Source organism: Bos taurus, chromosome 20, assembly GCF_002263795.3.
Source record: "Bos taurus isolate L1 Dominette 01449 registration number 42190680 breed Hereford chromosome 20, ARS-UCD2.0, whole genome shotgun sequence".
Taxonomy (NCBI): Eukaryota; Metazoa; Chordata; class Mammalia; order Artiodactyla; family Bovidae; genus Bos; species Bos taurus.
The window spans coordinates 3,845,472-4,098,523 of NC_037347.1; the positions used below are offsets into that span (position 1 = coordinate 3,845,472).

At 45.4% G+C, this 253,052-nt stretch overlaps 4 protein-coding genes and 2 pseudogenes across 9 annotated transcripts; 3 read left to right on the forward strand and 3 right to left on the reverse strand.

Annotated features, from left to right (window-relative positions):
- Positions 1–6,744: 6,744 nt before the first annotated feature.
- STK10 (serine/threonine kinase 10) lies at positions 6,745–129,371 on the reverse strand. The gene is made up of 19 exons (NM_001192627.1): positions 129,179–129,371; positions 103,767–103,931; positions 79,200–79,248; positions 72,342–72,491; positions 56,588–56,660; positions 55,463–55,657; positions 54,801–54,882; positions 45,296–45,430; positions 42,995–43,537; positions 40,616–40,746; positions 35,155–35,278; positions 34,556–34,735; positions 23,725–23,817; positions 20,577–20,706; positions 18,316–18,440; positions 16,081–16,269; positions 15,456–15,581; positions 12,770–12,883; positions 6,745–7,820 (listed from the first exon to the last, which is right to left on the reverse strand). The coding sequence occupies exons 1-19, from the start codon at positions 129,332–129,334 to the stop codon at positions 7,677–7,679; spliced, it is 2,904 nt and encodes a 967-aa protein (NP_001179556.1). The 5' UTR covers positions 129,335–129,371; the 3' UTR covers positions 6,745–7,676.
- On the forward strand, positions 45,361–50,710 carry LOC112442977 (integumentary mucin C.1-like). 3 transcript variants are annotated; one of them, XR_009491906.1, is made up of 3 exons: positions 45,374–45,452; positions 47,676–48,020; positions 50,328–50,710. XR_009491906.1 is itself a non-coding variant. In XM_059878844.1 (2 exons), exon 2 carries the CDS (start codon positions 48,613–48,615, stop codon positions 49,123–49,125), a length of 513 nt encoding a protein of 170 aa, XP_059734827.1. In that variant the 5' UTR covers positions 45,361–45,452; positions 47,913–48,612; the 3' UTR covers positions 49,126–50,176. The 3 variants fall into 3 exon arrangements, 2 of the variants coding, with proteins under 2 accessions (XP_059734827.1, XP_059734826.1); XM_059878844.1 differs by lacking the exon at positions 50,328–50,710 and having other exon boundaries at positions 45,361–45,452; positions 47,913–50,176; XM_059878843.1 differs by lacking the exon at positions 50,328–50,710 and having other exon boundaries at positions 47,676–50,176.
- Positions 114,842–117,299, forward strand: LOC100138705 (small ribosomal subunit protein eS1-like; annotated as a pseudogene).
- An 11,816-nt stretch (positions 129,372–141,187) lies between the features above and the next one.
- Positions 141,188–146,845, forward strand: EFCAB9 (EF-hand calcium binding domain 9). 3 transcript variants are annotated; one of them, XM_059878846.1, is made up of 4 exons: positions 141,188–141,394; positions 144,522–144,670; positions 145,470–145,646; positions 146,620–146,845. In XM_059878846.1, the coding sequence occupies exons 1-4, from the start codon at positions 141,247–141,249 to the stop codon at positions 146,812–146,814; spliced, it is 669 nt and encodes a 222-aa protein (XP_059734829.1). In that variant the 5' UTR covers positions 141,188–141,246; the 3' UTR covers positions 146,815–146,845. The 3 variants fall into 3 exon arrangements, with proteins under 3 accessions (XP_059734829.1, XP_010814999.3, XP_059734830.1); XM_010816697.4 differs by having other exon boundaries at positions 141,189–141,382; XM_059878847.1 differs by lacking the exon at positions 141,188–141,394 and adding an exon at positions 142,752–142,922.
- A 3,567-nt stretch (positions 146,846–150,412) lies between these two features.
- Positions 150,413–218,159, reverse strand: UBTD2 (ubiquitin domain containing 2). Of its 2 annotated transcripts, none has more exons than XM_059878781.1 (3): positions 217,445–217,654; positions 175,238–175,474; positions 150,413–152,910 (listed from the first exon to the last, which is right to left on the reverse strand). In XM_059878781.1, exons 2-3 carry the CDS (start codon positions 175,410–175,412, stop codon positions 152,513–152,515), a joined length of 573 nt encoding a protein of 190 aa, XP_059734764.1. In that variant the 5' UTR covers positions 175,413–175,474; positions 217,445–217,654; the 3' UTR covers positions 150,413–152,512. The 2 variants fall into 2 exon arrangements, with proteins under 2 accessions (XP_059734764.1, NP_001015679.1); NM_001015679.1 differs by lacking the exon at positions 217,445–217,654 and adding an exon at positions 218,045–218,159 and having other exon boundaries at positions 152,320–152,910.
- Positions 218,160–225,873: 7,714 nt separating this feature from the next.
- LOC112443076 (uncharacterized) lies at positions 225,874–225,946 on the reverse strand (annotated as a pseudogene).
- Between the last annotated feature and the right edge of the window lie 27,106 nt (positions 225,947–253,052).

A 253,052-nucleotide genomic window follows, 5' to 3' on the forward strand; every position in this document is an offset into this window, starting at 1 on the left:
TGCTATATTCTCCATGTTGTATGAGCTTCCCAGGTGTGCTAGTGGTAAAGAACCCACCTGCCAACGCAGGAGACCTAAGAGATGCATGTTCAGTCCAAGGGTAAGATCCCCTGGAAGAGGGCACGGCAACCCACCCCAGTATTCTTGCCTGGAGAATCCCATGGACAGAGGAGCATGCTGGGCTACAGTCCGTGAGGTCACAGAGTTGGACACGACTGAAGCGACTGAGCACACACACACCGTGTTGTACAGTACATCCTCAGAGCTTATTTTATTCCTGAGAGTTTGTACCTCTTAATCCCCTGACCCAATATTGCCCCTCCCCCGTTCCTTCTCCCCACTGGTAACTCCTGGTCTGTTTTCTGTGCCTGTGAGTCTGCCTCTTTTGCTATATTCTCTAGTTTGCTGTATTTTTAATCCCATATGCTGAGTCTGTTTCCCTCTGTCTGATCACTTCACTTTAGCATCGTGCCCTCCAAGTCCCTCCATGTTACTGCAAATGACAGATTTAATTCTTTTCCATGGTGTGTGTGTGTGTGTAATTATACATATTTATGTAATTATATTTCTTACTATATATAGTTATACACACACACATTTTCCTTATCCATTTTCTTTAGCCACTCTGACAGGTGTGAGGTGATATTTCATTGTGGTTTTGATTTGCATTTCCATGATCATCAGTAGTGTTACGCGTCTTTTCATGTGCCTGTTGGTCATCTACATTTCCTCTTTGGAAAAATGTCTATTCAGTTCTTCTGCCCATTTTTCAATCAGGTTGGGGTTTCTTGACATTTTATTAGCTGTTTATATATGTTGGCTAATAACCCCTATTGGTCATATCACTTGAAAATATTTGAAATACAGAGAATCAAATGATGCAGTTGGTGAGTATCATCCCAGTCATGCCTGTCTTTTTCACTACACGCGTCTTAGTCTAGTTCAAGGTTGATTTGGCTGAAAAAAGTTTCAATTAAATGTGAAAGTAAAACTTAGTAACTAGATTTGCCCCCAAAATTTTAGGACTTCCCTCATAGCTCAGTCAGTAAAGAATCTGCCTACAATGCAGGAGACTCGGGTTTGATTCCTGGGTTGGGAAGATCCCCTGGAAAAGGAAATGGCAACCCACTCGAGTATTGTTGCCTGGAGAATCCCATGGACAGAGGAACCTGGCAGGCTACAGTCCATGAGGTCGCAAGAGTCATATGTGACTTAATGACTACACCACCGCCAAATAATTTTAGAAAATCATTGATATTTCCCAGAGATTTTTATCATCAAGGCAGGGGGAAGTGGTTTTACATAGTACAGAAGATAAACATTTATGTGAAAGAATTAAGGTTCCTAACATAAAACTGAAAAAAAGCCAAAATGCCAAACTGTACAATAGTGGTTAAGTAGATTATGTATTGATACATTCACAGGTGGGTAGGTTATCTAGCCATCTAAAGCTGTATTTACAGAGACCTTTCAGTTGTTAAAATGCTCATGATATAAGGGGGAAAGTCAGGATATACAACTGTACATGAGAAGTTGCCTCCCTACCTGGGTTACCATAAAGACCCTACCCATCATCCTCTGCTCCAGTACTTTTTGTTGCAGCAGTCACCTGTCTCCAGCACGAAGCTGCTGTCACACATGACCTTCAGGGTGAAACCTCTGTTTCTTTTTTATAGTTTACATATATCTTTTGGGGCTTCCCAGGTGGCTCAGCGGTAAAGAATCTGCTTGCCAATGCAGGAGACTGCAAGAGATGGGAGTTCGATGCCTGGGTCAGGAAGAACCCCTGGAGAAAGAAATGGCAACCCACCCCAGTATTCTTGCCTGGAAAATTCCATGGATCACGGAGCCTGATGAGCTACAGCTCATGGGGTTGCAAACAGTCAGACATTACTGAATGAGCCCTTTGGTCATACCTGTCTCTCCTACTTAATTTTTGTCAGCTACCCACTTCATACTCAAATTTATATCCCCAGCCCAGACATTTCCTCTGAACTCCAGACCCCAAGGACTGCAGCCTGCCAGGCTCCTCTGTCCATGGAATTTCACAGGTAAGAATACTAGAGTAGCTTGCCATTTCCTCCTCCAGGGGACCTTCCTAACCCAAGAATTGAACCTATATCTCCTGCATTGGCAGGTGGATTCTTTACATCTGAGCTACCTGAGAAGCCCCCTCAGAATATACTAGCTCCTAATTTATTTAGCAAGTCTCTTCTGAGGAGCAGCACAGGGCATTCTGGCATATACAAAAAGGAGTGTGTAATAATAATGGACCTGATTCCACAGGCAGGAGGAGATGTAAATCGCCTTGCCTTTGGCTGTCCATCAACTATTGTCATAGTACAGTCATGGTTGGAGAGGCCAGCTGGCCAAGTCAGAGTAGAACAGGCGGCACCAGTGTCTACAAGAAATTCAGTTCTCCTACCTGCCACATTCAGGGTGACCTGAGGCTCTATTTGAGAAAGGAGGATGAATCCAGTAGCATCCGGAGCCAGGGAGGCTCTTGGGCCTCACGAGTCAGTATGCAGATGTTCACGAGGAACTGGAGCTGGTCGAGATTGCCCCTCTAGCGTCCCATAGGAGGGCAGTCAGGCCATTCCCCTTGCAGTGCCCCTCCTTCTGATAAAAGGCACACTCGTTCAGGCCCAGTCAACTTCTTGTCATTCTGTCTAGCCTCCTCAGCCCTCCAGGGTCCCCTTGAGGTGGTGGGTGAGTCAGGCAGCCGAAAGCTGTGTTTTATTAGCCTCTTATCTCTGGTGGCTCAGTTGGTAAAGGGTCCGCCTGCAATGCAGGAAACCTGGATTCAATCCCTGGGTTGGGAAGATCCCCTAGAGGAGGGCATGGCAACCCACTTCAGTATTCTTGCCTGGAGAATCCCATGGACAGAGGAGCCTGGTGGGCTACAGTCCGTGGGGTTGCAGAGTTGGACACAACTGAGCAGCTAAGCACATATCCTTATTGGCCTCTTCCATTTAAGTCTTGGTGGTTATAGACCTTGAAGGCCCCCTCTGCCAAGGTTGACAATGGGGTTTGAGCCCAGCCTCCAGCTTTTGTAATTTTCTCCTGACATCCTGAATAACCTGGGTTCTAAAATGCATGGCCAGTAGTGTCTTTCCTTCTGCGGGCTCAGGGTCTGAATTGGTATACTTCCTGACTGCCTCTGTCACCTGGCTCAGGAAGCCTGCCTGAAACAAGAGGTGGCCACTTGTCACCCATGGGGAAGCTGCATTTGGTGGTCCTGGAGGCACTCAGGTCCCCTCCCAGGAAGGGGACTACCGCCCCACACTGGGCACCGTGCATCTGTCACCAACCCTGGTTCTTGGCCTTCCTTAATCAACAGAAACTAAGAGGCCAAACAAACGCAGGCAAGCCTTTATTGGTGGAGGAACGAGAACAAGTAACAGGTTCCTGTGCTCACTCCCTGGGGCGGAGGGGCGGGTTTGTGATCTGTGGTGAGGGTAGGAGTGTGTCCAGAGATCAGGTCAGAGGGATAGTTTGCATGCTCCTTAGCTGCTGGTGTGCGCAGGGGGCATGCTCATTGCCCTGCTTTTGCTCCCATCTCTTCAGAAGTGAGAATTGGGGGTTTGGTTTTGTTTTTTACCTTTTTGAATCTTGTCCACGATTTGCCCCAACTGCTCCTGCATAGTTATTTTTAGTTCCTTACAGTTTCTCTGTATTCTGTTGCTGGAGGAAAGGTTTGTCCAGGAACAAGCACTGCAGCAGAGGCTTCCAGGCCCCAGCCTGCCTCATGTTTAGTTCTATCAGTGTCATTTTTAACTGAAGACATACATGTTAATCAGACCTAGTGAAAACCCATGGTAGCAGAGTGAATGTACATCCGGTCTATAGCCTACAACCCTGCTGCACACTTTTTAAACCCTTTATCACATCTAAGTCTCTGGGTATCTAGGGGTCAGCTAAAGTCTTCCTCCCTGCCCTTATGAAGCCTACAGTATGCCCTTTCCTTCGTAAAGCCTCCAAGCTTCATGGGGCGATATTCCCATTTGATATTGTCTGTTCTTGGCTGATCTCTTGAGTTACCACACTCATGATGTCAAGTGTCTTTCCTCTGAGAAAACTCTTCCTTATCCTTCCTGCTCTCAGGAAGCAAAGGTCCCTGAGCCTGGCTTGCAAGTCTGGCCCTGTTCTTCAGTCGGCCTCATGGCCCCACAAATCATTCACCCTCAACTACAGCCCAATCTCTGAATGTGTGTGTTTTGACTACATACAAGCTTGTTTTCCTAGATACAGCATCACCTCCACAGGAAAGTCTTCCCTGATTCTCCCAGGCTACATCAGCCTGAACGAACATTCTGCCTCACCAGGACTGTTTCTCTGCAGGACAAACATTTTGAAGCCAGTGTCAGCTGCAGACAGGAAGGGCCAAGGCATTCCACAGAGTAGAAACCCCTTCTCAGGGTAACATTCGCAAGTGCACAGTGTAGAGCACACAGATGACAAGTGAAACTAACCATCAGGAAGCAGAGGTGTCAAAATACTAGAAAATGTGTGTATTATGTAGATATATATATAATATGTATATTTGTATCTCATTAAATAACAAAATCTAGTGATAGGTCCAGTAACTACTATAATTTCAAAATGATGAACAAAAATGATAATTGAAGATGTCTGCAACATCTCTAATGTGAGATGAAATATCGGTGATTTCTACTGCTGACATAGTCACAAGTACTGCTGATAATATTAGTTTGTTGCCTATACCCATAAAGAAAAGAAATGCTGAAATTCAGTTAGAGCTTGAAACTACCTATCTTTCTCATTCAGGTACAATGATACCCTGAATTTTACCCATGGATCCCTTGTGTGCGTATAACAGGGGTCCATGAACTCCAGGTTAAGAACCCCTGAATGAGAGTTTAGAAGCATGGCCATCACTTTCTATATGGCAGAGAAGCCAGTGGTTAATTGTGTGTGTCTCTTGCTTGAGTGTAATGCGTGCAGCTGGTGGGAGAGGAGCTGTGGAGAAGACCATGGAGTTCAAACTTCTGAATTCCATGGGCATCACCAGGGCTGTGAGCTTTCACCTGACCTGCCCCTTACCCAGCGTGTTTCCTCATCTATAAAATGACAGTGCCTTCCTCACAGGTTGTTGAAAGGATTCAGTAAGTTAATGTGTGAAAAACTCTTAGGGGCCAAATGTTTGCTGTTAAATGAGAATGATATAAATGTCTGTAGAGAAAATACATCAAATGTAACTTCTTCAAGAACAGAAACCCCGAAGTCTGACCTGCTATACACCCTGGGACGCACTCAGTGTACTCAGACAATAGTAAACCGTTTCCTGGGTAAGTCTGCCCTGCTTTCCCCACCCCAATCCAAGAGAAAAAACCCAAATGCAAAGAGTTTCTCACCTTGTTATTTTATTAGAAGCATATTTACATTCTTGCAGTTAACTTTGCAGAGAACACTTCACAAAAGTTTTTTATATAAAGTTTGGAAACTACATAAAAATAACTTCTCCATAAAAGGGAAAATATAAGTTAGTTCTATTTACTCTGCTAAAAACTGACTGAAGAGAAACAGTTCCGTATGTCCCTTCCAGAGAAAACATTAGCACAGAACACGAAGAATACTGCATGGGCTTCCTCAGTGAGGGGCGTCATACTGGCTTAACGGTGAGCCTGGGAGACCCAAGCGGACCCCATCCAGAAAGGACGGGGGAGCTAGTAGGGCTCAGGCGGTGCTGAACAGAAAGCGGCAACTCCTTGAATGAGATTCCAACGTGAAGGACTTCCTCCTCAACCATGAGACGGGCCTCTCTCCTAACACTCTCTCTCATACCCCAGGCTACAGAAGGCAGTGTTGTAAACAAAGCCCCCCCCCCAAAAAAAACAAAACAAAGCCCAAATCAGCCCTGCCATCGGCCAACGCGAGACCCTTTGCCACTGCTGGCCTCGCCCGGTGGGACTGCGTCCGTGTCCTGTCATTACACTGCTGCTAGTTCATGTTTCTCCAGCGCCCGTGCACCAGAGAGAGGCAAAGGGGATCATCATTTCCCTTATCTCACCTGTGGGAGACCTGAAAACTGTCCTTCTGGGTCAAATACTGAAGCAGGCAAGCCGAGCGCTCACTAACCTAAGAGAACCAGTGCCTTCCCACGGGCCTCGGGCATCTTCACCACGTGTGTAAGTCTGTGGAACCGCAAGTCCCTTTTTCTATTGAATGGTTACCCTCCTTTCCCAAAATCCAGTTACAAGAGTACCCAGAAAACTCCAGGGACTTGCTGTAAAAAGACAGAACATCTAACCTTAACCTATAGGAGAGGAAGAAAGAGGAACTCTTCCCAGAGTGTTAACCACCCATCACCAGCAAACTCATGCCCAGAATCAGTACGCCCATTTGACTCGTCTCAGTCACCTTCATATTTTTCTGTTGTTGTTGTTTTTTATTTATTTTTTTTTAAAAAGCAGATGTTTTCCTAAGGAAGACATTCATTTATATCAAGTTAGACATAAAGATGGGAAAAAAAAAGGTTTTCTTTGTAGATGAGTCGAATGCTGGGTTGAGCATTCGCTTTACCGGGTTATATACGCTCTAGCCTGTGGGGAGTGGAACCTCTGGGGGGCCGGCTGAGGCATCAAGGCCCAGGACTCCATCTGAGAGACAGAAGCTTTGCTTCTGTCTGGTTCCTGGGGGCAAGAAGCACTCCATATTTCTCCCTTATGTTTTTTCTCCCTGAACAGAAGGTGCAGTGCCTGTGAGCCTCTGTCTGAAGTGTGAGGCTGGACCCTGAAGTAGGAGGGAAGTGGCCTTCCTGGATCACCTGCAGACAGGATGGGCAACGAGAGACAGAGTGACTGGGCGGGGGAAGTCTATTCCTGAACATAGGATCCCTCTGTGGGGCCAAAAAGGCATCACAGACTGGCAACTCAGCCGGTACCGTCTGTGCCTCTGGGGCCAACACCCAGCACCCCCACCCCATACCAATGGCTCGCCCTAACATGCTCTGTGGCATGGGCTCAGCCGGCAAGTACCTTCCAACACACCCAGCACAAGAGGCCCAGGGCAGAGGCAAGCCTGCGTAGCACCAGCGGGCCCTGTTCTGTGTGCACGGGAAGGGGGCGGGGACGTGCGTGCAGAAAGGGGGACCACAAGATGGCATGAAACCCCTGAGATCAAAATAAAGCGTTCAGGTTCTTCCCGTTCCACCACTGTGGAGGTGGTCTCAAGAGGAAAGCGAGCTGGGGGAACGGGGGTACCCCAAGCATCCGGCTGCAGACCAGGCTCTGCTGGAGCCAAAATGGCCATTATGAGCCCTGGTTCTTGTCTTCCACCGCAGGGAACGGCTGAAAAGCCCCCGAGAATTACAGGATGAATGAACCCACGGGGACCTCGGCGGCAGTGCTTCGAGCTCACAGACAGCACAAGTGCTGCTTTGGCAACAGGAGGGGCCTCGCGGCCACAGAACACCTGTTCCTCCTGGTCTGCCGCCCCACCGACAGCCCAGCTCACTGGGGCCCAAGTGGAGCACGCACAAGAGTCAGGCAGCCCGTCACGAAACCTCGCCCTCCACAGCAAGCGAGCACTCAGGGATGCCAGGGCCGTCAGGCACAGCTGAGGTGGCCTCAGCAAGGGGCTGGATTCGAGTGGCATGGAAGCAAGAAGGAAGGGGGTCCTGAGTTACTTGTTCACAGAGCAGCCCTGAGGGGCTGTTAAGAAGCAGCATCCGCAGAGCTGTAGGGGAAGAACTTGGTGACCTTGTTTGGGGAGGTGGGATTCGCACACTCTGACTCCTCGTTCATCTTGAAGAACATCTCCTGCTCTCGCTTTTTCTGGTTCAGATCTTCTTCCAGAGCCTAGGACAGAGGGCAGATGGAGCTCAGTCACATCACTTACTTAGGACACAAGTTCCCCCAACCACTGGACCACCAAAATGGTCTTCTCTGGAAATTTCTGCCCCCCCACCCCCCAGGCCTCAGTGCTCAGGTAACTCGATCTTCCCTCTTTCCTTTCCCAGAGCCCACCACCCAGAAGGTAAGTACCACCTCCTCCTTCCTACTGCCCCAACCATGCAGGAGTTGCCGGTGGGCCAAGAGTTCTGCTTTGGGAAAATGCCAGTCTAGACAGGGCATGAGGGAACAGCAGAAGTGAGTCTGCTGGCAGGGAGCAGACAGATGACTGGAGAAAAACCTGAGGCACTAATAGAAGATGGAGGAAGAGCTTTAACAAGAGCTGTCTGAACTACACAGTGTTCCTAACCAGACTGCTGTCCTGCCAAGGCAGGGGCCTTTTCAAAATCTAAGCGCAGTCGTGCCACCCCGAGATTCTGATTCTGAAAATCTACTGTAGGACAGGGCTTCTTGACACTGTAAAAGCATATCATGTAGCTCCGAGGGGAGCATCAGGCAGCTGGACACACGCAAGTTTGACAAGATAAATAGTGTCCTACCAGAAAAATGTATTACGTTCTCCAAAAATACACATCCAGTTAAGAAAGGAAGCATGGAAACATATACACTAACATATGTAAAATAGGGGAGAAGGCGGTGGCACCCCACTCCAGTACTCTTGCCTGGAAAATCCCATGGATGGAGGAGCCTGGAAGGCTGCAGTCCATGGGGTCGCTAAGAGTCGGACACAACTGAGTGACTTCATTTTCACTTTTCACTTTCATGTATTGGAGAAGGAAATGGCAACCCACTCCAGTGTTCTTGCCTGGAGAATCCCAGGGACGGGGGAGCCTGGTGGGCTGCCGTCTCTGGGGTTGCACAGAGTCGGACACGACTGAAGCGACTTAGCAGCAGCAGCATGTAAAACAGATAAAATAGACAGCCAGTGGGAATTTGCTGTATGACTCAGGGAACTCAAACTAGGGCTCTGTGACAAGCTAGAGGGGTGGGATGAGGTGGGATGTGGAAGGGAGGCTCCAGAGAGAGGGGACATATGTATACCTATGGCTGATTCATGTTGATGTATGGCAGAAACCAACACAACATTGTAATTATCCTTCCATTAAAAATTTTAAAAAGTTCCTCTAAAACTATCCAAGTATAACATTGAAATAATATTGCTGTGAGAAATACCAATGACCTCAGACATGCAGATGACACCACCCTTACGGCAGAAAGCAAAGAAGAACTAAAGAGCCTCTTGATGAAAGTAAAAGAGGAGAGTGAAAAAGTTGGCTTAAAGCTCAACATTCAGAAAACTAAGATCATGGCATCTGGACCCATCACTTCATGGCAAATAGATGGGGAAACAATGGCTGACTTTATTTTTTGGGGCTCCAAAATCACTGCAGATGATGATTGCAGCCATGAAATTAAAAGACACTTACTCCTTGGAAGGAAAGTTATGGCCAACCTAGACAGCATATTAAAAAGCAGAGACATTACTTTGCCAACAAAGGTCTTATCTAGTCAAGGCTGTGGTTTATCCAGTAGTCACGTATGGATGTGAGGGTTCGACTATAAAGAAAGCTGAGCGCCGAAGAACTGATGCTTTTGAACTGTGGTATTGGAGAAGACTCAGTCCACCCTAAAGGAGATCAGTCCTGGGTGTTTATTGGAAGGACTGATGTTGAAGCTGAAACTCCAATACTTTGGCCACCTGATGCGAAGAGCTGACTCATTTGAAAAGACCCTGATGCTGGGAAAGATTGAGGGCAGGAGGAGAAGGGGACGACAGAGGATGAGATGGTTGGATGGCATCACTGACTCAGTGGACATGGGTTTGGGTATACTCCGGGAGTTGGTGATGGACAGGGAGGCCTGGCGTGCTGCGGTTCATGGGGTCACAAAGAGTCGGACACGACTGAATGACTGAACTGAACTGATTTACAAATAAAGGAAATCATACCAGAAGACCAAAAAAAGAAAAAAAAGGAAGCAGAGTGCAGAGGAAAAAAGCAGGGGTTTTACAGTCAAATGGGATTCAGCTCCATTAGCAGCTGGGTGGGCCTCTGCGTGTTCCGTTTTCTCCCCAGGTCTGTTTCCTCTAGTGTAAAATGGCAATCTCACTGTCTTCCTGGCAGGGCACTTGCAAAGACTAAATTAAAAACCAATGGGCTGGGATTTCCCCCTCATTGTCCAGTGGATAGGACTTCGCCTTCCAATGCGGTGGGTGCGGGTCCAATCCCTGGTTGGACTTGCACGAGATCTTATGTGCCTTGAGGCCAAAAAACCAAAGCATAAAACAGAAGCAATACTGTAACAGATTCAGTAAAGACTTTAAAAATGGTACACATAAAAAATATATATATATATTTTTTTTTTTTAAATGAATGGGCTGTAACTACTGAGTACTTCTTGCGTGTCACACACTATGCTAAGTGTATTACAGCTTATTTAATCTTCACTCTATGAGATAGATACTATTATCCCCATCTTATAGATGGAGAAACTGAGGCTCAGAAAGTTTAGGTCACTTGCCCAAGGTCATTCAGCTACGTGGGGGCAGAAGCAAGACGGGTCTAACTTTAGAGTTCAGGCTCTGAAACGCTCCGCAAAGTCAGGCACACATGTGTTACTCAGTAAATGTGGGTTCGTTATTGCTTGCATTACAGAAGTAACCATTCACAGGAATGGACCAGCATTCTGTCTCTTAAAACTATTCTCTGATGCCCTGAAATAGTCTCAGCAAACTTACCCCCTTAAGCTCACATTCCTTCAACAGTACTAAATTCTAGTGAGTTCTACCTTAAAGGAAAGATGGGGAAAGGACACTGTCTTCCCAGCTCCAGCTGATGGCTGTCATGTGGTAGGATGGGCCCAGTGTTGCTAGAGCTCCTAAGTTTTCAAAATAAACTGGAAATCCAGGTTTTTATGTAAAATTCCTTATACTTAAAAAATTGGTAACTCAAAAAAGTCTTTAAATTGCTGTCTGTTGGCCAAACCTCTCTGTAAGCCAGTTCCAGCCTGTAAGCCGTCAGCTTCCACTTTTATTTTAGCACAGAAAGGTTTAGTAACTGCCTAGGGTCTCACAGCTAGTAATGGGGGAGCAAAGACTTTCTCCCGTGTTTGTCTTACTTCAGAACCTATCCTCTTAAGCACTCCTCTCTTTTACCCCTATAGAAACTCTATGTCCTCTGTATAACCCAGGGCAGTCAGCAGTCCTTCTGTAAAGGGCCAGACTGTAAATATTCCAGCTTTGCAAACATTAAGGTCTCTGGTAAAACTGCTCAACCGCTGTTGTAGTAGAAAATCACCCACAGAGGATATGTAAATGAACGCGCATGGCTGTGCTCCAGTAAAACTTTATTTACAAATACAGGTGGTGGGCCACATTTGGCCCGTGGGAACAGGCCTTAAAACACCTGTTTTAAGGGAAGAAATGTTATCTTCATCTTATAGCCGTAAAAAGCAAGGTTCAGGAGGAAAGGCTTGTCTGAGGCCACATTCTATGTTAACTATGACCCAAGCAACACCTTATTGAATTCACCAGACATTCTATACTTACTGAAAGAAAAAAATCTGAATTTTTCTAAAAATACTCCACAAGGTACCGTCATCTCCCCTGGCTCCCCCAACATGGGCCACAGCTCAAAGCTGCTGATGGAAATCCAAGAGTGTAAAAACATTTATTCTAGAATGAAAATCATCACCTCTGGGTCAGTGTTCCACCAACAACCCAGGTAAATGAAAACAAATAAAAGTGAAAAAAAAGGAGAGAATGCATCTACAAAGAATTCAGGAAAAGAGGCAGCCACCACCAGCAAAGTCCAATACCAGCTCACCAAACACACACTTGGAATACCTCCCTAAGTCCAGGCACCCCCCTGAAGCAGTCTGGGAACTGATGCAGTTGCTGGAGGCAATGTCACCGTTCACTTTCAGATTCTCTCAGGATGTGCAAAGCATACAGAACCACTGGGTAAGAGAACCAGGCAAACATTTACTTCTGATACCAGAGGGAACCTATGTCAGCAGTATTATTGATGTGAGTGTCAAGTATCACAAGTCCCAGCAGACCACATGTGGTTACAAGTAAGTGTGGACCTTTTAATCGGAAGGTCTGGGGCCTTGGCCAGCTTCCAGCCAGAAATCTCCATTAGCACAGGGAGGGAGGCCTCAACTCAAGGACTTCCAAGGCCACTCTGAGGCAGAGGTGGGCAGCCGCCTCCTGGCCAGACCTCAGTTAGAGCGTGTAGAGCTGAAGATGCCCGCAGAACAGACCTCAGGGCTTAAGGACAGAGAATCAAGGACAGTTAGGGCAGCTTCATCCTCAGAGTTTAGAATGGAAGGAGATGAGTCTGTCCCTGGCCTATACTGTGGCCTAGGGACTTTCCACATAACACTATATGATATTCCTATCTTCACTTTATAGATAACCACACTGAGGCCCTGTAGAGATTAATTTATCTGTCAACTTGCCAAAGCCATGGTAACCAGCTGTTTGGTCAAACACCAGTCCAGATGGCACTGTGAAGGAATTTTTTAGATGTGATTAACATGTAACTCAGTAGACTCTGAACAGAGCAGCTTACCTGCCATAATGAAGGTGGGCCTCGGTCAGTCAGCTGCAGGCCTTAAGAGGCAAGCCTGAAGCCCCACTGAGGAGAGGACTGTGCTCTGGACTGCCCTGGTGCTCAGGACCACAGCATCAACTCTCTCTGGCTCTCCAGCCTGCAGTCTGCCCTGCAGGTTTCAGACTGACCAGCCCCAACCATCGGGTGAGCCAGTTCCTTAAAATGAACCCCCAAGTCTGTATCTCATCCATATCTGTATCTCCACCCGCACCCTAGGCAGACACCAGTGGTCCAATGAAGCAGAGCCCTCCACAGGCCCAGCAGCCCAGACATGGTTACCTTTTTGCGCGGCCGGAGCTTGTCCCGCCATTCCTTCAGGTTCTGGTTATGGCTTTCGTCCAGGGCCTTCAGCTTCTGGGTTTCGTGCTCTATCAGGAGGTGACACTTTTCATTCTGGAACACATTCCAGGCAGGACAGGTAAGAGGCGCAGAGGGCTGAGTCATACCATGAGGCACCAGCACCATGCACTTATGTCTTCTTGATTATAAACCCCATTTATACAAAACTATACACATGAATACAAATGCACCAAAAGGTGCCTGGAAGAATAGTCCAGAATATTAACATTAATAGATTTTATTGTGTAATAGGATCTGTAGCAGTTTTGCAGCTTTCTTTGTGCTTCCTGCATTGTTTGACTTTTTCAACGTGAACATTATGTCATTTTAACAAAACAATAAAACCATTAACAATAAATATGTGCCCTAATTGTACCACACAGAGGCAACCACTACAGAATTTTAGATATATTTCCTGTCAGGCTCTGTGCTGTGTGGTATTCGGCTCACCCTGTATATAAAATTCTGAAACGTGCCTCCCTCTTAACATTAGAATGTAAACAGTTCTACAAAGAATTAACGTTTTTTATAATCATGATATTTGATTCCTACAGAGTATCTTACAGTATGGCTTTATCTAATTTAAACATTCCTGTATTTTTGGCCAGCTTGGGTTGCTCTTAATCTTCACTGTTATAAATAGCATTGTCTTAAACATCTGTGCCGTATACTGAATTGTTTCTCCCTAAAATTCATTATGTTGAAAGTGTAATGTCCAATGTGATGGTATTTGGAGATATGGGGCCTCTGGGAGAGAAGGAGGTTTAGTGAGGCCAGGAGGACAGGGCCCTCGTGGTGGGGTGAGTCAGGAAGAGACCAGAGAGCTCACATGCTAAGTGCTCCATCCTATCTCCATCCCTCTTTCCCCTCCCCTCTCTCCCTCCTTTCCTCTCCTGTCTCTCTGCCACGTGAGGACACAGCAAGAAGGCATCCATTTCCCCGGAACCCAACCATGCTGCCCAAGCTGATCTCTGGATCCCAGGCTCCAAAACTGTAAGAAAATAAGCTCCTGTTGTTTAAGCCAGCCGGTCTCTGGTATTTTGTTACGGCAGCGTGAGATAAGATAATCTGTATGTATAAACATTTTGTATCTATGTAAGTTATATACTTTCTGTGTCACATACCATCCCTCCAGGAGAGATCTGTGACAAGGGATAAGGGCCGTGGACCTGCCTGAGGCTTGCCAACATCACTGCTCTCTCTCTGAGGCAAGTTATCTGCCTCACAAAACTGAACCTGGAACCTCCCACAGGGACAATTCCCTGTTGGCTCCTCACAGAGAATCAACCCTGCGGTTTATCACGCGTTTATAAAGCAGGGGGAAGGTGCCTTTATCCAGATACCTCCACCCTCCTGGACTGGAGTAGAACTGCTGGGGGATTTTTACCTGGGGTTTCAAGCTCTAGGGTTCTAGGAATTTAGAAACCGCCTTGTGGGAACAATACTCATAGCTGCCCTGAGTACTTGTGGCCTGCCCAGAGCTGGCTGCTAACTCTCTACAGCTTCTCTCAGTTGATCCTCACAGTAACCCCATGAGGCAGGGGTGGGAACATAAATACAGAAGGTGAGCAGGCTGGCTAAAATTCACACGGCAACACGCAGCAGAGCCCCTGCCTGCCAGGATTCAACACCTGCAGTATTTCCTCCACACCCCTCTGCCCTTCCAGAAATTGCTGGGTGGGTCTCACAGCCTCAAGAGTTTCCTGAGGTCACAGATGCTTGTGTCAGTGCATCTGTCAGGCAGAGCAATGCCTCGCTCCACCACAAGGGGGCTCCAAGTACCAACTCCTGGGCAAGGGCCCTTAGGGTGAGGCGAACTTGACTGGGATTCGAGAAACTTGAAGAGGTCAAGGATCTCCCCAAGGAAGGGGGTCACACAGGGGCTTGGCAATATCGGGATTCCTTTTCCTGACTTTATGGGAAAATTTTGAGCTTCTTACCATCAAGGATAATGGTAGCTGTAGGTTTCTGTAGATACTCTTTATCAAGTTAAGGAAGTTCCCTTCTGCTAATTAACATAAGCAGGTGTCAGCCTCTGTCAAATGCGTTTTCTGTATCTACTGATGATATGATCATGTGATTTTTCTTCTTTAGCCTTCTGATGTCATGGATTACATTAACTCATTTTTGTATACTGCACCAACCCTGGGGGGTAAATCCCACCTGGTCATGGTATATACTTCTTTTTATGTATTTTTAAATTCTGTTTGCTAACATTTCATCGGGGATTTGTGCATCTGTGCTCATGAGAGATACTGATCCTTGTAATGTGTCTGTTTGGTATTAGGGTTATTGGGACACCTTTTCCAAAGACACAGTGATGACCAAGAAAGCCAGCAACATGCCCAATGCCATGTCCTGGGCGTAGCACTTTTGGCCCAGCTCTGCCATCTCATTCACAAAGCCTCACTCCAGTTCTACAAAATAGGAGTGATTACCTTGCCCCACACCTGTTTTATAAATGTGGAACCTATGGCATGGGAGGGGGACATGATGTGACCAACATCACAGAGAACAGCAGGATGGAAACAGCTCCACCCAGAGCTCCCCTGTCTGTAGGGTCCCCCCAGAGAGCTGCACGCCCCCGGGGAGACGGGGGCGAGCACGGCGGGGCAGGGGGCGGTACCTGCAGCTGCTGCAGCTCACTCATGTTGCTCTCACACTGGGCCAACATGTCCCGCATCTGGTTCTCATGTTTCTGCTGCTGCTGCAGCCGCTCTGCCTTCTGCCTCTTTTCTTCCTGCTGGGAGAACTGCAACCGAGAACAAGTGAAGTCGCTCCCTCAGGAGATGCCCCGAGGGGCCAGGATGTACACAGGCACAGTGTCCTGCGCCACTCAGGCAGGGCCCCCTGTGCGAAGTCCTCCCAGCCCCCGCCTTCAAGGAGCCCACAGACGGGCGGGACACTGAGACGTGCTAGGACAGTGTGTGGAGGAGGCAGGAAGCACAGGACTCCAGGGTCACCGACTCCATGCGCCCGAGCCACCTGGGTGACTCGTGAGTGGGGGTCTCAGGAGATGAAAAGGGTAGAAGCAGCTGCAGAATAGAAGCCCAGGAGTGACGGGGAGCGTGCATCAGAAAGCAACGCCAAGCCTCCTTCCTACCCACCAGCGGGGGTCAACGTGAGGCTTCCAGTCCACTCCTCTCTCCAAGACTGCTGCATCTTATATTTTATATTCCCCTAAATGTGTAAGATTCAGGCCCCACCACAACTGGGTCTGGCCCCACTCCAGGACACCCCAGGCCCCCGACCTGCTTGATCTTCTCACGCTGCTCAGCGGCGCTGCCCCCTCCGTTGATGTGGAGGCTCTTCTTGTACATGGCCATGCGCGTCTTGCCCTCGCTTCTCTGAATCTTGGGCAGCCGCGCCTTCTCCTGCTGCTGCCGCACCTTCAGCTGCTCGATCATGCGCTGGTTGTAGCGCTGCATCTGCTCGCGCTCCTGAGAGGGACACCCAGAGGGGACAAGGTCAGCTGCTGCTCCACACACACAGGTGTAGTCAGAGGTCAGGGCTGCCACACGCCCCTCAGGAGCCCAAGACCTGCGTGGTTCAGAATGCTCAGAACAAGGCTCGGCGTCATTTGACTTCTCTCTTAAGTAACATTTTCTATTTTCAATTTTAAAATTACCATTAACAATGTTTTAGAGTCTTACCTTCTGAATGCCTTCTCATTTAACCAATTGGTAGCATGCTATCCTGAGCTATTATCTCAGAGCAAAATGTACATTAATGGGATGGTTCCTCATTATTGATAGGTGTCAATTCATATTTTTTAAAGTCTTGATAAATTTGAATATTTTCCTTCACCTAACACTTGTATTTCAAAACTTGGCACAGGCATCACTTCTCCCAAGAAGCCTCCCCTAACTTTTTAGCCAGGTAGGGCATGCCACAGCCTTGGGCTGACTTCCAACACTGTACTTAGGTTAGGAGCTGTAATAACCCACACCAGATCTCAGTTTAACCTGTCTCTGTCCCCACTAAAAGGACTGAACCAAGACAATTGCACAGAAGTAGAGTGCTCCAGCCACACAGAAGGGGCCCTTCTCTGGGCTGGGGAGGTTAGGGAAAGCTTTCTGGCAGAAGCGGTATTTAAGTTGAGACTTAAACGTATTTTGAAAGACTTCAGACAACAGTAGAAAGCTACAGTAATCAAAACTGCATGGTGCTGGGAAATCTATGGCAGTCCAGTGGTTAGGACTCCTGAGATTTCACTGCCAAGGGCCCGGTTTGATCCTTGGTCAGGAAACTAAGATCCCACAGGCTGTGAGATAAATAATAAAATAAATAAAAAAAAACAAGTCTATCCAAAAAATAAAAAGGACAGTGTGGTATTGGTACAAAAACAGATATATGGATCAATGGAACAGAATAGAGCCCAGAAATAAACCTACACACCTACAATCAATCTTCAGCAATGCAAATCAAAACTACCATGAGGTACTACCTCACATTTGTCAGAACGGCCGTCATTAAAATGTCCACAAATAACAAATGCTAGACAGGGTGTGGAGGAAAGGGAGCGGTCCTGCACTGCTGGTGGGAATGAAAGTCAGTACAGCCACTATGGAGATCAGTACGGAAGCGCCTCAGAAAACTAAGCGCTACCGTATGATCCGTCAATCCCACTCTTGGGGAGACAACACTATAATTCGAAAAGATACATGCACCCCTATGTTCATAGCACCATTCCAGTAGTGAAGACGTGGAAGCAGCCTACGTGTCCACTGACAGAGAACGGATAAAGAGATGTGCACACGTGTCCAGTGGAATACTACTCAGCCATAAAACACAAAGGGATGCCTGCAGCATGGATACACCTAGAGACTGCCACAGTGAGCGGAGTGACAGACAGACACCAGATGATGTCACTGACCTGTGGAATCCAAAATAACGGCACAAGTGAACCTGTCTACAAAACAGAAACGAACTCACGGAGAACAGGCCAGCTGCCAAGAGCAGGGTGGGGGTGGGGGATGGAGAGGGACCGACTGGGGTTGGGGGTGGCAGATGCTAACTCTCACATTTGGAGCGTATAAACAACAAGGTCCTGCTGTACAGCACACGGACCTATATCCAATCTCCTGGGAGAAGCCATAATGGGAAAGCCTATTGAAAAAAGACTGTATATGTGTGCATATGTGTGTGAGTCACTTTGCTGTACAGCAGAAATTAACACAACATTGTAAATCAATTGTAACAAAAAAAAAGTAAAAAGTATTCTGAGAGAATGCATGGGAAAGACAAAGTGAAAATGGAAAGGAGGGCAGGACAAAAGAAAGGAAAAAGGGGGTAAAAGTGAGACATATACGTCAGGCGTCAGGGTCAGGGAGGGAGCTTCCATGATTCCTGGCCCCTGGATCTGAGGCAGGACTTTGCCGAGAACCTCTCGAGCCTCCCTGTGGCCAATCGGCTCCTCTCAGACGTGCGGGGAGGCCTCCCGGCCCCCCAGTGGCAGCCTGGGAACCGCGGGCTCGGAGCCTCACCTTCTCATGCTTGCGCAGCAGCTCATGCCGCTGGAGGAAGTACTGGTCTTTGAGCTGCTGCTTCACCAGCTGGTGCCTCTCCTGCAGGTGATGCTCCTCCATCTCCCACAGCGCCGCCTCCCGGTCTGCAGCGGACACAGCACCCAGTGAGGTGCAGATGGCCAGAGCCCCCAGGCCCTCCCCTCCACTCCCGAGCCCGGTCTCCACACCGCAGCTGGCGATGGCGCCGCCTCCTCAGACTATGCTGGCTGAGCCACCAGCTAGGAATTTCCTCAGCACCTCAGGAAGAGAGCCCCCCGCAGCATGGTACAGCGGGAGGTGTTTGGAGTGTCAGGACGTCAGGAGCCAGAGAAACCAGAGACCTAGGCTAGAACCCAGCCAAAAAGTCTGCTCCAGGCCCCATCTTCCACCCCTGCCAAATGGCACACCATGGAGGGAGGAATACCCTTGGAAGACACTATTACATTCTATCCGCACTGCGCCTGCGCTTCCCTAAGGGGCAGATGGGAAGCGCTCATGTGGAAACCTATGGAGAAGGTATGACACTTGTCACTATATCCTACTTTGAAAAATGGGTGGGACCCTCCGCATCCCATCTGTGCGTTTTGGAACGATACCTGGCATTTTATCACTGGAAGTCCATTAGTGCTACAGGGCAGGGAGGTGGGGTCATGGAGAACCTCACGCCCTGCGAGACGTAGCTGGTCCTGCTCCGCCCACTGTGAAAGTTCCGTGTATTTTGCTTCCCTCCCATCCCATGAAAGCCAGCATCTACCCACAGGACACCGAAACAGTGATTTGGCTTCCAAACCAATCAGAACCACAGTCCCACAAGTAGAATGCTTCTTACAGACCATCACGTGATAAGCAAAGGTGACAAGGGAAACGAACTTTTCCCAAACACCCGTGGCTCTGTTCAGGATGTCGGAATACCAAGGACTCCGTTTTGCTTGGTCCACATTAAGTACTGGGCTCACACCGTTTAACTGCCCTGGCCATCGGAGTCCCGGCTGCAGTCCCCGGTATAATAATGAGCCAAAAACAGTACTTGGGTGTCAGTCCCGTTTACATCTTTACGACAGACAGGGACCATTAGGTCCACAGCCCACAGGCACCAAAGTCCAGTTTTCACTCAGCCAGCTGCTGTAAATGGAGTTCAGACCACAGAGTTCTAGCCATTTGCAGCCTGCTTGCTTTCCATACCCCATAAAATTATACCCAACATCTGCTGCTGCTGCTGCTGCTGCTAAGTCGCTTCAGTCGTGTCCGACTCTATGCAACTCCATAGACGGCAGCGCACCAGGCTCCCCGTCCCTGGGATTCTCCAGGCAAGAACACTGGAGTGCGTTGCCATTTCCTTCTCCAATGCGTGAAAGTGAAAAGTGAAAGTGAAGTCGCTCAGTAGTGTCTGACTTTTAGCGACCCCATGGACTGCAGCCCACCAGGCGCCTCCGTCCATGGGACTTTCCAGGCAAGAGCACTGGAGTGGGGTGCCATTGCCTTCTCTGGCCATAAATAAGACAGCCTGGGGGCCATATAAAGACCCCAAGCCCTGCGTCTTCCAGAGCGCCCTACCCAGAGCCTCCCCAGCGGAGCTCCCCACGCTGAAGGCCTTCGCTCAGACACGCGAGCTCGCCCCGCCGAGGCCCGTCTTCCAGGCACCCCTCTGCCCGCCGCCCCCGCACTGTTGTCTCGGGACAGTCCCGAGCTGGGAGGGGCCTGCCAGCACCAAACCTGCCCCAAACCCCACCCCGCCGGGGACTGAAGGGCGTGGCTTCCAGAGAAGATCTGCATCCAAGGCCCACTCGGCCGCTCGCGAGCGGTGCAACTCTGGCCAAAGCACAGCCGCCCTCCAAGCCTCGGCTTCCTCATATCTAAAAACGGGCGTGATGAAGGTACAAGATGAAGGCACACGGCTTGGCAGAGGAGGCGTTCAACATGTGATATGGCTGCTCTGATGGGCTCTGGATTCTGTCCGCACCTCACCACCCCACTGACCGGCTCACTGATTCTTTAATACAGTTTCCACCCATTCTACGTCGCTTCTTTTTCTCCTTCCTTCCTTGACGTGTGCCAGCATGTTAAATCGTGTTATTGATAATGGTATCTCTGCCTCAGTCTTGACTTCAGTGGGGGTTTTCCTCCTGTTTCGCCACGAGGCTGATGTCTGGTCTTAGGGTGGAGAAGTCTCAGCGTCCGTCCCGCCCAGGGCTGGGCCGTCCACTCAGGCCCGACGTGCACCCCTGCTCTCAGGCACCCACCTCGAAGGAGCTCCTGCTTCCTCGTGAGGCACTCGCGCTCCTTGTCGCAGATCTCCCGCCTGTTGTCGGCCGTGATCCTCTTCATGGCCAGCTCCAGGTCTTCCTTCTGCTTGGCCAGGAAGTCCCGGTCCTGTTAAGGTTGAGTATTTACAATTTTAGGGGTGAAAATTCCCTGGCGGTCCAGTGGCTAGGACTCCACTCTTCTCTCTGCCCAGGGCCAGGGTTCAATCCTGCTCAGGGAACTGAAATCCCACAAGACACATGGCACAGCCAAAAAAAAATGTTTCAATAAAAAAATTTATAAAATTTTAAGTGTGTTTTTGGTTTTGTTGTTCTTTTCTTAGAGATACATATTGAGGTACTTACAGATGAAATGATATGAGGTCTGGGATTCAATTCAAAATAATACAGTAGAGTGGGGAAGTGAGCAGATAGGGGTTGATAATTGCTGAGGTCAGGTGATCTGTATATGGGGTGGTTGTTCAGCCACACAGTCATATCCAACTCTTTACGGTTATTATATTATTATACCTATTTGTGCCAATGTTTTTAATTTTCCTTAATAGTAAAAGCTAAAATTTAAATTTAAAATTTTAGCTACTATATATGACGTAGATAACCAACAAGGACCCACTGTCTAGCACAGAGAACAATACTCAATATTTTGTAATAACCTGCAAGGGAAAAGAATCTGAAAAAGAATATATATATACACACACACATATATATCTGAATCACTATGCTGTATACCTAAAACCAATACAACATTGTATACTTCAATAAAAAATACTAAATTAAAAAATTTAAAACTTTAGGAAACATGTTAAGAAACTAAAATTTGCACTAATCTTACCACTCATTGCTAGCAGCTGGTTTTGGTACATTTATACAAATGTATCTACACCTGTTGTTTCAAAAATTACTTTTAAAGACTTGAAGAGATATTTATACACCCATATTCATGGCCGTATTGTTCACAACAGCCAAGGGATTGGAAACAACTCAAGTGTCCATAAACAAATACAGATAAACACAGTGTGGTGTACACATACAGGGGATCTTATTCAGGCTTTAAACGGCAGGAAATCCTTATACACGCTACAATGCGGATGAACCTTGAGGACGCGGTAAGTGAAGTAAACCAGACACAAAAGGATAAGTAATGTATAATTCCATTTGTATGAGGTCAAATTTGTAGAGACAGAAAGTAGAATGGTGGTCGTCAGGGACTGGAGGGAGGGTGTCGTGGGGAGTTCTTGTTTAATGGGTACAGAGCTTCTGTTGTGAAAGATAAAGAGTTCCGGAGATGGATCGTGGTGATGGTAATGCACAATGATGTTAATGTACTTAGAATCATTTAAACGTGGGTAAGATATCAAATTTTATGTCAATTTTACCACAATTTGTAAAAATTATTAAAAAGACCTTTCCATGTCATAATGTAACCTTCTATCAAAAATATATTTTAATGGCTGAATATATTTCATGGTATAACTACACCCTAACTTATCAAACCAATACATAACAGGTTGCTTATAGATTTTCTTTTAGATACTGCTGCTCTTCACATTCTGGTAGCTAAATGTCCTTGAGCCTCTGTGATAACTCATCTGTAAGATGAGCCCTCGTAGCAGAAAATCTAGGCCAAAGGATGGATTTGGGGGGCTCTTAATACATTTTTGAGGCTCTTGATGCAATTGCCAGGTTTCCAAGGGCCAATCTGCTCTTGCTCTCAGGGGAGGAGGGCTTGTCTCCCCGCCACTCCCCAGCACTGCATTCTTCCTCTAGTCACAGCATCGAGGACAGGTTGGAGGAAAGCAGGAGAGTCTGGAGTTAGATTCAGTTTGAGGCCTGGGACCCCACTGTTAACTGTGCACCGTCAACCCTCCAAGCCCTAGTTTCTTCCTCTGTGAAGGGAAAAACAAGCAGCACCTATCCTGGTAAGCTGTGAACACTGAACTAGATAATATATTAACACAAATACATTTGTAATGGCAGACTCTAATGTTCTTTGCATCTGGGGACAGAAGAAGTGGGAGAAGATGGGAGCACGAAGTGGGAAGAAGGCTGGTGAGGCTGCAGCAGAGGGGACTGCGTTCGGCTGGGAGAGGCGGACAGGAACCAGACCTCCAGGGCCTTGAAAGCACACGAGAAGGCTGAACTGGTCAGATGAGTAAAGTGAAGGTTTATCTGTACGAGGGCTTAAAGGCCGGGATTTGGGGGGAGGGTGTCATGATCAGATCTGATCAGATTTGGAATTCGTGTTGATCACACCAACTGGTGTGTGAGAAAGAGCTGCAAGAGCTTCAGGGAAACCAGCTGGGAGGTTACTGAAGTAGTCCAGGCAAAAGACAACAAGCTCAGGGGTCACAGAGATGCTGACAACTTGATGGATCCAGAGAGAGTTTGGAGATTAAAAAAAAAAAATCCAAACTCTGAGAAGCAGTGACGAACTAAGGGGAAAGAGGCACCAGGAATGACAAGGCCTGTGGTCTCACAGCACAGTGGAGGACAGTGACCCCTCGGAACTAAGGGAACAGGCCAAGGTCTGGGGGACCTGGGCCTGATGTCTTTGAGACTCCAAGCAGGCAGATGGATATACTGGGTTGGTCAAGGAGATGTGATGTACAAACAACCATAAAACAAGGCAGGAGGTGCTAAAGGCTTCGGGAGAGATGGAAATAAATGTCTGTGGTGTCTCGCAGAGATGGGAGAGCTCACTTCCAGCTGGAGTGAGGGCTATCAAGGAAGGCTGCGTGGGAGAGGTGATGAAGGATAACCAGGATGATCTGGTTTAGATGTTCAGAATAAGGGATAGGGGGGTCTCCCTAGTGGCTCAGTGGTTAAGAATCTGCCTGCCAAAGCTGGAGACTCAGGTTCAATCCCTGGATCGGAAAGATCCCCTGAGAAGGAAATGGCAACCCACTCCAGCATTCTGGGAAATCCCATGAACCGAGGAGCCTGGCGGGCTACAGTCTATGGGGTTGCAAAAGAGTTGGACATGACTGAACACAAGCAAGAATAAGAGATAGGTGAATATTCAAGGGGCAGGGCACGGACACAGAGAAGTACTTGGGGCACCATTCAGGGTCTCAAACCTGGGACTCCCCAACCCCTCCAACCTCCCAACTCAGGGACAAGGACTCACGAGAAGCTGCTTTTTCTGAGTGTGCTCCTCCATCTTCTGCTTCATGCTCTCCTTCCGCTGCTGCCGGGGGAGCTTCTCCACCTCATTCTTCACCTGCACCAGCAACAGCAGAGAACTGCGGGGTCAGGGTACCCTCTCACACTTCATATCAAACAACCCTTCAATCCCAGAACTCCTGGGCCAGGGAGACTGAAGACAAGGCTCAGCTTTCTAGGCACTAGCCCCCACCCTACTCTCCACCCCAGTGACAGAGGGCACCCCCGGCCACCATTCTGCTGCTGGCTCCAGTTTCCAAGGCTCCGCCAGAGCAGGTAAGTGCTGTTTTTGCTGTTTGGTATCCATGCCCCTTCTTTTGACGACAGTACCTCAGTTTCATTTAGGGCAGTGTTTCTCAATCTCCTTTTAAACTGTTGTCCCCTCAGAAGCCCTTCTCAACATTTTTTCATAGTTACCAACCTCCATGAAATGTTAATCCCACAAATAACACTGTCAATCTGTTAAACTATATATTATCTAAGATGTTTTTAATTCCTTGGGGGTGATATCACCCTGGCTGAGAACGCATGTCTTAAGTAGCTCCCATTCCGTGTCTGAGATTCAGGTATAACTGATGTCTCAACCCCAACTGACCCCAGGCTGAGCATAAGATCGAGGCTGTCTGTCAGCATGTTCCATGCCTTGGCATCAGAGACTGGTTCAGAGATGAGCAAGCGGTCCTTGCCAGGCTAGTGAGAGCTTCAAGATGTTTGCTAAACTACTGGGGAAAGCCACTCTCTGCCCTTCAGGGTTGCTGATCTGGGAGGATGTAGGTCATGGTGGGCCACGCTGGAGGGATCCGCCCGAGACAGAATCAACTCAGGGAAGCAATCTTAAGAGATGAGGAAGGTGACATTTCTGGCTTCCTGGTCAGAGGCTAACAGTATTTTCAAGCCAACCAGAAGTGGGTTTCTGTCTTTGATAACACAAGAAAGAGAAGCGATTCATGACACTTCTCTGTAAGGAACCTAGATTTCCTCAGACAGTTTTCTGTGAATAACTTATATCTTTACAGGCACCTGATATCTCAAAACATACACTCACTGACAGGTTCCTTAGGAGCAGCAAGTGAGGGTAAAAATACTGTGATTAAAAAAAGAGCATTCCGGGAGAGTTCTGCTTCTGACATAATGAGGTAAGTCAATACAACCTCTCTCTCCTGCTGAATACAGTGAAAAACTCTGGATAAAATACAAAAAGCAACTACCTGAGGACTCTGAAAAGTAAACAAAAGAAGGCGACTATGAAAGGGAGTCAAGACTTAGAGAAGGGCTGGTACTGGGGGTGAGTTTCCCTTTTTCCTTTTGCTCTCCTAGCTTTGCCCCAATCCTGGACAGTGATGCTGTGAAAAAGTAGGTAAAACCCTAACAAACCTCATGTTTCTGGCCAGAGAACCAGGCAACAGTCAGTAAAATTAACAAACCTTTAGCCAGATTGACAAAGGAGGAGGAGGACGAGGAGAGGGAAAAGGAGGCAGGAGAGAAAGAGGCTACGACAACACAAACCACCACATGAGGAGCGAAAGAGCAACCACCACAGACCCCACGGCCACGGAAAGGGCGCCAAGGGAGCACCAGCAGCAGCCCAGCCCATTCGGCGAAACAGACAAATCCCTGGAAGGAAAGCACCCAAGCACATTCAAGAAGAAATGAAGAAAACCAGAGCAACATTAAAATAAAACCACAGACCGATATATTTTCAATGAATACAGACTCAAAAATCCTCACCAAAATAACAGCAAATTCAATCTAGTAATATATCGAAAGGAAAATACATAATGACCAAATGGGCTTTATCCCAGGAATGTAAAGCTCATTCAATATGTGAGAATCAGTCAATATAATTCACAATATCAGTACACTAAAGAAAAAAAACTATATGATCATATCAATATAGGAAAACTGTTTGCTAAAATTCAACATCCACTCATGACAAAATCTATTAGTGAACTAGAAATAGAAGGGAACGTCCTTAATCTGAAAGACAGCGTCTACAAAAACCCTAATGCTAACATCATACTTTACTAATGTTTCCCCCTGAAGACTGGGAACAAGGCAAAGTCGTCCACTGCACTGCTCCTGTTTAACATCTCACTACAGGTCCCTGCCAGCACGATAAAGCAAGAAAAATAAACAAAAAATGTATAGATTAGAAAGAAAGAAAGAAATATGATAAACAATAAGGTCCCACTGCACAGCACAGGGAACTACATTCAATGTCTTGTGATAAACCGTGATAGAAAAGAATATGGGCTTCCCCGGTGGCTCGGCTGGTGAAGAATCCGCCTGCAATGCGGGAGACCTGGGTTTGACCCCTGGGTTGGGAAGATCCCCTGGAGAAGGGAAAGGCTACCCACTCCAGTATTCTGGCCTGGAGAATCCATGGACTGTATAGTCCATGGGGTTGCAAAGAATATGAAAGAGAATATATATTTATGTATAACTGAGTCACTTTTCTGTACAGCAGAAATTAACACAACATGCTAAGTCAACTATACTGCAATAAAAATTTTAAAATAAAAAGGAAGAAATAAAACTGTTTGCAAAATTGTTGTCTATGTAGAAAAATCCCAAGTCTATTTTTTTTCAAAAGTCCTAGAACTGATGAGTTTAAGCATGATCAATATATGGGGCTCAATATACCAATGTTTTCCTATACTCTAGCTTTGACATTAGAAATTGACATTAAAAAATAGTATCTTGTACAACAGCACAAATGAACTAAATATAATTCTTACAAAATATATGCTGAAAACTATAAAACACTAAGGAAGGATGTTAAAGAAGACCTAAATGAATGGATATATTATGTTCATAGAAAGGAAGGTTCAATATTGTTCTGATTCCATTCTCCCTAAATTGATCCATGAATTCAACTCAATCTCAGTCAAGAATTCCAGCAGATATTTTTACAGAAATCAATAAGCTTATTCTAAGATATATATAGATGGGCAAAGGAACTAGAATAACCAAACTAATTTTGGAAACAAGGAATAAAGTTGGAGGACTCACACCACCTGATTTACTGTAAAAATATATTTATCAAGACATTGTAGAATTGGTGAAAGGTAGACAAACAGATCAATGGAACTGCATATAGTCCAGGTATAGACACACACAAATATATGGTCAATTGATTTTGCATAAAGATGCAAAGGCAGATCAATGGAGAAAGGACAGTCCTTTCAGCAAATGGTGCTAGAAAAGTGGACATCCATAGGCAGAAACCACACTAATAATGGTGAACCTCACCCACACGTTACACATCTAACGTAGAACTTAAAACTGTAAAACATCTGAAAGAAAGCGTGACCTTGAGCTGTGCAAAGATATCTCAGATATGCCACTAAACACACAATCCGTAAAAGAAACAGTGGTAAAGTAGACTTCATCAGAGTAAGTGCTTCTGCTTCACGTAAGACACTGTTAGAAGAACCAAAAGACAAGCCACAGATGGGCAGCAAACATTTGCAAAATATATAACTGACAAAGGACTGTATCCAGGATGTAAAAAGAACTGTCAGAATTCAGTAATAAAAAAATAAAGAAAGAAATCACCCAGCTAATAAATGAGCAAAAGATTTAAACAGCTACCTTGTCAAAAAAGATATACAGACAGCAAATAAACACATGAAAAGATATTCAACATTAGTCATTAATGAAATGCAAATAAAAGTCACAATGCAATTTCACTTCCTATCAGAATGGCAAAAATAGAAAACATCAAACTGATGATACCAAGCGCTGGTGATGATGTGGAGCAACTTGAACTCACGCATTGTTGTGGAGATGTAGAATAATACAGACTGTTTTGGAAAAGGTTGGCAGCCTCTCTTAAAGCTAAACATACACTTAACATATGACCCCAAAACCTACCAGCTATCCTTTATCGTCTCTTCTTTCAGTTCTCGGGTGTTTTCTTTCATGGCTTTAGGTTTGTAATCCAAATCCTGCCCCTGTATTCTTTAGCCTTCTTTAGTCTTAGATTAGGGTTTCTCAACCTTGGCACTATTGACTTTTGGAGCCAAATAATTCTTTGTTGTGGGGGTTTCCTATGCACTATAGAATGTTAATAGCATCTCTGACCCCTACCTACTAGATGCTATAACCAGTCCTTCTCCCCAGTCATGACAACCAAAAATGTTTCTAGATATTGCCAAATATCTACATGGGGATGGACAAAAAGAGTCCCTGCTTGAGAACTACTGTCTTAGACATCCTCATAAGATATCTCAAAAATTGCATTTGTGCCACTTCACCCTCCATATCCAAGGGCTCCCCTAGATATATGGTACATAATGATAATTTAGCACCTGTCTAGAGTTTGTCAAAATGCCACTGCCAGCCCCACTCAAGGCATCATACAGTTGAAAAGACCCACTAGCTTAGAAGGGTGCTTTTCAAGCTTGATGAAGTAGTTTTCCAGGACAGATGAGAAGCAGCAGTTTAGAAAGGGTCTGGAGGTTTCTGCTAAAGGCACTGAACACTGTGAGAAGTGTTATGCCACTCAATGGAGGGAGAGAGGAAAAGGCCATCCAGAGTCGAGCCGCATGGGGCTTGGCAAAGGGGCATTTGGACCTCCTTGTAAGAAGCCGCTGAGGGCAGGGATGTACCAGCACCACTCTGACTGAGGGCTATAAAGACAGGCTCCCTATTCAATGTCAGAAATCCTGCTTTCTCATCCAACTGCCCATCTTTGGAACAGTCCCTGGACTTGTTTCCCATTCTCTCATCAGAAAAACTTATCTGGCTTTTAACTAAAATTTCCAGGGTCCTTCCAGGAGTATAATTCTGTGGCATTATAGAGATCCAGACTATTTAAGAAGTAGTTAAATCATGTTTAATGAGTTTTGCCTAGGAAGGCAAGGAAACAGGGTTCTGGAAAGATTCCCTTTAAGACTGAATCTGTTTTCACATTTAGGGGATCTAAGAAGTAAGCTACAATCGTCAACTGAGTTTCTCACAGATATTAAATGTACCGTGTGTATGGGCAATGAGAAGCATACCATCAATTCCATCCTCACAAAATATATTTATTATATTTCTATGCGCAGACATACACAGTACTGGGTTTAATTATGTGAAACAAAAACGAAGAATAAATTTTTCCCCATTCAACTAGCTTACTAATAATGATTTTTCCTATATGCATACCTTCTAAGTGCAGGAAGGTCATTAGCATGATAAATATTTCATAATAATTGCTGTAACCTTGAGAGTCCCTTGGACTGCAAGGAGATCCAACCAGTCCATCCTAAAGGAGACCAGTCCTGGGTGTTCATTGGAAGGACTGATGCTGAAGCTGAAACTCCAATACTTTGGCCACCTCATGCAAAGAGTTGACTCATTGGAAAAGACTCTGTTGCTGGGAGGGATCGGGGGCAGGAGGAGAAGGGGACGACAGAGGATGAGATGGCTGGATGGAATCACTGACTCGATGGACGTGAGTCTGAGTGAACTCCGGGAGTTGGTGATGGACAGGGAGGCCTGGCATGCTGCGATTCATGGGGTCGCAAAGAGTCGGACATGACTGAGCAACTGAACTGAACTGAACCATGAAAGAGGCCCCAGGAGGCATCTCAAGTTTTACCCTCTGTTATTGTTGTATGTCTTCTATGCCTGAGATCAAATCATGACCAGCTTTCTCACAATCAATGTGTGGTAGGGAAATGGACAGGGCGAACCCTGCCTTGCTCTGAACTGGTTAAAGAAAACTCCACACTGGGACTTCTCTGGTGGTCCAGTGATAAAGAATCCACGTGCCAATGCAGATTTGATGCCCAGTCTGGGAAGATCCCACATGCCGCGGGGCAACGAAGCTCGTGTGCCACAACTATGGAGCTGGTCGTCTAGAGCCGTGAGCCACAGCCACTGAGCCCACACGGTGCAACCACGGAAGCCTGCGCACCTGGACCCTGTGCTCTGCAACCGAGAACCCGCCACGAAGAGAAGCCCGTGCACCCAACGAGAGAGGAGCCCCACTCGCTGCAACTACAGAAAGCCCACGCACAGCAGCAAAGACCCAGCCAAAAAGAAAAGAAAGATATAAACTTGTTTAAAAAGTCCACACAGATCTGAGTATGGTGCCCCTCGCCAGCACCCACGTGTGGATTTCTCTGGTGCAGCGCTGGGCTGGCTAATGCACCCGCCGATATTTAAGTCTGCTCACCTGGGCATCCTACCCATTCCCACTTTCGTCCCTCACCCCTGCTGGTGCATCCTAACACCAATCCAAGGGCCATGGGCAGGCGGTCTCTACCCAAGCCGGCCATTCCTACTGGGCTTCACCTGCACAGAGGTGACCTTAGTAGTCAAAGAAGGCCTCTGACTATGAAGTAGGCCGTGGCAGGATACGGAACCTTTGGACACTTTGGGGGGTGTTCCGTGAAGCAGAGCCCTTCACTGGTCCCACCAGCAGGAATCCTTAGATATAACAAGGATAATGGTAAGCATGACCCGAGGGGCCACCGTGCAGTAAGTGCTTACAAGGTGCCAGGTGCCTGGCGGGCACTCTGTCATTTAGTCTGCATCTAGAACAGCCTCCCGGGCGATCCTGTCATTACCTGCTTTCACATGTAATGACAGAGGCTTGGTGAGTTTAAGCAGCTTGCCTGAGTTCAGAGTCAGCATTCCAACTTGGGTCTCTGACCCCAGGCTCCACATAAGCACTCCTCATAACGCCATTCTAACAGGACTTGCTTTTCTCTTTACAAGCTGAAGAAACCATCACTCTCCTTTACGCCCTCAGATAGACATGTAGCACGTTCTCAAACTTCTTAGAACCATGTAACTCTTCCCATGTTGACAGCCTCTTACAACAAGGGCAAGTCCGAGGACAGGGGCTGTACATGATTTGCTCATCATTGCCAAAGAGTAGAAGCTTTAAAGATATATACGGATGAACAAAACCTCAGCAATTAGCTCTGGAAACCAGAAGCAAACGCCAGCCTATGCTTTGCCTGGCTCCACCATGAAGCCAATTGAAGCCAGCAGCTCTGTTCCTGCAGGCCAGGTCCTGTCCACAAGAGCGCTTCATGGAAGGACAGGGACAGGATCACAGTCTTACTAAACAGCAGAGGCCAAAGGCACAAAGACGTCAAGCTTTTTCTTTCTGTGAAAACTTTTTGAAGAAGAACACCCAGGAAATAAGAAAATTAAAAAAACTGAACCTGAGCAGAAGTGCAAGTATCAGACCCGACACATGGCCTCAGAATTTACTGACATAGTGCAGGGAGCTCAGCTCGGTGCGCCTAGAGGGGTGGGTGGGGCGATGGCGGTGGGAGGGAGGGGGTAAATGCACATGTACAGCTGAGCCACCTCGATGTACAGGAGAAACTAAAACAGCATTGGAAAGCAACTCTACCTTGATTTAGAAAAGAAAAAGGAATTCACTGACAGGCTGAGACCGCACCCCACCCCCTCCACCAAAATCCTGGCAGCAATAAGAATTTTCAACTTTGTTAAACATCAGTGCCAGCAAAGGGAAGGAACTGTGGCAACCTCCCACTCCTTCCCATCCCAGGCCCTGCCTCCGCAGCCAGCTCTTTTTCCCACTCTTAAATCCCCACGACTCCTTCCCCACCCACACACACAAAGGGTGTGCATACAGGGCAGAGTGAGGAGCCAGGAGGAAACTGGAATTTACCTACTTCTCACCGAATGCTCACAGCATCTGTGAGAAATGCACGGTTAATAGCAATGAATCAAATGCAAACTCCCGCTTAGGAGTCACGTCTGTGCATGATTTGGCCCCTACCTGATTTTATCCCACAGTCAGCTCCCCAGCACTTCCAAATCTCCTACCACCCTGACCATTTTTCAGCTCTTCGCACACCCCAAGCTCTTTGCCATACCTCAGGGCCTTTGCATATACTATCCTACCCTCCTGGAAGCATCCTCTTAACCAGAGGATGCTGGTTAACCAGCCTATTTGCTCTCACAGCAAGTATTACTATGTAACGGGCAACGGTTTTATTTATTTAATATTGTACTTTGTTTCTCTAGCTTCCCTGGAAATTAACAAACTCCTTGAGGAACCCTATCTATTTTGTTCATCACAGTGTCCCTGGTACCCCATTCAGTGCCACACAGGTAGGTACTCAACACAATCGTCCCTGAATAACTCTCACAGTGACAGAAGACAGCCAGAACTCAGGCCAGAACTTGGGAATATCATTGGTTTGGTTCCAGATACCCACAATAAGGTGAAGATTGCAATGAAGCAAGTCCCGTGAATTTACACTATACTGTAGTCTGTTAAGTGTGTGAAAGTGAAGTTGTTCAGTCGTGTCCGACTATTTGCAACCCCATGGACTGTAGCCTACAAGGGATTTCCAGGCAAGAGTACTGGAGTGGGTTGCCATTTCCTTCTCCAGGAGATCTTCCCAACCCAGGGATTGAACCCAGGTCTCCCGCATTGTAGGCAGATGCTTTACTGTCTGAGCCACCAGGGAAGTCTTTAAGTGTGTTATTATATGCATGTCTTAAAAAACTGTATATAAGGGAAACATGTTTTATTGCTAAAAAATGCTAGTCATCATCTCAGCCTTCAGCAAATTGTAGTCCTCCTGCAAAAATAACCATCACCAATCACCATGGCAAATATAAAGTCTGAAATAGTCAAGCATTACCAAAATGTGACAGAGACAGGAAGTGAGCAAATGCTGTTGGAAAAAATGGTACAGAAAGACTTGCTCATGGGAGGGTTGCTACAAACCTTCAACTTGTAAAAAAGAAAGCACAACATCTGCTAAAGTGCAATAAAACACGGTCTGCCTGTAGCTTGTCCAAAGCCTAGCAGTTAGCTTTGAGCCACAGTGCCAAAGACTTAGAAACAAGCCTGCCTCCCAAGCCTGTGCTCCCAGCACTGGAGCTGCGATGTGTTTAGTACCAGCCCCTCCCCTCCCAACCCCACATATCTCAGCCCACAAGCCCATCTCTCAGCAGGAGGTTCAGGACCAGGGTAAGTCAAGGCCTTTGGAAGGAAAGCTATGACAAACCCAGACGGTGTTAAAAAGCAGAGACATCACTTTGCCAACAAAGGCCCATATAGTTAAAGCTGTGGTTTTTCTAGTAGTCATGCATGGATGTGAGAATTAGACCATAAAGGAGGCTGAGCACTGAAGAACTGATGCTTTCATACTGCAGCGCTGGAGAAGACTCTTGAGAGTCCTTGGACAGCAAGGAAACCAAACCAGTCCATCCTAAAGGAAATCAGTCTCGAATGTTCACTGGAAGGACGGATGCTGAAGCTGAAGCTCCAATACATTGGCCAACTGATGTAAAGAACCGACTCACTGGAAAAGACCCTGATGCTGGGGAAAGATTGAAGGCAGGAGAAGGGGACAATAAAGGATGAGATGGTTGGATGGCATCACCTACTCAATGGACGTGAATCTGAACAAACTCCGCGAGATCATGGAGGACAGAGAAGACTGGTGTGCTACAGTCTGTGGAGTTGCAAAGAGTCAGACATGACTTAGTGACTAAACAACTCAAAAAGTGGAGGCACTCACCTCAGACACAAAGGAGCATATATACAATTTTAGAAACTCAAAATTCATGCCAAAGAAACCATGAACAAAATAGCAAAAACAGACAGGATCAAGTCCTATACTTGCAGGGCTCAGCCTCATTGCCTCACACTAATCCTGGCTCTATCAGATCCTGCCTTTATTTTAAATAGCTGATAATCTGTTCATCGTGAATTTTTTTTATTTTTGACCCACCATGTGGCTTGTGGGATCTTAGTTCTCCAACCAGGGATTGAACCTGGGCCCTCAGCAGTAAAAGTGCAGAATCTCACCGCTGGACTCCCAGGGAATAACCTGTGATCAATATTTTACACTAATTTCTATTTTAAAACATTGCATCAGAATATTATTTATCTTGATTTAGGAGTTTTACTGTACCTCCTTAAGTTTTGTGCCCTAGGCAAGTTGTCTCATCACAGCCAGTGGCCCCGATTCCCACAGGCAGCCACTGGATTCAGCACATGTCATGTCCGACACAGTAAAGTCTGGGCCCTGGGCTCTGCAGGCCCCGAAAAGCACCATGGGCCGCCCCTAGAAGCTGCTCCTCCCATTCCCACCTGGAGATCGAGAGCAGCCTGGATTGGTATGCCCTGCCCTAGGTTCTACCCTCCTCGCTCCCATCCTTTCTTCTGAGGGCTCAGGAAAGAAAGTCTGGCCCAGCCTCCAAGTGTCTGGCTCCATGGGGGAGGCGTGGGCTGCTCTCTAGGACTCAGATGCCCTGCCCTGGGGCAGGCCTCCCTTCCCTTGTCTCAGGACCGTTACCTCTTTGCCACTTCCCTTTCCAGCTGGGGAAAGAGGGAGAAGAGGCACGTGTGTCCAAGCAAGGGAGCTACTCTTCTAGGAGAAGGGGGAGTCAGGCATGGAGGATGTGTGTGCACCCACCCAGGACTCAGCTCTCCTCCTGGTGACAGCATCTCAGGTTTCCCTAAGCCGCCATCCCTTCCCTCCTCTCTGCTTTCTTCCAGATCAGGCTGCTAAGCTGGGGGGATATAGAGGAAGTTGCCTGAGGCCACAAGACAAGGGCCTGCCTGGAGCCAAGTCCACGCAGAGGAAGGCAGAGCCCAAAAGACGGAGAAGGGGCTCCTGATGGCACGGCTAGGGGATGCAGATCCAGACATCCCTGGACATGCACTTTTCAGGTACATAAGCTCCTCCAAATTCCCTCTATGGCTGAGGCAAGGCTGAGCTGGAGTTTTGGTCATTTGCAACTGAGAGGGCCCTCATCCTCCCAGGACGCCCTGCTTCCGCCCAGCACGTGTTCACCTCCTTCTTCATCAGCTTGAGCTGCTCCTGGAACTTGGCATAGTCCCGCTCCTGCTCCAGGCGAATCCGCTTGGCCTCCTCCCGGCGGCGCACCGCGTGGTCTTGCTCCATCTTCTCTACTTGTTGCTTTTGCTGACGCTCCAGGTTCTCCAGCTCTATGTCAAAGAACTTCTTCTTGGCCTAGAAAGAGCAGAAAGGGAAAGTTAGAAAAGTCACCTGGGAGGGAGGTGGGGAAAGCCCAGAGGCTGTGCTCACACCTGGGCTTGAATCCCAGCTCTACTACCTCGCTGTGTGACCTGAGACAAGTCACCTAACCTCTCTGTTTCCTCAGGTGCAAAAGAAAGACCAGCGTTGTTGCGTGGGGCTCAATAAAGGCTATGTCCACTCTAGAGGCCCTCCCGTGTGGCTGAGAGCAGCACTGTGACCCGCAGGTGACACTGCGCTTACAAGTCAATACCTAATGGCATCAGGAAACCAGAGGAACTGGGAAACTGCTGTGAATCATTCTCCATGCCCAATCATCCTCACTCAGCAACTTCTGCTTAAAGAAACTAAGGAGGCAAGAAGCCCTCTGGGGGCCCATCTTTCCTCACACTCACGTTGATTTCTTGTTCAAAACGCTTATGCATTTGCTCCAGCTGCAGCTCATGCTTGCTGCTCAGTTGGGTTTGATTCCGATGTTCTTCTTTCTGGAGCAGCCGAAGCTCTCGGAGTTCCTGGCGCCTGAAGGGTAGAAAGATGCGGACATTCCAGTCAGAAAGTGTCCTCAGTGGTCACATATGTCATAGCTAAGGACGCGGAAGGCAGGGGCATAGTGAGGCATCACATGGTCCAGGACAGAGGCGAGACAAGAACTTACAACTCACACTTTATTTGATATTGATTGACAGGCAAAACATTAATAATCTTGGTATATAAAGAGTGCTTACAAATCAATATGAAAAACAGGAATATCCTAATTTTAAAAAGCGGCACAGAGCATGAACAGACATGAAGCAAAAGACAAAAAGAACATTTTAAATCATCTATATGGGTATGAAATTCAAATGAAAAACAAATACATTTTCATGAAATAGGTAAGAATATAGGGGAAACTGATTTCTTCCTACATTGCTGATATGTATAAATTGACACATTTCTGGAGGGCAATTTGTCAGTAAGGTATGTCTTTTGACATAGGTCTACTTCTGGATACTGATTCTAAAGATAGATTCATAGATATGTCCATTTCTGGATACTGATTCTAAAGAGAGATTCATAGATACACAGCAAAACTGAATAAGGATATTCACCCACTCCAATATCCTTGCCAGGAAAACCCCATGGACAGAGGAGCCTGGCAGGCTACAGTCCATGGGGTCACAAGAGTCGGACACAACAGTGACTAAACCACCACCCCGACTCTTCATGACAACGCTATTTATAATAGTACAAAGTTGGAAGCAACTTATGTGTCTGTCAATATAGATGTAATTAAATAAAATGTCTATCTGATATAATTTTATTCAATCATTAAAAATGAATTTCTAGAAGGTATAAAATTACATGGGGGGAAAAATCCATGAAAAATGCAGTAGTTCTTTATAAACAGATAGGGACTGATCTCTAAGTGAAAAAGGCAAGCTATTAAAGAGTGGGTCTATTATGCTACTGACCACCTGCTTGAAAAACAAAAAGGACCATATATTTGTGTGCACATGGGCCTGTGCAAGTTTACTTTCCTGTTTAAACACTGTTTCTGGAAGGACTGCACTGTGAAATATTAACACAAGGAAGGGAGCCGGCGGCCAGCAGAGAGTGAGTGAGGGAGGCATTGTACTTTCACCCTCTTTTCCGTTTCAAGTCTTGAACCGTGGCATTATATTACCTACTCAAAAGGTAAATACAATAAAAATTTGACCCAAATCACACAGTGTACCTTAACTTTGTAACACATTTATTGTCAACGTGTGTATGAGTGTACACCCAAAAATATACTTGTGGCATGCATGCATGCTCAGTCGTGTCTGACTTTTTGCAATCCCACGGACTAGAGCCCACCAGGCTCCTCTCTCCGTGGGATTTTCCCAGCAAGAAAACTGGAGTGCGTTGCCATTTCCTCCTCCAGGGGATCTTCCTGACCCAGGGATCGAACCTGAGTCTCCTGCGTTTCCTTCACTGGCAGGCAGATTCTTTACTACTGAGTCATCTGGGAAGCCCCCTGGTAGGATAAAGCCCAACTACCGTGTTTCTTTCTGGGCAAGTCCATTAAAAATTGGTATGTATCCTTTATATAATCAGAAAAGAAATTAAAATGATGGCAGAAAGAGCATGGGCCTCCTGGCAGGGAATGGGGATCCCTTGGCAGCCTGTGCTCTGCTCTGGTCCAGCATCTGTGGGCGCATCATGGTCACCCCCACTGCGGGCCCGCCTCCCAGCTCTGAGCAGGCAGAGCTCCCCAGGAACTGCCCACAGCAGCTGCTGGAGGGGAGGCCTCCTGCTCTCAGAGGTCAGAGAGGCCTTGTCTGAATCTTAGCTCAGCTCGTTTTCCAGCCGGGTGCCCTCAGGCAGTCACTCAGTCTTTGCATGCTCTTTCCCTGCATCTGTAAAATGGGGAGATAATCTCTTCCTCACAGGTTCTTTAAGGTTAAATGAGGTGATACATGTAGCATCAGGTGATACTGTCTGACACATGGCAACCACTCCCCAAGTGGCAACTTCTCGAATGATAACGAGGAAGAAGAGGCAAAGGCCGCCCAATCTCTGGGAAAAGCCAGAGACGCTTTATACAGGTGTGTAAGGAAGCATCTCTGGGAGCCTCTGCATTTCGGGAAGAGAGGAGGCAGGAGGCGATTTCTGAGACATGGAAATCCCGACACAAGAGGAGCTAAGGCTCGGACAGCAACTGAAAAAACAGACAGAGTAAGGTAAGCAGCCAGCTTCTGACATCACCTTCTTGACCCACCAGAGTTCTCACAAGGGAGAGGCAGGCAGAGACAGGTCAAGAACCAGCTCCAGGAACTTTAGGGGAAACCAGAAAGAACTCTGACCCAGCAGCCCCCACTTGCATGAGTGACTATCCGGTGATACTGTTCAAAACCCTACGTGGGATCCAAGCCTCCGGAAACGCTAGGACCCAGGTTCAACCAGGGACGCGGCAGAGTCTGACAGCCCGCAGCCCGGCCGGACTCACAGGGCCTTCAGACACGGCAGGCAAACAAGGGAAGGCTCGTTCTTTGCGAGCACCTCTTCTCCACCTCGGCTAAATCTCACCTTTCAAACCTGGGCAGCACCCGCTCCTCTGCTGAGGAGGCAGGTGGGGGTCCCGCCTCGGGGCCACTTTCAGATGCAGTGTGGTGGAGCTGGAATTTCACGCCCAGGAACCCAAACTGCCCAGAGGAGAGAGGACAGAAAGGAAACCCAGCCCCTGAGTCTGAAGCTCGAGGAGTGACCGTGAGAACAGAAGGCCATGTCTTCAGCCGAGAGCAAACACGACCACCCCTCCCCTGACCCGAGCCTCCCCAGCACACACGGAGGACGTGTGTGTGTGTGTGTGTGTGTGTGTGTGTGTGTGTGCGCGCGCGCGCACACCCATACGCGTGTACACAGAAACTGCGGCCACCGGACGCAAACAGCTGACTCACTAGAAAAGACTCTGATGCTGGGAAAGACTGAAGGCAACAGGAGGGGGCGGAAGAGGATGAGATGATTAGATGGTATTACTGACTCAATAGACATGAATTTAAGCCAACTCTGAGAGCCAGTGAAAGACAGGGAAGGCTGGCGTGCTGTAGTCCATGGGGTCGCAAAGACTCGGACACGACTGAGCGACTGAACAACTGAACAAGTAACGTCACCAGTGCAAAGTCTGCCTGTCATCCCCCTGGCTTCGAGAGGGGAGACGTGCCCTGACATCCAAAACTCCTTCTATCGGGCTTTGGAATGTCTGTGCTTTTTAAAGATAAGAATGTGTTTGATGTTTCAGAAGTGTCCTCCAAGCCAGTCATGAGTTGTTCCAGCAAAGGCCTGGCCTCACGGCAGCTTCGTGGCTCTGAGGCCTCTCTCCCTAGCTGCTAAGCCCCCACCTCCACCCCTGGGGAGCCCCCCAGAAAGCTTCCGGGTCCAGTGGAAACTGGTAGAATTCTCACACAGATAGATCTTCTCACCTGGGTGACCTGAGGCAAGTAAGTTCCCACCAGGAAACACTGTTTCCTCATCAACAGAACGGCCGAAATAGGGTCTCCCGAGACCCTTGGACTGCAAGGAGATCCAACCAGTCCATCCTAAAGGAGACCAGTCCTGGGTGTTTATTAGAAGGACTGATGCTGAGGCTGAAACTCCAATACTTTGGCCACCTCATGCAAAGAGTTGACTCATTGGAAAAAACCCTGATGCTGGGAGGGATTGGGGGCAGGAGGAGAAGGGGATGTCAGAGGATGAGATGGCTGGATGGCATCACTCATCACATGAGTTTGGGTGAACTCCAGGAGTTGGTGATGGACAGGGAAGCCTGGCATGCTGCGATTCATGGGGTCACAAAGAGTCAGACACAACTGAGCCACTGAACTGACTGGGGAGGGCTGTCAGGGTGCCTGGACGCCTTAAGAATGCAAAGATGACTCCGTGCAAACAACTCTACCTCACACCCTCCTGCCCACACCAACCCCTCCCGTCTTCAGCTTTGCCTCCAGAATGCATGCTGAACCCAACCTGTCCGGCCACACCTTCCCTCTGTCTGGCCACCGTCCTGGCCAGGGTGTCCCTGCATCCCTGCTTCAGTCCTGCCCCCTCTATAGCCCAGACTTGGATGACAGCAGAGTCGGCTTTTAAAAGGGACATTACAGCTGGTCACTCTCCAGATGCTTCATTCCAGTTGTTTTTTTGTTGTAGAATCGCTAAGTCGTGTCTGACTCTTTGCGACCCCATGGACTGCAGCACACCAGGCTTCCCTGTCCTTAACCGTTTTCCAGAGTTTGCTCAAACTCGTCCATTGAGTCCGTGATGCCATCCAACCATCTCATCCCCTGTTGTCCCCTTCTCCTCCTGCCCTCAATCTTTCCCAGCATCAGGGTCTTTTCCAATGAGTCAGCTCTTCACATCAGGTAGCCAAAGTATTGGAGCTTCAGCATCAGTCCCTCCACTGGGGATGAAACCTACGTTTCTCCACCCCTGCCCGTGGACTGACATGACCTGGACCCTGTGGGCCCTGGGGATGACTCCGCATCCTCTCCCTCCAACTCCACACTCCAGCTCTGCCCTCTCAGGTCCCTGAACAAGCCTTGGCTTTGGAGTTCCTGCCATGGTCTCCCGGCTCTGCCACTGGCTGGCTCCTCTGAACCCTCTGCTCTGCTCAGGGGATTTCCTGCCAGGCAAGGCCCCCCACCCCTAGCCCAGTGGCCACTCCCCCATCAGCCATTATTCCCTCCACAGCATGAACTACAGTTGGGAATTATCTTGAGTGCTATTTGTGGGCCTATGAGGTGTAAGTTCTACAATAGCCACACCTCCATTATCTGGGTCATCAATGTGTCCCCCAACCTGGTGAGGGGGTGTGGATATATCAGTGAATGGATGGCTGGCTAGCTGGAGGGGAGGCTGGAGGAATGCGTGGATAGGGAGCTGAGTGGGTGCGTAGGTGATGGGTGGGTGGGTGACTAGAGGATGGGTTAGAGGATGGAGGGACGGGTGTGTGGATGGACGGATGAATGAATGAGTGGGTAGAGGGGTGGGCTGATGAGTGGACAAATAAATGGAAGGGGAGGGAAGTGGATGAAGAGGTGGGTGGGTATATGGAGGAGGGAGGTGAGTTAGGGAATACAGGGTCTCGGACAAAGCCAGCTTCTTTTAGTGTCCCTGATTCCACACTTAATGCTATAGACAGACAGACAGTTCTTTTTTGGCAGCGTAGCAGGTGAGATCTTAGGTCCCTGACCATGGATTGAATCTGTGCCCGTACAGTTGGAGCACAGAGCCCGAAACACTGGACTGCCAGGGAAGTCTCAGTTCTTGCACCAGAAAGACCCAAATCTCCCGTCTCATCCCTACCCTGTTACGGCCGTCAGCAGCCCCTCCCAGCCTCACCTGAGGAATCGCATCTCCTCGTCCTTCTTCTCATCCTCGCTGATGATCTTGGAGGTGGTAATGCTCACCTCCACGCCATCCACAACAAACTTGCGTGTCCTCTTCAGGGTCTTATTGTGCAGCCTTGAGTCCTGGCCAGGGAAGATCATTAGGCAAAGCTCAACATTACAGCCATGAATCCATGGGTGGCCCAGTCTCAGCCCAGTCCAGGAAGGAGGTGACTGTCCATGGTTCCCCGCGTGCCTCAAGCTTCTCAACCTGGAGGCCTGAGTCTCTGAGGTTAGGCCTCTTCCTCTCCCTGACCTCACCCTTCGGACACTGCCCAGCCTCTGCCTGCTGACCACCAGCATTCTCTCACACACAGGGCGCAGCAGCCAAGCGAACTGGGTTCCGACTCTCCTTCTACACCTCCTGGCCCTGTGACCCTGGGCAAGCCCCTTGTCCTGCCCAAGCCTCAGCTTCCTCAACCTGTCAGAGCAGACAAGCAGTGCTTGCCCCCCAGGTTGTTCTGAAGATGCAGTGAAGGAGGGGCGGGTGGAATGCAATAGCACCTGGGTCATGACAAGGGCTCAACACTTGATATTTATTTCTGACAGTTGCTATTGCAGACCACAATCGCTTATCTTCAATGCCAAAATCCAAGGAGCCTGGAAAACCAGAGTTCAGAACTATGTTGGCAGCCAAGCCTAACCTGACCTGAACTCCACAGGAGGCCACAGCCCTCTGGAGCCACCCTGAGATTACTCGTATCTTTGTCTTTACCTTTTCCTATGCATAATCATGCCCCTCACCTGTGATCGCTTACACAGTGCTGCCAGAACTCCTGGAGGCATTTAAACACCCTTTGAACATACTCTATCCTGACTTAGATGAGCCTGTGGGTCTGCACTGGAGTCCTCACGGCATCTCCTTCTCCAACTCCTCCCCTGGCTCCAGAGGCCCTTCCTGGTGGAGCCCAGCCTGGCCTTTCCAGCATCTCCCTACGGCAGTCCCTCCTGTGCCCCAGGACTCAATTCAGGATGAGTCAGACTAGCAACCAGGAAGAGGCTAGCCGGAGATGGCAAGGGAGAAAGGCCTGGGGTCCCGGTCACAGGGCCTCTGCAAGGGGGTAACAGACTCCCTGTGAAACCAAGGGCGCTGACGCAGCCAGGCGCTCTTATCAGAGCAGCTGTGTTCCCTGACTCACTGCCAGCCCTCCAGTAAAGGGATCCTCTCAACACCCTCGAGGAGAGGCGAGGTGGACCAGACTTAAAAAAAAAAATTCTTTTTTTTTCTAACCCTTAGTGTCTTTCCAAGAAGAGAAGGGACAGAAACCGTGTCCTAAGGCCCTGATGCTTCTTACACCTAAAAGCTGCTGCCCTTTCTGCTAGTCCTGTTCTATTTGTCTGATATTCTCACTTTAAAAAGTTAGCTTTTAGTTTTGTGCTTGCCTTTAATGTACTAGCTTTAAATGTAATATGATCTAATCTATTCAATTTTTTGGTGTGATTTCTCTCCCCCACTCCACCCCACCCCCCAAAAGAAAAAAGAAACGCGCTTTCTTTCTGTTCCCAAAGGCAACTGCAACAGCTGGCTGCTTCTCCTTTTTCCTTCTTTCATTTGGGCCAAAATTTTTGAGTCTCTGCTGTGTGGTTTTCAAACAAAAAGGCTGCAAAACGTTTCCTAAATTCAGCCTTGGTTGGGGGTGAGGTTCTTGGGGCGGCCAATCAGGTGACCAAAGGTGAGTTCGCGAACATCTCATGATCTGTGGGAGCGGGCCGGGGAAGGGTCAGGCCTCCCTGAGAGAAAGAGGCCACACAGCCAGCAGCCAGGACACTGTGACACGCGGGGTCCAGAGCGCAGAGGCTGGGGTCTGCCCAGCTCCCCACCTGCCACCTGAGGCTCTGTTTGCCGGGCTGTACTCAGCGATACGGCTCCTTTTAGGCATTTTGCAGCACAGGCCTTGCGTTGAGCTCTGAAGTGCAGTGGCTAGAGTCGCTCATAACGCCGCTCCCCCTCAGAACAGCCATGAGCCCACTCCCTTCCGCTGACTCTATCAGCAAATGGACCACACAGCCGGTCCACAAGTCAGAGAGCTTTCACTTCCAGAATTCTCTCTCCCTAGTTTGACCAAGGCCTTTAACCAAACCCAATTTAAATAGAACCCCAAACTGAAATTAAAACCCAAACCTACAGCCTGACATGACTTAACCCCAGACTGAACTCAAGATATCTGGGGGATTAAACAGCGATTCAAACAAAAGGCTCCTAAGAAAGAGAAATCTCATGAACCACTTAAAATGCAAGGCAGCCACCGGATGCTCTCACAACCCAACATTGAGCAGCAGCAACTTCTGCAGAATGCCTGCCCCGAGCCCGCAGCGCAAGAGGTGAGGTTACCTTGATGGACAGAGAGCCCGACTCCTTGTTCACGGACATGTCTGCTGACAGGGAGGTGCCGAAGTCCGTGCTCCCAGAGGTGGAGACGCTGCCACAATCTGAGTCCCTCTTGGAAAGGCTCTGTGCCCCCGGGGTGGGGAGCTCCAGACTGCCATTGGTCAGCTCGCTGCGCAAGGTCTCCAGGGCGCTGCTGTTGGGACGGCTCTGGCTTGCTTTCTGGGACCTGCTGGCCGCTGGACTGAGGTCTCCACCCTGGTCAGCGGCTTGCTTCTCCTCGGACACCTGAATTCTGGCACCCATGGACACTGGTCGGAACTTCCGGAGGGGCACAGGCACCGCCTGGCCATTCTCGTTTCCAGGGGCCACATCCAGGGGGCTGGTGGCCGGGAGGGCCCCGTGCCCAGGGGGCTCGCTGGGCCCATTCGCACCATCCTGAGGCTGGCTGGGAGGTGGTGGGGTGAAAGGTGATTCTTTGAGAAGTTTGTCCGCATCAATGCTCAGCTGACTCACCTCGGAGGAGTCTCGAGTGTGGTTCTCCAGAGGCTAGGAAAAAACAGACAGTCAAGGCCACGGGCCTGTGTGTCTGAGCAACAGTCAGAGACGCAGCGAGGCTGGACAGTCAGACACCCACAACGTTCGGAAGAGGGCCAGGGAGGTCTCATAGGCGCCTCTCTAGTGAGCCACAGTCCTCCCCACTCCCTGCTGCCCAGCCAACAATAAAATTACCACTTGCTTTCAAGAACAGGTATTCCTCCTAGGAGTGGAGGCAACCGCGGCCAGATAGATAGCTCGGGTCCTGTCTAAAGCGGGCAGCAGCTACCATGCTCCAGCCAATCATGAAAGCCTGGAAAAACTGGGTCCCCTGAGCCCAGACCTTCCAATTTTTCAAGACAAGCTGGAATCTGGAGTTTTACATGCCATCTCCCAATTTTTAGATGGCAACTAATTCAAATTTTTTAAAAGTCACAGAAAGGCCAAGCCAAACTAATCCAGAGGCTAGATTTCCGTCTATTAACCACTATGTTTTCTATGTTTTGTTTTTGTGTTTTAGAGCTTTTGGGGGGTAGAAGTACTGAAAATGTTGTTACTGTGAAATAGAACAAGGATTTCTGCAGAGGAAACATAAACGTCCCCCTTAATGAATAAAGTAAACACCCACGTAGCCACCTTCCAGGTCAAGAGTGGGACACATCCCAGACCTGAGACCCTCCCCTTGTCCAGCAGGGTCTCCCTGTGTCCAGACGCCCCTTGACATTGTCCTGACCTTGACCTCTAAGTGTTATAGGTTAGTTATAGGATTTACACACCAGCTCCGGCTCCTCCCAGGAATGAACTGCACTTGAGGAAGTGCTATATAATCCTTCCCAAACAGACAGGTCTGGACAAGCCTTGCTAGGTCCACAGCACCACCTGGACACTAAGTCTCCCCTCCTGGAGGAAGCTGTCCCCAAATGACTAGACCAGGGATCCGAAAGTGGCAGTTCAGGACAGAATCCAGCCCACAGATGAGTTTTGTTTGGCTCAAATGTTTTGTAAAAATTTAAATTAGCTTTACGGCTCCCTGGTGGCTCAGAGGGCAAAGTATCTGCCGGCAATGCAGGAGACTCGATTTCAGTCCCTAGGTTGGGAAGACTCCCTGGAGAAGCGAATGGGCAGTCCACTCCAGTATTCTTGCCTGGAGAATCCCAGGGTCAGAGGAGTCTCAAGGGCTACAAGTCCATGGGACTGCAAAGAGTCGGACATGACTGAGTGGCTAACACAAATGTTTTGTAAAAAGTTTAAGTTAGCTTTAATTTAAATTTACACTCAGCCAAGTGCCGAAGCTGCAGATGGGTTACAAGCGTGCCAAGACATGGGTCCCCTGGGCCCTCGCGATGGCCAGACAGGGTCTGGGGTGCTCGGAGCCCCTCGGCCTGTTGCCTCTGATCACAGGCAGCCTTTCCATGCACTGAGCCCACCGTGTGCTACACACATCCTCATTCCGTATGTGCGTCACGACAGGGAGCAGGCTGGGAAGCAAAAGGAGTCCACCACCAACTTTTAAAACCTGGAAAATCCCACAGAAAATTCCAATTCCGGGTCTTCCCTGAAAATTATAGGATTTGGCCAACACACCCTGCAGCCTCATCCCGGCCCTTGTGCTGTCTTACGTAACCGGTGGCGTGGGAGCCTGTGACCTCTGAGCTGGGAAAGAACAGAAAGGAACCTCTCCTGCGCCTCCCGGTGCCCTTCCGCCCCAGCTGAGGGATGCGGGGACCCCATCCCTCCCCAGTGCTCCCCGGCACTCCCTGATCTCCTTACAGAGGCAGCCTCCACCGCATCCTCCTCATCCCCCTCATCTCGGCCGTCTTCAATCTCCTCCATCACTTCAGCCTTGGCCTCGGCCACCAGCTCCCGCAGGGCCTTGTTGCTGGTGACGCTGCTGACGAAGGGATGCTGAGAAGGGCAAGACAGCTGGGTGAGAATCACAGCGGGCGAGGGCGGGGGTGGTGAGGAGGGGCACCCAAGGCCGGGGAAGGCGATCCCCCAGGCAGAGGGGGCTGGCAGCATCCCTCAGGGAGATGTGAACTTGAACTTGGTCAGGCAGACCCAGAGGCAGCTCAGAAAGTCCTGTGTGTGGTGAAAGAGGGCAAATGCCAGCTCCGCTGCTCACTAGCTGTGTGACCCTGAGCAGGTCCCTTTCCCTCTCTGAGTTTCGGGAGCCTCACCTCTGCATGGAGAAAATCATAGCAAACCCACAGGGATGGTATGAGGGTGGAAGGAGATCAAGCACAGAGAGGAGTTTAGCCCAAAGTGGGAGCAAAAAATAATGTTTCAGGAGGGTTATTTGTGTTTGTTAATTTATTTTTCTTTTTTATTTTTTTGGCCATGCCATGTGGCTTGTGGGATTTCAGTTCCCTGACTAGGGATTGAACCTGGGCCCTCAGCAGTGAATGCATGGAATCTTAACCACTGGACTGCAGGGAATTCCCTGTTAATTTACTTCTTAAAAAGATTTTAAAGGTGTAGTTTTAAAAATATTGGCTTCCCTGGTGGCTCAGTCAGTAAAGAACTGCCTGCAATGCAGGAGACTGCTTGTAATGCAAGAAACCCAGTATATGCACATACAGAGTATAATATATAATATCTAGTATGCACACACAGAATACAATATATAATATCTAGTGTGCACACACAGAGTACGATATATAATATCTAGCGTGCACAGAGTACGATATACAATATCCAGCATGCACACACAGAGTACCATATACAATATCCAGCGTGCACACACAGAGTACCATATACAATATCCAGCGTGCACACACAGAGTACCATATACAATATCCAGCGTGCACACACAGAGTACCATATATAATATCTAGTGTGCACACACAGAGTATAATATATAATATACAATATAATATATAGTATGTACATACATATACACACACACACTTTATTGAGGAATTACACACAGGAAAGTTCACAAATCATTAAGTTCAGTGACTTTTTCCATATATACAGACTTAGTATAACCACCACCCAGCTCAAGACACAGAACATTTCCATCACTTCAGGAAGGTCCCCATCCCCCTTGCAGTCAAACCCACTGCTCTCAGCCGTCAAGCTCCAGAGACTAGTTTTGCTTGTTATTTACCTCCATCTGAACAGAATCCCAAAATACGTAGTCTTTTGTAGTTGGCTTTCTTCACTCAACACAACTAAGCTGAGACTATGAGATTCCCCTACCTTGTTGCATGTTAGTAAACGGTTCCTTTTCTAATTTTTTTAAAACTTATTTTATTTTTTCAAATTTTGCGGCCATAGCACGTGGTATGCAGGATCTTAGTTCCCCAACCAGGGATCAAATTCATGCCCCCTACAAGGGAAGCAAGGATTCCTAACCACTGGGATGACTGCCAGGGAAGTCTGATTGTTCCTTTTTGATTCCTGGGCAGCATTCTATCGCATGACAATGGCACAGCCGTTTATTCTTTCTGCAGCTGATGGCCGCTTCTGTTTTAATAAAGCTGCTATGGAAATGCTTGTATAGGTCTTGGGTTTTGCAAAATCTTGAGGCCAAGTGGTATATGTTATATTCTGAGGCATTTTCAGAAATGTCACATCTCTAAAAAGTGAAAGTTATTTCATGGTCCGTGGGATACACCCAAGCTTTTAAGGCCTCAGTAGATGGTAAACGAGCCTGAAGATCTCCCTACTGCAAGTCTGCACTGCATCAGGGTGTGGAAAGGGACGCGGGAGTCCTCAATTTCCCACACTCACCCAGGGCCGCTGAGAAAGGCACAGTGGCTCCCTGTGGTCCATGGCTAAGTCTCTGAGCTCCCAAAGCAGGGGGCCCAGGTTCGACCCCTGGTCAGGGAACTAGGTCCCACATAACACAACTAAAGGCCTGGCGCGGCCCAATAAATAAAAATAATTTTTTTAAAAAAAGAAAGGCATGTTAGGAGTGGTCATTAAATTGGAATTCGCTCATTTGAAATTTGCAGGAAGGCTCCAATGAAACTCACCGTTCTTACTGTCAGAAAATTTATCACTGGAGCAACAGTGTCAACAGGATTGCAGGGTAATATCTAAATGACTAAAGAGAATAAATTGTCTAGCACCCTGAAAACACATTCACCACAGATAGGTCTACTACAGACCATTCTTATCTGCTTATTCGCTTTTATCTGTTTAGTTCATTTGTGAACAGCCAGAAGCAATACCTGTTCACCCGGGGACCTGACCCTGCACACCAGAAACCAACGCCACTCACTCCTGTTAGAGAGCTCTGGCGTTCAGATTGCTCTAAACCAGCTGGACTTCCTCCAGTTAGTACCAGCTTTGAAAGGCATGAAGAATTTAATTTCTCATCCTTCTCTCCCACACCCCTCTTCATTCGTCGATTCACGCCTCGGTCCCATGTTGAGGCCAGCGACGTGCCAGGTGCTGAAAAAGGCCAAACAAGCAGACAGGCAAGGTCCCTGGCCTCGGGAAAGACGATGGGCATGTCACCAGATGACAAGAACATTTTTCAGATCAGGTAAGAGGACAGTGTGAGGCTGGAGGAACATGGGCCTGGGCTGGGGTGCTGGGGGTGGGGTGGAGTCTGCTTAGGTCAGAGGGGCCCCCTTGGGAGGGGACACTCAAGGTGAGACCTGAGGGGATGTAAAGGGGCCGCCGACCAGGGAAATATCTGGGCACAGAGAATTCCAGGCAGGAGCATAAGCGAGTACAAAGGCTACAGCAAAACAGTGCTGTAAACAGGGACCCTTCAGAGGCGTCACTCCAGCAGCCGAGCGGCTCGGAAAGGTCTTGAGTGGGATGTTAATAAGAGCTGACTCATTTGAAAAGACCTGGATGCTGGGAAAGATTGAGGGCAGGAGGAGAAGGGGACGACAGAGGATGAGATGGTTGGATGGTATCACTGACTCAATGATGCCATGGTTGGATGGCATCACTGACTCAGTGGACATGGGTTTGGGTGGACTCTGGGAGTTGGTGATGGACAGGGAGGCCTGGCGTGCTGTGGTTCATGGTGTCGCAGAGTCGGACACAGCTGAGCAACTGAACTGAGCTGAGGGAAGCAGGAGAGTATAGCAGTGAACACTGTGGGCTCTACACTTGAGACCAGGATGCCTGGGGTAAAATCCCACTTCCAACAACTTGGACAAGTCAACCTCTCAGAGCCTCAGTTTGCTTATCTGTACCCTAGGAATAATAGTATGGATGTTCTAAGCATTGTAGTAAGAGCTCAAAATATGGCTCAAAAAATCATCTGCATAAGCATCACCACCATCATCCTCATCTCCAGCACCATCACCACCACCACCATCACCACTATCATCACCACCACCACCACCATCATCACCACCACCACCACCATCATCACCACCACCACCATCACCACCACCATCATCACCACCACCACCACCATCATCACCACCATCACCACCACCACCACCACCACCACCACCATCACCATCACCACCACCACCACCACCACCACCACCACCATCACCACCACCACCACAACCACCATCACCACCACCATCATCACCACCATCATCACCATCACCACCACCACCACCACCACCATCATCACCATCACCACCATCAGGAGAACCACAATCAGAGAAGCCTGTTAGCGCCAGTCTGCCCTCCCAGCCATTCCCGTTCCCTCCTGCATCCCCACAGAGCACAGTGCTTCAGAACTGAGGATGAGAATCAGATCCCAAATGTTCCCAAGCTTCACATTGCACAACCTCACACATGTGAACTTGAGCAAGAAGCCACGGGACACTTCCCTGCAGTGGCTGAAGCAGATGCAGCAGAAACAAATAACGCAGACACAGGCTTCTGGAAATACCAGGTTTTCATCAAGCCACATCACATATTGACCAAATTAGTGGTTCTTCAGCTTGGCCAGAAGCTGTGTTTTCTTGAAGCTGAACATCTGCTCCATGGCCTCCCTTGAGTACCCCGGAGTCTTTAGGAAGTGGAGGGGGAACTGTGGGGAAGAAAGCTTCTGATGAGGGGCAGGCGAGCAGGGCCACTCCCGTGGACCCCAAGCTCCTGGAATCCCCGGGCAAGCGAGGCTGGCAGATGGAGCAGGCCCTCCTGTCTGATGAGGCCCAGAAGACTGCTTTGTAAACTGCTCTGGGACACAAAGCACACACACACCCCCGCCACTGACCCAGCTCTGTCACCTCCGGGATGTGTTTAAAAGGAGAGACAGCATGCAGCACCGGAAGGCGTGGGACCTTCCCCGACGGCCAGCACGCTGTGCACCACCTGGGGACAGGCTCATCTGGGCACAGGGTCCCTGGAAAGGTGCTCAGGTGCCCCCGAGAAAGACCTGGACCAGAGGGGACGCAGCAGTCTGCTCCTTCAGGACGAGGACAGCTACTCTGTGCTGTCTCTGAGGCGAGCCCCATGATGCCGCAAAGCTTACCAACTGGCACCCAGCATCCAGCCAGGACCTCTCTTGCCATCTGCATAGTCAACCTTCCAAGACATTGAGCCCAGTTTTCCTCTGTGTACTTAAAAATCATCAGCCGGGAACTTCCCTGGTCCAAGGGTTAAGACTCTGCCTTCAATGTAGGCAGCATGGGTTAGATGCCTGGTCAGGGAACTAAGATCTCATATGCCAAACAGTGTGACCAAATGAAAAAAGAAAATTAAAACAAAAAAAGAAACCACCAACTGGGATATCCCACACTCCAAGACTAGCTTTAAAAAATGTCTAATAATACTTCCAAGTTTTCAGGTGTCGGTATTTTTCCTTCATTCTCCTTTCCCCACCTCCTAACTTTCCTCCTTCTCTTCTCTCTCTCCTTCATTCGTTCAGAGAGGCAGCTTACTAGAGTGGTCAAATGAACAGGTTTGGAACCAGATGACCAGAAATCAGCTCTGTCGCTTACATGCTGTGTGACCTTCTGCAGGCTACTTGACCTCTCTGTGCCTCAGTTTCTTATCATCTGTTTGATGGAGATCCAAACAATACCTACTTCACAGAGTTGTTACGAAGATTAAATGAGTTAACATTTGTAAACATTTAGAATCGAACCTGGCATGGGAAAAAGCTTACATAACAGTTTACTAAGTAAAAATAAATATATTTAGCAAATATTTAGGCGAAGGCCCTCTCATACCAGGCACTGTTCTGGATGACTGGGGCACACTGGTGAAAAAAACAAAACAAAACAAAAGCTGCTGTCCCCAGGGAGCTGACACGCTGGTCAGGGTGACCAACAATAAACCTGATACACAAGTTATATACTCTAAGTGCTATGTGCCACGGAGAACTAAAGTGGTGCAGGAAGACTGCCCTGCTGGTCCAGTGACGAGAATCCGCCTTCTAATGCAGCAGACACAGGTTCAGTTCCTGGTTGGGGAACCAAGACCCCACGTGCCTCAACTAAGACCCAATGCAGCGCCCCCTCCAAAAAAAAGGTAGGGCACAGGACGGAGAGTTAGGAACGTGAGGGGTGCGGGTGGTTTGCAGTTTTAAATAGAACACTGGGGGAGGCCTCACTGAGAAGCTGCCATGTGAGCAATGATTTGAAGAAAGGAAAGAGGTGGGGGTGTCTACGGGAAGAGCAGCCCAGGCATAGCAGACAGCCAGCGCAAAGGCCCTGAGGCGGGAGGGCGCCTGGAGTGTCAGCAAGGAGGCTGGTTGGCTGGGGAAGAGGGAGGGGGTAAGAGAGAGACAGATCCGAGGGATCAAGGTGAGATGGGCAGACCATGCAGGACCCTGCAGGTCACTGAGACTCGGGATTTTATCCTGAGTAAGATGGAGTCTCAAGCGGCGTGGACTCAGGAGGTATAGGAGTTCCCTTGTGCTTTTCCCTCAGCTACAATGGAGGTGGTGAGAAGTGGTTGGATTCTGGGCATGTTCAGAAGGCAGGGATGACGGGACTCCCTGGTAGAATGGATACAGAGTGTGTGAGAAAGACCGGGTAATCCCTCTGAGAAGATGACTGCAAGGTTTGGGGCCTGACTGCTGGCAAGGTGGGGCTGCCATCAACCGGGGTGGGAAAATCACTGCTAGAGCACATGTGGGGAAAGATCAGTGGCAGACCTGTTAAGTTTGAGATGCCTGTGGACACCTAAGGCGGGTAGAGAATACTAAGGGGGGTGGAGGGAAACAATCGGACACAAGGGTCTGGGGTTGAGCAGGGCAGTCCGGGCTGCAGGCAAACTAGGCGAGCCCATCGAGGTGATGGAGATGGAGGAAAAGGCCCTGGCAAACCTCATGTGAATCAGCTGGAGAAAGAGAACAGCCAAAACAGACAGGCTAGTGACCAGTGAGAAGGAAGGAAACCAAGAGGGCGTGGAGACCTGACATCAGGAACCGACAGCAGGAAGACACGGGTCGCCTGCGACCGCTGCTGGGGCCCGCAAAACCAGCGCTGCAGCCTGAGCTGACCCTGACATCCAGAGGTGCCGACAACCTTGAAAAGTACGCTGTGCTAGAGCGGAGTAGGTTTAAGAGCAAATTCAACAAGTGTATACTATGCACCAGTGATGCTCCAGACGTCAGGTGGCTACAGACCTGCATCCACTCACACGCTTCTGTGATGTGAGCACGACCCACCTCCTGCAGAGGAGGAAACTGAGGCTCAGGGTGGGGACCACTCATATTCCTGGCAGGTGTGCCTCATTTCAGAGCCTGGGGTACCACCAAGTGATGTTAGTCCCCAACTAACATCCAGGCAAGCGAATGAATGGACCACAAGCCAGCAGGGGCAGAAGTCAGTCAGCTGATGGCAGGATGCAGGGAACGATGCGGGCCAGGAGGAACCAGCAGTCAGGCAAGGGCTGAGGCGGGGGCGTGATCAGCTCTGGAGGAGGCGCTGGCTGGCAGCACGAGATCTGGGCTCGCATCTGGCCACTCAAAGCCAGATGACCTCAGGGGGCCTGTTCTGTTCCCTGAGCCTTGGGACCTCACCTACAGGGGTAACAATGCCTCACCCTCCCTAACTCAAGAGATAAATAGGCACATGGAAAAAGCTGACGGTAGCCTAAGCTCTGCAAGCAGTTTTATTTATGCGGAAGGATCTCTCTTTTTTTCTGCAACCCTTCTGTCTTAGCAAAGAGTCCTCTGGCAGGAAGGTTTTTTCCCCCAACTATGGAAAGGAAATTCCCGGCCCAGGCTGAGGCTCCCGGGCTGCCATGTGGGATGAGAGACAGCTGGTCTCTTCACGGCAGCGTCCCGGAGGCCGGATGTTCCAGGCCGGGAGGTGACTGTTCACAGGAAACAATCGGCCTGAGGAGCCTGGAGCTCTCGCATCTGACGATGACAGCAGGCCCACCCCACCCCCACCGCCGGCTGCCCAGACCGTCCCTGCCCAACGCCTCCCCACCTGACGCGTGAGGCCACCGTCACTCCAGCTGCGTGACTGCAAACACAGTGCAGAAACCCACAAGGAACAATCGTGACCCCAAGCAGATAACCCCAGTCTGCATCCCCGTTTCTTTCCACTTTTAAACAATTTAATTCAAGGCATCAAACAGTCACTGAGCATAGCACTGCACAGTTTAGCTAAGCACTTTCCAGGATCTTCCACTTAACCCTCACAATGACCCTGTAAGGGGAGGGGGGCTGACTATTATCCCCACTTCAGAGTGGGAACAGGGTCACGGCAGGATGAAGCCCCTCAAGCAGGGTGCCACAGCCAGGAAGCGGCAGAGCTGTGATCTGAACCCAGGCCTTCCCACCCCCAGGCCACACACTTCACCACTGTGCACAGAGCCCAGAGGGACGCCCTAAGCGCCAGCCCAGCCCCAGTGCCTGACTCACAGGAAGTCAGCGCTGGGAAAAAGCGGCTGCATGTGAAGAGAGCCTCCAGGGCGCGGTGGGGCGCGGCCCCCTCTCCTCCCACCGCAGTCACAGGCGGTCACACAGGGGGAAGCACCAGAGTGGTGGACGGGCTGGAGGGCCAGCCCCTGCCTGACCCCAGGCTCGCTTCCTCTCCCTCTCCCAGCAGTGTTGGTGCTCCCAGGAACAGTGGCCAGGCGACCTGGAGACGGCCGGGCGAGTGGTGTGTGCAGGTTTCCAAAAACAGCTGCCAAGGCTCCAACACTCACCCCATCAGTTGCGGACACCAGGGCCTGAGGCATCGGCTCTTGACAAGGGTAGCTCACAGCTACCTCCAGTATTTCAAACAGCTTCAAGGAAGCCACCATCCACTTCCCCACCCAAAGGTCATTCAGCCAGCTAAGGGGATGCTCCCCGAGTCACCTGTCACCCTGGCTGGTCTCCCAGATGCCACGTCCAACAGCCAGAGAGACCTTTGTAAGAGTAACTCAGTGTTTCCCTCCAAACCTCACAGGTGCCCTGTCCCAAACAGGGTGAAGTACACGTCCTCCCAAGGCCCTATGTTACCCCCCGTGACCTGGTCCAGCTCTCCTTTGGAAGGCTGCTCCCATCATTAGCCCTTTTCTGGGAGCCTGGACTTGGAGAGGGTTCCCACCGTGAACTGATAAGAGGGGCTGACTCGCCTGCACTGTGCAAACGATGGAGTCCATGCGGACCACCTGCCCAGCCTTCCGGAGCCTGGAACTCTGGTCCGTGCCAGCAGAGGCTGCCCATGTGGTCAGCTGCCAGTGAAACCCCAGGCCCCGAGTTCTCCAACATGCTTCCCAGGAAAACAACACTTCCCATGTGCCACCAGAGAATACAGCTGGGGAACTCGGTGTGTCATCTGTGACTCCACAGGGAGGGGACTCTAGGCACTTCTGCCTGCCTTTCCCATGCGCCTTTTTCTCTGCATCCTTTTGCTATAATAGTCACAGTGGAGAGACTGACTAGATGCTTCGTACCCAGAGTCCTCTTGGGGAAGCACTGAGCCTGGGACTGGGCACACTCCGTGCAGCTCTGACCTTGTCTCCAGCCCACCCACCTCCCACACCCCTGTGCTCACCCCAGCCCCCGCACCCAGGCCTCCTGCCTCTGCCAGCTGCACCCATCATGCCCCCATCCCAGGCCTCCACCTCCACTCTCGAGCACCACGTGTGGCCCCCTCGCCTCCTCTGGGTGTTGGCTCACAGAGCCCCTCACGTCCTCCTTTTATAGGAGAGCAGCCCCTCCCCTGTGCTGCTCATCGGCCGCCTGTCCCCCTCCCCCAGAAGGTTAGTCCCGTGCAGACAGGACTCTGGTCTCCCTTCGCCCTCCCTGCACAAGGGCTGGCAGGTATGGGTGCCCAGGGCATGCTGGCTGGTGACTGCACGGCTGTGCACGACGCCCCCAGGTCAGGGTGAGGACGAACCCAGCTTCTGGGTCAAGGCGGGCAGCCACCTGGGAGGGGGGATCACTCACCTCCAGGAGCTGCGCAGCGCTGGGCCGTGTCTCTGGGTTCTTATCCAGGGCTGTCTTCAGGAAATCTCGGAACTCTGCAGACCTGGGAGGACAGACAGGTGGGGGAAGTGAGCTGGGAGCGGGGAAGAGCCGAGAACACTCCCGCATCAGGGACTCCACTCTCCTGAGAGTCCCGTGCTTCCCAAACACGCCCCTCAAAGGACAAAGGGCGCCTTTATAAGCGAGGCAGCGGAGGCGACCTCAGGACTGCCCTCTGGTCACTGACAGAGGGGATGCAGAATCAGAGAGGGGGCTTGCCCAAGGCCACGTAGCGGAACACAGCCGTACTGGGGCTTTGAGTCCCAACTCCGAGCCTAGGGTTGCGCCGTGTGGCTGCAAGGGCTCATATGGGCTCTTATTCCTGCAGCGGGATCCGGCTTATTTGGGTTCCGCGGTCTGCGTGGACGGAGAGCTGATGCTCAGAGCACAGAGGGAGGAAGGAGCTCTGAGGGCCCAGGAGCTCAGAAAGCCTGCCGACCCCCAGGCCTGACTGCTCCCCCGCTGTGGGGCCAAGCAGGGACAGCAGAGCCCGGCACCCCGCCTCCCCTCACCCCACCTGCCCCGCCACCCAGGGCCGCTGGCCGCCCTGCAAACACCCCCGGGCAGGCCTCCAGGCTCCTTACCACTTAGAGGGCGAGAGCAGTGTGGGAGGATCGGACTTGGCGATCTTGAGCAGCACCCGCATGGGGTTGAGCTCGTGGTGCGGGGGCTCGATCTGGGCCATCTCAATCAGCGTGATGCCCAGCGACCAGATGTCTGCCTTGTAGTCGTACGGGGTGTCCTTCATGGTCTCACACATCACCACCTCGGGGGCCATCCTGAACCGACCAGGGGACAACAGAGCGCTAAGACCCTGGCCTCCACAGGCGCCTCCTGGAGGCTCAGGGTCAAGGACCAGCGCGAGCACTCCCAGGACCTGAAGTGCGTTCCTTCCCACCCACTGTATTCCTTGGGACGGTTTCCTCACAAAAGGACGCCTTCCAAGCAGCTTCACAGCCCAGTCCTGCTGCAGCTCCGATTCCTACCAGAAGAGGGCAGCAGCAATCCAGAACACAGGGTCCTGGGGAAGGGGCGGGTGGGAGCAGGGCGGAGGGACCCGGGGAGATCGGGGGCGGGAGGGTGGGGGGAAGAATACATCAGCACAGAGAGGGGCGGGAGAGAAAAGGAGGAAGAGGAATAAAGGGGGGGGAGAGAGAGAGAGTGAGTAATAAGCAGGCAAAAAAGGAACCCAACTTCATGATGGGACGGAGTAAAACAGAAAGCAGTTAGGTGTGAAACTGAGAGAGGCTTTTTCTTTTTGGAAAAGAAGGAACCAAAACGGACTGGAAGAGTCTAGGGAGATTTCATATAAGCATAGCAACAGAACTCATACCGCTCATCTTCCTGGCCCCAGCTCTAGCTCTGGGTCTGCCTGTCAATCTACACTTGTTGAATTCATCAAGAACCATTCTCCAGGGAATGTCAGTTCTTATCCGTGGAGCACTTTCTATATGCACCACCCCATTTAATCCTCACAATACCACATTATATAGGCACTATTATACCCCTCATTTCACAGATGAGTAAACTGAGGCACAAAAAGCTGGGTAATATGGCCAAGGTCTCGGCGGGCGCAGGCTCAGACCCAGCAGGCTGACTCAGGAGCCCCTGCCTGTCCTCTCCCCTCCAGCCCAGCCAGGGGTCACCAAGGGGACATGGAGGTGTGACGTTCAGTCCACCATCCCATTTCCAGAGGCTACACGACTCACCAGTAAGGCGTTCCTATGAAGGAATCTCGCTTCTGCAAAGTTTTCAGATTCTTGGCAGACACACCGAAGTCAGCTGCAAGGCAAGAATCTCAGATAGAGGACTGGATGGACATTCCTCCACCCACGGCCCTGGGGTGTGGACGCAGAGATTCGCGTTCCAAACGCGATGCCATTTTCTGTCTAGCAAATTAGTGATCATTAAAAAATAATAACACCCACTGCTGTAAGAGGTATGCACCTTCCTACTTGCCAATAAGAATATAAATTGAAGAGGCTTTCAGGAAAGCAGTTTGGCAATAAATAGCAAGAACTTCTAAAATACCCATACTTGGGACATCCCTAGTGGTCCTGTGGTTAAGACTTTGAGCTCCCAATGCAAGATGCATGGGTTTGATCCATGGTTGGAGAATTAAGATCCCACATGCCGCACGGTCAGACTAAAAAGATTAATTAAATAAGGCACCCATACTCTTCTGGCGCAGTAATCCAAATCTAGGGGTCTACCTTAATGAAATAATTTTCTTTCTTTTTTTTGGCACCACCTTTCAGCTTGGGGGATCTTAGTTCCCCAACCAGGCAGGGACTGAACCCAGGCCCTCAGCAACGAAAGCACAGAGTCCTAACCATTGCACCACCAGGGAATTCCCTGAAATAATCTTAAATATAAAAACATTATGGGTAATGATTGTTCACCAAAATGCCATTATCATAGATACAACTTAAAAACAATCATCATTGCTTAGCTTTCATGGAGGGATGTTTAAAATTCTTATGTGCAGTATATAATACATTCTGTCTTTTCTAAAAAGGATTTAAGATTATGTATCATATATACAAACGTACACACAAGAAAAATGAACTAGGATGTGAAGAGCTGAAACGTTAGAAAAGACCCTGATGCTGGGAAAGATTGAAGGCAGGAGGAGAAAGGGATGACAGAGGATGAGATGGTTGGGTGGCATCACTGACCCAATGGACATGAGTTTGAGCAGCTCCGGGAGATGGTGAAGGACAGGGAAGCCTGGCGTGCTGCAGTCCATGGGGTCACAAAGAGTTGGACATGACTGAGCGACTGACAACAACAATAAGAAAGAAGTATGTTAGTTGCTCAGTCGTGTCCGACTCGTTGCAACCCCATGGGCTGTATTTCCACCAGGTTCCTCTGTCCATGGAACTCTCCAGGCAAGAATACTGGAGTAGGTTGCCATTTCCTTCTCCAGGCAATCTTCCCAACCCAGGGATTAAACCCAGGTCTCCTGTACTGCAGGCAGATTCTTCAGCATCTGAGCCACCAGGAAAACCAAGAAAGAAGGTAAAGACTAAATAACTGAACAGATTAAGTGTGATACACACACATATGGTGGAATATTTTATAGTCATTAAAGTTTTAAAATATCTTATTCAATATTTCAATACTGAATTGTACATAATATTCAACTTTAATATACACTTAATAATGATAATAGATGAGGGAGACTAAGAGGTACAAATTTCCAGTTATAAAATAAATGACTCCTAGGAATGAAATGTACAGCGTAGGGAATACAGTCAGTAATAATGTAATATCTTTGTGCAGCAATAGATGGTCTTATAGCGGTGATCATTTTATAATGTGTAGAAAAATCAACTTACTACGTTTTACACCAGGAGTCAATATAGTGTTGTCAACAAACAAACAAACTCACAGAAAAAGAGATCGGATCTATGGGGGGTTGGGGGAAGGAGAATTAGATGAAATTAGTCAAAAGGTACAAACTTGCAGTTATAAGATAAATAAGTACTAGGAATGTACTTAAATATGCTTAAATATAATTAAGCACAATAAATATATATATAAATAAATATAACATTACTATATGTTATATATGAGAGTTGTTAAGAGAGTAAATCCTAAGAGTTCTCGTCATAAGGAAAAAATTTTTTTCTTTTACTTTGTAACCACACAAATGGATATTCACTAAATTTATCGTGATAATCATTTCATGGTGTATGTAAGTCCAATCGTTATGATGTAACCTTAAACTGACATAGTGCTGAATGTCAATTATATCTGAATAAAAATGTAGGGGAGAATAAATTAAAATTTTAAAACACCATGTGTGCTAAGCCACTTCAATAGTGTCCAACTCTGTGTGACTCTGTGGACTATAACCCACCAGGCTCCTCTGTCCATGGGGTTCTCCAGGCAAGAATACTGGAGTGGGTTGCCATGCCCTTCTCCAGGGGACCTTCCCGACCCAGGGATCACACCCACATTTCTTACGTCTCCTGCATAGGCAGGCAGGCTCCTTACCACCAGTGCCACCTGGGAAGTCCTAACAAATATTGAAATATTCAATGTTTAATAGAATATGAAAATATTTTATTGGTATATTTATATAGGCTCAACAGGAAAGGGAAAGGATGCATATTTGAATATATTGTATGGTTGGAATTATACCCTACCTCCCCCCAAAAGAGCAAAACTACAGTTTGAATTATTGGAGGAAATGTACTAGCTTGCTTAAATCGTTGTCCATGGGCAGAGAGACGAGATGAGGTTTCTTCCACTTTTCTGAAGTTTGCCATTACAAAAGCATTTGACTTTCAGGATTAACAAAATAATACAATTTCTCTTTACACACATCCATCACCACCACCCATTGCTAAGGGAAGAAGCCAGCACCACAAAGAGGAATTTTCTCCAGTGCTCCAGCCTTCCGACGCCAAGCTCCACCTGGATTAAAAGCTGAACTCAAGAGGAAGCAACACACTGAGGGAACCACTGGAGTGGCAACAGCCGGCCGCCCTGAGAGCCGCCACCTGGGTCTGGAAGCCACGCTCGGCAGTTTCACTCAGACTCACACTTTCAAACCAGGAGCGGGTACGGCGCTGAGCTCAGCTACATGCTGAGCGACAGGCCTGAGCACGAGAGAGCGGGGCTCCAGGTTCACCCCTTCTGTGTCACTGCCTTCTTTCATCTATTCATTTAAGTTCATCTGGAACCACCCATGAGCTGGAGCAGAGAACACAGTGGGGAAAAAGCAAACTAAGTCCGTGCCCTCTGGCAACTCGAAGTTTAGTGGTGGAGGCAGCTGGCAATCCCATGAACACCAACTGTGTCTGTTCACAATTGTGTGACATGATGGGGAGACGGGGGTGCAGGACTCAAGAGACAAGGAAGGCGGGACCTGGAAGAAGTCCAGCTAAGGAAAAACCCAGAAGATTATTCGGCGTGGCCATCTCACATGCTTATGCATCCTACAAAAAGCTAAATATTCTAGCAGTGCTGTAATGAGACGTTACATCCTACTGTTGATATATGTATGCTCTGGTATACAGATGTCATTTTGTTGTCACAGCACTACAGTGAAACACACAAATAAAAACTTAAATTCATAAAAAAAAATTTTTTTTTTTCATTTCCAGGCAATTCATTCATTCAACAAATATCTATTATGTGCCAGGCACTGTTGTAGGCACAGAGAGGAAACAAAACCTTCACCCTCATTGGCCTGTTTTTCTAGTGGTAGAAACAGGCCCTCCACACCATGGGACTCCTGGTAATGGGAAGGGCCATGCAGGGATAAGGCAGAGACAGGGCTGGTGCGTGCAGTTTAGACAGGTCAAGGGCTAGGGGAACGTATTTCCAGGCATAGGAAACAAGCTGGCTGGAGGGCCCAGGATGGGGAGGGCAGCATGGCTGGAAGGGGTGGTCTTAGATAAGGGGAGAGACAGGCAGGGGCCAGGACAGTTACCAAGCCTCCAAGCCTCAGTGTCCCCGCAGTGACACGGGGTGAGACTGTAGAACTCACTCTGCAGAGCTGCAGTGAGGATGAAACGACACACCAAGGCACTCAGCTCCAAGCCCAGCTCGTGGTAAGTGCTCCATCATGATAGTGAGTATTCCATGGGGTACTTGAGCTGTACTCCCGAGAGTCTGAGGCGGGGACGAGGACGAGGCTGTACTGAGACCTCCTCCTGGGAATGGTCAGGACTGCTGGCCTCTGAGCCTTAGTCAGTGCTAACTGGACAAGAGCTACTTGGTCAGCTGAGGGAAGTGCTCACAGGACAGGCTGGCTACTGGGGCTGGAGAGCTGCTGCCTTTCAGGGTGGGAGCAGCAACAGCTACAGGGTGAGATGCAAAGCCCAGGAAACCCAGGTGAGGGGCCAGCTCTGCCCTGTTGGCCTGGACACGTCACCACCCTTCTGGACCCAGGGGTGAGGACGGGCACCCACGTGGGCCTGGCTCCCCATATAAACACCAACAACGGCTGACATGCCATCCCAGAACACCTCTGAGGAAGAGGGACTGCCTCTCAGACCCAGGATGAGGCTTCCAGGAGAGACACTGGAGCTGGCTACTCCCATATCTCAGCACCCACTGGTCCCTTCCAAAGAAGGGAGTGGAAAAGCAGAAACCACCAACTTTCAAAATGACACACAGCTGGTCCCCAGGGTCCTCCCTAAAACAAGCGCCTGCCAGCTTCTTGGGTGGTTGCTACTTCCGCTTCTGGGGCCCAGGCTGGGTGGGGGGGGTCGGCCCCTCCCCGAAGCCCAGGAACCTTGGGCTGTCCCTGGGCAGGGGGCAGGGGGCCCCAGCTGTTTGCTCCCTGAATGGACTTTATAAGCCATGTCCCCCGACAGGTAGACGGCTGCTCTCAGACAGTTCAAAGGGGATTTTCACCAGGCAGTCTCTGTGGTTGAAAACATTCCTCTCTCCCCTTCTCCTATTTTAAAACAAGAATCAGAGACAAAGCAGCAGACATGTGGGGACTCTATACACTATCACTTCCATAAGGAAAGAGGCCATTTCTGCTTTGTCCACAGCTGTACCTAATGCTGCATCTGCCACGTGAAACACTCAACAGGGCTATCAAATGAACAAGATAAATGAAAAAACAGGAAAAAAAAGACAAAACTGGGCCTTAAGACATATGTTTGCGGGCCTTCCCCCCCCAGTCCACGGGTAAAGACTCCATGCTCCCTGCATGCTGCAGCCAAAAACAAACAATGGAAAAAGAAAACATGTTTGACAATAATTCTACCTCTGGAAATAAACCCCAAACCGGACTTCAAATACACATGGAAGCTTCTAAAGCATTATTCAAAAGAGGGAAAGACTGGAAGTGACCTGAGCTGCCGCTGAACCCTGACTGGCGGACAGTTCAGGAAACTGAGGCTCACTCAGACCGTGGGCGGAGGAGCCTCATAGGCTGCAGTCCATGGGGTCACTAGAGTCGGACACGACTAAGCGACTTCCCTTTCACTTTTCACTGTCATGCATTGGAGAAGGAAATGGCAACCCACTCCAGTGTTCTTGCCTGGAGAATCCCAGGGACGGGGGAGCCTGGTGGGCTGCCGTCTGTGGGGTCGCACAGAGTTGGACACGACTGAAGCGACTTAGCAGCAGCAGCAGCAGCAGACCATGAAATCACACGCAGTTCGTAAAAAGGACGAGCTTGCCTTTGTGCTAATTTGGAAGCTGGTCCATAACACGCTATTCCCTCCAGGGTGCTGACAGCCCAATGCACAGTGTGAAATGGACAGTGTGGACTCCAGTTATATCTTAAGAAGAACGGCACATGCATACTGTGAACACACAGACGTCCGTAAGCACAGAAAACGGTCTGGGAGGCCATCAGACTTAGTCGTGACCACCTCCCCGGGAGTGGGACTTTGGTGGGGGCAGTGTACGCCATCAGACTTAGTCGTGACCACCTCCCCGGGAGTGGGGCTTTGGCGGGGGCAGTGTACTGAGGTGGCCTTACGTTTTTTACTGTGTACACTTCATAGAGAGTGTGCATTGCTTTTATGGTTTGAAAAGCTGAAATACATGTGGTAAGTTGCGGGGGTTGTTTTTGTTTTTAAGTAAAACCCGGTGGCGGCCAGGATGTGGTGAAAGAACTTCACACTCTGCGGGGGGGGTGTGAACCGGCGCATCCAGCGTGAAGGGTACTCTGGCCTCAGGAATCAACGCCGCCTGACACACCACACCCACCCAACAGTCCTGCTTCTGAGCAGCCCTCTAAACGGTGAGATTACAGACGGAGACCCACAGACACAGACAGGCATGCCCGTCGCCACACCACCCAGAGGGTCGTGCGAGAAACCTCACGAGACGCCCAAATAGCCAACTTCGGGGGATTCATAAGTTAATCATGGTTTGCACAAGCGATGGAATGAAAGAAAAACATGAAGTAACCATGTTTCTAAGGAACGTTTAAGGATATGAGAGGTTATCTGATATTATTCAATTTTTTTAAAAAGCTGACTGGAAAAAAAATATATATATTAATATAGGTATATATACCATGATCTCACTTAAAAAAAAAAAAACAACTACATGTTGATCTAATAAAAACTACTATTTACTGACAACTTATTGGGTGTGCTGCTGCTGCTGCTGCTAAGTCGCTTCAGTTGTGTCCGACTCTGTGACCCCATAGATGGCAGCCCACCAGGCTCCCCCGTCCCTGGGATTCTCCAGGCAAGAACACTGGAGTGGGTTGCCATTTCCTTCCCCAATGCATGAAAGGGAAAAGTGAAAGTGAAGTCGCTCAGTCGTGTGCGACTATTAGCAACCCCATGGACTGCAGCCCACCAGGCGCCTCCGCCCATGGGACTTTCCAGGCAAGAGCACTGGAGTGGGGTGCCACTGCCTTCTCCAGCTGGGTGTGCAGCACTACCCAAAGAGGCTGACGTGTTATCATTTGCCTTCCTCTACATATCACCTTGCATCTCATCAGCATATATATTACTATATATTTATCATTTGTATCTATGACCCTTTGGGACAGGGAAAATTATTATCCTTATTTTACAGATGAGGACAATGACGTTTAGAGAGATTAAGTAACTTGTGGATGGTCGCCCAACATGAAGGACAGATGTGCCTCTAAGTCTGTGTGCTTTACCACTCTCTGGTCCCACTTTTCTGAGCAGAGAAAAAAGACTGGAAGGAAGCTGACAGTGGTACATTCCGGCAAGATCAGAAGGGACTTTAATTTCCTTCTTTGTGGGTCTTATTCCTAATTGTCTATAGGGCTATATCTACCTATATAGTCATTCTTAAATATATTTACTTACTACCAAGGCAATGCTGATTATCAACAATTCAGACATTTACACAATAAAAAGTGTCCATAATCCTGGCAGTGATAAACACTTATGAAATTGTTGCATCTAGCTCTAGACTTATTGATATAAATAAAAATCACATATGTAAATAAAATCGTAAAAAATTGTGTGTGTGTGTGTGTATATACACACACACACACATGCTGCTGTATAGTTGCTTCAGTCCTGTCTGACTCTTTGCAATCCTATGGACTGTAGCCCACCAGGCTCCTCTGTTCATGGAATTCTCCAGGCAAGAGTACTAGAGTGGGCTGCCATGCTCTCCTCCAGAGGATCTTCCCAACTCAGGGATCGGACCTGGGCCTCCTGAATCACAGGCAGACTCTTCACCACTGAGCGACCAGGGAAGCCCATACATATATGTATATGTATGTATGGGAAATGGCAACCCACTCCAGTATTCTTGCCTGGAGAATCCCATGGACAGAGAAGCCTGGTGGGCTGCAGTCTTGGGGTCGCGAAGAGTCGGACACAACTGAGCGAGTAAGCACATATATATACATATATATAAAATTTTCAGGTATTTGCTGCTTTTAAAAGAATGAAATCGGATTAAACATACTATTTTGCAACTTGTTTTTTTCCCCTTTCACAGTATGTACATACATCTTAACAAAGATTATCATTTTCTACAACTTCATTTTCAATAACTGAAAAAGATTCTACTGTATGACATACCATAACTTATTCAAATAATCCTCTACCGGAGTAAACTGGATCACTTCTGATTTCTTGCTGTTACTAATACTGCTGCAGTGAATACCACTGTACATATCTTTCCATACATGTGTAAATAGCACACACAACTTTTATAATCAGAAAACTACATAACAGTATACATGCATTACATATCACACTCTGTGCACACACAGGGAGGCAGTGAACAGCATGAAGTTATATAGGAGACTCTCTCATCTGTCCCCTTAACTGCAGGCGACCACAAGAATCCAATATAAGAGCAGCCTTTTCCCAGACAAAGCCAGGCCAGCTAGAGCCAGCCGCTGCCCAGCAGTCCTCCTCTCCTGGACCCTCCACCCCATGCCCAGGGGGTCCACAGTCCAGCTAGGTCAGGGCTTACCTGAGAGCCTTCCCGGTAGGCCTCAACCCAGGGTGGTGCCACCTGCCCCAGGAAGCATTTGGAAATAAATGGCAGTCAGGCTGCCACAGCAAAGAACTGCTGCCGTTTAGTGAGCAAGAGCCAGGGATGCTGCCCTTCCTTACGTGGCAAAAACTGTCCCATCGAAAACGCTGGCAGTGACCCTGCGGGCAAACACTAGCCACAGGCCTCACGGTGCAGACAGAACAGTGAAGCCTCACTGAGGGTTTAGGACCTGCTGAAACTGGGGTAGGGATGGGAGAATCAAAGGCTTCCACCACCCAGCCCTGGGAGCCCAGGGGCCTCCTTCCTCTGGATCAGGGCAGCCAGAGGCATGCCTGGGCTCAAAAGAAGGAGGCGTCTACCAATAACCCGTAATCTCTCTCATAATAACTACCAGGACATCTGTCTTCCTAGGAATATCACGGAAACAGTACCAAGCAGGGAAGTGAAAAGATTCTACAGTGATTTGAGACAAACTATTTCATGTTTCTGAGCCTCATTTTCTTCATCTAGTAAATGGGGTCATATCTTTTAAACTAATTAATTTTTGGCTGCATTGGATCTTCGCTGCTATGCACGAGTTGCAATTACCGGCTACTCTTGGTTGCAACGCCCAGGCTTCTCTTGTTACAGAGCACAGGCTCTAGGCACGAGGCTTCAGGAGTTGCAACACTCGGGCTCAGTCGTGACTCACAGGCTTACTTGTCCCTTGGCATGTGGAATCTTCCCAGACCAGGGATCGAAACTGTGTCCCGTGTCTCATCCACAGTACCACCAGGAAAAGTCCAATGGGGTCATATTATACAACCAAGTGTGAGACCGAAAGAACTGCTCTATTTTTCTATTTCCATTTTTGTTTTGTTTTTCAGGCAACCAGGTACAGGGGACCCCTAATAAGGGCTTTGTTTTCCCATTTAGTCCCCTCTGTCTTCGGCCTCCCACTCCCACTGCCTTCATCCTCTCTTCTCTCCCATAACTCTTCATTTTTCTAGTCGTTTCCCTTTCTCAAGTCAATTGCAAATTCAGTCCTTTGTTTTCCATCCACTTCCACCTCACTCACTCCCTTTTCTGGGTCGCTATTACTCCAACAGGCTGTGTCAGTCTAGAGTAGACAGCAGTTGTTTTTTTAGCAACTCCAAATCTTTTCTCCTTCTGGAAAACCATGTTCCCCACCCACAACCACACTGTTCTATGGTGGCAAGGGAGACTGTCATATTGATACATACGCCGGCCCAATTCTCACAGAGTGACTACAAGCCGGGCCAGTCAGAGAAGCCTGCTTGCTAGGCCTCCCCAGTTGGACCGGGAATCTGCATCTGAGCCACGCTGGGCCCATCAGAACTCTTCACTGGGATTATTGACTCTGAGATGTGAAATGCTGTGGCTCAGCTCACTCTGCAGGAGGTGGTACTGGGAAAAGTGAACACTTAGCCAGAAGCTGCGGAGAAGGCAATGGCACCTCACTCCAGTACTCTTGCCTGGAAAATCCCATGGACAGAGGAGCCTGGTGGGCTGCAGTCCATGGGGTCGCTAAGAGTCGGACACAACTGAGCGACTTCACTTTCACTTTTCACTTTCATGCATTGGAGAAGGAAATGGCAACCCACTCCAGTGTTCTTGCCTGGAGAATCCCAGGGATGGGGGAGCCTGATGGGCTGCCGTCTATGGGGTCGCACAGAGTCGGACACGACTGAAGCGACTTAGCAGCAGCAGCAGCAGCCAGAAGCTGTGGGTGAGGGCTTACACTGAGAGCCTAACCAACATGCACAGAAAGGCAGAAACCAGGGACATTCAGGGCAGCAATGTTTTCCCGGGTCCAACCACACATCTCCAGCTGCAAATATACAACTTGCATCTGTCCCAACAAGGTTCCGTATACCCTATACACACATTATCCTGTCTGCCTTAAGTCACATGAGACCAGCTTCTATCATCTGCCACCAGGAGAGTCTAAGGAGGGTAGTGGTTAAGCACTTGGGCTCTGAAGCCAGTTGTTCCTCAGACTAGCTTTGCGACCTTGGGTAAGTTAATTAACCTCTCTAGGTGCCAAATCCTTCCTCTGTAGAATGTTAGCAGTCATCTGTGAGGATTCAGTGAGTTACATATTAAACACTGGCTCAGTGCCTGGTCGCTATCATAAAAGAACCAGGACTCCAGCCTGCTGGCAGCAGCAAAAAGGGATTTGGGGTTAGGGTCCAGGTTGGGGTGAGAGGCAGGTGATTGGTCCCTGCCAGGCCCACCTGCTAGGGCTCCTGAATATCAGGGCGCTTTTGGGAACTAGGGATCCTGCAGTGTCATAGGCTGCTAAAGGAACGGCAGTGCTCGTTTCTACTACTTACTGAGCACCCAGTATGTGTCGGGCTCTGTGTCGGGCACTCTGGTTTTTAGGGCAGTTCAGACCTCATCTTGGAACTTGAAAGATCCAAAAAGTTGTGAAATTCCACTCCCATCTTCAGAGAAGCGCCTCTGGGGAGAGGAACACGATTCTCTGGAGAATGAGGACCATTCCTCCTCACGACAACACTGAGTCATTCCTCAGCCCAGGAAAAAACTCAACGTATGATAGGCCTCTCTGATGGGCTGGGCACCTATAGATGCTTTGCATGTGGTGTCTCATTAAATCACCATACCAACTCGTGAGGTAAGAACTATCAGCCCAGTCTGTCTGAGGACACTGTGGTTCAAAAGGGTTAGCTGACTCATCCAAGGCCAAGGACAGATCCAGGACAAAAACACAGATCTTTGGACCTCAGAGTCCTTACCCTACTTTATATCTGAACTGTCTCAGACAGCAGACACTCTTCCTTTCTCTCTCTGCACAAACGGATCCCCACCAGCCAGGGAAAACTTCTTCACACCCACCCAGAGCTGGAATGCCTGCTCTGCTTGGCGACTATCCAGTGAATCTCAGAGGAAGTTTGAAATCCTAGACAGAAGTAAACACTTAACACGAGGAAGAAACCAAATGCCTAGCAGCAAGAGGAACATTACCCTTAGCTTCCCTGTGATAGTTACTTTGTGCTTTAGCTCACAGGTCACAACTCTGCAGGGAGATTCTGTTGTTACACCCATTGCACAGATGAGAAGACTGAGGCCTGAATGGTTAAATGTGTTTATTCAGCTCAGAAGTGGCAGAACCAGGATCTGAACCAGGCTTGTCTGTGTCTAGGGCCCACACTTTGCTCAGTTCACTGTGCTCCTTTCCATTTATTCCCGTTCCACTGAGAAGCACAAACAGTGTCTCCAGTGAGGCCACATCCTTGCCTGGGAGGCAGAGCTGCTGAGCAATTCTCTAACACAGCCCTGGGTTGCATAAGGCCATGCAGGGGAGTGGGGGTGCCTCCAGGGGCCCAAGAAGAGGCAGACAGACTGCCACCCCACCTCCCAAGCTTCCTCCACTGCTTGCCAGGCTGCAGATTTCCGGCCCCAGGGGGAAGGATGATTTTCCAAAACAGAACATTAGGTCTCAGCAGGCGTCCACACCACAGCTCCCAGGGCCCAGTGGTAACTGTGTAAATACTTGCACACTCAACTCCCCCTGAACGGTTCTTCCTCCTTAGTTGGCTTCCTGGTTTTCTCAGCGGCCTCTGCCAAGTCACTGGGAAAGCTGACGCCCCCATCTGCTTATGTCCCATCTCTGCTGGGTTCCAGGTGGGATTCTGGAGTCTGCTCGGGAAGTCAGTGCCCCCACCCCCCGGACAGCGGGGCCGTGGTGGGGGAAACAGCATGGGAAATGAGGCCCCACCGGGCACATCCTTGCCTGCTGTCTCCACCCTGAGCTTCCCCGCTGACCCCTCAGGCTGCTGCAGACCCAGGCTCTGTGTGTCCTGCCTTCTCTGTTTGACACGTTCTTGAAGGCTGAGCCGAAGGTTTGCCTTGAGTTCCCCAGGGCACATGAGACTCTCCCGTCCCAAGACTCTGCCTGACCTGGCCCTTCCTGCCTTCCCTCCACCTTTGACAGAGCCGGTCCACTAGCAGCCGGAGCCAGAGGGACGCGAGTCCAAACTCCGCTGCTTCTCGCCTCCGTGGACCGACCCTGAGCATCTCACGCTAGCATGGGCTTCGGTGCCACACCATGATGGGTACAGTTCCCTCCCCTCTCCCAAGTGTCCCCTGGAGTGCTGAGTAAATGAGATCACATCTAGAAAGCACTCTGTCTAATGGCTGGTGTCTAGATGATGCTTCAGAGACCCAACACATATGTGTTATTATTTTTACCATCACTCCCCACAAAATATACTACCGGGCCTCCTTACTCGGCGCCTCTGCCCACAAGGCTGGACCTCTCTGCCCAAGCTGGTTTACCTGGCAAGTACCTACCTGCCTTTTCACAACCCAGCTCAAACTATCCTCTCACCAAGTCTCTAGAATCATAAACACCCAACCCTCAGGCCCAAGTAGGGGAACAGGCCACCCCTCCCTGCACACCCGCACCCCAGCACCGGCTCCTTCCCCAGTCCCGATGCTCCCGTGTCTCCCCACTGGCCTGGGAAGCCTGCAGGAGGAGGACGGGGGTCTCTGTCCTGCCGTCCCCAGAGCCCAGCACAGGACAGGGCTTGGCACACACCAGACACGACAAAACAGCAGGAATTACAGCTGGCTTTTCTGGAGAGCTTACTCTATCTTCTTATAACCAGTATCACAAAGCTCTGGATGAGCCTTCATTGTCACTTCAGTTATACAGATGAGGAAGTCCACAGGCAGCAGGTGAGGTGACATGCATATCCAAGGTCAAAGAGCTGGGCGCAGACTTGGATCTGAACCCAGGTCTCCCTGGCCTTCCCTGGTGGCTCAAACAGTGAGGAACACGCCTGCAATGCAGGAGAACTGGGATCGATCCCTGGGTCGGGAAGACCCCCTGGAGGAGGACATGGCCACCCACTCCAGTATTCTGGCCTGGAGAATCCCATGGACAGAGGAGCCTAGTGGGCTACAGTCCATGGTCGCAAAGAGTCAGACATGACAGCGACTAAGCACACACACACTCTCAGGCTCCAGGGTGCAAGCTCTTAGCCTCTCCAGCTAAGAGGATGAAACAGGAGGAAGGACAGCCATAGCACATGGGGGCTGGGCCTCAGGGTCCCAAGGAGCCGTGTCTCCAGGAACAGAACCGAGTGTGGCCTCGCTCATGCCTGGTTATGAGAAGCCCTCTCACACAGCTCACTTCAAGAGAGCACCAACCCTACCCTCTTGGGGACAGAGAACTTCTAACAAGCTCCCAGGTAACGTTGATGCTACCACTGACCAGGCCTTGGTTCCTGAGGGTTCAGAGCTGAGGTTCTCCAAGTGTGGTCCCTCGGATCGGCAGCATCAGCTGGGAGCTTATGAGAAACGCAGGTTCTTTGGCCCCCTCCACAGACAGAAACCCCAAGAGATGTACCCAGCAAGCTGAGACTCAGAAGCCCACCAGGTGACCAAGAAGCACTAAATCTGAGAACCCACTGGTCTCGCATTGCTCGTGTAAGACCTCCAGCTCTCGGCTCCCAGTGGCCTGGGCTCGGCCCGCCTCTGTCCTCAGCAGGTCTGCGGCAGGCCCTCCCGTCTCTGAGCTCCGGAGTCCTCAAAGCGGGGATGGAGGAGCCGTGCCGTGTCTGTGCCAGTCCTGATTATCGCTGCGGTTCTCTATCACAGGGGCTCGCTGGTGCTGCAGGTTCTTATGGACATAACTAAAATGTTCCTTCAAGAGACGAAGGTAGGGACTTCCCTGAGGGTACAGTGGTTAAGAATCTGCCTTCCAATGCAGGGAACATGAGTTCAACCCCTACTCAGGGAACTAAGATTTCACATAACCCGGGGCAACCAAGCCCAAGCACTCCAACTACCGAGCCTGCCCACCCTGTGGCCTGTGCAACTCAACCAGAGGAGCCCGCACACCGCAACGAACACCCTGTGAGCCACAGCCAAGCCCCAGCACAGCCAGAAACAAAGAAGGACACGGAGGGAGCTGCTAGAGAAACCGCACACAATGACGCTTCTGAGTGAAAAGCTCAGGGCTGAGGAAGAGGAGCGGCTGCAGGTGAATGAACTATTTACTCTCAGAGGAGGATGTCAGTAGAAAGTAGGGGCGAATGTAGTTAAACGATTAACAAGAGATTGCCATCTCTCTACTGTTAATATCACCCCCTAAATCCTCTCTATCCGCACATCCTTCTACGGACAAGGCAGGCAGAGGTAACTCAGAGCCAAGGTCTGGAGGGTGAGACTGCACGCACTTTCTGACTTTCCCTTTAAACCTTCCTGCACTGTGCGCATTTTCTATAACAAACACACAGAGCTTTTTCATCAAACAATGAACATCATTGCTTCAAAAAATAGCATTATAGGCATTTATACAACAATGAAGGAGTAGATGCGGGAAGAGTTAAAAGCTATTGTCTCGGCGGTGGGGACAGGGAAAGGAGGTAGTAAAAGCAGAGGACACAGACGTGTGTTATTTTGGTTTAAAAACGTATTAAAAATACAAAGAAGTTATGACACATGCTACCACATGGATGGACCTTGAGGACATTGTGCTAAGAGAAATAAGCCAGTTACGAGAACACAAATGATTGCACTTGTAGAGAGACCTGGAGGAGAACGGTGGCTGGCGGGAGCCGGGTCAGAGAACGGGGAGGGACGCTGCTTAATGCGCACAGTTCGGGCAGATGACGAAGTCCCAGAGACGGGTGACGGTGGCGGCTGCACAGCAGTGTGGATGCATTTTGTGCCCCTGAACTAGACACTGACAAATAGCTAAAATGATAAATTTTATGTTATGAGGATTTTGTGTGTGTGCTCAGTTGCCCAGTGGAGTCCAACTCTTTGTGACCCCATGGATTGCAGCCTGCCAGGCTCCTCTGTCCATGGGGTTTTCCAGGCAAGAATACGGGAGTGGGTTTGCCATTTCCTCCTCCAGGGGATTTTCCTGACCCAGGGGTTGAGCCCACATCTCCTGCATTGGCAGGTGGATTCTTTACCACTGTGTCATCTGGTAACCCTATGTATATTTCACCACAGTTGGAAAAAAAACGAAGAGAGGGGATCCATAATGAAAAAAAAAAAAATAAGGTTTCGATATATGCCCCTGATGTACTATTTTCCACCTGCAAATGGACCTCCATCTGTCACTTTCCCTCAAATTCTATCAAAAGCAGGAGCACAAGGGGCTGGACCAGCGCCTCCTTGAGGCACTGCCAGCCCGCGGACGAGATCATGGTTGGCAGCGAGGGGCTGACTGTGTGCTACAGGGTGCTGGGCCCCCATCACCTCCACAGACCAGGTTCCAGGGGTCTCTCCCCACCCCTAGTTGCAACAATCAGAGATGTCTCCAGACACCACCAGTGTCCCTGGGGGATAAACTCTCCCTCAGTTGAGAACCCTGGGTTAGATGCAGCCACAATGGGAACCGTGCCCCGCTGGACGCGGACAGACTAGAAGGACCTCAGCATCCCATGGGAGTGCGGACTCACACTCCCTCCTGTCCACAGAGGCTGGGCCCAAACCTCAGGTGGGTAGTGCGGGGCTCTGCCTTCCCACCTCGCCCGAGATGCCCCTTACCCAGCCTGATGTCCCCCTCGAGGGTCATGAGCACGTTGCCGGCTTTCAGGTCCCGGTGGATGATCTTCTTGCCATGCAGGAAGGTGAGGGCTTCCAGCATCTGGCGGCAAACCACCTGAATCTGGGGCTCAGTGAGGCCTCTGTCCAGCTCTGCAAACAGAGAGGAGAACATGTCAGTTCAGCAAGCGTTCAGTGCAGGCCACTGCAAGTCAGGCTCCCGCAGGCACAGAAGCACACCAGCCGCCAACGTGCTTGAGCCCTTACTGTACACCAGGTACCCTGCCAAGCACTTTTTACGCCACCTGCTTTGGGCTCACAGTAACCCTATGGGACAGGCACAGCTGTTACCCCATTTCACAGGTGAGACTGATGCTCAGAGAAGTCAAGTCACTTGCTCAGGGTCACACAGTAGGGTCACAGATCTGAGACTGAAAACAGCCAGCTGGGCTTCAGAACTCAGGTTCACAAACACAACGCTTCTGAAGGGCAGAGACCCATTCCGTGAGCAGGTCCTGAGTGTCAGGCTCCGTGCTGCGTGCAGGGTCTCAGAGAGGCATGGAAATGATGAGCAGTGCTGGGAACACAGTGGGCGTGGGGGCGAGGGAGGGCAGCAACCCCTTCTACCTGGGGAGGCAGGAGGCTCCCCAGAGGAAGAGGCTCTGAAAAACGGTAAACAGGCTGCTGGTGATGGTGGGGCACGAGATGTGGGAGGAGAGGGGCCATCGCCAAAAGCCTCTGGGGCACTAGCTGGAGCCGCAGATGCACTCACAGACACAACACACACAGACACACACACTCCACATACAACACAGTGTCCACTGAGAGACGGCAGGGCTGTCTTCTCTGAGCAGGTGGGGAGCACAAACAAGACTATTCCTGCAGGGGCAACAGCAAGTGCAAAGGACCCCCCCCCCCCCCGCATGGAGAAGTGGAGGATACGTTTTCTTTGAAATCCAATGGGCAGTGCAGGAGAGGTTCTGAGAGGGACAGAGATACAACCTGAGCTTTGCATTAAAAAATTCCTCCTGGCACAGCAAGTGAAGAGCTTGCAGGGGAACAAGAGTGGGCAGGGGCTTAGCTGGCAGCCACACGGTAGTCCAGGAGGGCTACGTGGTGGCCAAGGCTTCACAGAGGAAGGATTCCTGACAGGGAGGTGGGAATGACAGGGTGTGCGACTAGTGGGTGCAGTGGGAGGAAGGGCATGAGAAGAGCCAAGGATAACATCCCATGCTCATTGCTTTGTGAGCCATCATGATTATTTATTTCTTTTAAAAATATTTTGGGCATGCCAAGGGGCAAGTGGGTTCATAGAAACCCACACTCCTGCATTGGAAGCTTGGACTCTACTGCAGAACCACCAGAGCAATTCAGTTCAGTCGCTCAGTTGTGTCCAATTCTTTGCGACCCCATGGACTGCAGCATGCCAGGCCTCCCTGTTCATCACCAACTCCCAAAGCTTGCTCAAACTCAAGTCCATCAAGTCGGTGATGCCATCCAACCATCTCATCCTCTGTCGTCCCCTTCTCCTCCTGCCTTCAATCTTTCCCAGCATCAGGGTCTTTTCAAATGAGTCAGCTCTTCGCATAAGGTGGCCAAAGTATTGGAGTTTCAGCCTCAACATCAGTCCTTCCAGTGAACACCCAGGACTGATCTCCTTTAGGATGGACTGGTTGGATCTCCTTGCAGTCCAAGGGACTCTCAAGAGTCTTCTCCAACACCACAGTTCAAAAGCATCAATTCTTTGGCACTCAGCTTTCTTTATAGTCCAACTCTCACATCCATACATGACCACTGGAAAAACCATAGCCTTGACTAGATGGACCTTTGTTGGCAAAGTAATGTCTCTGCTTTTTAATAGTTAGTCATGGCTTTTCTTCCAAGGAGCATCTTTTAATTTCACGGCTGCAGTCACCATCTGCAGTGATTTTAGAGCCCCAAAAATAGTCTCTCAATGTTTCCATTGTTTCCCTACCCATTGGCCATGAACCGATGGGACCAGATGCCATGGTCTTAGTTTTCTGAATGTTGAATTTTAAGCCAACTTTTTCACTCTCCTCTTTCACTTTCATTAAGAGGCTCTTTAGTTCTTCTTCGCTTTCTGCCATAAGGGTGATGTCATCTGCATATCTGAGGTTATTGATATTTCTCCCGGCAATCTTGATTCCAGCTTGTGCTTCCTCCAGCCCAGCGTTTCTCATGATGTACTCTGCATAGAAGTTAAACAAGCAGGGTGGCAGTATACAGCCTTGATGTACTCCTTTCCCGATTTGGAACCAATCTGTTGTTCCATGTCCAGTTCTAACTGTTGCTTCCTGACCTGCATACAGATTTTTCAGGAGGCAGGTCAGGTGGTCTGGTATTCCTATCTCTTTAAGAAATTTCCAGTTTGTTGTGATCCACACAGTCAAAGGCTTTGGTGTAGTCAATAAAGCAGAAGTAGATGTTTTTTCTGGAACTCTCTTGCTTTATCGATGATCCAAAGCATGTTGGCAATTTGATCTCTGGTTCCTCTGCCTTTTCTAAATCCATCTTGAACATCTGGAAGTTCACGGTTCATATACTATTGAAGCCTGGCTTGGAGAATTTTGAACATTACTTTGCTAGTGTATGAGATGAGTGCAATTGTGCGGTAGTTGGAACATTCTTTGGCATTGTCTTTCTTTGGGATTGGAATGAACACTGACCTTTTCCAGTCCTGTGGCCACTGCTGACTTTTCCAAATTTGCTGGCGTATTGAGTGCAGCACTTCATAGCGTCATCTTTTAGGATTTGAAATAGCTCAACTGGGATTCTATCACCTCCACTAGCTTTGTTCGTAGTGATGCTTCCCTAAGGCCCACCTGACTTCACATTCCAGGATGTCTGACTCTAGGTGAGTGATCACACCATTGTGGTTTTCTGGGTCATGAGGATCTTTTTTGTATAGTTCTTCTGTGTATTCTTGCCACTTCTTCTCAATATCTTTTGCTTCTGTTAGGTCCATACCATTTCTGTCCTTTATTGTGCCCAACTTCGCATGAAATGTTCCCTTGGTATCTCTAATTTTCTTGAAGAGATCTCTAGTCTTTCCTATTCTGTTGTTTTCCTCTATTTCTTTGCACTGATCACTGAGGAAGGCCTTCCTATCTCTCCTTGCTATTCTTTGGAACTCCACATTCAAATGGGTATATCTTTCCTTTTCTCCTTTGCCTTTAGCTTCCCTTCTTTTCTCAGCTATTTGTAAAGCCTCCTCAGACAACCATTTTGCCTTTTTGCATTTCTTTTTCTTAGAGATGGTCTTGATCACTGCCTTCTGTACAATGTCACGAACCTCCATCCATAGTTCTTCAGGCACTCTATCAGATCTAATCCCTTGAATCTATTTGTCACTTCCACTGTATAATCATAAGGGATTTGATTTAGGTCATACCTGAATGGTCTAGTGGCTTTCCCTACTTTCTTCAATTTAAGTCTGAATTTGGCAATAAGGAGTTCATGATCTGAGCCACAGTCAGCTCCCAGTCTTGTTTTTGCTGATTCTATAGAGCTTCTCCATCTTTGGCTGCAAAGAATATTATCAATCTGATTTCGGTGTTGACCATATGGTGATGTCCATGTGTAGAGTCTTCTCTTGTGTTGTTGGAAGAGGGTGTTTGCTATGACCAGTGCATTCTCTTGGCAGAACTCTTATTAGCCTTTGCCCTGCTTCATTCTGTACTGCAAGGCCAAAGTCCTGTTATTCCAGGTATCTCTTGACTTCCTACTTTTGGATTCCAGTCCCCTATAGTGAAAAGGACATCTTTTGGGGTGTTAGTTCTAGAAGGTTTGTAGGTCTTCATAGAACTGTTCAACTTCAGCATCTTCAGCATTACTGGTCAGGCCATAAACTTGGACTGCTGTGATATTGAATGGTTTGCCTTGAAAATGAACAGAGATCATTCTGTCGTCTTTGAGATTGCATCCAAGTACTGCATTTCGGACTCTTCTGTTTACTACGATGGCTACTCCATTTCTTCTAAGGGATTCCTGCCCACAGTAGTAGATATAATGGTCATCTGAGTTAAATTCACCCATTCCAGTCCATCTTAGTTCACTGATTCCTAAAACATCGATGTTCACACTCCTGCCATCTCCTGTTTGACCACTTCCAGTTTGCCTTGATTCATGGACCTAACATTCCAGGTTCCTATGCAATATTGCTCTTTATAGCATCGGACTTTACTTCCATCACCAGTCACATCCACAACTGGGTGTTATTTTTGCTTTGGCTCTGTCTCTTCATTCTTTCTGGAGTTATTTCTCCACTGATCTTCAGTAGCATATTGGGCACCTACTGACCTGGGGAGTTCATCTTTCAGTATCCTACGTTTTTGCCTTTTCATGCTGTTCATGGGGTTCTCAAGGCAAGAATACTGAAGTGGTTTGCCATTCCCTTCTCCAGTGGACCACGTTTTGTCAGAAGTCTCCACCATGACTCACGGTGTAGGGCCACCCAAAACAGACCAGGGCAATCTGTGATTATTTAGTTCTTGCTCCTGCCCAAGCTCCCTGGGCTGAGGTCAGCCCCACAGTCCCGCCTGCTCAGCCCTCAGGCTGAAGGCTCCCATGCTGGTGGGCAAGGGCACTGCATTGAGGCCTCCCTCTGGTTGGGGCTTCCAGGTTCCCCTGCAGTGCCCACAGTCAGATCCCTCAGGCTCAGTAAAAACAAACATGCCAGCCAGGGTGGAGGCGCTGCCTGCAGTGTCCTGGGAAGCCCGGCTCCAGAGCAGGGCTCCTGAACCAGGGATCATTCTGGGTCTGTATCTCCTTCCCTGCAGCCTCGTCCTCAACCCCTGCATCTCCTCCAGCCACGGTCCAAGATCAGAGTCTGTGAGGACTTCAGGGCCACACAGACTGCGCCTGAACTTGGGCACTGCCTCTTACTGGCCATGTGATTTCTGGCAAGTCACTCTATCTCCCTGCATCTTCATTACTGGTCTGTAAAATGGAATGAGGAGGACATGAAGGCAGGGCTCAGAGATGAAGCATGTTAATGTCTCAGCATGGAACACAATCAAGAAAAGGTGATGACTATTATGCTGGTCCTGAGATTGTGCTGGACTGTCTGTAGCAAATTTTTAAATGTCAAAAGTGTACCTGGCTCGTGTCTGATTTACTTACATAGATGAAACAGGAAAAATCAAAGTGAGGAGGAGGATGACCTCAACGCCACCATTTTTTGAGCCTTTGCAATGCACCAGCACAAGGATAAAGTGTTGGGTGCATCATTTCATGAAAGCTTTATAATAATCCAAAGAGGTAGATAGACATAACACAATTAAAAAAATTTTTTTTGTTTTGATGTGGACCATTTTTTAAAGCCTTGTTATTAAATTTGTTACAATATTGCTTCTGTTTTATGTTTTGGTGTTTTTGGCCAGGAGCCATGTGAGATCTTGACTCCCCAACCAGAGATTGAACCGGAAGGTGAAGTCTTAAGCACTAGATGGCCAGGAAAGTCCCTATGACACATTTTTAAAGTCCAGTTTATTGAGATACAATTTACATACAGTAAAATTCGCCTTTCTGGGGGTACAGTTCTGTGAATTTTGGCAACTGTATGTGGTCACACCAACAGTCCCACAGTTTAGATACTGAATACATACTTCTATCACTCCCCAAAATTCCCCACTGTCCCCCTTCCACCCCCCAACTCTAGCCACGAAGCAATCACTAATTAGATCTGTTCCTATAGTTTCATCTTTTTCTAGAAAGCATATAATTGGAATCACACAGCATGGTGAATTTTTAAGGTAAATTTTTGATTATACAGCAATACATGAATACTTTCTTCTTAATAAAAAAAAGTTGCAACATTGCAGATGAGCCCAAGTCCCCTTTGAAACCACATCCCAACCTGCGCCTCATCCTTCTGCTCTGCAGGAAGGCTGAGAGCCAAAAATGTGTAACAGCTAGCAAGTCATGGCCAGCAGGATCAGAACGAGCACTGGCCTTAACAAACTAAAGCAGCCATATAGTGATGTGCTGGATGCATGCTCCCCCCATGCTATAAAGGGGCCAGCCCAGTGCCCACAGCCACCAAGCCGAGGAACCTGGGATGGCCCTCAGGAACCCCGAGCCCAGGCTCATCCCTCTACACAGCTCTGCAAGGTGATGGGTGACAACCTGGGGCAGAAAGGCCCTCTGAGCAGGGCAGGCATTTGTGGGAGAGTCAACCCCTGGCCACAGAGCTGCAGCTGCAACCTGGCTCTCACTGGGCCAGCTCTCCCCATGCCAGCTTCTCTTATCCCACCTGGATTTCTAAAATAGTAATGGCACTGTTTCTTCAAGCTGCCACCAACAGAGAGCAAACCGTCTGGGGCTGGACCAGTTAGTTCCATCAGGAGAACTGAGAGAAAATGGGTGGAGATCCCCGCTTTTCAAAGAACCTCCCTCAGGGGTCTCATTTTCACCTCCTACAAGCGCTGTGGGGTTCAGCAAGGGGGCAGCGCACCTGTCTTACATCCAGACAGCTTGAGGGAGCCAGTGATCCACTCGAGGACATGTGGCTCTTTGAACAAGAAGTTTTGGTCTTCTGAGTATCCTGCATCCTCTCCAGTAACCCAACCCCTGCTCCCAGATGCGGACAGAGTGGGAAGGTACTCAAACAGGCCATGGGCATTACTGGGGTAGGGACATGATGGATCCCCGTGCTCGACAGAGCCAACCCCGGCACCACTGCCCTGTATCAAGGAGGACTCACCAGGGGCTTCCCTGGCCGTCCAGTGGTTAGGACTCCATGCTTCCACTGCAGGGGACACAGGTTCAATCCCTAGTTAGGGAACCAAGATCCTGCAAGCCCCTCAGAGAGGCCAAAAAAAAAAAAAAGAAATGACTCACCCAGCATGATGGCATCCACAGCTCCCCCAGGACAGAACTCGATCATAATCTGCAGAAAATACAAGGCAAAGTAACATGAGCAGCAGTGCCCAGCCCACGAATCGGGAGCCCCTCCAGGGCCGGCCCTGATCAGACAGGTCTGCTAGCACCTGACGCATTTGCTCTTCGGCCCCTCTCCCTCCTGCCCAGGGGTTTGTCCAGTCTGCCCCCACACTCCTGAAACCTGACATCAGTTCTTACAGGAGGCTCTCACACCCAGGAATTACTTGGGCACTTCACTTTTCAGGGGAAAAAAAAAAAAACAAGTCACCATGGAAACCCGCAGCTTCAGTGAACAGCCTTTTCAGCCAAGTCCACATCCTTCCCTTCTCCTCTGATCGGCCCTGTCTGCTCACTCACCCCCACCCGCCAGCCACTCTGCTTCTTACAATCCAAAGCCAGGTCTCAGAGGACACCTCCCAGCCACACACAAGCTGGCCAAGTCCTCCTGGGACTCCAGCACCTGTCTGTTGACTCTTCTCCATCACCCAGAGCCTGGAGTATCAGAACATGAGGTCCTTGAAGCCCAGCTCAGGTAGAGAAATCAAAGCCCAGAAAGGAGCTGTAATTGACCAAAGCCACACAGGTTGCCTAGTGGCTCCTGAATGGAAAGCAGGTTTTCCTAACCTCCAGGTCATTCATTCATTCACTCAGCACACATCCAACAGGTAGCAGGCCCTGGGAGAACCACCTGATATGGGCCTTCAGGGGCCAGCCCAGTGCAGCAAATTGGAAAAGCCAATTAGAGCCACAAGTGCCGGGGTGCTGACACAGGCCCCTCCCTGGTCTACTCGCATCTTCACTCTGTCTGGCCCACTCTGGGCTCCTATCATATACAGGAAGACGCTTTCTCTTTTTTTTAAAGTGCAGGTAGAGATGGGTGGGGAAGGCAGAAGGTGACACAAACTTCAAGGCACTCCCAGCATCTCCTCCGGCTCAGGGTCAGACACAGTGCCTGAGGGGCGCTCAAGAAGGCCTGCCGCTCTAAATAGAAAAGGAAACCTCAGCCGTGACCTCACTGGGCCAGAGCCAGCTCTCCAGCCATAGGAGGGAGGAGCTGCTTCAGTGTTTCGACGAGGCCTCCTAACTTGTAGTTGACTTTCCAGAGGCTTCCTGGCGCTGTAAATATGAGGATGCGGTGATGCCTGGTTGGACCCAAGTCCCAAGCCCACCGCTCACTAGTTGTGGCCTGGGGCAAGTCATTTCAACCTTGTGAGCCTGTTTTCTCAACTGTAAGACGGAGCTGCTGATGCTGTTCCTCTTAGCTGGGCCCCACCTCTGAGCTATATTTAGGGTACAGGCCACCCCTGGAGGTCAAGCAGGGAGCTCTAAGCTGGGCCAGGGACACCAGAGAAAAGGGTAAAAGGGAGGGGAAGGCTGTGGTGCCCTCCCTCAGCCCAGGGCAGCAGACAGGCCTGCCACATGCTGGACAAGGCTACACGCCACAGGAGGGGGCCGGACAAGGGAGTGCCCACCCGCTCACATACCACCACCCACCAGGGAGGAAGCACAGGGCCTCTGATGCTCCCACAGTCACTCTGGTCCTGCTTGGCCATGAGAACGTCAGGCCTGCCCCAGCTCCCCTGGACTACTCTTTACCACCGTGCTGACTGTCGTCGTAAATAAAAGTCATCAGAGATGCGTTAACATGCTGCAATCCAGTACACGAGGAAGCGGTCCTTCTTTCTTCCACTCACTCACTCGCTTGTGTGTTCACTGAACCAACCACCAACCAACCAGGCTTGTTCCCAGGGTCAGAGTGACCTGGACATGGGCATCAACCTCTTGAAGCTCTGCCTTTTAATAATGCTTGGCACTACAAAAGAGAACCCCAAATCCTACTAATTGCTAGAAAAAGCCAAGCCACAAGAGGCAGCAGTGGAAGAGAAGCCCAGCTCAGTCACCACACAAGTCACTTACGAGTACGTGGCCTGTAAGATGGTGGAATGGCATGCCCAGAGCCCACAGGAGCGACAGAGTCATCCAGGCCTTGATGGGCAACACGTGAGACTCAGTCAGTATGGACTGTTTCTAGGACTTCTTTCTTGAGCTCAGGGGTTCAGGGTTTTTTCTCGTTTTGTCTTGTGTTTTGAGACCCCATGAAAGCCACCCTCTCACCCCTCATATAGAAAAATGCAAATACAAACAAATGTTCGTGTGCAATTTCACTGACTTCTTCCATGCCCTCAAGTCCCACCACCAAACCCAGGTCAATGTTTTCACCAGCTACTGACTATGCAGCCTTGGCAATGACCTACCTCTCTGTGAAATGGGACGACACTACAGACGCCCCCAGAACCACTCTAAGGATCCGATGAGGTGGCAGCAAGCCCGAGCCTCACGCACACAGAGGCTCAGGGCAGGCTCAGCTGTCTCTTCCTCTACTAGGGGCAGCTGAAAAGGGAAAAGTGGTGGGCTTGGCCTCGAGGCCTGGCATGCGTGTGCTCAGTCACTTAGTCCTATTCAACCCTTTGCGACCCTTTGGACTGCAGCCTGCCAGACTCCTCTGTCCATGGGATTCTCCAGGCAAGGATGCTGGAGTGGGCTGCCAAGGCCTCCTCCAGGGGATCTTCCCCACCCAGGGATCAAACCCACGTCTCTATGTCTCCTGTACTGACAGGCAGGTTCTTTACCACTAGCACCACCTGGGAAGCCCTTCAAGTCAGCTTCCTTATTAGCTATGTGAACCTAGGTAAGTCACTTAAGGTCCCCATGCCTCGATTTCTTCATCTGAAAATGGTACTAATATTTTCTGCCCCCAGTGTCATCAGACAGCCAATGACATGTCCAATACAAAAGCCACAACAACGAATATGCACTTGGTGAATCCAGCAAAGGAAATCTCTAGGAAGATCACGCTTCAGTTCAGTTCAGTTCAGGTCAGTTGCTCAGTTGTGTCCGACTCTTTGCGACCCCATGAATCGCAGCACACCAGGCCTCCCTGTCCCTATTTAGGCTTTCTACAAAAACATGCCTTCCCAGAATTACAGTTCATCAACACTCCCACTGCCAGTATCAAAAGTCAATATGAGAAGTGGTCAAACCTGGGCGGTTCCTGCATCTTTCAGTGAAACTGTTCCTTACACAAGGCCCTTACACAAGGCCCTTACACAAGGCCCCCATGACCCCTCCCCTCCCAGGTCAGCACTAGGAAAGTTGAAGCAGTCTCCTAATCTGGTTTGCTTCCTCTTCTGCAATTTGAGACCTCCATGATGCCTTGCACTTCCCATATTTTTTTACTTTTTATTTTCTTTGAGGCAAGGAATATGACCTTATTTGGAAAGCCAGCAGACAGAGAAGATGGCAGACTAATATCTCAAAATAGACATCTTCCATTATCATTATTATTCTGTGCCAGCTACTGGGAAGCTCTGAGTTTAGCTTTGGTTTTACTCCTATGAATAAATGTACCAACTTTTCATTCTAAACCAGGATTAAATCTACAGTTTTCTACAATTTGCATATGGACCCTAATGAAGTGTCTTTAGAAGATGACTGTCCTGGAATCCACACTTCAAAATGTGAAGCTCTTTTTGAAACAGCAGTCCTCATTTGGAGTTAATCATAGCCTATGTCAGAGTGATATTCTGTTGTATTAACTTTCTGTAATTTTGCCCAACTGTACTTTCATATGTGGCAAAATACAGTTTGGTTTTTCTTCTTCTCCTTTTTTTTTTTTTTTTTTGAAAGTGGCTTTTTTTGGCCCTTTTAGTTTAAAAAGTTTCATGTCTTGGTGCCTTTTATATGATATAAAACAGAAAAATAATGTCTCTCATGACATGGTTCACACTGGGTTCCATTACATGGGTCTTAACACTTCACATTTCAGCTCTCAATCACAGGGAGCTTATAACATGAATTTCGTAGTACTTTTATAGAAATGCATGAGGTTCAATTAATAAAATGATTATCTCAATAAATGTAATAATGACAATAAATAAAAAGAAAACAATCATCTGAATGCCTTAGGATATTACTAAATAGCCTGTTTAGAAAAGTGAATGGAAAAATTACATCAATACCCACAGAAGGTTTCAGTTCAGTTCAGTTGCTCAGTCGTGTCCAACTCTTTGCGACCCCATGAACCGCAGCACACCAGGCCTCCTTGTCCATCACCAACTCCTGAAGTTTACCCAAACTCATGTCCATTGAGTCGGTGATGCCATCCAACCATCACATCCTCTGTCATCCCCTTCTCCTCCTGCCCTCAATCTTTCCCAGCATCAGGGTCTTTTCAAATGAGTCAGCTCTTCACATCAGGTGGCCAAAGTATTGGACTTTCAGCTGCAACATCAGTCCTTCCAATGCACACCCAGGACTGATCTCCTTTAGAATAGACTGGTTGGATCTCCTTGCAGTCCAAGGGACTCTCAAGAGTCTTCTCCAACACCACAGTTCAAAAGCATCAATTCTTTGGTGCTCGACTTTCTTTATGGTCCAACTCTCACATCCATACATGACTACTGGAAAAACGAGAGCCTTGACTAGATGGATCTTTGTTGGCAAAGTAATGTCTCTGCTTTTGAATATGCTATCTAGGTTGGCCATAACTTTCCTTTCAAAGAGTAAGCATCTTTTAATTTCATGGCTGCAATCACCATCTGCAGTGATTTTGGAGCCCCAAAAAATAAAGTCAGCCACTGTTTCCCCATCTTGGTCTATTCTTGTATTTTCTACATTTTATTCAACTAATATGTTATAAAATTTCATATTAGAAGTACTGTTAACAAAAAGTACTGGCCTAAAATCACCCATGGCTACAGATGCATCTATTCATCTGGAAGGGGATAGGGCTGTGCCTATCCACAGTGAAAGTCCCAGCAGGACCATGCCCAGAACACCCTCTTTAGGGTTTTCTATGTATAAGAGCTTGTCATCTGCAAACAGAAATAATTGTACTTCTTCTTTGCAATTTGCATTTCTTTTATTTCTTTTTTCATAATTGTGCTAACTAGCACTTTCAATACTATGCTGAAGAGAAGTGATGAAGGTAGGCATCTTTGCCTTATCTCAAATCTTAGAGTTTTTAGACTCTCACCATTGAATATGTTCACTGTGAGTTGCTCATATATGACCTTTATCATGTTTAGATACTTTTCTTCTATTGGTTTGTTAAATGTTTTTCTCATGGGAGTGTTGAATTTTGTCAAATACTTTTTCTTCATTAGCTGAGATGATCATGTGTTCTCCCACTTTTATTCTGCTAATGCAGTTTGATATATTCATTGATTTTCATATATTAAACCATCCTTGCTTCCAAGAATAAATTCCACCGGTCATGGTGTATAATCCTTTTAATAGGCTGCAGTGTAGCCAAAAAACCAACAACAAAAACACGCTGGGCTTCTAGACACGAACAATGGACAATTCAGTAAAAGAAAATTAGGGAAACAATTCCATTTATAATAGCATCAAGAAGAAAATACTTAGGACTATCTAGGAAAAGGGAATAAGATTAAACCAAGAAGGTGGAAGATTTGTACACTGAAAAGTGCAAAACACTGCTGAAAGACATTAAAGATGACACAAATAAATCTAAAGACATCCTCTATGCATGACTGAAAGACTTTGTTAAGACATCAATACTACCCAACACAATCTACAAACTGAATGCAATCTCTATCAAATCCCCATGGCATCTTTTATAGAAACTGAAAAAGTTCATACTAAAATTCATATGGAATATCAAGGGAACCCAAGCACCAAAAGAACCTTGAAAAAGGACAGTTGGAAAAAATTGTTCAAAGAAAGTTGAAAGTCTCATACTTCTTGATTTCAAAACTTACTACAAAGCTACAATAATCAAAACAGCAAGGCACTAGCATAAAGACAGACATACAGACCAATGGAAGGAGATCCCAGAAATAAACCCTTGCATATATAGTCAGATGATTTTTAACAAAGGGGCCAAGACCATTCAGTGGAAAAAAAATAGTCTTTTCAACAAATTTTGTTGGGAAAACGGAATTACCAACATGCAAGAGAATGAAGATGGTCCCTTACATCATGTACCAAAATTTATTAAAAATGGATCAAAGACATAAATAGAAGAGCTAAAACTACAAAATTCTTAGAAGAAAAAAAAATGAGGGAAAAGTCATGACATTGAATTTAGCTATGATTTCTTGGTTTTGACACCAAAAGCACTGGCATCAACAACAAAAAAATTAAACTGGACTTTATCAAATATAATAACCTTTGGACATCAAAAAACACTATCAACATAGTGAAGAAGCAACCCACAGAATGTAAGTATATATGACACTTACAAATCATATATCTGATAAGTGACTACATCAAGAATATATTAAAGAAAATACTTTTACAACTCAATCTTGAATAGACACAGATATACAAATAGCCAATAAATGCATGAAAATATGCTCAGCATTACTAATTAGAGAAATGCAAACCAAAACCACAATTTAGACCTAGAGGGGCAGGATGGGGTGGGAAGTGAGAGGGAGGTTCAAGAGGGAGGGGACAAATGCATACTTATGGCTGATTCATGTTGATGTATGACAGAAACTGATACAATATTGTAAAGCAATTATCTTCCAATTAAAAATAAATAGGTTTTAAAAAACCACAACTAGATATCACTTTTCACCCATTGGGCTGGCTACTTTTAAGAAAACAGAAAACAAGCAAGGATGTACAGAAATGGGAACACGTGTATTGCTGGTGGGAATGCAAAATGCTGTGGCCACTGCAGAAGACATTATGGCAGTTCCTCAAAAATTTAAAACTAAAATCTTAAAAATTAAAAACAGAATTAAAAATGGAATTGCCTTATGAACTGGCTTTCCACTTCTGAGTATATACCCAAAGAAATGAAAAGCAGAGTATCAAACAGATGTTTGTATACCAAAGCAGCATTATTCACAATAGTTAAAACTTAGAAACAACCCAAGAATACATCAAGAGATGAAGAGAGAAACAAAACGTGGCACATCCACACAACGGAATATTATCCAGTCATTACAAAGGAATGAAGCATTGACACATATGAATGAATCTTGAAAATAATGTGCTAAGTGAAAAAAACATCAGCCACAAAAAGCCACACATCTCTGATTCCATTTCTATGAAATGTCCAGAACAGGCAAATCCATGGTAGACAGAAGGAGATCTAACCAGTTAATCCTAAAGGAAATCAACCCTCAATATTCACTGGAAGAAGTGATGCTGAAGCCGAAGCTCCAAAACTTTGGCCACCTGATGCGAAGAGCAAACTCACTGGGAAAGACCCTGATGCTGGGAAAGATTGAGGGCAGGAGGAGAAGGGGATGACAGAGTATGAGATGGTTGGATGGCATCACTGACTCAATGGACATGAGTCTGAGCAGCTCCAGGAGATGGTGAAGGACCTGGTATGCTGCAGTCCATCCAGACGCAAAAAGTCAGACACGACTGAGCAACTGAACGACAACAACAATAGAGACAGAAAGATCAGTGATTGCAGAGGCTGGGGGAAGGCTCCCAGGGTGATAGACTGTGGGTCTTAAAATATGACCTAAATGCTTTTCAGCTCAGAAAAGTGCTGACGCTATATGCGAAGCCCTGGCCAAGGTCACCTATTCAGTCTCTCATTTAATCCTTACACATTTCTTTAAGGTGAATACTGTTATTATCTCCGTTTTCTAGGTCAAGGATCTCCTAAGTTTATCTGTAAAGAGCATGCATGCTTACTCACTCAGTCATGTCTGACTCTTTGCAACCCCATGGACTGTAGCTTACCAGACTCCCCTTCCAAGGGGAGTAAGAATACTGGAGTAGATTGCCATTTCCTTCTCCACAGGATCTTCCTAACCCGGGAATCAAACCCTCATCTCTTATACTACAGGAGGACTCTTTACCCCTGAGCCATCAGGGAAACCTTTCCATAAAGAACCAGATAGTAAATAATTTTGGCTCTGCAGAGCTTTGACTCCGATGCTCCATTCCGAAAGCAGTGGTGGACGAGACCTGATCAAATGAGCGTGGCTGTGTCCCAGCAAATCCCATGGGCCACGGTGATGGGACTTCAGGGTGTGCAAGAAGGTGGCAGGCCAGATGTGGCCCATGGGTGGCTCCCTAACACCCCTATTCCAGATGAGAAAACGGAAGCAGAGAGCATTTCAGTAACTTGTCAAGGTCTCCAACTAATAAGAGATGAGGCCAGGATTTGAACCCAGGTGCTCTGATTCATGAGCTCATAGTCTGTCCTTGGGCTAGAGTTCTTCCCCAATCATTTGGAGGACACTTAACATGTCACACCCATCCCTCATGGCACCGGAATATCTTTTTCATGAGGATTTAACCCCACCGGCCAGGTCAGAATCGCCCTCCCACCCAGTCTTGAGACCCACAGCAGGTACAGGCCGAGCTGGGATCTGACACCAGGCTGCTCACACTAGCTGCCCTGCATGAGGAAGACAGGTCTGCCTGAAACTGAATACGGGGAGCACACTCTAGGGCAGGAGGCGTTTGCTCTTCCTGGGCCCTCTTGCCAGGTGAGTAACCTCGGCACAGCTGGTCTCCCTAGTCAGCACTCACGAGCTTTTTGTGTCCCTGGAGACCTCAGCCCATAAACATGCTCAGAGGACGCCCAATGGGAGACAGCCTGCAGTCACTGGCTTGGGACTGCCTGGCGCCCAAAAGAAACTGGAAACCTGTGTTCACCTGGACCCCCTATCAGTTTAGATTAAGCAGCTGTCATGGAGCGGCTTAAGGGTCACGGCCTTGCTACATGATCCTGGAGGGCCAGCTCACCTCCCCGATCACGCGTGCATTCATTCATCCGTGGACTGATTAGGCACCTACTCTATTCCTGCACTATCTCAGCCATGGGAATTTGGCCCTGCACCTGTGCAGGTACTCTCTCCCTACATGGGCAGTGTCCTCTCAGAGTTGCCCTGGAACTGGTGACTATTAAAATCTTCCTCGAAGCTGTTGCAAATAGAGAATCAGCTCAATAATCCTTTAGGACTGAGAGAGCAGAATTTAAAAGCTCTCTCCTCCATCTGATCAACTCTTCAGGACGAAACACTGACACCAGAGTCCTGAGCCAAGCTGATTTCTGCCCCAGCAAGTAACATATACACAAAACCCACCCCCCACCCGCCGCCGAGTTCACTGTTCCCCCTCGCACAGTTTCACTCCATGCCGTCAACTTCCTTAGGACGTAAGCGGTTGCCTGATCAATTAACACAGGTCGGCCTCAGTTTCCCCATCACAACAAGTAACAGGAACTGAGAGTCTTATTCTGTGCCCGGCCCTATGCCAAGTGCTTTGCATAAATTATCTTACCATTTGAAGTGGGTATTCTAAAGAATGCCTCTGCCTCACAGGATCTATCGTGAGGATTAAAGGTAACAGGGGTTAAGGTAACAGATGCCTGGCTCTCAAAACATTACCTGGCAAACAGTAAGTAACTGCTTGACAAACGCTACCCGTTATTATCAGTATCTGGTGATGCTTTATTCCCATTTTATGTATGAGAAAACTGAGGCTCAGAGAAATTAAAGTCACAGAAATAGTAAGCACCAGAGCCAGGACCTGAACTGGGACCTCTCTGGGTGTCAGGTCAGCTGCACTCACCACCATGAAGGAAGAGACCTAGTGACCCCATGCCCCCATCCTTGTGCTTCAGGAAGGAAGCCAAAAAAGCTTGGGACATAGCCTCCCGGCGGTGGGGGAAAAGGCGCCTCTGCCTCCCTGCTCCAGCACTCGCTGGGCCCCAGGGGTCAGCTCACACATACCAAGTGAGCTTGCTCACCCGGAGATAAAGGGGCCAAGATGTCACAGCCCAGATAAGAGCAGGCTTGAACCACCCACGGGGTTTCGGACATTACCAACATGTACAGCCCGCAGGCAGCAGGACCAAGCCTGACCATCCTCAAGAGACAACTGAGGCATGCTCAAGCCATGCCCTGGAGACCGCACGGCGCTCGAGGCCTGGCTCTCCTCCTTTCCCTGGCCCTCCCCAAGGCCAGCAGGAGCTCTGGGTACACAGAGATGCTCAATGATTAAATGTTGACAACACTCCTGCAACCAAAAGTAAATACAATTAAAGGGCAACTCTCTCCACTGTTCCTGCCTGGAGAGTTCTATGGACAGAGGATCCTGGAGGGCTACGGTCCACGGGGTCACAGAGTCAGACACGACTGAGCACACCTCTTGTGTAGGTCTGGACAGTCCCAGACCTCCCCTGTCCTGTGACTGTGCTATCCAAACCCCTTTCCTGCTTTGAGCCTTAGTTTCCCCACCTGGAAACTGAAGCCTCTAACAGCTGAAAGGTCATTTGCAACACTGACATTTGAGGGTCCAAGGTGACGGACATCACTTAATCATTAAATATTATTATATTTAATATTTATAAAAGTTCATTCACATCATACATTATAAGAGTCTGGACCTGATTTGTGGACAGTGTTTGCTGAATGAATTTATGAAGAACGAAGAAATATGAATGAAACATTTCAGTGGCCTTCAGATGCCCAGAAATCAGGGCAAAACTGCCAAAAAGATGACTCACACAGCTGATTCTGCAAAGAAAGCAAGCCAGTCCCTCCCTCTGCTGCTGCCCAAGAGAACAGAGATAATGACTGCCATTATTGAGTGCCTAAGGCATACCAGGCACTGTGCTGAGCATTATACAAGCATTCCTTTACTTACTTCTATAAGGAATTCTATTTCTCTCTGTTTTACAGATGCGGAAACTGAGGTTTGATGGGGAAAGAGCCTCCCCAAAGCCACTAACCTCCTAAGTCCACAGAACGAGGGTAGAAACCCAGGTCTGTCCGACTCCCAAGGTCCAAAGATAGCCGAAATGTACAGCCAAAGGCAAGCCTGTTCCCCTCTCGAGACTTGCTTCTTCTTGGGGAAGAGGGGTGGGTGCTGCCTCTTCACCCCTTCTTTCCCAGGTCTCCCTGCCCTGAGAGGCACAGGGACACCCCACCAGCACAGAAGACAGAGGCTCTGTTTACTCAACAGAGACCTGTAGAAAGAAGGTCCCCGAAACACAACAGTGAACCCAAAAATGTCTCCAGCTTCTCAGCAGCTGGTCCCTGGAGTTGGAGTCCGGAATCTCCACACCTCCGAGCTCCAGGCCATACAATGCAGCCATTGAGAGGGGTGGCCCACACCCACAAGGCCTCCCGGAGCACGGGGCCTTGCTCCTCTGCCCCCAGCCGCACCCACCACGTTCACAGAGACTCGAGGAAGGAATTCGGGTTCCCCTTGAGACTAGCAACTGAGTGATCCCTGGCAAGAAGGAAGAGCACAGGGGATGACCTTGGGGTTCCTAAGGAGTGTGTGTGGGGGTTCCTGTCAATGCAAGGGGGAACCCCTAAGCACACCCCCCGGGTCGGGGTGGGAATTACTAGATGAGATAACCGAGACAGCGCCAAGTGTACCGGCCCCAGCCCCGGGGCACCCCTGGGATAGAACTGAGGTGATGCAAATTGGGGGTGCCTAAGTCCTTCTGGCACTGTCTGGCCCAGAAGTCAGGAGCACCGACTTCAGAGTCACGTCCTCTGAGCTTGAGTGCAAACGCTGCCACTGTGTCTTCAGGCGACATGCTTCACCTCTCTGAGCCTCTAACAGTATGTGCTCCCCTGTAAATGGGGACACGTTCTCACCGTGATGGAGTCGTGGGAGAGTAAGTGAGCTGGCACATGCGAGAACAACAAGCACCAGGCCTGGCAGCTAGCAGAGCACAACAGACGACAGTCACCATCATCACGGGGACGACTACCACCATTGCCACGCATCACACCAGGAAATCAGGGCTGCGACCAGACTCCAGGCAGACATGAACTGGAGTTTCAGCCCCCAGGGGAGACACAAACAGATCTCTGTCTACACAGATATTTTTGATCTCTTGACCATCTGTCCAGCCATCATTCCCGAAAACCAGGGGTGGCAGGGCTCCTGCCGCCAAAAAGAGGAGTAGTCCAGGGCCGTGCCCCTCAGAAAATGGACTCACAACCCACACGACCAGGAAATCAGGGTCACCCGAAGCACAGATACACCTCTGGGAGGCCTGCCTGCCTGGTAGGACATACATTCTTCAACTAAAATCATTTGAGATTTGTGGCATGTGAGACAGTCCTCAAGGGGCAAGCAGAACTGAAACCAAGGGGAGCGGGGTGGTGAGGTGGGCACGGCAGGCAGAGACGGGGCTGAGCGGCTCACAGCCAGGGAGACAGCACAGGCTGGGCGTCCATGGTGAGGTGGGCACGGCAGGCAGAGACGGGGCTGAGATGCTCACAGGCAGGGAAACAGCACAGGCTGGGCGTCCATGGTGAGGTGGGCACGGCAGGCAGAGACAGGGCGGAGCTGATCACAGGCAGGGAGACAGCACAGGGTGGGCATCCATGTTCTATTACATCCCCAGGGCAACCCCCAGATCATCACCAAGGAACAAAAACCTGAGTAAATAAGGTGAGCCCAGGGTTTCGACCCTGGAGTCAGACACGCATGCATGCTCAGTCACTCAGTCATGCCCGACCCTGTGACCCCATGACTAGCCCGCCAGGCTCTTCCGTCCATGGTTCCCAGGCATACCTGGGTTCTAATTCTGGCCCTGATGCTAACTAACCCTGAACAAGGAATGACCTTGGAACAAGTAAGCGTAGAGCTCCGACCCTCAGTTGGAACTATAGCATCTGCCACCTGGGGAGTGAACAAATGGGAAGAGTTGGGGAAAGCCCAGGGCTCGGGACCTGGCTCTCGGTGAGCGTGCTCCAACCAGTAACAGCGGAGGCTAGACACACGTGGGAAACTGGCGTGACCAGCCCGCTCGCAGAGACAAGGCCCCAGCGCCAGCAGCTGCCCCAGGAAAAGGCGAAGGAACAGTCTGAGAGCAGCAGAGAGCAGAGCAACGACCCTGGGTGCCCTGGGCAAGTCCAGGCATCTATCCGGCTACACACTCTACAATTTTATTTTTTTGTCTGCCTCCCCACCCCCACCCCACTGCCCCACAGAATGTGAATCCCTGAAGGGCAGAGCTTTGTGTCTGTGCCCTTAAAGCTGCCTGGCACACAGCTGATACTCTGGAAACATTTGTTGGTGAACAAATAAACGCATGAGTGAGTCAGTGACTGAACAAGTGAATGAATGAACAGTGGCTGCCCCAGCTGCTGCTGTGGGGGGAGGGGGGCAGTCACATGGGAGCATGGATGCAGAATACCAGACACAGGTAGGAGTTACTGCGATGGGGACACAGAGGCTCTGCCACGGCAGCAAGCACTGAAGGTCCCATCAGTGAGGACCCAGGTCTAAGGGCTCCAGAGACAGAGACTGGTGCGGGCACAGCCAGGAAGGAAGAAGCAGCCCCCGGGATCCAAGGAAGACATAAGACTGCCTGCCAGCCTCCGGCTCGTCCCTCTGCTTCCCTACTTCCCACGCAGGCCTGCGGTTACCTACTCGCATCAGGGCCAGGCTGGGTTAAAGGCAGCGAGGCTGCCTGGGCAGAGGTGGCGGCGGCGGCAGCAGGTGGCTGCCTATGGGCGACCGCGCTCAGCCCAGCTCATAGATGCCATCGGGAGTATAAGCCCCTGTGGCTGGAGCTGCCGAACCTTCCAGTCAAGCCAGACACTTGGATTCTCACGCGAAAAACGCCATTTACAAAGGGTCACACTTCTGCAGAACTCTAGAGAAAGCCTGCCTTCGGTACAGCCTGTGGGCCAGGTCTGCACGTTTAACTGCCATCTAGACTTTGAACAACAGACATGACCTGTCTGCTGGGTGCCTGGCATGGGGCTCCTACTGTCTTGCCAGCTGGGACATACTGGGTTTCTAGCAAAGCCAACAGCATCGAGATCAGCGTCATCACCCTTAATGTCCAGATGGGGAAACTGAGGCTCAGAGACATAGCTGGGTCACACAACAGCACACAGGCAGCCAGGCTCCAGCCCACGTCTGGCTGACTCGGAGGCCGCTGCCTGATGGGCCGAGGGCAGGGAGGGTGTGTGTGAGGCTGGGGCAGGGCAGTGAGCAGTGAGCGGTGGGAGGGGCACAAAGGAGTGCCCCGGAGGGCATGACGCCTGGCTGATGGCTCAGGGGGTGAACTAAGTGCTTGGGAATGTGACAGGCAGATCCCCGGACCACAGAGTCACCTTTGTGCCTGTGAATGTGACCCAGAGACCCCAGCCCAGCCATTGCAACAGCAAGATTCCAGACAAAACCCCATGTTACTCCAGCCTGGCCGTCCACAGCTACTCGGTTCTACCTGCTCAGGGCTGAGGGTACACTGAGCCAAGGTAGAAGCTGGAGGGATTCCAAAGCCACAGGCCCCTCCCCACCAGACACTGCCAAGAAATGCTCTGCAGGAAAAGAGCTCCTCAAGCGGAGGGGGGCGCAGGCTGTGTCCTCTGAGCAGTTCCCATTGGTTCCCAGGGCTGGTACCTGGGGTGCGGGGGCACCGCAGCAGTGGGAGTCTGGCTGATCTGGGTTGGAACCTGGCTGGGAGCCCTGAGCCAATCTCTCTCTCTCTCTCTCTCTCTCGCTCTCTCTCGCTCTCACCCTCAGTCTTCACACCCGTAAAATGGGTTGACGACATCGCAATCCCATATAAATGTGAGGATTTGGCAAGTTAATCACGACAGGGCCCAGCGCACGGAGGAAGTGTCCAGCAAAGGCCCGCTCTCTGTGCTCTTTTGCTGATCCCTCCCTCTCACCTCCACCCCCTGCCTCCTGCCTCCCTGCCTAGGCCGCAGAAGTGGTAAGGAGCGACAGCAGGCTTGCCCGGTGGGCTCAAGTGCCCACAGGCTCTCAAGCGCTCTGTGCTTCGCCGCTCGGTGGTGTCCGACTCTTTGAGTCCCCATGGACAGTAGTACTTTATGGAGTGCCATTACGATCACGTGTGTCCCCAAAGTGGACGCCCCTACAGGCCTGATGCAGAAGGACACAGAGGTCGGCAACCGCCGGGGAATGCCAGGAGCACCAGGATCCCATGGGAAGAGGTGCTGCCCTCAATTCTGCCGAGAAGCGACACCACAGGGCACCAAGCTGACCACAAACATGGAACTCAGACTTCAGAGATAACTGGGCAAGGGCAAAATGAGCCGACTCAGGCCAAAGGGCCTCCTTGAGATCACCCCTTCCGAGCCCCGGGCGCTGCGGGCCAGGAAGGAGGGGCAGGGAAGGGACGGTGCCTCTGAGGGTCACAGAGAGCTGGGCCCAGACCCGGGATCTCAGGTCTGACTCAGCCCTGCGCCCTTTGACTGCACTGGGCAGCTCTCTACACGCATGCCGCGCTGCTAGTGACTTTCTCGTGCCACATTCTCTTTACAGCTCTTGGATTATTTTAAGGCCAGATATGCAATCTCTGTTGGTGACCAACGGCTAGCCTCAGAGCCCAAGGCAACAAGCCACAGAGACCCTGGCCGGGGACACAAGGTCACGTGAACATGTGTGGCCAGCGGGCCCCTCCCACCCACACCCTGCTCTGTGACCCGGGTCTGCACTTCCTCTCGGGAGGAGGCTCACTTTCAGACAAGCGGTCACATTCTGGAAAGCCTGCAGTCACTCCTTCAGACTCACCCGCACACACAACTTGGTGTACACGCACAGGAAGTTCACATATGCCTCACAAGCCTATTTTTGGATTCCTTACACCAGGAGCCCTGGTTTAAACACCACCAGATCTGGGAAGCTCAGTTATGGGCAAAGCAGCCCTGATTCTATGAAAAAACAGTCATCTTGCACAATTTTCTGGGAAAACACAGTCCTCTTAGTTATCTGTACTTTCCTCATTTGATAGAGACAGACGATGAGAAATAGACCCTCTCACTTCTACTTTAAGAAAAATAGTGACAGATACAGAGAACAGACTTACAGTTGCCAAGGTGGAGGGGGCCTGGGGAAGAAGGATTGGGGGTTTGGAATTAGCAGATGTGAACTATCACACACAGGATGGACACAAACAACAAGGTCCTACCGGACAGCACAGGGGACTGTTAGTCAGTCAACACCCTGCGCTGAACCACAATGGGAGAGAGCATGGGAAAGACTGCATATATATACTACCCTACGCTAAACCGCAATGGGAGAGAGCGTGAGAAAGACTGCATATATATACTACCCAGTCGTTCTGTACAGAAGAAATTAACACAACATTGTAAATCAGCTGCAGTTCGATCATTTTTTTAAAAAAAGAAAGAAAACCAGTGGTGTGTGCCAGTGACAAACACCCCCCGGGCTCAGCATTGGGGGACATTAGGGAGTAGTGAGGTCTGAGGCTAATTAGAGAGCAAATCTCCCCCTGACGGGCCATTGCTGCCCAGCCGCAGGCAACTGCGGCCACATCTGCTGGTTGTTCTAAAAAAAAAAAAAGTCCAAAGGCCAACAAAATGCTAGCCACAAATTTCTAAAACCATCTTGTGTGCCAAACAAAATCTGCGTGGATCTGTTCTAGCCCGACATCCTCAGTTTGTGACCAAGCTCACAGCCCGACTGGCTCCTCCCAGCAACACAAGAGGCTGTGAGCAGGAGAGAGACAGTCCTCGACCGAGGGCGATGTGGTCCCCAGGGGACATCTGGCAACACAGAGGCCGCACACGTGTGCCCAGTCGTGTCCGACTATTATGACCCCATGGACTGTAACCCGCCAGGCTCCTCTGTCCATGGGGTTCTCCAGGCAAGGATACTGGAGTGGGTAGCCATTCCCTTCTCCAGGGGATCTTCCCGATCCAGGGATCAAACCCAGGTCTCCAGCACTTCCGGCAGATACCATCTAAGCCACCAGGGATAGAGACAGAGACATAGCTAAGCACCCTACAACATACAGGGCAGCTCCCCCTACACAGAAAATGATCCAAACCCTGATGCAGACCAGACAGAGTCCAAAAGGCCTGGAAGTTCCTCTGGGGAACATGACTGGAGTGGTGGGAAGCTTGCCCCTCCAGCCTAGGGCAGCTGCTGCTTTCTCTGTGGTTCCATTAGATTTCAACAGAGGGCTCCACAGCCAAAGATGCTAGGAAAGCGCAGGTGGAGATGATGCAAGTTGAGACATGAGCTGGGGTAACAAAACCACTGGCCTCCAGGTGGTGGCCCCCAGGGAGAGGTGGGTCCAAACCCAGTCTCTGTCCCGCAAGTGTTTCTGGACAAGCTGGGCCACCTCAGTAGTAAGAGGAACACCCCAACCTCTGGCCTTTTGGGCTTGGCCAGGCCCAAATGCACCAGCCAGACAGCGCCCAGGCCTGGGGCGTGTCCTCAAGTGGAGGTCCTGAGACTGGGGCACCGCACGGCCCTGGGGGAGAGAAGTCCCTCCCCTGCTCACCCTCCCTTCTGAGCCCAGTCACTGCTGGACACCGAAGAGGCCCACGGAGACAGCATCCCTTCTAACGTGGAGTGCAGGGCCAGGGTGGCAGGCTTTGGCAGGCAAAGGGATTGGGCCAGAATGGAGCAAACTGGTTTATTTTCCTTTATTTCTATTTATGGCAAGTGGGCCCTAGTTTTCCATTCAGGGTAGTGAGATGAAAGTTTCTTTTTCAATAAATATATTTAACTTCTAAAAAGTGAGTCACCTTAAACAAATACTAACTATTCCAGAGGTAGCAGAATGAATGAGGTTTAGGAGAGGCAGCCCTACCAAGAGTGTTACTACAGCTCTTTAAGTCTGAGAATGACAAGGTCATCCCTGGGGGAAGTGGGGTGGGGAAATCCAGGAAGGCTCCCCGACTGTGGAGGCCTTCCATGCTAAGCAAGAGTCACTGCTTTCTCTGGTGGTCAGCAAGGAGCTTCCTGGGCTGATAAACGTGTGCAAAACTTTCTGCCCAGACAAAACTGGAGGGCAGAGGGGCTTCTGAACGTGACCTGTGCCAGTCTTCAGGAGTGGAGGCCAGCCCTGCCGTGTGCACACGAAAGGCCTTTCCTCCCCCTGTGCAGATTTCATCATCCACCCTGACATCGCTTTTCATCCTGTTGGCCAGCGGCACGATAAAGCCTCAGCAAGGTTCACTGAGTAAAAGACAGAAAAGCCAGAAGAGAAGAGGCTTCCAGAAACCCAGTATGAAGACGTAGTGGGAATGGAAAGAACCATGAGAGGAGGGCAGAGAGTCAAGGGCATTAATAAGCACCCACTCCGGGCCAGACACCGCTGCCTGTGCCCAACCTGCATACCTCACTCAATCCTTACAATGGGCTAGGCTTTGTTATCAGCATTCCCGTCTTAGCGGTAAAGAGCTAGAGACTCAGCAGTCAGCTAAGATCGCAACTGGCGCTTCAAGCCAGGACTGGTCCCCACTTCCTCCACCGCAGGGCAGCGAAGAGGACGATGCATGAGATACACGTGCAGAAGAATCAACCAATCGAAGACTCAGACTAATTAATCCCACTGATGGCTGAGGAAGAGGGCAGCCCTGGCCTGCCTGAAACCGCTGCCCCGTGGAGGCCTCCCGACACCCACAATAAGACCACAACCCTTACCTGCCTGTCCTCATCTCCTAGCACCCCACCCCAACCCAGGCACAGTGGCCCCTCGCCCCCTCTAAACGTGATAAGCACACTCACCTCAGGGGCCCTTGCTGACCCCTGGATCCTCCCTCAACTGGGTCCTTCTCGGACAGGCCTCCCGCTGACCATGCATGAAAGGCGGCTTGCCCTGTTCCAAGTCACACCTCTGATTTCATATCCATCATGGTCCTTATGGTTACCTGAATTATGTATTTATGTGCTTATTGGCTGACTTCCTCACCAGACTGTAAGCTCCTTGAGCACAAGAACTGTATCTCTTGTTCACCACTGAATCCCCAGCCTGCAGAACAGGGCCTGGCACACAGCAGGTGCTTAGCAATGTGCTCAAGGCCAGAGAGAATCTGGTCTCCTTTCATGTGGGTCTCTGGCTCTCTTCCTTTGCCATCGTCCAGCCACAACTTTTGTCTGGTCCTTTACAGGCTCCACTGGGTCCTGTCTCAGGGCGTCTGAGAATACTTCCTATTCTCTCTACCTGGAAATTTCTGCTCTCTAAATTTCTGCAGGTCTGCCCTGCAGCCTGTCTTTGGGGCCTCAGCTAAAAGGTCACCTCGTGAGAAAGGCCTTCCTTATCTATCCCATTTGAAGCATCTGTCCCTGACCTGCCTGCCCCCCTCCCACCAAGAACTTCCATCACATTTCCCAGTCTATTTTTCTTTCACACACTTATCACTTGCTGAAGTCCTCTCGTTTACTTCTTTATCTGCTTCCATATTGTCTGCTTCTACCACCAGACTCTGAGCCCAGTGAGGCCAGGGATATGGCTGGTCTTGATCATTTCCGTATCCTCCGGGGGGATCAGGACTGGGCACAAGGAAGGAATTCAACAGACACTTGTTTACACGAATAAATGGAGAACCCTGTGATCTGACAGGGCTGCAGGCTTAATTCCTCCAAGATGACCCAAGCTTCTAGAGACAAGAGCCAGAGTCCCATGGTGAACAGGTAAGATCTCGACAGCAGATTTGCTGTCCTGTAGAAAGGCTGAGAGAAACCCAGGCTCAGAAACCAATGAGGAGCTTTCAGAATCGTCACAGCTTGCCACGCAGGACTTTGCAGGCACCTTTACTTCCTGGCCAGATTCTGCACAAGAAAAGCTTCCATCCTGCAAGCGACTGAAAGCTACAGAATTGTTTTGGCCAAAAACAAGGGCAACATCGCCCCGAGGCTACGCTCTGGGGGCTGCAGGTACTCAACTGCCTTCACTCTCCCTAGGGCAGACCCCACAAGGGGAGGGGCGCCTGCCTGGACCTCCACTCCTGCCTCTGCTCTGGATCAGCACTGGGGGAGCCTGAAGGGTCCTGCCTACCAGAGGAGGGAGATACCAGGACCGACATCAGCACTAAAATGAGACGGTAGGATGAGCCACCACAAAGGAGCAGAGAGAAGAGGAAGAGGAGGTGCGCTCCACCGAGAGGTGCCTGGGAGAACAGTGTGGAAGGAAAGGTCCTGCTGACTCTGCAGATGACACTGTGGAGGGCTGCCTGGAGGAAGGCACGAGATGCAAAGACCTGGAGGTGCCACCGACAAGCAGCCCGAACGGCTGCAGGGGGAGGCCTGGGAAGATGCTGGCAGACTATAATTAGCCTACGTTCCAGGTAATGGGTTTGGAATATATTCTGGAGAACTGTGGAAGGGCTTTTCAAAGGGCAGTGTGACATGAGCAGGGTCTCTCATCCACAGTATCTGATGTCTGTATGTCTGGCCTTGTAACTAATTCACTGTGTGACTTTAGTTGAAATTCCAACACCTGATTTGAAGAACTGACTCATTGGAAAAGACACTGATGCTGGGAAAGATTGAAGGTGGGATGAGAAGGGGATGAGAGAGGATGAGATGGATGGATGGCATCACCAACTCAATGGACATGAGCTTGAGTAAACACCAAAAAGCTGAGTAAATACCAAAAAAGGAAACACCAAAAAGTTGGTGCACCTTTAACCTAGTATTTGAGAAGGAGACTCCTCTCTTCCATACTTCCATCCATGCTGCCCTTCAGACTGCCCTTCCTTCCCTTACCCCTTGGAGAACTCCTATGCATTCTTTAAGATCCGGTTCAAATGTTCCTTCCTCTAAACCCTTTTCTGACCAATGATGCTCCCCTCTCACATCCTTGGACTTCTGGCCTAGTCCATTCTAACCATTTCCTGGTCAGCCTGGGTGCTCTCACTCTTGCCCCCTCAAACCTGATTTCTTTCTAAATGTGTGTCTCTCCCCCATGAGACTGCCGCTGGGTCCCTATTACCTTCAGCAATGGTTCTCAAACGTCAACAAGCATCAGAGTCACCTGGAAGGCTCCTTAAACAGATAGCAGGGCCCCTTCCCAGAGTTTCTGATTCAGCAGCTCTGAGCTGGGACCTAATATTCAGCATTTCTAACAAGGTCCGTGGTGCTGCTGTTACTACTGGTCTGAAAGGCTGTACTTTGAGAACCGCTGATCTAAAAGACCAAGTGTAAACCTTCACCTTGGCATTCAAGGCCCTCCACGACCCTGCCTCCAACGACCGCCCTCATTTTTTACGACATGCTGGTAGACTCACCAATCCTAGTATACCCAGGATCCCAACATGTCCCAGCTCTCCCACCTCCACACCTTGGCCCAGGCTGACACTGCTTGAAATCCTCTGCCCTTCTCGATCCACCCGGTGCCAGGGCCACCTGCCTTGATTTCACAATGTCTAAAACCCAAATCAAAAATGAGAGATAACACCTTTAAAGGTCTCAGTTCAGTGCAGTCACTCAATCGTGTCCGACTCTTTGCGACCCCATGAATTGCAGCACTCCAGGCCTCCCTGTCCATCACCAACTCCTGGAGTTCACTCGGATTCATGTCCATCGAGTCAGTGATGCCATCCAGCCATCTCATCCTCTGTCGTCCCCTTCTCCTCCTGCCCCCAATCGCTCCCAGCATCAGTCTTTTCCAATGAGTCAACTCTTCGCATGAGGTGGCCAAAATACTGGAGTTTCAGCTTTGGCATCATTCCTTCCAAAGAAATCCCAGGGCTGATCTCCTTCAGAATGGACTGGTTGGATCTCCTTGCAGTCCAAGGGACTCTCAAGAGTCTTCTCCAACACCACAGTTCAAAAGCATCAATTTTTCGGCACTCAGCCTTCTTCACAGTCCAATTCTCACATCCATACATGACCACTGGAAAAACCATAGCCTTGACTAGATGGACCTTTGTTGGCAAAGTAATGTCTCTGCTTTTCAATGTGCTTAAAGGTCTACAAAGTAACAAATGTAGGCTGTGGGGGCAGCTACAGAAGAGGGGGGTGAGAAATGATTTTGGCCACAGCAGCAGCCCTGGATAAGAAAGTACCAGCCTAAAGTGACAACCTTGGGACAGAAAATTCTAGTGTATCTATTTAACCAACTTCACCTCAGTCACTGTCCAGTTACAAACTGTCCTTTTCCTCCTGCGGGTTTTCTAACTCTGCCACTCTCCAGCTGTGTGGTGTGGCAGGGGAGGCGGGAGCCTGACTTAGCATCTTCCTCTCTCACTTTCGTCTGTAAGATGAAGATAAAGCAACAGCCTCAAAGAATATGATTAAATGACATAATGTGAGTCAAATGCACACAAAAGGCCCAGCACACAGTGAGTCTCCAATAAATATTAGCTGCTGTTGGCATCATCTCTCGACTTGGAAAAGCGATGAACTTGGTAAACAGCCACAAACAATAATGGGAACAGATAGATAACAGATGTTCTCCTCAACGCGTACGTCATGAGCAGTCCAATGAAGGCTGGCGGGATGCAGAGCTGGATGCAGAGCTGGACGGGCGTGTGTGTTGTGGGTAGGTGGTGAGATGGAAAAACTCAATTGTATGGTATCAAAAGTAGCTCTGTGAGACCAGTATGGCGATAGATTTAAAAATCTTAAAAATTCTCCGAAAGAGATTCTCAAGCAAGAACATAAAAATTCAAAGCTGTCCATCACAGAGTTGTTTATAACAGCGATAAAAAACAAGAGCAACGGCCTAACTGCTTAATAGTCAGAAGATGGAATTCTACAGAAAAAGAAAAGAGGGAGACGCAGGTGTTTCCCTAAAACATGAAAAGTCGTTCTTAATATATCTTAAACGAAAAGAGTAAGAGTGAAGTAGCAAGTCTGGTATAAGTTCATCTTTAAAAAAAAAAAACCTGTGTGTAGATACAGAAAAAGTCTAGAAAATTTTATTATATTATTAAAAATGATTATCTTTGGTACAAAGATTCAGGTAACATTAATCTTTTGCTTTTCTGTATACTCCCATTTTTCTGATAACCATTGTATTTAAAATTTTAATTTCTTAAAAGAATAAAAACTTTCTAAAAAGCAGCTCCATGAATCAAGACAGAAGAAACACATCGGTGTCAGCTGTGTGACCATGAGCAAGCAGCCTGCTTCTCTGTGCCTCTGTTGCCTCCTTTTTGGAAAAGGGTGACCAGTCTCCCTGCCTGGGTCACCTTCCAAGGTGCCAGAGACAGTGAATGAGGAAGGGCTTTGAAATCTTCAGCTGATAGGCAGGTGATGGTGGTTTTATTGCCCCCAGTGATAACTAGAAGACTCCCCAAGGAGATGCTCAGAGAAGCAGAGCAGCCGGCCTCAGCTGGCGGGCAACCAGTTTAGTGGACAAAGGTGTGGGCCGGGTAGATGGCCAAGTTTCTCCTCCCCCTCGGACACTGGCTTTGCTCATTTCTCTGAAATGAGAGGGATGAACTTTGACAGTGGTTTCTAAACCACTCCTTTGGTTTTCTTAAATAACAGGATCCCTTTTGCAAATGAAACACAGATTTCCCCATTAAGCATCAGTAGCTCTGTTCCTAAAAAGCAGGCATTCTGACTCCAAGACTCAACTTGGTGTCTATTTCCCATTATTTCAAATGGGAAAAACTATAAAGTATGACACAGCAACTCAGACTGCCCAATAATTTCCTAAAATGTATCTAACACATAATGACACTCTCCCTATACATGATAAACTATCGTGACAGGAGGTCCAATGCTTAAAACAGCCCCTCCTGGGAATTCCCTGGTGGTCCAGTGGTCAAGACTCAGTATTGTCACTGCATTGGCCCAGGTTTCATGCTTGATTGGGGAAGTAAGATCCCACAAGATGTGCAACCAAAAAAAAAAAAAATCCCCTCCTGACCACCAAATCATTACGGACAACCAGTAACTGTGGTGCCGTGAATCTGGACTGCTCACGCAGGTCTGGTTCACTCCCAGAGGCCCAGCCCCTCTGACACTTGCTCCCTTTGCAAACCATCTACCAGTGAGTCTGACAGCTTTCCAATTGCATCTATTAATTCATGAGATTTCCTGCACACCATTTCGTTACAAATGTTCGGCTGAGTTTGGGAGACATGAATATGATGTTTGATGGGTACGATACTGGCTGAAAATGCAGTATGGAAACACGTAGCTTCTAGGAAGTTTGGGTTTTATAAAGTGAGAGGCTGGAAGAATGTCCATGGGGGAGCCATTCTGCAGGGCAGGCTCTGAAAACCAGGGCACCCCAGAATTCCTCCAAGGGGGATGCTGAGTTGGGAAGGCGGGGCTTTGATGCATCTGCACTGTGCATCTTAAAATACGAGGTTGCAGCCAGAGAGTGGAGGCTATTACAGGGCCCCCTTTAGTGCTGCCATTGAAAGGAAGCCCCCTGGAGCAGCTGCCACAGTGGCAGTAACGATGCCACCAGAACAGATAATAAAATAGCTCACACTCAGTGAGCTCTGACATGGGCCAGCTATTCTTCCAAGCATGAATTAGCTCATTTCATCTCCAAAACAACTCAGTGCGCTAGGTACTGGCATCATCCCCATCTTACAGCTGGGGAAACTGAGGCAAGAAGTTAATAACTTGCCTACGGTTATCCAAGCACAGCTGCGATTTGAGGCCAGGCAGTAGAGCTTCTGAATTCCTTTCTGCTCCATAGCACTACACTCAGCCCCGAAGTGGAGACGCTCTGCAGAAAGGGGAGCACACTTTACCATGCCCCCAAAGCAGAAGTGGAGAAAGAGCCGCAGCCCTCAGAACCGCGCAGGGCCCGGTGGCATCGCCATGGGGCCGAGGCAGCCTTACCCACAGCTTCCCGTCATAGTAGTAGGCGCCTAGGAGCTTCACGATGTAGGGGTGGTCGCAGGTGGCCAGGATCTCGATCTCCACGATGTAGTCTTCCAGCTCCTCCTCGCTGTTGGTCTCGATTACTTTGGCCGCGGCCAGGGCACCCGTCTCCTTGTTCTTGGCCTGAAAAGCGGAGACACAGAAGGTCAGCAGGCCTGGTCGGCAGGAAGCTGACCCCTGGGGCTAGCTCAGAGAGGCCGCGCTGGGGGGACACAGGCCGGATGTCCAGATGCAAATAAGGGGCCGAAGCAGAAGGTCCGCTGCTCTGAACAATGGGCCAGTGCTCACTCCTGAAGTCAGCACAGTGGGCATGTGAGACAAACAATGGTCTATGGTTAGTAACAAAAATTTTAAGTACAAGACACCTGTACTATGGGATAAATAAAAATACTAGAACAGCATAGATCTACAAACAGCTTGGAAAGATTCCTGGCTGTTCTATAAAAGACCCAAGTCACTGAAAAATAAAAAGTGGTATGATGCTTTTTATATTAAAAAAAATGGAAAACTACTTTTTCATAAATGCTCACACATGAAGTGTAAATGCATGGAAAACTCTGGAAAGATACTGCCTGACAGCAGGCTGGAGAGGAGCCTGAAATAGGGACAGAGACAAAGGACACTTTTACTCTCCCTGTATTGCTTTAAAGTGTTAAAAGAATGTTTTGAGTATTTATTTGCATTATGTCACATATATTAAAAGCAAAATTAAAAGAGTTTTTCGTGGATGCACTTCACCTGGTCCTAAAAAGGGTTTCTTATTTGATGAAAAAGAGAGTGAGAGAATTTCAGATCTACAAGGATAGATATAATTCTCTAAAAATGGAAAATAAGTGTTGAGGACTTGGAAGAATTGGTACCTCTGTGCACTGCTAGTGGACAGAAAAGCGGTACAGCTTTTCTGGAAAAGAGCTTGGCGGTTTCTCAAAAGGTTAAACATAGAACTACCGCACAGCCAGCAGTTCCACTCCTAGGCATATTTGCAAAAGACCGGCAAGCAGGAATTTGAGCGGTCTCTGCACACCAATGTTCATAGCAGCGTTATTCACAAGAGCCAGATGGTGGAGACAGCCCAAGTGTCTGCCAGCAGATGAATGAAGCGACAAAACGGGGCACAATCAGTCCTCCTGGACCCCAAGTTCCACATCCTCAGAGTCAACCAACTCAAGATCAAAAATATTCAGGCAAAAAAATCAGAAAGCTCCAAAAAGCAAAGCTTGAATTTGCCACGTGCCTGGCAACTATTTACATATCATCTATATCATATTTACAACTATTTACATAGCATTTACATAGACTTCGGTATCAAATGTAATCTACAGATGTTTAAAGTATACAGGAGGATGTGCACAGCTTATATGGAAATACTACGCCATTGATATAAGAGACTTGAACACCCATGGATTTTGGTATCTGCGGGATTGTCCCAGAACCAGTCTTCCTGGGAGGATGATTTACACGTTCAGAGGAGTACTATTTAGTCTTAAAAAGGAAGGAAGTTCTGGCACAAGCTACAACATGGATGAATCTGGAGGACGTTATGCTAAGTAAGAAATAATACAGTCACAAAGGACAAATATCGCATAATTCCACATAAATGAGGTACCTAGAATAGTCAGTAAACTACTTTCATAGGGAAAGAAAGTAGAATAGAGGCTGCCAGGGGCTGGTTACCAGCAGGAGTGAGGAGTTAAGTGTTTAGTGGGTACCGAGTTTCTCTTGGGATGAGGCAAAAGTTCTAGAAATGGATAGAGGGGAAGGCAGCATGAACACTGTGAACAGACCTAATGCCAGTGAATTGTACAGCTAGCATCTGCTACAACAGTCTATTTTATGCTCTGCATATTTAACCACAGTTAAAACTGAGAAAGAGAGAAATAACCGTGTAAAGTAGTGCAAGCGATTTCACCCACAGTGAGCTAGTGCCCAGGAGAAGGGGCAGAGCCCAACCGGCCCCAGAAGCCTTGGGGTGGGGGGCACTTCTGGGAGTGCCCACCCACTGTACCGCTGGTCAGGGAAAAGGGGGTCCCCAGTGAGAGAGAGCACACTGTCCTCCAACACAGGCCTAAAAGCCAGCGCTCATCTGCAGCCTTTGAACAGCAGTCTGCTGGAAAGCGCATGGAAAACGGGCCACCCTAGACTTCACACCTCGGTGCTGCTCCGAGGACAGTGCCACACGGCACGTGCCTAACAGGACAGCTCCGCCACGTGAGCCGATGGAAACGCTGACAGCTGCGCCACCCAGCACCCTGCGGATGACAACGGGCACTCACGTCACCTCACATGGTAACCCATTCTACAGACTAGAGAGAGGGACAAGGCTGGAACCAGAGGGGCAGTCCCAGAATCTGAACCCAGGTCCTCTAACTTTCAGCATTCTAGCACTGCACACTCCTCTCCAAGGTCCCCGTCGCCCGCAGAACACAGAAGCCTCTGAGACCAGATGCCCTGCCCACGGTACCAGTGATGCAGACACATCCACCCCCACCCGGCCCCAAGCAGCTCAGCGGCCAGCTGGGGACACCCATCTCTGCCGTCAGCAGTGAGACAGCGTGCCTACGGGGGGTGGGCATGGAAACTGGGAGGAAGGAAGTGATGCCAATAGGCAACTTTTACGCTCATTTGTAAATTTATTCTCAGTTTAGGTAAACGTTTCCATTAACTGAGCCGCCAAGTCCGCAGGTTCCACACAGTGACGATAACGCTTTCACGTTTCTCAAGGGCCCACTCCACACGGGACACTTGTCTACACTTCGACACGTGGTCACTCATTTATCTCCTCATCCATCCTGCCAGGTAGGTGCAACTGTTACCTCGGATGAGGAGACTGAGGCAGAGCCCCAGCAACCTGGGTGACGGGGCTGAACGGGAACACAGGCAGCCCCGCTCCCAGGTCTGCACTCCTGGTGGCCACGTGGTCTAGGGAACCTTCCACGTCTGGCCCAGGAGCTCAGTTCAGGGAACGGACTTTGGTGTGGGGCCGTTCCCTGAGGCCATCGTGCATCCTAGACATCACCCTGCTCACCCAGCCCCCCCGGGTCAGGTCCTCCCCTGAACTCAGTTTTGAAAACTTGCTTGGAACGCCTTAGAAATTCATCAGTTAAGCAATCAGGCGCTCTCTCTCTCTCTCTTTCACACACACACACACACTTAACTGATGATGTGCCTGCCCCCTCATTTCTTGTACAGCTGGTTTTTTCGGTCCCCCTAGAAGACCATCAACGCATCCTTTCACAGTGCAGCACCCACGCTCCTTCTCCTGTCCAGAAGCAAAGCTAAGGCCCACCCTGCTCATTTACAGAAAAGACAGTAGAGGGCTTCACAAGCAGCTACAGCGAGAGCCAGGTGACCGAGGCAACCCCCGTGGCCAGGCCCTCCTGGTCCCCCGCCACAGCAGCACAGGGAGAGCTAAGCTAGCAAAGGCTGCCTTCATTTATCCATCTCTCACTCCTGAGAGCTGGCAAAGGAGGCTACAGTCACCTTTTCCTGGGTTTCCTTTAAAGGACTCTTCTCTCCTGCAGGTAGAAGAGACCCAGGCAGGGGCTGTTTTCCGGGAGAGCATTAAACCTGTCCTGCCCTCCACCTTGAAGGGCAGCACTGACCACAGGGTCCAGCCTCAGGTGGGGCACCAACATGGACACGGAGGAATGCCCGCCCCAGCACCTCTCTCTGATTTCACAGAGACCCAGAGCCTGCCAGGACGGGGCTGGCAACAACCATGGCACGCGAAGTGACCTGGCCAAATTAAATGCTCTAATAGCCTGATTAAGGCAGTGTCATCTGAAAAAAATGCACAGCGTGGGGGTTGTGAGCTAAGTTTTATTTGAGGCAAAATGAGGACTATAGCCCGGGAGACAGCATTTCAGACAGCCCCAAGGAGGCTGGGGGAAGGCCAGTATGTATGTGATTTTGATGAAAGAGGAGTACGTGCAATCAAGCACATATTTTTGGCAGAAGATCTCTGCTAGTCATGAAAAACTGACATCACCATGAAAGATTTTAGTGCTTTTCTAGATATGAGAAGATGCAAGATTTTACTCATAAAATTGTCTCTTGGAAACATCTACCTGAAGACCTGTTCTGCCAGTTGTTCCCAGCGCACAGAGTGCCTGGTTTCTGATCTCCACTCTGCACTCCCCCAGGGGATGCTGAAGATCAGCAGCTCATAACTGAATCCTCATAGAGGCAGAGGGCAAGTGCCAGTGTGCAGAGGGCAGCAGGAGTTTATCACCTGAAGGCCACAGATGAGTAATGATCGCTGATCATAAAACAGTTAACACCGTCTGAGCACTCACTATGTGCTGGGACAGGCCTTAAGTAGGATTTCTCACTTCATCTTCAACACAGCCCTTAGAGACAAATACCGGCATTCCCAGTGTACAGATGAGGAAACAGATTCAGAGAGTCACAGTAAATGCCTCAGGTCACACAGCAGATGGGGGGTTGAAGGGTGAATCCAAATTCCAGCCTGACTATCTCAGAGAGCCTGAGCTCTACATCACTTCTCAGCATGCCCGTCCTGGCAAGGGCCCAGTGTTCCCTACGCCACCTCCCTTTGCTAAAGACAAGCGACAACCACAGCCAATAGCAACCACTCATGGTCAGAGTGCTTGGTAGCTGCAGAGGACTAGAGAGCCAGGATTTAATCTGCCCAGGAGTGAGGTATCAGCCATCACGCCCATTTCCCAGATGAGCACACTGAGGCTCAGAGAGATATCAGGACCCACCCAGGACTGGGAGCCGCAGTGGTCTTACTCCCAGTTCAGTGTTCTTTACTACACTAGGCTGGTGGGAATCAGTTTATTCCCCATTCATTCATTCAAGCATCATTTACGGAGTGCCTATTATTTGTGAGGCACTTTTCCACTGAAGAATTTCTTCCTAAAGGTTGGAATTATTGCCCTCCCATAACATAACTCACCCTCCCCTGATCTTTCTTCAGAGGAGCCAACCCATTCTCATTCCCCATCCCCAAGCTGTAATGGGGCTGATCCCATCACCATATCTAGAAGCAGGTAGATGATTTATGCCGTCCAGTCAGTACACTGCATTCCATCTTACCACAGTGATTGGTTCAAGGACAGACATGTGATCAAGTCAGCCAATGAAATGCAATCTCAGAAGACTGCCCTAAGCTCTCTTTCACTGCTAGCCTCTGGCACTGCCTACCACAGTCAAGCTGCCAGGTCATCATGCTCCCAGGGGAGCCTGAAAGCGAAACTAACTCCAAAGTAGCAGAGCTTAGAGAGGGTCCAAGAAGACACTGCTAGATCCCCTCAATTAATTTTTACAAGAGCACTGTATTATTAAGAGCCTCTTTTTTCTTCCAGCAAAAACTGTTACTTTTAATCAAATAGGGTGAACAAGCAAGCAGTAGGAAAAAAGATATTTTGTAAACTCTTTCACCTAGAAAGAATTAAAGTATTCAAATATGCTGAGATACTAGTATACTAGCTATGTATATATACGTAGACATATACCATAAATGTGTACATATTAAATAATGCATAACATAGAATAAATCCATATAATAAAATACCTAACATTAAAACGATCCTGAATGTGATTTATTCCTTGTTTGACATTTCAAAATGCATTTCTGAACTTTGTATCTCCTTTTGGTAGACATTAGGGCCATTATTTATCATTGCATTGTGATTAAGTCTGTTCAGGTTCACAAAACTTGTAGAGAACACAGTGATGGACATTCAGGTTTCCTATTCAGTGAAGAAGACACAGTGACTGCCCTTAAGTTCTAACATGAGGTTGTAGGATGGAGCAGATGAAAGCAGCTTGGCTTCTCTTGGTCTGGAACTTGAGAATACATACATCTATAAGAGCCTCATTTTATATATGCAAGAAAACTGATGCCCAGAGAGGTGAAGTCATTTGCTCAAGGTCACAGAGCAGGTAAAACAGCAGGGCTGGAAGTTAAATAGAAGCCCACGTGACTTCAAAATCCATGTTCCTGACCATTTTGCCAGAGGTTCCTGTAAATTCTGCAGTAGGAGAAAGGGGACACGATAGCCAAGCTCTCTCCAGAGTCTGATGTGAGGGCAGCGTGGGGAGTGGGTGGGTACTGGAAAGCTAAAGGTTGTCCACGTGGATGGGACACAGTGGGAGTTGACAGACAAGAAGTCATACAAAGAACAAACAGCCATCTGTGGCCTCTGACGTCCATCTCCCACCGACTGAAGCGAGACTGGGGTCCAGGGAAGGACGGACGGCAAGAGCCCCCACCCAGCCCTGCACTGCTGGCCAGCGGTGACTAGCGCCTCGCCCCACACCCTGAGAGCAGACACACAGTGGCCACTTGTGTTTCCCGCCCAGGCACCTCTCTGGGAACAATCCTCCCCCTTGTGCAGCACGGGCCCGGCCCCAAGGAGGCGGGAACCACCCTTCCAGCAGAAGCCCCGCCCAAGCCAAGGGGCCCAGCCAGGGGCTGAGGGCTTCCTGAAAGTCACCCACACAGCCGCCGCCAGCTGGGGACGGCCCCCAGGCCCTCCCTGCCCTCCTGGCTGCAGGCTGACCGCTGTGTCCCGCCCTCCCCCTCCTCCGGGGAAAGGACTGATATCACAGAACACAGCGACCAGAAAGAACATCAGTCGCCCCTCTCAAACCCCAGCTCCCAGTCCCCAGTCTGCAGCTGGGGAAACTGAGTTTATGAAGGTTATGCAGTGCCCAGAGTGCAGTCTGCGGTGACTGTGTTATCTGCAGAATCAAACAGAGTAAACGAGAGCACAAAAGCTGAAGGGCCTGACTGGCGGGAGGTGGGGGGGTTCCTGTTCCCGGGGCGCCACTCACTTCAGGCCTGGGAGCCCATGGAGCTGCCTGGAAATGAATCCTAAAGCGGGGCAGCAGGGGGACTGGCCTGCATCCGTTTTCCTCTGAGGACTCACAGCACCAGTTGCTTTTGGGAACTGCCTCTCTTTCACTCTTCGTGCAAGAGATTCATGAGGGGCTGAGCCCACCCAGTCCTGGCACACAGCCCAGCCCAGCCACTCAGTCTTGACCCTCTCAGTCACACCCAGTGGCAGACCAACAGGGTTGTACCCAAGTGGTCTTTTGTTTTTTGTTTTTTAATTTTTTGCTAAACTTATCGCCTTATACATCTTTTTTTCTTTCTCTTGGGTTGCTAAACTGTAAGATGGGAAGGCTAGAGGGTCTTGCAGCCCATCTTGCCACCCCTTTGGAGAGCCTGCCTGAGGATGAGGCCAAGACCAGAGAGGCCACAATGGAGGAAGACATACACTGAGGGTCTGTGGGACACCTGGAGCCAGCCGGTCCTGAAGCAGGCCCTGCCTTAGACTCCCTTTGGGATGACTGTCTTTTGCCACCAAAAAGGAAATGAGGCCCCAACTCTGGGGCTGTTCCAGCTGACAGTAGACACCTATGAAAATACTTCACCATGCAACACTTGTGTAATGAGAACCACCTTCACTCCCAACAGCACCATCATCTACAAAGTGACCTGTACTGAGGCTTCTCAGAGGGCCTGACGGATAAAATGGGATCAGCAACCCACGTGGGAAATGCAGTTGCTCACAGGCCCCAGGCAAACAGATTCTTCCGCCACAAGACTCTTCCTCCCCAAAAGCAGAGAAAGTCACATTACACTTTTAAATTAACAAAGAAGGAAAAATGACAACCTCCAATGCTGGTAAGCAAACAAATGGTAAAATAGGGAAATTCATTATTGATGAGAACATAGATTCAGTCTCATCAAGATCAAAACTGGCAACAGATTTTCAGAGCCTAGAAAATACCTTTTAAGCCAATTAGCACTCACTCCTGAGATGGTAAGGCCAGGAAATAATTCCGAAAAAGACAACAAAATAAGTGTACTAGGGTCCAATTCACATTAGCCCACAATAATCGCAAACAAAGAGGGAATAACCTAAATATTCAACCCAAGGATGATGGTTAAATTAACTTAGTGGGATATTAAGCAATCCTTTAAAATGATAAATAGGAAAATAATACAGTAATAAGAAAAAGATAATTAAGCCATAATAATAAGTAAATGAAGCTGGATGATAAAATTATAACTAAGCTATAACTGAATCTGCCTGTACTGCGGGAGACCCAGGTTCAATTCCCCGAAGAAGGGAACGGCAATCTACTCCAGTGTTCTTGCCTGGAGAACCCCATAGACAGAGGAGCCTGGCAGGCTACAGCCCATGGGGTCGCCAAGAGTTGGACACAACTGAGCGATTAACACTTTCACACTTCACTTTCTGGACCAGGAGGTTCTGAAACACAGATTAAGGAATCCAAGTGGTTTCTAAAGGTGATCTTCACTCAATGGACATCTAGCAATCAGCCACAGGGGTCTTGGTGAGGACTGACTGGGGTTGAGGCACAGAAAGTGGCCCTTTCATCCAGAACTTGCTTTAAATGCTTCCAGGGATGAGCACCTGTCCTCTCAGGAACCCCCCTGAACTGCACTATCAGGATGGTAGCTACTAGTCTCAGGTGCTGAAACTTAAAATGTAGTTTCCCGGTTACATTAACCCCAGTGAACAGTAGCTACTATACTGAACAGAGCAGATACAGAACAGCCTCATCACTGCAGAAAGTTCCAGTAAGTGGGCAGCTCTGCACTTGAGGCTGCGCCTGGCAGAAAAGGCATTCTCACAGAGGTGAGGGAGCATCCACCGCACTCGAGTGTACCAGCTCCAGTCTCAAAAACACGCATTTCTTTTTCTAGGAAGGAACAAAAAGCTTGAGTGCAGAGAGGGGGAAGAAGAACCTTGGGTGGGCATCAGTTGTGAGGTTGCCTAGCAACCTGGCTGGGCGGCAGGCGTGAGCAAAGGCTCGCAGCTGACCTGTCAGATGAGCAGCCACGGCCAGCAGGTCAGAGCCAAAGAAAGGAACAGTCAAGGCGAAAGGTCTCTGTTTCCCTCGTCCCCCTGACTGACTCTGGACACCGAGCCAGGCCTGTGTCCAGAGAGGTTGAGGCCACTGGAGCCAAGGAGGGGCTGGTCTGCGCCCCACAGTGTCCAGCTGGGCTGTCCCTGCCTGCACACAGTCAATCTTTGCGTGGTGACAACGGTCACCAATCGTGGGGAAACCTTCAACTCTCAATTAAGGAAGGAGGAAGTTGGGCCCTGGAGGAAACCAGGGTCACAGTGAAACCCGCCACGTGTAAGGGAAGGGCTCAACATCAACTCGAGCAGGGTGGTCCACGGGCCGTGGACAGGATGGGTGGCAGTCGTGGCCTCGGGCTCAGACGCTGCCACCGCCCTGGGCTGGCAGGCATGAGTGGGGGGCAGAGTGGAGCCACAGCACCGCAGCCCCACCTTCCCGAGGCTTGAGTCCTTGGGGGTCAAGATGCCAAAGGGCCTGCCGAGGCCTCCTATGGCCTCTTGAGGCAGGATAAGGAGTATCCCACCTTAGCCAGCATGGGTCCACAAGAGATGCAAAGCCCTGCCATCTCCTCCTGTTGAATAGGAAACAGGCCCAGGTAGGGAGGGTGACTTGGCCCAGGTCACACAGCTAGGAAGTGGCTGCCAGGACTCCGCTCAGGTCCAACCCTGTGCCTGGTGCGCTTTCCCCTCCAGAGGACACTCTCCAGGAGCTCCTGCCCAGTGGCTGTGTACACCAGTCCCTTTCTCCCGTCTCCCTCGCTGCCTTATACTGGAGACCCTCTTAGGATGAGCCCTCAATGGCTCCCTTCTGCCGACGTGATAAAGCCCAAATTCCGGGGCCTGGCGCCCCTGGCCCTGGTGATCTGCCCCTTCCACTCTTCCAGGACCCCACTGCTCCCCTGCAATCCCCTCCTGCGACAGCCAATGCCTGAGGCCCCCTACTTCCAGGCCTTGCTTGATGCTCCTTCCTCCATGGAGAGTGCCTTCGCCATACCTGTGTTTAACCACTCCACAAAGTCTAACTCAACCCCAGCCTGCTCCATGAGATGTTCCCAGAACCCCAGCTCCCATCCCCTGCTAGAACTTCTTCACACCTTACTAGGGCTCTCATCACAGTCCACCTGGTGCCACAGTCCTTTTATCTGGGGTCTTTGTTGCTGTGCATGGGCACCTGGTGCCACAGTCCTTTTATCTGGGGTCTTTGTTGCTGTGCATGGGCTTTCTCTACTCCTGGTGAGTGGGGCTACTGTCTGGCTGCAGGGCCTCTCACTGCGGTGGCCTCTCTTGTTGCAGAGCACAGGCCCTAGAGCACGGGCTCAGCAGGCGTGGTGCACAGGCTTATTGCTCTGGGGCCTGTGGGGTCTTCCTGGACCAGGCATCAAACTTGTGTCCCCTGCATTGGCAGGTGGATTCTTAACCACCATACCACCACGGAAGTCCTCCACAGTCCTTTGTGTTCACAGATTCTCTCTCTGACCTGACTGTGAGTCCTGCAAAGCTAAAGCCCATCTCTGATTCGTCTTGTCCTATCCCATACAACCTGTTCCAGAACAGCCAGTGGGTGGATGGGAACATGGGTGGTGGGTATATGAGCAGATGAGAGAACGGCTGGGCAGATGGGAAAGTGGATGGACAAACAGGAAGCGGGTGGGTGTTAGGGGCGTAGGTATAGATGTATAGAATACTATACTGTGGATGGATGGATGGGTGGGAAAATGGGTAGGAGGGAGAGTGTATGAAAGGATGGGTGTGTGGGAGGATGGATGGATAGGTGGATGGGAAGATGAGCAAATGGGCTGACGGAGAGATGGACAGACTGACAGATGAATGACACACTGAGTAAGAGGGAAAATCAGTGGATGGGAGAAGAGACGTACGAGAGAGAGGGGTAAAGGAGTGAAGGTGTGTCTAGGGAGTAGACGGCATCAGATCTTCCTCTCTTCCCAAAGGCACCAGAGACCACCTTGTTGCTGGCTCCTACAGACACCAGCCTGCTGGGTGTTACTGCCTTCACCTAGCACTGTGTATTTTTGGTTTTTAAAAGCCTAAAACCACGTTTATCTTGTTCACCAATGTATTATTAATAATGTTAATTATTAATAATATTATTAACGTTACTCTGTATGGCCAATATGTATTTTAAAATAATAGGCAGATGGATGGGTAGATGAATGGATGGGTAGATGAATTGGTGTGTGTATCTCCTTGTAAACAGACAGAAGTAAGGCCCTCCAGGTAAGAAAGGAAAGTGACAAGAAGTCCACTGTCTCCTTAACACACTGAGATTCCTGAATCTAATCTGGTCTCTGGTTTTGGAAGATAGGCCCTCTTTACCTTGGGGGAGCCAAAGCCTTTGGCTGGGCCTGGACATACACAATTAATGACAGGAAACCACTTCCTGATCAATAATCGCCAGGCCAAGTTTCAGTTCAGTGAGAAACGAAACGGCTGAGTTTCAGAACAAGTGACACTTAAGGAGGGCCAAGAGCATGAAGCACAAAAGCAGAGAGTGACACGGCTTTAAAGACAGGCATTCAATCTCTCACTCCCTTGGGGAAGAGAACCCTGGCAGGCCATGCTGGCACAGCAGGGAAATGCCAAGCCTCAGAACCCTTCTGGGCCAGCAAATAAAACAGTAAAACCCAAACAGGATTGGCCCTGAAGATACCACACCAAGGCCTTGGCCAAAAACCCACGCAACCTGGCCAACTTGGCTGAGGATGTGGGAGCTTTCGGCTCTCAGATCTTCCAAAGTGCTAGGGAATCCAACCCCGTGGACCAGATAGAGGAAGTGGGACAGGTGACAGGGGCTCTGCCTCCTGAGACTCCTGCTCCCACCTGTCTCAAGCTCCCTCTACTCAGAGGGCAGAGTGCTGAGTCATGGGCGGGGGCGGGCAGCCTGGGGTCACGAGCACAGGGGAAGGAAGCACCTTTATCCAGGCCCTGATGTGAAGAGCCGACTCACTGGAAAAGACCCTCATGTTGGGAAAGGCTGAGGGCAGGAGGAGAAGGGGATGACAGAGGATGAGACGATTGGATGGCACCGTCGACTCAATGGACATGAGTTTGAGCAAGCTCTGGCAAACAGGAAAGGACCAGGAAGTATGGCGGGCTGCAGGCCATGGGGTCGCAAAGAGCGGGACACGACTTAGCGACTGAGCAACAACATGCTCCCTGCACCAGGCCAGGCACTTCACTCAATCTTCACACGACCTGGGAGTCACGTACTCTTATCAACCCTGTTTTCCAGTCAGTCCCAAATCTCAGAGGAGTTGAGGCTGCCCTGTGGTTTCAATTAACAATACTGTGTGTGCTGGGTTTTTTTAATTATTATTATTCCAAAAGCATTATGTACCTTTTGGCTCTCTGAGCACCATGGCGGTCAACAAGAACAAGTGCCTTATGAAAGGAGGTAAAAAGGGAGCCAAGAGGAAAGTGGTTGACCTGTTTGCTAAGAAAGACTGCTATGACATGAAAGCACCAGCAATGCTGAATATGAGAAATGCTGGGGAGCATGAGTCACGAGAACTCAAGGAGACAAAATCGCCCTGACAGCCTCAGGGGTTGTGTTTTGGGTTTTTTTTTTTAACATTGATTTTTATTTATTTGGCTGTGCTGGGTCTTAGTTGTAGCGTGTGGGATCTAGTTCCCTGATCAGGACTCCTGGATTGAGAGCACGGAGTCTTAGCTACTGAACCACCAGAGAAGTTCCAAGACTTGTGTTTTTGAAGTGAGCTTGGCTGATCTGCAGAATCATGAAGCTGCATTTAGAAAATTCAAGCTACCTACTGAGGATGTTCAGAGCAAAAAAACTGCCTGCCTAAGAGCCACGGCATGGATCTTACCCACTACAAAACGTGTTCCGTGACCAAAACAGGGCAGACCGTGACTGGAGTTCACAGTGATGTCAAGACTACCGAGGTTATCTGCTTCACCTATCCTGTGTGGGTTTTACTAAAAGACGCAACAATCAGATTTGGAAGATCTCCTATGCCCAGCACCAGCAGGTCTGCCAGGTCCATAAGATGATGGAAATCATGACTCGAGAGGTGCAGACAAAACTTGAAAGATGTCATCAACAGACTGATTCCAGAAACACTGGAAAAGACACAGAAAAGGCCTGTAAATCTCTTTATCCACTCCATGATGTCTTTGTTAGAAAAGTAAAAATGCTGAAGAACAGCAGGTTTGAATTGGGAAAGCTCATGGAGAATCCACGGTGAATGCAAGAGTTCTGGAAAATGTCCCGGGGATGAAACAGGTGTTGAAGTTGAACAGGCTGATGGATATGACCCACCAGTCCAAGAATCTGTTTAAAAATCAAGACTTTTAATGGTGCCAAAACATCTTACCTGTTATTTTTTTAAAAAAGAATTATGTACTCGTTAAAGAACATCTTCAAAATATAATGGTACCAAGAAGGAAATCAAACAAGGCATCATCCCAGAGATAACCGCCTTCAGCAACTTGGAGCACCTCCTCCCAGGATTCCACAGTATGGATGTACCTAGATTTGTCTGGCAAGTCCACGCCAGCACTTCCCAGCTGTGTGGTCCCAGGGGACTTAGGTGACCACTCTGCCCCTCATTTCCTACTTAGAACAACAAAGATGTTAACAGTTGCGGCCTCATGGGCTGCTATGAGCATTCAGTGAGTTAATGCGTCAAAGACGCTAGGAGCAGAACTCAGTCATAGTGTGCATTCCACAGTAACTCACTCATGCTTTTTTTTTTTTTCCTCCCCACTAATGTATTTTTGCATACTTCACAAAAATGGGATTTAACTGTATACACTGATATGGCATTCTCCTTTTTACTTGGCAATATGCCATGACCAGCTGTTCAGATCACAAAACACTCTTCCACAGCATCCTCTCCAACTACTGCAGACTGAATGGTGGGTCCACCACAGATCTAACCAATCCCGTCACTGGACTGTCTATCCTGGTCACATGTGCTGTGTTCAAAAGCCTGAGACGCGATCTACAGACAGCCAGACAGGTCTCCAAACAGCAGGGCCACTGCACCCCTCACAGGTCACACAGGCAGGGACCCTGGATAGGTCTGAGATGTGAAGCCACGCCTGGGTCAGTTCTGCTGAGTCCTGGCTGGGTGCCCTTGGGAACTGGTCTCATAAGATCACAGGTGCAAAGACTCTTTGGTCCTGCTTGTGAGAGGGACTGTATTCTCCCCATTTTCCAGAAGGAAAAGAAGCTTAGGATGCTCAGAGGGATAGCTTCACTAGCCCAAGTCACACAGCGAAGACAGCAGCCTTCCTGCGATTCACAGGGTGAAGAGCGTCCCCAAGTCCGGAGCCTCTGAGGCAGGCTCTTGCAGGAGGTACGGAGCGGTTCCAGGGCCTTCCGAAGTACACCCTGCTGGCCCCAGGAGTTGGTCCTGCATACAGACTGGAGACTCAGGACAAGTGACAGAGGCTGGCACTGGCACCTGGGGTCCAGATTCTTCATGAACAGAAGCACACCAGTCACTGCCCCTCAGCCCCAGCTGTCACCTCAGAGTGGGGCTAGGGATGTTAAGGGCACCCGAGGGAAAAGAAGGCTCGAGAAAGATCTAGGCCTCACCAGTCTGGCAGCAGAGCCGACCAAGAGGCAAATCGAAGGTAGAAGGAAACTCAAAGCCCAACAGAGAGGCATGCCAGCTCCGTCAGGGCCATTCCTCAGGGCGACAAAGCCAGCTCTGTGGGAACCTCCTCAGAGGGCCAAGAGTTGGGTCTGGGACGCCAGACACGCCAGGCCAGAGCTTTCCAGGAAGGAGGGCGAAGGGGAGCGAGGCAGCGGCGCCGGCTGCTCCCCAGGGCGTGACTGCCGCTCTTCCAGACACCCGGGGTGGCCTCGTCTGCGCTGGGCCAGCGGGCCGGGGGGCGGGCACAGAACTTGCCGAGCAGCAAACTTCCCCAAGGGGGCCAGTGAAGAGCCTCTTTACTGAATCACGTTCATCCTCACAGCCCAGCGGCAGGGGCTCACTGGGAAAGAGTTCACCTGCCAATGCAGGAAACATGGGTTCCGGCCCTGGTCCGGGAAGATCCCACATGCCACAGAGCAGCCAAGCCCACGTGCCTTAACTACCCAGCCTGTGCTCCAGAGCCCATGAGCTGCAACCACTGAGCCCACACGTCACCGCTCCTGAAGCCCGCAGCCCCTAGAGCCTGGGTCCACAAGAGGAGACCCCTCAGTAAGCACCCGGAGCACCGCAGCTGGAGAGCAGCCCCCACTCTCTGCAACGAGAGGAAAGCCCACATAGCAACAAAGACCCAACACAGCCAACGATAAATAAATAAAATTGTTTTTAAATAATAATAACCCAGCAGTAGATTTTAGGCTGATTCCCAAGACCTGAACACCAGCATCTACCCAGGAGCAGCCTCCAGTGTGACAGACAAGCGGAGCTGGACCAGGGGCCTCAGGGGACTCTGCCTTTGTTAATCCTCAGAGAGCTGGGCCAGGCAACCTGGTCAACCAGCAGAGAACCACAGTGATGACATTCCCATCCACCTCTTCTTCCTCCACGCTGGGCGCCGTGTTAGGGCTGGCCACACATCTCCATCCTCACAATCTCTGAGGGAAGCACTACTTTGATCCTCGTTTTACAGCTCAAGATACTGAGACTCAAAGAGCAGAGGTGACTTTCCCAAGGTCATACAGCACACAGCAGGGGAAGCCAGGAGAAAGCCTAGAACTGATTTCAGGGCCGGCACCCATCACAAGTGCTGGCTGGGGCGGGCGGGGAGCTAGGACTGGCCTTCACTATTCATCATTCACTTATGCAGCAGTTATTAACTCAGTATCTACTGCTACTACTAAGTCGTTTCAGTCATGTCCATAGACGGCAGCCTACCAGGCTCCCCCATCCCTGGGATTCTCCAGGCAAGAACTCTGGAGTGGGTTGCCATTTCCTTCTCCAATGCATGAAAGTGAAAAGTGAAAGTGAAGTCGCTCAGTCGTGTCCGACTCTGAGCAACCCCATGGGCTGCAGCCTACCAGGCCCCTCCATCCATGGGATTTGCCAGGCAAGAGTACTGGAGTGGAGTGCCACTGCCTTCTCCGAACTCAGTATCTACCACGTATCTATTATCCACGAAAGATGGATTGATTACTCCCTGCTCTCCAGGACTTTACATCCTCTGAAGAAAGAAAATAAATAACGTGACAGACAAGAGAATCCGTTTGTGACAGGGGCTCTGAAGGAAATCAGCAGGGAGCCATCACTGGTCAGGAGGGAACAGGGGAGTGGAGACCCACAGGACAAGAAGGAGCCAGCTGTGCAGCCACACAAGAGTGGCTGGCAGCATAACCAGCAAGTGCAAAGGCCCTGAGGCAGAGAGGCTGAGCTTCCTTCAGTTCCTCTCAGTGGCCCCCATCTTCCCTTAGATGGTGAGGTTGGCTCATGCTAAGTCTTCAGTCCCTCCACGCCCTCCACCCTTAGGGCCTGGATTCTGGTTCTGGTACAGCCTGTTATTAAAGAGGAAAAAAAAAAAACCTATAGGAGAAGGAAGAAAAAAAATGTAGTAAAGGGGAAAGCAGAAAGAAAGGGGAAGAGAAAGAAGAGTGAGCACGAGGCGGAGGGGCAGGAGGAGGCAGCCCTGTGACACGCCCCCCGCCCGCCCACAGGAGTGCTCAGCGCTTTCGGATCCTGGGGCACCAGCAGCCCACCCCCGCCAGGGCCCCAGGGGCACCCAGCTTCCCCCCACGCCAGCCCCTTCCCCTGCCACTTCCTCTGCTCACCCTGCCCGTGACTGTCACCACTTCCTCTGCATGAGAGGCCACCACCGCCGTCCTGGGGCTCAGATCCAGTGGAGGCTGAGGCAGGCCGGAAGAATGGCCCATTCCTGGGCTCACAAATGTCAGCGCTGCCAGAGATACCACAGTGAAGGCACCCTGGACCCTCTCCTCCCGATAAGCCCCCTTGTCTCCCGCTCCAAGCTGCACAGCAGAAAAGGCACAGGCTTCTGGCCAGAGATACCTGGGTTTAAGTCCCAACTTTGCCATGGAAGAGCTCTGTGATGCTGAGCAGGTCATTGTCCCTCTCTGGGCCTCTGCTTCATCAGGTGAGGCTACTCACAGGTCTAGTGGACTGTGAGAATAGTCTCCTAGAGTCCAGTAGAATAAACGATAGACAAGAAGGGAGGGGCACTTCCCTGGCAGTCCATGGTTAAGATTCTGCTTCCATTACAGGGGGCACGCGTTTGATCCCTGGTCAGGGAACTAGGATCCTATAATGACACGTAGCAGGGTCAAAAAAAAATCAACTCCCCACTCATTTATCTTGTTTACATGCTAACGGCCAATACCCACATGAGGTTTTCCAGCATCCCAGACTAAGTGGTTTACACGGGTTATTTCAGACAAAAAGCCCTATAGTGTAGCTAATGAAACCACGGCATAGGTAAGTACTTTTCTCCAGGACCACACAGCCTGCAAGGGAGAGGGCTGGGCTTCAACTCCAGGACCACACCCAAGTGCCCAGACCACCTCTGGTGCCTGGCAAACATGAGCTGCACTTCCCATCTCACCCTCTCTGCTCTCTCCTGACCCAGCTCTCTAGAACCCTCCATGCCCACATACATCTGCTTCTCGGGTTGGTCACCTTCCATCAGTCACTTCCCTGCCTGGGCTCTGACCTGGGCTCCAACCACTGCTCTGGCCTTCCCTCCCACACGTCCACCTACTACCCCTGGTTCCAGTCACCAGGCCGTGGCCACTCTGGCCCAGCCGCCACTCATCAGTGGTCACCTTGGCCTTGGGCAGCCAGGACATCTGGATCTGGCATCCCCCAATCGTGCGGGCCAACCACTCCCTATCCAGTAACTATCCAAAGATCACTCTCCTCTAACACTACACGAGGCTGATCTCAGGACGGGGTCAGACCCTGGCAAGGTAGGGCAGGCAGGACAGTAACCATGACGTCCACATTCCTGAACGTGCCATCCAAGGCGCTCTTCACTTGGCTCCCACGCACTACTCTAGACCTGGCTCGCACTGGCCAGCTGCCCAAAGCCAAGCCCAGCTCCCAAATAATACACTGAACACAGGACTTGAGGAGGCAAATGAAATACGTACAGTGGGTCAGGGAGGGCACACAGTGGTAGAAGCCAGTAGAAGCCAGATATATGCTGCCCAGTACCGAGCCAAGGCCACTACTGAGCATCTGAACCACGGCTGGACCACAGCAAGACGCAGTGTAAAAGCCAAATGCACAGATTTTAAAGGCTTTGCATGCAATGAGAACTTTAAATATCTCTTTCTCTGTTGATTACACGCTGAAATGACAGCACTTTGGATATATACTGGGGTAACCAAAATAGACTATCAAAATTCACTTCTGGTGTTTTTCCTTGTTGGAGTGCGTCTACTAGGACACTTTAAGTTGTGTGCGTGGCTCCTGTTACATTCCGCTTGGACATTCTCCTCACTTCCAGCAGACATGACCCCGCATGAGTGCATGCCGGGCCATATCAGCATATCTGATCAGGGCTTTTATGTGAATGCTCATGATGTCAAAATGCTGGCAATCACTTCAAATTTGGTTCAGCCACCATGCGAGTCACGCAAACCAGTCCACAAGCCCTATCACGCTCAAGGGCTACCGGGGGACAACCTGAGGCCTCACTGCCTGGCTCTCTCCTGGCCTGGGCTTCCTTCCCTCTATCTGTCTGTCCTGTCCCCATCTCACCCGCCCTGCCCAGTGGACGCTGTCCCCTCTCACCGCCAGTCCCATCGTGGTCCTGTGCTCTTGCCAGGGCAGAACCTTCCTTTCCTCCCCCGTGTGGCCTTGAAAGCATCAGGTTAGGTGGGTAGCTGGCTCATCCTGTGTGCCTACGAGCTACTGATCTGATTCTCCCAGCTGCTCAGTGGGGTGAGCGTTGGTCTCAGCCCCACCAAACACATGGGGAAACTGAGGCAAGCCACTCACCTGACTTCATACAGCGGTTAAGTAGGGCAGCCAGGATTCAAAGTCAGGTCTGCCTGGCTGCCAGGCCCAAGTCTTGTATCACACACCTGTGACAAACACAGGAGAGCATGGCTGTTTGCGGAGCTGAATCCAGGCACATTTGTTTGTAGGAGGCAGCAGTGCTCCACAGGAGCGATCTTGCCCCCCAGGGGACATGTGGCCTTGTCCAGAGACATTTTTGGCTGTCTTAGCTAGGGGCAGGAGAGGGAGGTGCTGGCAGTGGTGTCATTTTGTAGGTAGAAACCAGAGATACTGTTACATCCTATAACACACAGGCAGCCCCCATGACAAAGAAGGAGCTGCCCCAAATGTCAGTAGTGCCAAGGTGGGGAGCCTGGCATAACAAACAAGCTCTTAACACTGAAGTCCTTCTGTTTGCCCCCAGCTTAGCTGCAGTAACTGGTCGGGACCTTCTTTGTTTCATAGCAAGAGCATCAGCAATAATGAACCATCTTCCTTTCCTGCCCACTTCCTGGGTGGGGATCAGGTGCTGAATGTATTACACCTTTCTAAGTATCTTATCTTTCAAATCATCGCCTTTGTTTTATAGATAAGAGTCTGGAGGCTCAGAAGGGGGAGTCACTTGTTTGGAGGTGCAATCCTGATCCTCCTGAGCCCCAACTGCGTCCTTTAACCTTCCTGCTCCATGCCCTTGGCAGCAGCTGGGCCTGGGAGTGACCCATCCCAGGCTCTTTTCTGGCGGCAGCCCCTGCAGGGAGCACAGGTTCAATCCCTGGTCAGGGAACTAGAATCCCTCATGCCGTGCACCAGGCTCAAAAAAAAAAAACGGGGCGGGTGGCGGGGGGCAGTCAACTCTCCACTCATTTATCTTATTTACATGTTAATGGATGACACCCATGCAAGCTTTTCCAGCATCCTGGACTAAGTGGTTTACACAAATTATTTCAGACCCAACAACAGAGATATTCCCCTAGTCCGAGTAACTTCAGGAAGCCAGGGGACACTGGGTGGAGGTGAGGGCTGGCTGAGCAATTGCTTAGCTGCTCTAGACCCAGACAGTGCGAGGTCAATGCAAAATCTGCCACTTTAGACCCCGTGGGCAGGCGACATCCCCAGGAAGCTCGGGTAACCTTGGTTTTCGGACCCAGCCAGGAACCCACTCACAATAGCAAGGACTTGTGTTTAAAAACACTAGGCTGAGCGGAAATAAGGTTACAGCCTGGGGGCAGAGCTCTTTCCGGAGGCGAAGGGGAGGTGCACAGGGATGAGGAGACCTGGGCAGCCCCCGGAGGAAGCGGAAACCCAGGCTTTAAATTCAGGCAGAGTCGAGGTGAAAGGAGCTGCCAGGCTGGGGAGGGCGGGAACCTCAGCTTTGTCTGAACTGGGCGGCGGGGCAGGATGTGGCCCCAGGGTTAACAATGGCTCTCTGAGCGGAGGGCACCTGAGGTTCCCACCCGGAGGGCAGCCGCTGCCAAGGCCCCGGGTTCCCAAAGGACTTGGGGGAATGGCCCTTAGTGAGGGCGAGGGGGCAAAGGGGCTGCTAGGAACTTATCTCATTTTCTTTTAAAAATCACGCTCAAAGAAGCATCACTCCTTCCACGGAATAATTCCCTTCCAGGAGTTAAGCCTAAAGGATGATTTAAAATACACAGTCAGTTTTGCTATAATGCTTACTTGTTAAAAATGTCAGTTTTGTTCCAATACCACTGATGTATCAGGGAACGATTTTATCAAAATGCTAAATTCACATCTGCTTATGTGTTGTCTGCCAGAAACACGAGGTAAACGCAGAAAACTTCACCCAAGTGAGCCAACGCAAACGAATACACACAGAGGGCACAGGCCCCTCAGACGCCTGTCAGCAACCTTTGAGACACACCCGTCCGTCCCATACGGGGGTCCAATTTGCCACCTAACTTCAGAGCGCAGAGTCTGGGCCACTGAACCACCATGGAAGTCCCCATAATTCTATATTTCTTATCCACAAAACTTGTATAAAACTCTGCTACTTGTTTTTTTAGGCAATCTTTATTTCTTCTAATTTGTTGGTGAAGTTTCTGAGTGTTGTACCCTTATCCCCATTTGCTCACAAGGCCTCTGATTTTTACTGCATGATTCTGCACAGTTTAGGGATTTTTAGGAAGGCATTTACATTATAGCAGAACTGACGGTATCATGTAAAGGGTTTAGCACAGCGCCTGGCACATGATAAGCACTTAAATCAATTTAACTTGTTAACAGTAAAAAAAAAATTTACGAGGGGATTACTTAAATATCCAAAAAGATTAAGATCATGGGGGCACCGAACCATCCCAGAAAGTATGTATGAAGCATTTAGAATAACACATGAAGAGGTTTTAGGAATGAAAGATGGCATAAAACACCGTAGCTTTGTAGATTACAACCTTGCATTTTAACCAAAAATTTTTTTTTCTCCATAAAAATCAATTATGGGCTTCCCTGGTAGCTCAGCTAATAAAGGAGACCCCAGTTCGAATCCTGGGTCGGGAAGATCCGCTGGAAAAGTGATAGGCTACTCACTCCAGTATTTTTAGGCTTTCCTGGTGGCTCAGCTGGTAAAGAATCCACCTGCAATGTGGGAGACCTGGGTTCAATCCCTGGGTTGGGAAGATCGCCTGAAGAAAGGAACAGCTGCCCACACCAGTATTCTGGCCTGGAGAATTCCATGGACTGTAATAGTATGTCCATATTTAAACAAATATTTTTTATCCATAAAAATCAATTAAGTCTGGAAGGAAACATATCAAAATGTTAACAGCAATTGATGGGACTTAGGGTAATGTTTTTCTTTTTAACTAAAAAAATTTTGTACTGTACTCCTAATTTTACAAATCATAAAACTTTTGAAAGCTTAAAGACAACATAAGATGACAACTAGAGCAATCTTCAGGAAGCAGAAGAAAAATCTCAGCCTGTTAACCCAACTCATCAGGTCCACGGGCTCCCTGCCTCTGTTCAGCATTTGAGGGCCTGCTTCACCCACAGCTATGAGAGTGGGCACACCCAGTAAAGGCAGATTGTTCCATTCAACATCACACCAAACGCTTCCCTTTCCATCCTGTCTTCAAAGATTATTTCCAAGGGCAAGAACTTTTAAACTATATAGCCTATGACTTTAACTTTGTATCTAGTAATAAACTAAAAACTGTTTCCCTCTGAAATCCATCTGAAATCGCTTAAGGAGTAGGTGAGAGTGAACTTGACTTTGCACAAAATCAATCTTACCTACCTCTTTTTCACCAGAGATAAACTGGTTGGTGGCTTACCAGGGAGAAAAGGGAAAAAGAGGCTCCATAGTAGCACTAGTGGTAAAGAACCCACCTGCTTATGCAGGAGAAATAAGAGCTGTGGGTTCAATCCCTGGGTTGGGAACATCCCCTGGAGGAGGGCATCGACAACCCACTCCAGCTTTCTTGCCTGGAGAATCCCATGGACAGAGGCGCCAAGAGGGCTACCACCTATGAGATCACAAAGAGTCGGACACAGCTGAGCAACTTAGCACGCATGCACACACACATCTTGACTGCTAATGCTTAGGCTTTGAGCCTCAACAAGACACTCAACAGGAAATCTATAATTGGCATCCTCTTCTGACAAGTCTTTGACAAATTGGGATTCTCATGACTTCTTTTTTTTTTAATATTTATTTTATTTATTTGACTGTATCCGGTCTTAGTTGCAGCACACAGGACCTTAGATCTTAGTTGTGGCACGTGAAATCTGTTCCCTGACCAGGGCATGAACCTGGACCCCCTGCATTGGGAGCATGGAGTCCTAGCCACTGGACCACCAGAAAAGTCCCTCTCGTGACTTCTTACACCAGAGAAATCCTCAGGAAGGCCATCATCACCTAGGCTGCCAGAAGAAAAATCTGCTAGTTCTAGGACAGGAAGAGGAGATGCTGCTAGCTGGCTGTCACTTGCCCAGCTCACAGCCAGCTGGTTACCAAGGCACCGTGTCAAAGTAGAAGTTCTGCTCCGAGATAAAAAACCTAGATGGAACCTCTGTCCTGTGCTGCTGAGACGGCCATGCCAGGGGACAATGAAGTAGGGAGGAGTTACGGTCCCTGAATAGAATCTTTATTAAAGCAATAACTGCTTCAACTTCATATCTAAAGGGCTGAGTAAACAGCACTTCTCCAGGGAAGGAGATAGGGGTCACAGAGATCTCTGATCTAAGACAGATCTTCCGAAGCTGTTAACTAAGCCCAGAGCCTTGGTTCTAGTCCATTCCTTTCCCTGGGACCCAGCGTTCCTGCACATAACATGGGGATGGGTTGGATTGAACAGTCACACACTAAGGCCAGGCGTGGACTCTAACAAATTGTCCAGGTGTATCAGCCATCACACAGCTCTCCTGGTCCAGCTTTGCCTTCTCTTAATGAGGAGAAAACCAAGGGTTCAGAGGTGGTGGGGAGGGAGCTGGGGTACGGTCAGCTCACAGCTTTGAGCACTACACTTGCTTTTAAAAGGGTCCATGTGTTCTGGAGAACCAGCAGACAAAATAACTTGTGAATCAGATGGGCTCCTCTGTTTGGAACTTTCAGAGCAGTAGGGGAGTTTTACCCAGCTAAAGCAGGAGGAAATGACAATCGAAACTGACAAGGGGAAATCTTACCAGCCTAAAAGCAAAGTTCTACATTTAGATTTGAAAGAAAATGAACCATATGAAGCCAGGATCCATTAGGGGACAGGGAAAAGACTAATTGAAAGCCAACCCCAAACAGAACATCTTCGAGAGCCAACAGCAAGCGTTGGAAACACCAGCTGAACCTTTTGGAGAAAGTGAGGGACATGGTGAGCTGCCCAAGGGTACAGCTGCCCTTGCAGGGGTCAGAGCACACCTGGAGAGCAGGCTGTGTCTGGGGGAGGCCAGAGCTTTGGTGGCGTGTCCAGGGGTGGGGTGTCCGGGGGTGGGGTGTCCGGGGGTGGGGTGTCCAGGGGAGGGCTGGGGAGGTGGGGGGCGCCAAGACTGAGGACAGTTTCCTGGTGCCCTAGAAGGAAATGGCACCCCACTCCAGTGTTCTTGCCTGGAGAATCCCAGGGACAGGGGAGCCTGGTGGGCTTCCGTCTATGGGGTCGCACAGAGTCGGACACAACTGAAGCGACTTAGCAGCAGCAGAGGGAATAGGGAGCTTTGAGAAGGGTAAAGAAAAGATGTGCCAGTGTAGAATGTGCTGGCTGCCCTTGCCTACACGCAGAGCCCTCAGGCAGAGAAGCGCAGCAAGTCAAACAGCTGAGAGCCACGGGTGTGAGTGTCACAGCCTCTCCAACCACAGAACCTTTGCTCCAGTGGGGGTTCCACCCTGTAACAGGAAGTGCCTGCTTAGAAGGGAGGTGGTAACAAAATAGACACGGGGATGGGCCTGGGTGGCCTCAGAATTGCCTCCAGCTGGGTTTCTCAAAACTTAAAGTGCTTAGCGATCACCTGGGGATTTCTTACAACGCAGACCGTACTTGATCAGGTCTAGAGTGGGGCCTCAGACCCTGCATTTCTAATAAGCTCCCAGGTGATACTAATGCCACTCCTTCAGGGACCACAATTTGGTAATTCAGCTCACCACCACTTTCAGGTCAAAAAGAGCAAGTCTTGACCAGGAGGACTGAGAGAAGCCCTATCTGTGGTCCAAGCTCCTAAAAGGGAAGTCCTGGGATCAGAGTGGTCCACAAGCTAAAGGAATCCCATGAAGGTGACGGTGGCTCATGAAGGGGGTGTCCTCCTCGAGAACATGCGGGTTTCTCTAGGAGATAGGGGAAGGGTGGCGTCAAGCCCTAAGTGTTTTTTGGGTCCCCAGCAACACAGAATTTCTTCTCAGGACTAAGAACCAGACAATGCCTACAGCAAACGTGTCTAGAATTAATCAGCTCTGCCCCACCCACCCCTCCACAAAAGCTCTCTGGCCTCCTATTCCTCTAGGGGAAAGGTAACTACAGACTGGGAGACTCCCCAGCAGTGACTCATCCACACGCTCAAATCTGACCCCCGAAGCGCAGGATTCCAGAGGCCTTAACCTCCCGCTCTGCCGGCCCCAGCCTCCATCTCCAAGCCTAACCTCTCACTCCGAAACCCCCTACCCCCACCCCCGGTCTCTCTGTCTCTGGCTCATCTTCAGGTGTGTCCCTAATATCATCGGACCCAACCCTTCCAGACGCAGCCCAGTTGCTCTGTGCCCATCGCCTCGGCACCCTAACAGCATCTGGGTGGACTCCCCTAAAAAGTACGCCTAGTCTCGGACGCAAAAGTTCTATAAGCGCCCCTTTGTCTCCCCCTGCGGCGCCGAGAGCCGTGCGGGGCGCACAGGAAGTGCTCGGAAAAAGCTTGGCGGCAGCCGCCGGGCCGTCAGGGGCGCAAGGACTGAGCCAGGCTGAGTGAGGGTACCCCCCACCCCCGGCAAAGAAGAAGGGTCAGCGGGACGGGAGCCCGGGACTCCGAGTTCAGGACGGGGCAGCCCCTCCGCGTTCTCCCGAGCCGCGGCTGAGACTGACCAGGGCCAGTGCCCCTCCCTTCCGGAGCGGCTCCACGCGCCCCGAGTCCCTCTCAGCGCCCTCACCTTGTAAACCTTGCCGAAGGCACCGTCGCCCAGCTCGCCCACGATCTCCCACACCTCGTTGGGATCCAGGTCCCGGCGGACATGCTCATATTCGCGGGACTTTCTCTTCTCGAAGGTAGACAGGCGCAGGATGCGGCGGAAATTGGCGAAAGCCATGGCTGGGGGCACGCGAGCCGGGGGGCGAGGTGGCGCGGCTCCCGCGGCCGCGAGGCGGAGAGGCTGGAGGGCGCCGCGGCGCTCGGGGGCTCTCCGCAGACCCGCCCTTCCCCGCAGCCCGACACGGGTGAAGTGCGCCCCGGGCAGCTCGCGGCTGGAGCACCCGGAACCGCGCAGGCAGCCGCGGTCTCCGCCCCCGCTCGGTCCCTTCCCGGGGCCGCCTCCCGGTGCCGGCCCCGCTCGCGCCGCGCCCCCCCGCCCAGCCGGCCAGCCTCGGGAGGCGTTCCGGGGACCCGGCTCCACCTGCCGCTCCCCGGCAACACCCGGAGACCCCCTAATTGGCTACGGGCGCTCCCCGGCTCCGCCCGTCGCCGCAGGGCACTCTGGAAACTGTAGTCCCCTGCGCGCCGCACGCCCGCAAGCAACAGACTAGGCTTTGGAGAGTTTAGGGGACCCTTCGGCGAGAGCGTCCCGGAGCTGGGAGACCCCCAGAGTCACGTGGCTCCCAATATTTCTGCCGGAGCGAAAGGGGAACCAAACTGGCTATTCGCGAGCGCCCACTGACTGTTGTCCAAAGACCAAGAGGGCGAACCGACATTAATCACTGAATCCGCCCTGTAACTTCCCGGCAAAGGGGCTCTGCCCCCGCTCACTTTTCAGGTGGGGGCGCCGGGCGGGCTAGGCACCAGCCCCCCGCTACACATCCTGTTGGCTGAGCCAGTGCGGTTTCCTCGGCGCGGTGCTGCCTCCTAGCGCGGGAGATGCCCGGTCCTTGCGGCAGTGGTCAGCCCTGGAGACCCAGGCTCCCCGGCTCGCTTCCCGCCTCCCAGGGGCTCTGCCCACCGAGATCCACCAACCGGCCAGGATTACAGGGCTAGGAGAAAGAGCTCCTTGCCGACCTACGTATCCCATGCATCAGGATGGGTCTTCAAATATATTTGCATATTAAGTAAAAACTTTCTTATTCTTAAATTCCCAATTAAAAAAAAAAAAATAAGCTCATTACACAGGGAGGCCTGGCGTGCTGCTGTCCTTGGGACTGCAGAGTTGGACACGACCGGGCGAACATACATAGAATTAAGTCTTCTTTGACTTAAGACCATCATTCTCGAACCTGGCCATTTTTTACTTGCCGCTGTTAACTGTCTCTAGGGCAGTTACACTTACATCTAAATCTAAGTGGGTTCCAAACGGTGGGCAGCATGTAAAGCTTATTATGGTAACTCTCCCTCATAAATAGAGCCTCAGCGAATGTCACACTCCAATAGTTCCCGTCCCTACGGAGAAAATTCCTGTTGAGGTGTTTTTACCACTCCGGAGCAGCAGGCAAACACCAATTTGGAAAGACAGCTGCAGAAGCCTGGGGTGCTGGTAGTGGTCTGCATAAGGGTACCCTGAGTAAAGACTGAAATGTCTCCACTACTTAGTGAGTGGTTGCAACTGTAGAAAGTCTTAATCACCAGAAGAAGCAGACACAGCACAAGACTGGGCGCTCACCCACAAATAAACCTCCCAGAACAAGCCGGAAGGCAGGTCTTTCTCTGTTTCAGTCCACCTGACCAACTCTGTGAAGCGGATGGGAGGACAGTGGGGAGGCTCTCCCATTGGGAGGAAGGGGCTCTGACTTAGGCCAGTCTAGGGGTCTGGGAGTTGGAGGCCCAGGTTATCCCCAGGTCCAGCCAAACCACAAGGACTGTGTGAAAGCTCCAGAAAAAAATGAAGTAAGAAACAAAAATGGAGAGCTTCACTCAAAAATGTTATAAGTGAAAGAAACCAGACACAAAAGACCACATGTTACATGATTCCATTTATAAGAAATGTCTAGAAAAGGCAAATCCATGGGGACAGAAAGCAGGTTAACGGACTGAACTGAAATGGACATGAGGGGTCTTTTTGGAGTGATGAAAACATTCTAAAACTGGATTATGGTGATGATGTAATAACTTGGCAGATTTAGTAAAAATCACTGAATTGTATACTTGAAATGGGTGTACTTTATGATATGTAAATGATATTTAAGTAAAGTTGTGAGAAATCAAACAGAGAGGTTTAACAAAACAAGCTATATCTCTGAAATAGCGAATAGACAAGACTGGTCAAAGACACAAAATGAGTTACAGAAAGAAAAATAGTCCCCAAGACAATGAAAATGAACAGGGACATAGTATTAGGTACCATAGAGATTTTGAAATCACAAAATGACATTTTAAACAATTTTATGTGAATATAATTTGTATGAAATGGGTAATATGAAATAGGTAATCATGTAGAAGAAAATACAAATGATATACAAAATTATAAGTGATATATAAAAGATACATAATTTCAATAAGAAATAAAAGCCTAAATAAGCTAATAATGAATAAAGAATCAAAAATCTAACTCTGCCCCCACTGAAAGACATCATGTTATGTGGCTTTACAAATAATTTCTCCCTTTATATAAATACTTTAGGAAGATAAAGGAAATATTTCACTTTTCTAAGATGAGTTTTACTACAACTAAGTAGAGATAGTAAAAGAAACTTGTAGACTACTTTCCCTTAGGTAATAGATGGATTAAAAAAGATACTAGCAGGAGGAGACACATATATGCCTATGGCTGATTCATGTTGATGTATGGCAAAACCCATCACAATATTGTAAAGTAATTATCCTCCAATTAAAATAAATAAATTAAAAAAAAATAACAAAATACTCGCAAGATGAAACCCAAGGGGAATAAAAACACTATTACCAAGAAAGTTTTATCCAGGAATAAAAGAATGGTTCTATGCAGAAACAGAAGCAATTAAAGTAAGACACTGCATTGACAAAGAAAATCACATAGTCTCAGTAGTCACAGAAAAAGCATTTGACTGTTTTCTTAGGTTGGATTTTCCCAGAGACAAGGATCTGAATACAAATAGTTTATTTGGGAGGTGATGTTGAAGCCCGTAAAGGGAGCTGAATACTGCTATGGCTAACGGGGCTTAACCCACTTGGGTGTTCTGGGGATCAGGATACAGCATGCTGCAGACTCAGCCGAAGAGTCAAGGAAACTGGGGAATTTTTCTCTAAGCCTCATCTGTCCTTGACCAAAGGCTGCTCCCTAGGGCAGCGCTGCTAGCCTGCCGTGCTTGAAAGCCCAGAGAGCATCTCTTAAGTTGAGAGATGTCATGGCACTTTGTACAGCTTCTGCTATAAAATCCTCACATTTCTTATTTCTTCTCCTTTTTCCTATGGCGTTTGCTAGAATCTTTAGCAAATGATTTTACTGTATGTTAAACAGTAACAGTGAAAGTAGGAATCCTTGTCTTGGTCCAGTATTTAATGGAAAAGGGTTTAAAGTTTCTCCTTTAAGTATGATATTTATGAAAGACTGTGGCAAAAGATCCTCACACGTGTGTGCTCAGTCACTTCAGTTCTGTCTGATTCTTTGCGACCCCATGGACTGTAGCCCACCAGGCTTCTCTGTCCGTAGGATTCTCCAGACAATACTGGAGTGGGTTGCCATGCCTCCTCCAAGGGATCTTCCTGACTCAGGGAGTGAACCCGAGTCTCCTGCATTATAGGCAGTCTCTTTACCCACTGAGACACTTTCCTGCTATTTCTAATTTGCTAATAACTTTTTCTCATAGCTGTAGAACTTTATCAAATATTGTTTCTGCATTTACCATATACGTTAATCTTAAGATTAATTACATGAGTTTTCTCACCCAGCCTATAGTCATGGTAGATTTCATTGACTAAATACTCTTGCATTCTTAGAGAATATTTTATCTTCCTCTAGAAAGGCTAAGTAACACAAGCCCAAGGTCACACAGCTTATCAGCGGCAGAGTTTGGATTTGAACCTAAGTAGTCTGATGCCACGGAGAAGGCAATGGCACCCCACTCCAGTACTTTTGCCTGGAAAATCCCATGGATGGAGGGGCCTGGTAGGCTGCAGTCCATGGGGTCGCTAAGAGTCGGACACGACTGAGCGACTTCACTTTCACTTTTCACTTTCATGCATTGGAGAAGGAAATGGCAACCCACTCCAGTGTTCTTGCCTGGAGAATCCCAGGGACGGGGGAGCCTGGTGGGCTGCCGTCTGTGGAGTTGCACAGAGTCGGACACGACTGAAGCGACTTAGCAGCAGCAGCAGCAGCAGTCTGATGCCAAAGTCTCTGCATCTGTTTGTGTAACTACTGTGTCCAGTTGCCTCTTGGTCATAATTATATTTATACACATACCATTGACTTTGACGGCAAATTTCACACTTTACATAGACTTTTATGTCTATGTGCACAAACCAAAGCACCCATACTTTTCTTGTGCTGTCTCTATCTGGTTTTAAAATGAGAACATTTATTATTTTTTTTTAATTTTATGTAACAATTTAAGATAGGAATTATCTGTTCATTGTAAGTTTGATACAAAACCTGGTTTTAAATTTGCAAATCTCTACTTCTTAATTAGAGTTGGAGCATGTCTTCATAAGTTTGTTAGATGTTTGCATTTCAGGTTCTTTTCTGGTTCATATTTCTGGTTCATATTCTTTGCCCATTTTCCTATTAGATTTCCTTTCTCACTTTTTGACTGTAAGATTTTAAAAAAATAGTCTCTTACTGAGTACAGATGTCTTTCCAATGTATCATATATCTGTTAACTTTCCAATGACTTTTGTTGAGCAAGAATGCTTAATACTGATGTCATTGAATTTTTTTGTCTTAAAAAATTTTTTAAGTCAACTTCATTGAGGTTTTTATATTTAATAAAACGAGTTCAAAGTTTTGACAAATATATACGCCCATGTAACCATCACCATGGGCTCCCCAGGTGGTGCTGGTGGTAAAGAACCCACTGCCAGTGCAGAAGATATGAGACTCGGGTTCAATCCCTGGACCAGGAAGACTTCCCTGGAAGAGGGCGTGGCAGCCCACTCCAGTATTCTTGCCTGGGGAATCCCATGGACAGAGGAGCCTGGCTACAGTCCATAGTGTCACAAACAGTCGGACGTAACTGAAGCGACTTAGCATGCAACCATCACCAGAGTCAAGGTACAGAACTTTCCCCTCATCTCAGGAAATTCTTTTCCTTGATCATAAATTAATCCCCACTCACCATCCTCACCCCAGGCAACCACTAATCTGTTTTCTGTCACCATATACTGGAAATGTCTTTCCTAGTTCATCAGATGAATGGAACCATATGGTAGTGCTCTTTTAAGTTTGGTTTCTTTTCACTCAGCATAATATTTTGAAATTCATCATGTTGTTATATGTATTTGTGGTTCATTCTTCCTAAATGTTGAGTAGTATTCCAGTGTATGGATATACCACAATTTGTTTATCCATTCAGCTGTTGATGGACATTTGCAGTCTTATGTTATCATGAATAAAGATGCTACAAATGCTTATGAGGTTTTGCATGGATATGTATTTTCATTTTCCTAGATGCGCTTAGGAGTGCAATTGCTGGATCATACCCTAAGTATATGGTTAACTTCATAAGAGAGTATTCAAGTATTTTACAAAGGATTGTATCACTTTCAGTTCAGTTCAGTTCAGTTCAGTCGCTCAGTCGTGTCCGACTCTTTGCGACCCCATGAATCACAGCACGCCAGGCCTCCCTGTCCATCACCAACTCCCAAAGTTTACTCAAACTCACATCCATCGAGTCGGTGATGCCATCCAGCCATCTCATCCTCTGTCATCCCCTTCTCCTCCTGCCCCCAATCCCTCCCAGCATCAGAGTCTTTTCCAATGAGTCAACTCTTCGCATGAGGTGGCCAAAGTACTGGAGTTTCAGCTTTAGCCTCATTCCTTCCAAAGAACACCCAAGACCGATCTCCTTCAGAATGGGCTGGTTGGATCTTCTTGCAGTCCAAGGGACTCTCAAGAGTCTTCTCCAACATCACAGTTCAAAAGCATCAGTTCTTCGGTGCTCAGCTTTCTTCACGGTCCAACTCTCACATCCATACATGACCACTGAAAAAACCATAGCCTTGACTAGACGGACCTTTGTTGGCAAAGTAATGTCTCTGCTTTTAAATATGCTATCTAGGTTGGTCATAACTTTCCTTCCAAGGAGTAAGTGTCTTTTAATTTCATGGCTGCAATCACCATCTACAGTGATTTTGGAGCCCAAAATATAAGTCTGCCACTGTTTCCACTGTTTCCCCATCTATTTCCCATGAAGTGATGGGACTAGATGATCTTAGTTTTCTGAATGTTGAGCTTTAAGCCAACTTTTTCACTCTCCTGTTTCACTTTCATCAAGTACGTTCCCACAAATGATACTGCTCCAATCATATTGATATCATCAGTTCTTAAAACTCTAGCCATTCCAGTGAATATGTAATGGTACCTTACTCTAAGGTTTTGCCCTCAAGACGTTTGCAAAATCCTAAAGTACATGGGAAAGAGGCCATGAAACCAAACAGAAAGCCAATAGGCTCATAAACTAAAAGGCTAAGGAGAGCCTTGTGGTCTCCAAATAAATTTTTCCATAAAATGGTACTATGGCTCTTTGGAGAAGTGCTTTCTAGATCTAAGACAGGAAATGTTTATCCTTACATCAGTATCTGTGCTCTGTCTTGAAAAAGAAAGTACAGACGGCAAATATGCACGTGTAAATGTGCTTCACATCATTAGTCATCAGGGAAATGCAGATAAAAACCAGCCTATCCATTTGAGTAGGCTAAGTTATGCTGCAGTAAAGCCTTCACACAATTCGGATGGATTTCTTACTGACTGTACAGAAAACTACAAAGAATGCCGCATCTATCCTCGTGAGAAAAAAAGATGGATGCACTACAAAACTTTTCTTGAGAATATCAGAGGACTGAGGTCACGAGGCAACCAAGGAAACTGAAAGCCAAAAAGAACAAGCGAGGAGAGAGGGCACCCCACTATGGAACCTTTGGCAGAACACGACTGAAGACGGCAGTGGCCACACAAGTGGTAGAGAAGAAAGTAACTAAAGCTTGAGCAAATCATTAGAGGCAAAGTGTGGGCTACTGTGTCAGTGTGGGTTCGCTGGATTTCCTAGATACAAGGCATGATCACATGCATTGGCAAACTCCTTCCCATGTGTCTCCAATGGGTGCTTGTGAGAAGAATTGGGGGCAGGGCAGCAGACTGGAGAGTTCCGATTCTTGCTGAGGCAGGAGTAAGGGAGGAGGTTGGTGGCTGCCAGGAGATGAGTATAAGGTCTCATCTACTTCCTCAGAAGTAGCAAAATCCTTCAAAGCAATAGCTTTCTGCTGCTGGGAGAGGACAATCTGTCACTCTCAAGCCCCAGATGAAAATCCATCGTTCTCACCTCCCAGGGCAAGGGAAGATCCTCTATCTTTTTGTGTAGTCACTGAGGAACTCAGGCTAATAGGGAACCATCATCTATTTTTAAATTTTTTTTTATAGGGGTAACTTTGGTTATGACCAACCTAGACAGCATATTAAAAAGCAGAGGCATTACTTTAGCAACAAAGGTCCATCTAGTCAAAGTTATGGTTTTTCCAGTAGCCATGGATGGATGTGAGAGTTGGACTAAAAAGAAAAGCTGAATGCCAAAGAGCTGATGCTTTTGAACCGTGATGTTGGAGAAGACTCTTGAGAGTCCCTTGGACTGCAAGGAGATCCAACCAGTCCATCCTAAAGGAAATCAGTCCTGAATATTCATTGGAAGGACTGATGCTGAAGCTGAAGCTCCAATACTTTGGCTACCTGATGCGAAGAACTGACTCCTTGGAAAAGACCCTGATGCTGGGAAAGATTGAGAGCAGGAGGAGAAGGGGACAACAGAGGATGAGATGGTTGGATGGCATCACCATTACTCAACTCAACAGACATGAGTTTGAATAAACTTCGGGAGTTAGTGATGGACAGGGAGGCCTGCTGTGCTGCAGTCCATGGGGTCGCAGAGTCAGACACAACTGAGCAACTGAACTGAACTTTGGTTTATAACATTAAATAAGTTTCATATGTACAACATTATATTCCTATTCTGTGTACACACAGCATGCTCAGGGCACCATCATCTTGAATGTTACTGGTTACTATGGCATTGGAAAAGACAGTTAGTTCTGATATTTTGGGAATTGTTTGTTACAGTACTACAGTAGTTAGCAGTCCTTACCCTAATTAACACACTGGGAAAACGCAGTTAAATTTTACACCATTTTTTCTCCCGTCCTCTAGCAGCAACAGATCTTCCCCTATATAGCTCCTGGTGAGTTCTGACGGCACCCACAGCTAGCTTCTTCATATGACATTATTTTTAGCATTTTTTTACAGTGAATATTCATTTAGATCTACTCACACATATTCAATTTCTGGTACTTCTCCTTCCTCCCTGAATGTCTGTGTTTTCATAAGGGATTATTTTTCTGTGTTTGAAGAGTTCCCTTATGGGTGTTAATTTTCTCAGTTTTTGTGTGTATGGGTTTATTTTGTTAGTTCCTTCCTTCTGTCATAATTATATTGCACTTAAATTTTATCATTTTGGGGACCTCTCTGGTGGTCCAGGGGAGAAGGCAGTGGCACCCCACTCCAGTCCTGTTCCCTGGAAAATCCCATGGATGGAGGAGTCTGGTAGGCTGCAGTCCATGGGGTCGCACAGAGTCGGACACAACTGAAGCGACTTAGTAGTAGTAGTAGCTGGTGGTCCAGTGGTTAAGACTCCACGCTGCCAAGGCACAGGGGCACAGGTTCCATCCCTGGTCCCAGAACTAGGATCCCACATGCCGTGTGCCATGGCCAAAAGATAAATAATCATACTAAATTATATCATTTTTAAAGCCTTTAAAAAAATTTATGTATTTATTTGGTAGTGCTGGGTCTTAGCTGTTGCATGCAGGATCTTCAGCTCCTTGCAGCATGCGGAATCTTTAGCTGTTGTATGCAAATGAGTTTCAGTGTGTGGGATCAAGTTCCCTGACCAGGGCTTGAACCCAGGCCCCTGCACTGAGAGCGTGGAGTGTTAGCCAGTAGACGGTCAGGGAACTCCCTGCAGTTCTGACACTGTTATCACTTCACTCCACGTTGTTTACTTGGATTGACCCACGCATTCTTACTACTTCGTTGCTCTGTGTTCCTTCTTACATCTTGGATTTTCTCTCTGTGATCATTCTCTTATTATTTTAAGTTGATCCTTTATAATTTCTTTTGGGAGAGTCCGTTAGTGATCATTGTTAGTTGTTTGGGGTTTTTGTCTGTTTGTTTTTGCCTGAATACAGCTTTATCTCATCCTGTTTTTTTTTTTCTTTTCACTATAGAAAATTTCAAACATATTCAAAGTAGAAGGAATAGTGTAAGGTAGTACTAGTATATACTCATCAGTCATTTCATGTTCGAACAACCCTAGTATATGTATACGATTACCCATGAGCCTGAGTCATTTTGAAGCACATTCCAGCATCTTATCATTTTGTCTTTTTAAACAACCTCATCTGTTGTCACTTCTAATATTATATCCAATCAGTGTTCGTAGTTCTCCATCATCTCATGCTTTTTGGTAAGTTGTTTGTTTTTGTGGGTTTTCAAATGCACAATCTATATTAATAAGGGTCCTAATATGTCCATACACTGTAATTGGTGCGATCTGAAAGACTAATTAAACTGTTAGTCTATAGATCCCTCTTCCATCTCTTTTTCTTTTCTTGTAAGTTTTTACTGAAGCAGCGGAGTCCTTTTCTTTTAGAGCCTTCCGCAGTCTGGGCTTTGTTCATTGTGTCCCAACAGTGCCATTTAACATGGACCTCTGCTGTCTTCTCTATTTCCCTGATTTATATTTTCTGTAAAATGGTCAAATTCAGGTTTGATTTTTCTCCTCATTCTTTTGAGAAAGTAAAATTCACATAATATAAAATTAGCTATTTTAAAGCACACAGACACTTCCCCGGTGGTCCAGTGGTTAAGAATCCACCTGCCAGTGCAGGGGACACGGGTTCCATCCCTGGTCCAGGAAGATCCCACATGCCGAGGAGCAACCAAGCCCGTGTGCCACAACTACTGAGCCAGCACACCCTAGAGCCCATGCTCCGCAGCAAGAGAAGGCACCCCAATGAGGAGTCCACGCACCCAACCAGAGAGGGGCCCTGCTCGCCGCAGCTAGAGAAAGCCCATGCAGCAACGATGACCCAGTGCAGCCAAAAATAAGTATTTTAATTTTTAAAAGTGTACAATTCAGCGGCACTTAGGACACTGACAGTGCTACTCATCTATCACCTCTTCGGGTTTGAAACGTTTTCATCAGCCCACTGGGAATCCAGAAGCTGTCACTTCCCGTTACCCTCCCCCCCCAGCTCCTGGCAGTGGCTGATCTGCTTTTCTATGACTTTGCTTCTTCTGGATACTTAATATAAATGGAATCATATAACATGTGACTTTCTGGGCTCGGCTTCTTTCACTTACCATAAGGTTCATCTACATTGTAACATGTATCCTTCCCTTTCATGACAGAATGATATTTCGCTGTATGAATGTACTACGTTTCATTTGTCATCAGTTTATGAACATTGGGTTGTTTTCACTGTTTGCCTATTGTGAATAGTGCTGTTACAAACATTTTGTACAAGTGTTTATTTGAATACTTTTCATTTCTTTTGGATATATTATCTAGGAGTGAAATTGCTAGGTCATATGGCATGGGGTTGAAAAGAATCAGACACGACTGAGTGATTAACGCTAAAAATAATGGTAATTTCATGTTTAACTTTTTAAGGAACTTCCCTTCAGTCTTGAAAGATGATTTTACTGAAATCATCTTTTTTCTTGAAACCATAATTTTAGTTGGCTAGATTGTTTTTACACATTGAAACATAATTCTGTTATGTTTTGGTTTCCATGTTGTGAAGAAGTGGATTGTTAATCATCAGTCCTTTGAAAGTAATCTTTCTTCTCTGATTGCCTTTAAAATCTTTGTCTTTGGTAGAATATAGTTGCACTCTGATGTGTACAGATATGTATTTCTTCTTATTTCAGCTACTTAGGACTTCAAGGTTTTGAGAAGCAATATTGCATGGCTAAAAAGCAGTGATTATTGGCAGGCTATCTGGGTTCACATGCTGACTTCACCATTAACTAGCCTATTAACATTAGGAAAATTACTTAACTTTTCTGAGCTGGTTTCTTTTTTTAAGTTTTAATTGATGTATTTGATGTACAGTATTATATAACTTACAGGTATACAACATAGTGGTCCACAATTTTTAAAGGTTAGATTCTATTTACAGTCATTATAAAATATTGGCTAGGGAATTCCCTGGTGGTTCTGTGGATAGGAGTCTATGCTTTCACTACTAAGGGCGCAAGTTCAATCCCTGGTTAGAGAACTGAGATCCTGCAAGCTGTGAGGCAAAGCCAAATATATATATATGTATATTATGTATGTATATAGACATGTAACATATAATATATCCTCCTTGTATAATATATCCTTGTAGCTTATTTTATACACAGCAGTTTGTGCCTTGAGCCTGTTTCTTAATCTGTAAAATAGGTATAATAATCTCTGCCTCTTAGGATTCTATGACTAGTCTGCAGACTAAATGAGTTAGTATATTAACACACTTAGAACAGTGCCTGGCGTGTAGTTACGTAGCTGTTCACTTTGATAACGATAATGAGCACAGTCTGTGGATGGGTGTCTTTCACTGACTTTGGAAAATTCTCATTTTTTATTTTTGGCTACCCTGCTTGGCTTGTGGGATCATAGTTCCCCGACCAGGGATTGAACCCGGGCCTCCAAAGTGAAAGCGCCGAGTCCTCACCACTGGTCAGCCAGGGGAATTGCCGCAATTTTAAATTTTTATTGACTGCTTCCTGTGATGTCTGACCTAGGAAGATCTTTACTACCTGAGCTTTTCTCCACCCAACATTCTAGTTCTGAGGCAGAATTCTCTGTTCTACTTCAGGTTGCCAGAGTCTTCGGCTTAAAGGGCTCCATAATGAAACTGAAGCAGGGATCGTTTCTGTGGTACCTTTACCTGGACAAACTGTACTGCTTATTATCCGTGAGGAATGTGAAGGCCTTGGTGGAGTATTTTCACCTTCTTGACGTGCACCACAAGAAAACCTTGAATGGTCAGTACTTCCGTAAGTGCTTCTTCTGGTCATGACTTGGTTTTTAATGAATGTGCAGGAGAACTTACAGAGCCAGAAACTAGTTCATTAACATAGGTATTACATCTTCGAAACGAAGCACAGAGAGACCCCGCCAGCTGAGACTTGATGGCAGTTCAGTGAAGCAGATAAAACAACAAGCTTTGGGATTAGATCTTGGTTCCACGCGTTATTCCTTGGTGACTTGCACAATGTCATCATCCTCTAAGTCTAATTTTCTTCATCCATAAGTGAGGCTTCTAATAATGGAGTCCACCTCATGGTTGGAAAAGAAAGATAACGAGGGACTTCCCTGGCAGTGCAGTGGTTAAGTCTCTGCACTTCCACTTCACAGGGCGTGGGTTCAGTCCTGTTTGGGAGCTCAGATGCTTCATGCTGCATGGTGCAGCCAAAAAAAAAGGTGATGAGATTAGATAACATACGGAAAGTGCTTAGCACAGTGCTCGGCAGGCTCTAAGGGTTTAATGTGTTTGTTACTGTTACAGCTATTCCTTGCGGCCGACCCCTCTCAGGCCTTAACCCTCAAGAGTCCCTTAGCAAAACTTGTCCATAGACTGGGAGAATTGAGTCAGATGATCGGCAAGCTCCCTTCTAATTCTTGGTACTTGTGATTGAAAAGTGTTGATGAGCTCAACCCTGCTGCTGAGTGCACAACACTTTAGGGCTTTCTGTTTGTTTGGCAATTTCTCTCTCTTTAGACCTGGATAGGGCTTCCCAGGTGGCGCTAGTGGTGAAGAGCTCACCTGCCACTGCAGGAGCTGCAAGAGATGTGGGTTTGATCCCTGGATCGGGAAGATACCCTGGAGAAGGGAATGACTAACTACTCCAGTATTCTTGCCTAGAGAATCCCATGGACAGAGGAGCCTGGTGGGCTACAGTCCATGGGGTCACTGAGAGTCAGACAGGACTGAAGAGACTTAGCATAAATAAGGTATCCTATTCACTCATTGTAACCTGAGGGAGAGAAGTATCATTTATCAACAAGGAGTTTCTTCCATAAAATTTTTTTCAAGAGTTCATTCAATCCTTATAAAATAATAAAGATACCTTCATTTATTCATACTTTCATGCCTCAGATTTATACACAGCATGTCACCAAATCTTCCCAATAACCCAGTCCTAGATAAGACAACTGTAGGGCACCTTGATGTAAACAGAAAAGCTGGCCCCAAAACCCAAGGGTTTCTAACTCTAAAGCCCATAGTCTCACCAGCGTTGGCTGAGCAGTCTGATCTCCCTGGTAACTAAGTCGCTCCCCGCTGATGCAACACCTGAGAGATGAAGTCATACTCGGGTCTTCTGGTCACCAAGGGACCGGATGGTGACCTGGAGGAAGGCACAGGCTTGAGCTTTGCCTGCCAGGGATGTGGTGACATCGAACCCTAGATGCTTGGCCTGGAGTCGGCCGACTGAATAATAGTATCTGTTGATTAGCTACTGAGCCTTACTGTAAAGCAATCCTCACGAGGCAAGGACACAGGCATCAGCATGTCTGCACATGGTGTGTTCCCAAGTGCTCACACCTGGTGGGACGTGGGAAACCCTCAGATCATGACACTGTGTTAACTGATTCATTGTACCCTTAGCCCACTTCAGCCAGGACTCCAAACCACCCAGACATGCTTTACAGATGTAGTGGAGCCATGTCTCGTGCAGGAGACACAAGACAACTAATGTAATTAATGTGTATGTGTGCGTGCTCAGTTGCTCAGTCGTGTCTGACTCTTTGCGATCCCATGGACTGTAGGCCACCGGGCTCCTCTGTCCATGAAATTTTTCATGCAACCATACTGGAGTGGGTTGCCATGCCCTCCTCTAGGAGATCTTCCGACCGAACATGGGTCTCTTGCGTCTCCTGCATTGGCATGTGGGTTCTTTAGGGCTTTAACACTTCAGGGCTTTTTCGTTTGTTCATTTGTCTTTTGATTTTTTTCTCTTTTAGGACTGGGTATAAATAAGGTAGGGCTTCCCAGGTGGTGCCAGTGGTAAGAAACCCACCTGCCAATGCAGGAGCTGCAAGAGATGTGGGTTTAAAGCCCTCTGTAATCAGTGGGCAAGAAGAAATCACATGTAGACAAAGTTACACTTGAGAATCTCTGAAATCTTACGGGTGATCTGTACATACAACCTGTACAGCCATATACCACTGTGTGAACACATCACCATGTTTGTTTCTTCCATCTAACATCCCCCAAGACAGATGATGAGTGAGTGGAATTTCAGGCAAAAACCTTCCCTGTCCTTTAAATTACAGTGTGTTTTTTTTTTTCCCCTCCGATTGCATATGACTGCAGATGCATTAACTAATGTGCAAAAGATACAGCTTCACTGTAGAAAGAGCAAGGCTGTGGAGTCAGATGGACCACATATGAACTCCAGCTCTGCCACTCCAAGTGTGGTCCACAGAGCAGCAGAGGCCACATCACTTGGGAGCTTGTTAAGATGCAGACTCAGTAGTCCCAAGCCAGTTTCTAATCACAACCGCTGTGTTTACAAGATCCCCAAGTGACTGGTATGCCCATTACAGCTCGAGAAGCCCCAAGCCTAGTTATCACCCAAAGCTTATTGTAAAAGGCTCTGTAGCTGCCTGGGTTCCGAGACATGCAGCACTTAGAGTGCCCAGCACCTAAGGTGCCTGATGCTAGCTCCTTTCCCCAGTCAAAAGTATTTACGTTACGTAAGCATGAGGCACAGTGATACTTTTATAGAAGAGGAATGATTTTTAAATTTCTCTTTTTAATTCTCTCAAGTGAATGACCCAGGTGAAATGTCAGCTTTTCCAAGAGCATGTCCTAGGTCCCCAGTGAGAACTAAGCTCTTCTATGTACTAGGAGCACTTTGAGCCTTTTATTGGTTATGTATGCACATCGGTCTGTTCCATCGAGCACATGAGCTGCACTCAGGAACCAAGCCCTGTCCACTCCCCTTCTTCACAAGTCCAGGCGCAGTGGAATGTGTAGTGGCAAAGCCAGAAACAAAGTATTATCGTTTCTATTGCCGCGTCAACAAGCTTCCAACAGGACCACCATTTTGGTGGCCCCCAGATGTCGAACATTCTAGAACTGTTTCAGAATAACCTGTCTCATCTCCCTGCTGACAGATGTGCTGTTTTACCACTTCCTTCATCATGTGACTGACTTGACAAGGAACCAGATCACAGTTGTGTTCAACATGCTGGACTGGAACGCGGTGGGCGAGATTGGTTTTGACCAGTTCTACATGCTGGTGTGCATACTGCTGGCACAAGAGGCAAGTAGCCAGCCAGGCTCTGGGGCCGAGGGGGCAGAGCTCAGCGGCTGCCACCATGTCGCTAACGGCGGCGCCAAATTAAGAGTGCGGCACAAGTTTTCTTCTTTTCACTGGAAACAGGAAGAAGAAACAGGGAGAGTACTACTTTTGGTTCCTAAATGGTCCATCTATAACCTAGGAGTTTCGAAGGGTTACCCAGCTTCCCTCCCACTTTGCCTTTATACAGAACAAATCTCATCCTGTCACATCTCTCCTTGGCATGCCCTTCCTTGCTTGCCCCTTCTAGCTGGTGGGTCTTAAATAATCACCAGTAATCCCAGTTGCCTCTCTTCCTCAGTGATCCCTTTCCTCAGAGAATATTCTGAAGGGGATGAATGAGCAAGACAAGACCTGCTTGTCTTTGGGTACCCATCTCACCTTGCACACACTCCTAGAGTGTATTCACCTCTTTCCCTTTCCTTAAGGAAAGGCACCTCATGTCTTCATCATTTTATCGCCAGCGCTGACATTTTCTTACGTAGATTTTCACTGAACACAAGGAAATGCATTCTACTAATGAGAGTTCCATCTAGCAGAACTAATCACTACAGATAGCATCAGTTCCCCTTGAGGGCAGATGCTGAAGCAGGATCTGATACACTGACCACAGCACCCTTCCGGCCCTGAGCTGCTATGATTCTGCCCTTTGCTTTTAGCTCTCTAGGGAGTGGACTAGTGAATAGATGAGTCTTGATGTAACAAGTTTAGAAAGTAGCACCGACAATACTATTCCTTTCCTTATGTTTTTCTCTCAAAACAGAACCATTTGGAAGAGCAATTTATCTTCCGCCATTCCCGGCCTGTTTTTGAGTTGCTTGACCTGGATGGGGAGCTGAAAATTGGCCCAGACCACTTGCACATGTACAACTTTCTCTTTAATATTAAAAAGCAGCAACTCAGAGACCTCTACTATAACTTCGACATCACAGGTGACCGCGTAAGTGCAGGTCCCTAGCATGTGGCCTGGCAGTGTGCGTGCTCAGTCGTGTCCAACTCTTTGTGACCCCCTGGACTGTAGCTCACCAGGCTCCTCCATCCCTAGGATTTTCCAGGGAGCGGTCACCATTCCCTCCTCTAGAGAAGGATCTTCCTGACCCAGGGAGCGAACCTGGATCTCCTGCATTGGCAGGTAGACTCCTTACCCCTGAGCCACCTGGGAGGCTGTGGCCTGGCAGCCCCTCTGTCCAGAGCTAGAGGGCTGTGTCCTCTGCCTACAGTGGGACAGGGAAGGAGGAGGGAAGGAGAAACCTGCTGGAGCACTCTGTGCTGTGATCACCTGCTGTAATCCCAGTCACGGTACAGGGATCACAGAAAACCTGAGATGGACAGGCCTGTGGAAGACAGGGTTGTAACTGCTACATCATATAATGTGGATATAAAATTACAGAAGTTTAGAGAAGGAAATTCTGTTGGAAGTTTAGTTGAAAGAAGGAACTATTTTAATATGGCAGGAATTGGTCTTAAGAGGAAGGGTTATAGATTTTAATAAGTAGAAACAAAGAAATTCTTAGATGGGAACACATGAGTTAATCCCAAGAGAAAACAGTGCATACCTATTTCAAGTCCATTCGGTGAACAGCCTAGTCCAAGTCCATGCTGACTAGCAAGTGAGAGCTAAAGTCTAAGCTTTAAACAGATGGACCGCACTGTGAAGCAGCTCAGATGGCAGCCTGAACATGTGTGGACTTGAGGCAGCAGAAGTAAGAAAGTGGCCCTGGTGCCCTCTGAGCCCACAGTAGGCTGTCTCTGGCTCTAGACCACAAGCAGACAGGGATCAGTCCTCATTACTGGGCCTCTTTAATCAAGTTTCCAAGGTTTTAAATGAGAAGTGACTACAATCCTGCTCCCATCTGAAACAAAGTATCAAATCCCTTCTGAAATAACTTTCCTTTTTTCCTCCCCAACACAAGCTTCTTAATTACAAGGAATTTAAGCTGTTTACTATCTTCTCCATGGACAAGTATCAGGAGAGTCAAAAAGCAGAGAAAGAGAAGAAGAAAGAGAAAGCTGTACTCAAAAAGAAACTGTCACAAGTGAATGAGAGCCAGAGAGAGAGTCTTCTTGGAATACAACCATTTGAAAGTATAAGTAATTACAATTGTTAACAGGTCTTAAAAATAAACTTAGAACATCAAAGTGAGTATCTCTGATTTTTACACATGAGGGTTGAGTGTTCTTCAACCCACAGATTCTTAACCTTATTAACCTTGAGGCCTCACATGACTCATAGTCATGTAATCACTTCTCTTTTTTGACATGTCCCAGTTCTGCTGTTGCTTTTCAGACCAATCCTGTCTACCAGGTCCCTGTGTATCAATTACCAGCTCTTCCTGGAGCTAAGCAGTTGGAAGACGATGCTTTCCTAAGATTTGCCACAAGTAGTCCAATACTTTCAGAATTCTATTCTCCCAATCCTTAAGGCTAAAAACAAACTTCAGAATGGAAATGCGCCTCCACACGTAAGGAATATTGACTTTTAAGGATATGGGGACTGTGTTCTTCCTAGAACTTGAATTGCTCTTTGATGAGTTAGGTGCTTAAGCAATTATACCAAATCTACTAGGGTATGATAATTATTACATGTCCTTGTATAATTTTAATTTTTTGTGTAAGTAATGCCTTGAATAATTTTTAAGTGCTTTTAGCATGGGACTTGTGAATCCTCCCTACTGGACTGTACTGTGGTATTAAATATTAACTACCATTCAGTAAGTGCTTGCTATGGGTAAGGCATGGGGCTTTAGACACATGGCTTTTTTATCCTCCTAACCCTGTGAACTCTTACCTACCTAAGGTTCTTAATGACTCACAGTGGTAGGACCGGAGTTCAGACTCGAGGTCAGTTAGATGCCTATGCTTAGAACAACTGATCTAACTCACCTCAGTCCTAGCAGATCCTGTTTAAGTTTTAAGCTGACATTTCACTGGCTCAGAAACCCCTTCTGCATAATGGTAATTACCACATCTCCTTCGTCCATAGATTTGAGGGACAAGTTTGGTGACTGGAGGAATGCAGCCCATTTCCTATAAACCAAGGATTTCTTAAGGATACACCACGTAATATAACCGACCACAGCATTCAGAGTACTTAATAATCATCAACATTACTTTGTCAACATGCAACAGACAAGAGTACTGCTTATCAAAGACTGTCATTCATTAAGTCAAAGTTGTAATAACTGAAATCATGTTAGTTACACTATGAACATCCTTTATATTTACTCTAATAGTCATGAGATGTTAATAACATACTGATGAGTCATGTTTGGAAACCAAACCTTCTCTCTTCCCCAAAATGGTACTATGAAAACGAAATGGAACTAGCAAAACACCAAGAAGTCCCCCGAAACACACATCTCTTGATTTCTGGTTTATACACGGGGATAATGGGATTGATCTCAAGAACCATTGTGAAGACCAGGAAGATGGAGAGCATTTCACTTAGAACAATGCTCTTCTCCTCTGATTTGGTGAACAGTTAATTCTCCAAGGAGAAGAGCCTCTGGAAATAGGTTTGGGTACTACTACACCTGTAAGAGTATTGTGCTGAGAGACTAGCAGTATCTGGCTGGGAAATGACAGCAAGAGACTAACCGTCATTTCAAAGGGCCTCGCCACACCACCAGGCTTACCTTGGATGGGTTTCTGCCTCTTCACGCAGCCTCAGTAGCTTTTGCTACCAGACAGCCTTACAACCTGGGTGCGGTTCTGGAAGGAGAAACTGCGGGGTCTGAGGAAGAGAAGTCTTCTCTTTCCCATTTTCCCAGGGGAGCACTCTTGGAATATATAAAGGGCAACTCAACAATGGTATATGTCTTTTTTTTCCCCCAGGCATGGTCTCTAAATCAATGAAGATATCATACCTTTTATTGTTTTAGAATGGGGAGCAGGAAGAATGAGGGACAGCCAAATAATAGGGTATGCTGCTGCTGCTAAGTTGCTTCAGTCGTGTCCGACTCTGTGCAACCCCAGAGACGGCAGCCCACCCGTTCCTGGGATTCTCCAGCCAAGAGCACTGGAGTGGGTTGCCATTTCCCTCTCCAATGCATGAAAGTGAAAAGTCAAAGTGAAGTCGCTCAGTCATGTCTGACTCTTAGCTACCCCATGGACTGCAGCCCACCAGGCTCCTCCATCCATGGGATTTTCCAGGCAAGAGTACTGGACTGGGGTGCCATCGCCTTCTCCATGCCAAGGACTAGAAAAGACCAAATCAACTTGGCAAACACCTGCTGAGAGGGGCCATTATCCATATCCTGAAAATTCTTCTATAATCTCAGAGTGGGTAAGACCTTAGGAAGAAAACCAAGAAGCCATAAAATACAAGACTGATAGATCTGACCATGCAAAACAAAATTTTTACATGGTAAATTACACAAAAACAAATGATAATAGGTGATAGAAAACAACAAATCCTATATTAAGGGCATTATATCCTTAATATAGAAAAAATATTTACAAATTAAGAGGATAAAGACCAAAATGGATTAGGAAAATGGGAAACATAATTCATAGGAGGAAAAAAAATAACAAATAGCCTTAAAATATACAGTACAATGCTAAGTTTCATTCAAAGAAAAAACACATGACACAGGTTTCCACTTAGGCTGTCAAAGAGCAAAAAGTTGGTCAGGTTATAGGAAAATAAGAGCAGACATAGTCTACAGCACTAAACTGGTAAAAATCCATCTGGAGGGCCATTCAGCATCTGCTCTCTGTATGTATACAACGATCTGCAATACCCCCTCTTCAGCAGTGTATTCCATGGTTGTACACAGACACAAGGATGTAACTACAGAAAAGGACATTTCACAGGAGCACCGTTTACAGTACCAAAGTCTAGAAAGACCTGTGGTACTCCAAACAATGGAATGCCACTCAGCTATAAAGGAATGAAGCAGATCTAGCTCAAGTTATAGGGAACAATCTCTAAGATTCACCAGAATCAAATGTCTAGAATAGCGTATGTTATTTATGAAAAAGACAAGGCAGGATGGGTGAATATACTCACACATGTCAGAGCAGTGCTTCTCACATTGGGAGCAGCAGTAGCAGCATCACCTGGGAACTCTCAGAAATGCAAATTTTGTACCTGCCCCCGACTCAGACCTACTAACTCGGAGCCTCTGGGAGTCCAGCAATCTGTATGTTTTTTAAATCTGTGTTTTTAATAAGCCTTACAGGTAATTCTGATGTATGCTGAAGTGTCAGAACCACTGTGCTAGAATATCTCTAAAGATATCCAGAAAACTGTGAACAGCTGTTACCTCTGGAGAGAAGAAATGCGAGATGAAGCGCAGGAGTCGAAGAGAGACTTTTTTATGTTCGGATTTTTTTCCCATGTGAACGTACTGCTTATTTTAAATAAAAATTCAACAATCAAAACCTGCCACTTGGATCCAAAATGGATAATCCTTCTGAAAAACTGAATGATGGGTTTTGGTTTACAGCATGATTCTTAAAAAAACAACAACCTACTGAGCCCAAGGTTTCAAGGCAGCAAATAAAGTGTATCTATAAATGCCCATGTATGGTTTGATACAGCAGAGTCTAGGTTTGGTGATGATGAACTTGTTATTTACTGACCTGGAAGGGTTTTAAAAGGGGAAAAACCTTTTTAGAAGTTTTATCAGTAAGAAGCAGATTACCCTTACTGTGGACAGTAATAATAGTTAAACACCCAGAATAAAGGCAAAGACAAAGAGAAAAATTGAACTTTTTTTTTAAAAAGCACAAAAACCCTACATACTAAAATTGTACACATCAAGTATTGGTCCAATCTTATATCAATCTATTTACAATTAAACAGCACCATGGTTTTCTCACCTAGGTTAGTTAAACATGCCCAGAAAATTGTTATTCAAGGTATATGTTCCTTTAAAATAAAATAAACTCTTAACAGAGCTCAAATCCTCAACAAACAAAAAAACTTTTATCAATCATAGATAATTATATCACCGAATTTACTTAAGAAAAATAGATTTGAACATTTTTTTCCCTCCAGTTGACAAACTTTGAGAGATGCTGCTGTTTAATGTGGCAAACAAATTAAGAAACATTTTGATGACGGGGCATTATTCTAAAACACCCTCATGTACCTCCACCTCCACATATAAAAATATTCCTTTGGAATTAATGTTGCTGTCCCCTCTTGAATTTAGATTCAATTATCAGCAAAGCTAAATTAAATGTAGCCACAATCTTTAAAATGATTGCATAAAAAAGAGAAACAGTTAAAGCTCTCAGAAACACGCTACATTACAATTATAGATATTGTATCTAATCAGGCTATAGGAAATTTAATAACATTTTAAACATAACATTTAAACTAAATAGCAGTTTCAGTCTGCCACTGAATTAATAATGGTGCTTCACATCCAAAATGAGTGTGGAGGTCTGATCATCTCCCATTTGAGAACCGAGTTAAGTGCCTGCTTGCCTCTGCTTCTCCATCTCATGGGTTCCTAGAGGTTCAGGGACATCGTATGTGCTAGCCCCCTTCTCACCTATGGAACCAACTTTGAAAAGGCTCCTCATTAAATACAGTCCTTGGCAGCTTTATTCCATTGAGAAGCCATGGAATTTATACAGAAGAATCAGGTTATGCCATGGAATTTTTCAGTTTTATAATCTGCCGATGCTTCTTAATTTGCCTCTTTGCTATGAAAGATGAGAGAGGAAAATTCTCATCCACCACAACTACAGGTAACAGTGAGCTATTATGGTAAGCACTGAAGTATAAAGCAACGTATCATCATTAGGTCTCACTGCCAATGTTTAAGTGATGCCAGGAAATTTTTCACTAGTAAATTATGACTTGAAATTTTTTTCTGAAAGATTGAAGACAGGCACAATTCTCCTAGGCACAGACAGAATGGGTTTTCCTTACACCCTTCCTGCAAACCGGGGGAGACAAGATAATTACTTTATTGATTCTGTGCATTCCCTGACCTAGTATGCATGCATTTGGGGCACAGCTAGCTCTGAAAGTTCTAAGCAGAGTAGGCAGATCAATGAAGGTATTATATAGTAGTGACCTTCTAAGCTTGGATATGAAAACAGCTTCTTATATAGACATTTCAGAATACTTATGCAGCAAGAGGACAATGGACTTTTCAACTAAGTATCAGTTGAAAATCAGAGATCTGAATGCACTGACGAAATTATTGCCTAGTGTTCCAGAAAGATGCCTGCCACCAACGCGCTAGAAAGGCACCAAAATTTAGTGTGAACGTAAATAAGGAGCTCAACCCATGAGAATGGGAGTAGCAATACTGAAGCACAACTTGCCAGTCTCTACGCCTTTATGGCTAAATATGACTTGAGCAAAGAACTAAGACCAGAAAAGTTATCGAACCTCAAGTACTGCTCTGTTAGTTTCCATTTCAAAAAGCTCAAGTTTTATAACTGTTATTGATGATTTCTGGAAATTATATTTGAGAACTCTGTATTCATAGGTGCTTGGTGCTGTTCTTCATGGGTGCAATCTTCTATTTACAGTCCAAATCATTTAAATACAGCCATTACATAGTTGTTGGGTGTTTTAAAATAAAAGGTTATCTATTTCTTAACTGCCTCTTGAATTAAAAATTGTAATTACATGAGTCTCAAAGGCTGGCTCTTTGTGTTTTATTAATTACTTTTGTTGGTCTCCATCACAGATGGAATTTTTCACTGATAATTCCTCAGAACTAAATCCATTCATATGGAATTCAGAGCAGTGAAAACAGATTTCACGCCATAGAGTAGGAAATGAGAACAATAAAAAGGGGCATGAAGGATCTGGGGACGGCCAACAGGACTAGGTCAGTTCTCAACTGGTGTTGGGTTCTGCAGAGGTTGGCTCATTATAACCTGTACGACATAGTCCTTTGGGATCTTCAGCTCTTCCAATCTCATTTTGTCAGTGAGAGGTCTGCCAGAAAAGAACCACCGCTGACTAGCTGGTTCCACTCCTTCCGCAGCATGCAGTCGTCTCTTCATGTGGTACACTGTGTCTGTGCTGCGGACCACAAGTTTGAGGTCTTTGCCAGTGGAGAGGCGCAAACGGAGCTGAGATTCATACCCAGAATTGGGCGGTGGCTCAGGAATATCCAGAGTCTCTATGTCGCTCTTTTCCTCTATCATGTTGATTGGTGGTGCCAAGCAATAGACTGGAAGCTGGTATCTATTCCCCAGTTCATCATAGCACTCTGTAAGTGCACCTTCAGAAAGAGAAGAAATGAAAAAGGGTTTAACCTAAATGAATGCATTTTTCTTTACATTGTGCAAATGCTCAAACATCTCCCTGGCTTGCCACTTAAAAGGGAAAAAAATGTAAAATAAGACCAATCTCTGTCAGTGGTCAACGACTGTTATCATGGATGGCCCATGACCAATTATCTGAAAAAGGGCAAGTGTCAGTTGCTCACTTGTGTCCGATTCTTTGCAACCCCGTGGACTGTAGCCTGCCAGGCTCCTCTGTCCATGGAATTCTCCAGGCAAGAACAGAGGAGTGGGTAGCCATTTCCTTCTCCAGGGGATCTTCCTGACCCAGGGATCAGACCTGGGTCTCCTGCGTGGCAGGCAAATTCTTTACTGTCTGAGCCACCAGGGAAGCCCCCAATTATCTTAGTGTTTATCAAATGAACCAGGACCCTAACTCCTTACCCTCACACTTCTAAGTCATTTTATACCTAATTTACGGTTTCATTAAAAAAGGAAAAAAAGCACACAAAATTCCAATTTACTAATATTTCAATGCTCAGACCAAATTAAGGGGAAATTCAAACTGCAGTGGGATATCTTTTAGGAAACGAATCAGTTAACCTTAAAAAACAAACAAACAAAAAAACCAGATCTCTAAGCCCAATTCACCACAATAGCATCCCAGAGTGGTTCTCTTAATGCCCAGACTTCCTTTGCCAGAAGACCTCAGTCCAAAGAAATCACAAACTAGAGATGACAAGCTTACCAGCTGCCACTGGCTCATGGCTTATATATGAATCTCATTAGCACAGTTACCACAGAAGTGACTGAGGTGTTTTATTTACCCTAATTATTAGTCAATCTGTTACAGAGAAGCTACGGGTTAAAAAGGAAGAATAAAAGAAGTATGAAGTTTATAACCCACTGCTCAGGGGAGGGGATAAAAAGTGTTTGCGGTTTAAAAGAAGATATTCATGGTTAATTTCTTTATAAACTGCATTGTAATTACCAGAGCTTCCCTTGGGGAACTTGAGGGCATACTGAATGAATGCTTTATTGTAAGGTATTCATAATGTGTCCTTTGTTCAATATAGATAAAAACCAAAAACATCTATATTCAAAACACTACACACAGGCTAATGAACATGGGAAGTGGGACACTGAGAAATGGTTATCAATGAACAGGTGAGTTAATAACCTGGTCTCTGTGGTCACTATCAACAGGCGGAAAATACAAAGAATTCCACATGAGATTCGAACAGTCGCCAACGCACCAAGCGTTGACCTGGGCCTGCTTTCTAAGTTACGTACGATGGGCTGGGGTGAGACCTCAGCCACCAAGCATCAATACTCGTGAATCTCCCCTTCCTCTGTGTTTCATGTTCAGCCTCTGTGCTGTTCACTAATTAATCTGAACACTCCTATGAAACTGTAGAGATGGACATGTTTCAAGCCCAGCTGTGATCACCAGCAGTTTCCTAAACTAGCAGCCATCACACTGTAGAATGTTATTTATAAAATCAGTTGTGCAAACTTCACTGTGTACATACTTGATATAGGCTTGTTCTAAGGCAAAGAAACCTACCAGTGTCTTTCAGATGGCCTGACCATTAGGAAAACTAGCAAAGAAAAGGTGGAGAGTTCACTACAGACTCATCATCTCTCTCAGGAAAATAACTTCAGATACACATCCCACTGATACCAGCCTGACAGGTACAAGAGCATGTATTTACATGCGTGCATGCTAAGATCCTTCAGTCGTGTCTGACTCTGTGCAACTCCATGGACCGTAGCCCGCCAGGCTCCTCTGTCCATGGGATTCTCCAGGCAAGAAAACTGGAGTAGGTTGCAATGCCCTCCTCCAGGGGATCTTCCTGACCCAAGGATCAAACCAGAGTCTCCTGCATCTCCTGCACTGCAGGCGGATTCTTTACCACTGAGCCACCGGGGAAGCCCATATATTAACGTAACTATTCTATTAAAAAAAAGTTCTCTTAGACAGGCACCATTCTACACCTTGTTTTTTGGTTGCCTTTTTTGCCCACGCAGTATGACATGCAGGATCTTAGTTCCCTGACCAGGATCAAATCCATGCACCCCCTGCAGTGGAAGCGGGAAGTCTTAAATGCCAGGGAAGTCCCAAGAGACCAAGCTAAATCACTACTTTTGCAATCAGGAGACCATGACGATACTCCCAGCCTTGTTATTAACTAGGTGTACAACCTCCAGCAGCATTCTTTAACCTCAAATACTTTTCTCAATTAGCTAAATGAGGCAGGATAAAAATGACCTGTAAATTGGTTTCCAGGTTTACACACACTGCTTCATATTCATGCACCACAAGAGATAGAGAACAGGAAAGCAAACCAAAGCTGTCAAACTGTGGGCAGAATCATGTCTTGACCAAAAGGCAGCCTGCATTTCCAGCCTCCCGAGAAAGGAGGGCGCGAGGCGCTGTGGCAGCGTCTTGTCCAGGGCTGAACAGCAGCGCAAGGCACCCTTACGACAGACACACAGCCTGCCAGGCACTGTGGTCTTCCCAGATCTGAATACTCACTTCTGCATCACAGTGTAAAGCTGAGTCTTTCCCCACCTGCCCTTCAGCCCAGAAAGTCAAGGGTTCAGTTTTCAGATTCAAATGGGTAAGAATAAAAGCCCCATGGAAGAGGTACAGCTGGATGGCACATCTTCTTGCTCCAGCTCAGGAAGCCTCACATCTATAATGCCGTAAATAAACTATCCAGACTCTACGGCTAAGAAGCTCCTATATTCCTATATTTTGGGGAAAGGTAACTTCAATTTATCTAACATGAAATTTTCTGGTTTACTCTGTTCTTCACTCCTGCCAGTCAAATTATATTGCAAACTGAATTATAAATATGTTCCAGTTTTAGATTAAACTAAAAAATAAATATGCCAAAAATTCAGGCCATGAAGTCAAATATTAATTATATTTTTAGACTAGTTTTATGGATTACCCTCTACCCACATTAAATATCTGAGTCCATAAAGTATCAAAAAATTAATCAATATAGACCAGAGCTGAATACTACCCCAGAGTTACCTATACAGAGCAGAATGACTCCTCTGTAGGCTCAAACTGTTCTGAACAATATATTCCCAAATCCCCCACCGTTTTACGGCCCTGCGTCTTTTTATTAAAGACAAAACTAACGGTGGTCTCCATCACTTGGCAAACACCTGGAAGTGTTAGGGTGTGTCACTGGCACTGAGCACAGAGGGTTACAAGGAAGCAAAGGCTGCCCCTGATCCCCAGGAGCTTAGAGTCAAGGGAAGCAGACATAGTGTAACCACCAAGGGTTTAAATACAAATTGATACACTGAGAACCAGACAGAGGAGCCAAGGTATCACACAGCAGTGATGGGACTAGAGCTGGTAGAGCCAAGAAAGAAAAAAACTCTATAAAAATAGTGTGCTCTAAGCATGACACAGGGAGCTTCTCTGGTGGCTCAGGCAGTAAAGAATCTGCCAACAATCCAAGAGACCTGGGCTCAATCCCTGGGTCAGGAAGATCCCCTGGAGAAGGGAATGGCTACCCACTCCAGTATTCCTGCCTGGAGAATCCCATGGACAGAGGAGCCTGGGAAGCTACATACAGTCCACGGGGTCACAAAGAGTCGGACACGACGGCACAGCTAACACTTTACTCCACTACAGGCATGACACAATACAAATAAAGGGCATCCCAAGAAATATGAATTATATGGAAATAAGAATTAATGTAAGTATGGAATAAAAAGTGGCTTTGCTGAGGTGAAATACAGAATCAACTGTGTGAAATTACTAAACAGCAACAGTGAAAATCTAATAGAAGGCTTAGGGAGACTTAATACTATAGAACATTTCTAAAGGTGGCTAATACCAGTCCATGAGTCACTCCTACAAATATTGAGTGCCTACTATATGCCAAGAAATATTATGCCAGGGAATAAGACAAAGCCTAAAGATTATTTTATTATTTGCATGAAACGAGAGTGACTGACTGGAATTAGGGGAACCAGCTAAAATGATTGCCTAACAATGGAAAGAAATGGATCTGAAAGAATTGGTGGTAATTAGCAGGACCTAATGATAGATTGTGTGTGTGCTCAGTCGTGTCCGACTCTCTGCAACCCCATGGATTATAGCCTGCCAGGATCCTCTGTCCATGGAGATTCTTCAGGCAAGAATCCTGGAGGGGGTTGCCATGCTCTCCTCCAGGGGATCTTCCCAACCCAGAGACTGAACCCAGGTCTCCTGCAATGCAGGCGGATTCTTTTACCATCTAAGCCACCAGGGAAGCCCAATGATAGTTTAGGAAAGGCAAATCACCTAACTAGGAAATGAGAGTGATAAAGAATTCAGGGTTACAAGATTCTTTGCTTAGTCTTAACTGCTGCAGGTATGGGGAGATACTTCAATTGAGTTATCTGAAGGTAACTGAAGAGGCATATTGGGAAAAAGATAAAAGCAGTGTGTACAGTAATAATCTTGAATGTACAAGCTTAAACATAAAAGCAAACACTTAAAAAGAGGGCTTACTAGCTTTGTCTGAGCACTTCATATACAATGACATTTAATTCTCACAATGACCCAGTAAAGTAAGTTTATCATACTCATTTTACAAATGGGAAAACTGAAGAAGAGACAGGTAAGCTTGTCCCGGGTCAGAGAGTAACAGAGTACCATAATCTGATTCCTGAAGAAGTAAATGTATGACACACGGATAAGGCTTCAGGGCTTGTGATAGCTCTACTGGACTCTCAGGTTAATGATATGGCTAGTGGAAGGAAGAAATGCTCTTGGAAAAAGGCAGAGGACAAATACAAGAGGGATGAAAAGCCAAACGTGAATCACAAGGCACAGTGCAGCCCAAAATACATTTGCCAGTGCTGTTAGTGACCAAGCAAAGGAGGATACAGAAGAGGAGGCAAAAGGAAGTGGTGACTAAGAAGTTTCAGTGCTCTGAAGCCACCACATGTAGTGACAAAACGGACATATTGCTGTCAATGTTTCATCTACAATATTTGAGAGGAGAGTGTAAAAAACAGAGTATGGTGAGAAGATGGATAGCTTCCCTTAAAGAAACCCTGTGTATAAACACAAAAGGGAAGGGACCACTCTAAAAGTAGGTAAGATTAGGATTTTTTTTAACCTTTCCAAAAATTACTCCTAGCTGGGTTTGCATCTGCAATTTACAAAAGGTTTTAAATTATCACCCACTGACCACTGATGGTGCAGCTCATCTAACAATTCCCCACTCGTTCTAAAGATGTGCTAGCCAGGGTTGCTTAGATTGCTCACCAAACGTTCTTTGTGGAAGTACACCCGTCTTTTATTCCTCCTTCTCCTCACAACATCATTATAGGCCTCAACCGAGTCCTAGCAGAGAGACAGATGGCCACAGGGATAAATGCCGCCAGGCCACTGCTTCCCCTGGTCAGGAAGCCCTGAAAGCTCCCCAGGGCAGGAAGAAAGCTGCCAAGACTACCTTCTGTCCTGATTTCATACATAATTGTTTGAGGTTGTTTTTATTTATCTTCTATCTAGATGATTGGCTCCGATGTTAAATTTTCCTTGTTTTCTATGGCTGCTTTTAATTTGGCTGCAAAATATTTCACAAGAAAATTATAAAGACAGGACTAAATTAAAAACCAAATAATAAAAATAGCTTTCTTAAATGTCATAACATCTAACACTTTACTGTTTCTCAAGCAGTCTTTGAGATTAAAAAAAAGACATCTTTGTAAGCATTCAAAGGCCTCACTGGTTTTCCTCTATGTTTTTTTTTTTTTTTTAATTAATTTTATTCTATTCTCAAACTTTACATAATTGTATTAGTTCTGCCAAACATCAAAATGAATCCACCACGGGTATACATGTGTTCCCCATCCTGAACCCCCCTCCCTCCTCCCTCCCCACACCATCCCTCTGGGTCGTCCCAGTGCACCAGCCCCAAGCATCCAGAATCGTGCATTGAACCTGGACTGGCATCTCGTTTCATACATGACATTTCACATGTTTCAATGCCATTCTCCCAAATCTTCCCACCCTCTCCCTCTCCCACAGAGTCCATAAGACTGTTCTATACGTCAGTGTCTCTTTTGCTGTCTCGTATACAGGGTTATCGTTACCAGCTTTCTAAATTCCATATATATGCGTTAGTATACTGTATTGGTGTTTTTCCTTCTGGCTTACTTCACTCTGTATAATAGGCTCCAGTTTCATCCACCTCATTAGAACTGATTCAAATGTATTCTTTTTAATGGCTGAGTAATACTCCATTGTGTATATGTACCACAGCTTTCTTAGCCATTCATCTGCTGATGGACATCTAGGTTGCTTCCATGTCCTGGCTATTATAAACAGTGCTGCAATGAACATTGGGGTACACGTGTCTCTTTCCCTTCTGGTTTCCTCAGTGTGTATGCCCAGCAGTGGGATTGCTGGATCATAAGGCAGTTCTATTTCCAGTTTTTTAAGGAATCTCCACACTGTTCTCCATAGTGGCTGTACTAGTTTGCATTCCCACCAACAGTGTAAGAGGGTTCCCTTTTCTCCACACCCTCTCCAGCATTTATTATTTGTAGACTTTTGGATCGCAGCCATTCTGACTGGTGTGAAATGGTACCTCATAGTGGTTTTGATTTGCATTTCTCTGATAATGAGTGATGTTGAGCATCTTTTCATGTGTTTGTTAGCCATCTGTATGTCTTCTTTGGAGAAATGTCTATTTAGATCTTTGGCCCATTTTTTGATTGGGTCATTTATTTTTCTGGAGTTGAGCTGTAGGAGTTGCTTGTATATTTTTGAGATTAGTTGTTTGTCGGTTGCTTCATTTGCTATTATTTTCTCCCATTCTGAAGGCTGTCTTTTCACCTTGCTAATAGTTTCCTTTGATGTGCAGAAGCTTTTAAGTTTAATTAGGTCCCATTTGTTTATTTTTGCTTTTATTTCCAATATTCTGGGAGGTGGGTCATAGAGGATCCTGCTGTGATGTATGTCAGAGAGTGTTTTGCCTATGTTCTCCTCTAGGAGTTTTATAGTTTCTGGTCTTACGTTGAGATCTTTAATCCATTTTGAGTTTATTTTTGTATATGGTGTTAGAAAGTGTTCTAGTTTCATTCTTTTACAAGTGGTTGACCAGATTTCCCAGCACCACTTGTTAAAGAGATTGTCTTTAATCCATTGTATATTCTTGCCTCCTTTGTCAAAGATAAGGTGTCCATATGTGCGTGGATTTATCTCTGGGCTTTCTATTTTGTTCCATTGATCTATATTTCTGTCTTTGTGCCAGTACCATACTGTCTTGATAACTGTGGCTTTGTAGTAGAGCCTGAAGTCAGGTAGGTTGATTCCTCCAGTTCCATTTTTCTTTCTCAAGATCGCTTTGGCTATTCGAGGTTTTTTGTATTTCCATACAAATTATGAAATTATTTGTTCTAGCTCTGTGAAGAATACTGTTGGTAGCTTGATAGGGATTGCATTGAATCTATAAATTGCTTTGGGTAGTATACTCATTTTCACTATATTGATTCTTCCAATCCATGAACATGCTATATTTCTCCATCTATTCGTGTCCTCTTTGATTTCTTTCACCAGTGTTTTATAGTTTTCTATATATAGGTCTTTAGTTTCTTTAGGTAGATATATTCCTAAGTATTTTATTCTTTTCGTTGCAATGGTGAATGGAATTGTTTCCTTAATTTCTCTTTCTGTTTTCTCATTATTAGTGTATAGGAATGCAAGGGATTTCTGTGTGTTGATTTTATATCCTGCAACTTTACTATAATCATTGATTAGTTCTAGTAATTTTCTGGTGGAGTCTTTAGGGTTTTCTATGTAGAGGATCATGTCATCTGCAAACAGTGAGAGTTTTACTTCTTCTTTTCCAATTTGGATTCCTTTTATTTCTTTTTCTGCTCTGATTGCTGTGGCCAAAACTTCCAAAACTATGTTGAATAGTAATGGTGAAAGTGGGCACCCTTGTCTTGTTCCTGACTTTAGAGGAAATGCTTTCAATTTTTCACCATTGAGGGTAATGTTTGCTGTGGGTTTGTCATATATAGCTTTTATTATGTTGAGGTATGTTCCTTCTATTCCTGCTTTCTGGAGAGTTTTTATCATAAATGGGTGTTGAATTTTGTCAAAGGCTTTCTCTGCATCTATTGAGATAATCATATGGTTTTTATTTTTCAATTTGTTAATGTGGTGTATTACATTGATTGATTTGCGGATATTGAAGAATCCTTGCATCCCTGGGATAAAGCCCACTTGGTCATGGTGTATGATCTTTTTAATGTGTTGTTGGATTCTGATTGCTAGAATTTTGTTTAGGATTTTTGCATCTATGTTCATCAGTGATATTGGCCTGTAGTTTTCTTTTTTTGTGGGATCTTTGTCAGGTTTTGGTATTAGGGTGATGGTGGCCTCATAGAATGAGTTTGGAAGTTTACCTTCCTCTGCAATTTTCTGGAAGAGTTTGAGCAGGATAGGTGTTAGCTCTTCTCTAAATTTTTGGTAGAATTCAGCTGTGAAGCCGTCTGGACCTGGGCTTTTGTTTGCTGGAAGATTTTTGATTACAGTTTCAATTTCCGTGCTTGTGATGGGTCTGTTAAGGTTTTCTATTTCTTCCTGGTCGAGTTTTGGAAAGTTGTACTTTTCTAAGAATTTGTCCATTTCTTCCTCATTGTCCATTTTATTGGCATATAATTGTTGATAATAGTCTCTTATGATCCTTTGTATTTCTGTGTTGTCTGTTGTGATCTCTCCATTTTCGTTTCTAATTTTATTGATTTGATTTTTCTCTCTTTGTTTCTTGATGAGTCTGGCTAATGGTTTGTCAATTTTATTTATCCTTTCAAAGAACCAGCTTTTGGCTTTGTTGATTTTTGCTATGGTCTCTTTTGTTTCTTTTGCATTTATTTCTGCTCTAATTTTTAAGATTTCTTTCCTTCTACTAACCCTGGGGTTCTTCATTTCTTCCTTTTCTAGTTGCTTTAGGTGTAGAGTTAGGTTATTTATTTGACTTTTTTCTTGTTTCTTGAGGTGTGCCTGTATTGCTATGAACTTTCCCCTTAGGACTGCTTTTACTGTGTCCCACAGGTTTTGGGTTGTTGTGTTTTCATTTTCATTTGTTTCTATGCAAATTTTGATTTCTTTTTTGATTTCTTCTGTGATTTGTTGGTTATTCAGCAGCGTGTTGTTCAGCCTCCATATGTTGGAATTTTTAATAGTTTTTCTCCTGTAATTGAGATCTAATCTTACTGCATTATGGTCAGAAAAGATGCTTGGAATGATTTCTATTTTTTTGAATTTACCAAGGCTAGCTTTATGGCCCAGGATGTGATCTATCCTGGAGAAGGTTCCATGTGCGCTTGAGAAAAAGGTGAAATTCATTGTTTTGGGATGAAATGTCCTATAGATATCAATTAGGTCTAACTGGTCTATTGTATCATTTAAAGTTTGTGTTTCCTTGTTAATTTTCTGTTTAGTTGATCTATCCATAGGTGTGAGTGGGGTGTTAAAGTCTCCCACTATTATTGTGTTATTGTTAATTTCTCCTTTCATACTTGTTAGCATTTGTCTTACATACTGCGGTGCTCCTGTGTTGGGTGCATATATATTTATAATTGTTATATCTTCTTCTTGGATTGATCCTTTGATCATTATGTAGTGACCTTCTTTGTCTCTTTTCACAGCCTTTGTTTTAAAGTCTATTTTATCTGATATGAGTATTGCTACTCCTGCTTTTTTTGGGTCCCTATTTGCATGGAAAATCTTTTTCCAGCCCTTCACTTTCAGTCTGTATGTGTCCCCTGTTTTGAGGTGGGTCTCCTGTAGACAACATATGTAGGGGTCTTGTTTTTGTATCCATTCAGCCAGTCTTTGTCTTTTGGTTGGGGCATTCAACCCATTTACGTTTAAGATAATTACTGATAAGTATGATCCTGTTGCCATTTACTTTATTGTTTTGGGTTCGAATTTATACACCATTTTTGTGTTTCCTGTCTAGAGAATATCCTTTAGTATTTGTTGGAGAGCTGGTTTGGTGGTGCAGAATTCTCTCAGCTTTTGCTTGTCTGAGAAGCTTTTGATTTCTCCTTCATACTTGAATGAAATCCTTGCTGGGTACAATAATCTGGGCTGTAGGTTATTTTCTTTCATCATTTTAAGTATGTCTTGCGATTCCCTCCTGGCTTGAAGAGTTTCTATTGAAAGATCAGCTGTTATCCTTATGGGGATTCCCTTGTGTGTTATTTGTTGTTTTTCCCTTGCTGCTTTTAATATTTGTTCTTTGTGTTTGATCTTTGTTAATTTGATTAGTATGTGTCTTGGGGTGTTTCGCCTTGGGTTTATCCTGTTTGGGATTCTCTGGGTTTCTTGGACTTGGGTGATTATTTCCTTCCCCAGTTTAGGCAAGTTTTCAACTATTATCTCCTCAAGTATTTTCTCATGGTCTTTCTTTTTGTCTTCTTCTTCTGGAACCCCTATGATTCGAATGTTGTAGCGTTTAATATTGTCCTGGAGGTCTCTGAGATTGTCCTCATTTCTTTTAATTCGTTTTTCTTTTATTCTCTCTGATTCATTTATTTCTACCATTCTATCTTCTAATTCACTAATCCTATCTTCTGCCTCTGTTATTCTACTATTTGTTGCCTCCAGAGTGTTTTTAATTTCATTTATTGCATTATTCATTATATATTGACTTTTTTATTTCTTCTAGGTCCTTGTTAAACCTTTCTTGCATCTTCTCAATCCTTGTCTCCACGCTATTTATCTGTGATTCCATTTTAATTTCAAGATTTTGGATCAATTTCACTATCATTATTCGGAATTCTTTATCAGGTAGATTCCCTATCTCTTCCTCTTTTGTTTGGTTTGGTGGGCATTTATCCTGTTCCTTTATCTGCTGGCTATTCCTCTGTCTCTTCATCTTGTTTAAATTGCTGAGTTTGGGGTGTCCTTTCTGTATTCTGGCAGTTTGTGGAGTTCTCTTTATTGTGGCTTTTCCTCGCTGTGTGTGGGTTTGTACAGGTGGCTTGTCAAGGTTTCCTGGTTAGGGAAGCTTGTGTCGGTGTTCTGATGGATGGAGCTGTATTTCTTCTCTTTGTTCAGTCGCGCTGTGGGGAGGGAGGGAGGGATGCTGCAAACAAATAACACTAGCGTGCGCTCGCAGTGCCTCAGCCACACTGGGTCTGCCCCCGCTCACGGCGCGTGTAGCCTCCCTGCCCACACTGCTCGGGCTCTAGGTTGTTCCGCCAGGAACAATCCGAGGCTGGCCCTGGGCTGCATGTACCTCCCAGGTCCAAGCCGCTCAGGTTCAGGCACTCGGGCAGTCCTCAGAGGTGCAGACTCAGTTGGGCCTGAGTTTTGTGCTCTTCCCAGGTCCGAGCAGCTCAAGTGATGAGGTGTTTGGCGAGCGCCAATGCTGCGACTTATCGCCTCCCCGCCACTCGGTTATCTGGGTGTAAAACCGGCGCACCTTCTCAGGCAGATGTTAACCATCCAGACCCCCAAGAAGTTTTAGTTAGCAAAGAAGCCTGCTTACAGTTTTATAGATAATGTCTCTCTGGGGCTGCGATTGCCTCCTTCCGGCTCTGGCTGCCTGTCACCGGAGGGGGAAGGTCAGCAGCCAGCTATCTCTGTTCAGTTCTTTGTTCCGTGCGCGGGCCTGGCGGTGCCTTAGGTTGGGGCTGGCTTTTCGCGTGGTAGATATCCCACAGTCTGGTTTGCTAGCCCAAATTATTTCGCTCAGATAGTGCTCAGGGTATTCAGGCCAGATTCTTACTCTAAGCGATGCAGCCTGCGCTGCGCCTCCCTGCCCAGCCCCCGCTTGCTAATGGCGCGTGCAGGCGTCTGCGCTGCTTCTCCGCTGGGGGAGTTACCGTAGGACTTGCAGTCTTCGAGTTTTAATTGTTTATTTATTTTTTCTCCCCGTTATGTTGCCCTCTGTGCTTCCAAAGCTCGGCACAGATTCGGCAGTGAGAAGGTTTCCTGGTGTTTGGAAACTGCTCTCTTTTTAAGACTCCCTTCCCGGGACGGAACTCCGTCCCTCCCTCTTTTGTCTCTTTTTTTGTCTTTTATATTTTTTCCTACCTCCTTTCGAAGAGTTGGATTGCTTTTCTGGGTGCCTGATGTCCTCTGCCGGCATTCAGAAGTTGTTTTGTGGAATTTACTCGACGTTTAAATGCTCTTTTGATGAGTTTGTGGGGGAGAAAGTGTTCTCCCCGTCCTACTCCTCCGCCATCTTCAATCTTATGGTTTTCCTCTATGTTTAAGACCAACTAGGTCTTCAAACTTTTACCATGTGAGACTTGCAGTGTTACATGATCAAATTTGAAAATCAAAGTTGAAAATCAATTTTATGTAAGGACGCTTTTGAGGTTATTAAAATTTTTGTCAGTCATGGGTGTTTACATGTCAAAGCTGATCAAACTGTATACTTCAAATATGTGTTCTTCAATATACCTTAATAGTGTTGAAAACATTTATCAATAATATTGAAAACATACTGGCAATCTGATAGAAGAAATCTCCCTCCCAAAATTAATCATGAAAGCTGTACGCTAGAATTGCAAGGCTTGTATCACACTTGGGGTTTCTTCCAAGGATGAGAAAGGATGTCTTTATTTTTGACTTCACTTTTCAAACTGACCAAGAAAGCATGAACTCTTCAAAAACCATGACTTCCTAAAGCAACAGAAGACCGACACACAAGTGACCTGGACACAGTTAAAAAGGAAAAGAATCTGAAGTAACAAAGAATGGGAAGGAGAGAATACTGGGTTAGACCTGTGGCTCAGGCAGCCCACTGTTCAGTCTGTCAGAGGAACAGAAGTTGGAAAAGCAGTGATATCTGACAGAATGAACAGTGGCTTTGAGCTGTCACACCAAAATTTTAATTTGGATTCTAATCTTAGACATAGTCAGTCTGTTTCCTCAAGGACTACAGTATCTACCTCACAAAGTTGTTTTAAGGATTAAATAATAAAACACACGCAAAATTGACTGGTACATATAATGAATTCATAGAAACACTCAATAATGTCAGTTCCCTCCTCAAGAAGTTTTAAATCTCAAAACTAGACTTATGGCGGGGGGCGGGGGGGGGGGGTAGCTCACCAATAGCAGTATCACAAAGGATGAAACAATTTCATCATGTTTGAGTCCACTGCTTTAGGCTTCACAAGGTTCTCTGTAAACACCACAATGTCAAAAGGGCCATCAAAATTACCCTTCATCTAGATATTATGAGCAGTCTTTCAAAACTAACAGGTTACAGGCTCCCTCATGCAAACTCTTTAGTGGGAATTAAATTAAGCTTATGTCTGGTAATCAGGCTCTAGGAGAAGCAGGTTCTGGTATCTTATCCCACCAAATTAGCTATTAAGACCGGGATTCAGAAGCACCAAGACTATCATCTCTTCTAGCAAGCACAGGTGAAAAGTGACTTAGTCTGGATGCATTACCAAAGTCGTATGAAGGTTAGACCATGACTAAGAGCTTGTGGAACATTTGGCCACATTTCTAAGAAGACACTGATCTTTTAAGTCCAGATCCTTAAAAGGACAGAGGGATAGATCAGCAGCACTTGTATCTGGTTTATTTAGCTGACCCAGCTTTACAGAAGTAGAAGTTGAGGCAATATATGTCTTGAGACCACATTAGAAATCCTTCTTTCCCTCCATTCTTACCACCCAGAATGGAAGAAAGGAGGTCTTCTTCAGAGACAAGCCTACTGAGTAAGGGACAAACTCCCACCTCAGCTATTTTAGGGACTTTGTTGCTTTATTTGAAGAAAACAAGGGTGACAGCAGCGGAGGAGCAGATGAAGCTATGCTGCGTAACTCCAAATCGTTTTTGTCTTTTTGAAGATAAAGAGAAAAGGATACAACATTTAATTATGATAAATCAGCCATCAGATCCTTTATTAAGACCCTGTTTCATTTCCAAATACAAGTCTGGTAAAAATTCCCTCTCTCCTGTATGTACAGGAGGTTCATGCTTCTATTCTTAAACTTTTATCTTCATGAATTAAGTTTATTAAATGACAAATTCTTATAGGGACCTTTAAAGGACTCAGAATTCATGACTTGCTTCTTAACGGGCCTCTAATACACTAACGCATTTCCTGCCTGTCCATGTCTTAGAGAATCCACTCGTTTCTCTTTACTAGTAATAGAACTATGTCATTTTAAAGTACTCTGTATAGTGTGGGAGGGACTTAAAATGGTAGATATGGAATTAACACTGGAGATTACTTGTGCAGTAACTTCATAGAAAACACAGATGAAATGACTTGACCTTGTAATTTAACTGCTTTAGTTAGTTAGATCTAGGACTGGAGTTTAAAACCCAATTTCATGACTTCTACCTCGGAAAAATGACATAACCTCCCTGTACTTCAGTTTTCTCAGCTGTTTAAAATAGGGACTGTTGCAGGTGATTATCACAGGATGAAAATTAAATAATATCAATTCAAAACATGAATTGGTAGTATTTTATTATTTCTGATTCTCAGTCCACGATTTTTTATCATGTTGGTTTCCTAAATACAGAAATGCTCCATTAATGATACTTATAAACTCCTTGGTTTTTAAAAATTTAAACTACATTATATGTAATTTAATTTATTCACATTTGATATATTTTGCAGTAAGAAAGACCAGGAAAAAAAAAAAAAAACAAAAACTGGACAATTCCTCTTCTACCTGTATTTTAAAGGTGATTAAAAAAGAGGTATGTTTTAAAGAATACCATTTTCTTTTTTTTTTTTAATTTTATTTTATTTTTAAACTTTACAATATTGTATTAGTTTTGCCAAATATCGAAATGAATCCGCCACAGGTATACCCGCGTTCCCCATCCTGAACCCTCTTCCTTCCTCCCTCCCCTACCCTCCCTACTTCTCATATCCTGAAGCATGAAAAAGGACAAAAGAAATTGGCCTTCAAATGTTCATCTGAAGAACTGGTAATGTTTAGTGATGAGAAAGAAGTAAGAATAATGTTGGGGTTAAGTCTTTAAATATGAGAAAAGTGTTTGGGGAGTGGTGAACAGCTCCTCTTCCTACAGAAGGATGGTTAAGAAGGGAGCTTTTACATGTGAATTGCAGGGAGTTGGAAAACATACTAATTGTAGATGCCAAAGAAAAAAAAACCTTTCTAGAAGTCAGGGAACCTTCCATGGAAGGCAGGGAAAGGAAGCAGGCAATTTTAAAAATCCCTGTAAACCTTCTAAATAGTAATTTAAGAAAGAGCATTAAATCCTCCTTGTTACAAGATAAACATATATTGTTTCTGAACAAGCTTTCACTGAAAATATCTGAATAACCCACTATGAACCAGACTGTGAAAAATGAAAATAAAACCACCTCCCTTTCTTTCACCCTGTTTATGCTAATTTGGGCAAGCCACTTAATCTATAATCTGGTTTCACAGGCAAAATACTGTTTGGGGGAATTTCAGGTAGTGAAAAAACAGTACTCAACTAGAAAAAGAAAATAAGCTGTAAGAAACGTAAGACCATGAGTAAAAAATGCTGTGTCAATAATGAAAAATAAAGCTCTTCTAGAATGGGGAGGCTATGGAAAAGAAGCACCAGACATTAGAATCATCCAGGGAGCTTTTCCACAACAGTACACTATTGCACATGTTCATACCACCCTCTACCTGAGTCATAATTTCCACAGTGAAAACACACCTTCATGTATAAAATCCCCAGGTAGTTTTAGGACACCAACTTCCCTCTTCACAATCGCTACCGCCTTTTAAGAAAAAAAACTAAAGACTTCTCACTGACAGTAACAGAGGAAGACAATTTAAAAGCATAGACTCATTTTATGCTTGCACAAGGCAGGAATATAATGAATATGACCTGCTGACTGGAATTAAGATAAAACAAATGTAGTTATGAAGGGAACCACTGTTAGAAAAAGAAACGAAAGAGAAAATACAGGGAAAAGGTTTTTTGTTGTTTCCTTGAAACACAAAAATAAAGGCCATGGAAAAACACATAATTTTTATGCACACAACACTGACACTAAATACAACAAACCAAAACAGCACAATCCTTGCTTATTTACAAACACATTTACAAAGACATTTTCATACGGCTTTCAAACTTTAAAGAACTTTTATATTTACACTGGGAAGATAATATGAGTACAGGTGAGATAACAAAAAGATTATGGGAAGAGAAGAGAGGATGAGATGAAAACAAAAAAGGAGATGATTTAGAAAGAAGCATATATCCTAGGATCTCTTCAGGTTGTCAGTCTATGATCAGTTCAGTAACCGTGTGAGTAACACCGACAGCTGCAGACAAAGGGGACAGGCATGAGTCAGGTGTGAGATGACGCTAAACTAATAATGTCCTCACTGCTTGGTGTCTGAGTAATAAATCTGTTGCTGCTTGCTACTGAATCAAGGTCAACCTCAAAACTCCATTAGGCATATGCCCAAGAGAAGGGTATTCTAAAAAACCAAAGAAAGATGTCACCAGTAAATATTACATCCAGAAAATGATTGAAATCTATAATTTAAGATTTTGGTGCAAGGAGTTTACTTGTTAATGTCAGAGGTTAAGAAATACAATCATCCGCACTACTATTTATTAAGTGTGTTTTGGACCAGGTAAGCAACTTACACGTGTTATCATCACATTTAATCAATACAACCACACTCCAAGGCAGGCACTTATATCCGTATTTTATAGATGAGAGGACTGAAGCTTACAGAAGTGATTTGCCCAAAGGCACATAGCTATAAGTAATACAGTAAAGACAAGAAATAAGGCTAGGTCGCATACCAAAGCCTGAGCTAACAAGAGCTAAAGCCGATGCAATATTTTAAACTCAAAATATGAAGTGCTGAACACTTTAAGACTTTATGGTTTAACATAACAAAATGTGTCAAAGATAAAATTTCAATTACATAATTACATCTAAAAGATGGAAGGGATTTCACCAATACCACTGAGGAGGTCTAGGTAAAAACATGTAACAACATCCTCTGGATCATGGAAAAAGCAAGAGAGTTCCAGAAAAACATCTATTTCTGCTTTATTGACTATGCCAAAGCCTTTGACTGTGTGGATCACAATAAACTGTGGGAAATTCTGAAAGAGATGGGAATACCAGACCACCTGACCTGCCTCTTGAGAAATCTGTATGCAGGTCAGGAAGCAATAGTTAGAACTGGACATGGAACAACAGACTGGTTCCAAATAGCAAAAGGAGTACATCAAGGCTGTATATTGTCACCCTACTTATTTAACTTATATGCAGAGTACATCATGAGAAATGCTGGACTGGAAGAAACACAAGCTGGAATCAAGATTGCTGGGAGAAATATCAATAACCTCAGATATACAGATGACACCACCCTTATGGCAGAAAGTGAAGAAGAACTAAAGAGTTTCTTGATGAAAGTAACAGAGGAGAGTGAAAAAGTTGGCTTAAAGCTCAACATTCAGAAAACGAAGATCACGGCATCCGGTCCCATCACTTCCTGGGAAATAGATGGGGAAACAGTGGAAACAGTGGCAGACTTTATTTTTTGGGGCTCCAAAATCACTGCAGATGGTGACTGCAGCCATGAAATTAAAAGACGTTTACTCCTTGGAAGGAAAGTTATGTCCAACCTAGATAGCATATTCAAAAGCAGAGATACTACTTTGCCAAAAAAGGTCTGTCTAGTCAAGGCTATGGTTTTTCCTGTGGTCATGTATGGATGTGAGAGTTGGACCGTGAAGAAGGCTGAGTGCCGAAGAACTGATGCTTTTGAACTGTGGTGTTGGAGAAGACTCTTGAGAGTCCCTTGGACTGCAAGGAGATCCAACCAGTCCATCCTAAAGGAGATCAGTCCTGGGTGTTCAATGGAAAGACTGATGCTGAAGCTGAAACTCCAGTACTTTGGCCACCTCATGCGGAGAGTTGACTCATTGGAAAAGACTCTGACGCTGGGAGGGATTGGGGGCAGGAGGAGAAGGGGACGACAGAGGATGAGATGGTTGGATGGCATCACTGACTCGATGGATGTGAGTCTGAGTGAACAATGGGAGTTTGTGATGGACAGGGAGGCCTGGTGTGCTGCGATTCATGGGGTCACAAAGAGTCAGACACGACTGAGCGACTGAACTGAACTGAAGGTTTTAGAAAAGGCAGAGGAACAAGACATCAAATTGCCAACATCCGCTGGATCATCAAAAAAGCAAGAGAGTTCCAGAAAAACATCTATTTCTGCTTTATTGACTATGCCAAAGCCTTTGACTGTGTGGATCACAATAAACTGTGGAAAATTCTCAAAGAGATGGGCAACCAGACCACCTGATCTGCCTCTTGAGAGACCTGTATGCAGGTCAGGAAGCAACAATTAGAACTGGACATGGAACAACAGACTGGTTCCAAATAGCAAAAGGAGTACATCAAGGCTGTATATTGTCACCCTACTTATTTAACTTATATGCAGAGTACATCATGAGAAACACTGGGCTGGAGGAAGCACAAGCTGGAATCAAGATTGCCGGGAGAAATATCAATAACTTCAGATATGCAGATGACACCACCCTTATGGCAGAAAGTGAAGAAGAACTAAAGAGCTTCTTGATGAAAGTAACAGAGGAGAGTGAAAAAGTTGGCTTAAAGCTCAACATTCCGAAAACGAAGATCATGGCCTCCGGTCCCATTACTTCATGGGAAATAGATGGGGCAACAGTGGAAACAGTGTCAGACTTTATTTTTCTGGGCTCCAAAATCACTGCAGATGGTGACTGCAGCCATGAAATTAAAAGATGCTTACTCCTTGGAAGGAAAGTTATGACCAACCTAGACAGCATATTAAAAAGCAGAGACATTACTTTGCCAACAAAGGTCTGTCTAGTCAAGGCTATGGTTTTTCCTGTGGTCATGTATGGATGTGAGATTTGGACTAAAAAGAAGGCTGAGTGCCGAAGAACTGATGCTTTTGAACTGTGGTGTTGGAGAAGACTCTTGAGAGTCCCCTGGACTGCAAGGAGATCCAACCAGTCCATCCTAAAGGAGATCAGTCCTGGGTGTTCATTGGAAGGACTGATGTTGAAGCTGAAACTCCAATATTTTGGCCACCTTATGCGAAGAGCTGACTCATTGGAAAAGACCCTGATGCTGGGAGGGATTGAGGGCAGGAGGAGAAGGGGACGACAGAGGATGAGATGGTTGGATGGCATCACCGACTCAATGGACATGGGTTTGAGTGGACTCCGGGAGTTGGTGATGGACAGGGAGGCCTGGCATGCTGCGATTCATGGGGTCTCAAAGAGTCGGACACAACTGAGCAACTGAACTGAAGTAGCTAAGCTATAAACTGATGGTGAGTTAGAGTATATGACAAAACATAACTTAAAAGTCCATTCAACAAACATTATTGGTAAGTTTCAGATATGAACAAGGGAAATCAATCAAGGGTACCAATGATAATAATACACAGGAAGTTATTATAGAACTTTCAAACAGAAAGCTTAAGAAAGTCTATTTGATTCTTTCATGCTAAAGTGGAAAATATTCCTTAACATAGAGGGGAAGAGTAGAAGCTCATTTAATATTCTCAAATTTCCCAGAATAATTCTCCTTAATCTGTCAGTTGCTGGAGCTGCCAGGATCATGTCTCTTCAGTTCACACAGATAAAAGCAGAAGTGGGAGACTTGAGTTTTTAGAGATTGAGCCCATGTGTAGGCCCCACTTTAAATGAAACAGAACTATGATACCTCCATGAACTTGTAAACAAGGCCATAATTTATTGAATGAAATCAGATTTTCCCATAGGTAACTATGATAAGTACAAAGTAAGGAAGTTAAAGTTCTAAGGTTCTGGGTCTTGAGCTTCTAAATTAAGACAATCACAGATAAACAACACCCCCAACTCCACTTGTAGGCCTTAGAAATACAAATATATTCTGCTTTAAATAGAAGATAAAGGGCTTCCCTGATAGCTCAGTTGGTAAAGAATCTGCCTGTAATGAAAGAGACCACGGTTTGATTCCTGGGTTGGGAGGATCCGCTGGAAAAGGGATAGGCTACCCACTCCAGTATTCTTGGGGTCCCTTGTGGCTCAGCTGGTAAAGAATCCACCTGCAATGTGGGAGATCTGGGTTCAGTCCCTGGGTTGGGAAGAGCCGCTGCAGAAGGGAAAGGCTACCTACTCCAGAATTCTGGCCTGGAGAATTCCATGAACTATATATATAGTCCATGGGGCCACAAAGAGTCGGACACGACTGAGCAACTTTCACTCACTCACTCACAAGCATTAAAAAGAGGATGATAAAATCAATTATAAAGGAAAGCCCTTCGCTTTATATTATATAAAGATAGTATCTGAAGACAAACTATAGAACTAAAAAAAGTAATGGAGCAAAATGATGTGTACTTCAGTCACGTAAGAGGTAAAGAATTCAGAGATTATCCATGAAAATAGCAACTTAAGAGTCATATTAAAATAGCATTCTATTATAAATTTTTAAAAAATAGAAGGGATCATTTTTATACCTGTGTAGAAAAAGTGATCTATATATAGTGGGTGCCAATGTTACTAACCCAAGACAATCCTAATAAGCTTTCATTAATAAAAGAATAAGATAGCTATGGAATATATATAAGGGGATCCAACCAGTCCATTCTGAAGGAGATCAGCCCTGGGATTTCTTTGGAAGGAATGATGCTAAAGCTGAAACTCCAGTACTTTGGCCACTTCATGCGAAGAGTTGACTCATTGGAAAAGACTCTGATGCTGGGAGGGATTGGGGGCAGGAGGAGAGGGGGACGACAGAGGATGAGATGGCTGGATGGCATCACTGACTCGATGGACGTGAGTCTGAGTGAACTCCAGGAGTTGGTGATGGACAGGGAGGCCTGGCGTGCTGCGATTCGTGGGGTCGCAAAGAGTCGGACACAAATGAGCGACTGATCTGATCTGATCTATTTTTAAAAAGTTTCTTAGATATACAATTAATTCAAAAAAATTAATGGAGATTTGGAAAACTGGGAAGGTTACTAAGTTGAACATCCTTTATTTGAAAAGGAATCAAAGGACATAAAGCAGATAAACAGTGGAAAGCACTGCTCCTTTCAAAATGTAGACAAATAAAGGAAGATACTGATCCATAGCTGTGTTTCTCTTCAGATTATATGAATCTTTTCCCTTTTACTAAAGATTCCTGGGGAGGTGAGGGAGGGGAGAAAAAAATAGGAGGATACTGAAAAAGAAACAACCAATAAAAGTATAACCAAAAACAGAAATAGAAAACTACACAAAAGAGTATATAGGAGCAAGATAGACAACTTAGAAAAATATTAACTTGAAAAAGTGACAAGAAAAATTTATAAATACAGTAAACAGAACAAGATTATAATATAAAATTAACATCTAAATCTTAGTATAGCATGAAATTTGTTTCTAATCCAGGAGACTAAATATGAGGATATGCATGTGTCCAGGATATATGTGTCCCTGGAAACATTCAAAGCTTATGGTGGTTCTTAGAGTCACATTCCTAAGCAAAGGAGAGAGGTTTCTAATAATGCTCAGGGATACAATCATAGAACTGTCCTTAAAAATACATGAGACTCACTTCCAAGTTTAGGTTTGCTCATTATGCTGAAAACAGGCCTCGATGAAGAAGGCTAACGACTAAAGGTGAGTTCACTGACTCTCTATGGCTTCTGAGATGTAATCTGAGATTACTTCTCTAGTGCAAGCAGGAAATCAGTGAAGTAGAACCTCCAGAAGACTGGGGCAGGGGGAAGCCTTGATGGAGAGCTAGATTATATGGAAGTTAGAAAATACAGGTTTAGGGACTTCCCTGGCGGTCCAGTGGCTAAGACTCCATGCTCCCAATGCAGGGGGCCCGGGTTCGATCCCTGGTCAGGGAACTAGATCCCACATGCCACAACTAAAAGATTCTGCATGCCACAGCTGCTAAGTCACTTCAGTCGTGTCCGACTCTGTGTGACCCCATAGACGTCAGCCCATCAGGCTCCCCCGTCCCTGGGATTCTCCAGGCAAGGTTCCTTCTCCAATGCCACAGCTAAGTGCTGCTAAATAAATAATAAATATATATAAAAAAGAAAATACAGGTTTATTGAGTGTTCTCTTTCTTGAGACCAACACACACACACACACACACACACATAGAGTAAACCTATCTCCAGCTAAAAGAAGCAAAGAGGAATGCTCCTCTTCACTACACTGAAGAAAAACAGTTAGAATAACGCATACTAGGAAAATGACCACTTTCTATTTGGTTTATGGCCATTGGAAAGGAGCTGATGACGCTCTGCTTTGTTCTGGAAGATAACTAGACCTACCGTGTGGCAACGTTATGTTTGCACCATCAATGATCGCTTGTGCCAGTTCATGATCATTGCTTTCAAAAGCATGTGCTGCAGCCTTCAAGGCATCCCAAATCTCTTTACGGCCTTCAAAAGCTGGTGCAGTATCCCAAAATTCATCTCTCTTGCTGCGCAGCTGTCCATCTGTCATGGGATAATCGCTTTTCCATTTAGGTTTCTCCTTTTTCAAAGGCTGGTTACGACCTAAAGCAACTGAAGAAAAATAAAAGGCTGACATCAAAACCAAAATTTATAAAAGATGTATTAATAGTTATCTGGTCATTCTTCTTTGATTCTTTCATCAAAATTATAGCTAGAAGCTGGCCTACTGGCTAATTCTTACATTCTGAAATTCCTCTAACCTATTTTGTTTTAGATCTACAAGGGCAAATGGAGACATTAGGTCAAATCTTCCAGGGCAAGTTAGTACCTCTTTTTCATTCAATCTGTCTCCTCCAAAGGATGATTTTTAAACTTACCTAGAGAAACAGTAGTAAGTGTTCCATCAGTCCATCAATGGTGGCAGGATTTGAAAAGAGTCAAAGGAGGGACTTGCCTGGTGGTCCAGTGGCTAAGACTCCATGCTATTAGATGCATGGGGCCTGGGTTTGATCCCTGGTCAGGGAACTAGATCCTGCATGCTCCAACTAAGTTCACACATCGCAACTAAAGATACTCCATGTGGCAACTAAAAAGACCCTGTGTGCAGCGACTAAGACTTGGTGTAGCCAAAAAACATTTAAAAATTAAAATAAAAAAATAAAAAGTTAAAGGGTGCCATAAAAGAGAGGTGAGGTTCTAGGAGAAACCAAATCACAGCAGTGGACTGAATCTCAGGATCCTGTGAAGCCATAGAGCAGGAACTGAGAAATCTCGCAGCGGGAAAAGACTGCTCTGTGGTGTCCAAACGAAGGACAGCCGAACCACGAGATCCACAAGGAAACCTGACCCTAGAAAAGCTTCCTCTAGGAACCTGTTCTGGACTTGAGTCTAGGAACTGTTAAAACCCTTCTCTGAGACTCAAATACTGAAGCTAATTTAGAAAGGGATGAGGGAGAGAGGTAGGTAGTGCTTTACTTTCTGGAGGGACGAGGGCTGAACCGGCGATCCTTGATACTGCGCCAAGGGAGAAACCCCCCACTACAAGGAGAAGAACTACAACACTCCAGTTTCAGTTCAGGAGGAGAAGAAAACAGAGGGTAGGAGCCCACTCCTTTTCCTGCTCTCGGTGGCAGCAAGGCTCCTTCGAGAAAAGCAGCAGTGCTACCATAATGCTAGAGTGAGTCTGAAGCAGCTCTTCACACCCAGAAACTTACCTGGCATGTGATCACTGATCGCAAACTGACATACAGAGACACTCTTATCTTATACAGTGCCATAGCTGAGAAGTTGTTCAACAGATGGAACAACAGGTAAAAAGAAAACTGAGGCTCCATGGAGTACTGGGTAAGAGTGGGTTTGAAATAAATGACAGAGGGTAGGAAGCAGAGGGTGTATGTCAAAATTCAATGTTCTATATTTAATTACAGGAAGACTAATAATTTAAAAGATATTACTCTCAAAATGATTCTAAAGAATCCCAGAAATTAACCACTCCCTCACTGGCCCAGGGCCAAATGAAATTTGGGTTATTCATAAAAGAAATAAAACGACTCTAGCCCCTAGGCAATCTCTACGTCCTATACCAGGCTATATTCCCAGATGACAGAACCATTTCTTGCTGCACAATGTCCCTGGTTCGACACTTGGACTAAACCATGATCTCTCCACACCCTATCTGGCCAGCGTATCCCAAAGCAGCACATCAGGTCTCGCCCTCCCCCCTTCAGAGTAGCACACTGTGCCAGTACCAGCTGTTTTCCTTTAAAACATTCAGTATTTTCGTTTTTAATGTTTTAATTCAAGGATAACTGCTTTACAGAATTTTGTGGCTTTCTGTCATACATCAACAAGAATCAGCCATAGGTACACCCATGTCCCCTCCCTCCCTGCCCCCCACCCTTCAGCACGTCACAGAGGCCCTGTTTGACTTCCCTGAATCACACAGCAAATTCCCACTGGCTATCTGTTTTACACACGGTACTGTAAATTTCTATGTTACTCTCTCCATACATCTCCCTTCTCCCTCCTCTCCTCCCCCCAGGTCTACAGGTCTGTTCTCTATGTCTGTTTCTCCTTTGCCATCCTGAAAGTAAATTCACCAGTGCCATCTCTTTAGATTCCATATATATGAAAACACTCAGTATTTTGACCCATTGTATTATTTGGCTCTCTAATTTGTCTTAGTGAGATGCAAACCAGTTGAGTTCTAAAAGAGTATGTACAGAAGAAGGAAAACTGTCTATTAAGTGGCAGAGCTGAATACAGAACCCGTCTCCTTACTTAATGAACGAGTATTTACTGAGTGCCCACTAAGGATAACACTATATATGTTATATCAGGTGTTCATATCAGGTTCAACTCAAATGTGAGAAACATAATCTATACTATTGACTTTTCCCTGTATCTTCTCAATAATACAGGCAGATGCAGATTAAGTATTATTCCCCAAAAGGTGTTCAAAATATGTCAGATAATGACATTCCACCCCTGAATCATTCCACAAGGTAAAATTGAAGATAAATTTTATTTTCTGCTACATTAACCTTTAGATGAGTCAGAAACAGTTTAGAGATAACACTATTAGTTTACTGAGCAGAGAGTGGAAGATAAGGCATCATAGATACCTAACTCAATGCTCAAATACTTATTTGAGTAAAATTTCATGTCTACTTGAATAGTTCCAGAGAACTGTCTAATATCATATGTATTAAATGTACCAGAGGGAAAATCGGTATAACTCTATCACTGTGAGAGAAGAGCAAGGCAAAAGTAAAGACAAGAAACCTCCACAATCTTGGTACTTAAATGAAGGAAACAAAAAGGCTCTCAAAGAGAGGAACTCAACAGAAAAACTATCTTGTAATAAAGGTGGAAAACAGTTTGCAAAAAGAAAGTAAAATGCCTTCCTTACAAATATAGGGCTTTATTTTACCTCCCCCTATCTGTAGAAGACATACGAATAAAGCCAAATAAAAAGGACAGATGATACATTATGCTGCTTAGGGATAATCACTGTTGTAAATGCATTTTCAAATCTATGCTGTCAACAGTTTCAAAGTAATTACTTTAGGCAAAAGTAAATCACCGAAAATAAATGCTTGTGACATGTAAGTTTACTTTTATTTCCATCTAGGTCTCTGCTTTTCCTGTATCTCAAACATAAGTAATAAAGAATATCTGTCTATCAAATGGGCTTCCCTGGTGGCTCAGATGGTAAAGTGTCTGCCTGCAATGCGGGAGACCCGGGTTTGATTCCTGGGTCGGGAAGATCCCCTGGAGAAGGAAATGGCAATCCACTCCAGCACTCTTGCCTGGAAAATCCCATGGACAGAGAAGCCTGATAGGCTACAGTCCATGAGGTCACAAAGAGTCAGACACGACTGAGCGACTGACTGCCTATCAAATGTCCACTTATAACACAGAAATCGACTTAGCAACTAAGCATGTTTGCACCAAGTCAACCATTTTCAATTATTAAGAAATAAGACATCAAATATATGTATTCAATTAGATTACATTTTATACTCTGAACCTTTCAAATTTATCTTGCTTCCCACAACTTCAAACTCCTGATGCCAAGAGAGAGATGCTCAGTATCAGTTACAGTATCTGGAACTAAGCACTGTGCTCCAACAATACATTTAAAGACAGGAAACAACTTATTCCCCAAATCTTTGTTTCTAAACCTTTAAATTATAGGCAACCAATGATACTAAGTTTATTTAATCCCATGGTTTAACATACAAGATCCCAAAGATTAATAAAGAAATCTAATTTTTTAAAAATCTAGGTTATTTTAGGAAACATCCTTTTTTCCCTATCATTGCACATTTACTTTCAAAACTTTGCCAAAAATTCACCTTCTCAGCAGTCTTTTCATCTACTCCTTATCTTTCCTTGCAACCTTTCAACATTTCTTCCCACGATGTGACAAATAAATAGATCTAACATGTAAAACCCCAAGAAAGATTTGCTTCTCAGAGCTAAACAGCAATATAATCTTAAATATTTTTATCAACTGAATGCATTTTGCAAGTCATCTGGATACTTTATTGGCAAAAAAACAATGACATCCAGAGTGAAACATGTTTATAATTGTTTGCCTGCTTTTGGTTCCTTTCTGAAAACTGATTTAATATTGGGACTCTTCAAATAAAGGAAGGAGAGGCCATAAAGCATAGGTACTGTAGATATCAAGATATGACTCAAGAAATAATAGCTTTAAAGGCTGTAAACCTAAAGAATCAGTTTTCCTAGCACAACAGGCTGAGGGAAAAAACTGAATATTTAAAAAGATCACCATCAAAGGGAAAAATGTTGTTTAAAAGAATTCTGAAGACTTTAAAGCAGCATGGAACAGAACTAGGATAATGTACCTATTTTAGATTGATTAGTCTTAACACCATGAAAATGAAGGAAAATTTCCCCTCACTTTAAGAATTAAGAATAGATCCTACAGAACCTTCTGTAACAGACTGTGCTAGCCTAAGAGGACAGTTGTAAAATATTTTATTCTCATTTAAATTTAGAATACTCTATATATACACATACACACACACATATATTCCCTAAAGTAACTAACTGTCAAAATAAAAATAGGGATATGGGGCTTAAAATGCCTCAAATAAGAGCATCAACAAGCCAACAGTCAACATCATACCCGTATCTGCTCTACTGGTCTTGAGGATTTAGAGGTGGAAGAGATCTCAGACGGTTATAAGCTCAGCTTACTATTAACATTTGACAGAAAACCTAACAAGGATAAATACACTGCTGAGGGTCAAAAAGAGCTAAGACTAGAATCCAGATGACTAGATTCAAAAGCCAGAGCTCTTTTCATTACGGCACTCCATGTCTTACCAGAGATGACAAGTATGCTTGCTTTTACAGAAGTACCATATCAATTATGAAGGTTCACTCAAAATAAAGCCATGTGCCAAGCTGTTTTTCTAGTAGCATGCATCCATCTCTTCCAAGCTTCACTATGACCAATGCAATGGCTCTGGTAGGACAAAGGAAAAGCTAACCAAGAAACTCCACCTCTACAAAAGAGAATCCCACAGGGGAAGAGGCAGTACAGTTTTTCTGGTCTGTCAGTTTCAATTTACAAAGTACTCAGTACCTATACAAGATCAGGCACTGAAGATCACATGCGTGCATACTTAAGTTAGATACACCACTTTCTATGCTGCAATTTTATAATAAATAAAAATGAGAACTGTGAGTATGTTTCTATCCTAAAGATTATAAAAATTAAGCATCTGGAGCATAATTTTAAAGGCATATATGATCATTTCTAATGTTTGAGCTACCTTTATTGAGGGGGAAAATATCAACATAATTTTTGATTTATCAATCAAAAAATAGAGAAGTCTATGAGTCATATAGACTTCTCTGTGCTGTTTCTCAGAGTTTAAGCCTCCTTACAATAGCCTGAGCACACAAACAGGCAGCAGGAAAGTCTAATACAGTGAAAGCCGCTCAGTCATGTCCAGGTATTTGCGACCTCATAGACTATACAGTCCATGGAATTCTCCAGGCCAGAATACTGGAGTGGGCAGCCTTTCCCTTCTCTGGGGGATCTTCCCGACCCAGGGATTGAACCCAGGTCTCCCGCATTGAGGTGGATTCTTTACCAGCTGAGCCACCAGGGAAGCCCACAGGAAAGCCTAACCACAACATCATGTTTCAAGGACTTTTTAAATGAATCATTAAAGATGTTGTAAAAGCATACAATTAAATCTCTCTCTCTCTCTCTCTCACACACACACACACACACACACACCTGTAAAAAGGGGTAACATTACACAAAGTTGGGGAAAGAATATGGTCACCTAACACCAGCACACTGTAGCTTTTATGTGATACTGACACTTTCAGATGGGGATGGGGATGGCTTCATCCAGTATTACATTCTTCAGAATGCAGGGACCTTCTCTTCCCTCACTTTATGGACAGTTTGAGGGAGGGAAGCAAACACAAGTCAAGGATGCCCACAATGTCCACTACTATTTAACACTGTATTGAAGTGCTAGCCAACACAATCAGGCAAAACGAAACAGAAGCATAAGGGCCAGAATGGGAGAAAATCACCTCTAATTGCAGATGATATGATGGTACAACTGGAAAATACGAGAAAGTTGGTGCTAAAAAGAAATAGAAACTAACATGGTGGCAGAACATAAAATGCAGGCCTTCTTATATACATAAAACGTCCAGCTAGGAGACGCAGTGGGCGAAAAGGCCCTGTTTATAACAGAAACATAAAAGATATAATACTTGGAATGCAACACCTCAGGAAAGCTTTTAAAACTACTGAAAGATAAAAGTAGACTTGAAACAATGAAAACAATCTCTTGTACTTGGACATGAACATTACAAGGATATCAATTCTTCTAAAGTTAATATCCACATTTAGTACAATTCCAGTGAAAATAATTTTTTAAAACTTTTTCTCATACTAGATGAATTGATTCTAAAACACATATGGAAAAACAAGGAGGAACAGTTAAAAGAATCCTGAAAAATAAACATAAGTGAGTTAGTCCTATAAATATAAAGCACATTATAAAAGCATTACAATTAGAAGCATGTAAAGCACATGACTATTTAGATCAATGGAACAGAATAAAGTTCAAAAAAACCATGTATGCAATGGATATTTAGTATACGATAAATATTTTATTTTAAATCATTGGAGAAAAATGGGAATTTTAATAAATAGTGTCAGAACTGGACAGCTTTTTACAAAAAGATAAAATTGGGTCAATAGTTTAAATTGCACACCAAAATAAACTCCACAGGAATTGACATGTAAAAATTAATTACAAGTACTAGAAGAAAATACAGATAAGTTTCTCTATAACCTAGGAATAGTGAATGCTTTTCAAAAGAAATGAAAAAAGACTGACAGATTTAATCTTATATAAATTTTTGTATGGGGGCAGGAAGAGTCAAAACACAAATGACAAGCCTAGAGAAAATAACTGCAACTTTCTATCACAAAAGGCTGATTTCCCTCATAGTGAAACTCTTAAAAATGAAGGAAAAAAGGGAAAACTCTGTGACAGAAAAATGGGCAACAGATGTGACCTTATATTTGAAAGGAAAATAGGAAATGACATATGAAAAAATTTCTAACCTCAGTTATGCTGTGTGCTTAGGTGCTCAGTTGTGTCCGACTCTTTGTGATCCCACGGACTACAGCCCACCAGGTTCCTCTGTCCATGGGATTCTCCAGGCAATAATACTGGAGTGGGTTGCCATGCCTTCCTCCAGGGGATCTCCCCAACCCAGGGATTGAATCCAGGTCTCCTGAACTGTGGGCAGACTTTATCACCAGGGAAGCCCAAGAATACTGGAGTGGGTAGCCTATCCCTTCTCCAGTGGATCTTCCTGACCCAGGAATTGAACCAGGGTCTCTGCATTGCAGGCAGATTCCTTACTAGCTGAACTGCCAGGGAAGCCCTCCAAGCCTCAGATATAAGAGAAAGCAAAGTGAAAACTATGCTAGAATTATTTCTCTGGCTCTTAGAAAGGAAATAATCAGGAATCTGACAACACATTATGCTACTGAGTTGTGCAGAAATAGATATGCTTCTACACATGCTAAGAGTCTAAGATCCCATAGGATTATCACTTAAAGGAATCCTAGATGGAGGGGGACTCTGACAACATCTAAGAAAATCACTTATTCATTCACTCATTGAGCCAGCAACCCTGGTTTTAGGATTCTACTTTCAAGATATACTTCCATAAATATGAAACATAAAAGGTTATATCCTACAGGCTTATTTGTATTAGAAACAATCTAATAGATACTATCATACATCCACACGATGAAGTACAATGCAACTGTACAGAAAAAGGAAAAGCCCTATGAACTCAAATGGAGAGATCTCTAGAATATATAAGTAAAAGCAAGACAGAGAGCAGTACATATATACATTTTGTTTAGGAAATATATATATATATATGTATGTGTGTGTGTGGTAGAAGCAACAGAGATAAGAGCAAGACTCTTTATATAGATCTGACTTTTGAAAAATTTTAAGTATTTTACATTCGCAAAACAAAAGCAAACCAAAAACACAAGCAGCAAACCCAAACACTGAACAGAGAAACTAATCTAACTGTATCACGTATTTAAAGTACCATACAAAGAATACAGTGATTTCCAGCTCATTTTGAACACGATACCATGACCATACATCTTTCGTGGGACAAATCCTAAGGAACAAGAGACACACCACAAAGACGTCTTAAACCTTTGGGGAGGTGTCATGCCACGCAGCTTGTGGAATCTTAGTTTCCCGAAGGGACTGAAACCAGGCCCATGTCAGGGAAAGCCCAGAGTCCCAGTCACTGGGCCACCAGAGGATTCCCAAGACACCTTAACCTTTATTCTAGAGACTAAAGGAAACCAAGAATTAATGAAGAATACCAATTACTATAATTTTAAAACATATGATGCTTACTGCAGGATGAAGCAAGTAAGGAACAGTATTATTATCAATAGAAAGCAAGATTTTTTATTAAAGAGAAAATAAAATATAAAAGAAAAAGAAAAAACTTAGGTTAATTTTGAATTGGAAATACCAATAGGAACTTATAATTTAACAATAAAAAGTATTTTATAGTTCTGTTGACTAAAGGGACTTACAAACAAGGACAACCTAGTAGCAATGAGCATACCTAGCTCCCAGATCTTAGTTTTAAACACCATTCCCCCCTAAAAAGGCCCTATTTAGAGAAATAAAAAGGGCTATTTAGAGAAATGGCTAGTTCCATGGCCAGAGCTGGGAAAATTTAAAGCAAAACTGGTGATTCATTTCTTATATGATATTATACATGTTTCAATGCCATTCTCCAGGTTCGATGCAGGATACAGGATGCTTGGCGCTGGTGCACTGGGATGACCCAGAGGGATGGTATGGGGAGGGAGGTGGGAAAGGGGTTCAGGAAGGGGAACATGTGTACACCTGTGGCAGATTCATGTTGATGTATGGCAAAACCAATACAATATTGTAAAGTAAAAAATAATAATAATAATAAAGAAATGATAAATGGGTAAAAACATAAACAAAGCAAAACTGGGACAGCTGGCTGTTAAGAAGGCAAGAAAGTCCTCAAAAAACTAGTATATTAATGAGATCACATCAAAGGCACAAAGGAGAGGGTCTGAAGGAGACAACATCTGCGTCAGTTTTGGAGCATCAAGAACAATGACTGCGGGACTTCCCTGGTGGTCCAGAGGCTAAGACTGCACTCCCAATGCAGAGGGCCCAGGTTCGATCCCTAGTCAGGGAACTAGACCCTACATGCCGCAACTGAGAGTTTCACATGCCACAACTACAACAGATGCCACCATGAAGACCATAATGCCACCATCAGACCCGGGACTGCCACAGTGAACGCCACAGGAAGACCCGGTGCAGACAAAAACAAATAAACAGTTTTCAAAACGACTGAAACAGACTTTAAAATACTAAATCAGGGACTTGCCTGGCGGTCTAGTGGTTAAGCCCCCTGCCCTGCCCCCACTTCCAGTGGAGGACACAGGTTCAATCCCTAGTCAGGGAATTAAGATCTTGCATTTTTTCGGCACAGCCCAAAAATAAAATAATTTTTTAAATACTGAGTAAATAAAAATTCTAATACTAACACTAAACAGGAAAAATAAGAGGAAAAAAAAAGAGAAATACTAAAAGGGAAAAATAAGAGGAGAAAGACTCTTTCTTACCGGAGAATGCTGGTAATAAAGGAAGAAAAGAATGACATATTTAAAAGAATCATTCTTTACAATTCCTTACCTGACTCAGGTAAGGATTGTTACTAAATATACTAAAACATCATGGCAGGACATACAAGGTGTCAGAGGACCACCACCAATATTGTAAACTGCTAAGAAGAAATTAGACAGTAGACATCTGACATTCGTTACCTTAACCAAGCGACCAGACCTGGTAGCTTCCTGAGGCGCCACAATATGAAGTATACAAAGATGAAGGATTCTTATCCAAAACGTGTAACTTGAATCTAATTAAACTTCTAAACCTAACTTCTCATTTACAGGAAATGAAAAGACTAAAGCAGTAAGTTAAAACATCTTCAGACACTGCCAAACATTTCCTGGAGGGTAAAACTGTCCCCTGTTGAGAACCACTGGTCTACACCAAATGAGACGAAATATGAACTTTGGTTGGAACCCAGTATGGAAAAAAGCTGTAAAAGACAATATGGGACAACTACATAAATCTAAATAAGGCTAGATAACAGATGTCATTAAGAAATTACTTTCAAATTTTCTTAGGAATGATATTATAATGACACAAGAAAATAGTCTTATTCATAAAGCAGAGGCATGATGGAGTTTTCAGGAAGTGTTACGTGTTATGATGCCTACAACTTTCAATTGGTTCAGCTATTAAAATGGAGAGTGAGCATGTCTATACATATACACACATACAGAAGAGGAAAATGTGTATATAGCAAGAAGCACTAAATTTACATGGGGAGTATATGTGTATTCATTGTACTATTTTTTCATGTTTGAATACATTCACAATAAAAATTCAGGGGAAAAAACACAAACCCTGAAAAACAGAAAGACCTGAACACAACACTCCAGGCACTTCAGCTCTCAGCCTGGTATCGCACCTTCTGGATGCTCCTCATTATGCTCACACAGCTGTTGAATCTCCCCGTATTTTATTTATCTCAGTTTTATTTATTTATTTTACTTTACAATACTGTATTGGTTTTGCCATACACCCATATTTGATTTTAATAAAAGATACAGGAATTATATATTTAAGATGCTAAGCATATAATTCAGAAGCTGAATCCTTGCGCCCCAGCTTCCGAGTTCTACCAGGGCAAGGCTTTTAGGCACATGCCTAGTCCTCTTATACAGTCCCATGTTCAGATTCCAACGCCTGTCCCTGAGCACTGGGACCATCCACAAAACTCAAAAGCAACAGAAGCACTGAAGAGTTGTTTTCTTAAATTTTCATCTATGGGTTAGTGCTTATTTAGAACAAGGAGTTAATAACTGAGCAATATTTGAAAGAACATTAAATAATAATGAGAGAGTCAATTTACCAGGAAAATACAGCAATAAATGAGTATGCACCTAACAACAGGACTTCAAAGTACATGAAGAAAAAACTGAATTAAAGGAGACAGACCATCCTACAATCACACGTAAACACATTAACAGTTTCTATTAGTGACAGATAGATCAAGGAGCCAGAAAATCAGCAAGAACACAGGAGACCTGAACATTATCAACAAACCGGACTCAAATGACATTGTAGGACGTCCCACCCAACAAAAAGAGAACATACATTCTTGTCAAGCGCATATACAGACCACTCACCAACACAGATCACACAAAGCTGAAAAGAGCAGAAGTCATACAAAGTGTGTTCTATAACTACAATGAAATTAAATTAGAAATCAGTAACATGAAGATACCTGGAAAAATCCCCAAATAACTAGAAATTAAATAATACACATAAGTCATGAGTCAAAGGGAAATTAGAAAATAATTTCAACAGAGTGAAAATGAAAATACATCAAAACTTATGATGCTGCTAAAACATACTGCTTGGATGAAAAATTAGAGCATTAACATGTTTCTATTAGAAAAGTTTCAAATCAGTGAAGCAGGCTTCCACCTTAAGACTAAAAGAACAAATTAAACTCAAAGAAAAAAATAAAAAGCAAAAACCAAAGAAACTGAAAACAGAAAAACAGAAAAATCATAAAAGCAAAATCTGGTTCTTTAAAATATTAAACTGATAAATCTCTCAGGCTGATCAAGAAAAAAAGACAAATACTACCAATATCAGGAGTGAAAGAGGTCATCTCACTATAGACTCAGCAGACATTAAAGGGATAATAAAGGAATATCCATTCATGAAGAAAAGGATAATTGGGTTAAGACTTCCCTGGTGGCTCAGATGGTAAAGCATCTGTCTACAATGCGGGAGACCCGGGTTCAATCCCTGGGTCGGGAAGATCCGCTGGAGAAGGAAATGGCAATCCACTCCAGTACTATTGCCTGGAAAGTCCCACGGACAGAGGAGTCGCACAGTAGGAAAGAAGTCACAAAGAGCTAATTTGGTTAGCTCTCTATATATTGTCTATATGATAAAGATACTACATTTATTTTTCTTTAAAAACCCCCAACAAAGAAAATTTCAGGTTCAAATGGTTTCATTACTGAATTCTATCAATATACAAGGAAGAGATGATACTAATTATTCCAAGTAACTTTCAGAAAACAAAAGAGCTCAGGAGGATTTCCCTAGTGATACAGTGGATGAGAATCCACTTGCCAACACAGGGACACAGGTTCGATCCCTGGTCTGGGAAGCTTTGGCATGCATGGAACAACTAAGCCTGTGAGCTACAACTGCTGAAGCCTGTGTATCCCAGAGCCCGCATGCTGCAACTGCTGAAGCTCGGAGCCTAGCGCCTGTGCTCAGCCACAGGAGAAACCACTGCAATGAGAAGCCCACACCCGGCAATGAAGACACTCTTATTCATGAGATCTAAACTGCACTGACGACAAAGCCAGACAAATATAAGAAAATTATCAACTATCAACAAAACCAAAAGTACTGTAGACACAGAGATGACATAAAGACCTTATCAGTCGTAACAGGGCTCAAAGAATTCATCATCTACATACCTGTACTAAAGGAAACATTAAAAAGTCTTTGGGCAGAAATAAAATGATAACAGATGGAAACCTTAATCTACATAAAGGAATAGAGAGCACCAGAAATGGATAACTACATGGATAAAAATAAAAGACATTTAAAATTATTATTCATACTTCATTATGAGTGATATCATCGGAAAAGGCACAGTAAGGACTTCCAAAAATCTTCTCCATTAATGCAATGAGAACATTGGCAATAACTCAAACTTAAGTACTCTGGAAATTAACCAAAGACTTGCAACAATCCAGGGAACATTTATTTTTTCTTATTCAAGGAAAACAGCTACTGTATGTCGTGTTTTCGCATGTATTATACCCATCCTCCTCTCCCCAGCTCAGGGGCAGCCTTGAAAATCAACAGATAGCAATTACAATGAAAGCCACCAGTTCAGCAGCCACAGGAGGGGTCAAAACAGGGTTGGCATGCATTAAAAGCCCCATTTGTAGAGAACTGTCATTTTTTGGCCTGTCTGAAAGTTCTTGTCCTTATTTGACCTGACATGAGATAACCCAGTATGAACACCCTTTTCCTGGGTTCATTTGTCAAAAACAATCAGCAGCAATTGCTTAACCATGAACTTGCATGGGGCAGTGAAAAATTTGGAACAAGAAACTAATCAAAGCTGGGAAATGAGATGTGCAGAAAATCTGACATCTTACTGTGAATCTAAAAGGGTACATATATGTATATAACTGTGTACATACAGGGCTGAACATACATACGTTCAGGAAATATCTGAAAAGGTCCTCAGCTCTCAATCCTGACTGATATTGAGGCTCTGAGCACATGGGAAGTAGGAGTTAAGGAAACTGCCTGAGTTTTGAAAGTAAGCCCTAATATGAACACAGAGCCACTTAGCAAAGAACAAGAGACTTACTTGTTCTAGACTATTAAGGAAATCTGTCTAATCATTAGCTCACCACTAAGCTCATTAAGCAGATTTCAGTGGCTACACCTAACAGAGAATATAAACTTTACAGAATAAGTTCAAGGAAAGTCAGTAAACAAAAGGCAACAACAATAACAAACCCTAAGGGAGAAGGGAGACTGATTTCCAGGGTTGCCAAATATTAAGTGTCCAAAATTTATTAGGCATGCAAACAAACAAGAAAGCATGGCCCACACACAACGAGAAAAAAAGCAAATACAAACCGTCACTGAGGAAGCCCAGACATTGGACTTACTAGGCAAAAATTTTAAATTAGATAGTTTAAATATGTTCAAAAACCTGAATGAAACTGCATGTAAAGAACTAAAGCAATGAGAATTATGTTCCAATAAAAAGAAATTATTTGTAAAATTGTGGAATTGTAAAAACAAATGAAAAATTCACTAGAAAGGCTCAATAATATATCTGAACAGGCAGAAGGAAGAATAAGTTAACTTTAAGATAGGTCAACTGAGATGACCTAGTCTGAGGAACACGAAAGAAAACGAACACAGCCTCAAGTGGGGTACCATCAAGATTACCAATATACACAAAATGAGAGCCCTAGAGGGGACAGAAAGGAGTAGAGAGAACACTGAAAGAAGTCATGGCTGAACTCATTTGATGAAAAACCAATCCACACATGCAAGAGGCTCAACAAACTCAGAGATCACTACCTGGACACATCATAATTAAGCTGTCAAAAGTCAAAGACTAAGAATCTTGAAAGAACAAGAAGCAACTCAAGATATACAAGGCACCCTCAAAAAGTTTAACAGCTGATTTCCCATCAGAAGGCATGGAGAACAGAAGGCAGTGGGGCAACACAGACAAACTAATGAAAGGAAGAGTGTGTCAATCAAGAATTCTATATCCAGAAGAGAGTATCCTTTGAAAATTACAGAGAAAATAAAATATTCCCAGGTAAACAAAAACCGAAAGGACTTGCTGGCATCACTCGCTGCAAAAAATTCTATAGGGAGTCTTCAGGTATTAAATAAAGGATACTAGACAATAACTTGAATATACATTAAGAAATAAAGACCATCAGTAACATTACACAAGTCCACGTAAAAGGCAGCATATGTTTATTTTTTCTTTGTAACTCTGCTTCCTATTTGATTTTAAATACAAATGCATAAATAATAATTAAAATTTTGTGTTGATGAACATACAATGCTTAAAGATGTGATCTGTATATTAATAACAGTCCAAAGAAGGGAGGGAGGGAATGGAGCTGTATAAGTAGCATTTTATATGCTACTAAAATTAGGTTAGTTTCAATTAGAACTGAAATATTATAAATTAAGATATTAATTATAACCTCCAGAGCAATCATTAGGACAATGACTCAAAAATATATAGCAAAAAAAATGAAAAGAGAATTAAAATGATACACTAGAAAATATCTAAGACAAAAGAAGGCACTAATGGAAGGATGAAAGTAAAAAAAGAGTAAGACATACAGCAATAAACAGCAAAATGGCAGGTGTAAATCCTAAACTACTAGTAATTACATTAAATGTAAAGTATTCCAATCAAAGTGCTAAAATTTGCAGAATGGACCAAAATATACAATCCAACTACATGCTATCTACAAAAGAGACATTTTAGATTAAAAGACATATTTAAGTTGAAAGCAAAAGGATGAAAAAGATATACCAAGCAACCTGTCATCAAAAGTGGAATGGCCATGCTTATATCAGACAAAATAGACTTTAAGACAAAACTTTTTACTAGAGACAAAGGACATTTATAATAAATGGATCAATTCATCGGGAAGACCTAACAATTAAACACATATATGCACCTAACAACAGAGCCCTAGAATATATGAAGGAAATACTGACAGAACTAAGGGAGAAATAGTTCTACAATAACAGAAACTTCAATAGTCTATTTTCAATAACGGATAGAATACCTAGACAGCATATCAGTACAAAATCAGAGGACTTAAACAACAACATGAACCAATCTAATCTACAGACAGACAGTTAACCCTTGAACAACATGGGTTTGTACTGCTCAGGTCTACATACACACAGATGCTTTTCAACAGTACTATATGGCTTGAGGTTGGCTGAATCCACAGACATGGAGAAGTCACAGATGCAGAGGATCAACTATAAGTTATACACAGATTAAGCACAATTTGTTCAACACTTGTACATATATAGAACACTCCACCCAGACTAACAAGTTAGGCCACAAAACAAGTCTCAGTAAACTTTAGACGAACTCATACAACATATCTTCTCTGACCATAATGGAATAAAGTGAGGAATTACTAACAGAAAGAAAACTGGAACATCCACAAGTAAATGGAAATTAAACAACACACTCTTATACAACAAATGGACCAAGTAAGAAATCAAAAATAAAATGAGAAAATACATTAAGACAAATGAAAACAAAAACACAAATAACTCATGGGATACAGCAAAAGCAGTGCTCAAAGGAAAATTTGGAACTCTAAACATCTACATTAAAATAGACAGCAGATCTTACTCAGTTACCCAAGTTTATACCTTAAGGAACTAAAAACAGAAAAGCAAAGTAAACCCAAAGCCAGCAGAAAGAAGGTATAAATAAAGACTAGAGTGGAGATGAACAAAGGACAGCAAACAGATTTAACAAAACCAAATGCTAGTCCTTCTAACACCCCACTCCAGTACTCTTGCCTGGAAAATCCCGTGGATGGAGGAGCCTGGTAGGCTGCAGTCCATGGGGTCGCTGAGGGTCGGACACGACTGAGCGATTTCACTTTCACTTTTCACTTTCATGCATTGGAGAAGGAAATGGCAACCCAGTCCAGTGTTCTTGCCTGGAGAATCCCAGGGACGGGGGAGCCTGGTGGGCTGCCGTCTATGGGTCGCACAGAGTCGGACACGACTGAAGTGACTTAGCAGTAGCAGTCCTTCTAAAAGATGAACAAACTCAACAAACATCTAGCTAGACTTTTTTGTTCTGTTCTGTTCTTACAAAACAGAAGTTTCAAATAACTAAAATCAAAAAGAGCAAATATTACTACTGATCTTACAGATACAAAAAGACAGAATATTAGAATACTATGAATTGTTGTACACTAACAAATTAAATAATCTAGGTGAAATGAACAAGTTCCTAGAAACACAAAATTATTAAAACTGGCTTAAGAAGAAACAGAAAATCTCCACAGATTTATAACAAGCGATTGAATCATTAAGCAAAATCCTTCCAACAAAGAAAAGCCCAGGACCAGATGGCTTCACTGGGGCATTTTACCAAACATTTAAAGAAGAATTAAGACCAACTCTCAAATGCTTCCCAAAAAAATAGAACAGGAAGGAACACTTTCTAACTCATTCTATAAAGCCATCATTCCCTAGCCAAAATGAGACAAATATAAAAACACTACAGACCAATACCCCTTAAGAAGATAAATGCAAAAATGCTCAATATAATTCTTGCAAACTGAATCCAACAGTACACTAAAAAGATTATGCACTAAGACCAAGTGAGATTTATCCCAGGAATGCAAGACTAATTCAGCATAGGAAAATCAAAATAATATGCCATATTAATAAAAACAAAGGAGAAAATCCTCCACACAATCATCTCCACGACTGCAGAAAAAGCACATGACAAAACCCAATACTCTTTCATGATAAAAACATGTAAAGCTAGGAATAAACAATAAATTCTATGACATGATAAAGGGTCTTTATGAAAAACTCACAGCTAACATCACACTCAGTGAAAGCACACACACTGAAAGCACCCTCCCCACACCAAGATCAAGAAGACAAGCTGACATTCTTATTGTTGCTGTGAGTGTGGGAGAGAGCAAGCGAGAGAGAGAGAGACACTAAGTACCGGTGTGCTTCATCATACAACCAGGCAAAAAAAAAAGTTAACTATTCTTTGGGAACTTAAAACTTTTTATTTCAGCCATGTTTAAACTACCTAAGAGAATGTACAAAAACACATTTAAATATCTGCAATGATGACAATCATTAAATATCTGCACTACATACAATGGAAAGAAACTAGCCTTATTTCAAACAAGGAATTCTACGAGAAATTAAAAATGTTACAGCGTAGTTATCACTGTGCAAGATGGTGTAACTATAAAGTAATGAGACTGCACACCAAAGGTGCGCAAGCATGAGTGCTTAGTCGTGTCTGGCTCTGCAACCCCAGGGGCTGTAGCCCGCCAGGCTCTTCTGTCCATGGAACTGTCCAGGCAAGATTCCTGGAGTGGGTTGCCATTTCCTATTCCAGGGGATCTTCCCAACGCAGGGATTGAACTCGCGTCTCTTGCATCCCCTGAATTGGCTGATGGATTCTTTACCAACTGCGTCACCTGGGAAGCCGTATACCAAACACAACACCTAAATCAAGTTATGTATAATCACTATGTGTTTATACAGATGTACTGAGTAGGTACATGTTGATGAGTCACTGTAAGGCCAAAAAATAGACTGAAAGGTATAATATCCCTACTGGAGAACCAAATACTCACTATACATAGGAAGTCCTACAAATAGAAAAAGAAAGGAAAGCAGACAGACATGTACGCCCAGCTCATTAGTACAAAAGAAAACAGAAGGATAAACCAGAAACCAGGCATACTAGTCACTTACAGAGGGTGGGTAAAAAGGAATGGGAACAATGGAAGGATGGGTAAGAGGCAGCAATGAGTAAGGGTTACACTTCTCAGTATACCTTTTTGCCTAGTTCTAACCTTTAGAACTACGTTACCATCACACAGCTTGTCAGGTGGCTCAAACAGTAAAGAATCTGTTAAGTAAAGACCTGGGTTTGATCTCTGGATTGGGAAGATCCCCTGGAGAATGACATGGCAACCCACTCCAGTATTCTTGCCTGGAGAATTCCATGGACAGAGGAGCCTGGTGGGCTACAGTCCATGGGGTTGCAAAGGGTCAGACACGACTGAGTGACTAATACTACCATCACACATACTCAAATAAGCAAACAAAATCAAAAAGGGGGAAAACTAAAAAAGAACACAACTAGAAATAAATGAACTTAACTGTATTTCAAAGGGTTAACAAACTACATTAAAAGGGCGTGTACCTAACATTTGAACACAGTATTTTTTTTAGTAATTTTATCCTTAGGCTACAGATATAAAGAACTGTAAATGAATACTGAACTCTAGTTAGTAGTTTTGTTTCCACAATGAAATAAATTAGTGAATCCAAACTATTTTATGTGTATCCTCAGATTGAGTAAATAAGTAAATATTTGTGGAAATTAGGAGTCACATTTCTTTACTTTTAGAAAGAGAATTGTAAATATATGAACAGGCAAAGTCTAGAATAAATCTTGTATTAATACTATTAGACTGGAATGAGAGCTATCAGTATGAACTCATTTTTAATATGTAAAAATATATAGACGCATGGCCCTGGGCTCAGCTGGTAAAGAATCCACCTGCAGTGTGGGAGACCTGGGTTTGATCCCTGGGTTGGGAAGATCTCCTGCAGAAGGGAAAAGCTTCTTTCCCTTCCGGCTCTACTTCTTCCAGTATTCTGGCCTGGACCATGGGATCGAGACTTTCACTCACCATGTAGATATCATATATACCCATATCTTCTATATAGCTGAGGGCTGCTGCTGCTAAGTCACTTCAGTCGTGTCCAACTCTGTGCGACCCCATAGACGGCAGCCCACCAGGCTCCCCTGTCCCTGGGATTCTCCAGGCAAGAACACTGGACTGGGTTGCCGTTTCCTTCTCCAATGCACGAAAGTGAAAAGTGAAAGTGAAGTCGCTCAGTCGTGTCCGACCTTCAGCGACCCCATGGACTGCAGCCTTCCAGGCTCCTCCATCCACGGGATTTTCCAGGCAAGAGTACTGGAGTGGGGTGCCATTGCCTTCTCCGAGCTGAGGGCTACACAGGGGATATATGTATTCAAGCTCTTTCCACTTAGACGACCTACAGGCAATGTTACTCCAGTACCATCAAACACACTGGAGTCTAGATTTTTACTTCTGAATATCATTCTCCACTAAAAGGAACTAGGGGTCCCTAGCTGATTTCAGGACTCTGACAGGTAAAATATAATATGAGCCTGGAACAACTTGTTATGCCAGAAAACAAAGTATTCAAAGAATAACAAAGTCATGTCAAAAGAACACAGAGATCAGTCTGGAGGAGCTCCCGCTGGCCAATGTGGTACAATTTGAGCATCAAAGTAAGTAACAATAGCAACAGATTATACACAGAAAACCATGGAAAAACACAGAAAACCATGAGTCCATACCAATATAAATCAGCAAACACACAGTTGAGATGAGAGAGCTCTTTCTTAAATTAAATTATATAAAAGAAATAGTGAAATTAGAAAAATCACCATTTGACAACCACCATAATTATTTCAGGCAAGAACTACCAATGGATGCTAAAGCTAGTACCTGTTTGATAATAAAAAAAAATATTTACATAGATCCAGTCTTCATACTAAATACTTATTATTTGCAGAGGAAAAAATAGTAACTTTGCAAGGAAGAAACTTGGTTGGCACCATACGTGATTAAAGTTAACATCAACAAAAATAGGAAAAAAGATACTATATGACTCTCGACATGATACACTAGGGACACAAACTCACTTCTGCGGTGCGCTTGCCCAGACTACACAATCATGGAGGAACCTACACATGAGAACACAGCAGACAGAGTGCAACTGATGAACACTCTGCAAAATAACTGGCACATACTTTTCAAAATGCCAAGGTCACAAAAGACAAAACGTCTCCAGAACTGTGCTAGATTACAGCAGGCTAAAGAGCTATGACAACATAATGCATGATCCTAGACGATTTTCTTGGAATATTAATGAAGACGATGAAATCTGAATAAAAGCTGTAAAAATTAGCATTATATCAATACTCATTTCTTGATTTTGATTACTGAATTGTGGGTAGGTGAGAGAAAGTCCTTATTCTTAGGAAATACACACTCAAGTATTTCAGGGTAAAAGGGTTTACTCTGTGCAACTTTTTCGAATGGCTCAGGAAAGTTTAAGTATTTACATACATGTATGTATATATATAAAGGACTTCCCCGGCGGCTCAGTGGTAAAGAATCTGCCTGACAAAGCAGGAGCCATGGGTTTGATCCCTGGGTTGGGAAGAACCCCTGGAGAAAAAAATGGCAACCCACTCCAGTATACTTGCCTGGGAAACCTTATGGACAGAGGAGCCTGCCAGGCTACAGTCCATGGGGTCGCAAAGAGTCAGACACAACCTAGTAAACAAACAATAACAACAACAATATGTACATATAAAGAAAATATAACAAAGCAGATGTGATAAAATATTAACATTTGGGGAAACTGGAATGAAGGGTATCAGAACTTCGTACTGTTTCTGCAACTTTTCCGTAAGTTTGATATTATTTTGAAATAAAGTTAAAAAAAAAAAAAGGACTTGTGACCCTTCAATAATCCCTTGGATACAGGTTTGGATTTGGCAGAGCAGCCATGGTAACTCAGACCTCACCCGTGCATGCCCAGCTGGCTCAGTCATGTCTGGCTCTTAACCACCGCATCAATTACAGCCTGCCAAACTAATTCAGATCTCACCTGGCCCCAAAGACACAGGACACCCAACGGTGCTGATCATGTCTAGAGAGAATTAGATGCTCTGAGACTTTACTTGACCAACTCAAAAATTCTTCAGGGAAAGGAAAGTTCCTGTAAGCATTTAGAAAACCCTGCAGGGAAGGATTCCTACTAGTCTAACCATTACATTACTAGTGAAGGTAGCAGTTTGCCAAAAATGTTGCTTTTCTCAGAAAAAATAATAGTCAACAGAGAATGCACACTGTCGTGGTCCAGCCACTGTGCACTGTGCTCTCTATATACAGTCCCACTCATCCTCTCAATAACTCTAGTGTAACCTCCACCTTAAAATGGAGAAACCACCTAGGGGGAGCATAAGGGAGACCACAGTAATAATATCTCATAGGACTGTTAGGAAGATTTAATAAGGTAATATTTCTCACACAATTACAACAGTTTCTGGAACATAAAAAACTATATCTGTGTCTGTTAGATGAATAATAATAAAAAATCCCAAAGATCATATAGCTAAATGGTACAGCTGGGATTCAAACCTAGACAAACTCCAAGGTTTATATTCTCAGCCACTAGGATTATACTGGAGAAGGCAATGGCAACCCACTCCAGTACTCTTGCCTGGAAAGTCCCATGGGCAGAGGAGCCTGGTGGGCTGCAGTCCATGGGGTTGTAAAGAGTTGGACCAGACTGAGCAACTTCACTTTCACTTTCATGCACTGGAGACGGAAATGGCAACCCACTCCAGTGTTCTTGCCTGGAGAATCCCAGGGACGGCGGAGCCTGGTGGGCTGCTGTCTATGGGGTCGCACAGAGTCAGACAGGATTGAAGCGATTTAGCAGCGGCAGCAGGACTATACTGCCTCATGGCTTTAAGAATTACTAGAATAAATGTTCAACCTGGTCTCAGACTTTCACCTACAAAGTAAAACTACATGATCAATCCATCTCTAAGGTCTTGGGCTTCCATGAGGTTTCAAAGGTGTGAACCAGTGCTTAAGATAGCATAGCAAGTCGACACTGACCTGAAGTGCCCAAACAATACATTATTTCCTAATCAGCATATACCAATTACCAAAAGCAGGCTGGTACCTGTTCCAAGCCCAGTTCCAAAATTAGTACTGTTTCGTGAGAAAAGACATCAGCAGTTCATACAACTCTTTACTCAAGATTCAATCTGATAAGTTTCCTTTGCTTAATGTTTATAAGAGCCTGGCAAAAATATGGGTAAACACACTTCACTTGAAATTGTGTTCATTTGCAAAGTCCTTCTCCTTGAATGGGTTTCTAAGTGTAGTCAAAGCACTCATGCTTCTAAGTACATATAAGAACACAAGAGTGGGTGCCACAGAGCCATAAAACAATATTTTGGCTTGTCCAAGATTTTGCCACAAAAGCCATAAAGCAGAACCGGTGCTTAAACATCAATTCTATCCATGTATAAAGAAAATAATACTCAAAATAACAGAAAAACTACTAGAAAATGTATTGCCTCTGGGTTAGATTCTTGGGAAAATAGATATTATCTTGGATGTCACTTAATCCTTTTAAAACTGCATCTATGGCTATCACCATTACAAAATCCCAAGCTTTATTTTCATCTTATTTAACTGAACTGTTCAGAAGGAAGTACTGTCAACAGAAAAAAATACTATATTCTTGCAAATGCCCCTACAAGAGACTTGAGAAACTTGCCCAGTTATATCAGAGTATTCCTTTGCTACAGTTTACACTGCATCTCCTCACATTACATTCCCAGTACATCCCATGACTTAAATTCATAGTCACTATGGAGAATAGTATGGAGGTTCCTGAAAAAAACTAAAAACAGAACTACCATATGACCCAGCAAATCCCACTCTTGGGCATATACCCAGAGAAAATCATAATTCAAAAGATGCGTGCACCCAGTGCTCACTGCAGCGCTATTTACAACAGCCACCTAAACGTCCACAACAGAGGAACGAATAAAGAAGATATGGTACATATACACAATGGGCTATTACTCAGCCATAAAAGTGAATGAAATTGGGTCATCTGTAGAGACATGGATGGAACTACAGACTGTCATACAGACTAAAGTAACTCAGAAAGAGAAAAACAAATATCACATAATATCACTTATATGTGGAATCTAGAAAAATGATACGAGCTTATTTTCAAATCAGAAATAAAGACAGTGATGTAGAGAAAAAAATAGAATGCATGGATACCAAGGGGAGTAGGGGGGTTTTAAACTGGGAGATTGGGACTGACATGTATACTACTGTGTACAAAACAGAAAACCAATGAGAACCTACTGTAGAGCACAGGGAACTCTACTCAATGCTCTGTGATGACTTAAATGGGAAGAAAATCCAAAAAAAGAAGGGATGTATGTATACATATGGCTGACTGACTGCGTGTTAGCAGAAAGTAACACAACATTGTAAAGCAACTACACTCCAATAAAAATCTTTTTTTTTTAAAGTCCTGGGATGTGCACCTCTCACATCCTTGTGATGACTCTACTAAATCCTAACTTTTAAACCAGCAAGCTCAATTTTAGAAAAAATACTGACAATCCTTCCTAAATGAAAAGCTAACGACACTCACTTTAACCCAAAGCTAAAACATCAATAAAGTTAAATTCTAGAAGTTGTAGCTGACCTCATGAAGCACGTCACAATTTCTCTCAACATACATGAATCCATTTTTATTTCACTCTCTCTCTTGACTCATAGCCATATACTCTGAGTCTGATGCGATGTACAGCAAAATACTTACAGTAGGTCATTGAATAAATTTTTCTCTTAGATATGCTTTTTGACACTTAAAATTTTTTTCAGTTTTTAAAAAGATTTAATAATGACCACAAATTAGCAATGTTATAAGTAGCTTTTAGATTGTGTCAGGAGCAAATTTAAAGATACTGTAAATCAATTTTTTTTTTTGCTAAGTCACTTCAGTCATGTCCGACTCTGTGTGACCCCAAAGACGGCAGCCCACCAGGCTCCCCCGTCCCTGGGATTCTCCAGGCAAGAACACTGGAGTGGCTTGCCATTTCCTTCTCCAATGCATGAAAGTGAAAAGTGAAAGTGAAGTTGCTCAGTCGTGTCAGACCCTCAGTGACCCCATGGACTGCAGCCTTCCAGGCTCCTCCATCCATGGGATTTTCCAGGCAAGAGTACTGGAGTGGGGTGCCACTGCCTTCTCCAAATCAATACTTAACTATATTAAAATTGTGTAGCATTTCCCCCCAAGATTTTATCACAAAAATAACTTGCCAATGATGTTCATACTTCCTATTTTTTATTATTATTATTTTTTAATTTATTTACTTATTTCTTTGGCTGTGTCGGGTCTTAGTTTGGCACTTGGGATCTTTGGTCTTCGTTGCAGCAGGCAGATCTTAGTTGCAGCAGGCAGCTCTCTTACTTGCAGCATGTGGGATCTCTTGTTCCCTGACCAGGGATCAAACCCAGGCCCCCTGCATTTGGGAGCCTGGAGTCTTAGCCACTGGACCACCAGGGAAGTCCCATATACTTCCTATTTATTATTAAATTAGAATAATTTCTCAATGCAAATGGAATTTTACTCTACATCTAAATTTTCTTTAATCCTCCTCAATGTTTCATCTGAAAATGTCTTCTTTCCCCCTTCTTTAATAAACGGTGAAACTTTACTTTCATACACGTAAGACTTTCAGTACACATCCCTGTCCCAAATTGAAAAACCTACCTCTATCACCGAAATGTAAGTTCTGTCCCTATTTATATTCCCTCCTTAAAATGGTTAAGGATCATCTGTGACAGAAAAAACAGAAACTTTTATCCCAGTCATTTGCTTGCCCTATGCAGTTATGTTGTAATTTCTAGACAGTAGATTTAGTGCTGGTATACAGAAAATGAAAATACACACAAAAATCTGTTTTCAAAAAGATAGTATCCTTCTTGCTTCCAGGAGTATTCATTACATTTTATTACAGGTAAACAATTTTCCCAATTCTCAAAACTCCTGTTATAGCTTAAATATCTTATTCAACATTCATTCCAGAAATACTGGGCATCATTTTATTGTTTTCTCAAGTTTCTTATGTCCTACTTATTATATGTAGTGACACACCTCAATTTTTCACTTCATAATTATGAGGGACTAAAGGGCATATAAACTATTCCGAGTCATTTGGGAAGAGAGACGTATTCACACAAGACGCAATCATCACAAACCAAGAATCAAAAAAGCCAAATTCACAGAAGGGTTTGTTCAACAGGCCATATATGTTAATTTTTGGCAACAAAACAATGATCAAAGGCCCAAAGCTTTTTAATCACCACCAAGTTAAAATTTTTATTTCCAGGGTAACTGAAGTCCAAGGCAAATTGGTGACTGTCAGAAAAAGTACAAGCTGTGATAATGAAGCTGTATTACTGGACCACAGGTCCCCTCCTCCCCACTTTTAAATGAGACACTCCTGGTGGTAGATGGCCTCAGTTCCTTTTATCGGCTATAAACCATGTGTGTGAGTTCAGTCATGTCCAGCTCTTTGAGACTCCTTGGACTACAGCCTGCTAGGCTCCTGTGTCCATGGGGATTCTCCAGGTAAGAACACTGGAGTGGGTTGCCATGCCCTCCTCCAGGGGATCTTCCCAGCCCAGGAATAGAACCCATGTCTCCTGTATTGCAGGTGGTTTCTTTACTGCTGAGCCACCGGGGCTTCCCAGGAGGTGGTTCCAAATATCCATACACTGATATTGTAAGTACAGATAGTCATTAACATATGGGTTCCAATCTTCATCCTTAAATTGCTGGATATGCCAATCAGAATGAACTTTCATGACACCTCCTTCAACTCACCCCTCAGGAGAATCACCACTCTGATTTGAAACAGATAGATCTTTTAATACTCCACTAATGGTGATTTAAAATCACAGGCCTAGAAAGACTTTATTATGCTTTCTATAATTAGACAAAGTCTTCTTTTTCTTGTACTTTAAGGACCTCAAGGTAAGTGGTTTCCCCACAAAGCTCAACTGCTAAACTCAAGTCAAGCTTAAGTAAAACTGAATATTAAGCTGAAAACATTCAGTCTGGGATAGCAAGCAGAGGTAATGATGAAAAGGAAGATAACTGAGTAAATGGGCACAAAAGAATTTTAGAAAAGATGATCACTTTTTTCCATTTGATCCTGTTAGATAATTAAGATTTTAGTTTGAAATTTCTATCTTGTGAGATGCAATATAATTTGTTGACTAAAACTAAAGGCAATTTCTCAACTCATTTTTCACTGCTGCGATCTCCATTTTGGAGTATGAACATGAGAGTCCTTAAGAACCATGTTTCATTAACTTCCCTAAACTGTGTTCTTGCCTGGAGAATCCCAGAGATGGGGCAGCCTGGGGGCTGCCGCCTATGGGGTAAGTGACTCAGCAGCAAACTGTGTTTACTGCCATGAAAGAGAACGCTCACACATACACTTCTGCGGCAAGGAAAGAAGAGTCAACCAAAACCCTCACCTTCAGTGGAGAGAATACTGAATTAGAAAACAGAAGACAAAACTTACAGTTTGGGCTACTCTTTTTATTCCTTAATCAGATTAAAACTTCCCTGTGCCTCAGTTTTCTCTCTTCTAAAATGGAAATATTAATATCAGACTTCCTCGAAGTCAAAGCTTCCTTTTAAGAATCAAGAAAATGTATATGAAGATTTTTAAAAAAACAAAATTACACCAAAGAATGTGTTGAAATCATGGGTCTTCTCGATAGTTGTTGTCTCTGTAAACCTTAAACCATTGAAAAACCATTATTTTAATGACTTCAGTAAGATCTACTCATTCAACATTACAAACCAACAACCTATGAACCCCTGTGCCAGACCCTGTTGAGATACTTACATACAAATTCAAGTATGTCACACAGTATACTCAATGCATGTTTGCTGTGCAAATAACATAGTCAGGAAGGGAGATTTTAATAAGTAAAAAACAGGACAACAGGCTTCCCTGGAGATCCAGTGGTTAAGAATCCACCTTGCGATGCAGGTGGGACACCATTCTATCCACGGTCGGGGAAGACTGCACATCCTGTGCAGCAATTAAGCCCCCGCACCACAAGTACTGAGCCTGTGCTCTAGAGCCCATGAGCTGCAACTACTGAACTCAGCACTCCTACAGTCTGTGCTCTGCAACTAGAGTTGCCCTTGCTCACCACAACTAGAGAAAGCCTGCATGCAGCAACGAAGACCCATGACAGTCAAAAAATAAAATAAATAAATCTAAAAATTTAGGACAAAAAGCTAAAAGCTGTTAGCATTGCTGAAAAAAAAAGTATTTGCATTGCTAAATATCTCAAAATATCAGGCATGTGTTACAAAATTATACGTTATAAAGTTATATTTACATTAATGACTATCTCTACCCCAAACACAATACTCTTTATTTACAGTTTTTATATGGAGGAATGTGGTTTAGAAAGTAAATAAAGGACACACAGTTCCAACTTTCAGAGTGCAATCAGTCTTTAATAAAGTACATTAAGGAACGTCCACTGGCTCAGCAGTAAAGAATCCACCTGCAATGCAAGAGATGCAGGTTCGATCCCTGGGTTGGGAAGATCCCTTGGAGAAGGAAATGGCAACCCACTCCAGTATTCTTGCCTAGGAAATCCCATGAACTGAGGAGCCTGATGGGCTACAGTCCATGGGATCGCAAGAGTCAGACACGACTAAACCATCAACACTACAACCTCAGTAAGTGACTGCAACTTTCTTTTGGCTTACCCAGTGGTTCAGTGGTAAAGAATTCACCTGTCATAGAGGACACGCGGGTTCGATCCCTGGGTTGGGAAGATTCTGTGGAGGAGCACATGGCAATCCACTCCAGTATTCTTGTCTAGAGAATCCCATGGACTGAGGAGCCTAGGAGGCTACAGTCCACAGAGTCGTAAAGAGTCAGACATGACTGAAGCAACTGAGCATGAGCAAAGTACTGTAAACAGCACTTCTATCTTACAATTTGTTCCTAGGCTCTGCCCTCCTCCAACATCCTCCAAAATACCTGCTTCAAAACCCCCCAACACCTAAATTCAGAGAATTCTTAAAAGGCATCTTCATTATTTCCTGTTATACTTTATAGGCTGCATGCAAAACCTGGATTTCTGCTGCATTCAATATAAGCACAGAATCAGCTCAAGAACAACCTAACATAATACCACTGGTCTGGGTGGCTTTAAATACAATTAACCCTCTTTTCATATACAAAGCAATTCAACTCACCACTAAGTTTGCGAAGGATGACAGAATAATACATTAATAAACACTTGGGGAGATTTTAACAAGCAAATTAGATCACTCCCTCCTTTTACCAAATAGCCAAATAAGAATCTATCCCAGAATTATGAGTAAAGTCTCTAAAGATAATGGAAAATAATTGTACAACATTACAATAGTTTTTACTATAAATTTCACCCCCAAAAGCAAATAACTAAAGCCAAGTAGAAAAAAATTTCATCCTCCAAATGATAAAGCAATTGGTAACTATTCATTCATTATTTCACTTATTCATTCAGTCAGCAGCTACTGAATGCACAGGTACCAGGAACCACACAAGCAACTAGGCATACAGTAAAGAAGAATCAGAAAAGGCCTGGGCCTCAGAGCTTACGACATTGTGGGAGAACAAAGAAATAAGTAAACAAATAATTTCCAAAAGCAGTATTAAAAAATGAGGGAGATCATGCTACTTTTAAGAACTGTAATAAAAACACCACAAAGCAAATATTTACATTAAAGCAAAGGCCCTAGGTGGGCTTCCCTCATAGTTCAGTTGGTAAAGAATCCACCTGCAATGCAGGAGATCCCAGTTCGATTCCTGGCGTGGGAAGATCAGCTGGAGAAGGGATAGGCTTCCCACTCCAGTATTCTTGGGCTTCCCTTGTGGCTCAGCTGGTGAAGAATCTGCCTGCAGTGTGGGAGACCTGGGTTCAATCCCTGGGCTGGGAAGATCTCCTGGAGAGGGGAAGGGGTACCCACTCCAGTATTCTGGCTTAGAGAATTCCATGGACCGTATCAAGTCCATGGGGTCACAGAGCTGGACATGACTGAGCAACTTTCACTTCACTTCAAGCTTTATTTACTAGATACAGAGATCCGCTGCCATGCCCACTAGGATTCATCTCAATCCAGTCCATTTTTCATGAGCAGGAGTCAGACTCTCACAAGCATGGCAGACACCAGACCTCACCTACCAGGTCCTTCTCAGCGTCTCTTTTTATTCTAGTTCCTCCTGCATAAACCCCAAATACAAGATCTCATCCAACAATCCCTTTTCTATGAAGCACTCACTGTCTTGAACTTCCAAAAGTTAAATATAATACTAGATTGCCCCAACTGTAGGCAGAGTTGGAATATTTTATACCCGAGAGAAAAAAGAGAAGTGAAGCCACGTCAAAGACAGGGAGAAGCAAAGGCCTAACAGTACCAAGGTGCACTCTCAGCTTCAAATGAACTGAGAGGTCAAGTTCACACCTTACATGATCAATATCTTCACTTACAGAGTGCATTCTAAGCCAACAGTTGCTCCAGAAAAGAAAGACCACCCTGAGGGCTTGTTCCCGACCCTTTTAATTCCAGGTGAAGGCCAATCAGTTAGTGGGAGTAAGTGAACCAACTTCCAGATCTGTAACCAGATGGTAGTTAGTGGTATAGCTACAACAGACACCATCTCCTTCATCCCTTCACTATTTTAATGTTTTATCCTGCCTTTGTTTTCTCTCAAAGTTAGCATCAAAATTAACTTGGATAGCACTGCATTCTTAATACAGTACTATTCTTTCAGTATAGAAGGCAGTGAGAAGGCGATGGCACCCCACTCCAGTACTCTTGCCTGGAAACTCCCATGGATGGAAGAGCCTGGTGGGCTGCAGTCCATGGGGTCGCTAAGAGTCCGACGTGACTGAGCGACTTCACTTTCACTTTTCACCTTCATGCACTGGAGAAGGAACTAGCAACCCACTCCAGTGTTCTTGCCTGGAGAATCCAAGGACGGGGGAGCCTGGTGGGCTACCGTCTACGGGGTCGCACAGAGTCGGACACGACTGAAGCGACATAGCAGCAGCATTCTTTCAGTAATCCTATGAAACTTCAAATATGTAATACAATGCCCAACACAGTGCACCTATCCTGAGAGTAGATAAAAATTGAAATTACATGTGTCATGTAAAGATTTTTTCTAGGATCTAGTCACATGACTTTTTAAATTGGTCCCAAAAAACTCAAGAGACAGAAACAAACAACTGTTTCAGCATTCCAAAATGTAATTTAAACTATCTTGTAAAATATTTTTTTTTACTATTTTTTAAGAACCCTAACAAAAAGTATCACACATTTCAAACATAAAGACCCATCATGAAACATGTTAGCTTATGCTGCTGGGTCAAACTCATCTTAGAGTCATTGGAATGCTTCTCTTGTCTACTCTATGCATATATGAACTTAAGGAAATTTTTCTAACTGTGTCACTGACTGGGAAAACCACAGCTCTGAATGTGCCTTTTATTAATACATGCACATACATGTTCACTCATGTAACACAGCTTTTGAACTGTGGTGTTGGAGAAGACTCTTGAGAGTCTCTTAGACAGAAAGGAGATCAAACCAGTCAATCCTAAAGGAAATCAATCCTGAATATTCATTGGAAGGACTAATGCTAAAGCTCCAATACTTTGGCCACCTGATGTGAAGGGCTGACTCGTTAGAAAAGTCCCTGATGCTGGGAAAGACTGAAGGCAGGAGAAGGAGATGACAGAGGATGAGATGGCTGGATGGCATCACCAACTCGATGGACATGAGTTTGAGCAAGCTCCGGGAGATTGTGATGGACAAGGAGGCCTGGCATGCTGCAGTCCATGGGGTTGCAAAGAGTCGGACGCGACTGAGCTGATGAGGGAACTGAGGGAGCTGAACTGAACTGACGGAGGGAACACACTAATACAGTACATGGATGTCTAGGCTTCGTTAAATGTCACAGCAATCTCATCTGTTCCGTATATGCTCTTATCAAGTTAACTGAAGAATGCTCAGTGAAAATAAAACATAAACTGTAATACTGTGTGACATGTTATCGTCTGAGTTCTGAGCACAGTTGCTGATAGTGTTAGTGAGTCAAACTTTAAAAAAATATTCTACAGAACTTTATGAGACTCTAAATCATTTATTTTTATTTTTTAGAGACTATATACAATCAAAATAAAAAGAAATCAAATGCTGAGACTGATGTTACTGTTCAATGTAAGATATACCTAAAAAGAAGATTCAACTGTTTAAAATGCTGGAGCCTACTGATTTCATTAACATGCTCATTTAAAGGTAGCAGATACAAAGAGCAGAAGTGGAACCAGAACTAAAGAATTCTGACTCCTAAATCTTTTTATTACATGACATGGTCTTATTTAACAAGGTTCTTGCTCTAGAATTAAGTGAGCCTACTATTAAGACAGTTATCATTTTCTCCCTAAAACTGTTATAAAGTCAAAGATGTGCTTCACACAATTGTTAACTAAACCTAAAGTACTATGAGAAAACTGAGGTCGCTGTCCCCAGGTCCAACGTGGCTTATGCTCTGAGGAGATAAGTAAATGTACAAAAATAACCAGGACAGATTTTTGGGAAAAAGGGAGGGGGGGAGGTGGATTTAGTACCATTTATTTATTTATTTAGTACAATAATTTAGTATTATTTATTTAGTACAATCTTGCAGTTTTAAGAAGCACAAGTTATAAAGATCTAATGTTCAGTATGGTTATTGTTAATAATACAGTACTTTATACTTGAAAGTTGCTGAGAGGAGATCTTAAAGAGTCTCACAACAAGAATGTGTTCATCATTCTGATTCTGGTAACTGTTTCACAAGGTATATGTATATTATATCATGACATTGTATACTGTATCTGTCAACAAACAGTTGTCAACCAGTCCTCAATAAAGTTGAGGGAAAGGAGGAGGGAGGAGAATAAGCACTGAAGAACAGTGCTACGATGTTCAGGATGGCAGGATTAGTCCTGGGTGGAAAAGAAAAGGCTCATACTTATTCACTGATGAAAGATTATCCCAACGTTGGAAGTGAAGCCAGCAGAAAAGCAGGAAAAGCTTGGACTTTGGATCTACTATAGCCTAGGAAGTAAAGAATCATACATATTCTGTTAGAATTAGATCTCATTTCCAGTTCCTCTTTCCCTGTGATACTTTTGTCACACAGGCCACAAGCATGGAAACTATCTGAACAAATGCAAAGGAGCAGTCTGACCTTGCTTATACCTGCAAGTCAATTATAACAAATGCAAAAGCTATCTGAAGGGCTTCTGGTGATGTTAAAATTTAATCAGAAAGGCCCGAGAGTCATTAATTCATTATTTTTTAAAGTTGTGAGCAAATGTATCATTAACACTTCACATTCAAGTAAAAGTTACATAAAATTATCCCCCACATGTAAATATTTCTTGTTCTCAGATAACTCCAATAGAAATTTGATTTCTAAAAACTGAGCTATAATGGAAACTTCTACAAGTTTTACTGCAAACATGCAAAAGTATGGCATTACAATATCCAATGTATAGTCAGCAATATTTAACCTCTCGGGTCAATATATGGAGTATATTGCAAACCAAATTTGATTCTTGCTAGCTCCAAGTCAAAGGAGCTGATGCAAAATGGAATATATGCTTGACTGTTCTTGCCAACCACATGCATCTTTAAGTACATATGCGTTAGTAAAGTCTCAACCTATGGTTCTTGAACTACCAGTGAATCATGAGGACCTTGCTGGTAGCCTAGTACTGCCCAATAAGCAGAAGCAGAAAGCTGGGTAGGGATGGTGAGGGGCGGCGGGAAGAATCAGGTGCAGTGGTCCACCAAATGAAGATAAACCATTCAGGTGGTCTGCAGTAAGGAAAAATGAGAGAATCACTACATCAGCAAACTGATCATCACGCCCAATTAATATGATCATATTGCTTAACAAAACCAACCTAACGCTCTCTTGCAACAAGAGAAGATTGTGTTTCAGTCAAAAATCATGAGATAACTAACTCATTACATAAAAGCAAAAGTTCCTTACTACTGTTATTAACACTCAATAATTCTTCTCACTGGAAGACTCACCTGGATATAGTACTACTAGCAAGGTGCTGCCAAAGCTTTGCATTTATAGTAAGAAAATTAGATTTAAAAATCCACTGATTCAAATTTCTCCCTAAGAAAGACAGGTGTCATAGACTAGGGCCATCAAAAATCAAAGGAATAACAATTCCTATATTTCTAATGGCTTAAATCTTCTGTTCATACTATGTAACTCTAGCCACTGATTCCTAAATATAAAATCAGAGATGAAAAGGACAGCTCATTTAATAGCCATAAATAAGACTCTTCATTTAAAATGTCTTTCCAACGTAAGGTCCCAGAGAATCTTATCTGCGAAAAAACTTCAACCCTCTACTTAGTAGAAAATTGAAAACGAGTGGGACAAGCCCAATGGGAGGAAGCAAATGAGGGAGGGGCTACCACATACCACAGCAGTTTTTAATGTAAACTGAAGTGCTTAACTCTCTTCTCAAAGAAGATTCAGCTTGCCCCATATGGCAGTATTTTCCAACTGTCGCTTCCCATCTAATTTCAGTTCTCATACCTACTGAACCTATGGAGCTACCCAAAGTACCACTGTATTTCCAACCTACATTTTCTTGCTGTATATTTTCCTTTTGATTCTTTCCACACAACTCCATTCCTCCTAGCAAAATCAGCCCCCTTCTGCTTTACATCAAGTAAATGCCTCCTATTTCACAGTACGTCTCTCTCCAATTGGTATGAAATTTTATGCATCCTCTCGTGAAGCCCCAGAGCTCACCAACCCGGAAAAACATGAAAGATTTTTACTTCTACTGTCACACTAGGGAGAAAACGAGGAGACTTAATCTTTAGTCCCAGTCATGTTCGATTCGCTTCTTCTTCTTTTTTTTTTTTTTTTTACCATAGGCACAGCCCTAAGAGAAGCAGCAAAAGAAAATTCAATGAAGCACCTAGTGAGATGACAAGTGTAAAACACTGGAAATATATAAAGAATAGATGTCCGTGATATTCTTGAAGAAAGTAACTGATGTCTTGTAGAGAATGCATCTGTTCTGAAGTACACCAATCTCAAATGGGCTGTTGCTATATTCTGGAGTTGGACGCCCAAGAAGTCTGTCTTATATTAGGATATGAGTACCAAACTACAACTAGAATTTCCACAACCACACTAGAATGAAAAGTTCAAATGCAATTAGATCTATCAGTTTCACAGGCAGACCTGTTTCCCAGTAACTCAACAAAATTCAGTATACTAAGTACTCACTACAGTCAGGTCCTGAGAAGTGATTTCTCATTTCTCTACTTTGTGAAAACTTCATGACTCAATTCTTCGTACTTTCCTCCTCTTTTCACTTAACTTGCAAGGAGATCCAACCAGTCCATTCTAAAGGAGATCAGTCCTGGGTGTTCATTGGAAGGACTGATGCTAAAGCTGAAACTCCAATACTTTGGCCACCTCATGCAAAGAGCTGACTCATTGGAAAAGTCTCTGATGCTGGGAGGGATTGGGGGCAAGAGGAGAAGGGGACAACAGAGGATGAGATGGCTGGATGGCACTACCGACTTGATGGACATGAGTTTGAGTGAACTCTGGGAGTTGGTGATGAACAGGGAGGCCTGGCGTGCTGCGATTCATGGGGTCGCAAGAAGTCGGACACGACTGAGCGACTGAACTGTACTGATAGCCTTCATTCCAGAGAAGGCAACGGCACCCCACTCCAGTACTCTTGCCTGGAAAATCCTGTGAATGGAGGAGCCTGGTGGGCTGCAGTCCATGGGGTCACTAAGAGTCGGGACACGACTGAGCGACTTCACTTTCACTTTTCCTTTTCATGCATTGGAGAAGGAAATGGTAAACCACTCTAGTGTTCTTGCCTGAAGAATCCCAGGGACGGGGGAGCCTGGTGGGCTATCGTCTATGGGGTCACACAGAGTCAGACACGACTGAAGCGACTTAGCAGCAGCAGCAGCAGCATAGCCTTCATTGACTTTTACACCTCCAGCCAATTTAGCCAGCTGACTCCAAAATCCACATTCATAATCCTGAACATTTAGGAGTTCCATATCTAAACTTCAAAATGATGTCTCAACTTAAAAATTCTTCTGTCAATTGAACTTTAACATACTGAAAGGTTGCTTTCTCCAGACAGCTCTTTCTTATTCCCCAAAATCTGACATGCCACTTCAGTATTCTTGGTTTACCCAGGTTCACAAATATGGGATTATTTTCTATATCCCCACATCCAAAAAACCAACTCTTGACATTTTTCCCCCTAATGTATTCCTCTCTCGTCTCTTCCCACTGTAAGCAATCCTTTACCAATGCTTCTTGAACTTGAACGTGCACGGCAACTGTTGGAGAACACTATTAAAATGCAGATTCTGATTCAGCAGTTTACGGCCAGGGCCCGAGAGTCTGCATTTCTAACATGATGTCTCCCACCTGATGACAGTGCTGCTGGTTGAGGAACCACACCTCCTAGCAGCAGAGGTCACTTCGTGTTCCGTTGCTCTCTCAGCACTTGCACAATTTATTCAGTGGTGTTTTTTATCTGTTTAAATAGTGCTTTTCAGTTGCCTCATACATGCACATTATGCTTTCCTAAAAAAGGATTCTGACATACACAAGAAATAGGATAATGATTCCTTTTTTTGGAACAACAGCAACCAATACAAAGTTGGGCATACTGTGGGTACTCAATGGTTGTTGATTGTAAAATGCTTCCCCAGAAAAGACAATACTCATCTCTTGATTAAGAAACTGAAATGGCTTTATGGATCACCTGTCAAATTTAAAAAACAATTTCATTGCCTATCAACCTTTTCATCAGATCTGACAGAGGAAATAAGCTTAAAACAGCTTTCTATTCATAGTTAAAACAAATGTTAGTTATCAGATTTGTAAATTATTGTTATATATTTATTCTTTATCCATCAACAATTAAAAATAAATTTAAAACTGAAACTATAAGCACAGGCAACAAAGATACAAATAGATACACTGAACTTCATTAAACTTTTGTGAATCAAAAGACACCATCAAGAGCATGAAAAGACAACCTATAGAATGTGAGAAAATATCTCCAAGTCATGTATCTTGTTGTTGTTCAGCCGCTCAGTCATGTCCAACTCTTTGTGATCCCATGGACCACAGCATGCCAGGCTTCCCTGTTCTTCACCAACTCCTGGAGCTTGCTCAAACTCATGTCCTTTGAGACGGTGATGCCATCCAACCATCACATCCTCTGTCATCCCCTTCTCCTCCTGCCTTCAATCTTTCCCATTATCAAGGCCTTTTCTAGTGAGTTGGCTCTTCGCATCAGGTGGCCAAAGTATTCAAGTTTCAGCTTCAGTATCAGTCCTTTCAATGAATATTCAGGACTGATTTCCTTTAGGATTGACTAGTTGGATCTCTTTGCAGTCCAAGGGACTCTCAAGAGTCTTCTCCAACACCACAGTTAAAAAGCATCAATTCTTTGGTGTCCACCTTCTTTATGGTCCAACTCTCACATCCATAAATGACCACTGGAAAAACCATAGCTTTGACTAGACAGACCTTTGCTGGTAAAGTAATGGCTCTGCTCTTTAATACGCTGTCTAGGTTGGTCATAGCTTTTCTTCCAAGGAGCAAGCGTCTTTTAATTTCATGGCTGCAGTCACCATCCGCAGTGATTTTGGAGCCCAAAAAAATAGTCACTGTTTTTATTGTTTCCCCATCTATTTGCCATGAAGTGATGGGACCAGATGCCATGATCTTCGTTTTCTGAATGTTGAGCTTTAAGCCAACTTTTTCACTCTCCTCTTTCACTTTCATCAAGAGGCTCTTTAGTTCCTCTTCACTTTCTGCCATAAGGGTGGTGTCATCTGCATATCTGAGGTTATTGATACTTCTCCTGGCAATCTTGATTCCTGCTTGTTCTTCATCCAGCCTGGGATTTCGCATGATGTACTCTGCATACAAGTTAAATAAGCAGAGTGACAATATATAGTCTTGACGTACTCCTGTCCCAAACTGGAACCAGTCCGTTGTTCCATGTCTGATTCTAACTGTTGCTTCTTGACCTGCATACAGGTTTCTCAGGAGGAAGGTAAGGTGGTCTAGTAATCCCATCTCTTTAAGAATTTTCCAGTTTGTTGTGATCCACACAGTCAAAGGCTTTGGCATAGTCAATGAAGCAGAAGCAGATAAACGTTTTTCTGGAATTCTCTTGCTTTTTCTATGATCCAACGTTGGCATGGATGTTGGCAACTTGATCTCTGGTTCCTCTGCCTTTTCTAAATCCAGTTTGAACATCCGGAAGTTCTCGGTTCATGCACTGCTGAAGCCTAGCTTGGAGAATTTTGAGCATTACTTTGCTAGCATGTGAGATTGTTCAATTGTGCAGTAGTTTGCACATTCTTTGGCATTCCCCTTCTTTGGGATTGGAATGAAAACTGACCTCTTCCAGTCCTGTGGCCACTGCTGAGTTACCCAAATCTGCTGGCATATTGAGTGCAGCACTTTCACAGCATCATCTTTTAGGATTTGAAATAGCTCAGCTGGAATTCCACCACCTCCACTAGCTTTGTTCGTAGTGACGCTTCCTAAGGCCCACTTGACTTCTCATTCCAGGATGTCTGGCTCTAGGTGAGTGATCACACCATCGTGGTTACCTAGGTCATGAAGATCTTTTGGTATAGTTCTACTGTGTATTCTTGCCACCTCTTTTTAACATCTTCTGTTTCTATTAGGTCTATACTGTATGTCCTTTACTGTGTCCATCTTTGCATGAATTTCTCTAATTTTCTATGATTTCTAATTTGCATGATTCCTCTAATTTTCTTGAAGAGATCTCTAGTCTTTCCCATTCTACTGTTTTCCTCTATTTCTTTGCAGTGATCACTTCGGAAGGTTTTCTTATCTCTCCGTGCAATTCTTTGGAATGTATCTTGATAAGGCTTTAATATACAGAATAAAGATTAACATAATCCTACAACTCAGTAGCAAAAACAAAGCCCAAGCTCAATTAAAAACAAACAGGCAAAGGACTTAGATATTTCTATTAAAAGAAGATATTCAAATGCCAAATGAGCACATTAACATCACTATTACAAAATGCAAGCTGAAACCATAAGATGTCCCTCACTTCACACCCGCTATAAAAGCTACAATTTTTAAAATGGGAAATAACAAGCATTGGTGAAAATGTGAAGAAACTAGAACCCTTGTATGCTGCTAGAAGAAATGTAAAATGGTGCAATCACTGTGGGAAAATTTACCTCTAAGAAGTAAACACAGAATTAACATGATCTCTCAATTCCTACGTTCTCCTAGGTATATATCCCAAAGCACTGAAAACTGGGATTTACTCTCTGTACACTAAAGTTCATAGCTGCATCATTCCCAATAGCCAAAAAGTGGAGACAATCCAAACGTCCTTCAACGGATGAAGGGATAATCAAAATATGGCATGTACACACAATAGCTATAAAAAGGATCACTGATACTTGGTACAACAGGATAAACCTTAAGACCTGTTAAGTAAAATATACTACCAACAAAACAATAAATATTGTATGATTCTACTTATATGAGATATCTAGAATAGGCAAATTCAGAGACAAATCATAGACTAGAGGTTACTAGGGGTTAGGAGGAGAGGGGAGAAAAGATATTGCTTAACAGATCCAGAGTCTGTCTGGAGTGATGAAAAACTCTGTAAATACATAGTGATGTATTGCATGCTGTGGATATAATTAATGCCATTGAAGTATACACTTAAAAGTGATTAAAATAACAAGTTTTATATGTATTTTACTAAAATTAAAAAAAAATTAAACTAGAGGAAAAGGGAAAAAAAGTCAGCATTCTTTATTTTAGCCCCAGTTTAAGCTCTGACTCTGCCATGTTAAGCAAGTTATTTAATTTCTCCCAGCATCAATCCATCTATAAAATAGATACTATCCACCTCCCAGAGTTGTTGAAGACTAAGTGAGAACATAATCACCATACCTGCTACACAATAAATACTGGATTAAATGGTAGCTGTTATTACTCAAAAAGCATTGTTCTCATCAAGTAGGTGTTAAGGCTGCTATAAATGGATATCCAAAAGAACTCCACGATATTCTCAAGACACTCTGAAATAAAGAAGTCAATGTTTGAGATTTCCCTGGCTGTCCAGTAGTTAAGAATTTGCATTTCCACTGCAGGGGCATGGGTGGGTTGGATACCTAGTTGGGGAACTAAAATCCCATATGCTGAATGCAGCAGCCAAAAAAAAAAAAAAACCCAAACAAGTCAATATTCAGTATTCAGAGTTCTCCTCCTGTAAACCTAGAAACTGGTGAGCACCTTGGTCAGTACTCTTGGGATATCACTGAAGGTACAGAATAAATGACTTACCCAGAGGTGAGAACCTACTTTCCACTGACACATCACTACTTTCACTAAAGGATTGAAATATGAAAAGGGAATCGGCTGTCTTCAATGAATTTCATTTTATTGTTTTTTTATTCATGTATTTCTTATTTTTAAAACTCATCAGAGATTTAATTACTTAGTAAATGCCACGGGCCACATTCTTGTCTAGAGGACCTAAGTGCCAACCTCAGCATCACAATGTCATCATAATAAGGTGGAGAACTATACAAAATATGCTGTCTGAAAATGTCACAACAGCTGGAAATTCTAGGAGTGTGGAAGCTTGGAGAGCATTGTTAAATAATCTTGCATAAGTTCTATAATATAACTTTCTTGATTAAAATTAGGCATTTAAAAAATGGTCAAAAAAGCTAAAACTCAAAAATTGAATTCTAGGCAAGGTATACCAGAAGATACAGCAACTGATTCCAAAACAATACATAACACAAATCTTACAGCATTAAGCCATTTCCATATTCTAAAAATTCTTACAAAAATTTTCCAAATTTCTTCAAAGTACTGCACCTAGAATGGAAGTTATTCTCAATATACACATTTATTTGCATACTTAAGAGACTTAAGATTCAGAGGGAAAGGGAAAGTACAGTACCTCAAATGGCCAAAAAAGTTTTTTAAGTCATTTTACTAAGTCTGCTGATATTCAGAAAGTGAAGCCATCCTAAAATGATAATGTTTGCACAACACTGTGGACGTAATTAAATCTGTCATGAAAATCTTAAATCTGTCATGAAAAACATTGGGAAACTGTGTTTTACTCCATGCTGAAAAAAATTTTTTCATAGCCCAATATGTCCAGATTAAAACTACTACTGTACATCGGAAAAGTGACGGATCTGTGCCAACACCCTTAGGGAAAAGTCTCTCCCTCCCAAACAAAAATCTACTATAATAAGCTAGTAACTATTTAACAAGTTAACCTGAAACACTCACCTGGGCTAATTCCTTTAAATCACAATTAACTCTTTAACTTTCATGACAATAATGGAGAATAAAGGCCTCCACAAATTAAATTCTAGAAATAATCCTTTTATCCCACACAGCTCACTCCTTCACCCCAGTTACATCAGGGTCATGCCTTCTCTCCAGAAATAAAACGAAGGTTTCACAACAATTTTTCTAAACTTTACTCTGGAAAGGTAAAGCACAGCTTAAAACCCAGAGAACTCAGTTCACAAAGAAGCTGACACTATAACTATCTAACTAGGTACCACTGATAATAATAAACTACCAAAAGCTAATACTTCTTGCTTTTAAAAGCCCGTGCTAATAACGTCTGGCTGGTCACAAGTCACACCACCAAAAGGCCTTAAAACCATAAATTAGTTCAAGTGCACTACCAACAACAGAAAAATGTTGAATCAAAATGTTAAAACGAGTGTGAAAAAACTTAAACTACATATAACAAGCACACTATCTATACTTACCAAAAAGTAATTGTACCTGTATAGTTTGGTACCATTAATGATCACCTCACCCACAGGATTTTGACCCTCAGTTTGATCTTAACCCAAGGTTATTTTAAACCACGCCCCCTTTTATCTTCCTGCTTTGTTTTTACTGCAAATCTCATTGTTAACGTGCCACTGAGTAATTATGCTATGACTTGAAATGCACTACAAAGTACCGCTTTCCGTGGACAGTTTTTTTTTTTTCAAGACGCTTTGCTGAGCTCTCAATTTGCCCAGGATTTAGTCATACAGGATGACCATACATTTTAATGAAGTAGCATGGCTAAACATCATGTAATCAGGACATTTATAAGTCAAAAGTTAGGTGTACATGGAGTTTAACGAGGCAAGCAACTGGTCCAAATGCTAGCACGATAAGAAAAAAGTTGTAAACCCACCCACCCCAACGACTTAGTTTAGGAACTTACACCCCACATTTCTGTGACATCTAACATAAGGTTGGAACAAAACCAACACTGTCATTTTTGCTATTCCTAAAAGCTGTTTCTTCTTTAACTAAAACATTCTGTCCTCTACACAAGGTATAGAATGGGCCCAGCAAGAGGTCATATAACTAAAAGCAGAATTAACTGGATTACTCTTCTCCTATACTACAACATTGATTGAATTAAAATACCTCTCCTCAGCAAACATATTTACAATAAAGTACAAGTGCGTTCCGTGTCACAGAAACTTTTAAACTACGGATCCTACTGGGGTAACAGCATTTGTACTTTTATCCTACATATTTTCCTTTACGTAAGATGGATAGGAATTTGACTAGCCCACCCCAACAGTGCACTGGCCCAATAACCCCAGGCTGGAGAAAGAAGCCACGTTTTACTCCGGCAGACCATTTACCCACCCCTCGTTAAAATAATGCTTGAGGCCACTTGAGACTTCCCCAGCCGAGTTCCAGAAACTTGCAGGTTTAAATGGCCAAATTGGAACCAACCAGGGCAGCTGTCATCTGAAACTCAGGAAAGCGGAGACCAGCCAACTCTGCTCAACAAGGCCGGGTTCGGAGAGATGTGGCGGGGCCCGTCGGAGGGAATACATTAGGCTCCCCTCCCCACCTCCCCCCCCCCAACCCCCATCAGTTCGCTTTCCTGCAACCCCAGCGCCGCCATCCTGTTCCTGAATAATTAAACGGGCTGGAGAGGGAGCGAGGGAGCCAGAGGCAGTTTCTGGTCCGAGTTTCCCCAGCCGAGGCGGTGGGGTCGAGAGGCCGTGGGCTACCTTCCCGGAGCGCGGAGTGCTTTTCTGGGGCGGGGGGCTGGGGGGTCAGGGGAAAAAGGGGGCGACCCGGCGGCCGGCCGGAAGCGGAGCGCGGGGAGTGACGTGGAAGAGGGGATGACAAAGGGGCGCGGGGGCCCCGGCCGCGAGGCCCGCAGGGGCCGGGACAGGTGGCCAGGCCCTGCCGGGAACAATGGGGGGCCGAGGCTGCCCCCTGGCGCTCACCTACCTCCGGTGCCCTCCGAGTTCTCGTTGAGGCTGCCCGAGGAGTCGTGCTGGGCGCCCACACACCCGCCCATGGGGGCCCCCGGCGCCTCGTCCGCCACCTCCGGGCGCTCGTCCGGGCCCGCCGCCGCCTCCGCTTCCTCAGGCGCCGCCGCCGCCGAGCTCCGGACCAGCGCTCCGCTCCGTTCGCCCGCCGCGGCCCAGCCTCCGCCCCCCTCTCCGCTCCACCCACCGCCTTGGCTCGGCCCCTTCCTCCGCGCCCACTTCTACCTCAGTCCCCGGGCCGCCCGCCCAGCAGGCCTGGCCCGCGCGCCGCCCTCGCCTCCGGCTCGGCCCCGCCAGGCTGGGGCTGGCCCATCCCGGGCGGGCCGCGGCGCCCACCTCACGCCTTCACAGCCCCGCGCTCCCGCGTGCAGGCGAGCCCCGCGCCGGAGCCCCGCGTCGGTCAGACCCCATCGGCCCCCGCCCCACGGCACCGCCCTCCGCATCCAGGCCTGGGCTCAGCGGGGCCCTCCCGGAAAGGCCGGGGGGCGGGGCCGTGGGAGGCCGCGCGCTGATTGGCTGCGGGCGTGGCCGCGGGCGGAGGGGCGGGGCAGGAGGCGGGGAGGCGCCGAGGGGATGCGAGGCGGGCGAGAGGGGAGGGGGCCCCCCAAACCAAACCCGAGGGAAGGAGGCGCCTGGGGGTTCCGTCCCCGGGAAGAGGCTGAGAAAGCGGGAGAGGAGGAGGGAGAGGGAAAGACGGGAATGAGCCAAGAAAGCGATGGAGGGGGAGAGAGCAGGACAGACGGAGTAAAAGTGAATAGGAAAAGTGGAAAGGGGAGAAATAGAGTTTCTGACTCCTCGGGCGTCCCCTCCTTCTGGTAGAAGCGAGTCGGGGGCGGGCGGGGGTTGCGCACGGAGAAGTAGCGATGGAAGGCTCGCGGGCGGGGTCCCACTTACCCGGCGGAGGGGTGCTCCTGGCTGAAGATTGAAGTCCCAGCACCTTTTGGATTTGTGTAGAGTCCAATGGGTTGCTATCCTAAGTCCTGGCTTCTCCTTGCCTGCCCCATCCCCCTGCCCCCCTGCAATCTCGGTGCCCCATTACTAGACGTAGAGGCTGTCTTTGTGGTTGCAAACTGGACTGAGATTACAGAGGCAAGGCATCCGGGGCTGCGAGAGATAAGCGTGGACCGTAGTTCAGGGGGGCGTGGGTTTGTTTCCTTCTCGATTATTCAGACACAATGCTACTTCTCAAGATCCTGCCTTTAAGGGTTCTAAATCGTCCTTAGAACAAATTGAAATATAAATAAGTAAAATACCCCGCTTTTTCTAAACTAGAATTTGGTACACTGACCACGCCCGACATTCTTGGCCGCTGCTCTTCCAGTCTGAAGCCAAATTGTTAATGGTCCCTTTAGAATTGTGCTTTTTGCCAGGATGCCTTAAAATTTTTTATCACCTGGCTTGGGTCTTTCTAAAGCTTACTTCTGCCTAAGAGCTGTTTTAACTATCTGCTCCATTTTTATAATCAGATTTCTTTTTTTAACGTCCTGGGTCAGCTTTTGCTTAGCATTAAAGAAAAATTTTCAAGTAAAATACCTAGGAAAGTGGCTCTATGCCGCTTGGAATTTGCATTTAAATATATTTTCATACACTGCTGGTGGGAGTGTAAATTGGTTCAGTCTTTTTGCAAAGCAATTTGGATTGCAGATCAAGAGACTTAAAAATGTTCATACCCTTTGACTCAGGATGGGAATGTAGCTCACAGAAACAGTCCAAAATGGAGGCAAAGGTTTCAGTCCTTGTATTCATTTGACAATCAGATTAAAACGAATGTCCAATAAACAAATGAAACCCTTTGCATACATGAAAACAAAGTGCCTTGTGAAAAATAGAAGTCTGCTATATTAAATTTATACTGACTGACAAATGAGTGTTGTCCTAGCTACTCATGAACATTCAAAGAGCTTATATACAAGTGATATCTTTATGAGTTTTCAGAGGGTGCTCTGATATTCAGGTACTGTGTCATAAAGTCTTCTATTTGATCATCCTCAGCTAAGTATTCGCATAGCCAGACAGACATCACTTCATCACTTTCTGGAAGGAAAGAAGCTGCATACTGATAGCTTCAAAGGGATTGCTTTGTCCTAAATTTTGGTCTAAACCAAGAAACCAAGTCCTGTTGGACTCTGCAGCCCCATGCACCATAGAGTCCATGGAATTCTCCAGGTCAGAATACTGGAGTGGGTAGCCTTCCCCTCCTCCAGAGGATATTCCCAACCCAGGGATTGAACCCAGGTCTCCCACATTGCAGGCAGATTCTTTACCAGCTGAGCTGCAAAGGAAGCCCAAGAATACTGGAGTGGGTAGGCTATCCCTTCTCCAGCAGATCTTCCCACCCCAGGAATCGAGCTGGGGTGTCCTGCATTGCAGGCGGATTCTTTACCAACTGAGTTATCAAGGAAGCCCAAGGAGCACCGAGGATTTGGCAGCTGAGAGGAGAGAGCAATGCCATTGAGAAATCCTTAGCTGTGGATGTTCTCCACCTTGCTTTTATCTTAAAACAGAGACACAGATTCTCAGGAGATAGTAATAGGGCTGCTAACGGCTGGATCATCGAAAAAGCAAGAGAGTTCCAGAAAAACATCTATTTCAACTTTATTGACTATGCCAAAGCCTTTGACTGTGTGGATCACAATAAACTGTGGAAAATTCTGAAAGAGATGGGAATACCAGACCACCTGACCTGCCTCTTGAGAAACCGATATGCAGGTCAGGAAGCAACAGTTAGAACTGGACATGGAACAATAGACTGGTTCCAAATAGGAAAAGGAGTATGTCAAGGCTGTATATTGTCACCCTGCTTATTTAACTTCTATGCAGAGTACATCATGAGAAATGCTGGGCTGGAAGAAACACAAGCTGGAATCAAGATTGCTGGGAGAAATATCAAGAACCTCAGATATGCAGATGACACCACCCTTATGGCAGAAAGTGAAGAGGAACTAAAAAGCCTCTTGATGAAAGTGAAAGAGGAGAGTGAAAAAGTTGGCTTAAAGCTCAACATTCAGAAAACGAAGATCATGGCATCTGGTCCCATCACTTCATGGCAAATAGATGGAGAAACAGTGGAAACAGTGTCAGACTTTATTTGGGGGGGCTCTAAAATCACTGCGGATGGTGATTGCAGCCATGAAATTAAAAGACGCTTACTCCTTGGAAGGAAAGTTATGACCAACCTAGATAGCATATTCAAAAGCAGAGACATTACTTTGCCAACAAAGGTCCGTCTAGTCAAGGCTATGGTTTTTCCAGTGGTCATGTATAGATGTGAGAGTTGGACTGTGAAGAAAGCTGAGCGCCGAGGAATTGATGCTTTTGAGCTGTGGTGTTGGAGAAGACTCTTGAGAGTCCCTTGGACTGCAAGGAGATCCAGCCAGTCCATTCTGAAGGAGATCGGTCTTGGGTGTTCTTTGGAAGGAATGAGGCTAAAGCTGAAACTCCAGTACTTTGGCCACCTCATGCAAAGAGTTGAATCATTGCAAAAGACTCTGACGCTGGGAGTGATTGGGGGCAGGAGGAGAAGGGGATGACAGAGGATGAGATGGCTGGATGGCATCACCGACTTGATGGACGTGAGTTTGAGTGAACTCCGGGAATTGGTGATGGACAGGGAGAACTAGCGTGCTGCGATTCATGGGGTCGCAAAGAGTTGGACACAACTGAGCGACTGAACTGAACTGAAGGGCCCCACAGAATCTGATTTCTGACCCGTACTAGCTATATGACCATAAATTTCTGTAGAGCTCAGTTTCCTCACCTGTAAAACAGGGCCAGTAACAATGCTGTAAACGCTGTGGGAACTCATTAACTCTCCTCTTTACTCTGCTCTAGCATGACCTGTCTAAACTTATTGCATGAACCAATCCACTTAAGATATTCTATAGAAACAGGCCTTCTCTGTGTGTGTGAGTGCTTTTCTAGTTTTTAATAACATCTTTATTAAGATATAATTCACATCCTATGCTGCTGCTACTGCTAAGTCGCTTCAGTCAGGTCCGACTCTGTGCGACCCCATAGACAGCAGCCCACCAGGCTCCTCTGTCCCTGGGATTCTCTAGGCAAGAACACTGGAGTGGGTTGCCATTTCCTTCTCCAATGCATGAAAGTGAAAAGTGAAAGTGAAGTCGCTCAGTCGTGCCCGACTCTTGGCAACCCCATGGACTGGAGCCTACCAGGCTCCTCCATCCATGGGATTTTCCAGGCAAGAATACTGGAGTGGGGTGCCCATATATTTCACCAATTTAGAGGGTAGGATTCAAGTAAACAGTGGTGCCACTGTGGAAAACAGTATGGAGATTCCTCAAAAAATTAAGAATAAAACTGCCATATAATGCAGAAATTCTACTTCTAGGTATGTATCTAAAGAAAATTAAAAACACTAACTTGAAAAGATATATGTACCCACATGTTCGTTGCAGCACTATTTACAATAGCCAAGGTATGGAAACAACCATAGTGTCATCAATGGATGAACAGGTACAGAAAATGTGGTGTATATATACACTGGAATATTATCCAGCCATTAAAAAAGATTTTGTCATCTGTGATAACATGGGGCTTGAGGGCATTTGCTATGTGAAATAAGTCAGACGGAAAGATAAATACCATATGATCTTATTTATATGTGAAACCTAAAAAAAAAAAAAGTCAAACTCATGGAACAGATAGGTGGTTGCCAGAGGCAGCAAGTAGGGTGTTAGCACAACGGGTGAAGAAGTCAAACAATACAAACTTCAAGATATAAAATAAATAAATCATAGTGATGTAAGTCACCATAAATCATGCATGATGGCTTTAATTAATACCATATTGCATATTTGAAAGTTGCTAACGGACCTTTCATACAAATGGAATCATAGGAAGTTTTTTGTGACTGGTTTCCTTCATGTAGCATAATGTTTTCAAAGTTCATGTTGCAGCATATATCAGTACTTCTTTCTTTTATGACTGAATAATATTCCATTGTGTGGATACTACATTCTGTTTCTCTATACATCAGTTGATGAGCATTTAGGCTCTTTCCACTTTTGGCTATTATGAATAAAGTTGTTATGACACTCATGTACAAGTTTTTGTGTGAATGTAGGTTTTCAGTTGTTCTGGGCATATACCTAGCAGTGAAATTGCTTGCTCATATGGTAACTCTAAGTTTCTGAGGAATTGGCAAATTGTATTTTCCAAGAAGGTTATACCATTTTATATTTTCATTAGCAATTTATAAGAGGATATAAAATGGTGCAGCCATTTTGGGTATGTAGAATATCTCATTGAGATTTTAACTTGTATTTCTCCAATGACTAATAATTGCTTACAAAGGTCCATAGAGGCAAAGCTATGGTTTTTCCAGTAGTCATGTGTGGATGTGAGAGGTGGACAATAAAAAAGGCTGAGCACCTTTTTTATTAATGCCTTCAAACTGTGGTGTTGTAGAAAACTCTTGAGAGTCCCTTGGAGGGCAAGGAGGGAATCCTAAACCAGTCAATCCTAAAGGAAATCAACCCTTGGATTGGACTGATTCATTGGAAGCACTGATACTGAAGCTGAAACTCCAATACTTTGGCCACCTGATGCAAAGAGCTGACTCATTTGAAAAGACCCTGATGCTGGGAAAGATTGAGGGCAGAAGAAGAAGGGGACAACAGAGGAGGAGATGGTTGGATGGTATCACCAACTCGACAGATATGAATTTGAGCAAGCTCCAGGAGTTGATGAAGGACAGGGAAGCCTGGCATGCTGCAATCCATAGGGTCACAAAGAGTCAGACAGGACTAAGTGAACAACACCAAGAATATCTCATTGAGTTAGTTGCATTTCCCCAATGACTAATAATGTTGAGTGTCTTTTCATGTACTTATTGATGATTTGTATATCTGCTTTGGGGAAAATGTCTACTGAGATCATTTGCCCATTTAAAAATAGGATTATTTGTCTTTTTATATTGAGTAATAAGGGTTTGTCATACACTCTGATAACACATCCCTTAGCAGATACATGATTTGCAAATATTTTCTCCCATTATGAATTATTTCCTAATTTTGTTTATAGTGCCCTTTGAAGCATGAGAGTTTTAAATTTTGATTAAAAGTGTATGTTACTGGGATTTCCCTGGCTTGGGTTGGATCCCTGGTCAGGGAACTAGATCCCAGATGCTGCAACTAAGAGTTCGAATGCCACAACTAAAGATCCTTTATGCCATAAAGAAGACTGAAGATCTTGCATGCTGCAACTAAGACCTGGCATAACCAAATAAATACATTTTTTTTAAATCACAATTCCTCAGAAATTCTGATTCAGTAGGTCTGTGGTGGGGTCATGGAACCAGCATTTTTAATGCAGGCATCAGGCATTTCCTGAGGCAGTTTGGTCCACAGATGGAATTTCAGAGAACACATGTTCTTGACAAAACTTGATTCTCCATATCCCCTGCCAAACTGTTTTTACTTTTAGTCTTTTTCATCCTCTAGAAATGGCACTATAGTCCATCCAATTTTTCAAGTCTCGAACTTAAGAGTTATTCGTGATTCCCCCATGTTCCTCACCTCTTGCACCCAGCCCATTATCAAATCCTTTATACTCTATCCATTAAATGTATTCTGAATCTCTGCTCCTTTTCTCTGTATCTGTTGCCACCATCATCTCTCACTTTGGCTACTACAATATTCTCCCAACTTGCCTTCCTGCACTCTTTCTTGCCTCCTCCTATAATTCATTCTCTAGTCAGCAGCCAGCATGATCAAAAAAAATCTTAACAACAAACCTGCATGTACTTTAAGTGTCTACGTTTATAAGTTTAACAAATATACGCACCTGTGAAACCATCACCACAATCAATATATTCATTCATCACCCCCAAGTTTCTTCATATCTCTTGGTAATCCCTGGGTGCAAGAGGTGAGGAAGATGGAGGAATCACTAATAACTCTTAGGTTTGAGACTTGAAATACTGGATGGACTATAGTGCCATTTCTATAGTCCAATTTCTGTACAGAGAAGGCAATGGCACCCTCACTCCAGTACTCTTGCCTGGAAAATCCCATGGATGGAGGAGCCTGAAAGGCTGCAGTCCATGGGGTCACTGAGGGTTGGACACGACTGAGCAAACTTCACTTTCATTTTTCACTTTCATGCATTGGGGAAGGAAATGGCAACCCACTCCAGTGTTCTTGCCTGGAGAATCCCAGAGACGGGGGAGCCTGGTGGGCTGCCGTCTATGGGGTCGCACAGAGTCGGACACGACTGAAGCGACTTAGCAGCAGCAGCAGCAATTTCTGTAATCCTTGTTTACTGTATCTCCCAAGTCACCTGTCCCCAGGCAACTACTGATCTGCTGTATGTCACTACAGATTACTTTGCATTTTCCAAAAGTTTCTGTAAATGAAACCATACAATATGTACTCTCTGTTGTCTGGCTTCTTTCATTCAGCATAATTACGTTGAGATTCATCCAGATTTTAGGGTTTATTCCCCTTTTTTTGTCATCCTTGCTCAGCGTGTATGCTAAGGTGCTACAGTCGTGTCCAGGTCTTTGCAACTCAATGGACTGTAGGCTCCTCCTCTGTCCATGGGACTAGATTAGGACTCTGCACATTCACCACCAAGGGCCCAGGTTCAATCCTTGTTCAGGGAAATAAGATCCCAGAAGCTGCCTGGTGCAGCCAGTTAAAAAGAGAGATGAAGAGAGAGTAAAAATAAAAAGCAGAGTCCCACCCAAGGATCCAACCCAAGTCTCTGATGTCCCCTGCATTGGCAGCTGGGTTCTTTACCACTAGTGCCACCGGGGAAGCCATCTCCTTGTGCAGGGGCCATGCTAATCTTCTTTGCAACATTCCAGTTTTAGTACATGTGCTGCTGAAGCAAGCACTGGGGTTTATTCCTTTCAAATACTGAGTGGTTTCCTGTGGTAGGGAAATGCCAGTTTGTCCAATCCCTTGTTGAACTTTTGGGATGTTTCCAGCGTTTCATGATTACAAGTAAAGTTGTAAAGTCTATGTATAGACACATCTTTTTCTTTTTACTGGCTAAGTGCCTAGTAGTAGAATGAATGGAACATACAGTCATGTTTGTGTGCTGTTGTTGTTTTTTTTAAAGAAGCTACCAAACTACTTTCCAAAGTGGCCTTATCATTTAGATTCCCATTAGTATTATATGAAAACTCCAGTTCCTCTATATCATCACCAACACTTGGTTTGGGTCAGGTCTAATAGCTCAGTTGGTAAAGAATCTGCCTGCAATGCAGGAGACCTGTGTTCGATTCCTGGGTCAGGAAGATCCCCTGGAGAAGGAAATGGCAACCCACTCCAGTATTCTTGCCTGGAGAATCCCATGAACAGAGGAGTCTGGCGGGCTATAGTCCATGGGGTCGCAAAAGTTGGACACGACTGAGAGACTAAACCACCACCACCACCAATAAGTGTTTAGTGAGTATCTCTCTGTAGCTTTAGTTTTTGCTTCCCTAATGACTAATGATGTTGAACATCTTCTCCTGTTATTATTTACCATTTGTGTATCTTTTTTTGTAAAGTGTATGGTCAAATCTTTTGCCCATTAATGGCACCCCACTCCAGTACACTTGCCTGAAAAATCCCATGGGTGGAGGAGCCTGGTAGGCTGCAGTCCATGGGGTCGCTGAGGGTCGGACAGGACTGAGCGACTTCATTTTCACTTTTCACTTTCCTGCATTGGAGAAGGAAATGGCAACCCACTCCAGTGTTCTTGCCTGGAGAATCCCAGGGACGGGGGAGCCTGGTGGGCTGCTGTCTATGGGGTCGCACAGAGTCGGACACGACTGAAGTGACTCAGCAGCAGCAGATGCTGAGTTTCTTATTCTTGAGCTTTGAAAGTTCTCTATATTTTCTGGATACAACTCTTTTATCAAATATTTAATTTGCAAATTAGTCTTTGCTTTATATTTTTACTGTCTCTCCATCTCTTTTTCAACTGGCTGCTCCATGAAGCTTCTGGGATCTTACTTAGTTCCCTGACCAAGGATTGAACCTGAGCCCTTGGTGGTGAATGTTCAGAGTTTTAATCGCTGGACCTCCAGGTAATTCTCTTTATTCTCTTAAGAATGTCTTTTGAAAAAACAATTTAAACATTTTGATGAAGTACAGTTTATCAATGTGTTCTTTTGTAGATCATGTTTTTGGTGTTATATAAAAAAAATTTGCCTAAATCAAAGTCAAAAAAACTTTCTCCTTTTTTTTCTTCTTGGCCCTTTATAGTCTGGGGTTTTACATTTAGGTCTATTATCCATTTTGAATTAATTTTTGCATATGATGTGAGATATGGATCAAAGTGTGTTTTTTTGTGACTTTGGTTTTGAATATGAATATACATCTATCAATATTTAGCAACATTTGTTGAAAGACTCTTTTCTCTGCTCAACTGCCTTTGTAGCTTTAAAAAAAAATCTATCCAGTTTCTAATAGTTAAGACATGGAAGCAACCTAAATGTCCATTGACAGATGAATGGATAAAGAAGATATATAGATATATATGTGTGTGTGTATATATATATATTACATATATATACACACAATGGAATACTTCTTGTTATTTAGTCACTAAGTCACCTCTGACTCTTTGGTGACCCCATGGACTTGTAGCTTGCCAGGCTACTCTGAGCATGGGATTTTGCAGGCAAGAACACTGGAGTGGGTTGCCATTTCCTTCTCCAGGGGATCTTCCCAACCCAGGGATTAACCCTCCTCTCCTGCATTGGCAAGCAGTTTCTTTACCACTGAGCCATCAGGGAAGCCCACAGTGGAATACTACTCGGACTTTATGCCGTTGGCAGCAACATGAATGGACCTAGAGATTATCATATTAAGTGAAATAAGTCAGAAAGATATCATATGATATCACTTACATGTGGAATCTAAAATATGATACCAATTAATTTATTTATAAAATGCAAGAAGACTCAAAGACATAGAAAACAAGCTTACAGTTACCAAAGGGGAAAGACGGGGAGGGATAGATTAGGAGTTTGGGATTAGCAGATACAAACTATCATATATAGAATAAGTAATCAACAAGATCCTACTGTACAGCACAGGAAACTATATTCAATATCCTACAATAAATCATAATGGAAAATAATATACACACATATATGTATATGTACATACATGTAACTGAATCACTTTGCCATATACCAGAAACTAATACAACATTGTAAATCAACTGTACTTCAATTTTTTAAAAAAGATTTATCCATATATGTGTAAGTCTATGTCTGGACTCTCTACCCTGTTTCATTGATCTATTTGATGCTGATGACAAGATCACCTTCTGCCTATTATGTAATAAGTCTTGAAATCAGATTGTATTAATCCTTCAACTTTGTTTTTTCCTTTCAAAGTAGTTTTGACTATTCTTTGTTCCTTGCATTTCCATGCTAATTTTGGAATCATCTCTTCAATGATTTTTTTAAAGCAAACAATACCCTGTAGTGATTTTGATTGGATTAACATTGACTCTATAAATAGACTGGGAAAACTGACACATGAACAATACAGAATCGTTTGAAGCACGAACACAGTATATATATATTTTGTTTATGTCATTTTAATCTTTAATTTCCCTCAATAATGCTCTGTAATTTTAAGTGTACAGGCCTTTTTCTTTTTTTCGGCTTTGCCACACCACTTGTAGAATCTTAGTTCCCTCACTGGGGACTGAACCCAGGCTCACGACAGTGAAGGCACCGGGTCCTAACCACTGGACTGCCAGAGAACTCCACAAATGCACAACACTTGTATATCTTGTGTCAGATGTATCCCTAAGGACTTCATTTTCTGATGTTATCAATAACAATAGTGTTTTTATAGCTCCAATTACTACACGTTTAGAGAAGACTCTTGAGAGTCCCTTGGATTGCAAGGAGATCCAACCAGTCCATTCTAAAGGAGATCAGTCCTGGGTGTTCATTGGAAGGACTGATGCTGAAGCTGAAACTCCAATATTTTGGCCACCTGATGCGAAGAGCTGACTCATTGGAAAAGACCCTGATGCTGGGAGGGATTGGGAGCAGGAGGAGAAGGGGACGACAGAGGGTGAGATGGCTGGATGGCATCACCGACTCGACGGACATGAGTTTGAGTGAACTCTGGGAGCTGGTGATGGACAAGGAGGCCTGGCGTGCTGCGATTCATGGGGTGGCAAAGAGTTGGACATGACTGAGCAACTGAACTGAACTGAACTGAACTGCATGTTTGTTGCTAGCATATAGATATACAATTGATTTTTGGATGTTGATATTGTGCAATCTTGCTAAATCATTTGTCAGTTCTAGTAGTTCTTTACAGATTCCATTGGATTTACTAAATGGATGCTCAGGTTACCTGTGGATAAAGAGAACTTTACTTCTTTTCCAGTTGGTATATGATTTTGTTCCTTGACTAATTTTATTGGTTAGTAGGCATGACAATCTACAAATATCCTTACTTGTTCCATTCAACTTCACCATTAAGTATGATGCTAGCTCTAGGATTATTTTTAAGTAGTCTGAAAAAATATACATAACATGCTATTTATCATTTTAAAGTGTACAATTCAGTGGCATTAAGAGCATTCATGTTTTACAAACATTATTATGATTTGGTTCCAGAACTTTTTGAAGTGAAGTTGCTCAGTCGTGTCTGACCATATGCAACCCCATGGACTGTAGCCTACCAGGCTTTTCCATCCATGGTATTTTCCAGGCAAGAGTACTGGAGTGGCTTCCATTTCCTTCTCCAGGGGATCTTCCTGACCCAGGGACTGAACCCAGGTCTTCTGCATTGCAGGCAGACGCAAAAGGAAACCTGATGACCGTTAAGTAGCCACTACCCATTCCTCTTCCTCCAAGCTCCTAGAAACCTCTACAATGCCACCCATCTCTATGTTTTTTTTAAGTTGGCTTTTCTTTTTGTTGCTGAGTTGTAAGAGTTAGCTGTAGGTTTTTAATAGATGCCCTTTATAGATTGAAGAAGTTCCTTTCCATTCATCAGTTCAGTTCAGTTCAGTCACTCACTTGTGTCCAATTCTTTGTGACCCAATGAACTGCAGCATGCTAGGCCTCCCTGTCCATCACCAACTCCCAGAGACCACCCAAACCCATATCCATTGTGTCGGTGATGCCATCCAAGCATCTCATCCTCCATTGTCCCCTTCTCCTCCTGCCTTCAATCTTTCCCAGCATCAGGGTATTTTCAAATGAGTCAACTCTTCACATCAGGTGGCCAAAGTATTGGAGTTTCAGTTTCAACATCAGTCCTTCCAATGAACACCGAGGACTGATCTCCTTTAGAATGGACTGGTTGGATCTCCTTGCAGTGCAAGGGACTCTCAAGAATCTTCTCCAACACCACAGTTCAAAAGCATCAATTCTTCGGTGCTCAGCTTTCTTTATAGTACAACTCTCACATCCGTACATGACCACTGGAAAAACCATAGCCTTGACTAGATGGACCTTTGTTGGCAAAGTAATGTCTCTGCTTTTGAATATGCTATCTAGGTTGGTCATAACTTTCCTTCCAAGGAGTAAGCATCTTTTAATTTCATGGTTCCAATCACCATCTGCAGTGATTTTGGAGCCCAGAAAAATAAAGTCAGCCACTGTTTCCACTGTGTCCCCATCTATTTCCCATGAAGTGATGGGACCAGATGCCATGATCTTCGTTTACTGAATGTTGAACTTTAGGCCAACTTTTTCACTCTCCTCTTTCACTTTCATCAAGAGGCTTTTTAGTTCCTCTTCACTTTCTGCCATAAGGGTGGTGTCATCTGCATATCTGAGGTTATTGATATTTCTCCTGGCAATCTTGATTCTAGCTTGTGCTTCTTCCAGCCCAGCGTTTCTCATGATGTACTCTACATAGAAGTTAAATAAGCAGGGTGACAATATACAGCCTTGACATACTCCTTTTCCTATTTGGAACCACTCTGTTGTTCCATATCCAGTTGTAACTGTTGCTTTCTGACCTGCATATAGGTTTCTCAAAAGAGAGGTCAGGTGGTCTGATATTCCCATCTCTTTCAGAATTTTCCACAGTTTATTGTGATCCACATAGTCAAAGGCTTTGGCATAGTCAATAAAGCAGAAATAGATGTTTTTCTGGAACTCTCTTGCTTTTTCGACGATCCAGCAGATGTTGGCAATTTGATCTCTGGTTCCTCAGCCTTTTCTAAAACCAGCTTGAACATCTGAAAGTTCACGGTTCACATATTGCCGAAGCCTGGCTTGGAGAACTTTGAGCATTACTTTACTAGCGTGTGAGATGAGTGCAATTGTGCAGTAGTTTGAGCATTCTTTGGCATTGCCTTTCTTTGGGATTGGAATGAAAACTGACCTTTTCCAGTCCTGTGGCCACTGCTGAGTTTTCCAAATTTGCTGGCATATTGAGTGCAGCACTTTCACAGCATCATCTTTCAGGATTTGAAATAGCTCAACTGGAATTCCATCACCTCCACTAGCTTTGTTCATAGTGATGCTTTCTAAGGCCCACTTGACTTCACATTCCAGGATGTCCGGCTCTAGGTAAGTGATCACACCATCATGATTATCTGGGTTATTATCTGAAGATCTTTTTTGTACAGTTCTTCTGTGTATTCTTGCCACCTCTTCTTAATATCTTCTGCTTCTGTTAGGTCCATACCATTTCTGTCCTGTATTGAGCCCATCTTTGCATGAAATGTTCCCTTGGTATCTCTAATTTTCTTGAAGAGATCTCTAGTCTTTCCCATACTGTTGTTTTCCTCTATTTCTTTGCATGGATCACTGAGAAAGGCTTTCTTATCTCTCCTTGCTATTGTTTGGAACTCTGCATTCAGATGCTTATATCTTTCCTTTTCTCCTTTGCTTTTCACTTCTCTTCTTTTCACAGCTATTTGTAAGGCCTCCTCAGACAGCCATTTTGCTTTTTTGCATTTCTTTCTCTTGGGGATGGTCTTGCTCCCTGACTCCTGTACAATGTCATGAACCTCCATCCATAGTTCATCAGGCATTCTATCAGATCTGTCAATCTGTCTTAGTCCCTTAAATCTATTTCTCAATTCCACTGTATAGTCATAAGGGATTTGATTTGGGTCATACCTGAATGGTCTAGAGGTTTTCTCCACTTTCTTCAATTTAAGTCTGAATTTGGCAATAAGGAGCTCATGGTCTCAGCCAGAGTCCACTGCCGGTCTAGTTTTTGCTGATTGTATAGAGCTTCTCCATCTTTGGCTGCAAAGGATATAATCAATCTGATTTCAGTGTTGACCTTCTGGTGATGTCCATGTGTAGAGTCTTCTCTTGTGTTGTTGGAAGAGGGTGTTTGCTATGACCAGTGCATTCTCTTGGCAGAACTTTGTAAGCCTTTGCCCTGCTTCATTCTGTACTCCAAGACCAAATTTGCCTGTTACTCCAGGTGTTTCTTGACTTCCTACTTTTGCATTCCCGTTCTCTATAATGAAAAGGACATATTTTCTGGGTGTTAGTTCTAGAAGGTCTTGTATGTCTTCATAGAACTGTTCAACTTCAGCTTCTTCAGCATTACTGTTGGGGCATAGACTTGGATTACTGTGATATTGAATGGTTTGCCTTGGAAACAAACAGAGATCATTCTGTCATTTTTGAGATTGCATCCAAGTACTGCATTTCGGACTCTTTTGTTGACCATGATGGCTACTCCATTTCTTCTAAGGGATTCCTGCCCACAGTAGTAGATATAATGCTCATCTGAGTTAAATTCACCCATTCCAGTCCATCTTAGTTTGCTGATTCCTAGAATGTCGATGTTCACTCTTGCCATCTCCTGTTTGACTACTTCCATTCATAGTTTACAGCTTTTATTTTTAATCAAAAATGGTTTGCTAAATGCTTTGGGATGGTTACATGGCTTTTCATTTTTAGTTTATTGGAGAAGGAAATGGTAACCCACCCCAGTACTCTTGCCTGGAGAATTCCATGGACAGAGGAGCCTGGTGGGTGACAGTCCATGGGATTGCAAAGAGTTGGACACGACTGAGTGACTACCACTTTATGATGGATTATACTGATTAATTTTCAAATATTAAACCTTGGCTAAATCTGACTAATCATGATGTTTGTCCTCTTTATATACTATTGGATTCACCTTGCTAAAATTATGTTTGGAATTTTTGCATCTATGTTTGTGAGGGATATTTGTCTATATTTATTTCTCTTAACATTTTTGTTTAGTTTTGGTATCAATGTGTGCATGCATGCTGCTGTTGCTCAGTCATGTCTGGCTCTTTGCAACCCCATAGACTGTAGCCTATCAGGCTCCTCTGTCCATGTGATTTCCCAGGCAAGGACCCTGGAGTGGGTTGCCATTCCCTTCTCCAGGGGATCCTCCTGACCCAGGAATTGAACTTGCTTCTCCCCCACTGGCAGGCAGATTCTTTACCACTGTGCCACCTGGTATCAATAGCATTTCAATTTTTTGGAAAAAATTTTCTATATTCTTACCTGGAGAATCCCCATGGACAAAGGAGCCTAGCAAGCTATATAGTCCATGCGGTCACAAAGAGCTGGACACAACTGAAGAGACTTAGCATGCATGCATGCAGAGTGGTTACTGTTGTATTACACCAGTGGAATTGCTGGAAATCCACTCCCCAGGACTGGCTAGAAATCCATCCTATAGGGTGCTAGGAATTGTCTCACCAGAGCCATTCTGCTCTGAATACCTGAGAGGGAGTGCCTGGGGAAGTTGTTGCTTGCTAGGTGTTGGGTTCTGTGTGTTGCACGAGCCGGATCTTGGGGAAGCTGCTGCCATTGCAGGAACCTGGTGTTGAAGCAATTGTGTATCCTAAAGGAGCTGCATGAGAGAAGCTGTCTGTGCTACGGGAGCTAGGCAATGCACAGGCTGCGCACATCACGGGAACCTGGCCCTAAAGTTACCCATGTTATAGCCACCAAAGGGAATTCCTCCTGCGGTGTCTGCCCTCTACCCTTAAAGCTAAACATCGTGCTTACTGGCAGAGGCACAATATTTAAAGGGCCCACATCCATTTTCACAAAGTAGGCAATGAAGAGTGATTTTAGATTTGAGATGCAGTAATTTGATAATTGGCATAATTTTCTAATGGAAACCTTAAAACCTTATATTTAACAATGCTTGGGTATAAGAAAATCACGTAAATTACAGAATTGCTATATGTTTAGAATCTATGGTATATTCCCAAGGAAAATACATAGAGCCAATGAAAATTTATAGTCCTAAAATCTATATCAATACAATTAAACAATAAACTGAATTAAACTAATTATTTAAATTTCCCATTTAAGTTAGAAAAAGAACAAAAGAAACCACAAAGAAAAAAATAATAAAGATAAAAGCAAGAAGTAATGAAGTACAGAACTAGAAAACAGTAGATCAAAATAAACAAAAATTCAGTTTTTTCGAATAAAGTCAGAACATAGACAAACCACTAGGAAATTTAATTTTTAAAGCGTGTAGGAGGGAGAAGGCAAAAATATGTAAGAGTAAGAAATAATAAGAGAAAAGTAGCTGTTAACACAGAGGAAGTCAAAAGGTCATAAAACAGTTCTTTTAGTTCCATAGTGCCATGCAAAAATTGTAAACCTAATAAAATGAATAATGTCTTATGACAGTATAGTAGACCAAAATTGACCACCCCTTGAAGATAAAAAGTTTAACAAATCAACTTGAAGGATGAAATATAGAATGCTACAAAAAAAAAAAAAACAACTATCCCATATCAAAATACCAAGCTGAGATGTTTTCACAAGAGAATTCTACCAGATATTTAAAAGACTGTCCTATTCTATATAAATCATTTCAGAGTACAGAGAAATGAAGGTCAACTTCTAAATTCTTTTTGTGATGCAGGTTAACATTGATACTACTAGTTGATTAAATGCCACACACAAGATAAAATTATAGACTAATGTTGTTTACAAATATTGATTTAAAAGTCCAAACTTTAGAACACAGAAAATTAAGAAAATTATAAACCACAGTCAAGTAGTGTTTAAAATAATGCAAGTATGGTTTGCTGCTGCATCGATTCAGTCGTGTCCGACTCTGTGCGACCCCATAGACAGCAGCCCACCAGGCTTCCCGTCCCTGGGATTCTCCAGGCAAGAACACTGGAGTGGGTTGCCATTTCCTTCTCCAATGCAGGAAAGTGAAAGTGAAGTCGCTCAGTCGTGTCCGACTCTAGTGACCCCATGGACTGCAGCCTACCAGGCTCCTCTGTCCATGGGATTTTCCAGGCAAGAGTACGGGAGTGGGGTGCCATTGCCTTCTCCGCAAGTATGGTTTAACATTAAGAAATCTGTTAATATAATTTGACATATTTGTGTCTAGGAAGAAAAATCATATTGTTATTCCCATAAGAACTAAGAAGAAAAACCATGTAATTATATACTTTAACCATATGTGATTTAAAAACTTTAACAAAATTCAATTTTGTTGAATTCCAAACAACAAACAAAAACTAATGAAACAACAAAAACCTCTTAAGGAAATAAGAATGGACACTGCCCTAACGTGATAGAGCGTGTACATATACCTTAGTCCTAAAGTCAGCATCTTAAATGGAAAACACTAAAGATCAGGAGTGAGGCAAGGATACCCACTAACTCACTAATGTTTAACATTGCCTTGAAGGTATGCTGCTGCTGCTGCTAAGTTGATTCAGTCGTGTCCGACTCTGTTTGACCCCATAGATGGCAGCCCACCAGGCTCCCCTATCCCTGGGATTCTCCAGGCAAGAACACTGGAGTGGGTTGCCATTTCTCTGCCTCTTCGCGACCCCATGGACTGCAGCCTACCAGGCTCCTCCATTCATGGGATTTTCTAGGCAAGAGTACTGGAGTGGGGTGCCATCGCCTTCTCCGAATTGAAGGTATAGGCCAATGCAGTTAGACAAGGAAAGTCAAGATAGGCATAAGAATTGAAAATATATATATATAATTGAAAAAAAATCAAATATAATTAGTTCTATCTGCCAAAGACGTGATAGTGTACCTGTAAACCCTAGGAAATCAATGATAATATTAAATCAAACAGTAATTCTGAAGGGTTCAGCAAATAAAATTAACACACAAGGAGGTGAGTGATCAAGATGGCAGAGTGGGAAGACCCTGAGCTCACGTTCTCCCATGGGCACACCAAAATTACAACCTACAATGAGATCGAACTGAAGACTAGCAGAAAAGACCTCCCACAGCTAAAGATATAAAAAACAACCACAATGAGACAGGTAGAAGGGCTGGAAACATGGTTTAGTCAAGACCCACACCCACAGGTAGATGACTCACAAATGGGAGGATAATCACAATTGCAAAGGTTATCTCCAAGGAGCGAGAGGTCTGAGCCTCACACTGGGTACCCCAGCCCAGGACTCGTGCACCCAAAGGCCCAGACCATCTGGTTTTGGAGGCCAGTGGGACTTATGTATGGGAGAGCTGTGAGGCTGTGGGAAACAGAGACTCTGTCCCTAAAGGGTGCAAACAAAATCTCACAGATTACTGTAGAAGCAGTAATCTGAAAAGATCCTGAATCAGGCCCACTTGCTGATCTTAGGGAGCCTCCTATGCTAGAGAGGCAGGAGGCAAGTGGGAACTCCCCCTGGGCACACACGTGCTGGCAGAAGACATTTTTGGGAGCTCGATACACCACGAAGAGGCTGATTTCAACAAGAGCCATATTGGAGTCTTCCTCCTGTCCTGTTAGCATTGGGAGCTTATTCACCCACCAGCTGGTTGGCAACAATCCTGGGACAACCCAAGCCAAGCAGCCTGCTAGTGGAAATCCAGCCCTACCCACCAGAAGGTCCAGAACCTGGCCACCAGGAGGTCAGCACCAGCCCCAAAACCCACTGGGCCCCACGGCCAGTCACCAGGAGCCAGCCCTGTTCACCGGTGGGCCAGTGCCAAAATGGGACCCCGCCCCGGCCTCCCCAGACCCACCTGCCAGTCCTGTGGGAACTCAGCCCCACCTAATCAGAGACTCCACCCGAGGCAGGACCCAGTAGCCAAAGAGAAATTAAGGAAACAATTCCATTTATAATTTGCAGCAAAAAGGATAATACCTCGGAATAAATCTAACCAAGGAGGTAAAAGACCTGTACCCGGAAAACTATTAAGATACTGATGAAAGAAAATGAAGACAACATAAACAAATGGAAAGATATACTGTGCCCATGGATTGGGCAAATTAATGTGCTAAAATGACCCTATGACCCAAACAATCCACAGACTCAGTACAATCCCTATCAAAATGCCAATGGCATTTATCACAGAACTCGAACAAGTAATTCTGAAATTTGTATGGAAATTCAAAAGACCCTGAAAGCTTTAAAAAAAAAATCTTGAGAAATTGATATGGATGAAAACATTACCTTTCCTGTTTTGTTTTTTTTCCCCTTAAAAGGGCATGTTGTAGCAAAGAGAGAGACTAGTTCCTCCAGCCTGCCTGACTGAGACATCATCTCTACTTCCTGAGGGTTTCTAACCCCAGGTACCTGATTTTATCTTTTCATGGAGGGTGAAAGTTCAGGGAAATGCAAGGAATAGATAATGTGATGGAGTGCCATATTATTCATTTATACCTGGGAAGATAATTATCCAGTCCTGGTCATTTGTGCCAGTCTCCCGCCTAGTGTCACAGGTGGGTCCTTTATAGAGACCAAATTCAGAAGGTTGCTTGTTAAGCAAATAATTGAAGCTTAAGTTGGATCCTTAGGAAGATCCAAGGCCAAGGATCTTCCTAAGGAATATTTCTGTTAACCTGTTTTCTTTCTTTTCTTCCTCTAGTCTGCAAATAAGCAGATACACTTTTCTCTGGATAAATGGAATCAATTCTGAAAACCAGAATATCCTGTCCCTTCAAAAGTGTGGAAGAGACCTGATTAAAATCTTGTTCTTTAATTCAATTTTCTGGACTCTATCCCGAACTCTCTGTATTATGACTAGACAATGGACTTATTGCAATAGCTGAATGAAGGTTAGATTTGAGTACGTGTAGTTTGCGCTTGCCGACTGAGCACCAAAGAATTGATGCTTTTGAACTGTGGTGTTGAAGAAGACTCTTGAGAGTCCCTTGGACTGCAAGGAGATCCAACCAGTCCATTCTGAAGGCGATCAGCCCTGGGATTTCTTTGGAAGGAATGATGCTAAAGCTGAAACTCCAGTCCTTTGGTCACCTCATGTGAAGAGTTGACTCATTGGAAACGACTCTGATGCTGGGAGGGATTGGGGGCAGGAGGAGAAGGGGACGCCAGAGGATGAGATGGCTGGATGGCATCACTGACTCGATGGACGTGAGTCTGAGTGAACTCCAGGAGTTGGTGATGGACAGGGAGGCCTGGCGTGCTGCAATTCATGGGGTCGCAAAGAGCTGGACACGACTGAGCGACTGAACTGAACTGAACTGAGTATTCATTCATTCTTCTCCTAGTAACAGTGCAAGACCATCCCCATGGAAAAGAAATGCAAAAAAGAAAAATGGGTGGGGAGGCCTTACAAATAGCTGTGAAAAGAAGAAAAGCGAAAAGCAAAGGAGAAAAGGAAAGATATAAGCATCTGAATGCAGAGTTCCAAACAATAGCAAGGAGAGATAAGAAAGCCTTCCTCAGCGATCAATGCAAAGAAATAGAGGAAAACAACAGTATGGGAAAGACTAGAGATCTCTTCAAGAAAATTAGAGATACCAAGGGAACATTTCATGCAAAGATGGGCTCAATACAGGACAGAAATGGTATGGACCTAACAGAAGCAGAAGATATTAAGAAGAGGTGGCAAGAATACACAGAAGAACTGTACAAAAAAGATCTTATCTGACCCAGATAATCGCAAAGGTGTGATCACTCACACTCACCTAGAGCCAGACATCCTGGAATGTGAAGTCAAGTGGGCCTTAGAAAGCATCACTATGAACAAAGCTAGTGGAGGTGATGGAATTCCAGTTGAGCTATTTCAAATCCTGAAAGATGATGCTGTGAAAGTGCTGCACTCAATATGCCAGCAAATGTGGAAAACTCAGCAGTGGCCACAGGACTGGAAAAGGTCAGTTTTCATTCCAATCCCAAAGAAAGGCAATGCCAAAGAATGCTCAAACTACCACACAATTGCACTCATCTCACACGCTAGTAAAGTAATGCTCAAAATTCTCCAAGCCAGGCTTCAGCAATATGTGAACCATGAACTTCCTGATGTTAAAGCTGGTTTTAGAAAAGGCAGAGGAACCAGAGATCAAATTGCCATCTGCTGGATCATGGAAAAAGCAAGAGAGTTCCAGAAAAACATCTATTTCTGTTTTATTGACTGTGCCAAAGCCTTTGACTGTGTGGATCACAATAAACTGTGGAAAATTCTGAAAGAGATGGGAATATCAGACCACCTGACCTCTTTCTTGAGAAACCTGTATGCAGGTCAGGAAGCAACAGTTAAAACTGGACATGGAACAACAGACTGGTTCCAAATAGGAAAAGGAGTATGTCAAGGCTGTATATTGTCACCCTGCTTATTTAACTTCTATGCAGAGTACATCATGAGAAACACTGGGCTGGAAGAAGCACAAGCTGGAATCGAGATTGCCAGGAGAAATATCAAGAACCTCAGATATGCAGATGACACCACCCTTATGGCAGAAAGTGAAGAGGAACTAAAAAGCCTCTTGATGAAAGTGAAAGAGGAGAGTGAAAAAGTTGGCCTAAAGCTCAACATTCAGAAAACGAAGATCATGGCATCTGGTCCCATCACTTCATGGCAAATAGATGGGGAAACAGTGGAAACAGTGGCTGACTTTATTTTTCTGGGCTCCAAAATCACTGTGGATGGTGACTGCAGCCATGAAATTAAAAGACGCTTACTCCTTGGAAGGAAAGTTATGACCAACCTAGACAGCATATTCAAAAGCAGAGACATTACTTTGTCAACAAAGGTCCATCTAGTCAATGCTATGGTTTTTCCAGTGGTCATGTATAGATGTGAGAGTTGGACTGTGAAGAAGGCTGAGCGCCGAAGAATTGATGCTTTTGAACTGTGGTGTTGGAGAAGACTCTTGAGAGTCCCTTGGACTGCAAGGAGAGCCAACCAGTCCAATCTGAAGGAGATCAGCCCTGGGATTTCTTTGGAAGGAATGAGGCTAAAGCTGACACTCCAGTCCTTTGGCCACCTCATGCGAAGAGTTGACTCATTGGAAAAGACTCTGATGCTGGGAGGGATGGGGGGCAGGAGGAGAAGGGGACAACAGAGGATGAGATGGTTGGATGGCATCACTGACTCAATGGACAGGAGTTTGGGTGAACTCCGGGAGTCGGTGATGGACAGGGAGGCCTACTACTGCTACTGCTAAGTCGCTTCAGTCGTGTCCAACTCTTATCGACCCCATGGACTGCAGCCCACCAGGCTCCTCCACCCATGGGAATTTCCAGGCAAGAGTACTTCTCCGTTGCCTTCTCTGACAGGGAGGCCTGGCATGCTGCAGTTCATGGGGTCACAAAGAGTCTGACATGACTGAGCGACTGAACTGAACTGAACTGAACTGAACAGTGCCCTGAGTTCACTTTGAGGAAAAAATTGCTCCTAGCCATGAGTCAGTCCATTCCATCCCCCTCTCCAGGATAATCCCAAGACCCAGACTTAGCCAATCAGTGCATTTGAAAACCATGAAGGGGTGGTTGTGTCCATGAAGGGATGGACATGTGACCCATTTTGGAAAAATTAGAATCAGATTCAAGACGTTTTTCTCACAATTGTTTAGAAGAAAGAATCTTTTTCTTTCTTTTTTTTTTTTTTTCTGAACATGAATTTGGAGGACATAAACTTGGAGCTACCTGGAGCCTACATCAGGGGAAAGATTGGGGCCACTTTCCAATAGGAGAAAGCCTACCCAAACAGGCAAGCCAAGACTGAGGAAAATACAGCTGAGAAGCCAAGCCCTGAAGGCGATCTGAGCAGGATCCGTGTGTGCGAGCTAAGTCGCTTCAGTTGTGTCTGACCCTTTGCGATCCTATCAACTGTAGCCCACCAGGCCCCTCTGTCCATGGGATTCTGCAGGCAGGAATATTAGAGTGGACTGCCATTTTGAGCTAGATCTACTGCCTGAAATTTTCAGATCCATAAGTCAATTCATTTTTCATTGTATTCCCTGTAAGTCTGTTTGAGTTGGGATTCCTTTGCTTGAGAATAGGAACTAGAGTTTATCTCTCTTTGTCTCTGAAGCATCTAAAGCAATCCCTGCTGGCACCCTCATGAAGAACCTTCCTTGTGTTTCAAGGTAAAAGGGTTTAGACCTTATCTTGGACAGGTTGAGGAACCACTGAAGGACCTTCAGCAGCAGACACATGCAGTATTTTGTGTATTGGAGCCACAGGTGGAAAGAGTCTGGCGTTTTGGCTGCTTGCAAAAGCAAGTAGTGATGAACATGACACTCTTACCTCGTAGCCCACCTAGCTGAAATTACACGCCTGCTGATGACGGGAGGCTGGAGCCCTACCTGAGTTATAAGCCCCTTCTAGCGCTATGTGAGCAATAGGGGTTCTGTTTGGTAATTCTCCCAAATGCCTCCCCTTTTACCAACTCTGGCTACTCCCACAAGGAGACTTTGAGGTGTCCACAAGGCAGGACTGCACACATCGAGAGCCAGCAGTAAAGCACGCTTCACTCTGCAGGGCAACATCAGGCACTCATTAAAGGGATGCGCTAGCTGTGGGTGATTAAAATCTAATTGAAACAAGCATCCTGTGAATGGCTTCCAGAATTCAGGCAAGAGAAGACTGTTAAATGTTTGAAAACTATTTTATGATCAAACATCCCCACTCCCTTTTCTCCCAGACAATCCTGTGGCAGACTGATGTTTATCCTCTATTCTTCTTTTACTCTCACCGTTTCTCAATTACCAGTTGTATTATGGTATGACTGTAACGGACCAGTTTATATTCTTTCTAGATGTGATCCTTGAGAGCAGACAGTCTTATTCAGGTTTCTTTTTCCAGCTCTCCCCACACTCTCCACGGTGTCCTTAATGCCAGTTTGCTGAATTGAATTGGTGAAACTCAGTCTCTAAATAAATCTGATCCAAAAAAAATGATCAAAGATATGCGTGTTCTCTGACTCCCTATGACCACTGCCAGAAGCTCAAACTGAACAAAGCAAAATTCAAAAACCAGTCATCAGTTGCCTTCAGGAACAGTTGGATCCAGATTTTCAGTGTCCCCCACACTCTCTTTCTCTGTGTCTTTTGCCTCAGCTTTCCTTTGCTTTAGGCTTCATTCTTAGGCGAGCTCTGTGCAGATGACAAGGATGGTCACCAGCATCTACGGGCTAAATTCTGCCAGCTTAACAAGACCAGTAGGAAAAAGTTTCTCTTTCTCAATATCTCTGGCAAAGGTCCTGAGATCAAATCTCATTGGCTTGGCTTGGGTCATGTGACCATTACTAAGCCACTTGTAGCCTGGAGACTGGATTACACTGATTAGCCTGGTCTGAGTCACATGGCCATTCTTGGCACCAAGGAGTGAAGCTTCATCCAAATCACATGGATCGAGAGTAGAGGAAAGAGTTCCCCAGAGAAAAATGAGAGTCATATTAACCGAAGAAAGGAAAATAGCTAAACCTCACAATGTGCATTATATACAAACATTTGATAATTCCTGTGTGCGGTTATAACGGTAACAATAATAATGATAGCTACCACCAACTAAGTATTTACTATATCCTAGCACTGTTCTGGGGACTTCCCAGGTGGCTCAGTGGTAAAGAATCCACCTGCCAATGCAGGAGACGCGGTTTGACCCCTGGGTCGATCCAGGAACGATCCCCTGGAGAAGGAAATGGCAACCCACTCCAGTATTCTTGCCTGGAAAATCCCATGGACAGAGGAGCCTGGCAGGCTACGATCCATGGGGTCTCAAAAGAGCTGGACACAACTAAACAAAACACGACGAAAACAACACCAGCACTGTTCTAATCGTCTTACGTCTAGTGACTCATTTAATTCTTACCCCAGTACCATGAGGCAGGTGCTATTGCTATCCTCACTTAACAGGCAAGAGTTCAAGTCTGTCTAAACTCAAATTAATTATCAGGTTACATTGTGTCCAATTAAGACAACACAGGTCAGAAGTATAGGAGAGTATTTGATATTTTTTCCCCCTTATACCACCCAATCTGGCCCTTCATTCAGCAAACACTGAGCTCTGCAACAGTCTGAGTCTTCTACCAGATACTCAAAAAAAGTAACAGGAGATCCCTGGCCCAGAGGGGTGCCGGTCTTGTCAGGGAGACAGACACATAAACACAAGATTGTCTCCCTGTGGCTCAGACAGCAAAGAATCTGCCTGCAAAGCAGGAGACCTGGGGTGATCCCAAGGTCGGGAAGATCCCCTGGAGTAGGAAATGGCAACCCACTCCAGTATTCTCGCCTGGAGAACTCCACAGACAGAGGAGCCTGGCAGGCTACAGTCCGCGGGGTCACGAAAGAGCTGGACGCGCCTGAGCAACTAGCCCTTTCACTTCCACACTGCACAGTGTGCTAAGTGTCTGAGCAACATTCTCTAGAATGAATTTTTCTTTTGTTTCCTTCCACACAAAGGGGTTTTAAAATCTTATTATAACTCAGTAGTGTTATGAAAAGAGGCTCAAAGAATTTCAATTAGAATCAAAATTATTTGTACCATGTATCTCAACAAACATTCTTAGATCCAGAAAAGAGTGATCAGATGGGGGTGATCCCGGTCAAATAAGGAAAATGTTGCTCCCCTGCTGTCCGCTTCAGAGTGCTTTGTCCACCTTGATGTGTCCACCTCTCCCCAAACGTCTAGTCCATGTTCTGGCTAGATTGTCCTGTTTCCCCTAATCACAAAAGCATCCTGATTAATCCAGTGTCATTTAAGTGTAGGAAATGGCTTGTGGGGTAGTAGTCTCATATATGTGAAATGACATCAAAATTAGTGTACAATTATTACCATTTCCAGTATTCTTACAATTCTGTTTTTTTTTTTTATTGAAATAGAGTTGATTTAGTAATCCTCCTGTATATACATCTTCATATAGTTCTTTTAATGGAGTATACAAATCTCATTTTGATGTTAACTTGTCTTTAACACCTCCTTGAAAGAGTGAAAACTGAAACTTGCTCAGTCATGTCAGATTCTTTGCAACCCCGTGGACACTAGCCCGCCAGACTCCTTTGTCCATGGAATTCTCCAGGCAAGAATACTAGTGTGGGCAGCCATTCCCTTCTCCAGGGGATCTTCCTGACCCAGGGATTGAACCTGGATCTTCCACATTGCAGGCAGATTCTTTACCATCTGAGCCAGCAGGGAAGCCCCAACACCTCCTCAACACATGCTAATCTCCTTTTAGCAGAGAGAGACACAGAGAGAGAAATCCTCAGGACCCAGCTGGAGCTAAATGACACTATTTTGCTTTTACTGTGTTTACTTTTGTTTTATTTTATTTTAAAAATATTTATTTATTTAGCTGCACAGGGTCTTAGTCGAAGCACGTGGGATCATTAGTTGCAGCATGTAGGATCTAGTTCCCTGACCAAGGATCGAACCTGGCACCCCTGTGTTGGGAGCGTGGAGTCTTAACCATTGGACTACCAGGGAAGTCCCTCATTGTGTTTCCTTTTAGAGTTCGCTTTTATGAATGGAGAACTGTATAGGCTTTCCAACTGTCATGTTATAGCTTCCCTTTAAAGAAACATATTTGACTTTTGAGTTTATCAACTTCAAGTAAATTATGAAGAAAATGCTGATATGGGGGATGTGGACAGAGCAACATTCGTGAGGGTGCTGCTCAGCTCAAGTGCGGGGAACAATGTCCTTATCTACTGAGTCTGCTGCTGCTACTGCTAAGTCACTTCAGCCGTGTCCGACTCTGCGACCCCATAGACGGCCTCCTACCAGGCTCCTCTGTCCCTGGGATTCTCCAGGCAAGAACACTGGAGTGGGTTGCCATTTCCTTCTCCAGTGCATGAAAGTGAAAAGTAAAAGTCGCTCAGTCGTGTCCGACTCTTCATGACCCCATGGACTGCAGCCCACCAGGCTCCTCCATCCATGGGATTCTCCAGGCAAGAGCACTGGAGTGGGGTGCCATTGCGTTAGTTTTGGCTTTTTGGGCAGTTTTTGATAATCATCGCCCCCAGGCAGGTTTCCCTTCCCACTCTGTGCAAAATTCTCTTGTAATTCTCCCCACAGTTACCTGTAGTTAACTGTGGTTAGTTAACTGTGGTTTGTTAACTGTCTACAGGGCAGTCTTTCCGGCTAGACTATAATTTGCCTTATTCATTTCTTTGTCCTCAGCTCCCAGAGCAGGTCCTGGACTAGGCTGGTTATTCCTGTGCTCTTGTTTGTGAAGATGGAGGTTGCAGGTTTGTCCCAATGGGATCAAGACTCAGCTGCCTCATGTCAAGGCAGCCCCGCCATTTGGCAATCTCTGTCATGAATCTGCTGGAGTCAGTGGGGACATGTAGCAAGGAACTTCAGCAGGGCACACTGGATCCCGAGCGGTAAGGGAACCACAGCCCAGAGTGTGTTCTTGGCTGATGTTACGGACCCACTATTAGAGGGGAGGGGCAGACTTGGACTCCGAAGGGGACGCATTGGCCCCATAGACTGGATGAGAGCAGTCTGTAACGGGGTGTGGCTCTCCTTTCTCCTCGCCACCAAGCCACTTGCTAGCGTGCCCCTGGGCAGCTGTCTTTCAGCTCATCTAGAAGGGACACTTTGGTTGATGTGGGAACACCCAGCTTTCAGTGAGCGATGAATTAGGAATTCTTATCCGGCGTGTGTGTGTAAGGGAGGGCAGGAGATGAGGAGGGAGCACCTGAACATCAAACCTTGGTCTTGCATGAGTCCCTAGTTCCCAATTCTGAAAAGCACTTTGGGGAATCCAGGCATTTTCTTTCCACCCCACCCCCACCCCAAACTTTCATCCCTTGGCTGAAAAACTACCGAGTATTTTTTTTTTAAGGTAATTAAATACAGGCAGAACTTAATCGAAGCGCTACCCATCACATGACCAGAACTAAAAGACTTCTGAAAAGCTGGAGGCTCTTGGAGGTATTTGCTTTTATAAACAAACCCTTTCTGCCTACCCTAGATCATAAGCATGGAGTGTGTTTCTGAGAACCTCTGTAGCGCATCCCCGTGGCACATCTGGTTTTGATTGATAATAAGCCCATGAGCAGAGATGTACCTGGAAAAAGGAAGTCTCCTAATTGGCTTTGACCCACTTGCCAGTGGCAGGAGTGATTAATCACTTTGTTTCTCCAACTCTGCTTACTCAAATTCTCTCAAGGGGGCCTGGCCCAAAGGAGGCCATTGAAGCCAACATTTCTTTGACGTCTGCTCTGCGGGTTTATCTTAAAAATGCAGGTGAGTTTTATTTTCTATAGCGTAACATTTTCTAGCTTGTTTCAATATGAAAATGAGTAAAATAACTTCCTGGTGAAATTGCTTAAATCTCTACTCCCAACTGTTTTCCTATCACCAACTTTTGGATGAAAATCACGTTCCAGAAGCAGCTTGGGGTATCTCTTAACACACTGCTGCTGTGTGCTCCTCGGGAGCCAGCCCCAGGGTGAAAGTGAGTTGCTAGGTGATCCCACCACTTTTCAAATGTCTTCCAGAACACACACAGAGCTTCTGTATGCCCTTCTCCATTCGTGGAGGGTCCTTACAGGAAGTGGAGAGGTTGGTGGTAAAAAGATTTTCCGACTGGAGACCATTTGTCTGCTCATCCTCAGGGCTTGGCACAGTTAAGGGGAGGCTTAGGATTAAAAAGGAAGACAGTATTTCTTAACTTGGATATACCACTTCTCTATGAGGGTATTTAAATTTCGTGTTTCCATTCTGATATTTTTTAAAAGACGGATAGGCATATTCTAGATCATCTGAAAGTTGGCCTCAACGATAGTTCTGTTAGCAAGTGAACAGTGATCCCAGGCTAGTACTTTCAATTTCATGGGCCATGAAGAAGATAACCACGTTTAACTACATACACGTCATGGACTGAATGTGTGTGCCCACCCCGCTATTCTGGTATTGAAATCTAATCCTCAGTGTGAGCATATTTGGAGATGGGGCCTGTGGGAGGTAATTAGGACATGAGGGAGGGACCCTCAGAATGAGATTAGTGCCCTTATATTAATAATAGAAGCCAGAAAGCTAGCTTACTGTCCTCCTGCCATGTGAGCATACAGTAAGGCAGCAGTCTGCAAGTCCTGCCCTCATCAGAACCTGACAATCACTCTGGTCTCAGACTTCCAGCCTCTAGAAATGTGAGAAATAAATTTCTGTTGTTTATAAGCCAGTCTACAGTACTTTTTTATATTAGTAGCAGACTAACTACCACATTTAGAGTGGACAAACAACAGAGTCCTGAAGTATAGCGCAGGGAGCTATATTCAACGTCTGGTGGGACGTCCCAGGAAGCCGTAGTAAGAACCTGCCTTCCAGTGCAGGAGTGTAAACGTTGGGAGCCTGTAAGAATTTTATTACCTTTAGAATTAGTGGGTACAAATTCAAATTTGAGAAGCCATTCTTAAACATAAGGAACTCCATCTCAGAAATGTGTTCCATGTTCACGCTCCTCATTTTTATTCAACATAGTATTGGAAGCCCTAGCCACAGCAATAGAGGAAGAAAAGGAAATGAAAGACACCCAAATCTGAAAGGAACAAGTAAAACTGTTACTACTTCCAGGTGACATAATACTATATATAGGAAACCCTAAAGACTCCACCAAACCCCTCCCCCAAAACAAAAAGCAAACAAAAAAACCACCACCACCAAAACCATTAGAACTAATAACAAACGCAGTAAAGTTGCAGGATACAAAATCAACACACAACAATAAGTTGCATTTCTATACACTAATAACAAACAGAAAGAGAAATTAAGACAAATAATCCTATTTATAATTATAGCAAAAAGAATAAAATACGTAGGAATAATTTTAACCAATGAGGTGAAAGACGTGTACACTGAAAACTATAAGATGCTGGGGAAAGAAATGGAAGAAGACACAAATAAATGGAAAGATACTCCATGCTCACCGATTAGAAATATTAATATTGTGAAATGTCCATACTACCCAAAACAACCTTCAGGTTCCATGCAATCCCTAGCAAAGTTCCAATCCTAAAATTTGTATGGAACCACAAAAGATGCTGAATAGCTAAAGCTATCTTGAGAAAGTAAAGCAAAGCTAGAGGCATCACATGCCCTGATTTCAAACCATATTGCAAAGCTATAGTAATAAATGTAGTATGATACTGGCAATAAAAACAAACACACAGATCGGTGGACCAGAATAGAGAGCTCGGAAATGAGCCCATACAGGGTATACAGTCAATTTGTTGCTGTTGTTCAGTTGCTAAGCTGTGTCTGACTCTTTGGAACCCCATGGACTATAGCAGGCCAGGCTACAGTCCTCCACTATCTCCCAGAGTTTGCTCAAATGCATGTCCATTGAGTTAGCGGTGCTATCTAACCATCTCATCCTCTGCTGCCCTCTTCTCCTTTTGACTTCAATATTTCCTAGCATCAGGGTCTTTTCCAATGAGTCAGCTCTTCCTATCAGGTAGCCAAAGCACTGGAGCTTCAGCAACAGTCCTTCTGATGAATATTTGGGGCAATTTCCTTTAGGATTGACTGGTTTGATCTCCTTGCAGTCCAAGGGACTCTCCAGAGTCCTCTCCAGTAAATGATTGAAATGTTAAATTTTGTGTTATGTATATTTTTCTCTCACCTTTCACTGTGGCAACCGTTAAGTTTGTTTTCTAGGTTTATGAGTATTTCTGTAAATAAGGTCATTTGTAACATTTTTTTAGATTCTGTGTGTAAGTGATATCACATGATATTTGTCTTCTCTGACTTTTAAGTATACAGTTCAGAGGTATTGCGTGCATTCACACTATGCAAACAATATACAGTGAATACACACACATGACATACAGTGAAAGTAGCTTAGCAAATCCATGTCACAGCAGCAAGGACGGGCCTGGTTCTCAATCTTCTTCAAGAACACACAGCAGCTCTACCTACTTCCCAAGGTGCACGAGTGCCGCCCGAGGCATCCTGATCCTTCCAGGAGGCACTTCACTGGCTCTATGGTCCCGAGACAAACACAGGGAGGAAAATCAGCAAACCTGCAGCTCTTGCAAACTGAAGCCCAACTTGGCCTGTTCACTCTGCCAAAGATAGTAACTAACACAGAGTCCAACCAGAGTTCTCAGGTGGATGCATCATGGTGGAGCATAAACTCAACCTAATACAGTGAAATGCTGAATAGCCATTAAACTCTAGAATCTACAGCAGCATTTTGCAAAGTGTGTTCTGTGAGATGTCCATAAATGTTACGTGAAAAAAATTCTGTTATGAGATACACTTTGTCACACTGGATTAAATAGGTTAAACAGCGTCTTTACTGCAGTCTTCTGAGAGCCGTGCTAGTGTGTGACCCAAGTGGGATTCCAAGCGGGGAGGCCTGGAGAACACTCATGCAAGTGTTTGCCAAATGAACCTGACCACACAGGATCATGCTTTTTCAGGATCATGTGAAGGACTGATGTTTCATAAACCCACTTTGGAAAAACTTTCATTCAGAGAAAAGTAGTAAAGTAGGAAATGGATATACACCTAGTCAGGGGTCAGCAACCTGTAGCCTTTGGGCCTACATCCGGCTGCTTGTTTTTTCAGAGAATTAAGAATAACTTTTACATGTTCAAATGGTTCCATTTTAAATAGTTATGTAAATCCTTGAATAATATTCTGGTTTTGCGTTTTGGTTTCCAGAGCCCCATATATTTACTATCCGGCTCTTTAAGAAAAAGTCTTTCAACTCATGTACTAGGCAATAAAAATATTTAAAGAATGTTCATTGTTTTTGACTCTTCATAGGAGCAGTAATGATTATGATGTCCTGTTAGAAGTGCCTACTATGTGTGAGGCATGTCATTGTTTAGTTGCTAAGTCATGTCCAGCTCTTTGCAACCCCATGGACTGTAGACCGCCAGGCTCCTCTATCTGTGGGATTTTCCAGGCAGGAATTCTGGAATGCGTTGCTATTTCCTTCTCCAGAGGATCTTCCCAATGCAGGGATCAAACTTGCATCTCCTACCTGGCAGGAGGATTCTTTTCCAGTGAGCCACCTGGGAAGCCCTGTGCAAGGCATGTATTATTCCATTATACATCACAACAACTCTGTGAGAAAGGCATTTTACAGATGAGAAAGCTGAGTATCAGAGAAGGATGGTGGGGAGGAGACAGAACTCAAAGCCAGGTCCAACCCCAAAGTCGGTCATGGTTCCTTTGTCAGTGGGTCCGCATGTTCCAGGGGGACAGAGAAGACAAACCACTGGAGCACAGAGGAAACCTAGATCTTTTCATTTCACATAGTTTTAACTTATCCTTCACTTTAAAATTTGCGTATCTATTTCATTATACTATGTCATAGTTATTATAATAATCAGCTAAAACTAGCCTAAATCAGTAGCCAGTAGACAGTTTTTCAGGACCCTCATAATTTGCTCCCCTTTCTCCTTACCTGAGTTCAGAAGTAGCCAAGAAAGACAGAGGGATCCAGGGACCAGAGAACAAAATGCCACCTTTCCCCTTGAGAGAGCCGTGCGAGAATCTGCTTAGGTGAGTGTGTGGTGGTTAATGGGCTTCCTAAGGCTGAATTTCGGAAATAGCCATGTCCCTTGATCCAGTCACAGGCACCCCTGAAAAGCACAGGATGGCTTCTGGGGGGGCCCTGAACTAGTAAGCCTCCCACTGACAGAGGAAGAGGGGAAGGGGTACTCCCTGAAGACATCTGTCCCCACACAGGAGAGGCGGGGCTGAGCTACACATGCCTGGCTCCTGCACTCCCAAGTAGCAGTCTTCTGTATCATTCCCTCTTCTTCTATAGGGAGAGGGAAGAAGGGAGGGCTGGAGCAGTATGCTAATGGAGCTCTCCCTTCCTGTGGGAAGGAACCCCAGGCACGGGGTGTGAGAACTTTCCACCTAACAATATCGTATATCGGGGGTCCTCAGCCTTGGTATGTAATGCCTGATGATCTGAAATGGAACTGATGAAGTAATAATGGAAATAAAGAGCACAATAGATGTAGTGTGTTTGAATCGTCCCCAAACCATCCCCTACCCTCTTCGGTCCATGGAAAAATTGTCTTCCACTAAACAGGTCCCTGGTGCCGAAAAAGAAAGGGACCCCTGTTGTACATGATATATCTATTTAGTGATATATGTTTTTATATTATTATTATTGCATTTGTGTGAAATATTTTTCTATCAATATTCCATCAGGTATACAATGAAAACCACCTGAAGACCACTATTCTATACTAGACTGTACACACGTGTGGCTAAAGTTCCCTGCAGTTGAAAGTGAAACAGAGAACACAGTTTATTGTAGGATCTGGGCCTCCTGGGTCTTAAGAGGAGATGAATCTGGACTTTACTGACTTGCTTTTGAATGCTCTGAACACTGCCACTAATTTACAGGTCTCTGAAGGAAAACTTGTTTATGAGCTAGAAAACAAATTCCATTTCCAGGGGCTGTTTTCTGAAGTTTCCTACTTGAGTGGTGATCTTGCTATGGGGAAATCCACTTGGAGAGCTCCAAGTTAGACCAATAGCAAATAGGAAGACTTGAAGCTCATGGCTCCATTCAAAGAGGTATTAATACTTTGTAATCACAATGCTGTGAGTGACAGCACTGAAGCCTGGGCTGCAGGGAGGGGTGGAGTTCCAGCTGGAATTAGGAGGGATCAGCTTGAGTTCAGAACTCAAGGTAGAGATGAAATGTAAAGTTTGACCTTTTCCAGCATTTATGACATGAAATAGTACTCTTGCTAGATGCTTTGTGGTTTCAGTCTAGTACAGTTGAAGAATTAGCTATAAATAACCCCCCTCTCAGATAGTCATACTACATGGTTTTACACAAGGAGCTTCAAAAAGTTCTGCAAAAAAACAGAATAAAATGAAGAACCCCCACACCAAACAAAAACAGAATAACTTAATTTTACCAAGCAGTTCTCAAATGAATGTGTTCACAGGACACTTATTTCATTATGTGTTGATACTTGTTTTGGAGAGCACACTTTAGAAAATGCTGAATGGAAAAATTATAGATTTATTCTATTAAGGAGCTATAGATCCAAGGTCATCCTCATATTAGCTGTGACAATCTGTGAACAATTTCTCAGACTATTAATTTCCTCATGCATAAGGGAGGTGAAGTCGCTCAGTCGTGTCCGACTCTGCGACCCCCATGGACTGCAGCCTATCAGGCTTCTCTGTCTGGGATTTTCCAGGCAAGAGTACTGGAGTGGGTTGCCGTTTCCTTCTCCAGGAGATTTTCCCAACCCAGGGATCAAACCCGGCTCTCCCGCATTGCAGGCAGACGCTTTACCATCTGAGCCACCAGGGAAGCTCAACTATAAAATGGGTATAATCCCAACCTAGAAGAATTGCAGTGAAGACTGAAGAGACAATACGTACCAGGTAACTAGCCACGGTGGCACTAGTGGTAAAGAATCACCTACCAAGGCAGGAGACACAAGAGATGTGGGTTCAGGTCAGGAAGATCCCCTGGAACATGAAATGGCAACCTGCTCTAGGGTTCTTGCCTAGAAAATTCCATGAACAGAGGAGCCTGGTGGGCTACAGTCCATGGGGTTGCACAGAGTCGGACACGACTGAGCACGCAGGCTCGCAACCAGCCAATAGCATGTACTCAACAAAAAGTAGGCCTTTCCTCTTAATTGCAGCTTTAGGTTTTGGAAACAGAAAGTAGTTCTTGAGTATGATTTTGAATCCAGGAAAGAATTACATCAGGATAAGAAATGTGCCTAGATTAGCATTTGGGAGGAGTCATATTATGGGGTAAAAAAGTCAGTTTTAGGGTCAGACATGCCATGTCCTAGCTATGCAAGACCTTCAGCCAGTGTCTTCACCTTCCTGAAATTTAGCACCTTCACAGGTGT

Coding starts and splice junctions, on each gene's coding strand:
- LOC112442977 (XM_059878844.1), top strand. CDS start 48,613: ATGCCTGGGGTAAAATCCCACTTCCAACAACTTGGACAAGTCAACCTC.
- STK10 (NM_001192627.1), bottom strand. CDS start 129,334: ATGGCTTTCGCCAATTTCCGCCGCATCCTGCGCCTGTCTACCTTCGAG. Junction 103,932..129,178: donor CCTTCGGCAAGGTTTACAAG/GTGAGGGCGCTG, acceptor TCCGCTTTTCAG/GCCAAGAACAAGGAGACGGG. Junction 72,492..79,199: donor TGTGGATGCCATCATGCTGG/GTGAGTCATTTC, acceptor CTCTGTTTGCAG/AGCTGGACAGAGGCCTCACT.
- EFCAB9 (XM_059878846.1), top strand. CDS start 141,247: ATGAAACTGAAGCAGGGATCGTTTCTGTGGTACCTTTACCTGGACAAA. Junction 144,671..145,469: donor GCATACTGCTGGCACAAGAG/GCAAGTAGCCAG, acceptor CTCTCAAAACAG/AACCATTTGGAAGAGCAATT. Junction 145,647..146,619: donor TCGACATCACAGGTGACCGC/GTAAGTGCAGGT, acceptor CCCCAACACAAG/CTTCTTAATTACAAGGAATT.
- UBTD2 (NM_001015679.1), bottom strand. CDS start 218,114: ATGGGCGGGTGTGTGGGCGCCCAGCACGACTCCTCGGGCAGCCTCAAC. Junction 175,475..218,044: donor GAACTCGGAGGGCACCGGAG/GTAGGTGAGCGC, acceptor ATTTTTCTTCAG/TTGCTTTAGGTCGTAACCAG. Junction 152,911..175,237: donor AAACATAACGTTGCCACACG/GTAGGTCTAGTT, acceptor CTCTTTCTGAAG/GTGCACTTACAGAGTGCTAT.